Source organism: Panthera pardus, unplaced genomic scaffold (assembly GCF_024362965.1).
Source record: "Panthera pardus isolate Hobbes unplaced genomic scaffold, ASM2436296v1 HiC_scaffold_26, whole genome shotgun sequence".
Taxonomy (NCBI): Eukaryota; Metazoa; Chordata; class Mammalia; order Carnivora; family Felidae; genus Panthera; species Panthera pardus.
Genome location: NW_026526832.1, coordinates 25,378,841 through 25,667,198, shown reverse-complemented (window position 1 = coordinate 25,667,198; position 288,358 = coordinate 25,378,841). Strand labels below are relative to the sequence as shown.

The window sequence follows — 288,358 nt, the reverse complement described above, 5'->3', positions numbered from 1 at the left end:
AGCCTGGAGCCTGCTTCAGATTCTGTGTGTCCCTCTCTCTCTCTGCCCTTCCCCCACTTGTGCTCTGTCTCTGTCTCTCAAAAATGAATAAATGTAAAAAAAAAAAAAATTTGTTTTTAAATTCTGTGCAACAAAATGGGAAGAACACATAAGCACTTCTGCAGCTGTTGGATTTCAGAACAGAACTCATTTTTCCACGGAACACCATTTTTACCTGAAAGAATGACTGACAGGAAGATATTAAGATTCAGATGTAGGTATTTCAGAGTCATTTTCCTGAAATGAATGAAGTGAGCCTGTCCTAACTAGAGTATTTGTCCCCAAGGATAAAATTAGAGGTTTCAGGCTTAAAATCAGAATTTTGGAAGACTGGTATCCACCACTGTGAGCTTAACAGTAATTAAAGAGTTTTCTGATGAGATTTGAGGTGAAATACACAAATGTGATTTTTTTTTATGTTGCTTTATGTTGTCAATATTTGAATATCTGCATGACTCAGTGACCCAGCATTTCCCAGATAACCAATGCACAATGTTACAAAGTCATGCACAGTAAAAGAACCAATCAAAATACAAGGAAGACTAATCATTTTTAATGTAGCAGTTTGAAAATTTACTGATGTGGTTTCCTACCCTACATTGCAACTGACCTTTAAGGAATTAACCACTTTCTAATTTTGGGGGTAGAATAAAAGAATAGCCACAATTATTTAAAAGGCTATTAAAATACAGCCCTTTTTCCAACTACATATCCGTGTGCAGCTAGATTTTCTTCATATATTTCAACCAAAAGGACATATCACAAAAGACTGAATCAGAAACAGATGTGAGATTCCAGCCAAATATTAAAGAGACTTTCACAATATAAAACAATGCCACTCTCCTCATGACTTTTTTTAAATTTTGGAAAATATACTTATCATAAAATAATGTTGTCTGTGTTAACATATTAATCGACTTATTGTTATTTTAAAATGAATATACAAATATTTTGAAATTTTCTGAACTTTAATTTCTAATATAGTAGCTGTCAATAGCTATAATCCATATAAACAAAAGCTCTTTGTGTCCTCAATAATTTTTAAGAATATAAAGGGTTTTGGGGTTCCTGGGTGGCTCAGTCGGTTGAGCATCTGACTCTTGATTTCAGCCCAGGTCATGATCTCACGGTTCATGGGTTCGAGCCCCACATCTGGCTTTGCACTGATGGTGTGGAGCCAGCTTTGGATCCTCTGTCTACCTCTTTGTCTGCCCCTCCCGTGCTTGAACTGTCTCTATCTCTCAAAATAAATGGATAAACTTAAAAAAAAATACAAAGTGTTTTGAGATCAAAAAGTTTGAGAACCACTAACCTAAGCCTTCTAACCACCACAGTGGACAATGGCTACTGATGTTCAGAATGGAGACTTTGGGATACTAAGGACTGCCATCAGCATTTTTTTTTTTCTTTAAACAGAGGAGAAAATGGATTCAGGATTTTCAAAACTTGTAATACTGTGGACTTATACAGTTCTCACATTAACATCAGTTTAGATTATTGGCTAATTGGTGTTTGCCTGAGCAAGAAGCTTCTTGTCTGAATATGTTTCTTCATTTATAAAATGGAAATAAGATTTGCTTCCTAAGGAAGCCATAATTGCTTCACTCTGATGAAAGCGGAAGGCAGTCATTCCTTGAAACATTTCTACCGTAATTTAATTATTCATCTCCAGGCTCTCAAGGTCTTTCTTGTATGCTAATATCGGCAATTATCTCCGTTAGCCAAATTCAATATGCGGTTTCTATTTTTAATTGCTCCAGAGTATAGGAAGGAGTAATTGGTAAGTGTTGCCCATGTACCCTGAAGATGAAAAGCACTATGTAATTATCACCATGGGAAAATTACTTTCCATGTACTTGGCTAAAATCACTACTTGGGCTTGTGGAATTAAATTTTAACCTTAAGGACTTCTGGTACGAACATGCTAATATAGGTTTAGTGCCTTTCTGTTTCTTCTCTATTAAATCACAAAAAAACATCAGGAAAGATGACCCAATCAACGAACTCGGTGTTCAGCAAAATTAAGAGCCGACATCCACAGCCTTCAAAATATGAATCAGGGCTGCTGTGAGCTGCTGAGCGTAGACAGAAGCCACAGAGGCGGAAATGAAAAGACGTGGGGCGCAAGAGCAGCAGAGTCCAGAAAGCGCGAGCAAATAGACCTTCCTACGGTGAGGGACTCATCTGGGAGGGGAGGTGCGCATCTCCTTGTGGATGGATTTCGGGGAGCAGGGCTGCTGCTACTCGTTCTCTTGGGATCGGATTTATTTTAAACTAGCCGAGTAAGTGGCCTACACAAGTAAGCAGAGGAGCCACAGGCGTTACTCTGCTAGGGCTGCTGTAACGAGGCACACAGACAGGGCGGCTTAACCAACAGAGTTTATCGTCACAGTTCTGGAAGCTGGAAGTCCGAGATGGAGATGTCAGGGGGCTGCTTCCTTCTGGGGCTGCGAAGGAGAAGCTGCTCCATCCTCTCCCCTAGCTTCTGGTGATCTGCTGGCAAGCTTTGGCATTTCTTGGCCTGGAGAAGCATCACCCTGATCCCTGCCTTCACCTTCACAGGGTGTTCTCACTACAGGAGTGTCTCTGTATCCAAACTTCCTTTTGTAAGGACGCTGGGTCCTTTGGATTAGGACCCATCCTAATGAGCGAATCTTAGCTTAGCTGGTTACATCTGCAATGACTGTATTTTCAAACCAGGTCATTCTAAGAGAGTGGGAGCTAGGACTTCAGTAAATAAGTTTGGGGGGTACACATTTCACCCCACAACATCATATATCCAAGAAGCACTCTGTTTCTGCTACACAAGAGAGAGCCTTCAGGTAGTAAAACCTGAAGGATGTTACCCTCTCCCCACAAGTCGAATGACTGTGCATTAAAGTAACCTAAAGTGGGGCACCTGGGACACCTGGGTGGCTCAGTAGGTTAAGTATCCAACTCTTGATCTTGGCTCAGGTCGTGATCTCACAGTTCGTGAGTTCAAGACCCGCATTGGGCTCTGCTCTGACAGCATGGAGCCTGCTGGGAATTGCCCTTCCCTCACTCTCCAAAAATAAATAAACTCGAAAAAATAATATAGTAACTTGAAGTAATTCCTCTCTGTGTGACTATCTTATCAACGGATACACAACTACATACGACTTTTTTTTTTTTCCAACTTTTAAGGACTGTGTTTTCATTTGGGTTTACTTTTTCTTAGTTAAGTAAAACTGACATGTTTCCAAGGTCAAATCTACAAAACAAAATATATTCATAGGTAGCCAGTTTTTATGTCTGTCCCCATCTACTCTCTACCATCTGCCATAGATATTTTAATTTAAAAAGAACTTAAAAAAAAAAAAAAAAAAAGAACTTAATCTGAGCACACACGTGTACATATGTTTCCATCACCCCCACTTATTCGCGAAATAGTGGCAACTCTCCTCCAACCTCCAAATTTTCAGTTAATCATGTCTTCTGGACACCACACCCTGGGGGCAAACACATATTGCCCATTCCATTTTATAACTGCCCTGCAGTCCATTGTGTGCATGTGCCATGGTTGATCCTCTTGGATTTAGTTCCAGTTTTTTGCTGTTGCCAATAGTGCTACAGTAAATATTGTTGCATTCTCCTTTTTGTGCTTTGCCAGTGTCTTTGGGCTTGCTTTTATCAGAAGTGTTGAAAAATATGGCCTCGTACTTTCCTGCTGGCTCTGTTTCCCCCTCCACAGACCTCCTGCTTCCTCTGTCCCATTGTCCCCATTCTGTTCAAGTTGCATAGTATCCCAGCAGTTCTCTTTAAAAAAATTTTTTTTAACATTTATTTATTTTTGAGAGAGACAGAAAGAGAGACAGAGAGACAGTGCGAGTGGAGGAGGGGCAGAGTGAGAGGGAGACACAGAATCGGAAGCAGGCTCCAGGCTCTGAGCTGTCAGCACAGAGCCTGATGTGGGGCTTGAACTCACAAACCATGAGATCATGACCTAAGCCGAAGTCAGACACTTAACCAACTGAGCCCCCCAAGGGTCCCCCAGCAGTTCTCTTTAACATGGGGCTTTGTCTTGGGAGAGATCTTGGGTTGGTTAATTTTGAGGGTTGATAGGGCTGCACCATCCAACCTTACCGGCCACATGTAGGTAACCTTCCCCACAAACTGGAGCCAGCAGAGCACCCTCCCAGTATGGGCGCTACCCTCTGAGTGGCCTGCTGAGCTTCTGTGAGTGTCTGTTGGTGAGTGTGGCTCCTCCAGCTTGCAGAGGCCCCAGCAGAATCTCATCTTCACGCTGCTCCCCCCCCACCCCTGCATGGAAATGGGTACCAGCAGGTCTTACAGCTGGTCTTGCAGATTTGTTCCACCTGCTGGTATTTTGACATCCATAGGAACACCTTGCACCTAGTTTTGTTGGTGATGCCATTGGTCAGTTCTTTGGCTTTACTTACAACTTCACTCTTAATTAGAAGAAATGCAAACTGGGGCACCTTGGGGGCTCAGTCGGTTAAATGTGTGACTCTTGATTTCTGCTCAGGTCATGATCTCACAGTTACTGAGATTGAGCTCCATGCAAAGCCTGCTTGGGATTCTCTCTCTCCCTCTCTCTGCTCCTCCCCTGCTCTCTCTCTCTAAGAAGAAGAAGGAGGAGGAGGAGGAGGAGGAGGAGGAAGAGAAGGAGGAGGAGAAGAAATGCAAATTAAAGCCAAAAAGCCAAACCAAGAATATATAGGAAGTCTTTATATATTCTTACATTTTTTTTTCCTTTTTTAAAAAAAGTTTATTTATTTGGGGGGAGGGAGCAAGAGTGGGGGGAGAGGCAGAGAGAGAGAAGAGAGAGAATTCCAAACAGGCTCTATGCTGTCAGCGCAGAGCCAGACTAGGGGCTTGACCCCACGAACCATGAGGTCATGACCTAAGCCAAGATCAAGAGCCCAACACTTAGCCAACTGAGCTATTGACTGGTTCAGTCAGTAGAACACATGACTCTTGATCCCAGGGTTGTGAGTTTGAGCCCCACATTGGGTATAGAGATTTTTTAAAAATAAAATCTTTTTAAAAATTACCCAAAAAACTGAACTAAAATTCATTTTTGAGTTAATAGTTTGACAAAAACCTGAAAGTTTGGTAATACACACTATTTTTTTTAGTTTATTTTGGGGGGGAGGGGCAAAGAGAGAGAGAATCCAAAGCAGGCTCTGTGCTGTCAGCACAGAGCCCAATGTGGGGTTCAAACCCACAAGCCATGAGATCATGACCTGAGCCAAAGTTGGACACTTACCTACTGAGCCACCCAGGTGCCCCTGGTAATACACACTTTTGACAAGGTTATGGGAAGCTAGTCCCTCTCATATGTTGCTAGTGGGAATATAAACCAATACAACCCTCGTGGAAGGCAATTTGACATCAAATTTCAAATGTCGTCACACCTTTTGGCCCAGCAACCCAACTTCCAGGAATTTATAGTACAAATGCATTTGCACCTGTGTGAAATGATGCATGAACAATGTTATTCATTGTGGTGGTGGTATTTGTGACAGGAAAAGTTTAGAGGCCATCCAAACTAGTTTAGATTGTCAGCAATATAAACTGGTTTAAGAAACAATCTCCGCCCTTTTATTTATTTTTATTTTTTTTAAATTTTTTAACGTTTATTTATTTTTGAGACAGAGGGAGACAGAGCATGAACAGGGGAGGGGCAGAGAGAGAGGGAGACACAGAATCGGAAACAGGCTCCAGGCTTTGAGCTGTCAGCACAGAGCCCGACGCGGCTCAAACTCACAGACCGTGAGATCATGACCTGAGCCCAAGTCGGACGCTCAACCGACCAAGCCACCCAGGCGCCTCTCTTCGCCCTTTTAATGGAAAGGATGAAGAAGCTCTCTACATAAACAGAAACAGTAAGATCTCTAAGATATTAGAAAAAAGATATGGAACAATGTATATATACCATTTTTGTAAACAAAAAACTAAGTGGGGGATGGGGTGCCCCATCCGGAGTCTGTTAAGCATCTGGCTCCAGCTCAGGTCATGATCTCACCATCCGCGGGTTTGATCCCTGCGTCGGGCTCTGTGCTGACAGCTCAGAGCCCGGAGCCTGCTTCAGATTCTGTGTCTCCCTGTCTCTCTGCCCCTTCCCCACTCACACTTTGTCTGTTTCTCTCTCTCAAAAAAAATAAATAAACATTAAAAACATTCTTTTTAACTAAGGGGGGATAAAATATATATTCATGTTTATGTATATCTTTATAAATATATTCTGGAAAAACATATAAAACTAATAAGTAGGAACCTGGGAGGGGGTGGAGCATAGGGGTCAAGGGTGGGAGGAAGACTTTTAACTGAGCACTGAGCATTATTTTGATTGTTGAATCATGTGAATGTATTACCTAATCAAAAATGTGAAAACAAAAGGCCTGGAAGCTTATTTCATCAATGTATTTGTTAGCATTTGATCTTAGACTTTCTGTAGAATAAGAGCACACAACTGGGCGTGATCTGGCTGCTTCTAGGTTCATCCAAGAAGTGGATGTAATGTCATAAAAGTTCAGTGTTGCGAAACTTGCATCATGGGAGTGGAATCAGATTCCTCTGAGCTGTGATAGTGCCATCGTATGAGGTCAGAGGTGACCTTGGGGAGACCAATCAGCTAGAGAAGTGGAGCTGAGTCTACTCACACACACATCATCTGCCACCATGAGGAAGGGGTGGCGTCCACCCGGGGGCAGAATGGACTGAGATGCACAGAACGCTGAGGGAACCAGAGTGCAATCAGACCCAAGCAGGGCCAAAAAAGGGGAAATGAATGTTCAGAGTGGCTTTCTGAAAGAGTGGTGCCTTTCCCTTCATCGTCCTTACTTCCCCGTGTAAATGTCCCTGGAAGCCTGATGAGAGGATGTGGTCACGTGCTGGTCCTGCTGTGCACCTCCATGGCCCCGTGTCCACCAGCCCTGTGAGGTGCCTGATTCGGTCTTACGGTTCCGGTCATCACAACATCATTGTGATGATAACACCACCCTTTTTCTTAGAACAATTTCAAATGTAATTATTTTACCAGGAAATATATTCACATGGTTTGAAAATAAAACACATTTCCTTTAGCCTGTCCTCAAAGGATGGGATTTCAAGTCTCGCCACGTCCTGCTTTTTTCTCTCTTTTGGAGGCAATGGGTCATCGTCTCTCAGTAGGGCCCCTTCCAGTGAGATCCAGAGCAGCTTAATCTTTTCCACTTCCCTGTTGGTGTTTCAAAAAAGGAGGATGGGAATGGGGAAGGGTCCCACTTAACTCCATCAGAATCAAGCTGGAATAGGAAAATTGCAGTAAAAATTTTAGGTGAAACTTTCCATCTGAAAATGCACAAGGTGGGGTGCTCAGGAACGCTCATGCCTAACTTTTGCCCCCTTATATCACATGCTTGATTAGAGAAGGGAAATAGCAAGTGGCCTCCATAAGCATGGTGGACAGCTGGCTCTGGTAAACCTGTGGGTGGGCATTGCCGGGGGCCGCAGGGGAGGAGACTGAAAGCTGGCTGGCCTCGATGCTGTGGAAGAGCCCAAGGCAATCTGCATGAATGCAGAATATGGCTTGCCAGGGGGCCTCTGCCTGTCATGCCGATGCCCTCCTTTATCCATCGCTTCGCCAGACTGTCACCGGCCTCCCGCCCTCATTGGCAAAAGCCCCAGCCAGAGACTGCCAGCAGAAGAAAGGAAGAGGAGGGATATTGTCATTTAACAGCCATCTTCCCTGACCAGCCCAGCCCAATGGAATCTGCCCCTCCTTTGAGATCTCCGGCCTGGACCACAGTGGCTGGGGCCATCACAACACACAATTCCACGGGGCACCATTCATGTGCACCATTCTGTATGCACACCCAGGCTGGCTCTGTTCAGTATCTGTATGTGATTTGTCTTACTAGCTTGGCTAGACTACTCCTCGTGGGCCGGGACATGTTTATAAATCTTTTTATATACCAAACCACCTAGCGCTAAACCCAGCTTGGTAAACATTTGCTGATGGATGGACAATCCAGAAATGGGGTCATCGACCCTGAATCACAGATAAAAGGACTATTTAATCTGGCAAGAGCCTCTATTTTAGAACTCCACAAACCTGATTCTGCCCGGCTTTGGCATCTGGTGCTAACATTAGTCATTTAGAAATGTGACCTTTTGTGACACAGGGCGTCTCTGAGCAGCAGTGTGATGTGACCCACAGTGGCTTTCTGCCCCTGCTGCAAGCGTCAGCTTCCTCCTTTCTAAAAGGGTTCCATTTTGAGCAGGGACTTCACGAGCCACAAGGAGAGCTGACAAGCTCTGCAGATCCCAGAGTGGGGTTTGGATTAGTCATGGTCATAACCACTGTTTATGCAGTCACAGCACAGCCAAGGCTCACATTTCTCCCAGAGGCCCACAGCATTTCTCTGGGTGACTTTTTTGAAGCATGAGGCCTCAAAACCATACTTGAATACCTCTCCCCTAATGTAAGAGTTTGAGAAACTAAATTATACCTTACTGAGCCCTCTCAAGCCTGCCTACTTTCATCTGCCTGCTAACACCCAGTGAGAACACTTCCAGGCACTTCTGTGGCGTTGTCTATGTGCTGGGCTGCCTGCCGGAAATGAATGAGAAAGAGTGGGAGAAACCCACAAGCAAGATGCTGAATGGAGATCCGGAGGACTGGAGATTTCAGTCAGTAGTTTGTTGGGTGGTTTTGAGCCAGTTATCTCTCTGCGCTCCAAGATGCAGGAGAGAAACAAGAAGATGGTGCCCTGCCCCGCCATCCAGGGGACACTTGTCCTGAGCCATGTGTCCCTTTGGGGGTGAGAACTGGGGATCCAGGATGGGGGAGGCCTGCACGGAGCCACCAGCCCTTCGCTGATGCCCTCAGCCTGGATAGTTGAGGCTGGGAGTCACCTGTGGACACAGAACAGAGGTGGTTATGTTTTTTCAGGGTGGAGGCTGAGTTTGGGGTTGTTCCCATGACACCCTCTGATTCTGAAACTAATTGTCCAGATTAATGAATTGATTGTTCTCTTCCTGGAACGGCAAACCCCAAATGCCTGAAGGTGACTAGGGCTGCTGTTAGCGCCCCCAGCTTCCTGGGAGGGCAGTAGGGGGGTGGGGGGCAGGGGACGAGCATCAGCTGGGGAGGCCTGGCTTCAGTTCCAGTTTTACCCTCAACTCACAGAGTGACCTTAGGCCTTCTGCTGGGCCTCAGTTTCCCCACAGGTGCAATGAGGGAACCCCAGGGTCCCTCTCGGCTCTGAGCTGTGAGGACTTGTTTGCCTTTCCTTCTCTGTCAGGCCATCTTCCTTCCTGCCTCTTCTCTGTTTTCTCATTCATTCCCTGTCCTTGCACATGGGAGACCTCTATTCTTTTCCTAGCTGGTTTGGGCTATTTTGCTGAACTGAGTCACGGTTTTCTCAATGGACAAAAGGACTGTGTTCGAATGAGGGTGTTTAAGAGCTCGCTCAGCCCTGAGGCTCTGGTCTTCCTGGGACCCCATGGTATAAAGTCCCATGCAGGCTGGGGCACCTCCATTCACCCACCACAGGGGGACTGTCCCTCAAATGCTCCAGCCGCCACTGGCCTACTGGTTCTCCAGACTTCTCAGGATTCCATGGACATGGCTTAGCCTGAGGCCAACAGGCAGAAGCTGTTGTGGTGGCTGTTTTCTGTGTCAGCTTGATTAACAGTTTCTACGTATTCAAACACCACTCTAGGTGTTGCAGTGAAGGTATTTAATAGCTGTGATTAAAGTCCATAATCAGTTGACCTTACATAAAATAGATTATCCTAGATAATCTGGTGGGCCTGATTTAATCAGTTGAAGAGCGTTAAAAGCCAAGCCACAGCTTCCCTAAGGAAGAAATTCTACCTATGGATGGCATCACCCGTTCATCCCCAGAGTTCTAGTCTGCTCTTCCTGGTGGCCTTTCCTACAGATTTCAGATTTGCCCAGCCAGGCCCTACAATCACATAAGCCAATGCCTTAAAATAAATCACTTAATATATACTTCCTTCTTACTCTGTTTTTCTGGCTGGGCCCTGACCTAATATACTGTCCTATGTCACCTCTGGTCTGGTCTGTAGTCTCCAGATTATTTCTGAAAAATATGAATCCGGTCCCTCTGTTTCTCTCGTACAGGCCCTCATAACTTTGACAATGCATATCAAACAGCTCCTACCTGTGCAGAATACATTTGCCCCTACTCGCAGGTACGTTCTGGCCAAGATAAAATGATGCCTTTGATGCCTCATATGTACTTGATCTTGGGATTCTTTGTACATGTTGTTTACCTAAAGTTGTTATTAATGGCAGAATCTTCTAAATACGTCTTCCTGAGAATAGAATACTCCAACTTCACCATTCAATTTTACAGCTATTCTGAAACATCCAAAATAAAGACAAATAGCTGAGCATAACCAAGCATGAGAGTCTCCAGGGAATACAAAGATCCTGTGCCTGTGAGCTACAGTAATCCTGTAAATTAGGAGAGTCTACAGAATTGTGGGTCTTAGGCAAGTGAAACCAAAGAACCCAGAGTCCTTTGCCTTTTTGTTTTCAGTATCTGAGCTTTTAGGCATCTCTCTCTTCATCCTGTGAATATGAACTTGCCAAACACCTGGACTATAATTTTTAAAAGTAATAAACAATGCAGATTCCATTAACATCGTCCCTGGATGAGCAGGGGACGGGCAGGATGTGTTGATCTTTTTTGTACGGTTCATAAAATTGAGAATATTGCCCTCTGAAGTCCAAGAGAAACATAATGAGGCCAGAAGATCCTTCTATTGGGTTGGGAAAACAAGACTGGGCCAGGCTGGGGAATGGCAGGGTTGGGGGTGGGGGTGGGGTCCCTTGCAGCAACAATGGATGCCAGTGAAAATTACATAGAAGACAAGCAAAGTTTGCTGGAGTCTTCTGCTTGAGACCATCCCGGGCCTTGGGTATTCAGGGCTCACTGAAGCACAGTGAATATGAGACTTTGAAAAGGCTCCTGGCCCTCTGCTGTGCAGCCTCGAAGGGAAGCCAGACCAGCTAGCTTGTGCTGAATCCTTCAAATCTCACCTTCAGCAGGCAGCTATATTCTTCTTGCTTCTGGCCTGTGGTGACATATAAGAGGGACCGGCTGCTTCCTAAAAGGAGTTTCTGATTGCTCGCCCAGTGTCCAGTCCTATCCTGGGGCAGCTGCCGAGGGCCTCTCTGGGCCTGGCAGAAGGGCATCGACACAAGCTGCCAAGCAGGGAGGAGCGCCCTGGTCTCTTGCAGGCTGTTCTGTGGCGTTGACTCACCTTTCTCCCCCCATAGCGTGGAACCGGGCAAGGAGAGCTCAGCCCAGAGCAAGGAAGGGCATCACCCTTGGACATCCTCAGGCTCTGCCCTTAAGGCTGGCAGTGAGGTCCTGCCCTGGAGACTCTGCAGCTGGCCCAGCTTTGCCCACTCTGCAGGTCCCAGGGACCACAGCTGGCGTATCCGGGGAACTGACAGTTGAGTGTGATGTAGCTCACCTGGCCTTTGGGAGATGGGAGACGAAGCAGGAGAGCTGTGTGGGGACTACATGTTATATTTCACCACATAAATTTGGGGTGATGGTTTGGAAGAATATTAATGTGCTTTTCCCTGTTGCTTTTCTGAATATGTGACGTGCTCTAATCGCCCCGAAGCATTCATTTACATGAGGAAGATTAAGATTTTTCTAGAAAAAATGAGAGAAAGAAGAAAGCATTAATATATACCTTTTGACATCCAAGATAAGATTTTATAGCTTTATATTGAAACACTACAGAGAGAGAGAGAGAAATACAGTAACTGTACATATTCAAAGTGTACTACTTGATGAGTTTTGACATATGCATGTATGCATCTGTGAAACAGTCATCACAATCAAGACAGTGAACATATTCATCACCCCCAAATGTTTCCTTGCTCCCCCAACTCAGTTCCCAGGCAACCACCAATTTGCTTTCCATCACTACAGATTAATTTGTGTTTTCTAGAATTTTATATACCTGGAATCAGACAATATTTACACATGCTTTGTCTGCATATTTACATGGCTCACCCTTGTAGCTGCTTGAATCAGTGGGTCATTCCTTTTTTGCTGCTTTGTCTGCATATTTACATGGCTCACCCTTGTAGCTGCTTGAATCAGTGGGTCATTCCTTTTTTGCTGCTGAGTACTATTCCAATGTATGGATGTCCCACAATATATTTATTGGTATATATCCTAAAGGACAAGCAAGACGTTGGTGTTGGGAAGGAGGGAGTGGCCTCTAAAGAAGGGCACCGTGTGGTCAGGGAACAGGGAAGAGAAAGAGACTTAGTTTTCGTTTCACTCTATGGCCTTTTGTGTTTTTTGAAATTCTACCGTATACGCAGAAGAAGCCTTGACTTCAGCTTCAGATCCCAGCTGCATGGATTAGAGATATGTCCCAGCCTTTCCCCTCGAGGGCCGTAGATGCAGGGGTAGCCACGTTAGGGTAGAAGTGATGACAAGGGGGAGGGGCAGGGCTGGAGGCCAGAGTGTGCTCCAGAGTGGCATGGACAGGGTGCGAGTGTGCAGGGTGGAGGCTCAGGCCAGGGACCGGGAAGTTGTAGCTGGAGCTTGGAAAGGCTTGTGGAGCCAGGATGAGGCTGGTCGGCCAAGGAGCATTGAGCAGTGCTTTTTGCTTTGCAGTGAAGTCTGACCTGCTCACTCCTTGGTCTGAGGACGGGCAAGATGACATAGGTCCCAGGAGCCTTTAACCCCACCCAGAGGAAATCTCTTTCTGCTTACAGAATGGACTCTGCCCTGCCGTTTTAGTCTTACAAATCTGTGTAAAGATACCCCCTCCTCACAAGGGGCCTGCAGAGGAAATCCCTGCACGGACTGGACTGCTAAACCCTCTGCCTTTCCAGCTCTTAAAGATTTGGACTCCATAATAACAGGGCTTTGCTTCAAAGGAAAAGAAAAAAAAGCCAGCATGTGTTGCAAATTCATGATCAACATATGGTAGTAGTTAATAGCACGCTGTTGTTTGCTGTGTGATTCCAAATTCCTCCAGCCTCCTGCCTCTTCCCCATGTTTCTCCCTCCCTAGTCCCCTTCTCCACGCCCTCTCATCTTCCCCCAAACTCTAGGCTGACTTGGTTCCCCACTTCTCCACCTCGCCCTGACCTCCCCCCCCACTCCTAGAGGGAGGTTTTCCAAGCAGTGAACAGAGTCTCAGCCCCAAACGCCACTCACTTCGTCAACCCATGGGCACGTTTTCAAACAGATCTTTGGAGTTTTTTGTTTGCTTTGTTGCAGTTTCTTTTAAACCAGAATTTCCTGGCTCAGGCCCCGGTGAAGAATCAGCTGCTAAGTCCCAATAAAACCAAAGGAAAAAAGTTAAAAAAGGAGCTTGTCCCAGTGCTCTAGCTGGTTTTTAAAAATGTAAGGGTATTTTTCGATATAAATTATAACCAAAATTTGTCTATTTCTTTTCTTTCTTTTTTTTTTTAAATGATGCTTCCCAGCTTTTCTTCAAAGTCTTTTTTTTTTTAATTTTTATATATTTTTGACAGAGAGAGAGACAGAGCATGAGCAGGGGAGGGGCAGAGAGAGAGGGAGACACAGAATCCAAAGCAGGCTCCAGGCTCTGAGCTGTCAGCACAGAGCCCGACGCGGGGTTCGAACTCACAGGCCGTAAGCTTCTGACCTAAGCCGAAGTCAAACGCTCAACAGACTGAGCCACCCAGGTGCCCCAAATCTTGTCTATTTCTTGAACTCTTTCAAGAGGTTTAAGCACATTTTTGTGCATTTTTGAGAAACGTACAGCTTGTATCTTCACAGTCTTGCATTATATGTGTCTGGTGCCTCATTCTAAAGGACAAATATAACCAGGGCCTCTTAGAGTATCCAAGATATGAAACTGCCGGTGGCGGCTCATGTGACAGAGCTGTCCCTCGGATGGGCAGCCCAATATACCTTCTGCCAGAGCTTCCCCACTGGAGGCAGAAACACAGTGCCTGCCAGACATTCTTGTCTGGTGTGTGGGCACGTGCCCCTTGTCTCCAAATTGAACAGAAGTTATTTACACCAAACGCTCAAGCCCAAGTGACTACTCAGCGCGTGGTCCTGCGCGCCTGGTCTGCTCATCTCCCACCTCCACTAGCACGTGCTCTGGATCCCACCTCCAAGATAGGTTTTCCAAGTGTCCCCTTCTCTCCGCCTCCACTGCCATCACGCCGGTCAAGCTGCCATCTTCTGTCAGCTGGAATATGCAATAACGTCCTCACTAGTCTCTCTGCTTTCCCCTGTGGCAGAAAATGGATTGAAAAGTTCTCTCTATAAATTTCTTTTCTTTGTTTCACTCTCTCGCCGCCCCCAACCGCCATTTCATTTTTCAAGCAGGCAGGCAGACTTTATAATTCCATGATTCTGGAAGTACAGAAAGGCTGTAAAGCAGCCAGTGTCTGTATTTGCAGGAGCCTGGATCAGAGACGGCTTTTTGCTAGATGCCCTGGAGGCTGTGGGGAGAGAGAGTGTGTCTGGATCCAGGAGCAGAGCCACACACATGAGACTTTTCCAGAGCGGGAAGGGAGAGAGGTGTATGGTTCCTGAGAGAAGTGAGGAGCCCAGCCAAGACTCTAGGGAAGGAAGGAACTAGATCAGACAGCTTAGCAGCCTGGGGTGCCAATGAAGGGAATCTTTACCCATGGCTGGGGCACAGAGTCATCGAGGGGACCATCCTTGTCTTGAACAGTTAGGGTATCTGCTGTAACCAAGTCAACTAGAGGTCCTTGGCCAGTTTTCTGAGTGCCCAGTGATTCCCTTGTGCTCCTGAAAGGGGAAGGGGGCTCAATAATGACCTGTCAGGAAGGAAGGGGCTTCCAGCAGATTTAGGCTGAGCTATTCGAAATACAGTAGTGTTTCCCGAAGACCTGAACGTGGATCAAGATTCATACCCATGATACACTTAGGGTCGTCCCAGTTTGCTCAGGCCAGAGGGGTCTCCCAGAATGTGGGACTTTGGGTACTGAAAGGCAATCTGGGATGAGTTGTTCACCCTATTCAAAATTGCTTCTACAAAATGGTAAATTAAAAGAAAAAAAAATCAGGAGTGCCTGGGTGGCTTAGTCAGGTAAGTGTCTGACTCTTGATTTTGGCTCAGGTCATGATCTTACAGTTTGTAAGACTGAGCCTCTTGTCAGGCTCTGTGCTGACAACATGGAGTCTACTTGGGAATATCTCTCTCCTTCTCTCTGCCCCTACCCCACCCCCCTCTCAAAATAAATAAACATCAAAAAAAAAAAAGTCAAATCATGTTATATCCCTTATTCAAATCCAAATTCCTTACCAAGGCCTCCAAGCCCCTCATAACCTGGATCTCACCTCCCTCCCTCTTCATCCCGTTCTGCCCTGGGACCACTTTTGGCCTCATCCCTTCCGTTAGCCACCCTGTCACCATTCTGCCATCAACAGGCCAGCTTTATTCCTAAGTCTCAACCTGTTTCCTCTTGTTCCTGCGCCTGGACTTTACCACTGTCTCCTGAGCCTTCCCAAGGCCGCCTCCACCCTCCCCCAGATCCCAGCTCGGAAAAACCATCTGGCACCATCCCCTTGAAGTAGCTTCCTCTACTCTGACCCCAGTCCCTCTCTCTAATATCATTCTCTTTAATTTGCTGCTGTATTTATCACATGCAGAAATTACCATGTCGGTGGCCTTGTCTATCACCTGTCTCCCCTTTCACATGGAAGTTCCCAGATTTTGGCTCAGAGCTTTACAGAAAGCTCAATAAAGAGCTGTTGCCTGACTGGCTAAGTTTTTGTAACCTTAATTTTCCCTTTTCTTTTTCTTAGTTTACAAAGAAAAACAGTGAATACACAGATTACATTTTTTGAGACTAACACTCATTTTGATAGATCAAATGGAAGCCAGTCATTTAGCCTGCTTAGTGTTGGTTTCATTAAAATAAGTATTGTTTTCTTCTTCTTGACAAACATTCTAGCCTAGTTCCCTCTACTGCAATCCTTTGGCATTTTCTTTTTTTTTTTTTTTTTTTTTAACTGTTAGTTTATATTTGAAAGAGAAAGAGAGAGCGATAGTGTGAGAGCATGGGAGGGGCAGAGTGAGAGAAACAGAGACAGAATCTGAAGCAGGCTCCAGGCTCTGAGCTGTCAGCACAGAGCCCGATGCGGGGCTTGAAACCACGAGAATCTCACAAGATCATGACATGAGCTAAAGTCAGACGCATAACTGACTGAGCCACCCAGGCACCCCGGAATTTTCTTTCTAATCTCTGTACTGCACATGTAAAAATCCCATCAGAGGTAAGACAGGAGACAGGGAGAAAAACAGAACAATGGGGCATATAGCACAAAGTAAGAGAGTTAAACACAGGTCCAAATGTATCCAATGTGCAATAGATTTAATTGCTCCTGATTTTTCATTTAAAAGATCGTGATTATCAGCTTGGGTAAAAAATTCGGCTATGTGCTCTTTCCATGAGCTACACCTAGAAATAAGGGAATGAAAACATTGAAAATCAGAGAATAGGAAATGGATAGATGAGGGGAATAGTAACCAAAAGAAAGTCGATGTCAGACAAGCTATATTTTTAAGACAAAAACGTTACTAGGAGGAAGGAGGATCACAAAATAAAGGCAAAAGGTTCAATTCTCCCAGGAAATTATAACAATTCTAAACCTGTAGAGCACTTATTTAAATAGTGAAAAAAATTATATATTTTCAAAATATATATAGCAAAAATGAAAGACTTACAAGGAGAAATTAACAAATTTGACATACCTCCATCAAGTAGCGTTGATATGTCAAGCACACACATACACAAAATTAGAAAGATTTGAAAAAAATAACCAGTGTGATTTAATACACATAGTATTAGGAGACAATTCTCCATTGGTGTCTCTTGCTTCTGCAGATCTTGTGAGTTCAGCTTTTGCTCTGGATATCTGTTCGAAGATGCTTGTGTAGTGAACAGCCTTGGAATATCCAGACTGTGTCTCCCTCTGGAACAGAAGAGAAATTTGTTCATTGTCCAGTATAGTATAGATACCTTTTTCCCTTCAGAGCAAAATTTGAGCAGGTTTAGTACTTGGTACTTGCAGCCCATTGTAAAACACTGGGGCTTCCTAAGTCTGGGGATCCTTGGCTGTGAAAGAAACCCACTGTATGCCCAGCATCCACCTGGGCCCCTCCATATCACCCTTGTGGGGCATGAGGGGCAAGGAGCCAGGGAGCTCATACTACATGCTGCATGGTGATAAAGTCCATTGCTTCTGATCCCAAAGGCTCGTGTCTTCTGTCAGCAGCTCTGAAACTGTACCAGGCTAAGTCACTATGCTGTAAGTAGGATAAAACATCAGAACATTTACAGTTCTTGATACATAGAACCTTGCACTCAACAGTAGACAAGACACCATCTTCTCAAGCAATACACGGAGTGTGTGCAAATTACCCAGCAAGGTTCCTGCCACACAGAAGGCATTCAGTAAATGTCAGTTCTCACGTTTCCCTGGCACACTGGCTCCTCTTAATTCCTTGAGCATTTAGCACTCACAGGGAAGGAATAATCCAGATGAACAGAAATCACAAAGGCATGTTAAACAGTCGGAGAGGTGGTTCTGTCCATCCCTAGCAGAAAATGGGAGCACAGAGAGTGATAGTGATACAGAATAACCCCTTCTGTGTTGGCCCCACGCTGTGTGACTTCATTGTTTGATTTGAGGTAAGACCATTCCCAGGAGAGCAAATATTGTAGATATATATTCAAGTGTCAGGAGTCTTTCCTCAGGTCCTACGGAAGTTAAGTCTATACTATTAACCATTTTCTTACAGCTCAGATCAGCAATAGTCTGGCTTACTAAACCATTATGAGCCCATTTCTTCATCCTCCCTTCTCCTAGAGCCACAAAACTTAACCTTGGATTACCTCTATTTTTTTTTTTCTGAAACTGGCTTCTGTTTCTTTTTTTTTTTTTTAATTTTTTTTAACGTTTATTTATTTTTGAGACAGAGAGAGACACAGCATGAATGGGGGAGGGGCAGAGAGAGAGGGAGACACAGAATCGGAAGCAGGCTCCAGGCTCTGAGCTGTCAGCCCAGAGCCCGACGCAGGGCTCGAACTCGCGGACCGCGAGATCGCGACCTGAGCTGAAGTCGGACGCTTAACCGACTGAGCCACCCAGGCACCCCTGGCTTCTGTTTCTATAGCAACTTCTACCACCTATATGCACCCAGGGAGGAATAATATGTGTTAGGTCTCAATCCTGCACCTCATTCCTGTACCTGGGGCAGAACTCCAGTCCAGGTGTCTACAAGGAAACTCAAGATCTGACCCCCTACCCTGTAGCCACACTCCAGAGAGGAGGAGGCCAGTGGGCCAAGCTTTGAATATGTGGAGGGAGGGCTGTACCTGCCTGCTCCACTCCTTGCCAAATCAGCCCGGCCCTGGGCAGTCCAGTGTGACTAGGCCTTCGGGGACAACCATGTTCTTCATCTGCCCAGTGACCAGTCTCAGCTTATCCCCAGAGCCCCTTGGGTCACATATCCGGTTTCAAGGCACTGGTGTGCAGGGTAGATGTGCTGAGGGTCTCCTGGGGAAGAGGAGATGATATTCTGCACTCTCTCAGAAAAGATAAATCTGTTCTTGCCCTGAGTTCTTGTCCCTAGAACAGCTCCTCTTTCCTTCTCCCTCTCTGACTCCAGAACCCCCTCTTTTTGTTTCGCAAACCAGATAGCTCCAGCACCCTCCCCAAATCCTCCCTCTCCAAATTCAGAGCTGCTCATGACTCCACTAAGCAAGTCCAAGCAGTCCATCTGCTGTTTCGTCAAAGGCGTTCCTGGGGGACCCCCCACTCCTTTCCAGCATGCAGCCCCTGTGGGGTTTGCGACATTAGGACTCACAGAGTTGGACCTCTGTCCTCGCCAAGGTTCCCCATGGGGGCAGGCGCTCCGGCTTCACGGGTTCTGTACATCATGATTGCATTTATTTCCCGCAGATGGGGAGAGCCAAGTGCTGAAGCCGTGAAGCCTGGCTCACAGCCGAGGCTTCCTGACTTGAGGCTAAGGGCTTCCTCTGCCTATTTAATTAGACTCAGTAAAGGAGATGCTGTGAAGTGAGCATATTTCCCAATCACTGAAAATCCTAGGATGTTTCTGGTTCCCTCGCCCCAGGCAAATTAAATTTGAAACATGTTTTTTTTTTTAAAAGTTTGTTTATTTTGAGAGAGAGAGAGAGAGCGAGCAGGGTAGGGGCAGAAAGAGAGAGAGGGAGAGAGGGAGAGAGAGAATCCCAAGCAGGCTCCACGCTGTCAACACGGAACAAGACGTGGGGCTCTATCCCACAGACCGTGAGATCATGACCTGAGCCAAAACCAAGGGTCAGACACTTAACCAACGGAGCCACTGAGACATGTTTTGTAATCCATACTCAGTGACTACCTATAAAATGTTGACTTGCCTGATCCGACCTATTCATGATTTAGTTGTTTTTTTTCCAAATGAAGTGTAGTTGGTACACAATGTTAGTCTTGGGTGCAGCACAGCGATTCAACAGCTCTGTATGTTGTGCTGTGCTCACGACTAGAATGACTACCTTCTGTCACCTTACAAGGCTAGTAAAATACATGGTTTAACTTCTAGTCTAGTAAGAGGAAACTATTCATTCCCTCATTCTTTCATTCGACTGGCATGGAGCAGTGAATGAGACCAGGTCTGTCCTTGAAGAGCTCCCATTCTTGTTGGAAATGGCAGTGGGTGGGAGGATGAGAATCAGCTCACTAGTTCACACAATGTGATGTCCCCTAACCCCTAGGGAGCATGATCCATGATTCATTCTGCTAAGGGACTAAGACCTCACAGGTGTCTGAGAACTGAGCTGGGTCTAGAATAACCTTGTCAGATGGAAAGTGAGCAAACTCTCAGCTTCCAGTTTGCAGGAGCCTGGGGTGTAGGGTTCCCTTGGTTGTTCTGGGGCCCAGTTCACCCCAGCCTCTGCAACATGTGACCCAGATTTGACCCCAGTGCTGTTCTAGTCACGTCCCCGAGGTAGCGGTGCTGATGGTGGTCACGGTGGTGCCATGTCTCTCCAGGGTCCTAGGATAGGTCCAGTGGGTCTGTCTCCTAGAAAGGTTGCCATGGTATTGCCGAGGCACCCAGTGACTAGCAGAGTCTTGTTCTAAAGTAAAGGTGACCGCTAGGCCCAGACAGGCCCAGGCAGCAACCCCCAATTCTTCTCGGATAATCAGACTACTCCAAACCACCTGAGGTGAGGGGCTGGGGGAAGGAGTGGAATCTGAGAAATGCAACAGAAAGCATCATCATTGCCCAACAGCTGAGACCCAGTTTTTAGCCCAGGACTTTCCCAGAACCATCAGAGGCCCTGGGGAATCTAGTGTGTTGGCTGAGCAGTGAGGAACTCTCTGGGGCTGTCTTCTTGGCAGGAGCTCACAAGGTTTCACTGAAAAGATTAAAGGACTGGACTGTGGTCAGAGGTGTGAGCAGAGTTAAGGGGGCCAGAGAGACATCCCAGCACCCTGGAAACCGCATCAGAGGAAGTGTGAGGTGCCAGGTTGAAGGGACCAAGGGGAGGGAACTGTGTTACCAGGGGAGGATGTGTGTGGGTGGCGGTGTGTGTGTGTGTGTGTGTGTGTGTGTGTGTGTGTAGAGATGGGGGTGGAAACCTAGCCCTCTCTCTTTCCTGCCCTCCCATCTTTTCTGGGGCCTCCCATTGGCCAAACCCAAATGGAAGCCAGAAAGCATCACAAGAGCGATGCAGTCCATATGTCAGCCCCTCAGGGCAGTCAGGGCTAAGAAGGGGAGGCAAATGGAATAGAACCAGCACCGCAAGTGCAAGCGAATGGAGGTTTGGAGGAGAAGCCACTGCTGAGTGGGGGAGCTCACCAGCTGATGGGAGGAGGGATACACCCCATGATCTCCAAGGTCCTCCCTAAAACAGGCCCAGGTGGCTGTGTGAGGGGCCCTCCATCCTTGAAAAAGAGACGAAATGCGCCTCTCAGAGATTCTGCCCGACACCTAAATGGGTCCAGGATCATGCACTCAGGGAGAGGTTTGGGAGCGGGAGGGTTTCGGCCGTGGTCAGTGGGAACCTCTCCAGCTCTCCAGCAGCTCCATAGAGACACGCAACTGCCTTGTCCCCAGAGCTATCGCCACCTCCAAGCACGTCCTGAGCCCAGGTCCTCAGCCCCTGACCTGTGGCCATAGGGAGATAGCTTATCGTTAAAACAATGGAACAGGGAAACTCCGAAGGTCTCCACGTCGCGGTTCATGTCTGCTTCATGACAGATGGAGAAGCAGGCGGCACTGGATGTCAGCCTCAAGACTGTCCTCGAAGCACCATTGGCTGCTTCAACAGGCCCTTTGACTCTTTAAGTCTTCACTTTAGTGCAGTACTTTCTCCATTTGGCCTAGGGTCCAGAGTTGGTCTACACCACAACCAAGCCTTGCAGAGAAAACAGCTGTTTCAACTTTGTAAAGGGTAGATCCAATCTTTACTGTCCACTGAGCAGAAATAGAAGCAAATGCCTTTAGTCCATTCCAGAGACTTCTTCCAGTACAGTAGCTTCGATTATTCCTCCAGATGATGTTACCCAGGCTTCCTCTCCCCTCCTCCTGCCTCTCTGCAGAATGGCATCTGGGATGTGGGTGGGGTGGGTCTGTGGCCTGTGTCCCCATGGCAGAGCAACAGGCTGTTAGATCTGTGCGGTGGCTCTGATCCTCCCTTGTCTGGTTTACCTCTGGCCTGGCCTGGCCTGGCTCCAAGCACTGGATTTCAGTCGTGGGACCCCTGGAGGCCCGAGTCCGGGAGGGGGTCGGGCCTCTGTGTGGCCAGGTGTTGCAAACTGTGTTTATTTTGCAAAGCCCAGATGAGGCCTGTGCTGGGTGGTCTGTGACTGGAGCCCACACCCAGTCTGACGTCAAACCAGAAGTCGGCCGATCCCAGCGGCAGACCCAGGGTCCTCAGAAGCCCCACTCCCACCTAGGGATAAGGGTGCCTGAGCTGTACTTCTGAGCTTCCTAAGAAGGCTCCTTCACCCCCACCCCTTCTACAGTCCGCCTCAAAACCCCGGAGCTGGTGAGTGGGCTGTGGCCCAGGAGAAACCAGCCAAGATCAGACTGGTCTGCCAGACTGTGGCCCCGGGGACAAATCCTAGCCCTCCCTAGTAGAAGGTGCCTCAGGGCTGTGGGTGGGCCTGTCTGCCATCTGGTGGGAAGCCCCTGGGCCTGCTCCACCTCCCAGTGCTGGGTCCCATAAGGAACAGATAAAGCTTGTGTTGAGTGCATCAGCAAAGCTGGATCTCCCGGCACACACGCACCAGAGGATGGGAGGGGTATCGACAGCGGAGAAATACCATCAAATGATCCCGTTAACTCTGCTGTATTTTACACTCAGCCCCAGGGGCCATCAGAGGCCCAAACCCGGCCCCTCCACAAGCTCTCCCTTCTGAGAAACTCAGTGCACAGAAGCCCTCGCATTGCCAGGTCTGTGAACTTTGTCACATGTTCGTGCAGCTGAACTCACACTCCGTGGACATTTGTGAGCCCTGCCCTGTGCTGGGCCGGGGCAGAGGCTGAGAAGATGGAAGATGGAGGAAGGCTCCCCTCTCCTCACTGAGACTTCAATGGTTGGATTAAATGTATTACTACCTGCTTCGTATTGGACCTACAACGACTCCAACTGTCTATAGGGCCAAGTTCAAACTCCTTCCAAGAAGTCTTTGCCATCTGATCCTCCCAGCAGGCAGGGGTCCTGGGTAAACAAGAAATTCACTGTGGCTCCATCCAGCCTCAGGGCTCTTGCTTATGCTATTCCCTTGGGCAGTCATGCAATCTATATGATAGGGAAAGATAGGATAAAACAGGCAGAGAGGGAAAGATTAGGACCTGAGGTCTCTGGGTGGGGGAAAAAAACATATTTTGAAATAATGCTGGGAGCCTTTAACGACAGCAAACCCCCTTGGGCGGAAGGCCCCTCTTAGGAATGTAAGAGACACCACCTACTCCCCCTCAGGTTCCCCTCAGGAATTTGTCTACCTGACTAAAAGTAAATAGTAGACCATAAAATGTATAATCCACAAGGAATGATATGGCCATAGACCACCCCTCATACAATGGAAACCGGCCAATCAGGAATAGACAACCCAGCATCTAGAGTTATCCAGCCAATGAGCGTAGGACCTGAAAAGGAAAGAGGGAGAAGGGAAGGGGAGTCCACCAGAACCTTATAAAACAAGGACCCTTGCCTATAGTCCCCAGTATTCACCTTCAAACGTCCCCTCTACGTAAAGAGAGCTTTCCTACTATTCTTCCCTTCTTATACTCGAATAAACTTTGCCTGCTGCTCACTGTGTGTCCCCCTCCTCATTCTTCCAGCGGCAAGAGGACGAATCCGGGTGTTGAGGTAAAAAAAAATCCTGCAACATTTAGCCCTGGAAAGTGCTCTTGGGGAATCTGTTCTCATCCCCTGGTGGGCACAGGAACCCTCAGGCCTGGTAAGGGGAAAGGACACACTTGGTGCCCAACCACGGTCTGTGCCAGGAAGTCATCAAGGGCTCCTGGCCAGGACTTGGACGTGCAGAGAGGGTTCTTTCTCATGACCGGCAGCCTTGTCCTTGTTCCCACTTGCTGTCTTGCCTCTGTCTCTCGTTTCCCCGAGCAGAGTACAGGGTTCTTTTTCTAAGCTTTCCCTTCAGCACAGTGCTGGGAATGCAAACACAATGATTTTCTTTTAAAATTACATCCTTTTATTATAATTCAACAATTTAATTATAGTTATTAAATAACTAAAGATCTGCCTACTTTGGTACTTGTGGTATAATGAAAACATACACACACACACACACACACACACACACACACATAACAATAACAACCCAAAACACAGGCTTTGGAATCAGATGATCTGGGTTTGTTTACATTTTTTCCTTCAGCAAATCTTTGCCGCATTGACTCTGGTGACAGAAATTCTTACTGCAACTGGAAGTGTCACATGGGGTCAGGGAAGCTGAAAGTGTCACATGGGTCCCATCCTGGTAGAGTCAGGACTTTTCTGATGGCTGTTTAAACCCCTGCTCTGTGTACCACTTCCCCTAGGACACACACAATAGCAGTCAAATAAGATTGCCTTTTTAATATAAAGTTTAATTTTTAAATTAAAATCAAGATCGCCAAACATCTTTTTCATGTTTGTCTTGTAAGGACTTGATTCAAATGATTTGTGGCGTTTCTTCCATGGGAGAGAGTTTCCTCTAGTTTTTGCTGTTCTGAGCTTGGTGTCCCTGGATGAGTTTTAAGGAGTCTGTGAAGTCTTTTACGTAGTATAGGGAACGTTGTGTTTTGGTGTTCACTGCAGCCCCCTCTGCTCATGGTGTGCACCCTGAGAGCCCGTCTCCACTTGGGGTTGTCAGATGTGACCACACGCACATGCCAGAGGAACAGCCTGGGGAGGCACGAAGTGTATATCATTTACTGACAATATATATTTAAACACATCAACTATTAATTTAGGCTTGCTGATGATGCCACTATTATAATATTCTTATTTTTAAGAAACAGTCCTTTTGCTTCACAACAGCTCTACATAGGGGCGCCTGGGAGGCTCAGTCAATTAAGTGACTCCTGATTTCCGCTTAGGTCATGATCTCACAGTTCGCTAGTTCGAGCTCCGCATCGGGCTGTGTGCTGATGGCGTGAAGCCTGCTTGGGATTCTGTCTCTCCTTCTTTCTGTTCCTCCCCTGCTTGTGCTCACTTTCTCTTAAAGTAAATAAACAAACTAAAAAAAATTTTTTTTAAAGCAAAAGACCCACAATGCTATGTAATGATCTGTTAACATGTATGCAGTGTTAATGCATTCAGAATTTTCATACTCCTGGGACGCCTGAGTGACTCAGTCAGTTAAGCATCCGACTCTTTTTATTTTTTATTTTTTTTTAACATTTATTTATTTTTCAGGAAGAGAGAGAGAGAGAGAGACAGAGAGAGAGAGAGAGAGAGAGTGAGCAGAGGAGGTGCAGAGACACGGAGGCACAATCTGAAGCAGGCTCCAGGCTCCCAGCTGTCAGCACAGAACCCAGTGTGGGGCTCGAACTCATGGACCTCAAGATCGTGACCTGAGCCGAAGTCAGATCCTTAACCAACTGAGCCACCCAGGTGCCCCAAGCATCCGACTCTTGATTTTGGCTCAGGTCATGATCTCAGGGTTCATGGGATTGATCCCCCGCATCGGGCTCTGCACTGACAATGCAGAGCCTGCTTGGGATTCTCTCTCTCCCTCTCTCTCTCTGCCCCTCCCCTGCTTGTGCACTCTCTCTCTCTCTAAATAAATCAATAAACATTAAAGAAATAATGTTCACATTCCTGAAGGAAAATCTTTTTAAAAAACTCATAGAACATCTGGTGCAGCGTCCTCCTATTTTCTATGTCATCAATCACCCATCTCCTCGGGAATGAACACCAGTGGAGGGATAATGCTGTCACAAATCCTATGCACTTCCGTTGTCCCCTCCATTCCTTCTGTGCCCCCCCCACCCCACCCGCACACACTGCCAGCAGCCTTGGTGACAAAGTTCAGACACATCCATATACAATCCCTTATGAGTTAATAACTTGATGGTTTTCCCCAAGAATAATGTCATCTTATATTCATGGGACTCAAGGGTCCTTTTTGATGGTGAAGGGAAAAAGGGAGGGAGAGAAGGAAGGAAGGAAAAAAGGGAGGAAGGGAGGAAGGAAGGAGAGAAGAAAGGGTCTGCCCTAAAGGCTAATTGAAGCTCTCACCTCTGGTGTCAGAACCACTTGCCTGTTAAAGCTCTTCGGGCTCAGCCTCAGGAAGAACCCTTGTACACAGATGTGAGCATGCAGGTGTATGACATTAGCATGCACGTGAAGTTTACATGTGTAGAAACACGGTGACAGGCTACCCTGGCATGTCCTGAGGGTCCATCTGCTCTGCTCAGCTGCCACCTGTACCTAAAATATCCGCCTGCAGTTTCTACCTCTTGAGAACCTCAGTCCTTCAAATCTACCTCCTCCTTGGAGTTTTGTCTGACACTTCCCTTCTTTCCACTGTGATCTTTCTGCCATCCGCTGGGACTTTTTTTTTTAATGTTTATTCCTTTATTTTGAGACAGAGAGAGAGAGGGAGGGAGAGAGAGAATGAGTGGGGGGAGGGGCAAAGAGAGAGAGAATCCAAAGTAGGCACCACACTGTCAGCGTATGACTTGGGGCTCAATCCCACGACCGTGAAATCATGACCTGAGCAGAAATCTAGAGTTGGAAGCTCAGCTGACTCAACCACCCAAATGCACCTCTGCTGGGACCTTTCAGATCATGGCAGGGCCTGGTCCTGAGACAGTATAAAGGATGTTGCCAAAGGTCGACCCAAGTGAAGGAATGTTCGGGGCCCTGTACCGAGAATGGCTACTAGAGGGACTCACCAGAGAGCAGATCTTTGGCATGCAGCTGAGTATCTTGGGATGAGAGGCCAAAGGGAGACAAGGCTCTGAGCACAGGGACAGCTGACAGCTGCCAAGAGTCAGAGCAGCTGGCCCACAGGGGCAGAGGGGGAGGGACTCAACTGTGACTTTTTTTTTTCTCCAGAGTAAGAATGGGGCAGAGAAGATGCTCCAGAAATATTCTCAAATGAGAACGAGTCAATGAATGGTTTTCCAGAGGGCCGTGAGTCCCAGGAATGCAACACCTGGAATCCTATGAAGAGAAACCGAATTCCCGGGTCAAGGCTGTGGAGAAAACAAGAGTGTTGTTCAGCACAGCCTGTATATCACCATGGCCAGGGCCCCAGGCTGGCGAGGGAGCAGCGAGACCTGGCATCCAGCACAGGCCCTGGTTTGGCCAGCAAGGCTCAACGTCATCGTCCAAAGGAAGGGCCTTAAAGGACCCTCTGGATCCAACTTCTCTCCACATTAAGTTTTCCAAGGGTTGAAATATTGAGATTACGGGTGATTTCTATTTTCCTCTTTATACTTTTCTGGATTTTAAAAATGTTTAAAATGTCCAGAAATGCCTGGCTTTGGAGAAAGGCTGAAATGCAGCCTTAGACCCACTTGTCAAGTCTTGCTACACACGAGGGGAGAGCTGCCTTTTCATAATTCTTCCATCCAGTCAGGGCTCCTATTTCTAATTCTCACAAAGGTGCTGTATGTGCGAGCCAAGAACAGGCTGAAATTACCTGGGGAGCGAGTCTAGACAAAGGTACTTGGAGTGACCACCATTACCCACTCGGGCTATGTTGTCAGACCCCAGTGGGCTCAGCCACAGTTGCCAGGGGCCCCTGACATTGCTGGATGGATGGCCATCGCTGCAGGACACCGTCGATGGTAAGCAGGGCTCTCCATGAGGGGTCCCAGTGCGCTGTGTTCTCTGGGATCCTCAAAAGCACAAGATTCCAGGAAAAGTGCCTCATTTTGCCCCATGGTTTCCCAGCCGGAGCCTCAGTCACTCAGAACTAAGGTGAAGCCATATTTTATAAGCTCACTCTATTTTAACGATGGGGTTAATTTAACTGTTGAGGACATGGGGGTGCTGGGAAGGGGATAAAACGGAGTGACGGCACTCTGCTGACCTGTCGTTGCTCCCGTCTGAGGGCTGGGGCATTCTAACTGGTTCAAACTTGTGTCTGTGATCTCTTCTCAAGGACATACTTTAGCTTAAGTTTGAATGCTTTCCAGAAGGCTTCTCTGCCCCCCAGGCAGAAAGATTTCTGGGCCCTTCTCACCAGTGATGCAGGCAGGCCACAACACACATCAGCCCCTGGCTTAAGGATAGCCATGCGCCTCCCTCCTCCTGAGGTAACTTTGATACTCAGAAACATCAGGTGGGTCTTTGCTTTCTCTCTCCTTTTCAGATTAAACGGCAATATACAACAGGCTTCAGAAATACTCAAGGTAGAACACATGGAAGCGGTTATGAGCAGACACTAGTAGCTTCCTACCCAACAGCCTTCTCTGTCCACCTTTCTTGATCAGATATCAGGCAGTCATGAACACAAGGACCCCTTCCCATCCTCAAGAGATGAATCTCATTAGTTTAAACCATTCATGGTAATTTCTTTCCCTTTCCACCTCTGGGCACCCAGCATCTGGTCTGGCCTGGCCATCCTCTTGGACATGGCCACTCTAGGAACAAAGGTCCTCTCCACCCAGAGCCCAACCCATGTATACTCAACTCCAGTAAGCCCTGAGACATACGTTGGTTTGAATGGCTCTACTGACTCATAGACCTTTAATTCTTCCAAATCAACTTTAATCTACCCCAAGTGCTCTCACACCCCTACTAGAACCGTGTGGAAACTTCTGGAGCTTCCTTCTGACGTAGTCACTAGGCCCGCCTCTTTACCACTTGGACACCTACTGACTGAAGCAGCCTGGCGTGGACCCTTAGAATCAGGTGGCTCTGTGCTTTCTGTGCAACATTCCTGGTGCAGGGATATCTGGCACAGCTGGAAGTCCCAGAGTGGAGGGTCCAGAAGGTCCAGGTGCACCATGGAGCCTGTCCTTTGTTCACATGTCTCATGGTGGTCTCCCTCAAACCTAGGGGGAAAAAAAATCTCTCTTCAGTGCTACTCTCAAAGATGCCCCCTGCAGGACATCTGTGAGTTTGAGCTTTTATTAAAGACCCATCAGGCCTACTTTGCAAAGTTATCTCAGGCAAGACTCTACCAAGGGCTTGGGTACCTTCAAGGGGGAGAAGAAATCACTGGGAGAATGCATATTAATATCTCAGTGAATTTTCCCCTCAATTCTTCCTAAGAAATCTGACTCAGCTTGCCATGTAATGAGGGTAAGCACCTAGAGGCAGAGGGACAGAGTTGTGAGGGGGATGTTGGGATTGGCCAGTCAGTGGGAAGCATCTTCGGGGAAGCTTGTTGGCCTGTCCGGCAGGGGAAGGAGGATCATCTTGGTCCCGAGGGCAGGAGAAAGTCATATTCAGTTGTCCTCACTGAGTCCTAACCCTCAGGCCAGGGTTTGGATTTCTGGATCTCTGGGGACAATTCCACATTGGCCCTGATGCCAAAAGCTGAGTTTCAACAAGCCCAGTGGGGGCGAGGCACAGTGGTGCCGGTCCTGTAGGAGAGCTTGACAAGGATCAGGATCTCAGGATCCCATGGCCTGGTGAGGAGGCAACCTCATGCACTGATCCACAGACTGTGGTAACTGGGATGACCTCAGCTGTGTCCAACGTCAGTCCTGACTGGTGGTGGCTGCCATAGCACTGTGGCTTCTATGGGAGCTCTGTATAGTAAAAGTATCCCTCTATCCTCACCAGGACTCCACGGGAGGCTGGAGTTTCAGTGGCCGCTTCAGGAGGCTCAGCGCCCCATGCATGACGTCATGCCTTCCTGAGGCTCTCGTGAGGTGCCAGAGCACCATTTACCAGTGCAGAGCTGATAAACAAGAAGGCCGTGCAAATTTATTGGAGCACACACTGAGCAAGGGAAACACAAGAGAGGTAAACATTACATCATCGCTGACAGACTAAATTTGTTTAAATTGGTCAGTAAAACTCCTATTGGTAATCCTGGCATCCAGCTCTGCTGATTGGTAAGGGCGCCCCCCTGTGTTACTACAGTGTAACGTCAACTGGCTCTTGGAGGCAGCAACATCATCCCTGCAACGGTCTCCCGCCTGGGTTTTCTCCTTGTTTCTGGCCAGTGGGTCCACCTTGTGTGCCCTGAGGAGAAACGCCAGGCTGTGGCCGGCCCCTGCGGGTGGAGGCAGCAGCAGCCAGGCTTGTGTGAGAGTGTCTCCAGCCAGACTGAACGTTTTGTCCCTTTACACTCTATATAACTTTACGCTCTTAGAAATGATTAAGGATCCAGGGTGTTGGCGTGGGTTGTATCTCTTGATCTATACTGTATTAGAAAGTAAAGCTGAGAATTTTAAAACTATGCATTACTTCACTTAAAATGGCGACAATAGGGGCGCCTGGGTGGCTCAGGCAGTTGAGCATCCAATTTCAACTCAGGTCATGATCTCACAGCTTGTGAGTTCAAGCCCCGTGACGGACTCTGTGCTGACAGCCCAGGGCCTGGAGCCTGCTTTGGATTCTGTCTCCCTCTCTCTCTGCCCCTCCCCCGCTCATGCTCTGTCTCCCTCTCTCAAAAATAAATAAACATTAAAAAAAATTTTTTTTAAATAGCAACAATAAACCCATATTAACACATTTTAATGAAAACTAGATTTTTTAAAACAAAAAAGTTCGTAAAAAGGGTGTTTTGCACTTTCGCAAACAATGGCTCAATAGAAGAGAGCTAGGTTCTTATATTTGCTTCTGCGTTTGGTTTGCTATGTCACATGTCGTACGGGCTCTGGAGAACTCCCCTGCACACTTGTGCAAGGATGAGACTGAAAAAGACAAATAACATCTTAGTGTTTTTGTGAAAATATGTTTGACCTCAGGACCCCCTGAAAGGGTCTTAGGGATTCCCAATGGGCCCCAGAGAGCTATGAGAACTGCTGAATTAAGAATATGGACACATGAGGGGAGCCTGGGTGGCTCAGTCGGTTAAGCGTCAGATTCCTGACTTCAGCTGAGGTCATGATCTCACGGTTCGTGGGATCCAGCCCCATGTCAGGCTCCATCCTGGCGGCGGGGACCCTGCTTGGAATTCTCTCTTTCCCTCTCCTTCTGCCCCTCCCTTGAGTGGGTGCATGGTCATGTGCACACGTGCTCTCTCTCTCTCTCAAAATAGATAAACATTGGAAAAAAAGAATATGAACACTTGAGCTAGGGCCTTGGTACAAGTCTACAACATAACATTTTTGTTAATGGCCAGCTTTGATGTTTGGGTTCCTCTTTCTTTGCTAGCCAAAGAACACATAGCCCTGAGATGGGTGGGGCGCATGCTCCCACGATGATCTGTATACAGGAGACAAGAGGAAATGTCCCCAAATGGTCACTGTGCCTGGTGAGATCCTGACCCAAAGGCCCAACCCAGGCAGGAAGGCAAGCCTTCCGGGGAGTCATCAGCGGTTGGTTGAGCACTTTTCAGAGTGTTTCTCACCCATCCTCTTGGAGCTTGGCCACTTCTTGGAGCCTGGTCTGGTGGCTGACATTGTCAGAGGGCCCTTCTGTTCGGGATACTCCTGGACACTGAGCAGAAGCAGGGGACACTCTTTCCTCTAAAACAAGAAAGTTGAGAAGGATTTCTTGCTTATTCCTAGAAACAGAACTGTCCCTGAGCCAACCCTTGCCACCCAGAAGCATTGCTCAGAGGGCTCGGACACGGGCACTCTGCTCTCTGCTCCCTCTGAAGTTCCTGGCCACCTCCTCAAACCCTGAGCTTCCCCAGATTTAATGATCACTCTTTCCACATAGTAGACAGTGGCCTGCCATACCTTCCTTCTCAGAGAAATCTCTAGTGATGGGGACTTCAGAAAACTAGAAGAACTACCAAAGGGGACACATTAGGCACAAGATTTTGGGGTGTGTTCACAGCATTCCTCACCTCTGAGGTTGACCCCATGACAGTGTTGATTGAGATTTACAGGGAGGAGGAGATGGTCAGTACTGATACTTTGGGCCTGGGCAACGGGATTTCTGGAGTCTGGCTGGTGTGGTTCTGAGACAGCCACTTACTAGCTGCATGACCTTGGGAAGGTCTCTTTGTCCTTCTCAACTTTAGTTTCTTCCTCCGTAAAACTGTAAAACGAATAGAATCCCCCTTTTCAGTTGTGGTAGGAATTAGAGATAATTTTTGCAAAGCACTGAGATGCTCTCCAGGGAATCAGACCTGAGGACTCCTCCTCTCTGGCCCCAGGCCCCTGCGGCCAACCATTCCCCCTACTGGCGCAGCAGGAGTGAGCTTTGTGAAATGCCACGTGACCTCCTCTCGCTCGGAGAAAGCCTTCCCAACCCCCTCTCCCCCCAAGACTTCCCAGGGCTTTGCCTGCACTTGCACAGACACGCTGTCAGGGCACAGTGGGCAGAATGGTGTCCCCGGGCCTGAGAACACATCCTGAAGTAGCCCGCCACAGTCAAACAGAATGTAAGTCTATTTCAGCTTTAAGTGCATGGGGATTTTGCATTACAGGTTCCGTAAAATATCCATTATTTATGTGCTCTCCTGCAAACTCAAGAAAGCTAAGTCACGTTTATTTCATGACTTCTGGATTTCCTTGCGCATCATCAAATGCCTCTGGAAGCAGGGGTGCCACCCCACTTTCCCTTGAGAAACAACAATCTCCAAGAAAAGTCCCAGTTCCTCAGTGGGGTGCTGAAATCCCCTCCACCCCCCCCCCCCCAACTCCCTCGCAGGTGTCCCTGCCTTAGATCCTGGGGCCTCACTCCTCCAACCTTTGCCCGAATTCTTCTCTTCTCTCTCTGTGTAAGGCTCCTGTCCCAGAGGGATGGATCTTTCCGGATCTCTGGTGTCATTCTCCAAACATTCCTCTCCTGTCACTGCTCCTATTTGGCATCCGTCACTGTGCTGCCCATTCTGACACTTGACTGCGGGCTGCCGCGGGAAGGAAACCGGATTCGCTGCAGCCGGTGATGCTCCGCGAAGGCCAGGCCTGTGCCGAGGTGGAAAGGCCTCGCAGGACCGGGTAGGGGGCGGGCGGGCAGGCGGGCGAGCGACGCGCCGCCGCAGTTCCCGTTCCGGCCGCGCGGTGGGGTCCCCGGCCGGCCGCGCACCCGCGCCCGCGGAATTCTCGGCGCTTCCGCCACCGGGGCGCCTCCCTCTGGGAAGGGGCCGGCTTGGCCGGCAGGGACCCTGGGGAGGGGGCCTTCCCTGTATGGCGCCCAGCTGGGGACGCGTGGGATGACCAGAGGCCTTTATATCTTGTCGCCTCGTGGAACACAGGAGTTTCTGTGTATTTCCAAACTGGTGAGATTCGTGTTCCCCCCATGCCACCCCGGGCCGCCTCTCCGTGTCATGTGGGGCCTGAAAGCAGCAGTGGGTCGGTGCTTAGCCACTTAGCAGCCGTGTGACCCTGGAGGAATGGCTGCACCATTCGGGGCCTGGGTGGCCTCATCCGAACAAAGTGGAAGTGCGACGGTCTACCCAGAGGATTTAGGAGAAGGTGAAGGGCGTGAGGGATGCAGTGCCGGCACAGTTGCCCCTGCTTCCACTCCTAAGGTCTCTGGAGCAAAGGGCCGAACCCCTGCTGGGACCCTGCCCCGCAAGTGTGGTATGTGTCTGGTAGGCCCTCAGAGCTCTGCGGGGCTGGGAGCCGGGCATGTCCGGGCAAGGCCAGCCTCGGGATGGGCATGATTATCTGACTGCCAACAAAGTCAGGGGGCCCACAAGGCACCTCTGCACCTCTGAAACCCTTCCAGGGCCTTTCTTGGGACGTTTCGTACCGTATTTCCTGGGACATCTCTGCCCTCAAACCAACCTGCTTTGCTGGTGCGGGGAGTGGGGAAAAACGGCCTGCCGGCCCTTCCCGTGCATGTGCAAGTGAGCTCCCGACCCGTAGTAAATCTGAAAACCTTCTTTTGTTTTGTGTGTGCAAGGGGTGTGTGGGGGAGAGATTTTGTGCGTTCTCAGTTAATATCGCCTGAAACCAACTTCAAGGGAGTCAAATGTGAGGCTTCCTGTCTCCATTTCACTTTGATAATTGCCTATTACAACAGGCTGGAGAGACGCAGCACCATAGCCAGAACCCCTGAGAACCAGTGGGCAGGCTTCCTTGGGCTTTGAACTAGCTCTGTCTGAGCTCTGCCTGGCCGGCCTCCCAGGGATGCTGGAGAGCTCAGGCACCCTTCCCCAGTGGGCAGATACCGCCTGCCCCCCTCCTAGCCCCTATGTCACCTTCACACTGGGGCTCTCCCAGCCTGGACTCTGACCTCCCGTCTGCACTCTCCCTTCTTGCTCTTTGTTTCCTGGTGTTCTCCTCACTCCAGCCCCAACCCCAAATCTTTTGAAGGAAGGCCCACAGTTTTTCCATCAGCCAATAATCCTGAAGGGCTCCAACCACACTTCCCAAACTAGCCATGCCTCATTTCTCTTTGGGGATCCTGGGAGGCCTGCACCTCCTACCTGCCAGCATTCTTTGGAACCTGAGAATTAGCATTAGCCATCCAGCATGTGTCACCGCTGGTCTCCCCATAGCCTTTCCTGAAACTCCTGGCAGACTTCCTGACTACCTATCGCACTAACATACTGGCCACATGGGGCCACAGCCTGCCAGCCTCTACCCTGCTTCTGGCCTTCCTGTGTGTTCCCTAACGGCTCCTGTGTGTTGACCTGGCCTCCTGAGTCAGACTGTGAGCTCCCAGAAGGTAGGGCCATGGCTTGGGCTGCCCTAGCGGTGCCCCCGCGGAGCGCCTGCCCAGGCACTGGCCATCCAGGGGCACTTAGAAAATGCTTTCGGGAGGCGAGTCAAGGTTGCATGGGGGCAGGGTATTATAGAAGCAGTAGTGGCCCTGAAGTTACTGTGAGTGACAATAAACACCCATTGCTAGAAGGAAGAGAAACAGTTCTATGGAAAAAACAAGAATTTTAAATAACTAAATAAAAGAGGGTCAGTGACAGGTCACCAGCGACAGTAACACCTCCCCCACCTGGAGCTGTTGAAATCCATGATTCATACTCAGGAATCCCTGCTTTTATGAACATTTCTAACTAATGCAGGCATCTGGTTAGTAAATGCACAACAGATTAGGAGTAACAAATCAAAGTATCGTTAAACTGCTCTGGGCTGACATCCTGATGGCACTGAGAAGTGACAGCTGGCAGCCTTAGTGAGGGATGAGACTGATCAACTATACTCAAGCCCCGCAGCCTGGGGCCATCCGGCTCAAGGCACAGAGGCACACCTAGGCAAAGCAGTGCCCTCTGACCCAGTGTCACGTTACATCTCAGTATAGAAATGATGTTTGTAATGATTAACCCTGAATCACGAAGAAAAGTTAAATGGTGCTCGAATGACTGTTTAAGAAGTTCAGGAAGCACCTTATTCGTTTTTAGTTCGTTTCCCTGCAAAACAGTTATATTTTTTGTAAGGAAGCTTAAAGGATTCCATCCCCTGCTAGCTAGAAAGCAAAGTGGCAGCTTCCATTTCTGGTGATGGGGCACTTTGTGCACCTACTCTCATTTAGGACAGTGCACAATGTATCACCACTTGAGGGGCGAGGGTAGGTGACTCACTCGAGGGTCCCAGGGCTGAAGTAAAAGGGCAAGTCTCAGTGGCTTCCCTGTGGCTGCCTCTCTCCCGGATGACTCAGCCCCCGAGGTCTCTAGATGGATGTTACTGTCCTGATGTTGCAAAATGTCCTCTTAGCTGTTTCTTTGTGTTCTGGTTGTCACTCTCCCCCACAGCAGTTGGGGGGCCCTCGACGTGATTTTCACCCTTACTGTGTCTCCCACGCTAGCACATCTTGGGATCAGGCATCCCACCACTGGTATCACTTTGGTCCAAGCCCTGGACCTCTTCAGAAGGGTCTTTCAGGAAGGGGATGTGCCAGACATTCATGCCAGCAGGGCCTCTGACCCAGAGTTAACCATTTACCAAGAGACAGTATGGCATACTGGGCCCTAAGGTCAAATTTCCTGGGTACAAAGTCCAACTCCACTACCTACTAACTGCATCCTTGGGAGAGTTACTTAGTCTCTCTGTGCCTGGGGCTCCCCATCTGTAAAATGCACATAACAGTAATATTTCACTCACTGGATTGTTATAACTATCAAATAAGTCGATATGGGCAAAGTGCTTAAAACTGTGCCCGGCACTTAGCATTTGACAAATATGAGTTATTGCTAATGCAAGACAGTTTACGTACATCATCTCCATCGTCTGTCTCAAATCCTTTTTCAGAGCAAGACTGGTTATAAAGAATCTCAAATTGACATACTGATCCAGTAAGGTAGGTATCAGCCTTCCTATTTTGCAGCTGAGGATCCTGAAGCACAAAGTCAAGTGACTGACTTGAGGACAGAGTGCCAGGAGGTGGCAGAATTGGAATTTGTACCTGGGTGCTATGGTCTGAATGTTTGTGTGCCCCCCAGTGTAGGATATTAGGAGGTGGGACCTTGGAGGAAATTCTAAGGTCATGAGGGCAGAGCCCACACGATTGGGATTGGTGCCCTTATGCAAGAGACCCCAGAGAACCAGTCTCCCTGCTGCCACGTGAGGTTACAGCCAGAAGGCACTGGCTATGAACCAGAAGGTGGGCTCTCATCAGATACCAGATCTACCTGCATCATGATCTGGGACTTCCAGCCTTCAGAGCTGTGAGAAATACATGTTTATTGTTTATAGCACCCAGCCTCTGGTATTTTGTTCTATCATCCTGAACAGACGAAGACTGGGTCTACCTGACATTTGAGTCATGATCTTTCCAGGACATCGTAACTGCCTCTCTTAGTCGAAATGCCCGAGAGAATAACTTCCTTGGGAAAGTGAGTAAGAGAGTAGTCTTCCTGCTTTTGAAAACTGGAATTCCCGCTCTCAAGTCCTGCTTTGAAAGATTGAATCACCCAGATATGACAAAGTTCCAGAATCTAAGAAGGAAAGTTTGGGAGGGAGGAGTGTACTTGCGTTTTCCCATAGCAGAGAAGCCTGAGAGGCAAAGGTTGTCCCTTATCATCACCCGTGAGTGTTCTGGTGACCTATTGCTCTGTAACCAATCCCCTCAAATCTTAGTGGCTTAAAACACTTGACCTTTGAACAACACGGACTTGAATAGCATGGGTCCACTTATACACCGATTTTTCCAATAAATATAGTACAATACTGTTCATGTATTTTCTCTTTCTTATGATTTTCTCAATAACATTTCCTTTTCTCTAGCTTCCTTCCTTGTATGATACATACAACATATGCAATATGTGTTAATCAACCCTTTATGTTATTGGTAAGGCATAGTGGTAGTGGTAACACGTAATATGTGTTAATCAACCCTTTATGTTATTGGTTATATGGTATTGGTCAACAGTAAGCTATTAGTAGTTAAGTTTGGGGGGAGTCAAACCTTTATATACTTTCTTTTTAAAAAAAATTTTTTTTAATGTTTATCTTATTTTTGACAGAGACAGACAAAGGGCATGAGTGGGGGAAGGGCAGAGAGAGAGGGGGACACAGAATCTGAAGCAGGCTCCAGGCTCTGAACTGTCAGCACAGAGCCCGACGCGGGGCTCGAACTCACAGACCACGAGATCATGACCTGAGCCGAAGTTGGACGCTCAACCGACTGAGCCACCCAGGCGCCCCTACATATTTTCAACTGCACAGGGTGTCAGCGCCTCTAATCCCAGCTTTATTCGAGAGTGAACTGTACAATCATTTTATTATCATGTGTCCCAATTCTGGGGGCTGGCTGGGCTCATTCTGGTGGTTCTCACTTAGGGTCCTTCATGAAATTGCAGTCAGATGTTGGCTGGGCCAGTCATTTGGACCATCTCTTCGCTCACATGGCTGGTCTGGCTGATGCTGGTGGTCAGCTAGGACCTAGTGGGAGCTGCTGGCCAGAACACCCACATGTGGCCTCTCCAGGTGACCTGGGCTGCCTACAGCATGACTTCTGGGTTCCAAGAGCAAGAGCTCCAAGAAAATAGGGTGGAAGTGTATGGCATTTTTCTGACCTAGCTTTGGAAGTCACATAGTGACTTCTGCCCATCAAAGCAGTCATCGAATCCCAACCAAATTCAAGGAAAGGGGACATATACCTCTATTTGTCAGGAGGAGTGTCAAAATGAGCATGTAAGATGGCATATATCATAGGGGCCATCTTTTAAAAATACAGTACACCTCATGGCAGCCTTTCCTGGAAGAATTTTCCATTTGAAGGAAAAAGGTAATATGAATTATGGCTCCGACAAGGACCCCTCCCTGTAGTCACGTCTGACAGTAGCTCCTTCGGGGAACCGGCCACAAGAGACAGGGTTGGCAGCAAGATTTACTGCTCTGCCAAAGCTGTCATTGAAATAAATAGGATTAGAGCTGCAGTGACTTCATCATCCGGACTGTTCTAATAACATGTAATTTGTATCCATGCTGTGACCAGCACAGCCGCCAGGGCATGTGAGTGGGAATGCCTGGCCACCTCTGGGATGGGCCCATTTGCTGGAAATCTTGCAGGCCCTTGACTTTGTCCACCAGTAGACAGCTCTTAAATCCTCCCCTTACCAGCTTTTTTTATGCAGACAAAAGCTCTGTCTTCCCCAGCCCCTCTCTCTGAGGTGCCAGCCACAAGCCAGGGAGCTCTGGAAATCAAGTCAAACCAGTTGAGAGCTTTCCTGCTGGAGAGCACAATTGTGCTGGGGCCTGGCTCCCAGGGGACCTATGTCCAACCTCCAGGCGGGCTTGGTAATCAGCCACAATCCTGTCTGGCAGCCCTGTTATGGTGGCTCCTAAGATATGGAGCACAAGCTGTAGGACTGGGGAAAGACCTCCTACCCCATGGCTCCCTCACCCAGCCAGCTGCTGGCTTCCTTCTGGTCTCTCGCCTTAGCTCCCAAACCCTACTGCATAAAGCCCAGCCTCCTCCCAACCCTAGCATCCAAGGCCCTCCTCCCTCCCGGTCTTGCTGTGTCTTGGGCCCTGCCCCTTCTGGTCTGAGCAATGAGAGGCAGGGAGGCCTTCCACAACCACCACAGAGCAGAGACTGCCTTCATCACATCCTCAAGGCTCATGCTGCTGAGACCGTCCTGCTCACTGGAGCCAGGGGGTAAGGCTGCAAGTGAGCAGAGGGATGGAGGAAGGGGCAGGGCTCAGGCCCCTGGAGGAGATGGGATACTGCCACTGACTATGATTTCACTGTCTCTCTTGTCCCTACAGATGCTCAACCCACTGAGGGCTTTTCTGATCCCACAGCAGGTTCCCCTATCTAGTGAATGGCCCTTGATCTCAGCCCCCCCAACTGTGAAATCTCCATACAGAGAGGAAATCCAGAAGTTTCTTAAAGTGCCAAGTAGATGACTTCACCCAGAATATCCAAATCCAGAGGAATGTTAATAATAACTACCACCATTTATTGAGCGTTTACTGTATGCCGAGCACAATACCAAATGCCATCTTCTCTCCTCAGTATTTAATCCTATTCTTTTCTTTTCAGTATTTAATCCTTGCATTCACCCATTTTGCAGATGAGAAAACAGAGGCTCAGAGAGGCAAAATAAATTTCTCATTGCGTCATGCTAAGAAATGTTGGAGCCACTATATGAATCCAGATCTATCTGTTTGCAAAGTCCTAGATAGAAGCCATGAAGTATTTCTGCCACATCCTGGGTCTTGGCAGGCAGCCCCTGAGCCCATAAAATAACCTGACTTGGGAGCCTCCCATCCCACCTTTAGTCCCCTTTGCATGGGGTGGAACCAGAACAGGGGCTGGGGCAAGGGAGTCAGGCAGAGAGGCAGGCAGGCTGATAGGCTTTGGTGGGTGGGAGGAGGGGCTCCTCACCATGGGAAGTTGTGGAGGGAAGTCTCCCTCAGACACTAAAGCCCCAAAGATGAAGAGACTTCTGAAGATGAACCTCCAAGGCTAGAGGTGCTGCCATCTATTTTTGACAGCATAGCCAGACCCCAGGGGAAAAGCCCCTGCCCATGACTGCCCCTGAGATAGCTCCACACCCTTTCCTTCCCCCTGCCAGGAAGCATTCCCTTCAGTGGAAAGTGCATGGACTTTAGGGTCAAATCCCTGACTGACCACTTTCTAGCTGAGTGACCTCAGGAAAGTCACTTAACCTCTCTGGGCCTCTGTTTCCTCCTCTGTGAGTGAGAATAGTAATACTTATCTGGATGTTGTTGGGAGGGTTTATTGGCAATCTTGGGCATGAAACCCTTCAGACCCCAGCTGATAGGAGGCATGACCATGCTGGCATTATTGTCCTGAAGCCCTCAGAGGGCAGGACATTGCGGTCGGGTTGATCAAAGCCAGGTCAGGTGTGTAGAAGCAGCAGATTTCCAGCACAGGTGTGGATGGGGCGCCCCCATAAGCCCCAGGGACTGGCTGGTGCACAGGACAGACACTCCCCAGTCAGTAACAGGGAGCCGCCATCTCAGAAGGGTGCCCTGATAAGGTTTGGTTCAGCCAGGAGGAGAGGGGCCTGCAAGAACAAGAAAGATGCGCCCAGGGGAAAGGCCGCCCCGTTCAAGCAGGTTCAACGCCAGCATGAGGCTGGGAGGTGAGACTTAGCCCGGTAAGTCCCAAGGAGTGCACAGGAGCAGCTCGCTGGGGACGGAAAGGGCCAAGAGCAAGGGCTTCAGAAGTCTGGCCCGGCTTTGGGCAAGGTGACATCTAGCAGGATCAGGCCAGGGGGCACAGGCAAACTCAGGGCTCAGGACTCTGGGGACTGGGAGGTGGGGGGTGGGAACTATCAACCACGAACAGCCCCCAATGTGCCAGGTGTTTTTGTCTATATCTTCTCAAATTATTCTCACAACCACCACTCTGTTTTACAGATGAGAAAATCAGGCTCAGAGAAAATAAATGGCTTTGCCCCAAGCCTCAGTTAGGGAGAGCCAGAGCCAGAATGCAAACCCGAGACTGTCTACCATTTTCCTTGGAACCAGGCAGAGAAGAAGGAAAAAGTGAGTGGGCCCCGTTGGGCAAGATCTTGTTTGTTGGGAACCCAACCCAAGAGAGGTTCGTGTGAGAGCTGGTGAGAGCGCCTTGCCTTCATCCAGGGTGCCTGACAGGGGCCAGGAGGGCTGGACAGGAAAGGCAGGTTTCCTGCAGCCTCGGCCTCAGGCTCTGGAGCAGCCAGGCTAGACCAAGAATATGCGGCAGAACAAGCTCATCTGTGGCCACCGCTGCCTGCCAGGCCAGCCACTCATTACCCCTAGACGTGAGCACCCTCCAGCCCCCTGTACCCACCTTATAGTCACTGGTGGGTCAACGGTGTGGAGAAACACAGGACGGGCTGGTGCAGCCAGGGTCCTCAGACGACCCATCACAGGACTCGCTCTGCTCTAACCCCGCCTCCTCCAGGTGGGCCAGGTGTTGTCCCTGTGAGGGGTACACCCTGCTCAGCCCTGCTGCCATGGCCACATCCCCGTGTGGGAGTGAGGGAATTCCCGTGAGTCCCCAAGGCCACCAAAAGGCAGTCCTAGGAAGACACGTGGAGGGACAAGTGGCACAGGAGCAGTGGCTGCTGTGGGGCCCTCTGAAGCCTGGTTTGCCCAGAAGTGCCCATCAGAGGCGGCCCTGGTATTTGGGCCTGGATGACTTCCCCCACCTGGTGGCCAACTTCCCCCACATGGGGCCCAGCAGGGGCTGAAGGCCACGTTCCCACGCTGCTCCTGCTGGAGTCCGGCCAGGCCCCAGTCAGTGCCTTTAACCACTGTGCCAGCTCACAGCCCGGGGCACCTCAGGGTTCGGTCTGAGGGGAATCAGGCAGTTTCAATTACCTGCCAAGAGGTCTCACACAATCAATGCCTCTTTATTTCCTGAAAAGCCTGACGCTCACAGCAATGCCCCTGGTCAGACCTACAGTCTCTTCCCATGCAGGCAACCCACTGTGGGCTCCTGGTGATAATGGAGAGGTGTCCCCCACGTGCCTGCCCCGATGGATGGACTGAATCTCAAGTCCTTGACAGTGACCCCTGGTGGGTGGGGCCAGGAGAAGGGGATTTGAACTGTCTGGGGAATCTGTTTATTGATTCAACTCCACCACCTTCCAGGTTCTATGGTCAGCTTGGGATGCAGCAGCGATTAAGACAAACCCAGTGGCACCGTGACATGAGCAAGTGGGTTCTCTGGCTCCATTTTCCACAGTCAATGAAAGGATCTTTAAGGGACAGTTCTTGGTCACTATGTGCTGGCCTCAGTGAGGATGGGCCTTAATGCTGGTGCTGATTAGAAGAGATCCTAAGTAGCCCAAGCCACCTGGCGGTTGTGGATGGACTCACAGGCTGCTACGGTCAGGCAGGAAGACCTCTGGAGCCACCATTAAACCCAAAGTGGCGGATGGGGACCTTCTAGTGCTTGCTTGGCTGGAAGAAGCTGACAGTCAAAACCCAGCAGATCTCTAGGCCATGGTGCTCCTCCCAGGGACCCCTCACCTGCCATGGCCAGGTTAGGGAAAGATCTGCCCTCTGGCCTTTCATCTGCCATGGCCACAGAGGAAGACACCAGAGAGCTTGAGCTCCTTGGAAGTATCTAGATGAAGCTTTCCAACAGGAAACCAAAGTAAGGCCTTAGCCCGTGAACAAAGGGCAGCTGGTCAAGCTTCCTTACTAGGTGGGACCAGGCAGGGCCAACTCAAAGAAGCACTTCTTATGGCTTCCCTGACAAACTGGCTAGTGTCCTGGAGACTGGGCATTCTGGCCTCCTGGCTGCCTTTCACACCTGACCTTGCCTGCCACAGCCCTCATCCCTCCACAGGAGCCCCCCCCCCCCCCCAACCCGCCCCCGGTGAGCTGAGCCCCTTCACACCCACGTGGAGGGATGAGGGTGAGGCCCAGGGATACAGAGTTCTCAGGCATGGGAGGTACAAAGACCCCTGGAGAGCAGGGGCAGAGGCTGTCAGGATGGAGCCTTGATAGGATGGCCCACCCCAGAGAGACCTACTCAGGAGAGTTTCCAGAAGCCTGCAAAGAACCTCTAGGGGGACTGGGGATAAGCTCTGCCCTCTGGGTGCCAGGACCTGTCTGACCCTTAGCAAATCACTGAGCTTGTCAGAGCCTGAGTGAAGTGAGTCAAGGAGATAAGACATGGCATCAGCTAGTAATCTTACGGGCCTCATGAATCACTTCACCTCTAGAGAGCAGGCTGCCACCTCAGTTTCCTCCTACATCATACAGATAGAGAGCATGCAGGTTGCTGGAGGCTCCTCCAGCTGGGTGGTGTGAGATCTTCAGACATGACCTTGCTGGAAAGCACGGGACAGTAGACGAGGAGCACCCAGGACACCGAGGCTCCAGGGCTGCCCCTTTACTGCTCTGCTTCAGCCTATCCATCAAATGGGCCAATAATGGCTGTTCTTCTCCAAGGTTCTGGGAAAAATGAGGTGAGTCAAAGGAAGTGGGCCTGCTGTATATGTGGAACTGGCCCAGCAGTCAATTGTTCCATGACATGCACAGTCACAGTCAGGATAGCCTTCCCATAGTCACTATGTACCCCCCAAATTCATATGCTGAAGCTCTCACCCCCCAGTACCTTAGAACGTGACTATATTTGGAGAGAGGGCCTTTAAGGAGGTGATGAAGGTTAAGTAAGGTCATAAGGGTGGGCCCTCAGCCAATCTGGTGCGCTTGTGAGAAGAGAGAGACATACCAGGAAAGGCCATGTGAGGACACAGTGAGAAGGCAACCATCTGCAAACCAAGGAGAGAGGCCTCAGGAGAAACCTATGTTGCCAACACCTTTATCTTCCTATGGGGTTAAAAGGTGTGAGAGAACGAATTTCTGTTGTTTAAGCCTGAATCCGTGGTGCCTTGTTACGGCTGCCCCCAGGATACTAATACGGTTACTGAAGGGATCTCCAGGCTCACCCATAGGACCTCCTTGCTTGTCCTGGAAGCTCCTCGAAGGCCTTCTCATGAGTGATATTTCCCTGGCAGGGGTGCTGCTAGGCAGGGTGTGCTCTACTCTCAGCCCTCACGTCTGCAGTGGCTCCTTTCTCACCAGCCACAGCCAGGCCACCAGCTCTCTCAAGCATCCCTGGGCCTGGTCCTAGCAGCTGAGGCCTGCTCCTGCCCAGCACCTCAGCAGGAGCCCAGAGCCAGGTGCGGACACCCCTCACCTGCACCACTTCTGGGCCCTCAGTCCTCTTGGCTTCACTCTTTCTCCTGGCTCCCAGCCAGGTCGAGAACCCCTCCCAGAGGGCTTGGTGAGTATTCCCTGAGGTTGACTGCTCGGAATTTCTCCAGAAAGCCACTTGTGGTTTCCATTTCTCACGTAGGTGACCAGGGTGTTCAGGAGAATCCTGGCAACAAAGGAGAGGTGGGAACGGATAGAGGAGCAGGAGAATGGTCATGACGGCCCGTCTCCCCTCAGGCTCGGACCCCCAGGGGTAGGTTATCTTCAGCAATTCTTTCAGCTGGATCGAGGCCTGGGAGCCCTGCTGGAAATGACAATTCCTTCTTGGTACGATCCCTGACTGGCTGACCTCCTGGCCCTGTAGTCGCTGAGGCGGTCATTCTGCTCAAAGGGCCCTCAGCCTGAGGTCGAGAGCCTCCCTATGGCTGGTGTGGAGCCAGGGCCTATGTACCAGAGGCTGCTCTGGCTTCCAAGGGGTTATGACCGGAAGGTCACGGGAGAAGGCAGTCAAGCTGATGCCCACCATAGTGTCCAGAACTGAAGTGACACCGGGCCCTTTTGTACTAGACTCAGGGAAGGGACAGGCTTTCTTTCTTTCTTTCCTCAGCCCCTGAGAACTCTCTCTGCCCTCCCCTCTCAGGGGGCGCTTCCTTTGAACCTGGAGACCTTCCTGCTCTGCCAGAGCTGGTCTTGTTCATCCAGGCGGCACTGCCGGGAAGAGATGACAGAGGGGCTGCTCAATCTGACCAGGCGAAAGGCAAGGGTTTTCCTGCCTTGGATGGATGCTTGCTTTGATGTGTCCGTTCATTCACGTATCCAATAAGAATTTATGAAGCACGTTTCTGTGCCAGCGACTATGCTAGGCCCTGGCCCAGGGTGAGTGAGAAAGCTGTGGAAAGGGCCCGTTGTTTGCGCAGGGGTGGATGACTAACCCCAGGAATGAAGGAGCCCTTTCTCCGGAGGCAAGTGGGTGCCTGACAGTGAAGAAGAGAGACACACACATGCACCCCAATAAAACTCCTCTGAGAAGTTCTTTGTGGCTGGGCTGGGTCCCAGGGCAGCCTGTTTGTCAGGGGCCAGGACCCAGCCCCACACTGTGTTATCTTTGTGTTCCTGGGTCCACCACATGGGTGTGATTCGTCTATGTCATGTCGGAGCAGGGAGGTGAGGAGGTTGGGGGCGCAGGAATGAGCATTCCATACAGTGATCTCACCCTTCTATCCCGCCCCCAGGTAGTTCCCCCAGTCATTGGAAGGGCTGACATTCTTTTGAGTGCTGAACATGGTGGGGGCTGGCAGTGACGGCATAGGCTTCTTTGTCAGTGAGGCCAAGATCAGCGGGAACACTGAAGAGACTTCATCCGCTCGGTCAGGCCCAAACCCTGGGTTGTCCAAAAGCCATGCATTTTAACTTCTGCTTCCTCTACGCCTGCACCTGTGGGGCTGAGTGTGGCTGAGAGAAACATGCACCATGGTGACTGATCACACTCAGCTAACAGAATTCTCAAGTGGGTGCCCAACATGGCGTCCTCCCTATACCTCTCTGCCATTTTCACTCTACCTCCTCTGTCTTCAAATGCCACTTAGTCCTCAGCTGATCACTCTGTCCTGTATTACACTGAGAAAGTATAAAGTGCTAGAAGGAATCTCTTCATTCTCCCATCATTAAAACTATAAGCCTACGTGCATCTGAACCCATCTACTCACCCCAATTCCGGTCTAAAGCCAACTCTGTCTTGAGCTATAGATCCCATCTTTCTTTCTCAAGATCTTTGCTCATGAACTTTTCTTATGATCGTCCCCTCTCCACCATAATTTTCCCTCTCCACAGGATCTTTCCCATCAGCACACATAAATGCTCTAGGAGCTCCCATCTCTTTAAAAGCAAAAATCAAAACAAAAATAAATTTAAAATTTTTTCTCCTTGATGCCCCTTCTCTCCAGTAGCTACTGCTCCAATTGCTTGCTCTCCAGCACAGCAAAATTTCTTTAGGAAGATCTCCCTATCCAGTGCTCTTACTTCTTCACCCTCATTCTCTCCATACCCCACCCCCACCCCACGTTGGGCTTCCATCATCAACACTCCACTAAAACTGCCTTGTCAAGATCTCCAGCACCCTTCACGTTGTTGAAGCCTGTGTCACTTCTCTGCCAATGTGTTGGCTGTACCAGCAGTGCTGGAATGGTTGGCTCAGTCTCATTGAAACGTACTCTTCTCTTGGTTTCAAGGAAAACCATCTTCCTACTTTTCTTCTCTCTTTCTCTCTCTGACCATCTCAGGCCCCTCTGTTGGTTTCAGTCAACCTCTAAATGTCGTCATGTGTCGGGGCCTGGTCATTGTTCTCTATTCTCTAAACACGCTTTACCTGGATGATCTCATCAAGGCTTTAAAAACCATCTGCATGTCGATGCCTCCTACACTTGCATCTTCAACTCTGACCTCTCCACTGAGCTACAGGCTCATATCTACTTGTCATCTCTTCTGGATATCTACCAGGCGTTTCAAAATTGACACAGGCAAAACAAGACTTTTGCTTTCTGTCCCCACCCTGATCTGATCTGTCCCATCTTCAAAACTGGCACCAGCACACACTCAGACTCCCAAGACTAGAAGGCCTCCCGGGTTCCCCCCTTTTTCTTCCAAGCCACATGAGATTCACCAAGTCCTGTAAATTCAACTCAATATGTCCACCTCCGTCCTTTCTTCTCCACATCCATGACTGCCACAGTCTCCTCCACATGATTGGTCTCCCAATCCAAGCCTCCTCTTGTTCCCTACCAGCCATTCTACAACAGCCAGGGTGATCTTTGAAGATTTTAAATAAGGTCATGTCACTTTTCTATTGTAATTTGAATAAAACCTGGGTTCCTTGCCATGGCCAGAAATTCTGCAAAATTAGGGCTTCTCCCTGCCTCTCCAACCTCAGCTCTCCCCACTGCTCCTTTGAATCAGCCTTTATCCTGCTGTGGCAGGGCACCATGCCACCCTGAGGGAAGCTCTTCAGATCTTCCCTCTACTTAGAATATTCTCCCCCAGATTTCTGCCTATCTCAGCTTAAATACTGCCTCCTTCAAGAGGCATTCTCTGACCCCTCCAGGCTCTCCAAGCTCTCAGCTACATCACCATGATTTCTTTCCTGTATAGCACTTAGCCTCATTGAAATGATCTGTTTCCATTTTGAGCATTTGCTTGCTTGCTTGCTGGTTGTCTCTCCCTCCCCAACTAAGGTGGAAGCTCCATGAGAGCAGAGAACTTCTCTGTCATGTTCACCTCCATCTTGCCTGCATCTAGAACAGTGCCTGGCAGATTCATGGGTGTTCAATAAACAGCTGTTGAGTAAATGAACAAATGGAGACCAGGCAGTGGAAATAAAACAAAAACAGAATCTGACATGATCCCAGCCCCCAGGCACTCAAACATGGCATTCATAATGCAGTGTGTTAAGCACTTCCATAAATGCCAGGACCAATGCTGTGGGGCCCCATGAAAAGAGCGTGTGTGAACGTGTGCGGGGGCAGACTTCTGGGGAAGCTGTGTCTTATGTCCTAGTTGAGACCTCTCGGATGGTAGGCCATGCAGGGGAGGGAGAGACAGAGGAGTGTGTCTTAGGCAGGGATACCTGGCCATGCAAAGGGCCAGAAGAGAGTGAGAGCACAGTGAGGGGTTCAGAAAACAGCACCTGCAGACCGCCTGGCCTGTCTGACTGGAGAAGGGGTGTCACTTCCTCCCTGGGCTGCTTGAAAAGGGGGAGGCAATCATCCGGATCCAGAGCATTCATTCCTTCATTTATTCCTTCAACACTAACCCCTGGGCTCTGACAACATGCTGGGACTTGCGCTAGGTGCTGGGGAGTCAGAAATGAAAGGGTTTGAGGCCTCCGTGGTTGAAGAATCCAAGCTGAGCTATGAAGGTAAAGGAAGTCTCCACCAAAGGCCACACCATGAGACCACAGCCACTCTACGGAGGGCACTTCTGGCTTCCTCTGCCACACATGTGCCTGGGCTTCGAGGCTGAAGCAGGGACACTCCTGCCAGCCCTGCAGGGACTTGTCCCTGAACCAGTCTCACTGCCCATCTTTCTGTGTATGTGCTCACACACTGGCTTTTTACACACACACAGGTATACACAACACCTTTGCTCTGGTCACATGCACACACCCACACCTATCCTCATGCCCTCACACAGATGCCTGTGTCCTCACATAGGCGCCAACCTCACCCCAAGCAGTGAACCCAGTATGCAGATACTCAGCCCACACAAAGCACTCCAGCCCTCTGGAAGCTTCCATGCTACTTGGAAGGAGGACCACATGGGTTCCAGAAATGCTCCCTCCCCAAAACATTTATAATATTACAGATGAACCAGTACAAGGTAATGAAATCTGAACGACATGTATACTACAGGATGGGGTTCCTCAAGCAGGCTTCTTGGAAAAAGAGAATTTGAGCCAGGTCTTCAAGTAAGTCATGGGATGGTGAAAATGAATGGTAAAGAGGGTTTTTTGTGTGTATGTTTTTGTTTTTAGAGACACTGAATCAGGCTACAAAAAAAGATAATATATTGATTGATTCATGGAACTGAAAAGTCAGGGTTGTTCTGGCTTCAGGCAGTGTTGGATCCAGAGGCTTGGGTGATGTCAGCAGGGCTCTGTCTTTCTGTATTTCCCAAATGGATTCTACCCCCAACATGGGAGGCCATACTGACCTCAGCAATTTCAGTTGATAGAGACTACCTTTGCGGAGAACTTGAGCAGAAAAAGCTTGGAGGACTCTCATTGGTCTTGTCTGAGTTCACATGCCCATTTCTGAGCCAATCCTAATGGTCAGAGATAATGGCTATGCCTGAGGCATGTATCTACTTCTCAAATAGGCCAGCCCTGTCCAAACCATGGAATATGTTTCTTAAGGGGAAAAGGGGTTCTGTTATCAGAAGTGGAGAATGGATACTAGACAGATAAATCAACAGAAGTCAAATACACCTTCCTTAAATATCAGTCCCTCCCTCCATTATAGCATTTTACACTTTTTAATGCTTCCACATAATTTATCCAATTTGCTAATCAGGAGATAATCTTGAGCCAGACATGGTTATCACCCACATTTTACTATATCAAGAACACTTCTGGACTTGACTGAACTTGATTTTTCTTTTCTGCTAATAGAGAATCAACATGGAGTCCCTTGAGCCATCTCCTGTATAAGGACAAATGACCTTGGAGCTCCAGTTAAAGCTTCCCTCAGAAGAGGGAGGTGGGGGAGGGGGGGTGGCGGTGCCTGGGTGGCTCAGTTGGTTAAGCATTCTACTCTTGGTTTCAGCTCAGATCATGATCTCACAGTTTGTGAGTTCAAGCCCCACATCAGACTCCATGCTTGACAGTGCAGAGCCTGCTTGGAATTCTCTCTCTCCCTCTCTCTCTGCTCCTCCCCTACTCTCTCTCTCTCTCTGTCTCTCTCTCTCTCTCTCTCTCTGTCTCTCTCTCAAAAATAAATAAATAAACTTAAAAAAAAACAAAACAAAAAGAAGAGGGAGGTGGGGGATTAGTTCTTGACACTGAATTTGAGGCACCTTTGGAACATCCCAGGGGAACAACCTAGGAAGCAGTTGGGTATAGGAGGCTGGAACCCCTGCAGTGGCCAGACATGCACTGCCATGCTCAAGACTTCTTTCAGCCTGTGCATTAAAGTGACCTGTCAAGGGGCACGTTCAGAGGACAGTGGAGTCAAGGCCCCGAGCCCAGGCAGGGTGTGTGGCTGGAGTGGGGAGGCTGTTGTGTAAAGGAGATCCATCCGGTCTCAGCATTTCCATGTCAGAAAGCCAAGATCAGCACGGGAGGCTCCCTAAGCCCAGTTGACAGGATCTATCCCTGTCATTACAGACCACCCCTCACTTCCCTCTTGGTGCCTCAGCTATCACCTCCATCACTCTGCAGGGCTGTGTAAGCTGGTTTCCAACGATGGTCTTCAATGACTCACACGCAGGCCATGAGGTAGTCTCTCCTCCACACTGAATCCAGGCTGGCCTGTGACACACTATTCAACAGAATGTGGCAGAAGTGATTCAGAGCCAGTTCCAGCCTTAGCCTTCAAGAGAAATAGCAACTTCTACTTCCTCTTTCTTAGAAGGTTTACTTTTGAGATCCCTGAGTCACCATGTAAGATATCTGGCTACACTGTTGAAGGGACTGTGTGGAGAGGCCACGTAGAGAGGAAGAAGGCCCAGCTGACTCAGCATCTTTGTTCAGCCCGTGGGTGACTCCAGACCCAGCCTTTATGTGAAGGTTCCTGCGTCAGAGACCCCCAAGCAAGACCAGCAGAAGAACCAGCTGGCTGAACCCAGTCAACCCACAGAATCACGAGAGAGAATTAAATAGTGGTTTTGCTAAAGCAACTGAGTTTTGGAGTGATTTGCAATCTCCCTTTGGGGAGATTGGCCAGTATTCCTGAGCCCGGTGCCCCCTTCTTCCCCGCCCCCAAGACCTAACAACGTTAAGTCAGGTCTTGGTTAATGACAAGGCAAGTAATTATACTAATAATCTTTCCTAGCAGGCCAGCCAATTTTTAGGACAAGTATAGAAACGGATGCATACATGCTGTCAGACTCCAGCACAGAGCTTCCAAAAGTGACAAAACACCCAGTTCCCACAGGGCTGGAGACCAAGACAGGGGGACAGGCTGGCTAACCAGCTCCATGCCTGAGGGCTGGCCCAGAGAGGCAGATGGCAAGGGTCAGGTGCCACTCAGATGCCCTTGGGCGGCTCTGAGATGGAAGCTGTAGTGAAGGGGGAGAATGGCCGAGCCACCTCCCAGCCTGGCTGGTGGAGAAGCAGTCTACCTGAGTATAGCTCTGCTGTCTTGGCCATGGCTGGGTCTCTCCCAAATTGTCCCGCCACACCAGATCTGGTCCTTCCGCTGTAGCCTCCATGCTGCGTCAGTCCTAGACCAGCTGTCCTCTGACTTCCATCTTTGCAGACCTGGACCCCGGCCCTGCAGCTGTGATCACTTCTCTGCTTTGGGAGTCTTTCCTTCTCTTTCTAAATCTAGAGGCTCACAGAGTCATTGTCATATGTGGCCTGTATTCACTGAAATGTGTCATGTGTGACTCTTGTCCCACTACTAAACCACGAGCTTCTAGAGAGCGGGTGCCATCCCTTCATTTTTCCCTCTAATACATTCATTCACTCAACAATCTACTATCTGCTGGTGTCTCTGTTTGGTGCATAAGGTGCAAAATATCGTCCTTGCCCTGGAGTCATGTTTAGCCTAGCTGGATAGACAAGCATGGATCTAGGCAGTTATTACACACTAATATAATGACAGAGTGAAGGTGTGGACATAATGAAGTGACAACACTGAGAAGTACCTAGGTCAGCCTTGGAGAAAGGAGGCCAACAGATAAGATTCACTCACGAGTACTGCGTGCCAGGCTCTGTTCTAAGCACTTCAATTATTTTTATTTAAGCTTTCATTATTTTGTTTTGTTTTGTTTTTTTGTCTTCTTGATTTTATTTATTTTTATTTTTTTGATGTTTATTATTTTATTTTTTAAATTTTTTTATGCTTTACTATAGTATAGTATTTTAGTATTTATTATTTTGGTATTATTTAGTATTATTTTAGTTTAGTATAGTATATTATTTTAGTATATTTTAGTGTACAAGATTCAAAAGGTGCTAATGCCACACTATGAGCCTTCTCAGAGGAACACATCCTTGCCCATATTTTGGGCCTTCCAGATACACTATATTTTATGAATAATACAAATCTGATGCACATGTGTACACACACATACACATTGCACACATATAGTTTTTATTTAAATGGTTGCACAATATTCTGCACAGGGGTTTTTAAAAATTTATTCAACATATCTTAGAGCTTATTTCATACCACTGTAGAGATACCTCATTGTTGGCTAATGACAGCACAATATCATAGTATTTCATTAAATGAATATACTATAATTTGTTTAACCAAACACCAATTAATGGCTTATAATGCTTTTTTTTCTAACTGTTCACTATTACACATCATGCTACAATGAATGACTGTGAACATGTTATTTTGAACAAGTGTCATATATTTACAGAATACTTTCATAGAAGTGGAATTGTTGGGTCAAGGGCAGGTGCGTTTAAAATTCTGCCTTCCAGGGACGCCTGGGTGGCTCAGTCAGTTAAGCGTCTGACTTCGGCTCAGGTCATGACCTCGCAGTCTGTGAGTTCAAGCCCCGCGTCGGGCTCTGTGCTGACCGCTCAAAGCCTGGAGCCTGTTTTAGATTCTGTGTCTCCCTCTCTCTCCGACCCTCCCCCGTTCATGCTCTGTCTCTCTCTGTCTCAAAAATAAATAAACGTTAAAAAAAATTAAAAAGAATAAAATAAAATTCTGCCTTCCAGGGGTGCCTGGGTGGCTCATGGGGCATCCGACTCTTGATCTTGGCTTGGGTCGTGGTCTCATGGTTTGTGGGTTCGAGCCCCACATCGGGCTCTGCACTGGCAGCGCTGAGCCTGCTTGGGATTCCTTCTCTCTGCCTCTCCTTCACTCGTGTGCACGCTCTCCCTCTCTCAAAATAAAAATAAACTTATAAATAAATAAATAAATAAATAAAATTCTGCCTTCCTTCTGACATTTAGTTCTTAAAGACACACCACTAAGCTTTACAAAGCTTTTCCTCTAATCTTCTGCTAGAACTCCCTTCTGCCAGGCCAGCAGAGGGGAAGAAAAGAAACAGCATTTCCTTTAAAATTTTTTCCTCTTTCCTTCTTTATCTTATAAATATAAATTTCATATGCAAATATTATATGTAAATTTCATATTTGTATATGAAATTCACATTTAATGTATAAATAGAATTGAATGGTACAATAACATTACTAATACAAATATGAAATATGCATAAATTTAAATATCAAATTCAGCAGGAGAGTATGCAGTCTGGAACATCTTGCAGCTGCCTTGGGACCACAGACCTGGGCCACGTGAGAAGGAAGGCAGGAAATTTTGCCCCGCTTCCACATGATGTGGCAGGTGGTTGGGGAACAGGGGGACTGAGCGCAGGTGGAGGGGCTTTCCTGCGGGAGTGGAGGTTCATGGATGTGGCACCTGAGGGTTTGGGAGGGGTTGACCAGGCAGATCAGCAATGGGGAAAGAGCCAGATGTTTGCAGAGGTGAGAAGCAGGAGGTTTTTCAAGAACTGACATGGCTCAGAGCAACTGGGGCATCACATGTGAGGTTGGGTGGATGGAGCAAGGCGTGCCTACCACGGGCGCTGTGCTCTGTGGTTAATTTGATTGATCCTCATCTTTCAGGTGAAGTGAGCAGGGTTTCGCCCAAGCAGTGATCACAGGTGTAAATGAAAAATCAGTTTCCTCCACTTGCTGTGCATCCCGCCCGGGGTTCAGACCTGTGAGACCCACCTCGGCTCCTCAACCTGGTTGCCCCAAAGGGCAGTCACCTTTGGAGACCTGGCATCAGATAGGCCCCACAGGGCCACACCTAGGGCACCTCTGATGGCCAAGGACAAGCTGCCTCACCCTCGGCTCTGTGAGGAAGAAGGCTGAAGAGGAGACAGGGCGTGCTAGAACCCCTCCTGTGTACATGGGTGTGTAAGGTTTTCACATGCTGGGCACACACGGGAAGCCAATAACCCTTTCCCAGCTGGGCCCTCAGGAACGTTCTTCAGCATTTGCTCTTCCTCCAAAGTCAGTGCCTTATCTCAAGTGGCCCCTCACCTGGGTGAGGCATGAAGGGAAAGATGAGACTACCAGGAGAGGACTCTGCCCTCTGTTGTGTCTCTCTTTTCTAGGACTTAGAAGGCCCTTGGTGACCCTGGAATGCCTCCCCCACCCCCTACCTCACCTACTCTGGGCTCCAGACACAATGTCCCTCAGCCATGGGACACAAAACGCCATGGCTCACACCTGAGCCCCTCCGGCTGCTGTGACAAACTCCCACAGACATGGTGGCTCAAAACAGCACAGATGGATTATCCCTCAGAAGTCAGAAGTCCAAAAATGGGTGTTCAGAGGCTAAAATCAAGATGTTCCTTCTGGAAGCTCTAAGCAGGAATCTATTTCCATACTTCAAAATGCCACCTCCTTCCTTGGCCCAGAGCCCCTTCCTCCACCTTCAAAGCCAACAGGGGAACATCTTCCCATCTCCTTTCTGACCTCTGTTTCTGTATCACATCTTCTCTCTCTAAGGCTGACTCTCCTGCCTCCCTCTTATAAGGGATCCTTATGATTGCATTTAGGGCCAGCCCGGATAATCCGGGATAATCTTTCCATCTCAAGATCCCTAATTTAATTACATCTGCAAAGTCCCTTTCACCTTGTGAAGTGGCACATTCACGGGCTTCAGGGATTAGGACGTGGACATCTTTGGGACTCTTTACCCTGCCAGTCAGAGATCACTCTGAGCCGTGGCATATACAAGCCGCCCTGCACTGTGACAGGCAGAATAATGGCTGACTGAGAGGTCACTCTGAGGCTCAGATCCAGGCTGCGCCCGTGCAGGGGGCTGCATCTGCCCGGAGGGGGCACTTTTGTCTAATTCACACAAAGGTACCATATGGGCCAGCAGAGGCCCTGTCTAAAACACCCACCCCCTTCTATCCCTCCCTCCGCCTGACCAAGAGCTGTTCGTTCTTCAAGACTCAGCTCAGTCTAGGACATTTCTCTTACTTTCCCCTGTGGTTCCCCCACACTCTTCACTGGGCCAGCCACACCTTCTCTAGGCTTCCACTTTAACCTGTACTTTCCATATCTTGGCACTGACCACAGGACATTGAGAGTATCTGTCTATAAGCCTGCCTGGGCAAGATCTGAGCCAGGGACCAGAAGCTTTGCTGGCTCCCCACTGTTCCCCAGACCCTGTCATCCTTATTCCCAGGGCAGACGCCCCTTCTAGTGTCTTCCACCCTCCCTAGTACAGGCCTCTGATAGTGCTACAAAGTCCCCATGAGGAAAGTGGACAGAAAGCAGAGGAGGTCCTTGCCTCAGAGGGCTCTTAGCCCCAGGAGAGCCCACCTCCCAAACAGAGAACCCCAGAGCAGACTGTGAGCAGGCTGAGGTCCTGATGCCAGGGGAGCCCAGCCTGTGGCTGAAGGGACATCAGCCAGAAAGGTGGGAAAAGCTCAGGGAGACTGCCTGGAGGAGGAAATCTCCAGGAAGGGGAGAGGAAGGACCAGAGGAGGGACAGGGATGCAGGGTAAATAAAAGATGAGCTTTCCCAGCCTCCACTTTCCACAGAGGCCCAGAGAAGGAAAGATCTTGCCCAAGGTCACCCAGTGAGCCTACAGCAGAGCCAGACAGGAGCCCTGGTGTCCTAGCTCCCAGCCCTGTGTTATGCCAGAGAACACCTTTGTTCCTTCCTCCTCTGACCCTCCTCAGCTCCAGCCAGCACTGCCTGACTTAACCTACTTGGGAACCATCCTCTGCTTCCACACAGAGAATGGGCACCTCACACTTCTTCCCAGGTCTCCACTTGAGCCCCTCTTCTGGGCTACAAAATCCCCCTGTTTCTCTCCCCTCCCCCCATCCCACCTCCAGGTCCTCCTTTCTCTCCATTTTTGTCTTTCCCTGGTCAGTCTGTCTCTCTTCTTGGCCCTCCGTCCATCATGGAAGTTCCAGATTAATCTGAGTAGACTCAGACTGGAAGGATCTCCAAACTCATGAGCTCCCCCAGAAGGTTGGATCTGTGCTGAAACTGGGGTGGGGGGCAGCTGTCCCTGACAGAGAAGGGTGCAGGGTAGAAGCAGAGAGCCAGGGTTAGAAGTAAAATCGAGTGCTTCCTCCATGGCCACTCCCTACCTCCCTGCACCCCACACCCCGATACTGTTAGCACGCCAAGCCAGACCCATTCCCTGGCTGGACTGTGGAGAGTGTCTGGGGCAGACAGACCTTTGCATTATAAAAATCCAGGGTTGGGGCGCCTGGGTGGCTCAAGTCCATTAAGCATCCAGCTTCAGCTCAGGTCATGATCTCACAGTTCGTGGGTCCGAGCCCCGCGTCAGGCTCTGTGCTGACAGCTCGGAGCCTGGAGCCTGCTTCGGATCCTGTGTCTCCCTCTCTCTCTGCCCCTCCCCCACTTGCTGTCCCTCTCAAAAATAAATAAACATACATACATACATACATATCCAGGGTTGTTTTCTACTGCCACAAATTTCCCCAAATCTGGAGAGTTTCACATAGCCACTTGACCCAGTTGGGGCAGAAAAGTTGAAGGGGACCAGTCAGGGCAAGAGCCCAGTCAGGGGGCCATGGCTGCCATTCTCAAAAGAGATGATGAGGCAGGCCTAAATACAGGAGGTGGGGCTGGCAAGAGGGAGCTGGCTGAACTTGGCCACTAGAGGACCATGGGGTGAAGGCAAAGGAAGAGGCAGAGTGGTAGTGTGTGGCCCAGGATGTGGGTTTGGGAGTTGGGGGAAGGTTCCCAGTGAGAACATTAACAGAAGGGGCTACCTGCCATATCTCCATTCACAGCTGTCTTTGTTTGGGGTACCCCATTAGCAGAGCCTAAGATAGTTGGGTTCAACTAGTTTATTGGGACTGTGATTCCAAGAAGTGGGGTGGTTTGGGAGGGCTGGTTACTGCCTTAGGCACCTGGGGCCCAGCTTCACAGGGGACCCTCTGGGGAATGTGTGGAACATGCCTTAGCCTCATCCTGCTGGAGGAAGAGTCTGGGCATCTCTCCAGAAACAACTTGTCCCTCAGTGTTGAGGGTGGCCCTGGGGAGCATCAGCCACCATCCACTTCCAGGGGGTGCCTGGTTTTTGTAGCTGTAAAGGCAACCTTCGGGGAAAGAAGCAGACAGCAGCTGAGGCAAATGCTGGGGCGGGGCCCGAGCAAGGTGCCTGCAGTGTCCACCACAGCTGTGCCGGAATCAGGCAGGCCCAGACGCTGTGGCCTGGCACCCACAAGTGTCAGCCCACACCCGCTGCTCCTCTGGAAGGACAGCCCTGCCAGGAGCTCCCTGCTGCCTGGGGTGTGGGAGCGCTCTGCTGTCTGGAACCGTGGAGCCCACTGATGGCCTCTCTCAGGGGACGAGAGGGATCTGGTCCGGATGACGAGGGGAGGAAAGTGGGAAGGCCAGAAGGCTCAGAAGGATCGGGGGTGTAGCCTGGACCCCAGGGTCAGGAGAGGGCCTCAGAGGGTGCTGGGAGGGGTGGGGGGAGCTTCCAAGCAACACGGGGTGGGGGCAGGTTGATGTGTGGGAGGAGAGGGCCGGGGGAAAAACTCCCATGCTCAGGACATGCCTGGGGGGCTTGTGTAAGACAAATATGCGAGGGTTTCAGTTTAAAGTGTCAGCTTAAACGTATGCTAGTTTCGCTTTTCCCCCAAATCTCGCTCAAACAGCAAGAGAGGGGAAGGGTGAGGAAAACTAAAGAGGAAATAGCCACAGCCAGACCTGGGAAGCTGGCCGATGAGCTGTAACTGATCCAACCCACAGAGAAAGGCTGTTGCTCAGCCGGTGGTGGGGACAGGGTGGCACCAAGCCCACCAAGCCAGTAGGGCTCAGAGGGCTCAGAAGCCAGGTAGGAAACCTCTGCAGGTGGAGGGGAAAGAGGGAGTTACAACGGGGGGGATTGGTTGGAAGTTGTTTAAGGAACAATCAGATCCCTAGACCCCTTTCCTCTCCCCCCCATCCTGCTGGGGATTAGGTACAGTTTGGGGGGCACTAAAGAGAAGGTGGGAAAATTGGGGGATCCTGCACATATTGTGACCATACCCCCAGCACTCCCTCTGCTCCAAGCACCCCAAATGCTGGACGATACCGCTTTTCCTCTAGGCAGGAGGCTAGGAGAGTCTTCTCTGAAAAGTCTGGCCTGCTCAAGAGGAAAACCTTAGTACTGATATTTGGCGATGTTCCGACAAAGGGTCCACCCAGATCTCTCTCCAACAAAGGCCATGTTTGGCAAGCCCCACCCGAGAACGACTTTTAAAAATGAATGTTCCGAGAACAAAAATAAAACACTGTTGGAAATTTAAGACATGATAGCAGCCATAAAGAGGTTTGGAGGACAAAGTTGGAAGAAAAAGTTGAGAAATTTTCCTAGAAATAAGAATGGGGGAAAAAAAAGACACAGAAATGGAAAGTAGGAGAGCAAAGATTTCAAGCAATGGAGGATTAGTCCAGGGAATCCAATGTCACGTGACAGAAAGAAAGAAGAGTCCGGGGAGAAGGTGAACACAGACCCACACCAGGCACGCCTCTGCAGCATTTCACACAACCAGGGCCCTAGGCAGGCTTCTGTAAGCGGTAAGGGGTGGCAGACCACAGGCCACGTGCCAAGGATAAGGAATCAGGATGGCTTTGGTTGTCTCATCAGCAGGACTGGGACACAAGGAGACAATGAAGGAATAGCCGAGATGGTAGAGGAAATGCTCTCCAATCTAGAACCCTCCATCAGGACAAATGACCAATAATGCATGAGAATAAAGACAATTCTAGATGGGTGATATCACAATCCCTCCGAGGCAATATTTTTTGCGAAACTACTGGACCATGTGCCCCAAAACTTAGAGTATGCTGAGGGGAAAAGAAAGGATACAGCAGAGCTGACCTAGAGATGAGGAGACAGACAGTCACCACCCCCCCCCGATGATGGTGCAGGAAGACGGGGCTTCAGGGATGTGGATGACGCAGGAGCAGGGGAGACTCAGGCAAGATGGGTGTGCAGAAGGCTGTCCCACCACCAGCAAGCCCACTGGCACCAGGCTGTCTCGCCATCCTGAGGACAGAGGCCTGGCTGAGCCTGGCCCAAATCTGCCCTGCCCTGGGCTTGCCTTGACCAGGTACTGGGGAAGTGCATGCCCTCCTGTCCTGGCCTGTGGCCGCCCCACAGGACTTTCTGGTTTACCCTGCTCCTGAGAACAGTGTGTGGGCTGTAGGGAACTTGTAACGAATGGAAAAGTGTAAAGCATCTCACTCTTCTGCCAGATGTCCTGCATGTGGCCCACACCCCAGCCCTACCAGATGCCTTCGCTCAGGGCCTTGTCCAGCAATGTCCCCAGAAAGGGATTTTGTAAATTGTTGGCACTTCAGAAGCCACACAGTGGCCCAAGGACTCTATTCCGCTTATCTTCTCTATCTTCAACTAACACCGGCAGCCTTTCCCTTAGATGTCTGGTCTGTGTTTACCACTCTGATTTTCAAGTCTGGCTCTGTCTGCCCCTCTCCCACACCTGATCCAGATCCGTTCTTCACCCTTCTCCACCCCACTCCAAGCCCAGGAGCTGACCTTTACAGTCACCTGGATGGGATCCCTCATGCCCCGGGCTCTCTGGTGTCCAGTCAGGTCCAGCCAATGGAAGCAGCAGCAGGTGTGGAGGAAGGAGGAGAGTGAGGCCAAGCAGACTGGCCCTGGTCCCTTCTGGCCCCATTTCAGGAGGCTATTTACCATGAGTTCAAGGCCCCAGAGAGGGGCCCTGTCTCAGGGCTATAGCTCTCCCCCTGGGTTCTGGGAACCACTCCCTTCTCTTGACCCCTCAGGTCTAGGAGTAGTAATGGCTCCCCACTGTCACCAGCCCCGTCTTCCCTTAACTCCATTCACACCTTGTAAACCGTCCCTTCATTAATCTCTCCCCAGTTCCCCTGGTTGTGTGCTGTGTCCTGCCAGGGTGCTGGTGGAGACAAGCGCCAAACACTCCACTGTCTGGAAGGACACAGAAAATCTAGCGAGAGGACTGGGGGTGGGAGTACGGTATGACCAGGGAATAGCACACAAAGGTACAGGTAATGCTACAGGTAACGCGCACACGAATGCTCATCTTATGATTGTTGTTCGGATTGTATCTACCCATTTTACACGCTCTTCGGAATGTATGAAATACTTCACAATACAGATGATTTGCAAGGACACATGGGAGTCTTCTGGAGGCACTGTCCTATTTCTTGTCTTGGGTGATAGTCACATAGGTGTTCACTTTAAAATAACTTGTTAAGGGGCGGCTGGGTGGCTCAGACGGTTAAGTGTCCAACTCTTGGTTTTAGCCTATGTCCTGATCTCATGGTTCGTGAGATCAAGCCCCGCGTCAAGCCCCCCACAGGGCCCGCACACACAGCATGGAAGCCTGCTTGGAATTCTTTCTCTCTCTCTCCCTCTCTCTCTGCCCCTCCCCTGCTTGCTTTTTTTCTCTCAAAATAAACTTTAAAAATAAATAAATAATGAGCATAAAAATAAAATAACTTGTTAAAACGTGTATTTACGCTTTATGTGTTTTTCTATGTGTGGGACATATTTCACCATAAAAAATTTTAAGAAGAAAAGAGATTGTCTACCATGCTGTTTTGTGATGTCATCTCCCTTTTTTTTCTAAATTTCATTAAGTTCTGCTACACAGCCTGTGTTGGTGGTCTCAGCCTGTGTTATGGTGGCCCTTTGGGGAACAGAGGACCCCAGAGGGAGAGGGGAGTCTCCCCAGGAATGACACAATGCAGACAAGGAGGAGACGGGGATGGTACGGACTTCAAGCAGAAGCAGAACACTGGAGACGGACCAGAGTAAATCTCCTTGTCACCAAGACTTCTCCATGACATTGGAGGAGAGACATCTTAGGGTCTTAACCTTATCCTTGATAGGGACTCAAGCCAATGTATTTAAATATCACAGAAAAGGGTAATCCCATAATCTTGGAGAATTTGGAGGCACCCTAAGAACTCAAAGATGGGTTACACAGGAGCAAATAAGATAGTGGAAAGGGTTAATAACTGTTAGTATTGGCTGGGATTCCTCCTCTGTCCCCTTCTGGGGTGAGTTTTTCCAAAAATGCTGCGGCCTTTGGGGGACAAAAGGTAAACCAGTCAGGGATCCTAGTTGCAAAACAACACAGTCTACACTAATGAGACTATGCAGAAAAGTAAGTTATTAAAAGATATTATGAGGCTCACAGAACCCCCAGGAGGCCAGAGTCAGACTTGGCTGCCATGAAGCCAAGAACAATACAACCAACCCACAAAACAGGAGCTGCCCAGAGAAGACAAAATGGCGCCACCACACCATACATAGCCCTGCTTTAGGCATGGTCCCAGAAATTGCCACTGCTGCCCAGAAGAGCCAGATGCCTCCACTACCGTGCTTTCCAATGGAGGACCCCTACAAGTCCCATTCAGGGACATGAAAACAGCAGAGCCTGGTCATAGTACCTCCCCTCAGCAGGCAGAGGAGCAAGTTCTGGCTTCGACCTTAACCGGGAAGGACTCACTATATGGAAAATTCTCCAGACGTAGGAAGCGTGTGCAAAAGATGCAGGAAGGCCACAGACATGACAAACGCTACTGGAAGGGTAGAGTGGGGCTATTGGGTGGAGGTAGTTATTTTCATGCCCAAGGCAGCAGCCAGGAAAACAGGAGTGAGGAGAGTTGGGCTGCCCATTGACTCTAGGCTCCCGATCCTCAGGTCCTGCCTGGCTTCAAGCTCCTACCTCGGGACCAGGCCTCCGAGACCACCCTAGCTGTTCCGTGTCCCTGCTGCCCTGCCCACCTTTCATTCACCTGGTGTCTCCTTTCCCCCAGGAACCAGGACCACAGCCTTGGTCTTACCATCTTCCAACCCACCCCGCTGCCCACACCCCACTTACCTGTGTCCTCCCAACCCCTGACCGAGGGACCAGAGACTGAAGACAGCTGTGTTGGAGCAGCTGATGGAGGCTGTGGCACAGATCCAGAGAAAGGCTTTCTGTATGCTGCATGGCATTTTGAGTCTGAAGGCAAATCTCTGAGACATCCAGCACAACTGGTCCCTGCTAGGAGGTCTGGGGGCAAGTGCAGCCAGAGTTTTGGGAACATCTGTGGCCTGACGGGCAGGAAACAGCCTTAAATGACAACCGAAGGGCGCTGCCGGGCCAAGATGTGCACAAAGCCTTCGGGAAGTAGGCACTGCTTCCCTGAGGTCTATCTGTTCCTGTGGCATCCCAGTCCTAGGGGCTGGGGGCTCTGGTGTAACAGCAGGGAGTCAGAGCCCAGAGCAGAAAAGGGAGGCTTGGTAGGGAGTGGGGGGAGGGGAAGGGAAGAAGAGAAGGCTCCCTTCTAGGATGCCCTAGTGTTTGAGAACTTCCAGAGGAACATTCCGGAAATAGGAGAGGTAGGAGTCACCTGTGCCTTTTTAACTCTGGCCAGTCGGTGAAAGAAATGCCTTGCACGTCCCGAGCTCTGAGACCGGTGCCAGGGGATGTGGAAGAGAGGGGGCCGGCTCTGTCCTCCTGTGCGTCTGCTTCCGGGGGGGCCCCCGCGGCCCACCGCACGACACGCGTTCCCGTGGACAGAACAGGGTGCTGGCAGCATGTTCGCCTTCCCGTGGCCCTCGGGCTGAGGCGGGGCCGACCTCCTCCCTCGCTCCGCTCCGTGGATGTGGTGCCCCCGGGCCAGGCTGCGGAGGCCAAGGCGCTGGTGTGGGCCACACAGAGGCAGCCCTTCAGAGAGGCGGAGGCAGCGGGAATGAACTCATGTTTTCCTCAGCTCAGGCGCCCTGATCGTAAAACCGGGACGCTGAGCAAATGGCCCCAGGTGCGCACTCTCCCAGTTTCACTGGGATAATAGTCAGGAGCTGCAATAGGGCTGACCTGGTTTCGATGGAGTAGCTCTTGCTCCGGCCCAGCCTGCCTCTGCAGCTCCTCCCCACCTGCCCCCTCTCCACCTGCTGTCTGGTGGGGACCAGGTCCTCGTTGCAGCCCCGGGGAGCCCTGGCAGGAGAGCAAAGCCCCTTCCTCAGACAGGCTCCACCAGGAGAGGCCCGGAGTGTCCAGAGAGTGGAGGGCCAGTGCCTTGTGCCTCCCTCGAGGGTCCTCTCACTTTCAGTTTCTTTGAGTCACTGATCACTCCACAGAGATCTAGAATCAGACGGGACAGCACTCTTGTCCTCTGTCTCTAAAACTGCTTCCTTTCACAGATGGGGAAACTGAGGCTCAGAAAGGGGAGGGGAGCAATCACAGTCAGATAGTGGCAGAGCCGAGACTGCTCAGATTTCTGAACCTCCGGCCCCATTCCTGTCCCCCTGCCCCTATGGAGCAGCATGAAAACAATCATAAGCTGAGCAGAGAACTTCAGGAGGTGCTCCCAGGCTGCCTCGGGTGAGGCTCTCAGACCCACGTGAAGTGGCCTCGCTCCTCAGACTCCCTGGGACAGGCAGGAACCTGGCGGCAGAGCGGGAAGGCCCATGTGTCCCCTGTCCTTTGTGCTCAGCTCCTCCAAAGCTGCCGCCCACCCCACTTCAGAGCTCACCTCAGGCACCCCGGGGCAGTCAGGAGCGCTCTCCGCTCGCTCTCAGGAGACAGGAGAACTTCCCGCCCTCCTCTGCGGGCCCTGGAGGCAGACAGCCTTCCTACCAGCAGTTACATGGGACTCTGAGAAGGGTCCTTACCAACCTCAGAGTGTCTGCACCTGCCTCCCCGACCCTGCAGGTCTCACGGCCTCTGACCTCCGAAACTCCCAGGACAACCCTACCTCACCCCTTCAGGGAGACTGTGGGGAAGTGGCAGCTTTGGAGGCCCACAAACTGAGGAGACCCGAATCCTAACTGGCCCCAATGGTTCTGTGAGTGAGTCTGCTCAAGCGGTCAAGTGAGAACAGAGCCCTCCCCACATGGCTTCAGTGAGGACTGGAGATGCTCGAAGAGAACGGGCTCTTAAATCACAGTGGCTGTTATTGCTAAAGATGCCTAGGAAGTCCCTTCAACACCCAACCTTCGAGTTCCTGGGCTCCCACCCTTCCTGGGGTCCTGTGGTGCTGTGAGGTCAGGCTCTAGCTGCCCTCCCACCCGCCCCATTTGGGCAGGGTGACAGAGTGAAGAGAGGCCCTTGGTGTCACACACACACACACACACACACACACACACAGCCTCCCTGCTGTGTCAGCCATCATCTCCAAAAATGGGAAAACGGAACACTCATCAGCTCACGAACAGACAGTGACTCTCAGTAACAGAAAGGAACAAAACAGTAAAGTACCCCAACAACACAGGTGAATAGCAAGAGCATTAACCAAAAATTTAGCAGCTGAATGAAAGAAGACTGGGGCACCTGGGTGGCTCAGACGGTTAAGCATCTGGCTCTTGGTTTCAGCTCAGGTCAGGACCTCACAGGTTCAGTTCGTGGGATTGAGCTCTGAGTCAGGGTCTGTGCTGGAGTTGGCTCTCTCTCTCTCTCTCTCTCATACACACACACACACACACACACACACTCTCTCTCTCTCTCTTAAAATAAATAAACTTAAAAAATAAATAAATGGAAGAAGACTAACACAAAACGCTACATATGCAGTTATATGTATATGAACTCCAGAAAAGACAAAACCATAACTCTAGAAAGCTATTTAGTGGAAGCCTCAGGGGGGAAGGAGAAGTTGGAGACTGACTAGAAGAGGGCATGGGGGGATTTTGTGGGGAGATACTCAGTATCTTGTTTGGTGATAGGTATATGGCTATTTCCATTTGGTGGAACTTCTTAAACTATAGGCTTAAACTGGGTGAATCTTGCTATATGTAAGCTATGCCTCAATAAAGCAAGAGCTCTTTCAGCTTGGAAAACGTGGTCTGGCATGCACCCTCACTTTGCCTGGCCATACACTCAAGGAACAATTTCTCCACTTAGAGAACCCTTAGGAAGCATCTAGTACTTAACAGAAATAAGACACTAAGTGACCAGGGAAGATGAGGGAGGACTTGAAGAAATACAAAACTAGGGCATCATAGAACAGTTGACCTTCAATAGACCCTACATATAGATGGACTCAAGCCTTGGTGCATTGATGCCCTGCTTTTCTGCCTGAATCACAACTTCGATCCCTTGTCTGATATCCTCATTCCTCCTTGCTCTGCCTGAGAGAACCTCATCCATCTTTCATGAGGAATAAAAAACTATCCTTTCATGAGTGAGACACTATTCTGTCTCCCCAGAGCCAGCGTGGCTTGCTTGAGTCACCAGCCCGAGACACAGTGGCATCTCTCTCCTCAGCCTGTTCCTGAGGCTTCTCCAGGCCAGCAGGGCCACGTGGACCTGCTGTCCCTGAGGTCTGGCCACATTCCTGCCCTCTGCAGCTGCCAACTCCGACCTGATCTCTCCTCCTCTGCCTTCCCTGCCCGGAATGACAGCATCTTCTAGCAACTTTCGCTTTGGAGTGTTGGGTTCCCAACACTAAAGTCAACTCTTGAGTGTGGAAGCCTTGTCCTAGCTGCTGCCAGTTTCACAGAGGCCCAGCGTGGGACAGGCGTGGGACACCCTACCGATGCTTGAGAAAAATGTCCGTGTTCATCAGAGCCGTCATTAATTCTGTTCTTCACTACTCACCCTGTGTAGGAGAGAAGGCGAGCTCCATCAAACTGAAGCCCAGAGAGAATTTATTGGGCCACAGATCTGAAAAGACCTGACCCTTTTCGTTAGGTTTTGAAATAGCTAGATTCCCTCCCCGCTCTCCTCCCTGCCCCTTCTGTCCCCAAACTCTCTCTGTCTCCAAGTATCCCATATATATGGGGTATTTTAGCCACAAAACAAAAGAACAAAACATAATAAAACTCATGCAAACGGACACTGCGGGCTGAGGAACTTCAAAGCACGGCCTATATTTTGTCTGTTAGTTTCAGCTGGGAGCGTACTTTGCTTCTGCTTGACTGTCCTTGTATTCTCACAGTGCCCAGCTCGGGGCCAGGCACAGGGCCACCCCTCGAGGAAGGACATGACTCAGTCCGGGTGAGGTCAGAGAGGGAAGGGGAAGGGGTCAGGGATGGGTCAAGTCTGGGGGCTGCTACAGGAAGAAGGTCCTTCAGGGCTGTTAATTCTCACTCCTGGCCTTTCTGCACATGAGGCCCCAGAGCAGGACCAAAGCCCTGTCCTCCTCCCAGACTTCCGCATGTCCAATCAGCATCTGCCATAGCGGCTAGGGCTGGAACGGAGTCCTGGTCAGCATCAGCCAGGCTGATGCCAATTAAGACCCAGGAATCCCCTGCCCCTAACCCTGGGCTCAGATCAAAAGACCTTGGCCCTCAGATGAGGGGCTCCAGACCATAAATCTAAAGGAGCTGGGCCTCCAGCTAATAAGCTGTCCTGGCTCAGACCAGAGCAGGATCCTGGATCCTGTTTCATTCTGGGAAAAGCCAGCCTAGAGCAAGGGGGGGCAGAGGGACCCTCGACTCCAGAGGCCTCCATCCCCCCTACCAGCTTGCTCAGCTGGTGCTGAGCACCAGCTTGCTCAGTAAAACCTGCGCTGAGTGTCCTAAAGGGTACTGGAGAATCACAGTCATCCCCTGGGCAGCTCTGCCCCATGGGGCCTCAAGAGCGGCTCTCAGTGCCCATTGTCTGCCCCCACAAGAATTTTAACTGCAAACATCTGGGTGCAGGAGACTCCGGAAGAGCCAATGTCTTTACTGCCTTTGATTCCCTTCATACAGAGGGCTTTTTAAATTTTAATTTGAGGTGACCTTTGACCTGAGTTCCCATTCCCATAGATTCCAGATATTTCCTGTGCCCTCAGATAACCTCCCAAACAAGCCCCCACCTGACCAGAAGCCCCTTCTAAGGGGCACTGCCTCCCCGAGCCATGGTCCACTTGGAGTCCCCCCTCCCCACCACACACACATACCTCTGGTTGCCTCCCAGTACCTTCTTTTCTCTCGAGAGCCGAAGATGCCTGTGCACCCACCAAACATCTCCCCAGCGTTCTGGATCCAGCTCAGCCCAGCCCCCAGGAATTCAGGACGAAAGCACCTTTGGTCTCTTGCCTTCCTGATTTTCGGTAACAGCAACAATAAACCATGGGTGCAGCACCTGCCCTGTGTCAGGGAACCTGGTCATTCCAGAACAATTGCTCTGAACTTACGGATGAGGAAGCCAATAATGGAAAAGAAAAGGGACATGAAGAGCACAAGTGTGTGGCAGAGCTGGAGCCCTGAGCAAGGTTTGGGAGCCATGAGCCAGGGCCTTCGGGAGGGAAGCTCAAGCCGCAGGCCACAAGGCCGATCAGTCTTGGAGCTGCTGGAGCATGAGTGCCTCCACCTGGTCTGTGAGCCTGAGAGCCTGACATACTGTCACCGGATGTGGTCCACCCGTCTCCACATAGTGACAAGCACAGCAAAGCCCCAGGGGTCTCAGCAAAAGCTGCAAAGGGCTGAGAAGGGACAAAGGGAAGAGGGATGGGCAGGAGCAGGGCCAGTCAGACCCTCAGCCTCCGATGCTCTCTCCAAGTAGCTTTTGGACTAAACTGGAGAGATGCTTTCCTGTCAGTCCCCACCATGTGCCCTGCGTTGTGCTAAGCTGTGCAGGAGGCTATAAGGGGGGCGGGGGGGAGGGGGCTCCTGGTCTCTGCCTTTGAGGCGCTGGCAGAGGAACAGGGACACACACACGTAAAGAGACCCCAGGACTGGAGCGTAGAGTGAAGAGGGTCAGGCAGGCCCCTTGCAAGTGAGACTTCCCAGCAGGGCCTGGCTATGCGGAGGCCTCCCGTTAAGTCCCCACACAGAGCTGGGTCAGGGCTCCAGCAGCCATCACTGCCTCAAAGATCCAGCCAGCGCCATGGGGTGGCCCATGGGCCTAGCACCCTGGGCCAGAGGCTGCATGGCACCGTCCGGCCGCCTCACTGGCCCCAGTGCTCAGCCCCACAGCCAGCCCCAGCCTCCTCACCAGCAGTTTGACCACATGACTCCTCGTTAAAACCTGCCCTGGCACCCCATCCCCCCCTTTTCATGCCCAGTGACTCACGCTGCCTTCCCAGGCCCAGCTCACCGCAGCTGACATCACCTTCACCCCACCCCTTTCCAGCAAACCCTCTTTTCCTCTGATCCACCTTCTCCTCAGAGTCAAGAATGCGAGAGCTGGGATGGGTCTTAGGGAGAATCTGGGGCAGCCTCCCTTTAGAGTCGGGGGGACCTGGGACCTTGAGAAGGATACCAGTTTATTCCAGTTCACAGGCGGTAATGCATTTTGAACCTGGCTCTTCCACCAAAAGAGGCTGATTCGGGGCTCCCCCCAGGACGTCAGGGGAAAGAATCACTGCTCTCTCAGTCACTAAGCTCATAGCCCTTACACCCAGCCAGGAAGGCCTGGAACCAGGGTCCAGACGCCCCAGGGTCCATGGCTGTCCCTGGGCACAGAGGCACCAGGAGCAGCAGGAGATCAAAGGGTCACCCTGGCCTGAACCACTGCCCAAAGTGGGGAGTGGCCACTTCTTCAGAGAAATCAGTTGCTTCAAAGTAGAGAATAGAAGGAACAGGTGTAAGATCCTACCAGGAAGAGGAGATTGAGTGCAGCCTCACAAAGGCCTGGAGAAATGGTGTAAAGGGACCCTCCAAGGACCCGGAGCTGACAAGGAGAAGAAGACAGGAGCCAAAGGTCTGCCAGCCCCCAGAGCATGCCTTGTGTTTCAGGAGGTAAGCACAGCCTGGGGAGCGGTGCTTTTCAGAGTATGGACACTGGCCCCCCAGCAGCAGCCTCGCGTGGGAACTTGTTAGAAATACAAAATGCAAATCCGCCAGCTCTGCCCCAGACCTACTAAATCAGACACGTGGAGGTGGGCCCAGTAAGCTTTCCAGATGATTTGGATACATGCTCAAGTTTGATCTTCTTCCTGCCATAAAGAATAGCAAAAGCAGGAGGGCACCTTTTGGGATGAGCACTGGGTGTTATATGGAAACCAATAAATTTCATATTAAATTCAATAAATTTCATATTAAAAAAAAAAAGAATAGCAAAAGCGATTAGTGGGTCTGGTACCTGGTCAGTACCTGCCAGTCCTGGCCCCAGTGGGCCTCACCGAACCTCCTGCAAGCCCACCCTGCTTGCCCTTGCTGTGATCAGGCAGGACTTCTGCAGGCAGGACGTTCCAGAGGGGTCTGGAAAGAGTCTCACTGCCAGAGATGTGCCCCGAAGGCCAGGGTGAGCCTGAGGCACATCCTCCAGCCATTTGCCTGCATTGTTGCCACTGTCCACACAAATAGGATGCTGCCTCAGTTTCCCCGACTCAAACTCCAACTCACTATTGGCCTTAGAACTCTGCCCTGGACCTCAGCCTACTTCACTGGGTCATGCCATGCATGGGGCTGGTCTCCTCACGGGTGCCACATCCTGCTCCTTTATCCCCAGTGCTGGCTGAGGTGGTTGGTGGACAAACAGCCATCCATAACTGTGCTGTGGGCTGCTGCCCGGGGCCCCCATGTACGACTGCACAGGCCACTTACTGAGCAAGGGCAGCTGTCTGAAGGAGTCAACAGAGGGGTAAAATCCAGCCCACACTGCATTTACCCATGTCTCCTCATGCAAGGTGGCATCCATCCAGTCGGGGCACCTTTTTCTAATTTGCACAAATGCATTATATGGGCTAGTGTTTGAGCATCACACCTCCCTTCCCCAAGGTCCCTGGCTCTGAGCTGGACACTCCCTTGCCTCCTCCATGCCTGTACCAGCTGGACCTACACCATCTCCACATGTCCACATCAGCTAGCACCCAGCCCTCCCAAACTGGCTGTGACTGCTGGTGTCACACATGCTAGAACTCTTCTCTCTGTGGAGCCTTTTGGCTGGATCAGCTGTCCTACCTTTTGTCTTCTCACTGTCCGTCCTCACTGACCCTTCTGATTATGTTGATTATGTTGAAGAGGACATAATCAAGGGCGCCTGGGTGGCTCAGTCAGTTAAGTGTCCGACTCTTGGTTTCAGCTCAGGTCGTGATGTCATGGATTCGTGAGTTCAAGCCTTGAGTCGGGCTCTGCACTGGCAGCACAGAGCCTGCTTGGGATTCTCCATCACCCTCTCTCTCTGCCCCTCCCCCACTCACGCTGTCTCTGTCTCTCTCAAACTAAATAAATAAACTTTATTTTTCAAAAAAAGATGACATAATCAGATGCAGACAAAACATCTTTGTCAGCTAAAAGTTTGAAGTCATTTCATTACAGCATTTCCAAGACATCCATTGGCAGCCATACCGGAAAGACCTTCCTTATACGGCCTGCCTCACAGGTCACCCCTTGTAACTTCTGCACATTAGGGGCCCTGGCTCCTCCAGTCCTCAGAGACCTGGAAACCGTGCTCCACACCTGGCCCCACGTGCATCTTCTGTCTTCTGCCCCTTTAACTAGTCCCCCGTGACTCAGTCTCCCTCATCACTGTAGGTCAAGCTCTGCTCTGTGGATTCTGCTCATTGATTTCTCCAGACAATTGAACACACACAAGTAGGCACCTAACTTCTCTGTTTTAACCATTCGTGATTAAGAAAGATCTTTCCAAAACGTAATGTATTCTTTCCTGCCTCCTGGAAGAGATAGATGAGAACAGATAAAACATAACTCTTCTTTGGAAACTCTAGATCATAATAATTTTTTGAACAACTCTAGAAGTGTTTTTAGGGACACCTGGGTGGTTCAGTCGGTTAAGCAGCCGACTCTTGATTTCGACTCAGGTCCTGATCTCACAGTTCGTGGGTTCAAGCCCCACATTGGGCTTTGTGCTCACAGCACAGAGCCTGCTTTGGATCCTCTGTCTCCCTCTCTCTGCTCCTCCCCCACTTATGCATGCTCCCTCTCTCTCTCTCTCTCTTTTTCTCTCTCTCAAAATAAATAAATAAATGTTTAAAAAAAAATTTAAGTGTTTTTAATAACTCAAGTAATTATATGAGTTTTTGCAGTAGAGAAAAAAATGGAAAATACAGATAAAGGAAAAGAAAAAAAGAATCGTATCACCTGATATCTTACCAGCTAGAGGCAATGACTAATGACTTTTTGTTGTATAACTTTCTGGACTTTTTCCTAAGCAAACACACTTCACTAGTTTGGGGCAAAAATTCAGTCACTTTTATTTATTCAACAATTGCTTGAGCTCCATATGCCCATATGAACAGGAAACCTCATCCCACACCACACCCACTATTCCACACCCCCACCACAGAAACTGGGGACATACTCAGTCCTAGGAGCGATTCTGGCTGCAAATGGCAGAGACAAACTGAAAAATCAAGTGATCCCAATTCCCGCGGCTTCTGGAACAGCACTACCGTGTCTCTGTGAACAGTGGTCTTGCAGACTGCTGGGATCTGCCCTTTGCCGGCTCACAGAGGTGCCCGGCACCAGGCTCCAAGGTTCCCATAGCTCTTGTGGCTCACACCTCCGGATTTAGCCATGTTCCTGAGCGGAGTGTGACCACAGCAGAGACAGCTGAGCACAGGGGGACTTCTACTCTCAGCCACACCCCGGGCCCAGGCACATAGGTGCCAGAGTTAAGCCAGGTCACCAATTCTGACCCCGCCCCCTTCTTCCTGGTGCCCACCGCACCCCCTCCCTGAGGGCAGGGGGCTTCCCCTGCAGGGGCACATTCTCAGAGGGATTCCAACTGCAACATGGAAGGGGCCTCTGTCTCTATCCCTTTGTCCCCAGATGCTCCTTGGCTCCAAACAAATGATCTCTCTGCTCCTCCACACAGGCACTTAGAGGAGCCTGCCTTTGTCAGGCCACCCAGGAACCTGCTCCATCCTTTCCCCAGGGACATCAAGGCTCATAGCCTAACCCATGCACCACGAAGAGGGGCCACTCATGGGACGGGTCCTGAACAAAGACGTCAATTCTTACCCAGTTGTGTAGACAAAGAAGGAGCCCATAGCAACTTGCATTAAAAAGAAGGGAAAGTTCTGGAGCATCTGGGTGGCTCAGTCGGTTAAGCGTCTGACTTCGGCTCAGGTCAAGATCTCAAGGTTCGTGGGTTCGAGCCCCGCATCGGGCTCTGTGCTGACAGCTTGGAGCCTGGAGCCTGCTTTGGATTCTGTGTCTCCCTCTCTCTCTGCCTCTCCCCTGCTTGTGCTCTGTCTCTCAAAAATAAATAGATGTTAAAAAAAAATAATAATAAAAAAATAAAAAAGAAGGGAAAGTTCTGACCTGGCAAACTACCTGGAACCAGCAAATTTGCAATATGCCCATTCTCCAGATAAGGCCACCAAGACCATCTGCTTACTTCTTGAGAGACTGAAGCTCCAGCCTCGAGCACTGAAGATTGTATCGCGAGGCAGTTTCCTCACACTGATGACACTGATGCTCTGGGAATTCGTCTCCTGCTGGGAGGAACCCGGCTGCCCTCTGGCCCCAGCCCCCAGGCCATGTGACCCAGGGAGGCCCTGCCAGCACTACTTACTAGGCTCTAGGTGCAGCTGTGGTACCCCGCAGGCCCAAGGGCAGGAAGGATTCTGTTTCCAGGCCAAAGGCACCGACACTTTGTCCCCTGCTATCTGGGCCAGGGCGGCATCTTGTCAACTCCGGGGCATGATAGGAGCTGGGCTGGGACAGTCCCTGAAGTCAGCGTGCCCTCCTCGGCCACCATCATGAATGCAGTGCACGATGGAGGGAGTGGGGAGCAGTTTGGTAGGCATTTATGTGTTGATGGCCTGAGATTATTTGAGATAATTAAATATATTTTCCCCAGGTTGGAGAAGAGGGGAATGAAGAGGTGGAGTGTCTGGGAGCTGGTCATTCCTGTCTCTGCTTCCTCTCCCCTTCCCAACATCCTGCCCCACGTGTGGGCCACATGTTCGGCATTCGGGTGCCCCCGGTGCCCCACTGCATTCTGCTAGAGAGCACAGCCCAGTGGTGGGGAGGTAGAGAGGGTCTACATCTTCTGTCCCCCACTCCAGCCCTTGGGCCACCATTTTTTTGTTTTTGGGGGGTGAGAGGACATGGAGGGCAGGGGCCCAACTTGGTGCCACCTGCCAGGGTGCCAGCCTCCGGGAAGAGGATCACCTATGCATAGAAGCTGGCCCAAACTCTCAGGTTCACAGTCAAACACACCCAGTTTTGGGGCCTCAGGCTGGGTGGGACAGGTGTATATCTTGCCTAACGAGCTCTACAAGGCAGGAGACAAAGGGAGAGAGAAAGTGTTGACCCAGAAGCTGGAGGAAAGAAGGACTAGGGTCTCTCCAAGGGTAGAAACTCTCAAGGGAGTGCCTAGACGCAGCAGGGCCGGGGCAGGGCACAGAGGTAGCCTTCCTGGGGCTCTCACAGTTCACAAGTGAGCCAGGGCAACTGGGCAAACAGCTGTCAGAGGACCTCCCTACGAGAGGCACTGGGGAAGCCTGACTATCCCGCGCCACCCCCACCCCCCCCAACTTCTTACCTTCATGTAGAAAGAGGCAATGACTCGGGAAACGGCCTTGCCCTGAAGCAGCAACTGCCCGGCAAGTGCACCACTTTTATTTAAACGACAGGTGTATTTGGAGTGGTCTTGGGGGGTACCCCTGTCATTCCAGCACTTCACCTGCCTTCTTGCTGTCCCAGGTCAATCCTCCCCCCAGATTCCTTTGCCTTCCTGCCTCTAGCCTCTCTCTTCCAATCTATCTAACCTACTTCCTTAGTGTTCATAAAGCACCAGTTTTATTAGGTGTCAGTTCTGCTCCAGAACCTTCAATGGCTCCCACTTGCGATGAGGTGAAGTTCAAATCCCACAGCTCACATTCAGGGCCATCTGTGGTTAAGGTGACCATACAGTCCAGTTTGTCTGAGACGGTCTGCTTTATACTTGCTGCCCCGGCACAATGATTAATAGCACCTCCTCTCATACAAAAGAAGTGTTCCAGTTTGGACAATAAGTGATGTGACCAAGCTGTCTACAATCTACTCCCAACCTAACGCTCCAGGCTAACGTCCAACAGTCTCTCCTCGGACGCTCCAAGTCAGTGGTTCCTGACTCTGGCTGCTCATTAGAATCACTTGGGGAGCTTTTAATAAATACTGCTGCCTGGGCTGACCCTCAAGCAATTTCATTAAGACAGAATCTCTAGGAGCAGGGCTCAGGCTTCGGGTTGTTTTTAAGCCTCCAGGCAACTTTGATGTGCAGCCAGGGTTCAAGACAATTGACCCAAGTAAAACAAGTGTCTTGGAACTCTGTCCCCGAGCTCATGTCAGACTTTTCTGTCTCTGACTTTTTTGGTAACTTGCTCTCACGGCCAATCACCCATTTAAGTCCTACTTACACTGCCAAGCCCACTTCCAATGCTGCCTCCTCCTTCATTTTTTCCAGCCCCTGAGCTAGAAGGGGACCACCCCCCATCCTCCTCTGCCCCTCCCTCCGTGGCTACCCTGTATTACGATGTAATTTGGGTTCATGTTTTGAGCTCTTCATAGGCCTGTGAGCTCCATGGGGTGGATTGCAACTGATTCATCTCGGGGATGTCGGGACCCAGACCCAACCCACAGTAAAGACCCACACCAGGCTGAGTGACTGTCACATGGGCAGCATTGCCCACCACCTGGCTGGACACAGCGGCCCCTCCAAGTTAACTTTCTTTCCCGATGTGTGTGGCTTCTCGTTCATTCGTTCATTCGTTCATTCTGCTTCGTGCCAGATGCTGTCCTCCCCCCACCTTGAACCCCTGCACTATTGGACAACCCATTTCCATCCTCTGGGCAGCCCAGCAGACCATCTTTCACATAAACGCCACTCAGAAAATATTAATAATCAACTGACGAATGGATAAACAAAACATGACAGATCCATGCAGTGGAGTATTATGCAGCAGAAGAAAGGAATAAATCCTAACACACTGCAATAAGGGTAAACCTTGAAAGCATTATGCTCAGTGAAAGGAGCCAGATGCAAAAAGCCATAAATTAGATCGTTTACGTGAAATATCCAGGAGAGGCAAATCCACAGAAACAGAAAAGAGATTAGTGGTTGTCAGAGGCTGGGGGAGGGGGAGATTAGGGCTAGCTGTGAATAGGTACAGGGTTTCTTTGGGGGAGGGGGACAGTTAGAAATGCTCTGTAATTGGATCGCGATGGTTGCATAACTTCGTGAATATACTAAAAACCACAGAACTGTACACATTAAAATGGTGAATTTTATGGCATCTGGATCATATCGCAATTAAAAAGAAATGCTGCTGATGGGTTCTTCTTCCTTTCCTCTGTTCTCAACCATTAGTGTACCAGAATCAACTGACATGTTTGTAAAAGTGCGGTTTCCTGGTCCTCACCTTGGAACTTCAGAGTCAGTGGATGGAGGCTGAGACCAAGAATCTGCATTTAATGGTGGTATTCTAAGTGCCATCACCCTGTTCCACAAAGGACTTGGGTCAGGGCGTTTCTGAGCCAACCTCAGAACCTCAGAAGACAAATAAAATTCTTTAACCTATTATTTCAGAAAAAGAGCTGAAGATTTCAAACACAACCGAAACTTTGTTTTTAGTCTGCTTCTTATTAAAAACAGACTGGGACCCAAAGAAACCCCATCAGGGGTAGGTAATGAAGTAATCACGATCATAATAAAAGAACAGAATGGAAAAACTGCCTGGCCTCTAGCAAACCGCAAAAAAATTGTCTTCTGCCTCCAGTGCTCAACTGAGCCATTCAGATGAAAATATCCCACTAGCCACATGGAGAGCTTAATTTGGGGAAGGAGAACTAAACATTGGTAAATCTCTGCTCACTGCCCCTGCACAAATACATCTTTACAGACACCCTCTTCTACACTGCCAAAATTCTAATTTTTGGTATGCGCTCCATGATTAGGACTTTCTTTGGGGTTATAAGGAAGCAGAGTTGTAAATCGGTATTAGAATGTGATCAAAAGGAATGTCTGTATGCAATTATTTTGTTTTGAGACCAGCGTTTAGAGGCAACAGCTTTAAAGCACTGACGTGGTCACGTGGCACAATCTTGCATACATACACACGCGTCACTTTGGTCCCCTCGAAAGAAGGAAGACAAAGGCCTGGATTTGATCATTGTTGCTTCTTTGTTACAGGATGAAGTCTCACACTTAGAGCTCAAAAGTACTCTCTACACCATCTCCCTTGGCTGGTCCTGAACCATTTCAAGAGAAAGCCTTGCTAATAACCTCTTGCCCCGGAAAATAACAGTTGACTGTAATTTGAGAATAGACACCACTTGCTTAACAGAAATTCACTTAACAAAACTCCAAAATGAATAGGAGTAAATGAGAGGAAATAGCATTTGTGATGCACCTCTACTGAGTGCACCCAGGTGCTGGGCAACTCCACAGACATTGTCACATTTCATCCAATGAGCCATCACATCAACGCCACAACAGAGTTATCCCCCATAGGACAGCAAAGAATCTGAGGCCCAGAGGGGTTGTATAACTCTCTTCTGGTCACAGGTTAGTAAGTGGCATTGTTAAAGCAAGTGGAAAGATCTCAAAGGAATGACATACACACAAATTCTAGGGAATGTGGGTGTCCCATGAATACATCTTATGGTGGCCGGCTTGCTGAGGCTGCTGCCATCTGTTACACATGCATGTGGGAAAGCAAAATCCAGCTGGTCAGATAACGTCCCAAGCAATCAGCACATTGCCAAGTCGAGCAAGCCGCCATCATCAACAGGCATGAAACCAAGGGGGTGTGCTTGGGAATGAAACCATTAACACTGATGTGTTCTAGCGATTGCATTACTGGCATCCTAAGTCACAAGGCTCTGGTTTGGGCCCCTGTCTATCAGTTCAGCCTCTTTTCTAACTGCCTCTCCCTTTCTGAGCTCTGACCAAATAGCACATGGCTGTCTCTTGAGAGTGTCATGCTCCTCTCTGTCCCAGGCCCTTGGTTCCTGCTCTCCCTCTGACTGCCCTTCTCATGACCCCAACCTCCTTCATGAACTATGACTAGAGGGAAGCTCCATGAGGACAGGGACTTTGGCTGGCTGGCTCTTCACTGCATCCCCATAGCCTAGATGGTGCCTGGAACACAGTCGGCATTTGATAAATGGCTATAGAGAGAATGAATGAATGAATGAATGAATGAATAATATATCAGACCTCGGTTCACACTTTACTTCTTCAGTTTAGTTTTCTCTGGGTTACATCCCTCTTGTTAAATGCTCTGATTTCTGACCTACCTTTCTTTCTTTATTATATATGTATATATGTCTGCGTATATATAGAGAGATAGATAGATATACATATATATATGCTTATCTAATGTCTGACTCTCCCACAAGACTATAAGCTCCATGAAGACAAGGACTACACCATGATATTCTTAGTGACAGTTGTATTATAGGTATTCAGTAAGTCTGTGATGGATGTGTAAATAGCCAAGGATGTCTTAGAGAGGTCAAGTCTTTCTGAGCTATTTTGGTAATAAAGTACTCAGAGGAACTGAGAAAAAAATGGGTCAGAAATCAACAGATAAAAAAGGCAAGGGGGCCTGGGTGGCTCAGTTGGTTAAGCGTCTGACTTTGGCTCAGGTCACGATCTCACAGTTTGTGAATTCAAGCCCCGTGTCAGGCTCTGTGCTGACAGCTCAGAGCCTGGAGGCTGCTCCGGATTCTGTCTCCCTTTCTCTCTGCCCCTCCCCACTCACACTCTGTCTCTCTCTCAAAATTAAATAAACATTAAAAAAAATTTTTTACGGCAATAATTCTCTCTCTCTCTCAAAATAGATAAATGCACATTTTTTAAAAAAGTGGGGCGCCTGGGTGGCTCAGTCAACTGAGTGTTCAACTCTTGATTTCAGCTCAGGTCATGATCACATGGTTGGTGAGATTGAGCCCTGTGTTGGGCTATGCACTGGCAGCATGGAGCCTACTTGGGATTCTCTCTCGTTCCCCCCACCCTCTCTCTCAAAATAGATAAATGAATATTAAAGAGAAAAAAGGCAATAATCTGATTTAAAAATGGGCAAAGGACCTGAATAGAAAGTTTTCCAAAGAAGACATCCAAATGGCCAACAGGTATATGAAAAGGTGCCCAACATCACTAATCATCAGGGAAATGCAAATCAAAACTACACTGAGATATCATTTCACACCTGTTCAGGATGGCTATTATCCAAACAAACAAACAAACAAACAAACAAAAACAAGACATAATCAATGTTGGCAAAGAGATGGGAAAAAGGAGCCCTGGGAATGTGAATTGGTACAGCTATTACAGAAAACAGTATGGAAATTCCTCAAAAAATTAAAAATAGAACTACTGTATGATCCGACAGTTCCATTTCTGAGCCTATATCCAAAGGAAATGAAATCAGTATCTCAAAGAGATATCTGTACTCCCAGCGTTACGTATACTTTGAAGCAAATATACTTATATTTATTATTTATATTGTATGTATAATGGAATACTACTCAGCTACTAAAAAGAGGAACTGTTCATTGCAGCAATATTCACAACAGCAAAGGTGTGGAAATGACCTAATTGTCTGCTGACAGATGTGTAGATGAAGAAAATGCGATGTATATAATGAAATATTATGCAACCACTAAAAATAGGAAACCCAGCCATTTGCAACAATGTGGATACACCTGGAGGACAGTATGCTAAGTGAAATAAGTCAGACAGAGAAGGCAAATACCATATGGTATCACTTTCTATGTGGAATCTAAAAAAAAAAAAAAACCCATCAAATTCATAGAACCGGAGAGTAGAGTGGTGGCGGTCAAGGCTGGAGGTGTGGGGGAGATGTTTGTCAAAGGCTACAAACTTTCTGTTATAAGATGAATACGTTCTGGGGACCTAATGTACAGCTTGGGGAATACAGTCAATGATATTGTAGTGTATACTTGAAATTTGCTAAGAGTAGATATTAAGTGTTCTCACCACACACACACACACACACACACAAAAGTAACTGTGAGGTGATGAATGTGTTAATTAACTTGATTATGGGTATCATTTCACAATGTATATTTATATCAAATCATCATGTTGTACACTTTAAATATATACAATTTTATTTGTTAATTATACCTCAATAAAGCTGAAAAAAAAACCATGTCTAAATCGTGGGCAATTATTTTTCTCCAGAAGAACATACTCCTGATTTCAGAATGAAAATCTGTGGGAAAACGAGGTTCACTTAAAAGCCCATCATCACCTTGTAGCCATTTTGATGGAGTGCATGTGCTTCATTAAGTGAGGGGACCTTCATGAGATTCATTTGATTTATTGCTCGCACATTTCCTAAAGCACATGGTGGCAGGCAGAAGATGTGGGTTGTGGGAGTCTGGAGGGACGTATAAACTCGGAGGAGCCAAAGGCCATTTCGTTTTCATGGTTTCGTCGGCAGGGTCTGCCTGGCAAACCTCAGCTGCACGGGGTGGGCTTAAAGCCTGGACATGTGGAGGCCAGAGACGGGGTTGGAACAAGCCATCATCTTACAGGCAAGTTCCCCTCACAACCTCCTTTTTTTTTTTTTTTTTTTTTTTTAATTTGCCACTTCCTATTTGCTGGCAAAAGTTTTGTCATCTGTGCTTACACAGGGACTATCTCGGTTGTGGGTGTGCTGGCAAGCACGGGAGGCTGGGTCCTCTGTGGTTCCAAATACTTGCGGGCCTCCTGGAAATGGGCAGGACTCATTAGAGCACAGAGCATGGAGAACCCAGGGTACAGGGGCTGGCAGCTGGTGGTCACTGAGGACACAGACACCCATCATCTGACACAGCTACCGATTCCTGGGGCCAGGGGCCTTGTTCTTCACCTCTGTTTTGGTGCCGACTGGAGGAGGAGATAGCTTTGAAAACAAGGTAGATTTTTTTTTAACCCCGCCCTAGTGGTCCAGTGGGTCCTGCTGGTCAGGAAGAAAGACCAATAATGAATCCCCTCACTCTTCTTGTAGGTGTGAGGGGGTAAAACATACGCAAAACGTAACATTTATCATCTTGACCTTTAGTTTTACAATTCAGTGGGATTAAGGACATGCATGGTGTTGGGTGTCCATCACCTCCATCCATTTCCAGAACCGTTTATCATTCCAAACAGAAACTCTGGACCCATTAGTAACTTCCCAATCTTCCCTCTCCCCAGCCCCTGGGAAGCTCTATTCTACTTTCTGTGAATTTGCCCATCCTCAGTACCTCATGTAAGTGAAATCAGACCATATTTGTCCTTTTGTGTCTAGATTATTTCACTCAGCAGAATGTTTTCAAAGTTCATTCATCCACATTGTAGCGTGTGTCTGAATTTCATTTCTTTTTGAGGCTGAATAATATTCCATTATACATAATAAACCACATTTTGTTTATACATTCATCTGTTGGTGGTCATTTGGGCTATTTCCACCTTTTGGCTACTGTGAATAATGACGCCATGAACGTGGGTGTGCACATATCCCTTCAAGATCCTACTTTCAGTTCTTTTGGGTATACACCCAGAAGTGTGATTTCTGAATCAGATGGTAATTCTATTTTTAATTTTTTTTTTGGCGGTGGGGGGGGTGTCAAGTGTTGAGCAAGGTCATCAGCTAGATGTAAAGTGGGTGGGAGATGGGGGTGCCTGGGTGGCTCAGTTGGATAAGAGTCCGACTATGGCCCAGGTCATGATCTCACAGTTCGTGGGTTCGAGCCCCGTGTCTGGCTCTGTACTGACAGCTCAGAGCCTGGAGCCCGTTTCAGATTCTGTGTCTCCCTCTCTCTCTGCCCCTCCCCAGCTGGCACTCTGCCTCTCTGTCTCTCAAAAATGAATAAACATTTTTAAAAAATTTTAAAAAATGGGGCGCCTGGGTGGCTCAGTCGGTTGAATGTCCGACTTCGGCCCAGGTCATGATCTCACGGTTCGTGAGTTCGAGCCCCACATCAGGCTCTGTGCTGACAGCTCGGAGCCTGAAGCCTGCTTCGGATTCTGTGTCTCCCCCACACTCTTTGTCCATTCCCCGCTCACGCTCTGTCTCTCTGTCTCTCAAAAGTAAATAAAACATTAAAAAATAAATAAAGTGGGTGGGAGATGTGAGAGACAGGAGGAGGGGGAAGACACAAAATAGTCATTTTAGAAAGAGAAAATAAACTTAGCAGGGAAACATTTTAGGATTACCAGGTTGTATTGCATGATCATTTGAGGTTTGTGGTCATGAATTTAAAATGAAAATTATCTCTAGGAATTGTGCGTGCGTGCGTGCGTGTTTGTGTGTGTGTGTGTGTGTGTGTGTGTGTAGGAGCGGTATCTATCATTCTCTACGCATTATTTGGCAACTTGTTTTACTGCTTCCAGTGTGCTATACACAGAAGTGAGGCTCTGCGGTTTGTGTAACCATTCTCCTGGTGATGGGCAGTGAGGTCATCTCCAGCTCTTCACCATGATAAGGGAAGTTCCAGTAAGGGCCCTTTACCACGGGACCGTTTCTCTAGGAATGTATCAGAAGAGGATTTACTGGATCATAAGGTAAGGGCATTTTAAAGCTTAATAGAGTCTTTCAATTGCCCTCCAAAGTGATTCTACTAATTTAGACTCTCACCAACAGAATATGAGAATAGTCCACATCTTCATCAGTCCTACAGCAATCCAACTTTCTATTTTGTTTGGCTGGGCGAATAAAAGTGCCCCTCCATCGTTTTAATTTACATTCCCTTTATTATTGGAGCTATTACACCCTTTCCTAAGTTTCTTGACCATTTGGACTCCTCCTCATGTGAATTGTCCTTTCAGAGCCTTTGTCCTGTTTCTTTGTGTGTATTGTGACTGTTGCAAGGATTTCCCTTAGATGGTTTCTAGTTTTCAGTTTGTTGGTGTGTTTTGATGTGGTTGAATTTACTAATATCCCTTCCTCAATGGCTTCTGTGTTGAGTATCTTATTTCACAAGCTTTCCCTGTCACAAATCCATAAAAATAATATCTTCTGCTTTCTTCTAATTCTTTTGTAGTTGTTGGGTTTTTTTAAAGATTTTATTTTATTATTTTATTTATTTAAAATGTTTATTTATGAAAGAGAGAGAGAGAGGGAGAGAACAAGTGGGGGAGGGGCAGAGAGAGAGGGAGACACAGAATCCAAAGCAGGCTCCAGGCCCCAAGCTGTCAGCACAGAGCCCGACATGGGGTTCGAACCCATGAACCATGGGATCATGACCTGAGCCAAAGTCAGACACTCCAGCTCCACCGACTGAGCCAGCCAGGTGCCCCTCTTTTGTAGTTGTTTTAACTCAACTTTTAGCCTTGAAAGAATTGTAAATTCACATGCAGTTGAAAAAAAATAGTACAGGAGGATCTCATGTATCCCTTACCCATTCTTCCTGAGTGGTAACAGCTTGCAAAACCACAGGGCATTACCATGACCTTGACATTGACACTGGTACAGTAAAGAGCTCTCACAAAGAGCCCCCATGTTTCCCCTTTATAGCCACATTTACCTCTCATTCCCCTATTCCCCACCCCACTGCCGCCCTATCCTTAACTCTGGCAACCAGTAATCTAGTCTCCATTTCTACAATTTTGTCATTTTAAGAATGTTCTATGAGTGGAATCACACAGTATGTAACCTTTGGGGATTGGCTTTCTTCACTCAGCACAATTCCCTGGAGAACAATTCAAGTTGTTTTGTGTGTCAATAGTTTTTCTCCTTCTTATTGCTGAGAAGCAGCCCATGGTGGGGGTACACCCACTTTGCTTCCCATTTGTCTGTTGAAGAACATCTGGGTTATTTCAAGTTTGGGGCTATTACAAATAAAATTGTTAGGAACATTTGTGTACAGATTGTTCGAGAAATGCAATTGTTAGGTCAAATGAGTTACATGTTTAGTTTTTTAAGACACTACCAGTTTCCCTGTGGTTACCTCCCCACCTGCAAAGTACATCCAAGAAGATCCAAGTTCTTCTCATCCTGGTCAGAAGTTGATGTTGTCACTATTTTTCCTTTAGCTGTTTTAATAGGTGTGTAATGCTCTCTCTTGTGGTTTTAATTGGCATTTCCCTATGGCTCAGAATGTGGAAGGTTTTTTCATATGCTTATTTACCACTAGGATATTCTCTTCAGTAAGATATCTGTTCATGTCTTTTGCCCACCTTCTAATTTAATGGTTTGGCTTTTTACTGTTCAGTTTTGAAAAGTCTTTATGTATTCTAGATGATGGTCCTTTGTGAGATAAGTGTTTTGCAAATATCCCCTCCCACACACACTGTCTTTATCTTTTTATCCTCTTTCCCGGGTCTTTCACAAAGCAAAAGTTGTTTTTTTTTTAAACTTTTTAATGTTTATTTATTTTTGAGAGAGAGAGAGAGAGAGAGACCGTGAGCAGGGGAGGAGCAGAGAGAGAGATGGAGACACAGAAACTGAAGCAGGCTCCAGGTTCTGAACTGTCAGCACAGAGCCCGACGCGGAGCTCTAACCCATGAACCGTGAGATCATGACCCGAGCTGAAGTCTGGTGCTTAACCAACTGAGCCACCCAGGCATCTCTTCACAAAGCAAAAGTTTTTAATTTTGATTAAATCTGATTTATCAGTTTTCCCTTTGATGGAGAGTGCTTTCGGTATCAAGGCTAAGAACTCTGCTTAGTTCCAAATTCCAAAGATTCTTCTTTTATGTTCGTTTGGTTTCCTAAAAGTTTTATAGTTTTGTGTTCCATATTTAAGGTTATGAACCATTTTGAGTTAATTTTTACACAGGCTACGGGGTCTAGATTGAGGTTCACTTTTTCTGCTTTGGATGGGTCCAGTTGTCCCAACACCATTTGTTTCAGAGGTTTTCCTTCCTCCTTTGGGTTGCGTTGGCTTTTTTAATCAAAACTCATATTGGGCATATTTGTGTGGGTCTGTTTCAGGGTTTTCTGCCCTGTCCCACTGATCCGTGTCCATCACCCTATCAAAAACATAAGCTTTCGTTACTGTAGCTGCATAGCGCCTGGAAAGTCGGGTAGATTGATGCTCACTTAACTTTTCTTTTGCAAAATTGTTTTAGCTATTCTAGTTCCTTGACATTCCCATATAAATTTTAGGATAATTTGTCTCTATCTACAAAAAAGCTTATGCATTTCACAAGCTTTACTAATCACAGAACCATAAAAAAAACCTCCTATTTTTTCCTGTTCTTTTGTAGTTTTTAAAAAATGTTTTGTTCTTTAAGTAATCTAGAGGTTCTTTTTTAAATTATGAATTGTGTGGAGTAAGGTGCAAACTTGATTTTCATTTTTTGTGTACTCATTTCTCTCAACCCTTTTAATTGAATACTTTTTCACTCATTTGAAATACCAACTTTATCACATACCACGTTCCTACATATGCACAGGCCTATTTCTGCATGCACTGTTCTCTTGCATTGGTCTATTTGTCTATTTATTCTTATATCATTGTTAATTCTATAACTTCACAATATTTTTTCTTGTGTATTAAGTAAACTCTACGCCCAACACAGGCTTGAACTCTCAACCCTGAGGGTAAGAGTCATATGGTCTTCCCACTGAGCTAGCCAGGTGCCCCCACAATATGTTTTGATATCTGGCAGGATACGGTCCCCGTCACTGTTCTTCCTCTTCAAAACAGTCTTTTGCATCTTTTCTCCCATGTGAATAATAATAAAACTGTCGATTTTAATTAGATGGCTATTGGGATTATACTGAAACTATAGATAATTTCCACCATGGACATTTTCACAAGGAAGAGATTTCCCGATATAGTACAACCCCCTTTTGTTTGAGTCTTCTTTTATGTCCATTATTAAATTTTATGATTTTCTCCAGATAAACCTCTCATTTTTTCCTAAGAAAATACGTTGTGAGTTTCCATTGTGTGGTGAACAGGATCTTTTTTCACATATATTTTCAAACTGGTCACTATCATGGAGAAACAAAGCCTTTTCACGTAGATGTTCCCACAGGATACACACAGGAATTTTTTATGGAAACCTCTATGTGAAAAGGGAGGGACTGGAGTTCAGAGAGGGGAACCCAGAGCCAAATGCAAGTCCTCTGTCCCCTCAAGCATCCAGAACTGCCTGGAAGGCTCTGGAATGGAGGGTGGGGAGAACAGCAGAGCTGAGGGGTCTCTCACTTCCTGAGTGGGGACCCAGCTCATGGTTTGGTTTAACTTGTCCTCCCCCTCAGAGAGGCTCCATGAAGACTTAACTACAGCTCTCCACCCCTTATCTCCCCTCCCCCATCCTATCTCCCACCCCTGTTCCCTCCCTATTGCTTTGCAGCTTGTCTCTCACAGGCCAGGCCTGTGTTTCTACCTGGCTCTGTGACCAAGGTCTACTGTATGTGGGTCCAAGGGTCCAACCTGGTAAGTGGATGCCCTAATTAGTAACAGGTTAAAGGGTCATTACACCATGGTATTGGTAATGGCGACGAGGCCACTGACCATTCCTCGAGGACAAGGTGAGAGGTGAGAAGTGAGTATGGAGAAGCCAGATTAGAACCGAATTCCTAGGGGCACCTGGGTGACTAAGTCACGGTTCATGAGATTGAGCCCCACATCAGGCTCTACACAGTGCAGAGCCTGCTTCAGCTTCTCTCTCTCCTCTCTCTGCCCTTCTCCCCACTTGCACGTTACATGTGCTCTCTCTCTCTCTCTCTCAGGATAAATAAATAAGCATTAAAAAAAAAAGTTATGGGAATGCAAGCTGGTGCAGCCACTCTGGAAAACAGTATGGAGGTTCCTCAAAAAACTAAAAATAGAACTACCCTATGACCCAGCAATTGCACTATTAGGGATTTATCCAAGGGATACAGGTGTGCTGTTTCAAAGGGACACATGCACCTCCATGTTTATAGCAGCACTATCAACAATAGCCAAAGTATGGAAAGAGCCCAAATGTCCATCAATGGACAAATGGATAAAGAAGATGTGGTATATATATATATATATATATATATATATATATACACACACCATGGAGTATGACTCAGCAATCAAAAAGAATGAAATCTTGCCATTTGCAACTACATGGATGGAACTGGAGAGTATTATGCTAAGTGAAATTAGTCAGTCAGAGAAAGACAAAAATCATATGACTTCACTCATATGAGGACTTTAAGAGACAAAACAGATGAACCTAAAGGAAGGGAAACAAAAATAATATAAAAACAGGGAGGGGGACAAAACAGAAGAGACTCATAAATATGGAGAACCAACTGAGGGTTACTGGAAGGAGTGTGGGAGGGGGGATGGGCTAAATGGGTAAGGGGCACTAAGGAATCTACTCCTGAAATCATTGTTGCACTGTATGCTAGCTAATTTGGATGCAAAATTTAAAAAATAAAAAATAAAATACATACACACATACATACATACATACATTAAAAAAAAAAAAAAAGTTAAAAAAATAAAACAACTCAATTCCTAGCTTGGGCAGCAAAGGGGTCCAGGAATGAAGGAGACCAGCCCGCAAGCACCAGGATGCAGGGTGACACCTACTATGGGAAGGCAGGCCTACCGCAGGAATTGAGGGGCCTGGCCAGCAGCTTCTGAAGTAGCCACCCTGTGAGGCAGGATGTGGGGAGGGGCGGTCTGGGAGCCTGGGAAGCGAGAATGCTGGGAGTCCACCTCTGTGAATCACAAGTGTGCCGGGGTGGGGGGCGGGGAGCTTAATCGTGTGCATGACACTTGGCTTCTTTGTTCCTGTGTTTGTCTCACTCAGGAGTCATCTGGTGTCGGGAAGAGTCCCAGCCCATCTCGCTGAGTCAGGAGGCTGAGGGAAAGAGCACCCAAACGAGTGCAGAATCAGTGTCCCCGGGGTGTAGAGGCGTCAGAGGGAAGCAGACAGAGAACCCCGCAGAGGGAAGGAAGACTGGGGCTAGACTCCGCCCTGCTCTTCCTCACCCGAAAGACCCATTTCAGCTGCATCATGCAAATTCAGGGTTTTCTGTAGTACACGAAGGTTATTCAGCTCCTATAACTTTGTGACCAGAGCTATTTTCTCATCCAAAAAATAAAGATAATAATCTTACAAAGTTCCCCAAGTTATAAAACGCTTATCACTGGAGAGAGTGGGTGGTGTAATCGATTATTTTACACAGTATGTGGACATAGCTTTAAATAATGATGAACCTTGGGGCACCTGGGTGGCTCAGTTGGTGGAGCATCTGACTCTTGATTTCGGCTCAGGTGGTGATCCCAGGTTTGTGGGATCAGGTCCTGTGCTGATCATGGAGCCTGCCTGAGATTCTCTCTCTCCTTCTGCCCCTCCCCCACTTGCATGTGCTCTCTCTCTCTCTCAAAAAAAAAAAAAAAAAAAAGTGAATAAAACGATGAGGAAAATACATTACCTCACATAACCTTACAGGGTAAGGCCGTTCCAGAAAAGCTCAGCAGCATAATGAAGTCATTAAAGGTCCACATTATTTTAATCTTTCCTCCTCACCTTATTGGCTTAGTCCTTAGGCATGTGTCTTTGCAGCTACAAAATGGCTGCCTCCCCCCCCCCCCAAGGTCAGGATTAGTATATAACCTAAAGACATCCATTTTATGTCTTTATACTTTAAGACATGCACGTTAATGTTATTTACAGACATTAAGGGTAGTCGCAACTTGTTTGCTTTAAGACATATACACAAATGTGGAACTGAAACGAAATTCACATAAAATAACCTTTTTAAAGTGAACCATTCAGTGGGTCACAAGGTTATACAACCATCACCACCATCTAATTCCAATTTTTTTTTTTATTGTGGTAAAAAGTATCTCTAACAAAATTTATCATCCTAACCAGTTTTTGGTGCATAGTACAATAGCGAATGCACATTCTTGTACAACAAGTCTCTCGAACTTTTCATCTTGCAAAACTGAAACACTACACCAAACTAACGATCCCTATTTCCCCCTCCTTCCAGCCTCTGGCAACCCTCATTCTACTTTCTGTTTCTAAGAATTGTGACTGCTTTAGATAGTTATATAAATATAACTGGGAACGTGCAGTATTTGTCTTTTTGTACCTGGCTTGTCTCGCTTAGCACAACGCCCTTAAGGTTCACCCATGTTACAGCATGTGACAGGACTGCCTTCTTTTTTAAGCCTGCAGGATACCCTACTGTATGCATATACTACATTTCTTTATCCATTCATTCTTTGATGGGCATTCAGATTGTTTCCAGGGTTTGTTTCCTCACTTATTTAGAAAGCGCACAGGCAATCGAGGGAGGGCAGAGAGAGAGGGAGACAGAGGATGCCAAGCAGGCTCCGCGCTGTCAGCACAGAGCCCAACTCGGGGCTCGAACTCACAAACCATGAGATCATGACCTGAGCCGCAGCCGAGAATCAGAAACTTAACCGACTGAGCCACCCAGGCACCCCCTCTGGGGTTTATTTTGTAAACAGGGAAGTAAATCTCTCCCAGAAGCTCCCAGGAGATTTTACTCAGATTTCAGTGGCCACAGCTGGGCCATAATTCCATACTGGCTGACGGGAGGCTGGGAAAAGTATAGGGTGTCTAGCCTCCCTAGGAGGAGGAGGGTTCTTCCAGCAAGAAAGATGGTGTGAGAAGGCTGTAGATAACAGTGTCAGTCACGGTGAGAGCCTGGAACCTCTCAAACAGTAGTTAAAATATCTCAGAATACCTCAGCCCCAAATCTCCCCGTATGCAATAGTATCCAGCAAACAATAAAATGATAACACTACATTTAATTGTGCAGCTATTTCTAACAAGTGCTACCAGTTATAATTTCCTTTAAGAATAAGTAGATTTAAGGTCAAAAAAAAAAAAAAGAAGAAGAAGAAATTGAAGGACACCTGGGTTGCTCAGTCAGTTAAGAGTCTGACTCCTGCTGATGCATAGGGGCACTTGTACCCTAGTGTTTATGCAGTGCTTTCAACAATAGCCAAATAATGGAAAAAGCCTAAATGTCCATCAACTGATGAATGGATAAAGAAGATGTGGTTTATATATACAATATTGTATATGTCTATGTATATGTATGTGTGTGTGTGTGTGTGTGTGTGTGTGTATGCTTGGCGATGAGAAAGAATGAAATCATGCTATTCGCAGCAACGTGGATGGAACTGGAGGGTATTATGCTAAGTGAAGTAAGTCAGTCAGAGAAGGACAGATAGCCCATGTTTTCACTCAGATGTGGATCTTGAGAAACTTAAGAGAAGACCATGGGAGAGGGGAAGGGGAAAAAAATAGTTACGCACAGAGAGGGAGGGTGGCAAACCCTGAGAGACTCTTAAATACAGAGAACAAACTGAGGGTTGATGGGGGCGAAGCAGGGGAGAGGGGAAAATGGGTGATGGGCACTGAGGACGGCACTTGTTGGGATGAGCACTGGGTGTTGTATGTAAGGGATGAACCACAGGAATCTGCCCCCCAAACCCAGAGCACACTGTACTCACTGTATGTTAGTCAATTTGACAATGAATTATATCTAAAAAAAAAAAAAAAAAGAGAGAGAGAGAGTCTGACTCTTGATCTCAGCTCAAGTCTTGATCTGAGTTCAAGCCCTGTGTTGGGCTCAGCTCAGCTCAGTGCTGGATGTGAAACCAATTTAAAAATAAATAGATGAATAAATAAATAAATAAATAAATAAATACAATTTTAAAAAAGAATTTGACCTAAAGAAAATAAGTAAAAAATAGTACAACTGGTGTGCAAAAGATGTGGCAAACATCTTTAAGGTGGTAAGTAAATCATCCAAGTTTGGGGTGCGGGGTAATGGTGAGGTTTAAATGACATAACATATGCAAAGTCTCAGCCCATTGCCTGGAACACAAAAAGGGCTCTCTCAATGACTTGTGACAAAAACTGTGGTTACCTTCAAGTTAAAGTTGCTGGATCCAACAAATAAAATCAGAGGGCACTCAGTTAAATGTGAATTTCAGATAAACAATGAATAGGATAAGCATATCCCATGCAGAGTTTGGGACATACTTGTACTAAAAAAAAAAAAAATTATTCATTGTTTAACTGAAATTCAAATTTAACTGAGCAACGTTTGTTTTATCTGGCGATTCCATCTCACCTGCTTTCCCTGGAATGAGGAAGAGCTGAGACACAGCGTGGGGAACCTGGATGTCATCAAGGTAGCTGGGCAGAAGATAATGAGGGAATGAGGAAGCCCCTTGGGGGGCTGGAGAACCTATGCCCAGGAGCAGCCTCCAGCCCAGGCACTGCACCCCCAGCCCCCATTTCCCCCCAACCCTGGGACAGACCCTTGGACTCTCCAGTCTCCTGCCTCCCCAGCTCCCGGTGGCTGTGATGTGGCCAGGGAGGGAAGTGTCGCTGGGGCAGCATATTATAGACAGAAAGGATCTTATGAACACACGGGAGTCTCCTGTGTGACTTTAAAGGTTTACCACAGGGACCTGGGCCCATAAACACTCAGACAAAGAGGTTTTATGAGTGTTGGGCTGAATGCATCCTTCCCTCACCTCCTCCCCCCTCCCCATCTGAGCCAGGCCAGGGAAACTCTTCTGTCCATAGAAGGGCACAGGGAGCTCCGGATGTGTCACGTGTCCTTTTACCACCCTCCCTGGCCATGCTGAGCAAGATCCAATCCCTCCCCTCCACCACCCTCTAACACACACACACACACACACACACACACACACACACACAGAGTGTCAACTATAGCAAAACATGCCCCCTCACTTCCATTTGCTGCCTCAGCTCTTTGAGGGGGTGGGGGACACCTCAAACCAAGAGTTTCAACCAATCTCTAGGATGACAGGCCAGCTCACTGGTCGCTCCCAGCAGTCTACCCAGTAGCACCCAGCAGGAGGACGTCGTCGTAACTACACAGGCCTGGATACTTGATTCCCACCCCTCCCATAGAGCTTCTGTGCTTTACAGCAGACCCCACTTAAACTCTCCGAATCTCCTGGGGGCTGACACCGTCTGCCATTTGTATTACAGGAAAGGTGGGTTTAAATGGAATTCACTCGAGACAGCAGGAGAATTTCACATTCTCTAGGGAGAAAGACCTCAAAAATCTATGGGTCCTCATGTCTGGAAAATGGCGACTCTGATTCACACCAGGCCAAGAACAAAGATTCGTGAGCCCAGTGTGCCTTCTGTTTGTCCCATGGCACTGCTTAGCCCCATTACTCACACACAGACCAGGGTGACACAGCCGCTACAGTGCTTACTCATGTACTGCTTATCCCCTGGGTGTCTGCTGTGTGGGTGTGGGGGTGTGGGTGTGTCCTCCCCAGACAGACTGAAGCCCCTCTATGGCGGAAAGATCCTCTTGTTCCTTTGTGGCTCCATGGATACACAGGAAGGACATAGCAATAACTGCCCACCCTGCTCAGAACTTCTGGCTCCAGCATAGCTCACCCGAGTGTGTGTGTGTGTGTGTGTGTGTGTGTGTGTGTGCATGTGCACACACAGACGTGTACACCAACCCCCCATGTCCAGCCCCGACGTCAGCTGTTAATCACCTTATTATTGCACACCTTTCTATCTGTCCATCAGGTGCAGACACAGAAGCCTGAAGCAAACCCACTCATTTATGTCTGGATAATGTCTACCAGCCTCTGCAGAGGCCTCACTGGAAAGGGGATCTGTCCTGTCTCTCCACGCCATTCCACTCACCCCTTTCTTCTCACAGCGCCCTCCTCTTGCACATCACAGGGAAGCAAGCCCCCCTTCCGCTCGGGCCTCTCTCTTCCGTCCCCTGGCACGGCCACTCAGGCTCTTGGCTCCTCTCCCTTCTGGCACCACACTGACCCTTGTCCCCTGACCACTGGCTTGTGTTGTCAGCCATTCTGCTGCATCTGTTCTCACTCGAACTGTGCCCCGAGGGTGGGAGTCCGACCTCAGATCCCACAGCTACACTTCTCCAGGATAAACAACCCACTGGCATTGCCACAGTGGGCCACCTATCAGCATGTAGCCAGCGTGAAATCGTGCCCAGGGGCCCTATCTCTCTTCACCTTGAGTTCAATGCCCCATTTATTAACCCAGCTTTGGTGCGTGCCAGGGATACAGGTGTGGGCAGGAGAAGAAATGTGGGCAGCGTAGGAAGGAAGAAAAAACCCACCCCACCACTTGGGGACACATGTGCACAGTGGGCACCGCCAGCCTGCCCAGATCGTGTTGCCCGGCCTCCTGAGGCTGAGCATGAGTTAGCTTTCCAACTGAGGAAAGTGAGAGGCTTGGAGAACATTTGTCACCAGCACTGCAGAGCAAGCAGGGAGGCAGGAGCACTGGAGCCCGTGACCAGCACTGAACCAGGACAGCAAACCCTCCCCAGCTTATAAAGTACCGCCCCCCACGCTGCACCTCCCCTGTCCCCAAAGCTGTGTGGCAATTCCAGGCAGCAGGGGGGCCAGGAGCGGAGGACCCAGAGGAAGCAGCAGAGCCCCCTCGGGAGAGCTGTTCTCCTGAGGTGTCCCCCTCATGCCCACAGTCAAGTCCATGCCCCAGGGAAAGCCAGGGCCCTGGTCCTCACAATCTCTGGGCATGCCTGTGTGAACAAGGGCCCCGGGAGGGGGGTGGTGTGGGCCTCACGGCCAGGGGAATGTCATCCTCCCTGCTTCCCTGCTTCGCCCTGATTTAGGCATTCAACTTGCACTCTTGCTGCTCTAGCTACGGGCCACACCCCACTCTCGTGAAGATGTCATCCCTGTCTCTGAAGCATGTGGCTTCAGGGCCCTTCAGGCCTGGGAGTGACACTGAGGCATGGCCGTGTCACACAGCACAAGGCTGGCTTGCTTTTGCATCAGGGTAGCTTCATGACCTCAAGCCAAGGCATCTTATGGTGGGGGGTAGGGGTGGGGGAAAGGATGCACGTGTGAGAGTCCCAGTCTCCACGTGGAGACTGACCCAGCTGCCCGCGGCTCCTCCCACAGCCCGGTCCTGGGTCTGACAGGCTGCTTTTATGTTGACAGCTAAGGTTTATAGATATTTCTGCAGCAGCAAGTTAAATCGCATCTGCTCGGGCAGATATCCAGGCCCAGGGCAGGCAGGCAGATGGAGCAGCCAGGGCCCTGGGGTCCAGAGGCCCTGGCAGGCAGGCCTTCCTGCTTAAAGCCCTATGTCTAATAGGAAATGCAGGCTGGCAGAGAGGCAGGGGCGGCCAGCGCTGCTTCCTTCAGGGTCTCAGTGCCTCAGACGACTCAGCCTGTTCTTCGGTAGCCTCTTCACGTGGATTCTGAGTTCTGGGTCTGGGCAAACCCCTTTCTGGGAAAACAGAACTGATATCAGACTATGGCTTGTGGAACGAGACAGGCAGGAAGAGGGAGGGCCACTTCTGCCAGCTGTGACCAGGCAGGGGATCCAGAAAGCTGGCCCAGGAGGCAGCGCACGTCGGAGCAGTGAGTGGGGAGCTGGTGGGGAGCCCAGCCATGGGCCCCCGTCCTGTAGGACTGGCAGTGCTGGGCACATTATTGATCATGGAAGGTAGGGCTCAAAGCAGACAGGGACCTCAGAGCAAGGTTGGAGGTGAGAGTGCTGCCCCTCGGGATCTCCTCTCCCTACTGGGAAGGCAGAGAGGGGCTCCCCCTCCGGTCCTTCTGCCACCAGCACAGCAAGCTTTGGTGGGGCCATTTCATCTCACAGCCAGCCCCTGCCTTGGTCCCAGGCTCTGTGATGAGATGCTCAGAGACCTTCAACACACAGAGAGTGGACACCTCGCCTAGTACAGCCTGTGTACTAAGCTCTGGGGTTACTGAGTAAATGAAATACAGTGTCTTCCTGGTTGTGGAGAGTAGGAGCAACACACAGATTGTGCTGGGGAGCAAGCGTAACGGAATGCAGAGCTGGTCCAGGAGGCACAGAGGGCAGGTCCCAGCCTCAGGGTGAGAGTACAGACCCCAGAGGGCAGAAGGGCAGGCTGTGGATCCTGTGGGGACCACCATCATCACCCAGCCCGGTCTCAGCCCAGAGTTCCCAGACCCCCCCTCACTCCCTCCATCCCTTCCTGGGAAGCCTGTCATGGGCAACGGCCAACAGGAAAAAGAAAACCCTCCCTCTCAGTGCTCCCTCACAGAGCCTGTTTCTGGTCTGGGGACACAGGCCCCCCTCCAAGGAACCAGCCAATTGGCCGGGCTGGGGTGATTGACACTCTGCCCCTCCGGAAAACCCAGAGTGACTTAGCTAAACAAAGCTCCCAGCAGGCTGACCAGGTTATTCTGTCCCGTGACCAACAGTCGCTCACACCAGCCCAGTTTCCAGATCACATGTGTTTACCTTCATGGACTGCCTACCACGTGGAAGGTATTGTGCCAGGAGGGGCTTACAACATCCCTCAAAGACAGGCAGGGTGTCAGGTTATCACCTAACACTGTAGAACTAACCACCCAAAACACATTTACTTTGCCTGGGAATGTGCAGAGTGAGCAGGGCTCAGCAGGGCCAGCTTGTCTCTGCTCCACTGGGCATCAGCTCGAAGGCCGAGTTCAGTCATCACCTAGGGCCACTCACGTGCCTGGTTCTGGCCTGGTAAGAGCCAACGGCTGGGGGCAGGAACAGCTGGGACTCCTCACACACACCTTTCTCCACGGCAGCTGCTGGGTAAGTAGACTTTTTACATGCGCTCGGGGCTCCTGGGGCAAGTGTCATGGGCAAGAGAAAGATGGGCAGACACCATATCCCCTTTTCTGACCTAGAATCGGGGGCCACATAGTATCATTCCTGCCTCTATTCATTGGAAGCATGTCTTCAAAGCCGCCCCATATTGAAGGGAGGACAATTAGATTCAGTCTTTTGATGGGAAGCATGTCAAAGAACGTGTGAACATGATTGTGAACGTGTTTTTTAACTCACCACGCAAGACAAGGGTTATTGTCCCGTTTCAGAGAAGGTCTTAGTTGGGGCATCTGGCTGGCTCAGTCAGCAGAGCATGTGACTCTTGATCTTGGGGTCATGAGTTCGGGCCCCACGTTGGTCTCAGAGAGGCACTTAGAATAAAGTGGCTTGTCGAATTCACACGGTAATTTGGAATTGGGTGAGAACTCTAAGCCACGGCTCCAAGACCAAGCCTTCCTTCTATCCACCACCTGGTTCAGTGACAAAGGGCTCAGAGTTCTTAGAGCATCTGATGAAACCTATGGACAATTTTCTCGGGGGAAAAGTGCACACATATAAAAACGCATGTCTGTGAGATTGTGTGGGCACTCCCTCTTTCTCGTCCAGCATGTAAAAAGCTACAAGTGGCCACTCCTAACAACAGGTAAAGAGCTGGAAACACTGAACACTCAACAATCCTTCCTAGATCCTTCAGAGGTGGGGTCACCGGGCAAACCATGGCCCCCAGAACCAGAGAGACAGACAGGTGAGTGCCGTGAACACAGTGCAGCTTCCAGAATACACTGGAAGCAGTGCTGGGCAGTGCTGGTACAGGGACTGGACCAGAGAGATTGCTGGAGCCTGAGAGAGAAGAACTACAGGGGACCCGGTTGGGGGGGGGGGGGGCTTTTGTCAGTTTTATCTCCAAGACCTCCCAGGTTTCCACAGTGAAAAGGAAAGAAAAATCCCCTCAAACTTGCTTCCAGCAGGGAGATGAGAAAAGGAACCATTTTGAAAGCTCCTCTTAACACACCCTGCCCTGGGGGAAACCAGTTAAGCACAGCCTAACCTGTGGGGATTTTATCTGAGTCTAACTGACCTAGGAAAAGGGAAATACCCAGTTCAGCCCAGTCTAGCCATCTTGTCCCACCTAAGTGGGGAGGAAAAAATGGAGAAACATTTGCGAAGTTCACAGCCCAGAGGCATAGGCTCGCTGAAAGATGGAGACCTAATCACAGGACTATAGAATGTTCCCCTCACTCCATGCGTCACAACCATATCACTAAAGACCTACTTATAGCAATTTCTTTTACCCAATGAATCATACAGCTGTCAAGAAAAAATTAAGGGCATGCTAAAAGACAAAACACAGTTTGAAGAGACAGAATAGGAGTGCCTGGTTGGCTCAGTCGGTTAAGTGTCCAACTTCGGCTCAGGTCACGATCTCACAGTTTGTGAGTTCAAGCCCCGCACTGGGCTCTGTGCTGACAGTGTGAAGCCTGCTTGGGATTCCCTCTCTCCCTCTCTCTCTGTCCCACACCCTGCCGGCTCATGCTCTCTTTCTCTACCTCTCAAAATGAACATTAAAAAAATTTTTTGAACACCTATAAGATGCTAACAACTCAAAAGAATAGACACCATGCAAGAACAGACAGACAACGTACAGAGAAATGGAAAGTCTAAGAAAGAACCGATAGAAATGCTAACAATCAAAAACACTAATAGAAATGAGGAATGCCTTGGATGGGTTTATTAGTGGACTGGACACAGCTGGGGAAGGTAGGGAATGTAGCAGCGTTGTGTGGTGACAGATGGCGGCTACGTTAGTGGTGAGCACAGCATAACGCAGAGTACTCAAATCACTGTGTTGTACACCTGAAACCAGTGTAACATTGTGTGTCAGCTATATTTCAGTTTTAACAATTAAAAGAATTTGCTCGAGGATATCTCAGTAAATTCTGGGGAGCAAACCAGTGTGACCCCAAATCAGGCTAATCAATCGTCAACTCCACACGCTCCCAGCACAGCCACCACAGCCAGGGCAGCTAGGGCACAGCCAGGAGCGCATTCCTGACCCCGCACCTGCCCGGCACCCTGGAGGCCTCTCCTGGGGCCCAACCTTGGGGCTCTGGGGAAGGCCTCGATTGTGGTCACGCTCTGGGGCTTTCCTCTGCAGGTACCACCATGGTGCTGGGTCAATAGGACATCACATGGAAGCAAAGGAGGAGTCCCCTTCCTGCTCCCCATGTGGATGGCCTCCTGGGGCCTGAAAGGACAAAACCAGAACCCTCAAAGCAGCCACTGGTCTCCTCACGCCCAGGAGCAGACTGGCCAGGGTCCCAGGGCAGCCACACCACAGAACAAGAGTCCTCTTGGCCTTGATACAGCGAGGGGTAGTATGGTGGGTCCCGGCCCTCCTTTCCTTCCGATCACACGTGAGGGAGGAATGTGAACATTGCCAGCCCGCAGGGGAAAGAGGGGTTGAAAAGTCCTTTGGCTCTGCAATAAATAACCCCCACTCATCCTTGCTGTCGAGAAGCCTGTGTGTAGTAGAAAACAGAGAGGCTTTATACATGGAAACTTGTGGTACAGTCCCTGGCACCGGCCACATGACCTTCAGCAGGTCCCACTCTGGCCGTGTCTCCTGATCTGTACTTAGGGCTGGAGTGAAGTGGAATATCCCACATTTGCAGGATGGAAAGGGAAGGGTCCCCTAAACAGACTCGCTGGGTGATACTGACAGCGAGTTTCTTTGGTATTCCTACGGGAATCCTTTTAGGTGAGTAGCCTTGCCCAAAAGTTTTCTTTTCCTCTTTTATTCATTTGGAAGGTGATGGTGCTGAAGAAGGGGAACCTCCAGGGCAAGAAGAGTTTGGCTAAGGGGTGGGGAGAACGTGGCACCAGGGACGGATTTCACCCCATTTCGTCCCCTGGGCTAGTTTTTGAGGCTGTTACAGGGTTACAGAGGGTTACAGAAGGGTTACAGACAAAAACTGAAAGAGTTTTGTTTCTTTTTCTCTTCCTGAAATAACGAGCTTTATGACAGCTTGGACATCAGCTGCTTCTTGCCTTAAGGCCCAGGTGACAAAATGTGGTGCAAATTGGAAGGAGAGAGGACCTCGATGTGTGGCCCAGCCCCGAGGTGGTGCCTCAAGTGTTCTCCCGCTTTGGGACACCTGAGCAGCGGAAGCAGAAGGAGCAAGTGACAAAGGTGCCAGCAGGCGGGTCAGATGCCCACTGGGCCTGCCGGGAGAGAAAGCAGCAGTACCTAGCAGGTGCGACCCACGCTCGAGCACACCTCAGACACAGTGGGGATGGGGTGACGCCGTGCTGCCCGGAAGTCCTGCCGTGGTGTGGAGCCATGAAGGTCTCGTCTGTGCCATACGGTGGTGGGAGTGGAGTGTTCCCACTGGGAACACTGACAGAAGTTTTAAAAAGGGATGTGCAGAGGCTCCTGGGTGGCTCATTCGACTGACCATCCGACTTGGGCTCAGGTCACGATCTCACAGTTCATGAGTCCAAGCCCCACATGGGGCTCTGCTGTGACAGCGCTGTCTCCCTCACTGTGTCTGCCCCTCCCCACCTCCTCAAAAAATAAATAAACATTTAAAAAAGAAGGAAAGAAAGGGATATGCAGAGAGCAAGTGAAGCTGTAAAAAGCAAGAGAGTAAAATCTCACATTCAGTTGGGAAACTGATGTGGAACTAGGCCTTGAATGACCAGGACACCTGAGACAAACACAGACAGAAGTCAGCTCGTTGCAGGTGGAGGAAACACCTGATATGGGTACGTGAAAAATGCTCCATTCTTTTTTTTTTTTTTTAATGTTTATTTATTTTTGAGAAAGAGAGAGAGAGAGCGTGAGCAGGGAAGGGGCAAAGAGAAAGAGAGAGACACAGAGTCCGAAGCAGTTTCCAGACCCTGAGCTGTCAGCACAGAGCCCGATAAGGGGTTCGAATCCATGAGCCCTGAGATCATGACCTGAGCTGAAGTCGGACGCTTAAACAAATGAGCCACCCAGGTGCCCCGGAAGTGCTCCATTCTGGGTATGGTCATTGCAAAGTTCCTACAGGAATATTACAAGTCTCTGACAGGGTGTTTTGCAGAACTTCTGTGGGGTCACTGCAATATCACCGTGACGTGGGGATGCTGAATTACTGCTGGCCTGCTGAGGGTAGAGAATGTCCCCAAAGGCTGGCGTGGACATCCTCTGACATGTGACTTTATTCCTGGTGTCAGAGATGGGGAAGTTTGTCTTTGGGCCCAACAGCAGCCCAGAAAGCCTCAGGAGGACAGAAGGGGAGTCAGCCTTGGCCTATGGAAGGCATTGTAAGAAGGAGAACAGCCAGGGACCAAACAAGTCCCTGCTCACAAGCTGCACTCTCCATTTGGTTGCCACTGGCCACACTTCACAATTTATATTGACATTAATTAAAAGTAAGCAAAACTTAAAATTCCATTCCTTAGGCACAATAGCCACATTGCAAGTGCTTAACGGCCACCTCTGGCCAGAGGTTATGTGGTGGATGGTGCAGACATAGAATATTTTCATCATCACCAGAAAACGCTGCTACAACACTGAAGAAAGTCAGATGGAATGAGAGGCAGTGCTCAAACCCTCTGGAAGTGAGCCAGATGCGGAGGAGCGGGTCATAGAGGAGGCCTTGAAAGACCAGCGGCCCAGAGCAGGGCCCACCCCCAGGCCCAGGTCCTCTTTCCTGGCCCTCCCGGGCAGCCCTGAGGCCTGTCTGCAGCTGTCCCCACCACTCAGGGGCAGAGAATGGGCTTGCGGGGACCTGCAAGGAGCTGACCCGGTGCCAACACAAGGCCCAGCTGGGGTGGGGCCAGCAAAAGCACCGCCCACCTGCCCACACCCCAGAAAGCTTTGCAGACAAAAAACCTAGCTGGGGAAGGGAGCCGGCTGGGGGCTGCAGGCGAGTCTAGCTGCCTTCCGGTAGCCTCTGGCCTTCATCACCGGGACAGACATGGATGTCCTCTGAAATGTGACTTTATTCCTGGTGTCAGAGATGGGGCAGTTTGTCTTTGGGTCCAACAGCAGCCTAGAAAGGCTCAGGAGGGCCCGGAAGGGGGCGAGCACTGTGGTTTTTTTCAAGGCATCTTTAATGTGCCTTGGAGTCTTGATGTCAGAGGATGTCCCCAAGCTCACTGCGTCTGTCTGCTCTGGGGTTTCCCTTGGATTCATTTTTAAATTCATCTCGTAAAATTAGTTCTGTAAAGAGAAAAAGAAGGAACCCAGCGGAAAAGAAAAATGCTACAGTTTATGGGGGGGTAGAGGAAGTGAAAGCCCATTTGTGGCAAATGGGGCGCAGCTGAGAGCAAAGGCCTTCTCCTCCAGCTCATACTTAAGGCGTCAGCGCTTGGCACATTAAAATCTCTTAGAGTCTTTATAGAATCCATGTATATTTCTTGTGGATGAACGTAAAATCCTTGTGAGATCTTAATGGAATCCGTGTAGAAGCTTCACAGAATCCTTTGAGAAGCCACATAAAATCCTCATGGAATTCACCAGACTGCTCCTAGAAGCCTAAATCCCCATTGCTACACTCACGCACACGCTCCTATCTCCTCCAATAGAAGGAGCAAGTCACGTTGAACGGGGCCTCCTTTCCTCAGAGAAAAGCCACGTGATAGATCCATCTCTTACATGAATGTAGGGGCTGGAGACACCCACTGCCCAGGGTAAGGGGTTACTGCAAACTTCTGTGGCCTGACCTGGACAGGTATCTATCTTCAGGCCCCTTGGTCTGTAAACCTGGTCCCTTGGGAAGAGGGGGATCCTGTTCATAAGGATTCAAGGGCTTCTGAGAAGAGAAGGGATCCCAACCCCTGTATGAACACTCGTCATGGTGGCCTGGGTGTAAAGCCCTCCTGAGTATGAGCCCAGGAGGCAGGAGGTTTGGTTTATATCGTTTACATGTCCCCAGAACCTACTCCTGGGCCTGACACATAGTGGGTCCTCAGTAAATATTTATTTAGTGAATAAATGAGTGAAGGTGTGCTTGCAGGAAAGGACTCCAAGGGCTCAGAAGGGTGCCCACCAAAAGGACACCTGGTGACCTGGGCCACAGGTCAACACAAGGATTGGGCCAGGCACTGGGCACTACAGCAGACTGGCTGGGGATCTGGACAAAAAGGCCTCCTCACTGGAGAGAGAGAGAGAGAGAGAGAGAGAGAGAGAGAGAGAGACTCATCTAGTCAGGGAAAAGCCAGGAAATGGAATTCTGGGAGCACTAGGGCAAGGTTGATCTTGAAGGCATCTTGGTGGTGGATGGGCCAGGGACTGCAAGGACAGTCTCTGGCCTGTCCTGGGCACGGGGGGTGAGACAGAGCTGAGGATTAAGTCCTTGCAGGATCTGGAAGGGTTTTCTGGTTATTTTCTAGTTTCATTGCAAGCAGTATGGCTTTTGCTATCACTCTTCAGAGCTGCATTCTGCCAGAAGCCCCCAAATTCAACCTGCAAGAGGTTTGTAGAGGCACGCAGAGATGGGGTCGCACCAGCAAGCCTGGCTGGGGGGGCTCATTTGCCAGAAAGGAGAGAGATTCTGTCTCTTCCAGGCAGAGAGGATAGGACCCCTTCACTGGGAGCCCCAGGCTCTGAGAAGTCCCTCCCAGAAAGCAGCAGGGCTGACTCTGGTCAAAGAAGCTGAACTCTGCCTGTCTGTCTGTCTGTCCCTCTGCGCTGGGCACCACCTCTCTCAGCAGCTCCCTCTGCACACCCTGTGGAGCCGCAGCTCCACACCCCTTCACTCAGCTTGGCTGAGCGTGGACAGGAGCCCTGGCATCCAGGAATGAGTTGTTTTAGTCCCGCCAGAGCAAAGTAGGCCCAGGATTTATGTTTAAAAAAAGAAAGGAGTGAAAAAAGGGACAAAAAAGGAATTCAGGCACCTCTAGCCCACAACATTTTTTACAGAAAACATCAAACATCCTACTTCTGCCAACATTCAAATTCAGGTGCCTGGAAGGGACAGCTAGAACTTACATGATAAAAGAAACCGCACCGTGGTCACCGCCAGGGCCTCTTGCAGGCACAGCCCCCTGCCCCATGTGCCAGCAAGGACCTTGGGCAGCGGGGAGCCGGGCTGGCCTTCTTGGGAGATTTGCCCACCAGATATAACCTCAGCAGCAGCGGCAGAAGGACTGGGAAGACAAGGCAGAGCAAGCAGGGCCTCGGGGGTCTGCTGGAGTCAGGAGTTTGTTCTTCAGCGCTGGGGAGCCTTTGCAGGTTTTTGAGCAGGGGAGTGACTTTTGAGACATGTGCATTAGAAGTGTTCTATTTAGGGAAACCGAATGTTCCAGTGTGCCTGGCTCAGTCCTGGTTTTCTGGGACGGTCCCGATTTATGCCTGCTATCTCCATTAACTCCCTCTTACACTTTCAAAACCATCCTGGTTTTGTTTACTGGATATTTTATGCTATTAGGGAATTATTTTTAATTGTTTAAGATATGATAGTAGCATTGTGGTTACGTTTTTTTTAAAAAAAGAGTTGTTATCTTTTAGGGATATGGTCTTCAATATTTATAGATGAATGTTGTCTGAGATTTGCTTCCAAATAATCTGCGGGGTGGATGGCAGCAGGGGATAGATGGGAGCAGAGATGACACCAAAATTGGCTGAGTTAATAATTTTTGAGATTTGGTGTGGATACATGGAGGCTAATGAACCTACTAATCTCTCTATTTTGATATTTGTTTGAAATTTTCTTTTTTTAAATTTTTTTTTAAAGTTTATTTATTTTTGAGAGAGAGACAGAGAGAGCAAGCAGGGGAGGGGCAGGGAGAGAGAGAATCCCGAGCAGGCTCCGCACTGTCAGCTCAGAGCCCGGTGCAAGGCTTGAACTCAACCAACCGTGAGATCGTGACCTAAGCTGAAACCAAGAGTCGTATGCTTAACCAACTGAGCCACACAGGTGCCCCTGAAATTTCCTGATATAAAAAGTTAAACAAAAAAGTGTCCCAGATTGGACAATAAATATGGTCACTCTAGTTCACTCACCCGGAGGGATTTTGTCCCCAGGGAACAGTCTGCAATGTCTGGAAACATTTTGGGTTGTCACCATGTGGGGTGGGGGTGGGTACAGGCCAAGGAGGCTGCTAAATTCTGCGGTGCACAGCACAGCACAGCCCCCACAACAAAGCATTATTCAGCCCAAAGTGTCAGTGGTGCTGAGGTTGGGGGACCTGGGCTAGTGACAACGTCTACAATTTACTTTAAAGCACCAATCTGTGAAGGCAGGATGGTGTGTGTTCACCGTAATTTGTGCTCTAAGGATGATTAGTAAACAAAAACTCACAGAAATTCACACTGTAGGAGCGGCAAGTAAGGGCTTCAAATATAGTTACCTAAATCCACTTCCCAAAATTCATTAGTTAGCATGGGAAGGTGTTCTAGATACTTTGTCTTTGGGGAAGTAAGTGATATTCAAGAGATGTGTTTGGCTGGAAAGATGGTACATGCACCTGTCTTTACTTGAACAAGATAGAAGAATCCCACAAACCTGGATAAATGGCTCATGCCCATGGACTAGTGCTCTGGGTCTGTTTCCATGTGGTTCTGGGTCTCTCTCTGAGCCCCAACCAACCCCCAACATCAATAGAAGATTCTGTCCCTGGTCCAACCAGAAGGTGGGCTGTTCGGGCAGACAGAACATAGGCTTGTCTTTGGGACACTGAACTTTTCACGCACGTGTTTGCTGGCATACCTAAAGACAAAGGAAAGGGATGCCCCCAAGCTTAGTAGACAGGGCCAAATGACCGTTTTTGTGCCTACTCACTATTAAAAATATGCCACTGTGGCAGAATATGGTCTGAAATTTGCTTTCATTATAACAATCTATCACCTAAAGACTCATAGCCCCACCTAATCCTTGGTGACACCAATGTTGACCTAAGAACTTGAGGATCAGGGAATGGCCAAGTTGGCTGAGGTCAGGAGGATGATGCTGGCGGTGTGAGCAGAGGATAAATGGACATTTTCCACTTCCTTCAGCGTCTCTAAAGCCCTGTACCTTCCTGGCACCAGCACCACGTATCACACCTTTTCCCATCCCGCCGGGGTCTCATCCACATCTCCCAACACTTACATCTGTGGCTTCAACCATGGCCAGGAATGGTCTCTTTGTGCTCAGGGCCTCCAAGGCAGGACAGTAGACATTCAGGAGAGCTCTGTGGCCTGAGTCTGGCCTCTGGGGCTGGAATTCATCATGGTGGCCAAGACTGGTTTTCAGCTTCCTCTCATCTGCCTCCAGCAGCAGTCAGGCAGGAACAGGCTGCCTCAATGTCCTAGAAAGCCAGGGGGCCTGGCCGCTGAGCGTCACATTTCCTGCCCCCAGCTAGGCTCCCTGATCATAAGTGGTGGTTTGCATTTAGGGGCAGGGGGCAGTTAGTGAACAGTGGGAGTGGCTGGGAGGACCACTCAAGAAGCTTCATTTTCAGTCATCAACAGCTCAGGGGGTGTGAGCTTCTCAGAGCATATTCTGAAAAGCCTATTTGGCTGGAGAGAGGTGGAGAGGGCAGGGACCACCGAGTGAGTGGGGAAAGGGGTGGGCATCGCAGGGGAAGAATGCCAGCACACCAGCACACCGAGGGAGGCTGCAGGGTCCACAGAGAACTTTCTAGAGCTGTCACGAGATGAACTCCACTAACTTCACCATTCGGAGGAGAAGCATTGCCGTCCTAGCCAGTCCTCAACACACGTGCACACATACACATACACACGCCCACCCAGAGGTCTCTGGGCTGCATTTGTTGACCTCAGGGCCCTTTCTTTCCTGAGGTCTCAGATTACATGCCTCACATGGAGATTTCCTAGCTGCTAATGCCACGGTGTGAGGGGTCGGAGCCCCCAAAATGCTCCCACTGGCCCAAAGGCAAGTTCCCTCAATGGGCACCTCTGTCACAGTCAGAAGAGTCCCTGCAGGGGGCTGAGATCCCCCCAGAGGCCCATGCTCTTCTGCCTGGGTTATTTAGTGGAAATCTCTGGTACAAGCCCATTGTAGCCGTCTTTGCCTCTATTAGGGCCAGGAATTGTGCCACGGGGAAGCTTGGGGTGGGAGGGAGAAGGGGTTCTAGGTCTCCCATAATCCTATTAGCTCCCCTTCCCCAAATCATGACAAACAAATATCCTGTAAAACAAAACAAAACAAAACCGGTTTGCTGCTTCCGGGCCCTTTTCCCACCAACTACCCCCCAAGCCCTGCTTGTCCAGGGGTTCTGAGTTTCCCCAGATCATAGCCTACAGTAGCACTGGGATCCTATAGGGACTGCATGTGGCTCTTGCCCTCTCCTCATCCATCTGGGGTTCTCTGGGCCCAAGGATGGGGCTGGGGCTGGGGCTGGGTGTTGCTGATCTCTGTCTTTCCCACAACAGAACTCAGCCCAGAACCCCCTCGCCCTGTCCCCACCCCCCGCCCCCATGGACAGAGGATGTCAATGAGTGTGGGCAGAATTTAATTGCCTGACAAGTTCGGATTCGCATCTTTGATCTGCAAACCTGGCAATGCAGGAGACAACTCAGGATCTGGGCACAGACGGACCCAGGCTGGAATCCCCACTCCGTCACCCACACCGAGTGACCTCGGGTAGTGGCTTCACTCCCCTAAGCCTGAGTGTCCTTGTCTGGGAAGTGGGGACAGTTGCCTAAATCACAAGGGACCACGTGAGGGGTGATTACACAATGGGCACAAACAGCCCAGCCCAGTGCCTGGTGGCCTCTTGGCTTCCCCTTGCGGATTAGCCAAGCCCAGTGATGAGTGTTTTCATCTTGGTTTTGGGTGCTGGGGTTTCTGCATTATCGACCCAGTAAGCACTTTATGTATACCCTACTCCTCACAACAGTCCTCGGAGGAAAGCATCGTCATCATCGGCAACAACACCATCTTTTTCATAGTCCAGGAATCAGGCCCAGAGAGATGGCGACGCTTGGCCAAGGTCACACAGCCGTAAGCAGCAGAGCTGTGGTTTGAACCAAGGCATTTGACGTCGGTACCCACCAGCCTCTCTCTGCCACCCCACTGCTCTGGGATCACTCTAAGAGAGGAGACTGGCAAAGAGACGTTCTTTGATGCATTCAACCCATTTGCTGAGTTCCTACTAGAGAATTCAGAGAGCTGGTCTCAGGCCCACCTTCGGATGCTCACTATGGGGTCCTGGGGAAAGGCTCCAGCCCACGCCTGCGGGGGGAGCTCTGCGGAGCCCTGGCAGGGGTAGCCCTGCCCATCATGTCTTCCTCCATAGCAGCTCGTTCGCCTGCCAGGGCCTTTGAACAATGATTAACTGCAGTGGGCAGGCTAGTGCAGGCTGGGACGGGCTCCGTGGGTGAGCTCACCCCTTGCACAACGGCTGCCGCACCCGCCTGCCCGGCTCAGGGGCGGCCCGGGGGGGAGGGGGGGGGCACAGGGCCGGGCAGGCTCCAAGAAGCTAGGGAAACGGCCCTGGGAAGGACAGGGGACAGCCTGGCTGCAAGGGACCTCCACCACATCCCGCGCCCCTGGCCTCGGCTCGTGGGGCTTCTTCTGGGGGCTCCTGTGGGTCCCATCAGTAGACTCCAGCCACAGGGATTGGTGGGATCCGCCTTGCTGGAGGTGTTTTTCAAATCGTATCACCTAAGCCCATCCCCTCTAGTCCAGCCGAGGAACAGTATACCCAGATTGGACCAGAGGAGGCGGTAGCTCCCCCTGGGGGCCCTCCACCCCCGCTTCAGGCTCTTGGCCGAAGGAGCTACACAGCTAGCTCCTGTGCACCTCCTCCCCTGTCCTTGCTACAGCAGGAAGCACAGGCACATGCATGTTGCAGGCATGGTGCACCTACCCCCACACCGCCCCCAGGGCCCCTTCCCCAGTTGCTCGCTAGTTCCTGGAGCGGTGATGGTAGTGAACCCACATTCAGACCAGGCCAAGTCTGCCTCGAGATGCACTGCTATGCCCACGCCCTCGTTCCCAGGCTCACCTGCGGCCCAGCCTGTTTGTTGGTTGAATGGAGCACGAAAGCCCTTTGTCCTGCATAAAGTCTGTGCCTGGGTCAGGTCTGCCTTCGCTGCTGCTTCAGAAGGCCAGATGGGATTGGGCTATGTGGGTGGGAGGCGGGGTGGAGGAGTGAAAGGCAATTTTCTCTGAAGCTGGAAGGGAGGTGTGGGTGCCATAGACAGGGCTGACCCTCTCCCTGCTCCCACTTCTCTTCTTCAATATTCCAGGACGTCCATTCCTTGCCGGTCCAATGAGGTGTCTTGGCTGACATGAGGGGTCAGTCAGCCTTTTGGATGCCCCTCAGAGAATGGCCCCCCAGCTACCTACAGTCCCCGGGGGTAGGGGCACTAAGCAAGGCCTGGGCCTGACTGGGCTGCCTGGCCTCTCCTCACAATCTAGGGACACGGCGACCCCGAGGCTTTCCAAAAACTTTTCAGTAATAAACAAAGGGTAAGCTCGTCCTTGTCCCAGATTCACCTGCCCAGTCACCTCGGGGAACTCAAGTGTTGGCCATCCTGTGTATTCTCTGAAATCAACCCTCCCCCACCCACCCCCACCCCCCTTCCCTGAACCCAGGTCTCAGCCTTTCAGCTGGGCCCCTCCCACCAGCCTTCTTACAGCAAATTCATTTGTTCACTCAGCAAATTCATTTGTTCACTCAGCACCTGGGCTGGACAGAGGGGAAGAGAATAGAATATGCTCACTGCCCTCAGAGCATGTGACCTCCTGGGAGAGACCGGCACATGAACAAATGGCAGAGAACGGGTCAGAATTGCCACAATGGAGGCCTGTCCTGGCTGCTCTGACTCCTAAACAGCACCTTCTGTGTACCAGGCCCTGTTCTAAGCAGGTCCCATGTGTTTACTGATTTCTATGCCATGAGCCTCACAGGAAGATATGCCCCGCACAATAGCTGATGAGGGAAAAACAGAAATTGAGTAACTTGCCCAAGGATGTAAGTAGCAGGACCAGGATTCAAACCAGGGCACCAGTGTTCTAAGCCGCACCAGTGCTTTGCTGCCTTTGAAGCAGCATAGAAGAGAAAGGGATGGCCAGGGGCAGCTTCCTAAACCAGATGGTGGCAGAACTGGGCCTGAGGTGTGAATAGGAGTCTGTCAAGAAGCAGCATGGGGCAACCCCAACAGAAGAATTAGTATCTGCAAGGCTGGGAGATGTTAGCAGCGAGCAACCCCCACAACCCCAGGGAGGAGATGGGGACAGGAGGCCGTGTATCCCCATACCTCTGTCTGGTCTGAATCTCTTATAGTGAGCACATTTTTATGTATTACAGGTGAAATTTAAACACACACAAACACAATAAAGACTAAGTAACATGTCAAAAAGCAACACCCTAAAACAGGAGTTGGCAAACTTTGCTTGTAAAGGGCCAGATGGTAAATATTTGATGCTTTGTAGGCCATACGTTTTCTGTCACCATGACTCAACTCTGCCACGGGAGCCCCAAAGCCTCCACAGACAGTGTGTGAACAAATGGGCATGGCTGTGTGCCAATAAAACTTTATTTAAGGACATTGAAATGTGATGCAGTTTTCATACACTGCAAAATACTATTCTTTTAGATTTTTCAGTCTTTTAAAATATAAAAGGTGTTTTTAGCTCATGAGCTATACAAAAACAGGCATGTGCGGAGTGATTTGGCTGAGGGCCACAGTTTGCCAACCTCTGCCCTAAAGGCTCACAGAGGTGAGAGAGTATGGAGGCTTGGAGAGCTAGTTATGCAGATTGGCTAGAGCCCACGAGCCCAAGGATTGTGAAGTGAGGCTGGGCCAAGATTGAGGAGGGCTGGAGCCACCCCTAGGGTGCCTTGAGGGCCCTGAGAGCAGGTATTGTCACAGCAGGGTCAGCCCCAGGTCAGGCTCCAGTGTCACCAGGCCCTGGCTGTGAGACCCAGGTGTTTGCTTCTCTGAGCTTCAGCTGCCACGGAGTGAAATGGAACACTGGCATTGACCTTAAAAGTCCTGGGAATCTGGTCTGCTGAGGTGGGGGATGGGAGGGGGGTCCTTATTAACTCATACAATTGTTTCAGTTATTCTCAAATTTTTCGGTGGCAACTTATTCAGATGCGGATTTTGGAAACATCTCCCTGGTGGCCATGTGAAGAATGGGTCAGCATTGGTGTGAATACCTTCCACTTGCCCTCTAGATCCACCCTCCACCCGCTGCCCTGGGCTGGGAAGACGAACCTGTGTGGACAACATCTGATGGGCATCTCTACCTTCCCACAGGGAGCCCCTGCAGAAGGTGGGGGGAGACAGGAGAAGCAGGTTCAGGCATCAGCTCCCTGCAGGGTGTCGCAAACTGGCTGCACCCCTTGGGGAAAGCCACAGCACCAGCCTGGCTGACCTCACCAGTTCTCAACGGTTTCCTACCCCTTGCTCACATGCTTGCAAATTCTTCTGGCTGTCCGAACTGGAGTGCACCCTGGCTGATGGACTCAAAGAGAGGGAGACTGGAGAGACATCCCAGTTAGGAGACCATTGTCGTTCTGACGAAGATGAAGCAATAATCTGGGGCTGGGGCGGGGGGTGGGGGAGGAAGAGCTGGAACCAAAACAGAGTTAGAAGCCAAACAGGTCAGGGGCGCCTGGGTGGCTCAGTCAGTTGAGCGTCCGACTTCGGCTCAGGTCATGATCTCGCACTCCGTGAGTTCCAGCCCCGCGTCAGGCTCTGTGCTGACAGCTCAGAGCCTGGAGCCTGCTCCGGACTCTGTGTCTCCCTCTCTCTCTGACCCTCCCCCATTCATGCTCTGTCTCTCTCTGTCTCAAAAAATAAATAAACGTTAAAAAAAAAAAAAAATCTTAAAAAAAGAAAGAAGCCAAACAGGTCAAACGGAGAGCGTGAAGGACAGGGAGGAGTCTCTGGGACATCTTGCATTTCCAGCTTGGATAACTGGGAAGATGGAGATACCCAGGAGGTATCCAGGAGGGGAGGCAGCCATTTGGAATGGAAATGATGAGTTTGAAGTGATGCCTGCAGGACATCTAGGTGGCTGGGTGCACAGGTGAACCCCAGCCCTCCTGCAGCCCTGATTTTCTACCCAACCTTTAGCGATGACCCCTCCATTCCCCCAGATGCGCCACCACGCTGGGAATAGCCAGGGAGCCTTCGAAAGGCATCAATGCATAAATGATTGCTGGCTCTTTAGATTCAGGAAGAAGGCACTTAGATGCATGGACTCAGCAAGAAGGAGTGACAGGGGATGCTGGGGCCCTCAGGAGAGGTCCAGGAAGACTCCGTCCCCAAAGAGCCATTGGTTAAATAAAGACAGAGCCACCAGCCAGTAATATTGACAAGGGACACTTTTGCCCATCAGCCAGGGATGCTGAACATGATGAGGCACCTCCATTTGTGATATGCACTAAAACCTTGGTTTGCAAGCTTAATTCACTCTGGAAACATGCTTGTACTCCAAAGCCCTTGCATATCAAAGCAAATTTCCCCATAAGAAATAATGGAAACTCAGATGATTCGTTCCACAACCCCAAAATATTCATATAAAGATGATTACAATACTGTCATATAGTATAAAATAATAAAGAAAATACAAAAGAAAAAGAAAAAGAAAGTAACCTGCACTTACCTTTGAAAACCTTCGTGGCTGGTACAGGGGAGACAGGAGAGAGGAGGGTTATCGTATAGGACGACTTCCACGATCACTAATGGAATCACTGCTATCTGTTGGCTCAGTGGAATCTTTTTCTGCATAGGGGCCATTGAATACACTTGCACGGATGTTGACTACAGTGCAGTATAAATAAACTCTTGTCATATACTGTATTTAATGTAACTGGTAATAAGGCAGCAGAGGAAAGGGTCTTTATCTGCAGGCAGCCCGACCTAGAATGAAGCAAAACATTCCTAAGCTTACTCTTGCATGGAAAAGCAAAGGACTGTCCATATGCTTTGAAGTGACCAAAAAAAAAAAAAAAAAAAAAAAAAGTGGTGCCGGTTGTGGGCACCTTCCAACATTCTGAAAAATCACTGATTTCTGCCAAACACCACGGCCTGAGACTGAGCAACTGAGCATGGGAGAGATGATCCCCCACAATCCTGCATCGAGAGAGAGAGAGAGAGAGAGAGAGAGAACCATTGGCTCAGTTGTGATCATGTGACATTCAGTGTCACATACTACTTGTATTGCAAGACATCACTCACTTATCAAGTTAAGATTTATTAGAAACGTTTGCTTGTTGGGGCACCTGCGTGGCTCAGTCAGTTGGGCGGCCAGCTTTGGCTCAGGTCATGATCTCACAGTTTGTGAGTTCAAGCCCCACGTCGGGCTCTGTGCTGACAGTTCAGAGCCTGGAGCCTGATTCAGATTCTGTGTTTCCCTCTCTCTCTGACCCTCCCCCCCCCACACTCTGTGTCTCTCTCTATCTCAAAAATAAATAGACATTAAAAAAAATTTTTTTAAAGAAATGTTTGCTCATCTTGCAGAATACTTGCAGAACAAGTTACTTGTGATCCAAGGTTTTACAGTATTTGGTTTAAATCTTTTTAACTATCCATCTCTTGTGGCTTGTAGGAGACAGGAGGTCAGATCCAGGCTTTCTTCCAGGGTGAATCCTGGTGTTGGAACATTTTGGGGAGCAAGGGGAGGGGTACCTCCTTCAGACCTCCCTAGGGCTTTATCTCCTTCATAACTGCACTGCCCTCTGATTACAGTGTCCTTCCACAAACGAATACTTGATTGAATATTTCTCAATTGAGTCACTGTTCAGTTTTCCCTCTCCCAGGAAATCAAACATTCTCTGGTTTTGCCTCTTCATCTTTCTGACCACAGTCATGCTGGACCTTCTCCTGGGATGCGTATTTGGGCTTCTCTGCTCTCTCTCGCTCGCAGAACACTGGGCAGTTCGAGTCTCATCTTAGATTCATGGTCTTAGAGAGGGCAGTGGTTTGCACAACGCTGCTCTCCACTTGCCCATGATGAATTACCATGTCTCCTCCTGAGAGGCTGGCCCGCCTTTAAGCCCCCTACCCCCACCACCTCTAGCCCCAGTCCACAGATCTGGTATTCATTAGTGTCTAGTCAAGGCCTGATTCAGCCACATTGCTTCACAGTCAGCCTAGCAGGCAGACAGCTAATGCTCTGGGCAACCCAGGTCTGACCAACTGGTTGGTCAAGTTGGATGGTCATGTCGCTAACAGGAACAGCTGGGTGGACCTCAGCCTTAGGAGGCTGAGACAGGGCCCATGAGACAGCCCCTTGCTCTGACTCACCAGGTGATGCTGAAACCTTGAAACACCCAGGAAGGCCATTTTTCCCCAGAAGGCCTTCCTGGTTCTGCCATCAGGCCTGGGACCTCTCTTTAGGTCCTGCACTGTTCTGTGCAGAGGATAGGGTATTCGTTGACTGAGCACTGCTTTCTGGATCGTTATTCTCTGATATACTCACAACTGCTGAAGACTTAAGCTTTCCAGAAGATCCATTAGATGCTTAGCTATTGAACCTACACCTTAGTGGGCATGAAGTAATTAAACTATGTTATTCACTTGCAGGGGTCAGGGCAGAGGATGGAATGGAACGATGCTATACAAGAAGTTCATGTATCTTTATCTCTGCCAATCCATTTTCAGCTCAAACTTCATGCAAGAAGCAGGTTTCTACCACAAAATTCCTCATTAAGACTGAGGTATGCCCTGGGCTCAGACTGTAGCCCCTGGGCTCAAATTACACCTAGGGGCTCCACATCACATAGCAGAATAGCCAGGGTATTACAGAATTGGAGGAATGCAAGTCTCCATAGAAATCAGTTGCTAGAGATTTCTTCTTAACAAAACGCATGGACATCCCCACTCACGCAAGACAGTGTTGAACAAGAACGTTGATGATAAGAATCAGCCCACCGTGATTAAGGCTTCTCAAGAACTCCTTGGTGTGAAGAGGAGAAACACCAAAATGAGTCCCCTGCCTATCCCTCATGGTCTAGTTCATGTAAGGAATGGTGACATAGGGGTCCCTATAGAGAGTGGGTTTGATCTGGTATTCTCAAGAAGCTCACTGAGGCCCCCAAACGGCCCTGAGCAGGAGCCCTAGGCAGTTTCACACTTGGGGGGCTTTAGGGCTTGGGCATTTTGATACCAGATCCCAAGGTTCTACTCGGGATCCATTTTCCTAAGTGCCCTGAGGAGGGGGAGGGGTGTCGGGAACACCTTCTGATGGGAAGATCTGCTTCCTGTTGGGATTCCCCTGTTGATTTCCTGAGCCTCAAGCAGCCTCTGTAGCAAAAAGCCAGATGAGCCTACAGAGTAGGGGAGCCTGGATTCTGGTGCTTCCCCCTCCCCCAGGGTAGTCACAGCCTGTAGACAGCTCTGCCTCGGGAAGTATGACCCTCGGGGCTCATGCTGACTGCGTGGGACACTTTCAGAGGTTAGGAGTCCCAGGGGTCATTTGAATAGGAAGTTCTCAGGTCACATCAAATGTTCCATGTCACAAATCCCCCATTTAACCCCTTTTCGGGAAGTCATCAGTCTCTGTGGCAGGGTCAGGGAGGGGCATAGTATTGTAACTGTCATGAGTAGGTAGCGTCTAGCTGTCCCTCCGGGCAGCGCACCGGGCTACAACACCATCTCTTGGCACAGCCTCCATGACAGCACAGCACAGAGACAAGCCCCTTTGGGGTGGGTACCACCCGACTAAAATCACAAGGAGCTCCAGCAAAAAGCTGAAGGGAGGACATCTGGCAACAGAGACACTGGTATAAGAGCCAGGGGTGCTCCTGTGTTCAAGATTGTGGAGGCAATGAGGAGAGATGGCCTCACCCCTTCTCTCTCTGTGCCTCTTCCTGTCTCTCTCTCTCCCTCTCGGTTTTAAATCCTCCTGCTGTGTCCCCAGGCAGCTGTCCCACACCTGCAGATCCCCCCAGACAGACAAAATTCTTTGTCCCACAGACTGAGAACGCCTCAGTCTAGTCCTGCCTTGTCCCCACTGCTTAAACCTGCACCCTACCCCCATTGTGCTTGAGGAGAATTTGTGGGTCACAGTAAGGGTGGGTGATAAAGGGAAGAGATGCTTCCACTCACAGCCTCAGGCCCTCCCCTGGAAGGCTTCTAGAAACTGCTGGAAGTTTCTAGAGTTACAGATGGATCCTTCTAGCACTCCAGGATCCAGCTCAGTGACACTGCCTCCTGGAAGCCCACCCTGTGTGTGCTGGCAGTCTTAAAACCAGAGGGCAGCTGCTGAGAAAGTAATGAGGGGAAGCAGAGGCCAGAAAAGTATGGGGGAAGAGGAGGAGGGACAGAGAGGAGAAGCCACAACGTCCATCCTGGGGCTCTTATTTTCCAGGAGGCTGGCTCCATTCGTGTGTGGTCCCAGCTCCAGGTGGCTGCCCATGGTGCAGGTGGCCCTCTGGGGGAGGCAGCAGGTAAGAGGGAGGGAAGGCCACAGGACAGGACAGGACAAGGGAGCATCCAGAAGGCCACAGAGAAGCTGCCTCCCCACAGGAGGCAGTGCTGTATGGGTGGGGACACACTAAATGTGCTGTCTGAGCTCCCCGCCTGGGGGCACCCTGAACTCACCCGCCTGGGGCAGAGCTGAACCCTTCTTCCTGAGCCCTCATAGGACGTCTTCCCCATGCAAGGAGGGGGTGCTGGGAATCAAGTGCCAAGGGTGGCCCCTGACTCCTGGAGCTCATGCCATCTCAGTCCCCTGCACCATCATGCCCAAGGGGTGGCCTGCTGTGGCCTCGGCTGCTATGAGGAAACTGCTCCTGGAGAACCAGCACCCACTGCGGCAACGCCTAGAAAGGCTGGGGTCCCCCGTCAACTCACTTCCCCTACGGGACTAGGTCTCTTAGTTCTTTATTTTTTCTTAATTCTAGACCCCTCCCAATCAGAAATCCTATCCTTCTAGGCCAGCCGGGGAGGCCCTCCCTGACACCCACAGCCCTCGTCAGGCTTCTTCCTCATCCCCTTTCTCCTGCAGGGCCTGGAGTCACCTCACAGTGCCAAGTGCTCAGAGTCTGATGTGTGTCTTCCCAGCAGGACCGTGGGGTCCCTAACAGCCTGTGCCACGGGGGTGTCTAGGGCTGGGCATCTTGTAGGTACTTAGTAGGAACTCAGTGATGAGCCAAGTCCTCAGCTACAGCCCCTCTGCCCCCTCCCCTGTCCACTCCCCAAGTCTGCTGGCCTCAGGAATTCCTGCCTGAGGGCGCAGCCCTGCCCCAGGCTGCACAGGCAGCAGCCCAGATTCTTCTAAGCTGCACAAACTTGGGACCTGGCTCCCATAGAACTCTCAACAACTTCCCACTGGTCACTGGCCACTGCTCCTTTCTCTTCGAGGAACTAACTACTGTTCTGTGAGTCAGTAACTGGGGACAGAGGGAAAGGGTGGCCTCATGTGACAGCTATAGTCATGGGGGAAGGCCCATCCGCTTCTGCTTCTCCAGAGAGACATTCTCCTCCGGTGGGAAGGAGGCCCCAATCACAATACAGGTTAGATGTACGCGCAGTCTAACCAGATGGGTTCTAGACAACCACCTGAGTGGAGGAAAGACACCTGGCTGGGAGCAAGGGGTCGCAGGAAGTCTTGGTTTCCCCTCTGATTAGCAAATCACTCCCCTTCTCTGGACCTCAGCTTTAAGGGTATGGCCTCAAGAACCCTAAGGATCCTCAGTTTTGTGATTGTCAGAAATTCGTGTATGTGGAGACCTGCTGAGGGGCCGGTTGCATCCTAAAGGACCCACGTGGAGTTTGTCGCCGTCGGCACAAATCCTCTGGCTGAGAGCAGGCCTGGCAGCTGTGGTTCTGGTTCCAACCCCAGCTCTGCCCCTCACTTGCCCATGACCCAACTTTCACAGAGGAGACCTGAGGCCCGGGAAGAAGGAATGCGCCCATGATCTGGAGTGTGCCCCTGAGCCTGCTGGTTTGCAGCTCCGGGATCCTGCCTCTCCCTCCCCAGAGGATGCACCCTAAAGAGTCGATGTCCTAAAGAGGGCCAGGGTGTGGAAGGGGGTTCGGCTTTCAAGGGCTGGGATGAAGGCACCACCTCCAACTGCCTAGCTGGGAAGGCCAGTTCCTCTACCCAGGAGCATTTATGGCTATGCTGTTGACTCCGCGTGTCTGGAGGAAGGGTGGGGGCCAGATGGGAGCACGTGACACCAGAGGGAAACCCTGGAGGGGTGACTGGGGCCGCAGCTGGTCCTGTGCCTTTCATCCCCAGATGCCGGGCCTCCCTCCCCACATGGTGCCCAGAAGGAGTGTGGGGTTTCCCCTCCTGGAAACAGCCTGGGGCAGAACTGGGGGAGGGGTGGGGGGCGGTTAGAGTGGGCTACACCTCCCACAGCCCTTGAAGTGGGTAAGGATTTCTGCCTTCGTGGCACTCCTCCCTGCCCTACAGGTCCCTCCCATCCTTTTCAGGACTATTTATTAGGGGGGTCTGGGGTGGCCCATGGATGCGGGAGGGGCAGAGAAGGTATAGTTGTGTGTGCAAATGAAGCCCCCTCCTGCCCATTGGAGTGTCCCCCTGAGGCTGTGTCTGTGCACACTGGTCACTGCCCAAGGGCTGTGTCTGCTTGAAGGTAGTGTCTTCCTTTCTAACTACAGTCAAGGCCAGGTCCATTCACATTGCCCTCTGCCTGAAGCGCTGGATCCGTCCAGAGGAGACGCTGTTTCTAATGTGCACAGAGATGCGCTGTGTGCCCCTGGTGCCCATCCCTGGGCAGAATTTGGGTGGGGAGGAGGGTCTGGAAGCTACACGACAGGTGGGAACTCAGTTCACAAAGTGGCATCCCCTTGATGCCAGAACGTCTTTTTCCCAATTTCTGACACACCTGGTTGGGGACGACTGGCACTTCCAGCCGGGAGTCCAAGCGCTCAGTCAGTTCCCACAGGGCCTGGGAGCGCCATGGCCACTTCTGGGCCAGCGTCGAACTGTCCCGAGAAGCCAAAGAGAAAAGCTGCCTGGTAGCACGTGCCTTCCACCCAAGGCGAATCTTGCCCGGTCAGTCCCTCCCTCAAGAGAAGGGTGGGTGGGGGCCTGGAGCCCAGCCCCTCCCACAACCCCATCTCCAGGCACTAAAGCCCACGGGTCAGTTCTGATCTGAAGGCCAGGCTGGGCAAGGAAGCCCCAGGGAGCTTTAGGATCAGCCAAGTCTCCCGTTTGGGGTCTCAGACACTCCCTCCCGCTGCATCACAGGGTCATTGGCAGGGGACAGGATGCGGGAGCACCAGCCTTCTCCTCCCTGCAACATCACCAGTCAAGCCCCCACCTCCACCCCCCCAGGACTCTGTGTGAAAGACATGTGACCTCGCCTGGTTGTGGCTTTGACATCTGTGACCTTGACTGAAAGCCTGCATAGAATAGGCACCCACACAACCAGCACCTCGGCTCAGGTGATCACTGGGGGCCCGGGCCCTGTGACCCGTCCTGCATCTCCTGCAGCACCTCACATCCTCGCCCAGCCCAGGACCAGGGAGTCGAGTGTAACACTTGCAAGAGCTGGTTCATGAGCAAGGGAAGGGATGGGGAGCAAGGTCCTCCGCGCTCACCCTCAACCGCCCACCCTCCCGTCCCCGGCTCGCAGCCCGGCCGGCAGAGCCCAGGTGTTTCCCATTAAGGGTTTTATTGTGGATTCTCAGGCTCTGGCTGAGGAAGGCTGAAGGAGCTCCCCAATCCTGCACACACACCCCCGGGGCTGTGCCCACACAGCGGGGCCTGTCCTCTCCCGCCACCTAGCCAGGAGGTCACCCCAGGCCCAGCTCCAGGCTCCAAGCCCATTCCCTTCCACCCATCCACCCTTCCTTCACACCGCAACAGCCAGGGCATCCTTCTGTGGAACAAAGCTAATGATCCCATGCCCTCACTTTGAAATCCACCAAAGGCTGCCCTTTGTGTGCGTGCGTGTGAGTGTGCGCGCGTGTGGTTTTTTGTTTTGTTGTTTTTTTTAACAACTGGCTCTGATTTATAGCGCTTACCAGTTCCCGTGGTGTAAATATCCCCACCACGGCCAATTTCAAACTAACAGTGTGAGTCACTGAACTCGTGCCCAGTGAGCATTCACAAGTCAGGAGGAGCTGGCCTCAGCTCCTGTACCCCTTCACCCTTGACTGAGGATGCAAAGTCCACCTCTCCTGGCCCTAATTGTCCCTCTGGCCTCATCTCTCACCGCTTTTCCAGCCCTGACACAGACACTGCACACAGATGGCACCCGTGGGTCCCCGAGTGCACCCAGCACTTGCCAGAAACACTCCTCTCCTGTTTGGCCTGGCCAGCTCCTTTGTTAATACCCCGTTCAGATGTTTCCTCCTGTAGGATGTCTCCTCTAACTCCCCACGTCCTATTAGTGCCCTTCCTCTGTGACCCTAGAATATGGCGCTGAGGCATCTCTGTCCTTGCCCCAAAACTGAAGTCTCTGCAGAGGCCACTGCTATATTCTGGGTCTCTGGGTCTCGGCCCCTGATCCAGAAGAGGCCTCAAGATTGAGTTGAGGGAGTGAGATTCGTGGAGTAGCAAGCTTGGGGCCCAGGGCTCCAGGGCAGGGGCTACCCGGGGATCCAAGGCACTCCCTGGGACCTTTCCCAGCAGAGCCTGGTGCCACCTTCTTGGCCAGCTTTCTAGGAGAGCTGCAGGAGAGGGACAGGGGACATGGCCTATATTGGGGGAAGGGGCATCCATCTACCTCCTGGGTCTGAGATACACCAGGTGCCAGCCATAGCCTGCCCCCTGGCACAGAGGAGTGCAATGCTGGCTGGGGCTGGGGCTGAAGTGACCTGCCGCCTCTCCCGGTTGTTTGTATCCTCGTGACCATGGTTTCCTGTGGGGCAGTCTATCATTATTGACTTTGACACCAGCACCCAGGCATTTCAGGGAGGCCACCCTTTCCCATGCCTGGGAATGGCCTCAGGGGCTGCCGGGGCAGCCTCTGCCTGGATGAGCCTCCCCCAGGTCCTGCCCAGGTGGTCCTTTGTGACCAGAATGGGTGAGACGGGAAGCAGCGATGGTATGGGAAGGGCTGGGGGAGAAAGACCTGGGTTTGCACGTCAGCGTGGCCACTCAGTAGCTATACCAAGTAATGGCGTAGGGCCTCAGTTTCCTCATCTGTAAAATGGAGGTGGTTATATCTGCCTTTCAGGGTTTTTGTGAACATAAGAGTAACATCCACTATTGATGGAATGCTTGCAAAGTGCCCACAGGGAAAGGCACTTTACTCACATTATCTTCCATAATCCCCCCATAGCCCTATGAGATTGGAGTTGTTAGCCCCATTTCACAGATGTGTAAACTGAGGTTCTGAGGAGTTGATAGTCACACAGTAAGTAAAGCGGGGTGTAACTCCAAAGCTCCTGCTGCCACCACTGTGCCACTCTGTGTCCCTAAAATTAGAAGGTAGGTGTGTGTAGGGCCTGACACATCCCAGGCACAGTGTAGATAGTAGCTATTATTAATAATCAGGAGGTGGAATTTTTAAATATCCCTTGCACAGTGTTATCTGAACCTGAAGGTAGGCACTGGTGTTCCTGCTTTTCAAATGAGGAGACGGAGGCCTGAGGAGGTGTGAGCTTCTCCGGGTCCCGCAGCTAGTTCCCAGGCTCTGGGCCCATCCTCCGCAGGGTGGGGGCCTGCTTCTGGCTCCTGGGAGAAACCTGGTGTGTCTGTGGGTGCAGGTGAGGAAGGGGGCCAGAAAGACAGGGCTGAGGAGGGCTGACCATTGGGCCTGGCCCCAGAGGGGCGTAGAGGCCAACTCCCCACATCCTCCTCCACCAGCCCTTCTCCTGCCCCCACCCTGGGCCACATAACTGAGTTGGGATGGGGGCGGGGGAGCACAGGGTGCCTGCAGCTCCAGCCCTGCGTCCTCACGTGTGGAATGGGAGCGATAATGACACCCGCACTACCACTGAGTCCCAGGACCTGGGGAGAATAGGAGGAGCTGAGAGTGGTGACACCTGGCCTGTGGGTGGGAGCCCCACCGGGGAGGGCGCGGCCAGCCTGCGCTGAGCAGCAGCTGATGGGCGCATCTCAGGGACAGCTAGGCCCACCTCGCAAACAGTGATGATGTGGCCTTGCTGCTCACAGCAAAGCCCTGCTCTGTGTCTGCACTGTGATGCCTGACAGAGGCTTGTCTGTCACACCAGGAAACGAGACTTCTCTAGTGAGGTCCAGCAGAGGCACACCTGATATGGCAAAACATCCTAGTTTAAAAAAAGAAAAATATATCAACATTTCAAATAGCCTTGAGGACCCGTGGTACAGAGAAGAGTTGATAAAATTCTCCCTCCTTCTATGGACTCTGGACAGCCAGCCACTAGTTGAACTTGAACAAACCCACGTGCCTCAGGTTCTGTTGTGGCTCACGATTAGCCAAACTGGAGCCACCAGGGAGGCTTGGCTGCGTCTGCATCGGGAACCCCTCGGGCCTGGTGTAGACCTTCTGCCCCTCATCTCAGGCTGCGGGGACCACCTCCCAGGAGGGTGAGTGCTGGGATCTGCATCCTCAAAGTCCCTGGGTGTGGTTATCACCAGGTCAGGTCACCCTGCCCTGGCAGAGTTCTGGAAGATGCGAGGGGTGATCTCACCTACGGCTACATCCTAGGGGACTGGGAAATTGTGTCCAGAGGGAGAGAACACTAGCTGGTGAATGTCCACACTCAGGCTCCTGCACCTTGCTAGCCTGTGATGCTGTCACCGGTTTAACCACAGTGTCTATTATTTACCACAAGGCAGCAACAGACTACATGCTGTCCACGTAATACCTCACTGAGTCCTCAGGACACCCTGTGAGGGAGATCACGTGACCGGTAGATGGCACAACCAGGCTTTTGAGCCCAGGCTTCTGCTCCAGTCTTTGTCTCAACCATCATGCCATTCTGCCTTCTCCATGAGTTCTGAAGGGGTAACCACACCTCCCACTCCCCCCACACCACCTTCACTTTGACATGAGCATTAAGAGCCCCCGCCCTCGGAAGCCCTCAGACCTGGGGCTGCTGGAGCAGGTGTGCCAGCCAGTGTGGGTCCTGGCCGGCCAGGGCTTCTGTCCTAGGAAGGGCTCGATAGGTTTAGGATTGAAGTTGCTCCCCTGGCAAGGTCTCTGGGGTCCAGACTGCCCGTGGCGGGGGGAGGGAGGGGGCGAGGCAGCCCAGTGACACCGCACAGGCCACCTCTGAGGCTCCCACAGGGCCTCAGGCTTCCTTGCCTCCCAGGCTTGCAGATTTCAGCATCTTGCTGCTTTTAACGGTGGGAGGCCCCAATCCGGGCTGCCCCATGTGGTTGTGAAAGCTTTGCCTGGGTCAAGGAGCAAGCAGGGGGTCAATATCCTATTGTCCAGGTTCAAAGTTCATGGGCCTGGAGGAAAAGGTCCTTTCTCTTACTAGACAAAGGTATCTGTGAACCCGCAGGCTCTCACAGGTAACTTCTCTCCCTCAGGCAACAAGGACCATGCTTTCTGGATCTGAAATCTGGATTTGAACTTGGACAAAGGAAGTACTGATTTATGAATCTAGAAATGAGGAAATCCTAACAGTTGAAGAGCATTTGGGTTGTTCTAGTTTGGGGTGATTATGAGTGAAGTCACCATATCCGTACCATGGAACACTACTCAGCAATAAAAAGGAGCCTGCTGTACCCACAGCTTGGATGGAGCTCAAAGGCAGACTCCTACATGAAAGAAGCCAGACCCAAAAGGCTCATGGTATATGATTCCATTTACAGGACATCTGGAAAAGGCAAAACTGTCAGGACAGAAAGCGGATCAGCAGTTGCCAGGGGCTGGGTAGGGAGTAGGGTTTCGACTACAGAGGGGCCCCGGGGAGTTTTCAGGGTGCTGAAACTGACCTATGGTGTATTTGTGATGGTGGTTACATGGCTGCTTGCGTTTGTAGAAGAATTGTACGACAGTGAGTTTTGCTGTATGTAAAATAGATCTTAATTTAAAAAAAAAAAGAAAAAGAAAAAAATTACATTTCCTTTTCTGTCTCTTTTTCCACTCGTGTTGACCTTAACACAAATTTGAATATTAACCAATTTGACTTAGTGGATATTTCCAAAGTGCCTCCTGTGCGCCAGGCCCTCTGCTTTGCCCAGAGAAGGGAGTGGTACCCTGAAGCCTGAGCCCACTCGGGGACCTCCCCACCCCCATCCCTCTTCAGCCGTCATCAGCCCGTGCCTCCTCCCACACCTCCCAACACACCTGCTGAGGCCCAGTGCACCCCTATTTCCCTTTTAGGGGACTCTGGATCGCTTCAGCCTAACGCTGACTGATGTGGGTCAATCGGTAACTATGTGCTGAAATACTGGAATTTCTGAGACATTTCCATGGTTTATGGGACCATAATATTTGAAGTGGGAACCTGGGAACCATCCTTGACACCTCCCACCTCCTGGTCACCCCACCTCTCCATGCTCCACACAGTAGCGGGCGGGGGGGTGGTCACAAACAACCAGGCAGGTGGCCCGTGGGGGCTCAGGCCTAACTATGTGTCTTATCAGTATGAATTCTATGTCACAACTTTTGGGGAGGGCAGTTGGCAATGTCGTCGGGGGTTTTTTTTTGTTTGTTTGTTTTCACTGACCCCAAGGTGCCCTGGACTATTGTGCAAAAAATCAATCCACTGGCTCGTCCTGTTGGTCTTCCTTACTGAATGTCTTTGCACCTTCCTTCCCCAAGGCCGCTTGTTCCAGGCCCTATACCTCTCACAGGGACCCCTGCACCGGCCTCCCAGCTGACCCGCCGCCTCTGTCCCTCACACTGCCGCCAGAGGGATATTTCGGACACCAGAACCCGACAGTCTGCTCCCTCAAAATCGCTGGCACATGAGGAACCCATGCCAATCCATTAGGAAAAGACAAAAGGCCCATTAGGAAAACATGCCAAAAAAACATGAAAAAGCAGCTGTCCTATGAAAAAAGAAATACAAATAGCAAACACATATAAAAAGATTCCTAACTGCATTTACAATTCAATAAGTGAAAATCAAGCATGTGATACTGTCTCCCTCTCCCACCACAGCGGGGGGAAAAGAAAATGGAACAATTTGTGGGTATGGGTGGTAACGTGGCCGGGGGGGGGGGGCGCTGTCTAGGAGTCTCTCGCATGTCGTGTGGGTATGGTGACAGGTGTGGCACATTGGTGAAACTTTTGGAGGGTCATCGTGAGGGATATCGCCTTCCATCCAGGACCCACTGCTAGAAAGTGGCCCACGGTTTGTACTCAGAACACTTCGTCATGTATGATACACCTGCTGTACGACGGAGGTGTGGGGAGGCTTCCTCCCACGGTGTTCACCAGGGCAGAGGCCTGGAAATAAGATGCCCGCCAGGAGGGGAGAGTCGAGTCACTAATGCTCTGTCCACACTGCGAAATGCTCCACAGACATTAAGAAGAATGGAGAGGGACCAAGGTGACACTGAGTCGGGAAAAGGAGCTACAGATGTCCACGGTTGGAACCATTCCTTTGGGTGCAACTCTTGAAAAAGCATAGGCTTATCCTCACAAGTATACGCATGGAAAAATTTCTGGAAGCACACACCAAAACCCTCCAAAATGAAATTGCGTTTGGCGAGAGAGACAGGTGTGGAGGAGGAGGCTTTCTCTTTTCACTGCGTACTTTATTATTCTGCTTGGATTTCTGATCGTGTGCACGGCGTGTTTTACTTTTAAAAATGTCATCGGGAAATATCTGGGTGGTGGGATTTGAGGCCGATTTAGTTTTCTTCTTTGTACTTTTCTATATCAAAAAGAATCAAAATCAATGTGTTTAAATGTTGCAAAACAAACAAAAACTTTTGCTGCCCTGGGGATAAAGTCCATGCTCCTGCGCTCTCACTGGGAGGTCCTTTGGCGCCAGCGGCTGCTTCCCCTCCAGTCTCCCGACTCCTGGGTCCGCCACAGCCAGCCCCATCCGCTTTCCACGCCCCAGAGCCCCTTGCTCTCTCTTACCTCTGGGCCTTTGGCCATGCTGTTCCATCCACCTGGAAAACTCAGCCCCTCCAACTGCCTCTTAATTTTGCTTTTTTCCTCCTTCAGCCTGGCACCAGGCGCCTGCCCATGCCCCCTCCCCCGCTGCTCACCGTCTCGCCCTGCCTGGCTGGCTCCCCAGCACCCTGGCCTCACCTCTGTCAGGCCGTCGCTCCTACCACGCCGTGAGGCCTCTTCCGCCCGTCAGCACCCCCCCCCCCCCCCCCCCCGCCCCAATCACTACCTCGCAATGGCCTGGAAGGTGAGGACAGGCCCTGGTTCACCGACAGCGTCCAGGGCCCAGCTCTATGCCTGGCACACGGTGGGTTTCAACAGCGATTGCTGACGGAACTGACAGATGATTTCCTGAAATAAATGAACGCACAGCTGGCACCCAGGCTCGGCTCTCGAGCAGGCCTGTTAGTGGGGCTGGATCCCGGGGCCTCAGGGCCCGCCGAGGCAGTCTGCAGGGGCAGACAAAGCAACCCGCAGCAGCGCCGCCCGCTCACTCCACGGTGGCTTTTATTTCCTCTTTGGTGGTGCCAAGTCCCTGAACAAATATTTTCCTGGAGCGGAGTTGCGGCTTAGCTCCCGGCCCTAAGCGCTGGAAACACCGCTGCGCCGGGCAGCTCCCAGGACCCAGAGGAGGCGCGGGGTCCGGCTGCAGCTCCGGGCCGAGGGTCATCGGGACGCCTCCGCCCGGTGCCCACCCTCCTGGCCGGCGCACGGGCCCTGCACCGGGCTGCCGACCCGGGAGGCAGCCAGCTTGATCTTGTTTGGCCCACGGCTGGGAAAGGCTTTAGCCCTGGGCCTCTCTGCCCATAAATTAGAATCCTCTGGGATCCCGAAGAAAACGTAGGCCATGTGGGCCTCCCTCGTTTTTTTGCTGAAAAAGCTACAGTGGGGTTTAAAGGAACTAATTAGAATCTCAGAAGCCCTTTTAAAAGCCTCCCTCCCCACTTTAACTTTCTTATTGCAGAATAACATACACAGAATACGCTCATCTGGAGCTTATAGCTTGATGATTGCCTTACGTATGCATACACCCCTGTAATCACCACCTACATCAAGCCAGAGAACCTTCCAGAGAAGCTTCCTTCATGTTCCTGCCTTGCCAATCCCACACCCTCAGCAGAAGCACCACGGGCTTTTATTACCATCGATTAGCTTTGCCTGTTCCTGAACTTTATATAAATGGAATCATGCCATCGGGGCTCTTTTGTGTCTGGTTTCTTGAGCTTAACGCATTGCCTGTGATACTCATCTATGTTGTACGTCGAACAGCGGCTGGTCCTTTCTTTGCGGAGGAGTATTCCACTGCATCAGCGTGTCGCCATCTAGTTCTCCGTTGTCCTGTTTGGGGTTTGTTTCCACGTTCGGGCTCTGTATGGTGAATGAAGCCTCCAGCGGACGCGAGCCCTCGTTCCGCTTGGATTAGAAGGAAGCCACAGGTTTCTCTTCGTCAGATTCCGCTCCGCAACGCACGCGTCCATTGGCACGCTCTCCAGCCGCCTGGAAGAGTTCCGGGCGCTCCACGTGCTCCCCAGCTATCGTCCATCTCTAATGTGAGCCTCTGTTGTGGGGTGCGGGGGTGCCTTGCACCGTGAATCAGCTTCGAGCTTGACTTTCAGAGCAAGACAGCAAGCAGCTCCAGGTGGCTACAGAGAGCACCCTAAAGGCAAAGACTCCCTTTCTGCAGTGAGCGCATGCCTCATGCTGGGTCATAATAAGGCGTCTGCCCACAGGAGGCACCCAGGGTAGCAGGAAGCCAATGTGGAAGCACACACCTAGGTGATGTGGTGAGAGGTGCCAAGAGGAGTAACCCAGAAGTTCAGGGGCACAGAGGCCTCCGTGCCTCTCCTTAGAGCTGTGAGCCCAGGCTTGAAGCAAAGCAGGTATATGGTAACACGGCCAAGGGCCCGATTTGGGAGTGCGTTCACACGCACCCCCGCACTCTGCCAGCAGGTGTAGAGCTGGTGATGCTCAAAGAAGGCACTAGGTGACAGGGTGCTATGATGCTGGGAAGGGGGGGCGTGGAGGGAGAAAGCCAGGTGAGAGCTGTGATCAGGCCAGGCAGAGCTGGCAGGATCCCAAGCCCCTCGAGGGTCCCCTGGCTCAGGGCCCTCCCCTTCCGCTTCTGCAGCTCTGGGAACCAGAGCTCAGGTCTTCCAAGGCAGCCAGGCTGCCTCGCTCTTGTGCCAGGCTGGAGAGAAGGGGGATGGGGGGGGGGGGGTTGCTGACGGAGACAGAGGTGGAGAGCGAGCCTCGGAGCAGGGGGCACAGCCCCACACTCCTCTCTGCGTGGTAGTCCCCTGCAGACCCATTTAAAAGAAGACTTTTTCCCCAGATGCTTCTTGGGGTCCACCTACCAGAAATGCCAACCTGGGAGGTGGCATCAGACGACCCCCCTGAGGCCCAGCAGTGGGCTTGCATCACCTCTGCCCCCCATGACCACCTGCTCAGAGGACAACCTTCACTCCACGTGAGAAGTGCACCTGGGGAGGGCAAGGTGAGGCCCAGTGAAGTGGGGAGAGGCCTCACAGGTTCTGCCGGTTTCACCTCTGAACAAGTTTTCAAACCCAGCTCCTCCTCCCCATCTCTTTGCTGTCCCGGGATTCAGCCTCACATCCCTCTGGTTCCCGGATCTGCTCGCTCCTCAAAGACCCACAGAGAAGTTGCAGGTGACTTCTCACCATATTCCAGCATCGTCTCTTCCCACACCTGTTTTCATGCCTCATCAGCATGAAGCCTCTTGAGTCCATAAACAATTTTTTAATGTTTATTTATTTTTGAGAGAGAGACAGAGCAAGAGCAGGGGAGGGGCAGAGAGAGGGGGACACACAGAATACAAAGCAGACTCCAGGCTCAGAGCTGTCAGCACAGAGCTTGACGAGGGGCTCGAACTCACAGACCTCGAGATCATGACCCCTGAGCCAAAGTCGGACGCTTAACCAACTGAGCCACCCAGGCGCCCTTTGAATCCCTATTTTTGCCAAAGCTGGACCTTCTGCCTGAAATGCCTCCCACCCCCACCCCCATTTGAGATGCCTCTGTCCTTCAAGTGCCACCTCTGGGTACCTCTCCCAACCTACCCACACTGAGCCCCCTACCATGACGTCCCTGAGAGGAGCACGGAGCATCTTTGTTCTGGATGTGAAGGCACAGGGTAACCTTGTGGTCTGGAGCAAACCTGAGAGGCAAGCGAGGCAGAAAGTGCAATTTAAAACAGAAACTGGCTTAAATTAAGAAGGTGACAATCGATTTAGGAGATGGCTCGCTCGTCAGTTGAGGAAAGAACTTGTAAGAACTCTTGGTGGAAAATTCAAGGAGCCCTCATCCCCACACAACGTAGGAACACATGGCCAGGCGCACCACGGTGAGATGTAAAGGTGAGGAAAAAAGGACACATCACTCCTTGCTCCATTCCCAGCAGAGGGGGGCAGGGGGTCTTGGAAACGCAGAAAAGAGGGGAGAAGGGGGTCAAGGTGGTGGGAAGCAGGGCAGCAAGCTAAGGACTGAGAAGGGCAGGGAGAAATCCCCTGAGGCTGGGGTGCCTGAGAAACTTGAATATGATGTTAACCCCCTTCACATTTTCGCTTCTCTGTTAGGTTCACTGAGTGAACCTGGTTTTATGGCACCATCCTGTTTGGGTAATGCCTTCTGGTGGGGGTGCTCCCGGCGGGAGCACAGAGCACCCCACGGCCGGAGCACCCCACGGCCAAAGCACGGAGCACCACACGCTGGAGCACAGACCCAGAAAGGGAATTAGCAGAGCAAGAGAAGCCGTGGGCAGCGGCACAGCTCTGCCATTTAGAGATGATGGGAGCACGTGGACGCTGGGTCTTGGAACCTTGCAGGTCCCATGTGGAAGGGACGTCGAGCCCTCTCAGTCCTAGTGCTGCCTTCAGTGTGTGCACGGCCCACTGTGGACTTGGGGGCCAGGCTGCCTGCGTCCAAACCCAGCTCCGCTGCTCACTGACGTGTTGCTTCCTCTGTGTGCCAGTTTGTGTCTGTGAAGGGGGCACACGGTAGTGAGGTCTCAGAGATGGGTTAGCTGTCGGTGGTGGATGAAATAACCCAGGTGTGGTGTGGAGCAGCCCCTGGCCCATAGTGAGCTCAGTAGAAGTGTTAATATTCAAGTTGCCTATTTACAACTGTAAATAGGGGCTGGCAGAAAATACGCATTCAGTGTTTTCAACGTAGAACAAATGGATGAGCTAAGGTCTTTGTCTCAGCCTCCGAACACTGAGCACAGTATGTAGGGGAAAGTATAATTCACTCTGCAATGCCGCCCAGAGCCTGCTGTCCCCACTCCACCCACAGGTGCAGGGCCCTGGAAGGAATGGTCCCTCTTGCCCTACATTCCCAGGACACACCTGGGGTTCAGGATAGCACCTGAAGCCAGGGGTTCCGATGCCAGGAGCCCCAGGCAGGGAGACCGGCCACAGAGGGGCAGCTGAGGGGCTGGGTGGCAGCCTGGATGGGACTCTAAGGGGAGGGCAGCCAGGTGCCCTCAGGACACTGGGCTCCTGCCGTGCATTGTGCTTTTTCGACTTCCAAAATTTTCACTGTAGTTTTTCCATGTAGACATTTTTAGGCTTTTGGCACTTTGCTGGGGAGCGTTCAGGTGTTGCATGACAATGAGTGCACAGAGTAGCTAGCAAACTTTCAGTCAATAGGAAGCTCTCGTGTCCACAAGGTAGGGAAGGATCTAGGAGAGCAAGAAGGACGATCTGGGCAGGAGACAGAGACCCCTGGGAGGAAGTAGGACAACCAAGGCCAGACAGAGGGGGGACACAGCACTCCCTCACTGCAGAGGGACTGGCACTGATCCTACTGTTCCCCACCGAGGCACATCACAGCCCAGAACCAGTCTCTCTCCAAGAAAGTGACAGGGAAGGACATCGCCAGGCCAAGAAGAGACTCAACCACCGCCACAGCCCAAAATGACAAGTGCTGTTTATTACAGTTCCATGAATGGGCCCAGCCACAGGCTCAGCCCATCCCAGGGAGGAGCAGAGATGAGCAGTCACAGACCCCTTCCCCATCCCCCGAGTCTTGTCCAATCACACACTCCGGGCAGAAAGTCTCAGTATGGAACACAGAGCACGGGTTCCCTTTGCTTGGCGGAGCATCTCAGAGTCACAGATGGCCCCCCTCTTGGAGTGTCCAACAGAGCAGCGGGACGTTGTCAAACAGGCGAGCGTGGGAGTTCCCAGGAGGACTGGGCTGGAGGCTCTGGTCCTAGCAAAGGTGTGAGAGGAGGTCTGTCCAAGGTGTCCGAGAGCAGGCCTTGGCCCCAGGCTTCTGCGGGGCCAATGGCCTCAGGTAAAGCTGTGCCAAAGCCATCAAAGCTTCGTAAGCCATTCAGGAGACAGTGCGTCGAGGTTGGCAACACAGAAATTCATATCAGGCCTTATGTAACCTTGGCTGAACCTACCGACCTCCAGCAGAATTTCAGCAAAGACGAAAAACAAAAAGGAAACAAATCAGAGGGACTCTGGCCCCAGCATCCCTCCCCACGAGAAAGATAAAGGCATAGAGTTTTTAGCCAAGTCTCCCAATATCATTTGTGTTTAGAGAAAAGGCTGGTCCACACAGCCAGCACAGAGAGAAGAGGCAAAGGCAAGTAGAGTTCACATGACTACTTTATATTAAAGTTTATTACATTTGGAAAATCTACTGTACAGGGAAAAACCCATTGGATTAAGTAGAGTTTTGCCAAAAGCAAAAGACTATCTCTCTTTGGAATATTCCTGATTCCAGCCCAGGGGGCAGGGCCACAGGAGCTAATCAGAGGTGAACCTGGTCGTACGTGGAGCAGCTCCATGCCAGGTGTGCCCAGGCCCCTCTCATCACCTTCTGGAAGAAAATGTGCCCCAGAGACAGCACCAAAGGAAGGGCTCGGTCTTCAGGAGATTCTCTGGGGCCACTACCACCTCGCTCACCCCACAGTCCTCTCCTCGGTCCCCAGCTTGAGGTGCCGGGATTCGTCCTCACACAGCTCAACATCGCGGCAGCCTGGGCCACGGCAGCGGCCCCGAGTCCGTGGACACAAGCGTGACCGCTCCAGACGTGACTGCCCACGGCTGCCAGGATCAGCCAGCCCCCCAATGGGGCCACCCGACAGACATTCCATACCCTGTTGCACACGTGAGTGACAAACTCAGAGACAACACACAGACTAGGCCTACACGTTGGCTTCCAGATTTGGTTCTCCTAGTTAAAAAACAAAACAACAACAACAAAAACAGTCTTCTTAACCCTGATGCTGTCTCCTCGCCGTAGATTAGGGAAGCAAGATGGGGGTAACCAAATCAACTTACTTAACTTACCTCGGGAGTAACCAAGTCTACTGGGCTATGAACAAAGAAACTAGAGGAAACATGTGCAAAAACAAGTTGGTATCTAAATGAGACCTCCCCGCAAAACGTCGCTCTGATGGAGCTCCGAACTCCTCTCCCTGCCACTCAAGGGTGGAAATGTGCCCCCAGACCACTGGTCTCCACCAGCAAGTGCGACAGATGGGCCAGCCCTCGGCCAAGCGGGCCATCCAGGTCCAAAGCAGCAGGGTCCCCTTTGTCTCCAGAATCGGGTCCGGGGAGGGGCTGCTCCAGGTTGGAGAAACTGAGTCAGAATGATGAGATGCCAGGTGCTGGCGGTGGCAGAAAAGTCACGTGCGAGAAAGCCCTTGCGCCCAAGTCTCCAGGCAGAAGTCAGAGAAGCAGAGGAGAGCCCCCAGCGTGCCCCGGAAGTCCGTGGGCAGGGAGCCGGGGAGGTGGCATGGTGGCAGGGCCTGCAGTTCTTCGTGGAAGAGGCAAGTGGGGGCCTAGCGAGTGGCAGGGGCAGGAAGAGCCCCGTCCCTGTCAGGCGTAGAACTCCTCCTGTTTGCTGGGCTTCTGGTAGGCCCCGCCATTGGCTTGTTTCGGCTCCTCCAAGGAGTAGCTGCCCTCGTCCTTCTTCTTCATCCGGTACAGCATGAAACCCACCAGGCACACGGCGAAGATGAGCCCCACGAGGCCTCCAGCGATGACCCCTGTTGGGGGGTGGGCAGGGAGGCCGGCTCAGCTCAGTTAGGCAGTAGTTCCCTCACACCGGGCAGCCCCCGAGGTGGCCGCGCTCAGCCCCACTCCAGCGCCCCGACCCCCAAGCAGCGGTATGCACCCCCTTACCACCCACCTGAAAGGAACTCACCTCCCAGCACTTCCTTCCGGTCCAGGAGGCCCTGGGAGGCCCCCGTGGCCCCACGGTCCACTGGGGGCTGATTCCGCTGGTCGGGCTCCACAGCGGCCACGGCTGTGTTCTCCCCAGATATGTCAAAGGTGAAGTCCTACGGGAAGGCAGGGACAGTTGCAGGCTGCGGAGGGCCACCACCAGCAGCAGCATCCAGTTTTATTTGTAAACCCAGAAGCAGCTCAGGAGTCCCTGGTCACCGCTGCCACCAGCTCAGACACACCCAACCCAGCCCTCGGGGACCCCAAAGCGGGACACCTCTCACCACATCACACCAGACCCTGGCTGGACTGTGGCAGATATCACAGCAAGTGAGACAAAGCACTTGTATTTATATGAAAATAAATAGGCTCATTGTAATGTAAAGTGTAAAATGACCATGACTCTAAGATCTAAAGAAAGACCTGGTAGGGCTTCTCCCCTGCCCCACAGCAGGGGCCCTGCTTAAGTTTGGGAAGCCCTGTTTTAGGGGATCTTGAAGGACTCCTTTGCTCAGGTCTCATATTTAGTCTGTCCTGCTCTGGGCTCGGCCCTGGAGGCAGGGGGAAGGTGGGACCACGTGAGCCTGTCTTCCTGGCGGGGAACAGGACACGCTTAAGGGGCACAGGGTGTTGAGTGTGCCAGATGACCAAGCCAGCGGTACTAACGTCCCAGGAAACACAGAGGACACCAGTGAGCACTCACCTGCTCCCCAGAGCCTTCTCCTGCTGGGAGCTGAGTGGAGACCCCATCCTCAGCAGCCTTCTCAGTGGCAGAAGGACCACGGTCCTCCACGCTGGGCGCGTGAGAGTCGAGCTGGCTGGGTCCTGCAGGAGCTGAGGTCTCATGGTGGTCAGGCTGCATGTCCCTGTGGGGATGGGAGGTGACAGGCCCCTGGGCCGTGGTGGCTCTTGCTGTTGATGCCTGGTGAGTGGTCGGCGGTGACGTGGTCTCGCCGGGTGGGTGGGTGGTCTCCTTCTCCCTGGCCGTGAAGCCAGGCTCCACCTCTGCCGGGAGCACTGCCTCTCTGTCCTCAGGCCTCTCTCCAGCCGGCAGGATGGACGTGGAGGTGGCGGTGTTATCTGTGCCACTGGGCTCTGGGGCCGTGGGCACGGCCGTCAGGAGCTCCGTGCCCTTCCAGGTGGATGAGGGCTGCTGTGACAAGGTGAGATCTTGCAGAGCACCTGCAGGCCCAGAGGCAGAGCTTGTTGGAGTGGGGGACGCCCAGACCTCAGGCCCAGCCAGGCTCACGCAGTGAGGAAGGCCTGGACAAGGGCCCACGGCTCTGACTCCCAGGCCAGCCTAGCGAACCCTGTTGTGAGAAGTGGTTTCCCCAGGGCAGAACGAGCTGAGGCTAAACTCAGCTTTGGAAAATGGACAAGGACAGCTGCTCTTTTCTGCTGCACGTGCCTGCGGACAGCCTGGTCCCTGGAACCATGAGACATCAAGGCCGTCTGGGAAGGAACTTTTCCTGTGGCTAATGAAGCTCGCTCCCTGGGTGGGGGCACTCTCAGGGCCTGAATGCCTTGTCCCCGGTGCACACTCCTCTCTGGCCCCCTCCCTGTTCCACCTGCCCTCTCCCCAGAAAGGCTCAGCCTCCCCCCGCCACCCAAGAACAGAGGCCTGCATCCTACCTTCCAGCTCCCAGGCCCCTACCTCGGCCACTTTCCCCACGGATGGCCTCAGCCCTCTTCCAAAATCTCGGTCAAGAACACCTCCTCTGGGAGGCCTCCATGGCCACCTCTAGCTCAAGGACTTCACTCCCCCAGGGAAAGGGGAAATAGGGGGAGATAAGGGACATTTATGGAAGATCTACATGCCACCAGGCTTTATGTTACCTTACAGCTCCCAACAATCGTACGAAGTCAAGACATATTCCCATTTTACAGATGAGGAAATAGAGGCTCGGAGAAGTCCACCTTTCCAAAGGTTGCCCAGGGAGTAGAGAGAAGATCAGCCCAAGTCTGTCTGCAGCAGGCAGTCCCCAGGGCTTCCTGGAACCCCAACATTCACTCCCGCAACCCATACATGCCTTTTCCTTGCAGCGTGGACCCCATTCTCTTCCCTAACATCACCCTTCAGACCCTGCCGGGGGGCTGCCTGACCGCCACCCCCAGCTCATGGCCCGCTGCCATCTTGGGATGGGGCTCCCATGTCAGCTCACCTGCACCTGAGCCAGAGAAGTTGTCAGAGTCATCCCCAGAGCCATCCTGATCTTCAGGGGGCACATTTGTGGCCACTATTTGCTGGAAAAGGATCAGAAAAGGGTATGAGTGGAGGCCTGGCCAAGGCCCTACTACTCTGGGGTCCCTGTCCTAGACAGCTGAGTGAGCTCCCCCACCACACACATATAGAACAGGAAGGAAACCCTTGTGTGTGGCTCTGGAACCCACAGCTCAGGGCCACCCTCTGGTCCCCCCCACACCCCTGAACGCTATGATGACACAGCCCTGTGCTAGGTACTAGGGGTGCAGAAACACCTGAGGGGGGCAGGGCTCTTGTCCCAAGAGGCTCAGTCTGGTAAGGGAGCCCCAGACCTCTCAGAAAAGCAGACAGAAGACGCCATTACTCGGAACACAGGCTGTGGCCACAATGGGACCCTGTCAGCTCACCCTACACTGAAAACCAGGTCTTGGGGCCATTGGCCAGGGAGCCTCAGGGGCCAAGACAGGTTTAAGAGCCTCAGGAACAATCCCCCAACACCCTGACTCCAGAGAGACATTCCAAAGCATGCTGAGCACCAGGGTATGGACACTGAGGGCCTCACGGGGGGGTGAGGGCAGGGACGGGCACGGGTAAGTCGTCTGTGCTGAGGCAGGGCTGGCCACGCAGGACACATGCTTCTTCCCACACCTGGTCTGTTTTCTCATCCACAGGAAGGACAGGACGCAGACCCACTTGGGGAAGGAAGGACAGGGTGCCCATTAGGCTGGCGACAGATGAGACTGATCTAAAGGAGGCCCTGCACTCAGGAGGTGGCGACAAACGAGCCACGAGCCTGGAATGGACCCCGTGTACAAACAGCTGTCCCAGGAATGCTGTCTGCCTGGTCCGGCTGAGAGGCTGCAGGTGCCAGAGTGCAAACACCTCCCCAATTCCTGAGACAGGAGCTGCACCAGCAGACCCAGAGAGCGGGGCTGGGAGGAGGCAGGGCGCACCACACAGGGCCGAGCAGGCCTGCACGGAAAGCTGGAGGAGGGCGGCGTGGGGGTACGGAGAGCTCCCAAATACTAGTTCCAGAACAGCGGTTGGAGAAGAGAAGACCCAACAAGCCAGGTGGCAGGAAGGGTAGCGATGAGTGTCCGTTCAGCAACACGACCTTGACCCAAATGAGTTCGTGATACACCCATCTCGAGGGCCCCAGTGTCAGGGGCCAGAACAAAGAATGAACAAAGAGGCAAAGCAGCACAGTTCAGAGTACCCAGCGTGGCCCTGAGGACATCACAAAACCTCTTATGGCCTCAGTCTCTCCATCTGTAAAATGGAGACAGTAGTAATATCTACGATTCAGGATGGCTGCGAAAATTCAAGGAGGTTATACACATAAAGAACCTAAGGGAGACTGGCGTGCAGTAAACTCCCCACCAACAAGGGCCACTGCTCTAACCCGGGGAGCCAGCGCAGCTCAGCGCGGGAAAGAGGATTCTGGCGCCTGCCTAGGGATGGAGGCGGCAGAGAGGCAGAGATGGGTGGAAGAGAGGCAGGAGGGAGCCAGCTCACAGGAGGCTCTGTGCAGACTTGTCAGAGGCAGGTTCCGCCCAAGGCTGGGCTCCGGGGAGTGGGCCTCCGCAGCGGGAGAGGCATCGCCACATCCTGGCCACAGGCCACGGAGTTTCACCCTTGAAGGAAGCAGAGCAAGGAGAGCTGGACAGGACCTTTGGCCTCCCGAGGCTGCCTGGGGCAGAGCTGGCCCAGGTGGAGCCTCCGCTTCCAGGAGCTCAGGTCAGGAGGGAAGCTTCAGACATGTGTAGAAACCACCAGGCTAGAAATACCACTGAGCTTCCTCTGAAAGTACAAAACCCAAACCCTACCTCTTCCTCACCCCCCGAAGAAAAAGGTTTTGGCCCGAGAAGGGCCTGTCTGAGCTGTCACGGCCCATCTAAATGAACTGGCACGGTCCCTGCCCTCTGCCTGCACCGCAGGCCACATCCTGTCTACACTGTCCCCAGGTGGTGCTTCCTACACCTGTCCTGTCTCCACCGAGCTTCGAAGCCTCCCCTAAACCTTCCGTAGCAAAGAATACTGCCCACCAGGCAGGCAGAGTGGGTCCCCTCACCCCCACATGCTCCCATCCCAGGCTCACAGTGGACTGCTTCCAACAGCCTGGCGGGGCAAGGGGAGGCCCAAGCATTCAGGGGACCCCCACCCACCCATACTTACTAACACCCCACTTCCCTCTTGCCCACTGCCTCTGCCTTCCCTCAGCTTTCCTGAGGAGGCCCTAGGAGACCAACAGCGACCTTTCCCAATGCACTGATTCCATCCCTTAGAGATGCTGCTCAACATGGCACGGAGTCAGGGCCCGGCCAGACCAGCCTCAGCTGCACACTGTCATGAGAGCCAAATCTGCCAGCAGAAACCAGAGTCTCCTGTTTCACAGATGAGGGGATGCAGGCCTACAGAGGACTCCATGCACTGGGACCATGTCACCCTTGGAGGCAAAAGCCAGGGAGGCCCGGCCTCTCACCTACAGGGAGAAGCCTCAACAGGTTAGCAGTTTCCCAAGAGCTGGGCCTCTTTCACCACTTGATAAGACTTTGGATCTGCCCGGTCCCTAAAAACAATTTGTTCCCTCAACTCTACTCAGCTTATCCCTCGGCGATCTTGTTTACACAACAAGCTCTTAAGCAAACGCTTTCTCTACTGAAACCAGCTCCTTGGCCTCGGGGGCAGCCCCTCCCTCTGAGGGCTGGGTCTCCATCAGGGGAAGGGCTGCAGTGACCTCCCAATCCCCTCCAGCTTGAACCTGTGCTGGCCTCAGCTCCCTGGGGAGGAAATCAGCAGAAACTGCTGAGTTTGAACTTGGATCACTAGGTGCCAGCTGACTCCAGCATTCTGGGTGAGACTTCCAGTTTCACTTAGGCCACTGTGCTAAGAGCCTGTGGCCAGCTGCCCCCAAGGCCTCATTCAGGGCTCTCCTCAGCACTGCCTGACCTGGGTCCTTCCCAGACCATGTGGCCACAGCTCGGAGCTGCTCGGGGACAGGTGGGCCCACCTTGGAACCTGCTTCAAGCTGCCTGAGAAGGTGAAGGCCAACCATCTCATACCTTTTTTCTTTCTTTTTTTTTTTTTTTTAAAGTTTATTTATTTGTTTTGAGAGAGAGCGAACATGCTTGCACAGGGGAGGGGCAGAGAGAGAAGGAGAGAGAATCCCAAGCAGGCTCTGCAGTATCCGTGTGGAGCCTGATGCTGGGCTTGAACTCACAAACCGTGAGATCATGACCTGAGCCGAAACCCAGAGTCAGACACTTCAGCCACCCAGGCGCCCAGCTCATACCTTTAATGGGGCCCTTTAACCTCTGCAAATCCTAGGAAAATCCACTTTTCATATAACAAATCAAAACCCTGAGGGGCTTTGACCTGGGGTCAGGGCTCCAGCAGATCAGGAAAGAAGGTATGAAAAACTGAGGCATTCTCTGACACTGAAAACACTTTCCACCCCTTTCCACCTTTACCCTTCTATTTGAGGCAGACAGGCTTGAGATTAGCATCTCCCACAGATAAGGAACTGAAACAGACAAGGTGATGGACTTGCCCAAGGCCACGGAGCAGTGTGCCATGTGCTCTGCTCACCTACGTCCCTCTCCCTCTGGCCCATCTATTTTAAGATGCCTGTCTTTCCAACACAGCCACAAGCTCCAGGAGCCACGAGATGAGCGCATCACGGAGTAAAAATTCCTGACCACTACCCCCAGCAGCCGAGGGGACCTCAATGCCAGCCCAGACTTCACAGGTTGACAGGGGAGGGCATGGACAAGCATCGGGTCAGAGCTGCCAGGGGCTGGGAATCTGCATCAGGCTGCCACCCGCCATTCCCAAGGACAGAGGGCTGGGAGAAGAGCTTCAAGAAGCTGTCAAGAAGACAGCCTCAAGCCTCACCCTGCACTGGCCATAAAGAGGGCCACTCTCCTTGGCAGCCTGCATCTGAGTAGCCTGCTTGCCCTGGCCAGCCGAAGGACCCAAGGGACCCAGGCAGCATCCCTCGAAGACACCTTGGGGACAAGAACTCCATAGCAGTGTCGCAAGTCAGGATGCCAAGTGGACCTCTCAGTGAGGTTCAAGTGAGGACGGTGGACCCAGCCACTTCTAACTCTGGATTGATGGAAGACACTGTCTGTCCGCCTGCTCCCTGGACTCGCGCCACCCCCGTCGACTGCAGCCCATGGGTCCCTTTGGACCTGTGGTTTCCAACCCACACCCTGAATCACTGACATGTGTCACCTGCTGCCTGACTTAAGTGATGGCTAAAGCACAAATCCTTTAGAAAGCGTTACTGAGTTCACAGGATCGCATTGCTCTCTCAACCAACACACTGCTAAAAGTACAGTATCGAGGGGCGCCTGGGTGGCTCAGTCGGCTAAGCGTCTGACTTGGGCTCAGGTCATGATCTCACGGTTTGTGGGTTCGAGCCCCGTGTCGGGCTGTCTGTGGACAGCCTGGAGCCTGCTTTGAATTCTGTGTCTTCCTCTCTCTCTGCCCCTCCCTCACTTGCACTCTGTCTCTCTGTCTCAAAAATAAATAACAAAACAAAAATAAAATAAAAAATAAGTCAAAGTATAGTATCGTGTAAGGAGGATTAAGAGAGTCACATTTTTTAAAGTAATTTTTACCTTTTCAGTTTCTTGGTCAGAACTGTGGATCTAAGGTAAATAAATGGGCAGAGCCCTCCCCCACCCCTCATATACCTAGAGTTCATAACTCTTGGGGTCTGAGGTCTCAGCTGCAGGACCCTAGCCTTTACCCCCCTGCTTGTACATCAGGATGCCAAACTGACCAAAGGTGAAATCCAAAGCATCACCTTTGTCCAGACCATGGGCTCTTTTCTTCAGGGTCCCTAGGAATCAGCAGGAGACTATCAGAAGTCTTCTGAGCTCCATCCCTGAGGCTGATACAGTGGATCTGGGGCAAAGGCCCAGGACTCTGATGTTGAACAAGGTCCCGGGTCCTGTAGGTGGTATGCAGACTACTCTTGGAGAACAATAGTCTGGACAGGAAAATGTCTGACCCAGAGTTGCCCAGGGCCTGGGTGCTGGGGAAGGCAAATCCCTACAAAGGTCCCAAGACTCTCACTCAGGTGCAGTGTTCAAAGAAGAGGCACCAAATAGCAACAGAGCCCTGTAAACAAGCGCTAGGGGCAAACTGATCCAAGAAGGCTCTGGAACATTTCTCTGTACTTCTGATGCATTCACTCCCCACAAACAGTACATCCCAGTACCTGCCTCATCTGTAAAAGAGCCTCACCATGGAGCTAAGGAAACCCTGAACTTCTAGAGGCATGACCCCTTTGGTTCCTAGGGGTACGAGAAACGGGAGACAAAGCTGAGCCTCTGTCCTGCCTGCCCAGAGTTGCAGGACCTCCTTGGTATCCCAGGCCCGAGGCACTGACCTGGCAGGAGCAAGCAGGATCTCCCAGGGGGGGGCCCACCAGGGAGGGGAGCAGGGGCTGCAGAGCCACTGTGCAGTTTTCCAGGGGAACCTGCCTGAATGGGAGGCAGGGGTAGGGGTCACAGGGGCTAGAGAATGTTGTAGAACACACCACCCCACTCCTGCAGCTCACCCAACACCCTGGTGCCCTATGGCAGTTATAAACATAACTCTGCTTTCCTCATCTGGGGGATCATTTGTACCCCCTCCTATAGCCCTGGCTAACATGGCCTAAGCACAGTCCCGAGAGCCCAGGGAGGTCAAACCCAAAGCATCTTGGACCAAGGGTTCTCAAGGGGAGGAGCAGAGCCAGGGGTGGTAGGGGGAAAGAGCCTGACCAAGGTGGCTGCCCCAGGGCAGGTCTAGCTCTACTGCTCCCTTGCCCAGTACTGCTGACCCAGGCAGCTCTCGGCCTCTCTCTAGACAACAGAAGGGGCTTGGCGGGAGAACCCTAAACTCCCTTAGTGCTCTGACAGGCTAGGCTGGGACCTGGGAGCAGAGGCCCCAACTCCTTGTCAGCAGGGCCAGAGTGGTATAGGGGTGGCCATGTCAGGCTGGGTGGAAGGGGCAGGACCGTGGGCCCGGGCCCAGGAAGACACTGAGCTCCCCTCCTGCCCAGAATATCAGGATAGTAGCAGATAAATCACTTTCTCTCTGAAGGCTTCTCTCCTGACTTGGGAGCTGCCAGGGAGACATGCTTAGGCCACTGAGAGGCACAGATCTCCCCCAGTTTTGGCCTCAAGACCCTGAAATCCACCCTGCTTTAGGCACTCCCAGGAGGAAGGGGCCCCACCAGTGCTTCAGACAGGATCAGCATTTCCGGCCTGACAGGCACAGTGATTTATCAGCTCCGTGTCTCTCTACCAAAACCAAGTCAAGCCTAGACTTGCAGAGGGTGTGATGGGCATGGCCCAGGGCGGCAGGGGCCCAGGGAATGGCAGGTGGGAGACGGGGGCTTATTCTGCCTTCACCCTGAGCACCCATGAGGGCATGTAGGCCCCCAGCCCCCATCGGCACTTCCACTGTGGGGAGCACCTTTCAGGGGACCTCCCAGGGATGTGCCCTTCACCCCATACACACACACAACCCACTGGAGCTGTCCCCATCCTGCCACTCAGACACAGACCTCACCAGTTGGGGGATTCCTGGGCAGGGCTGGGGTACAGGGCAGCATCCATACTGGGCTTTACAGATGGGAAACCGGAGGTCAAGTTTGCAGAGCCCTTTGCCCTGCCCCATTCTGCCCATTTGGAGTACCTGGAGAGGCCAGACTTGTGTTGAGGTGGTGAGGGTCCTGGCAGCCAGTGCCAGCCCCAGTGCCCAAGCCAGGTCAGAACTGCCACCAGCACCCCCATACTCACCCCTCCACAGAGCTGGCACCGCCTCACGGCTCGCGTGCTGGGACTCGACTTAGCCGGGCCCAGCTGAGGGCTGGGTGTGGGGCCGCAGAGCCGGAAGACCCGTTCCTCTGCTTTTCCCCACCTCCAAGAGCCTTGTACCGGGCATGGAGCAAGGTTGCCCAGCCCGGTCCTGCCAGCCTTTGTGGCCAGGGTTGCCCTGGGAGTCAGACAAGGGGTGGCCAGGGGAAAGTGACCAAACCCAATACCAGGAAAACCTGGTTATAGCCTGGGCTCTCTGTTCCCAACTTACTGGATGACATTGGATAAGAATCTCTGTCCAGTTCCCCATCGGTACAATAGGTGATAGTAAGGGGGCTCCTGGTTCCAAGTCTATGGTTGGGAAATCAAGGGGACTGCCCATCTGAGGGGTTGTGGCCCACAAACACAGTGCTCAGCAGGGGGAGGACCCACCATGACAAATAGGGAGAAGGGTACTTGATCACAGTGACTCGGTGTCACTGCCCTCAGCTTCCCAAGGGGGGTTATGGCCTAGGCAGGATGTTAGAGGTGTTCCAAAGAAAGGGGACTCTGGGATGGCAAATGGCACCCCACGAGGACAGAGGGAGTGGCTGAGGCCTCCAGAGCCTTGTACCTCCCGAGCCTTGGCTGTCCTAATGAGGCGGCAAAGACCAGAAGCTCAGTGTTGGATGCCCCAGCCGCCCTCACAGGGGCCCCTTGAACTGCTCTCTAGCTGATTAACCTCCAGATGCCACCGGGCTTGGGGGCCTGACACCTCTGGCATGTGGGCTTCTAGAGATACCCTCCCCCAGCTCTGTCTAAATAAAGTCTCCTCAAGTTTCACAGGGCCAGAAACTAGTAGCTTTGGACACACCTGCAGCCAGCCGGGGCTCCAGCTGTGCACAAAGACAGGGATGGGGGCACTTCCTCACCCAAATTTATCCAATCAGTGTCCCTGCAGTTGCACAGTGTCCCCTTTAAAATGCCTCTGGTAAAACTATCGGGTGCTAGACGCTCACCCTAGAGTATAAATCAGCTGTATACAGGGGAGCAGCTAATTCCAGAACGGGGGCACCGGGGGTGGGTAGGAGCCCTGGAGGATGGGAAAGGACTGCAAGAGAGGCCGGGAGATGCCAAGGGCACATTTTTCAACTTGTGTCAGAATGTGGTCGCCAGCCAACCCCATACCTAAGAAAGACAGACTAAATTCCCTTTGTTCCCACTTTGAGCCACAGACATACATGGCTTCTCCTCCCACATACAGAAGAATAATGGGCCAGCCTGGGAACTTGCCTCTGGGATAAAGTTCAAGTCAGACTGATGAGGCACTGAGGTAGAAGCCCAGACAATGACACGGGAAGGGCAGAGTATCCTTGAAGGAGTCCCATGGGGGTACCACGGCGGAATGGAGTTTTGGCCTTTGCAAGAGAAGGCAAAATTTTCTGTGAAGACCAGGTCTGAATCGGCTGGGCTCGCTCCCCAGGTTCCCAGTGGGATCCCACCTCAAAGGCAGCAAAGTAGACTAGGCCCCTTCACTGTCAGCCTAACATTCGCCAGGGGCCTCTTGATGGCTGAAAGGCCCAGAGAGCCTCAAACGCCCCACGCGGAGCTCCCGGGCACCAGCGGCATGTGCACACAGCAGACGGTGTGTCTGTGCATGCAGCTCGGGGGGCTCTCGGGAGCCCGGAGTCACCCAGCAGGTGGAGTAGCCACAACACCTTGCCCAGGGCTCCGGGACAGTCATGGGGTGGGAGTAGGCACCTAAGGATATAACCTGGGCTGGGGTTACTGGAAAAACAGAAATACCTGAATTAGGCCTTAGGGAAAAAACAGCTAATATGTATTGTGTGCTATGTGCCAGGCACTAATCTAAGCACTTTAGCCGAATTAATTAATCTTCACAATAACCTTAGATTCCAGTGCCGTATCCATCCTCCAGATAACGACACTGAGGCAAAGGGGACAGTTTGTCCCAGGGCATACAGCCAGTGAAGTGCTAGGGAGAGGGTCTGAGGCCAGGCAATCCAGCAGGCATGCGGTTAACAACCCTTCAGTGGGGGCCACGTGGCTCTCTTACCCTCAGGAAGAAAAGAGCCATCGTCTCCACGGGAGGTGGCACAGGGGCAAGTGCAGAAGGAAGAAGGACCACAGAAGTGAGGCCTTCCCCCCACATCCTGCAGCCTGGCCTCACCCAGCTCCCTCGCCGGGACAGCCTTCAGTCGGCCGTTCTGGGGACAAGCCGCTGTCCCCTACAGTCCCAGGGCCCCGCTCGGCTGGCCTGAGCCCCGGCCCAGGTGCCCTGGTGTCTGGCCTCCCCCCCACCGCCCGCCAGCCCAGCTCACACCTCCCCGGGGTCAGGAGCCAGCCCCTGGCAGAGGCTCAGGCAGAGGCGAGCAAAGTCTGGCCTGCCAGCGAAGGCTCACATTTCTGAGAAGGGGCAAAAGCCATGTTTTCAGGCCCTATTACATCAGCACACTGGGGTAAGACCAGCCAGCCATTCACATGAAGTAACTATACACCCAGGCCAGGTCAGACTGTACCCCTTCCTCCAGTCACAGCCACGGGGGCGGGGTGGGGGGGATGCTCCCCAGGGGACTCTCTAAACAGAGTCAGGCCCAAAGCTCCCTCAGACTTGCTCCTCTGAGTCCAGGTAAGGAAGGGACTCTCAATCATGCCACGTACATTAGTTCCTGGGGTCTTTTCAAAAGCCCTCCGAGGAAACTGAGGTTTAGGGGCAAGTGAAGAAACATGCCCAAGGTACTCAGGGAGGATATGATGGAGTCTGGTAATGACTTGGACTGCCCAATCTCCATGTCCTGTGCTCCTCCCAGCCTCCACATGACACCTCTCCAGTCCCCGTGACACTTACCTAGGCTGACCAGCCAGCCGGTTCTGGATCCCAGCTGGCCTGCCCAGCCCCACAGCTTCAGGACCTCAGACTGGGCCCCAGTAACTACCCCAAAGGCAGGCAGACCCAAGCAATCAGCTCAGGCTGCTGCCCTCACAGTGGGAGGAAAGGTGGACCAAGACATCCCCCCTGCTGCCCCACAGCCCCTAGAGAGTGGTCTTGAAGAATGACCCTGTTCCCAAACAGGTAGAGGGGAGAGGGGTGAGGCCACAGCCTCTCTGCTCCTCCCACAGTTCCAAGGGCGCAGGACACAGACTCAGGGCTGTCCCAGGACCTTACTACAACAACCAGGAGACCCCAGGGAAACTTTGCAAGGATGCCCCTCCCCCAGGCCCACCCACCCTTTACTTCTGGAGACCCTGTGGGGGGTGGGCGGAGAGGCAGGGGCAGAGCCTGGGGCGGCTCCTTCCGCCCAAGTGCAGGTGTGCCCATTCTCCTAGTCTGGCCCACAACCCGTTGGCCCTGGCCAGCCAGGAGGTCTTGCTGCCCAGACCATGCCTGCACCGCGCCCTGGAGGAGATGCGGTCACCATAGATGGCGGTGCCACACCCCAGCATGTCTCTCTGGGAGAAGGGGGACTGACGTCAGCCTCTACAACAGTCTCAGAGGCTCCTGAAACACCCGCAGCCTGGGGCCCTGCGAGCCCAAACCTGATCACATACCCGTCGGGGACACTCCCCAGAGATGGGACTCCAAGGCCCCAGATAGTTTCCTGGGCACCAGGGATGCTGACAAGCTGCAGAGAGAAGAGCCAGTGCTGCCTCTGCACCCCTGCCGTAGGACTGGCACAGTCAAGTCCCCAAATGGGCAGGCAAGGCCCTGGGCATCAGCGGCCACCGTGGCGCAGGTGGCATGGAAGCAGCAGTTCTCAAGTCCCCCAAGGCCTCCCAGTGCCCAGCATGTGCTAGGTCTGGAGTCGATGAGTGCACCTGGCCCTCCAGAAGTTCCCTCCTTATGCACCCAGGCCCCACCACTCCATCTCCTCGGTCTGCTGTAGGGGGCAGAGGGCCGGTGTGGCCACAGAAAGGCAACCTGAGTGGGAAAGACTAGGAATTCAACATCACTGTGGTGGGACAGTTCTCTTAACACCCGGGGAGATCAGTGTGGCCCAAGAATGGTCCCAGAGCAAAACTGGCAGCCTCTGCCACTCCCACTGCCCCCATCTGGGGACTACCTCCCCTAACACTTACCCTGGCCAGAACATGACCTGCCTTATGGCCTGAGCTCCTGATTAGAAACTGCTGTACTGTGGGACTCGAATGAACCCTTTCTCAGTGAATGACCGTTACTGTCACTGCCCCTCTGGCCTATCTGCATGGACCAACCCTCCTGTCTGGTCCCAGTAATGGCCACCTTCTCTTGCATGTGCTCCTGGACCAGGTGTGGACCGCTCCCCACCTGCACAAGGCAATGCACACGGCAGGCACCAGGCTCTGGGCTTTAAATCTGGTCAAGCCAAAGAGGGCTCATGACCCCCAAGGGTTGAAGCAGAATGCTTCCGGGAACAGAGACAGGCCCGGTCCTGATTCCCACCAGTCCTGTGACACAACCACAGGATACCACAAACACACCAAGTGCATGATTGTTACCTATGCTTCTCTGCTTCCTCCTCCCATTTCATAGGTGGGTTCACTGAGGCCAAGACAGGCCCTTGCACAAAGTCACTCAGCAGAAAAGAGGAGGGCCAAGGCTGGAAGGCAGGCATCAGAGCCTTAGTTAGTCCTGCTGGGTTCCCCTACCCTGTCTAGCACACAGTGGGCTCATGGTCAAGGCTGCTTGGGTGGATCTGTGGGCCTGGCACCATGACTCAGCCAACAAGTGAAGTGATAAATATGCCTGCCTGCCCCACTGCCCCAACCTGCCCAACACGGCTTCCGCTCCTGCTGATGAGCGGACCTGGGCAGGGGGCCAGGATCCCTGGGTGTGTGCAGAGAGCATCACCAGGCCTGACCTTGCCCAGCGTCCTCTGTCCACCTCTGGTTCCCACACTGAACTCTAAGGCCACCTCCTCCAAGCAGCCTGCCCTGACCCCCACCCCCACAGATGACTCCTCAGGCAGTGAGTGTCTCCTCGAGTCCCCAGAAGAATAATGGTGGAGGACCCTAAGCCCCGGCCAAGTCCCCCATTACCACCTTCATCCTCCCCAGGACAAGGTCTCAGAGCTGAAGAAGAGGAAGTAGGCCCCAGAGGGGACAGATGGGGGAACTGATGCACAGAGGGACAAAGACCTGCCCAACCCAGTCAGGGGCCAACCTGGGACCAGGAAGGACAAGTGTCCTAGTCATCCTTCTCCGTAGGAAAAACCTCCATAGACTCCTAACACCAGGGATGGAGGAGCATCAGGGTTAAAGCTAAAAAGGGGAGAATCCACCAGAAAAGAAGAGAGGAAGACTGCTTCCCAGCTTCTGAAGAGGAAGTTGCAGACAGGTGGTGACCAGGTTTCCCAAGACACTCAGTCTGCAGCCTACCCAGCAGGAAAGCCCAATGAGGAAACAGAGTCGAGACCACCCAGGCCAAGCTCAGCTGTAGCTGCAACCCGGCCTGCAGGCCCACCAGCCGGCACACAGCCTCTTGTGGGGCCGCAGCCCTAGGTGGGTCACAAGAGCATTCCCAGCACTGGAGCAGCCTCTCCATAGAATCAGGCAGCCCCTGGAACCGTAAATGAATGCCAGGAGGACAGAGACCCTCAATAAGCTCCAGAGGCAGAAGGGGATGCATCTGAAAGCCTTCAAGTTCATGAGTCAACAGGAAACATCCCGGGGCAGACAACTGAGTCCAGGAGCAGGTCCAGCCAGTAGCCTTCCCCTTTCCACACCCAATGGTCCCGAGCCCCAAAACTGCCCACTGCACCCCCCACCATGAGTTTGCCTCCACACACTCACGGCCTTCCAGACGTCCTGGCCTGCCAGACCTGCACAGTGTTGACAGGCAGCAGGAGGGAGCTTAGCCCACCTCCCCTCAGGCCACCCCTCACCTGCCCGCCACCGGCTCATTCTGGGCCCCACAGCACTGAGAACAGGGGAGCTAATTAAGCGCCCCGTCTAGGGCCTAGAAAGGTTATTCTTTTGGGGACTTCTAGTGCCTACTGCCCACCCAACGTAAGCTTCCTGAGGTCAGGCAGAAGCATCTCCATCACGCAGATAGAGCCGGCCATCCCGGGGGCCATGCGGGAGACTTCCCAGGTCTCCTGGATTCGAAGGTGCCGAGTTGAAGCGACCCAGGTGCAGGGTCTTGCCTCAGTGGCGTCAAATGTGCCTCCTTGTGTTGAGCGATGCATCCATGCCTGCCCTCCCTCGGCATCATCAGGGCACCCACAGCCCGCTCCGAGGGAGGTTCCAGAATGCATCCTCGCATGGAAAGCCCTGGGACAGCTGACAGGGAAATGACACCGTGCTGAATCTGTTCCAGGGCACAGGATCCTGGCGCCAAAAGCCCTCTTTCCACAGACTCCCTTAATCCCATTCCCTTTCCCTAGACACACTTAGGCAGTCCCTCAAGGGGGGATGGGCTTTCAACCCAAGACTCCAAAAATGGTTGTTGAAAAGAAGGAAGAAATCAGGAAACAGTGCGTTCTGTAAAACTACCAAGGTTCCAGGACTAGAAATCATTTAATGACTGATTCTTTACGGGGCTGCTTCTGCAGTGGGACCTAGTGTTGGAGGGGACCAGGTGGGAAACCCAGCACAGGAACCAGGAGTACTGGGTATCTGGGCATCTGGCTAATACCATGGTGCCCACCTCCCCAGCTTTAAAAAGGATCTACTAATTCTGAAAGTGTTTCCTCAGTGCCTAAGATGAAAGCCAGTGCAGACTGGCTGTTGCTCTGGGGACAAGCACGCAGGCACCATGCAAACATGGGATGTCCCATCAGGCCTCTTTGCACAAGCCAAGAACATATATATGGTCCCTGCACGGGTATCAGACCTGGGAGCACACCCCACCTTACCCCCATGGGCTCACTGTCTCCTGACCTAGGCTCCAGGAAGCAACTCTTGCCCGTCCCTAAACCACTGGGTGAACCCAACCCAAGCCAAGGATGTTGCCAATGCTCAGGGTTCACCTAAAGGCACCGTTCAGGCCAGCTCAGCCCAGCCCAATGCCCTCTCCATCCAAAGTATGCACACCCATGGCTCTCCAGGATGGAACAGCAAATACCCAAAGGGCCTCACAAGTTTCAGCAAGCCTCCTATGCTGGGCTTCACTGGGGAGACTTGACAGTCCATCAGTTCACTAATGCCATACACATACGCCCACGCATATGGACAGATCCTGTTTCTCGCACATCAGCCCCTTAGAGGGGCTTACGTCTATAGGCTTCATCCACAAGATGATGGCAATGATGTACATCGTAAAGGTTTGGCTTAAAGATGAGATAAGAAGGTAAGAAAAGCACTGAACACTCAATAATCAGCACCCAATTACAGGCGCCTCTAATTATATCGATAGCTAACTTTTCCTCTGGCGCTTTCATTTCCAAACACTTTCAAGCACTCATTATGAAATGAATATGCAAATGACAAAGGACAGGGAGAACAGGTATGATGTCCACTTTACAGAGGACATCAAGACTTGGAAGTGAAGTGACTCACCCAAGGTTACATGGTAAATTAGTGGCAGGGTTGAGACTTGGTCCTGGAGCTCTACTTAATCCAAAGCCGTTTCTGGCCTGCCAAACAGTACGCGTGCACTAAGAAAGATGCACTTCAACCCAGATAAAACATGGTGACACGATGGAGACAGGACCCAAGCTAAGAGTAAGGGTCCTTCCAATGGAGACTTATAAGTTAGCCTCACCAGGTCCAGGCTACCTGTGACCCGCGAGTCACTTACAACTCAAGCCAGGAAGAGAAACTGGGAACACAGGGTCACAGGTGCCTCCTCCCAGAGATCATCCACACCTGTTCACCGAGAGAGCCTGTAAGCATGCCCTTTGACAGCCTTCGTTATTCCAGGTACTATCAGGGATACTGCTGAGGTCCCAGCTGGGTCCATGGAGGCACCACTCCACATATCACAGATCATGAACATTACTCACAAGTGAAACTCTCACTCAGCACTGAAAACTCATGTCTTAGGAATCATTCTGACATATCTGATTAGTTTCTTAGTACTGCTGGAGAACAGTGCAAATTAGAATTGAATAGAAAAGCTGCCTGCTACACTTAGGCCCACAGTTGTCACTTTTGGCTGTTGTCAGGGATGAGGGGAGAAATAGAGCAAACCAGAATTCAAAAGGTACCGACCCTGGGGGCACCCAGCAAGGGGCAAAATGCTCTTCAGAGCTCAAGAAACCCAGGACAGAAATGCCTAACCTAACACAGTGACAACCATGAAGAAGACCCTGGCATCTTGAGATTAAATTATGCTTAGTATTCTCTCTCTCTCTCTCTTTTTTTTTTTTTTTTGTTTTGTTTTGTTTTGTTTTGAAAGAGAGAGAGAGAAAAAGTGCTGACAGCAGAGAGCCAATGTGGGGCTTGAACTCATGAGTAGAAGCCGGACACTTAACTGCCTGGCCACCCAGGCGCCCCAGTATTCTTTTGTTAATAAAGGAAGGAAAATAAATATTGTAGAGAGTCCTGCCCAAAGTTGAGGTCAATATGGATTCTTAGCTCACTAAAAAAAAACCTGGATGCCAAGGATACCTCATTCCCAAGGGATTTCAGAATCCGAAACTGCAATAGGAAACATTCCTCTATAAAATACTACAAAATTCAAGCTTTTCACTAATTCTTTCCAGGCCTCCCTCCTTTCTCATCTCTCTCCCCACCAATCTTGGTTAATGAGGTTTTATTGGAACCCACCATGAGCCACAGGTAGAGACTTAAAGCAGCTCCACCCTCCCACCCTCCTGAAGCCAGGAGTGACATCACCTCTAGAAGGCTCTGAGCCCAGGAGGAGAGGAGGCACTTAGCGCCTCCCTCAACCCCCACCCACCCTACCAGGCCTTAGGAAAATGTCTCTACTGGCCCCCATAATTAGGGCAAAAAGGGATTTTATGCCTTTCAAGAAAGAGAAAAGGGAAGGAGAGCAAAACAGCAAATAACTATTCCAGAACAAGCAATTTTTCTGGCATGGAAGAAACAAAAGACCACAGGAAACACACACACACGCGCGCGCGCACACACACACACACACACACACACACACACACACACAGAAACCTTTTCAGACAAACCTGTTCTTGTCTCTTGGGAGTGGTTTTAAGCAAACTTCTGCCCTAATAGCCTTCTCTTGCCCATTCAAAATCAGGTGCCGACGATCACACCCTACCTCGCTGGTCCCCAGGGAGGTTCTGACCTGCTTCCCACTGGGACCAAAGTGAACCCTGGGAGAGGACCAGATCTCTGCAACCTGTAGACAACTCCTCCTATTTTAGGCAAACCCCATTGCCTAGTTTCTTTTAGTAAGGGGGGAGGGGGCGGGGACTTTATGCCACCTTATGCCCCCACTTTTAACCCAACATGGACACCCACTGTAAGAGGGAAAAGGCAGGTCTGGGAAAGAGAAAACAAACTAAACTTTATAAAAGGAAAAAAGAAAACCTAAGCTCCAAGCCAACGCCTGACCCCAAAGCTTAGTGCTTTCAGGCTCTGCTCAGCCACCTCTTCCAGGAAGTCCTCCTACCACCACACTCTAATAAGCCGTCCTCCTTCCCTCCTCTCCCCTTTGAGACTCAACTGCCTCCCAGCCCTCTGTAATGTGTCAAAGTTTCTAGGCAAGAAATAATGCCTCTTAATGCAGCATCTGCCCTTACCCAGTACACAGGAGACTCTGGGAAACACAGTCCACAGAGAATCTCACAACCCATCTGCCTCCCCCATATAACAGGCACTCTGGGATCCCAGCTTATAAGAATGCCAGCCTCAACCAAGGCAGGCAAAAGAACCAAACCCCGCACTCCTGATTTTAGCTGGAAATAGGTGGGGGAACCCCACCTCCGCAGTCTCTGCTGAGGCCCAGTCTTGGACCTGTAGAGAGTGGAGTATCCAGGTAACGCTAGGTGGACCACCGAATTAAGCCACACATCTCCACTCTCCTCTCCAGAGTATGAACTATGAGTCAAGGCACAATCTGAGTCCTACCAAGCTGCAACTCTAAAGAGAGAAGAAGCCAGATACCAACTTCTTGGATCTGAAAGCCAGGAGTGCACTGGAGACTCAGCTCAGAAATCCTATCTGTCCCCATGGCTCCCCCAGATTTGGCACCCTTCGCCCCCCACCTCCATCCAACTCATCGGCAATGCAAGAAGTATCAGGGACCCTGTCCTTGTACTTCAAAATATAGTTCCAAACACAACAGTCGCCTGGAAAAGTGTGGGGGGGGAGGGGGGGCACTTCACAGATAAGCCTGGGAAACACCTCACCTGAGCCAGACCCTGTAAAATACCCCAAAGCTCTCAACAGCTGGTAGCTTCTATTATTGTAGAGGGACCCGCTTACAGAGGGTCGGCACTGCTGAGAGTTGTGCAGATGCCACATTACCCGTGGAGGACCCGGCACCCCTCCCCCTTCCTGCGATCCTTCCCTGCCCACGTGCCTCCCTCACCAAGAGCTGGGGAAGTAGAGCAGTCCAGATGTGGTAGCGAGAGACCGCCACTTCCGGAAGGGGAAGAGCCCCCCGCTCCGTCCACACCTCCCCTCTCCATCCCAGGGGATGGCCGCCCCAGCCCGCGGGGAGGGCCCCGGGACTCCAGCACCGGGTGTGGGGGCTGGGAGTGGACGTGGACACCCGGCGGCCAGCGCTGACACCTGGCGGCGGCCCAGGTCCCGGCCCACGGCGGGGCCGGCGCTGCGGGGCGGTTCCCAGGAAAGGGTTACAGGGGCCGAGAACAAAGCGCCCCCATTGGGGAAGGCGGGCTAGCGGACGGCGGCGGGGGCGGGAGATCACTTTCTGGGGGCCCTTGGGATGCTCTTTGTCGGCCAGGTCCCTCTTCAGAGGGGACCCACCCCTCGCCAAAGGTGGATGCTGGAGTCCTACCCAAAGGCCTCCTCCCCCAGCCAAGGGCTCCACATTTGTCCCTCTTTCCCCCCAGCTCCACTGGGCGGGCCAAGGGACCCGCCTTCCCTCCGCGCGGCTACAGCACAAAGCCAGGCCGGGGGAGGGGAAGAGCCATTCCGGGGTCCACTCGCGGGGAAGCCGCAGCCCTCCCTGGCCGTGCCCAGCACCGCCCGCACCCCTCAGCGGGCAACACAACTTCAGCAGCCCCAAAGTTGGGTTCCTGCGGGGCTCCGGTGTTCCGGGACCAACTTCGCGGAACCTCCCGCTGCCAGCTCTGCCCAGCTCCCTTAGGGCAGCCGATGGGAAGCCGAGGATCCCACCTCCGCGGCCACCACGACCGCCGCGCAGCCCTGGCCCGGGCTCCTCTGCCAACGCGCCGGCCCCGCTGCTCCCAAACTTGCCTGAGCCGAAGGGGCCGGGAGCCCGGGCTCGGCGGGTCTGCGGGTGGCCGCGGTCACCGCATCTTCCCGGGTCGTCGGCGGGGACCCCGGCTGCTGCGGTGCCAGGGGTAACTGGATGGGAACTCGCGACCCCGGGAGCCGCCGCAGGCTAGTGGGCACCAGCGCACGGGGATCCGATTCACATAATTGAGCGCGGGGCCCCCGCACAGGCTCCTCTCCGCGGGGCGCCCGAGCCCCCCTCCCGTAGCGGCGGAACCCGCGCGGCGCCCACCGACGGCGGAGGCAATTGGAGCGGGACCCCGGTTTCGCGGGCACGGTCCCCGGGCCCGCCGGGCTAGCGCGGGAAGGCAAGTCCCCGCTTCCCCTCCCCCTCCACGTGCCGCTGGAGGCATCGGCGAGTCTGCAAACACCGGCTTCCCGCCGCTCCCCGCCCGGCCCCGGGCCGCACTCACCGGGAGAGCTGGCTGCAGGCGCAGCGCCAGCGCGCAGAGCCAGAGCCAGAGCGCAGCGCGCCTCATGCTGCCCGGACCGGCGGCGGGAGCGCTGCGGGCTGCGGGGATCGCGGCGACGCCGCGCGGTACGGACTGCGCGGGGCTCCGCGCCGGCTCCGCCGGGTCGTTGCGCGCGGCACCCTTCGGGCAATGCCCCGCGCGCGGCTGTCCCTGGCGAGGGCTGCGGAATCCGCCGGCTGCAGTCCGCTCTCTACCTCTGGATTCCTCTCCGCCCGGCTCGGCTCCAGCCCTCACCTCTCCCGCCGAGCTCCGCCTTATAATAAACCCGCAGGCCCTTAGCCGTTGCAAAAACTAGCCCCCCACCCCCAGCTCGCCTAGTCTCGGGGCCAGCCCCAGTCCCCACCCCCTAGGACCCCGCCCTCTGAGCCACCCAGCCCGGCCCCCTTGGAACGCCCCACCCCCGGCGTCCCGGCCCCGCCCCCATCCCCGCCCCCTCCCGCACCGCCGCGGGGACCTCGCCTTCCTCCGGAGCTGTGGTTCCCACAGGCTGTTTTGAGTGGCGTTTCAGCTCCGCTGCTCCCGGGTGGCGGGATCGGGGCACCCCCTTCCGCCCTGGCTCAGTATATTGGGGGCGCTGACCGTGAGAGGGGCGGGAGGAGCGGGCGTCGGTCTTCGACCGTGGGCGCCAATCTTACAGCGCCCTCTGGGCGTGGGCACCCAGCGTCCTCCAGGTGTGTTCGACTCCGAGATCCCGGCGGCGGCGGGACAGCTTTACGGGCTGTGCGGGGCCCCGGGGTGATGGGGCCTTAAACCGATGGAGCCCTCCCCTGCCTCTCCTTCGACTGCCAAAGGGGTCCCTGCGTCCTCACTTCCCCAAGTACAGGTTCCCACAGGCCCTCGCGTTCTGCCATCATGCTAGAAAGTGGTGGAAACTTGGGGCCTTACTTTGAACAGAGGTACATGCTCAGGACGGGCTGTAAAAATAAAGAGAGAGAAAGAAAGAGAAAAGGAAAGAAAGAAAGAAAGAAAGAAAGAAAGAAAGAAAGAAAGAAAGAAAGAAAGAAAGAAAGAAAGAAAGAAAGAAAGAAAGAAAGAAAGAAAGAAAGAAAGAAAGAAAGAAAAGAGAAAAGAAAGAAAGAAAGAAAGAAAGAAGAAAGAAAGAAAAGAGAAAAGAAAGAAAGAAAGAAAGAAAGAAGAAAGAAAGAAAAGAGAAAAGAAAGAAAGAAAGAAAGAAAGAAAGAAAGAAAGAAAGAAAGAAAGAAAAAGAAAGAAAGTTAGTTTGTTTTCTGTGTCTTTCGATGGAAGACTGCCCTCTCCCTTCGTCCTCTTAGCTAAAAGGAAAAATAAACGGCTTTCTTCCCAGGGCAGACACCCTCTGGCCAGCAGATCTGATGAGGGCCGCTTGAGTTCCTGCTCCTTCGTGAGTCCCTAAGACGTCCTAAGCCTCAGGGTTTCCAACACCAGTCAGCCACCTCTGTGCAAGAAGGCTGTGGAAGGCCTCTGGGTGTCGCACAAATGGCCTTGAGGGAAAAGGGGAAGAAGCTGCCAGGCCCTGCCTGCAGTCTGGTAGGCATGAGAGATGGCGCCAAATGACCTTCGTACCTGGACCTGGAGACCAAAGATGGCATCCTCCTCACCCACCTTCTGCAGGCAGTGGGCAGGGCAGGCCTCAATTGGCCTGAATTGGGAACCAAAAAGTTCTCCTGAGGTGTCTTGGCCTCTCAGCAGTTTCCAGTGTTTCTCTTTAAATGGTTTAAACGTGGGGCGCCTGGGTGGCTCAGTCGGTTAAGCGTCCGACTTCAGCTCAGGTCACGATCTCGCGGTCCGTGAGTTCGAGCCCGGCGTCCGTGAGAATCGGAGCCTGCTTCCGATTCTGTGTCTCCCTCTCTCTCTGCCCCTCCCCCGTTCATGCTCTGTCTCTCTCTGTCTCAAAAATAAATAAAACATTAAAAAAAAATAAATGGTTTAAACGTTCCTGGGTCCTGGGCTATACAGGCAGGACCATCCACTGTGGGCCCTGGGTTCTCCACCCACCCAGCAGGTTTTCCAGGCACTATGCAGCCTCCTGTGTCCCCATCTCAGCCACACTCCCCTGTCAGAGCACTAAAAGGTGAGGCCCCTGAACAGCAACATAGCCCTGTTTTTGCCCCTTCCCTGAATCCCTGTTTGACCTTGGGCAACTCCTGTTTTGAGGTCTCTGTTTCCTCAGCTGTGTCTTTGGGGGATAAAAGATCCTTATCAGGGTTCTTGGGGCCTACTGCAGGGTCTCTGAGTGCCTGGCATCAGGGATCGTCCAACAGCATGGCACCAGGCAGGGTCTCTCTAGGAGCTCAGAGAGTCCTGCTGGGTTAAAAGGCCCTTTTAGTAGAAAATTCATGTGTCTCCCAGGGGCTGGCTCCAAGGGTCTGAGGTTAGTTCTCTGGCCCTCTCAACCCAATGTGGAGGGAAAATAGGTCAGTTCAGGATCCTGCTTTGGTCTACTGCACAAAATCGAGAAAGTTGGGGTCTGAGGGGTTTGATGGAGTCTTTTCAAAAATCACCAGTTTAGTGTTTCTTTCCAACAGTGCATTTGCCCCAGATCAATGTGTATTTCTTTGGGCAGACTAGGAAGAGGAAGGACCCAACAGAGGGATCCCAAAGAAACATGTACAGAAAGAAGGGAATTAGAAGGTCAGGGCTTGCCTTTGACCTAGCTGACCCCTTCTTGCTTCTCCCCCAGCCCAAATTCTTTAGGAAAGCCTCTTCCTTGAGAAGCTGCCTCAGAGATACAGCCCTTTGGAATGTGACAGCAACATCGGTACATATGCACAGGTATGGCCGTCCATCCCTGCTGTACTCATCGGCCCCTTCCTTGGGAGCCCCACCAAGCCTTCATACACCTAACGTCTTAAGGGTTAATGTCTGGCTGAGCAGGGGGCTTCTAGCCTCCCCTGTGGAGGGACTAAGGCAGGGTCTCCATCCTGACTTGTGTTCCTAACATGGCTTATTAAGTATGTTCAGTATCATCCCTGGTGAATCATAACTGCCTTGAATGTTGCTTCCTTTTCCCACTAAGAGAAAGAAAGTTCTGGGAAGGCAGGGCCAGCATCTCCCCCACCCCATTTCTCTCATTCTTCCCATGGGCACCTGTTGCCACTTGGAGGCGGGGCAGCCTGTGGAGAGCAGGCAAGAAGAGGCCGGCCCTGCGTGGTGCGTGTGGTGCCTTGGGCACCGGCTGCCCTTCACTGCGTGAGACACCTGAACTGGCACAGGCATCCTCTGAGCAAGTTGGCATCTGTCAAAGCTTAAAATGCACTTGGGACGCCTGGGTGGCACAGTCGGTTAAGCGTCCGACTCTTGATCTTGGCTCAGGTCATGATCTCACGGTTCATGAGTTCAAGCCCCACATTGGGCTCTGCACTGATGGCATGGAGGCTGCTTGGGATTCTGTCTCTCCTTCTCTCTCTGCCCCTCCCCTGTTTGTGTGCACGTAGCATGCACACACGCACTCTCTTTCTCTTTTTAAAAAAATTTTTTTTTTAATAAAATAAAATGGACTTAGCCTTCAACTCAGGGACTCTGCCCCAGTGAATTTATTTTTCAGAAGTATTTTCACCAGTGTCCCAAGAGGCATGTTTACATGTTCATCAGTAAAGAAGAAATGAAATAAATGTGGATATTCCCACACGGTGGAAAACTATACAACACTTTTTAAAATAAAGCAGTCTTGGGGCGCCTGGGTGGCTTGGTCGGCTAAGTGTCCGACTTCGGCTCAGGTCATGATCTCACGGTCTGTGAGTTCGAGCCCCGCGTCGGGCTCTGTGCTGACAGCTCAGAGCCTGGAGCCTGTTTCAGATTCTGTGTCTCCCTCTCTCTCTGCTCCTCCCCTGTTCATGCTCTGTCTCTGTCTCAAAAATAAATAAACGTTAAAAAAAAATTTTTTTTAAATAAAGCAGTCTTGACATGGGACATTTTTCAAAGCTTGTTTTTAGGTGAAAAAGGCAAGTTAAAGAGTGATCTATATATAGTCTGGCCACAATTTTCTTATAAGAAAAACATGTGTGTAATGTACAGACTATTATACATAATACATTTCTCCTATAGGGGAGGAAAATGGGGTGGGGACAGTTATAGGAGAATTTTTAAGTTTACTCTATAATATTAATTTATTAAATGACAATATATACATATTACTTGTTTAATTCTTTAGAAGTTATTTATTAAATCAGTGGAGATGTTTTTAACCTTACCTAATAGCTTCCCCTCAAGCAGCTGGAATAATAGGACGTTTATTGCATGTACCTTACCTGCATTACTAATGGTACAACCAAAACAGCCACCGTCCTGGTGTGGCTCCACCCTCAGCCTGGTGGCAAGATGGCTGAAGTGCTTCCAGCCATCTCAGCTAATACAGCCACGTCCAGAAATGAGGTCATCTCCCCTACACTTCTTCTTTTTTTTTTTTTTTTTTTTAAGTTTATTTATTTTGAGAGAGAAGGTGCAAGCAGGGGAGGGGCAGAGAGAGAGGGAGACAAAGAGAATTCCAAGCAGGCTCTACACTGTCAGTGCGGAGCCCGATGCGGGGCTCCAACCCACGAACTGTGAGATCATGACCTCAGTCGGAAATCAAGAGTGGGATGCTCAACCGACCGAGCCACCCAGGTGGCTTCTTTTCCCATCTCACTGGCCGGAATTGGTTCCACACCCACCTGAAGCCATGACTGGCAAGCAGAGCTTGAGTATCAGAATGGGTGCAGATTAACCTTCAAGGGGCTTGAATTCAGGGGAGCCAATGTCAAGGACTTCCCAAAGAATATCAGACGCGTGTAAGGGCATTCTTACCTCAACATGGTAAAAACACAACTTTTTACTAAGACAGAGTAACTTCTTGTCATGAAACATTTTTTTTAAATGTTTATTTATTTTTAAGAAAGAGAGAGAGAAAGAGTGTGAGCAGGCAAGGGGCAGAGAGAGGAGACACAGAATCCCAAGCAGGCTCCAGGCTCTGAGATGTCAGCACAGAGCCGAATGCGGGGCTCAAACCCATAAGCCGCGAGATCATGACCTAAGCTGAAGTCGGACACTTAACTAACTGAGCCACCCAGGCGCCCCTTGTCGTGAAACATTTTAAAGACAGTTAATTGTTTTATTGTGGACCATTTCAAACATATAATAAAGAATAATGTTCCTCAAAAAATTAAAAACATTTACCATATGATCTAGCAATTTCACTTCTGGGTCTATACTAAAAGAATTAAAACCAGGGACTCAGACAAATATTTGCACACCTGTATTCACAGCAGCCTTATTCACAACAGCTAAAAGGTGGAAGCCACCCTTGTAGCCACTGACAGATGAGTGGATAAACAAAATGTGGTGTAAACATAAAGTGGGAATATCATTCCGCCGTAAAAAGGAAGGAAATTCCGATTCATGCTATAACACTGATGAACCTTGAAGACTTTATGCTAAGTGAAATAAACCAGTCAGTCACAAAAGGACAAATACTGTCTGATTCCATTTATGTGAGGTTTCTGAAGTAGTCAAATTTATAGAGACAGAAAATAGAACAGTGGTCTTTGCTTGGGTTTGAAGGGAGGAGGGAATGGGACATTATTGCTTACCAGGTATGGAGTCTTAGTTTGGGAAGATGAAAAAAGGTCTAGAGAGGGAAGGTGGTGATGGTTGCACAACATGAATGCACTTAATGCTACTGAGTTGTACACTTAAAATTGTTGAAATCGTAAATTTTGCATTGTGTATATTTTACGATAAAAAAGAATGCAAAAGAACCCCACCTTAGTTGCAATCCCCCCAAAATAATAATATAATGAAGACCTATGTGACTACCACTCAGTTTAATCTGAACAGGATCTTCTTTCTTCTCTTTTTATTATTTTTGTATGAAATGAAACATTACAATGGAGTCTTCTCCTTTAGCCATGTTGATACATGTGGCGGCTCTGGGTCACTTATCTTAACTGCTGCATTATCATTTATTGTATGCATATACCACGGTTTATTTATCCATGGACATTTGGTTGTTTCCAGTTTTTCAATATTATACACAATGTTGCAATCAATTCTTGTGCTTTTCTCCTTGAGTGCGTGCAGAGACTTTCTCTAAGAGTAGACAGAGCTGGGTTTAAGGTACAAATATATTGAGCTTTGTTAGGAATTGCTCTAATTTCTCTAAGCAAATTGCTCTCCAAAAGGGTCCATAGCAATTTATACTCTCAGCAGCAGTTATGAGAGTGCCCATTTTTCTACATACTCTGTATGACCTGGCATTTATTGCGCCTTTTATATTTTGCCACTCTGATTGCAAGTAAAATATCTCGTTGTCATTTGATTTTGAATGGCCCTACCATTATGAAACATGGAGCCTTTTATTGCTGACTGCCTGAGCAGATACCACTCGTTGCTTCCTATATTTGTTTTCTTCTCCTTTTTCAGTAAAAGAACACCTAAATTTCAACTGGCCCTTTGGCCATCCAAAATGAAGATTCTCTTTCCCAGCATCACCACAGCTCTATGTAGCTGCCTGATGATGGGACATGAGCAGAGATGGTCGTATGTACATTCAGGGAACGAGCAGAGACGGTTGTACATACGTTCAGGGAGCGTCAAAGGGAAGAACAGTTCCTTCTTTCCTTTTTTCTTTCCTCCTGGTTGGGATGCAGATATGGCTACAGCTGGAGCAGTCATCTTGGACAGGAAGTGAACTTGAGAACAGAGACCATGCCTGGCAGAGGACCAGGTTAGGAGCGTCGGGTGCCCAGCCAGTGAGGCGGCACACCAGCCTTGCCCTGCCCATGCACACGTGTGGATGATGGACCTCTGCGTTGCTTCAAAAACTGTTATCCTGGATTTTCCACCCCTTGCCAGAGAATCTAACTCTGACAATACTCTGGTCAATTTGGCCTCCTGCATGTAACCCAAGAGAGTGTGGGGAGGACAGTTGTGTGGGGGGAGGAGGGAGAGGGGGATAGTTCCAGAGATGCTGCCCATGATACGACCCCTCCAGCTCCCCAGTGCTGGACTGTCTTAAATTTTGGATTTGACTCAAGTCACCTAACAACCTCGGTCCCCAAAAGAAGTCTTGATGAGAAATAGGCTGTTCACGCGATGGGGTGTTTTCAGAATCTGAAGCCCATACAGTCTGTTCTGCTCACACTGCTGGGGACCATGCTCAGCAGGTGGCAGGTATGCAGAGGGGGCTCCACAGGAAGCCCTCACCCCAGTCCTCAGTGGGGCTGTGCTGGAGTCCAAAGTGACACACGAAGAATGAGAGGCCCATGGGAAATTTTTGTTTCTTCCATGAAACTTACATGTTGTTTTCACGGATATTGGGAACTGTGTAACTACATGTACCGTTGGCACCTTTGTGCTCAGGCGGCTCTAAAACACTGGGTGCCTGGGGGATTGTGACCATCTTGGACTCTACGTCCTGCTTCTCTGTCACCATCCCCACGCCCTGCCTCACCATTATGCTACCTGCCCATTTCTGATGTATAGTTTTGCTTGCCGTTGAAGTTGAGTCTGATATTTGCTAGGATGTCAGCAGGAGAAAAAAAGAGAATAATCACATCCTCTGTAAATAGCACTGGAATTTCCACGTCCAAACCAGAGTTCCTTCCCCAAAGCCGTCCCCTTGGGGGACCGTGTTTATCATCTGATGCTACCCACGCCACCACCCTAGGGAGACCTGAGGACTCTTTGTCTATAAAGATACCTTTTTTTTTGAGGAAGGTGGACGGTAGTTCATTCATTTGATAAACGTGTCCAGAGCTGCAGTGCTGCCCGGCTCCACCTCTGCAGCAGCCTTCATTGGAGGCTTGGACAGGAAGCTCTCAGGCAGGCAGGTATGCCAACCAGTCTCACCCTCCCAGGTGCCGCCAGACTGATTCATCCCGAGCCACTTCCTGGGGCGGGGCTGCTCGGCCCACAGCAGCCTGTCCCCGCCTCCCAACGACCTGGCTTCAGAGAAGCCAAAGGGCTTTCCCTGACTCAGCCCCGTGTCGGCAAGGGGCGCTTGTGCCGAGGTTGTTAGGGGCGGGGAAGCTGAGGGCCACGTCTGTCTCGCTCACCCCCACCATCTCAGGCGGCCACCAGTTGCAATTCCTCCTCCACATTCTTAGACCACCTTAGCTGTGTGGCCTCGAGCAAGTAACTTAGCCTCTCTGTGCTTTGATTTGCTCCCCTATGAATTGGGGACATACTAGTACCTACTCAGAGAGGTGTCGGGAGGGTAAAAGGAGAGAAGCACCGTGAAAGGTTCAGCACGGTGCCCGGCACACGTTAGCGGCACTGGGGCTGTGATGGTGCACCTGGGAAAGGTGTGTAGAAACTCATCTTCACAGCCCCCTCCCCTGCGACCTGGGCCCGGGGCGCGCCTAAGCCTTCTGAACTCAGCTCGTTGTGACAGCACTTAGCACTCCCCCTGGCACCAGGCCTGGTAAATAGCACTGTTGGAGAAGTTAGGCATTCCAAGGCCCCAGGGGAGACGCTGGGGTGGGCTCTGAAGGGGAAGGAGCTCACAGCAGCCGGGCCGTAGAAGGCAGGGTGTGATGTGGGTGCAGGGATGTGCGTGTAGTGCCTGCGTGTGGCAAGTTCTCTCCTCAGATAGAAGGTAAACCCTGTACTCATCACAGGTTGCACACCAAACAGCCCCCAGGGCTGCATTTGACCTGTAGAAATGTTTTGCCCTTACAGTGTTTTTCTAAAAGAGACATTTCCATAAGGAAATCACACGTACGAATCCAGATTTCGGATTTTCTAAAAGAATCAGAAGAGCTAGTAACACTGGACCCCCCTCCCGTTGTGGCAAGGACCAGCTAAAGCCGCGACTCATGACATGTATGCATTTCTAGGACATTCACCACCTCCTGGGCCCTGCGGGAGTCGACTTCCAAGAGGCTCTGGCATGAGACTGCAGTTGACCTCTGGCCCTGCCTCCCTGGGCAAGTCACACAAGCCCTCTAAGCCTTAGCTTTGTCATCTGTAAAAGGCATCTAAGACTAGTCCCTTCCTCACACCGTCGTGAGGGGGGATGGGATAATATATGTAGAGCACCTGGCGCCTGGCACATAGCAAGTATTTTATACTTTCCAGCTATTGCTGCTGTTGCCTCTGGTACCAGCTCATGATTTCAGGATCAAAACTGACCTCCGTGGAGACTGGAAAGGACCTTCCTTAACTTGGACAGCTTGTTTTCTCCCCAGGTGAAACCGCTGCCAGCTGGAAATGACTACACTGGGGGGAAATTTTTAAAAATCCCCTCTGTTCCATCTACTGATCCCTTCCTCCCCACCCGCCCCATCCCCACAACTCTTGGCAACCTTTTACCTTCTTACGGTCTCCATAGTTTTGCCTTTTCCAGAACATCATATGGTTGGAATCTGGTATGCAGCCTTTTCCGATGGGCTTCTTTTCACTGAGCGATATGCATTTCAGTTTCCTCCATGTCCTTTCACGGTTTGATAGCTCATTTCTTTCTATTGCTAATATTCCATTGTCTGAATGTATCCATTTGTTTATCCACTCACCTACTGAGGGACATCTTGTTTGCTTCAAAATTTGGGCAGTTATGAATAAAGCTGCTGTAAACATCTGTGTCCCATCTTTCGTGTGGGCCTAAGTTTTCAACTCATTTTTGGGTAAATAGCTAGGAGCATAGGTCATATGGTAAGACTTCCTTACACATGACTTAGGAATTCTTCATAAATGAATATAGCTCATGGTTATAGCTTGTGTGCACTATAGTTCTGTTTTGTCTCCAAGGTTGTTTTAGTTTTGTAGAATAACCTGGGAAATTTTCACTGTTGTCCACACTCTGTAAAATTTTATATAAACTAGGAATTATATGTTCCTTGAAGATTTACAGAACTTGCCCTTTAAACAGTCTGGGCTCATGCCTTTATTTGAAGAGTGTATCTTTTTTTTTTTTTTTCTTTTTAATCTTTATTTTTATTTTTGAGAGAGACGGAGTGTGAGCAGGGAAGGGGCAGAAAGAGGGAGCCACAGAATCCGAAGCAGGCCCCCGATGTGGGGCTCGAACTCAGGAACTGTGAGATCATGACCTGAGCTGAAGTTGGACACCCAACTGACTGAGCCACCCAGGTGCCCCTAAGGTTATATCTTTGACTCTCCTCTTTTTCCTTTGATCCCCCCAACCTTTTTTTTTTTTTTTTCTTTTTTGCCATCTTGATCATCTTTAGGTGTACATTTCAGTAGTAAGTATACTCACTCATTGTTATGCAGCAGATCTCCAGAACTTTTTCATCATGCAAAGCTGAAATTCTACACCCATTAAACAGTAACTCTTTGTTTACTTCTCCCCCAGTCCCTGGAAACCACTGTTCTGTTTTTATAAACTACTTTAAATAACTTCATATGAGGGGAATCAGACAGTATGTCTTTTTGTGGTGTCACATACTATAATGTCAAGTTCAATCATGTTGCAGCCTGTGTCAAAACCTCCTTCCTGGGGCGCCTGGGTGGCTTAGTCAGTTGAGCGTGGGCTCTTGATTTTGGCTCAGGTCATGATCCCAGGGTTGTGGGATCCATGCCTTACATGGGCATGGAGCCTGCTTGAGATTCTCTTTCCCTCTGCTCCTCTCCCTTGCGTGCACTCCCTCTCTCTCCTTCCTTCTTAAGGCTGAACAATATTCCATTGTATGTATACCACATTTTGTTTATTCATCCGTCCATTGACAGATTGTTTCTACCTTTTGGTCGTTGTGAATAATGCTACTACGAACACAGGCATACAAATATCTCTTCAAAATCCTACCTCAATTTTCTTTTAATGTTTATTTTTGAGAGGGGAGAGGCAGAGAGGGGGCGAGAGGATCTGAAGCGGGTTCTGTGCTGACAGCAGCAACCCCAATGTGGGGCTTGAACTCATGAACTGTGAGATCATGACCTGAGCCAAAGTTGGACGCTTTGAGCCACCCAGGCACCCCCTACTTTCAATTCTTTTAAACATATAGACCCAGAAGAAGGATTGCTGAGTCATATGGTAATTTTTAATATTTTGAGTAATCGCCAAACTGTTTACAATAGCAGCTGCACCCTTTGACATTCCCAACAGGGCACAGGGCTTCCAGTTTATGCACATCCTAAGACTTGCTATTTTCTGTTTGACAGTAGCCATGATCAGTGATATCCCATTGTGGCTTTGATTTGTGGTTACCTAATGATTAGTGATATTCAGCATCTTTTTTCATAAGCTTGTTGGACATTTGTACATCATCTTTGGAGAAATTCACTTCCTTTGCTGAGTTTTTAATCCGGTTGGGTTTTTTTTTTCTTCTTGGCTTGTAGTTCTTTGTATGTTCTGGATATTGACCCCTTATCAGATACATGATTTGCAAACGTTTTCCCCCATTCAGTGCCTTTCCACTTGGATTATTCCCTTTGCTGCACAGATGATTTTAAGTTTGATGCAGCCTCACTTATCTATTTTTGCTTTGTTGTTTGAACTTTTAGTGTCATATGCAAAAAATGATTGCCAACCCCAAAGCCATGAAGCTTTTCTCATGTTTTCTTCTAGGAGTTTTATAGTTTTAGGTCTTTCATTTGGGGCTTTAATCCATTTTGAGCTTTAATCCGATTTTTGTGTTTGGTGTAAGGGTCCAACTTCATTCTTTTGCAAGAGGATATCCTATTTTCCCAACACCATTTCCTTTCCCTATTGCATGTTCTTGGCATTCAATGTTGAAGATCATTTGACCATATATGCAAGGGTTTACTTCTGGGCTCTTTATTCTTTCCTATAGATCTGTATGTTTGTCTTTATCTAGTACCACAAATTTCTGTGAAAAATTGAGGTATAATTGACATATAACAGTATATTAGTTTCAGGTGTATAACATGCAGTTATTTGTATATACCGCAAAATGATCAATCACAATGTGTGGTTAACATCCAAACACTACTGTTTTGATTACAGTAGGTTTTGATATCAGGCCATGTGAGACCTTCCTTCAACTTTGTGGGTTTTTTTTTTTTTTTTAAAGAGTTTTTCTTTTTAATGTTTATCTATTTTGAGAGAGCGAGCGAGTGAACACACAAGCAGGGGAGGGTCAGAGAGAGAGAATCCCAAGCAGGCTCCGTGTCATCAGTGCAGAGCCCCTTGGCAGGGCTTGAACTCAAACCTTGAGATCACAACCTGAGCTGAGATCAAGAGTCTGACGCTTAACCGACTGTGCCACCCAGACGTCCCAAGCATGTCTCATTTTTAACCAATCAAATCTATTCCTTTTTTGTGAAGTTTATTATTAATCCCTTCTACCATTTTTGGTAATTTTGTTATTTTACTAGCTTCTTAAATTATCTTCAGACTTTCTTAGCTAAATATTTTTTCTCTGGTCTTTGGCCCAAATCTCCCAAGTTTTGATATATAGCACTATTACTCATTTTGAAGTTGGCCCAAATGGTTTATTCCAAATTAGTTTAGTTCTTTAACCTAGGAGTTAAGAAGTGTATTTTAAACGTGTCTAAGATATATGTCTAAATAGATGTATTTCTAAGATACATTTTTGGCCTTTTCGAATTCTCTTCAGTGAAACCTCGTACATTCTATTCAACTGAACGTGTCTTGTAGGTCACAATGGGACTTTCAAAGTCGGGGCAGGGAAGGCTCCCAAACATCCCCCTTCTCCTCCAGGGCGGTCCACACGCTTTCCTCCTAGCCCCTGCTGTACAAGGGACCCACCAGGTGTTGAGACCCATCTTTTCAGGGCTTCTTCCCATAAAAGGCCTCGGGTGAGACTTAGGTGCGGTGGGAGCTGGCCATGTGATGGAACTCTTAACTGGAATTCCCACTGCCGACTTTGGCCTCTCTCCAGTTTCCCACTACTTCCACAGCTTTGCCCAACTTGTGGGCAAGTCCTCTATAGCACTGCACCTGTCACTCCCACTGCTCAAGGATGTGACAACTCCTTATTATCATCCTGGAAGCTGGACATATCAGGGCAAAGCTACTTTTAAATCAATTAGGGCACATGGGTGGCTCAGTTGGTTAAGCGATCAACTCTTGATCTCTGTTGAGGTCGTGATTTCACAGTTCCTGGGACCAAGCCCCGCGACGGGCTCAGCACTGACAGTGCAGACCCTGTTTGGGATTCTATCCCTCTACCTCGTACCTGCTTGCACTCTGAAAATAAACTTAAAAAAATTTTTTTAAATATTCCCCCAGCCCCCAACAGTTTTGTTAACTCACTAGGAGTCACTCACTGCCTCTGCACAGAACCTATCTCATCCAATTCTCACAATTTTAGGAGGGAGGTCTCACTTCCGTTACCTACACATCAGGAAACTGAGGTTTAAAAGATGAAGTCATTTGCCTAACTACGTAAAGCTAAAGATTTGGAATCTGGGAAACCTAATTCCAGAGTCCAGACCCTGAACCATTACACTTGGATGCCCAAGAAAACTTGAATTAATCTCAACCTAGCCAATTTCTTCCTTCAACTACCAAATGGAATACAGGGTTTAAGTTCCTGGTAAATATTTAGAGAAAAACAAGTTCTGTGATTGAAACCTAGAAGAAATGAGAAATTGTCTACAGGATATGGAGGAAATGACATTCAATAAAACTTCCACCCAGTTCTGAGCTTCCTGTAGGATCTGTCCTACAGTTCTCGTAGGTTCTTACCATCAAGTACTCCTCAGATTCAAGGTTCTGTGGGCAATCAGGACAGTATTCCTACTTTACAGATGGTACCACAGAAGCCTAAAGGGTTAAGTTTGCCCAAGATTACACAACCTACACTCACCCTAGGGACCGGAAAATGGAGACCCCCTCGTGCCCTGCAGCCTCCTAGAAGTGAGCCTTGGTGACACCATGCTCCCGGCCTTCTCACTTGTGTTCACAGAGGAATTTACCGTCTGGAGCATCCAAATCACATCAGCTAGGCCCTTTAAAGTTAGCTAGATAAGACAGACTGTGAACACTGCTCCTCTGGGGTTCCTCTGCCCTTCTCCCCTGAACCCCAACCTTCCTGAAAAAATCACTGTCAGGAGGGCAAATGGAACGACTACTGCCAAGGTCACTTTAGGACTTTTCTTTGGTCAGTAAGCTAGTGTGGGAGGATGTAATATTTATTTCTTCAAGGGTCTTTTAACACTACGATGTGGGATAGGTCAACAATTCCAGAAGGATTGCTTTCAGCTCAGAACAGAACCAGACGAAGATACAATTAAAACTGGCACAATGTGTATGATGAAAATTCCTTTTCCCATGTATTTTTATGTAGACCTCCGCTCTGGATTCTATCAAATTATCTGTATGGCTTAAAATAAACAGCTATAGAAGGGAGAGGTGAATGGAAATAGTATTAGCATTAGTTGAGAATTGGGATCTATGTATCTATTTAAGATATTCTCAATTCTTAAAATCAGTGACCTAAGTAGTACTACCCATGGTACAGATGTGGCCTTGAGCCTTAGATCAGTTAACACACACAAGTTCACAAAGTTTATGAATCACCAGGTAAATTCCAAATCCATGCCTGAACGCAAACTGCACTTCTCCTTTACACAACACTGTTTCTAAAAGTTCATGTGGAAAGGAAACAAACACCTATAGGTAAAGATAAGTGATTTAATTTAATCCTGAAAACAACCTTGAAGAAGTATCATTTTATCAAGTAAACAGCCTAAAAGTTTCATCCTATGAAGTGTGTAATCACTCTGTGTAATTAGAGATCCTGAATACTAATCAAAGACACGAATATCATCAGAGTAATCAGTAGCCCCAGATTAGCATCCATGGGATAAAAATATTTTCTTTTCCTTAAATCAGAGTAAACTTGAATGGGCAATCTGAATTATAATTGAGGTACAGAAGGGTATTTTATCTAGAGAAAAACACAAGACCAGGTTTATTTCATACAATGTTATTCACACATTTTTCATTTTCTAATTTATACATAATATACAAAGTGAAGATAACATTATTTCATATGAACCAAGAAGAGCCAGGACTTAGACAAACTGGTCCAGAAACAATCCATTATCAAAAGGAGACACTCAAGAGTGAAGTCTAAGTGGTTCTGCCCAATTAAAGTTTCTTTATTCTGAAATGTCAGAGTTTAGCAAAACTCCATGCCAACTTATTAAATGGTGGAATCAGAGAGGTGGGCACCAAAATGGCAGACTGTAAAATTTCTAGAACAGATATTTTTCTAGAATAGGCCCCAAAGTATTGGGAAGATTGGGGTGTCAACACTGGGATACATGGGAACATCAAAACCCCAAGAAGAAGGTTCAGTTTCCCAGCTATCCCCAAGACTTTCTAAGTTTGCAGGACAAAGGAAAGCCAGGAATTCAACTGTGCAAATCCAGGAAAGTCACTATCAATCTCCAACAAGGACGATTTGGATCATGATCAGCTCATGACTGTGAGTGGATACTGGGAACAAAAGTTCGACACAGGGCCAAGACACTCTGAGGCTGGCAAAACAAAGTAGGACGGGAAAAGAGCAGCTTTGTATGGGTGGGGGGAGCACTGCCACTGTTGACTGGGACATGCTGATGAACCAGTAGGACTATGAGAGGGGACAGTGACAAGTGGTTGGATGTAATGGACTCAACATGGAATGTTGGGTTAGAAAACTAGAATAACTCAAAGTCAAACATGAAAAAGTATGCCTGGCACCCCAAACTTTATGCCATTATTTTTAGGTTCATGATAAGAACAGCTAAGTGATAAAACCTTTATATTCAATATTGTGCTCAGAAGAATGCTTTTCTTCTGCAGACTTCTAATAAAAAAATCCTTTACATGTTCAATCGAAAGAGATAGCATGGTTCATTAGTTGTCAGCACTAAACAGAAGTGGGTCAACATAAATGGTTTTATACAAAATACTGACTTCAACAAAATACAAAGCACTTTCTTTATCTTTCAGAAACTGAATATACAAAGCAAGTTTTTTTTTCCAAAATATTTTCATAGGCAAAGGATTAAAAACGATTTTAATTATACACATATGGTCACAATTTTGCCTTAAAAAGATTGTTGGGAAATGTACATAAGGCCGCTTGTAAATGTACATCATGTTACTGTTATGTCCTATGTCCAGAGAAAAAAATGTTATCATACAGATTTGCTCTTACTTGGGAATAGGCTATTCAAAAATACAGTACTCTTCTGTACAAAGAAAAAAGTCACATCACATTTAATAAGATGGAAAAAGCATTGGCCTCCATGGTAACCAAAAATCTCAGTCCAATACTTTCTATTATGCACAATACCCTGACTTCTTGAAAGTGATCCAAATCCTAGTATGTCCATATTAACAGAGTCAACAACTATGTTATAAAAGAAAATGTTTCCCACAATAATAAAAAGAAAGCTGGTTCATACTTCTGAAACCATATAAAGATAAAAAATTTTTAAAAAATCACTCTCGATTTGGAGAAATAAATTTACATTATACAACACTATATGCCAGGTCAAATAGGGCAGGGACATAAATGTACACTAAAATGCAAATGTTTCCCAAAGAGATAAAACAAATTCCATTTACAGCATGAAGGTTTACAAATGTACACCTGTACAACCAAGGAAAGCATCACTACTAAATTAGCAAGGCTTTTATAATAAACATTGAAACAAGATTTGCTTTTAAAGTGTAAACTTACATCTATTACTACACACACAATGCATATATTTATAGGAAGCAAAAAAAGCTATCTGAATATGTAGTCATGCTTAAATGTTGAGCTATCAAATTCACTTTTCAGTGGCCCCTTTTCACCTCTATCTGGTTCCTACTTTTGCAAAGTCTACTATGAAAAAGCAAAATAAAGCTCAACACTTCCTCAACATGTCCTTGTAATCCTATAAGCAAAACAATATACAAATTTCTACTCTTTCTCAGATTGCAAACCAAACTGAAAAGTTAAAATGGGACTTAACTTTTCATTTAGTGCACTTAACTGAATGGAAGTGTCACCATGATTTTTTTTCTTACCTCTTACAACAATTACATATGTAAGTATATACAATACTTCTGTACATTGCCAGAGACATTTTAGGGCAGTATTTGTATTAAAACCATATCCATTGTAAATAATGTAAGTTCTTTCATCTCAGATCATTTAATTCTTATCTTACTTGCGGAGATTTTATTTGCATGATAGTTTGTGAATTACCAAAATACAACTTAACCTTCTTTTTAAAATATTAATAATATTTATGCAGTTGATTGTTAATTGGTTATAAAAGGCTTCACACAAAGGACAAAAAAAAAAATAAGGACTATATTTCTATATACATCTCTATAAACCTGTTGTGCTATGGGGTCCGTAGACCTACCAGACTGCAAGCCAGTTTATTAAAAGAATACTGTACTTTTTCCTTTAAAAACTATTTTTTGTGACTTTACAAGGTAAAAATTTACAAAATATGTGACAGCTTTTTTTTTGATAGTTACATCATATACAGGCATTCTGTGCTTTGCCAGCAATCCAATCTGATAGGTCTCCACTCAGGGCTGAATATAATTTATAATTCACCACCCCCACCCCCCCAAATATACACAAGAACCTTAAAAAATTTACAAATGGATGAATAAAGTCAATAAATAGTTTTGCTTTAAAAAAAAATTTGAAGATTCATAGTTGAGTTGTGTTTTGATAATTCACAAAAGAAACATTCTTTTCACATGGTTACATCATCTTCTTTCTCTTTCCTTTACAGCATTCCATTTGGTGGTCCTCCAATAGGCCCTAGATCTGGGCTATTTTTCAAATAATATTTTTCCAACTTGGCCAGTATATGCTTCCCATATGTGTATTTGCGCAAAGTAGTAATGTGAGGTCGAATCTGAAAGATAAATAATCTGCTTAGTAAATCTAAGTGACTTTGGTTTCTGGTTTCTTAAAAAAGCACTCCTAAATCTGGGTGACTTAGAATGAATAACTGGAATTTTAATATACAAATCCTTTAAAGAAAAGTTGTTTTCGAAAGTAGTTCATCCTACTCAATCTCTCCAATTATACTCTCAAAACTGTCCAATGAATAAACAAACCACTACTTCTAAACGGTTACATATGCAAATAGTAGACGGGGCTCCAAACATAGCAGGGAAGCATCACGAGTGAATTATTAAGTTCTTTAAAAGTTGATGAAGGCAGAATTTTCTAGCTTAAGTTGGAGACAAAAATTCAATAGGGAAAACAGAGCAAAAGACATAAATGAGCAATCAGATGTGTGATGTGTGATTTTAAATTGTTCAAAATCTCACTAATAGTTTTTAAAATGTAAATGGAACTACTCATTAGAATCATATCATTATCTTCCACACAGACTGGCAAAAAGTTTATAAATAACTGGCATTGATGAGATGATGGCAAAACAGGCATTCTTATTATATCTTGGATAGATGTGCAAACATGTACAGATTTTTTTAAAGCAAAACCTGGCTGTGTCTATCAACATGTAAAATGTTTACATACTTGCCCCACAATTCCACATCTAGGAATTTATCCTACAAAACAGTTAATCACGCAAAGACATTCACATACAGCACTGCTTATGACAGTTAAAAACCTGGAAACAATCCAAATGTCATAAAGATGATAGTGGTTAATGTAATTGTTAAAAAGAAGACTGACAATTTTTCTATGTATATACTTTTAAGCAGAAATATTAAATTTTAAAAAGGTAAAAAAAAATTATGATCTACTTCTCTCTATACGACAAGAGGTCCAAAGAAGTTATGTATCTGTCCCTGGTTTCTTAATGAATAAATTTACAAAAACATGGAGTATATAGTATTTCTTCCAGTGGGTTTTCTTTTTCTTTTTCTTTTTTGTTTTTTAAGTTTTTCTTTGGAGTGAGCGAGCGAGCGAGCACATGGACGACCAGGGAAGGGGCAGAGGGAGAGGGATAATCCCAAGCAGGCTCTGTGCTGTTAGCACAGAGCCCAATGCAGGGCTGGATCCCAGGAACTGTGACATCATGACCACAGCCAGAATCAAGTTTCTGAATGAGCCACACAGAACCCCCACATCTAGTGTTCATTTTAACAGTAAGTTTTCCTATGGAAATTTATGAGCTAGATTCTAGAGAGAAGACAGAGATAAAAAAAAAAAAAAAACAAAAACCCAAATTCTCTTTAGAAAAATGCATTACATTAGTGAGAAAACCTAATTAGATTTTAAAATCAATGTTCAACCCATGTATCATGGCAAATCAAATATATCTCAATAAGATGGGGATGGGCAATGCTAAAGGCAGGTTAAATAGATGAAAAATAAATTTGATTTTATTGAGATTACTTTAAGAATTTTAATAAAAGGGTACACCATACCTACATTTGTCAAAGGTTATCCATTGATTTTAGATTTTTTTTCTCCAGTTACATCACATGAGGAAATTAAAACCTAGGAAGTTAAAATTGTATCCTGAAAGTCACACAAATTGAATCATCTATTTTAAGTGCTATAAGCTGTATTACCTTATGCATGATTATCTTTCTCTGGGCAGGTTCAGCCATATCAATCATCTTCTGAACCACGTAATTGGCATACTGGTCCTTCATCATGGTGTATAAGGCACTGTGAGCACCATCATTCTGGCAGCAAACTTCATCAATCAGTAAAGCTCTCTCGGCACGGGAGGCATGGGTAACACACTTTTCTACTACATTGCTAAAAATTCAAGTATATACACAAAAAATTATTTTGTTACTTTTTCCTTTATAGTAAATTTCCCTTGGTTTTAAAAGAACTTGCTTATTAACACATTGGAAGACAAAAGAGTGAAGATGGTATTCTCTTACCCTTTACTTTCAAAAACAAACAAAAAAAAAAGAATTAGTATTATAGAGTAACCCATACTGGATATTCACAAGTGTAATTACATGTCTCTTAAAATTAAAATTACAAAGAGGAAACTAGAGACTAAGTCATTAGTAAGGTCTGAGACTTTCATTAATAAGCACTAAACTAATTTGCATTTATAGGTTTGGGGAGACCAATCATTTTCTGAATACAGACTTCAAAAATGGAATATACATAGGCAGATGGATTTGTCATGAGGAGTCTTCAAGAATAAAAGGAATAGTCTGTATGTGCTTTTTCCCTCTACTAAAAGAAACATATATTTGAATGTCATATTCTACACGCATTTGTTTACTAATAAAAGAGTTGAAAGAACTGACCCTTGGAATTAGAAAATAGTGCAATACCTGGCAAATTTGTGTTGACTCAGGGCTAAGACTTTTCCTCGGATTTCAGAAACAATTTTGCTTTTGTCTTCAGGTCGACCGTGTTCCAAGACATGCTGAATAACGTAATTGCCATACTGATCCTAAGTACAGATGTTTAAAAATTACTTTCCTTAAGTCACCCCTTAAAAATAATGACTATTCTTTAGAAAGATACTATTTTTCTGAAGATCCAGTAGTATACAGTCAGGAGAATACACGAAGCTTTTTTGTCTTACTGTGTGTTTTTACAGTATGTTAATTTAGGAAAAATTGCATTTCCCTATATTCTGAACCACTGTCAGAAACACATAAACATTGACAACTATTACGGAGTTCATACCTGTACCAACTGCTCTGTATGTTGGTGGAGTTCCTCTAAGATAGGTAAAGTCTGCTCTGCAGTGCAATGCTCGAGGATGCGCTGGATCACTCTGCAGCCGTAAGGATGAGTTGAAAGTACAAACACCTTAAGACAAGTGCAAGAAATACATTTACTTTATCTGGCATTTCTGGAAAGTTCTATGAGGCAGACAGGTTTTTGATGACATGCTGAATTAATCTAAAATAGAAGGGTGGGGAGTCACCTCTAATATGACTACCATCCTATTGGTAAAGACTGGAAAGTGAGGTGCTCAATTCAGGAGCTAACAGGTATTTTGATCAAAAGGAACCTAACCAGATATGTATTAGTTACTAATTGATATTTATTTTCTGTGTTTTACTGTACAGTCTTAAGTCTTCTTCCCTCCTTTACTTCTCCCCGAAAATCTGGAGAACACTGTTGGGTTTCTAATAGCTGTGATCCCAAAGTAATACAATTGATGGGGTGCCTGGGTGGCTCAGTCGGTTAAGGGTCTGACTTCAGTTCAGGTCATGATTTCACGGATAATGAGTTCAAGCCCTGCATTGGCCTCTGTGATGACAGCTCCAAGCCTGAAGCCTGCTTTGAATTCTGTGTCTCCCTCTCTCTGCCCCTCCCTTGCTAACACTCTCTCTCTTGCTCACAAATAAAGATTAAAAAAAAATTAAAAACAAAACAAAGTAATACAACTGAACTTTTATTTCCACATTTTTCAGCTTCAAAAAAATGAAGCTATCTATTGACGCACTCTATTAAAGAGGCAGAAATCACTGTACATTCAGTTTTGTCTCCTATTTTTGTCTGTCATTACTGGGTATTATAATCTTGTGACTTAGGAAAAATGTGTTAACACTCCAATGCTAAAAGAATGCCCTGCTAATTAGAAGACAAAAATAAACCTTACTTGTCCTTTGAAAGCATCAATGATGAACTGTAGTGACTGTGGCTGAACACATTCAATACATTTTTGTACAACATGGTTTCCATTCTGATCTTTCACACATTTGAGTACATGACCATCTAGCTCCTTTACCATTTCACTCTGCAAAGAGAAGATGACATTTAAAAAATTACCTCATCAAGAAACGTTAACAGGATTAGAAAGAGTACAAAAGTATACTCAAAAATGTGTTGGCAATATTGTAGATATCAAAGTTTAAAATCCATACTCCCTGCCCCTCCAAACAGAAATTGAGATGGTTACCAAAACATTTCGTAGGATTGCAATGTAAATGACACTTGTTAAAAAATAACCTAGGGGGGGCGCCTGGGTGGCTCAGTCGGTTAAGCGTCTGACTTCAGCTCAGGTCACGATCTCGCAGTCCGTGAGTTCGAGCCCCGCGTCGGGCTCTGGGCTGGTGGCTCAGAGCCTGGAGCCTGCTTCCCATTCTGTGTCTCCCTCTCTCTCTGCCCCTGCCCCGTTCATGCTCTGTCTCTGTCTCAAAAATAAATAAAAACGTTTAAAAAAAAAATTAAAAAAAAAAAAAAAAAAAAAAGCCTAGGGATGGATCCTGAACCTGCCATATTTAAATGACTTTCTTCACTTTGTATACCTTCCACACAACTTTCTCAGCTGACTATAATATACATATACAAATAATTCCAAATTCTATACTTTTTCTCTGCTTAGCACTCCCTTTCCTTCAAATTATTTTTAATGCCTACATGAGTCTATTAAGTGCATGGGAAAGGGTAAGGAATTGAGCACTTAAGGGCTATGTGACTTTCACATATTATCTCAATGATAGGAAGAAAACAGACATTTTAATTCTTTTTTTAATCAGCTTATATTAAAGAACTCATTTAATATAACTTTTCTTTATTATGTGATACTTTCTTCAGGGACAAATCTTTGGGAAATTTTAGATTTTTGTTCATTTAACCAGGAAAAATGACCCTTTCATGTGTATTTCTTTGCTTACTAGTAAGGTTTTCACATTTACAATCTCTCTCAACCAAAGAACTCCCAGCTACCCACTACTCCCAGTTACCTACTACCTACTGAATAACTGTAGAGAAATTCTGTTAAGCCAAAATACAACACAGATGTTTAACTATAAACTAAATAACAAAATAAAATGTTACTTAGTTTACAATCCAAACAATACCATTATTAACAGGTTTCTCTAAGGCTTATTCCCTGTGCTTTATATTTTCAAGTATTAAAGACATTTAAAGTCTTTATTATTTACTTATTAAGTGTAACCAACAATGTTATATTAGTTTCAGATGTACAACAGTGATTAAACAATCATACACATTACACAATGTGCACCACAATAAGGTATAGTCACCATACAACGTTATTACATTATTGACTATAATCTCTATGGTGCACTTTTCATCTCTGTGACTTAAATTTTATAACCAGAAGTTTATACTTCTTAATCCCTTTCACCTATTGCCTCCCCATCCTGCTATCCACACAAGAACTTGTTCTCTGTAGTTGAGAGTCTGTTGTTCTGTTTATCAGATTCCACATATAACTGGAATCACAGGTACAGTATTTGTCCTTTCTCTGATTTCACTTAGTATAATACCCTCTAGGTTGATCCATGTTACTGCAATTGACAAGATCTCATTCTTTAAAATATCTTCATTAAAAAAAAATTTTTTTTTTAACGTTTATTCATTTTTGAGACAGAGAAAGAAAGAGAGACAGAGCATGAGCAAGGGAGGGGGAGAGAAAGGGAGAGGGAGGCACAGAACCCGAAGCAGGCTCCAGGCTCTCACCTGTCATGATAGAGCCCATCACAGGGCACAGTGAGATCATGACCTGAGCAGAAATTGAAAGCTCAACCAACTGAGCCACCCTGGCATGCCCAAAATATCTTTATCTATACCGGTTTGAGACTTAGGATCAAGCATTTGTGTAAGCATCTACAATAATCAAAATCTGTTCATCTTGTTCCATTGTGACATATCTTCAATTATTCTAAAACTCAGGATTTCCTCCAGAGTAATGCTATTTTCTCACAAATTTTCAATGGTGTGATTAATGCACACATACAAACATATTCATCCATACATGTTATGACTGTTTTTAATTCTGGGATTTATTATACAATAATATATATGGGTGGAGAATCAAAGCTAATCTCTTTCCAAATTTACTAATTACTGATACCTTTAAAGAAATAATTATTTCCTTTACTCTATGTTTCATGGTAATACATAAGCTAGTTATATAGAAAATAGTTATCTATTTAGGGTTATAAATTTCATTCCTAAGGTCTGCTTAATTTCACGTGAAACCCACACTAATTAGTGATGCTTCACAATTTATTTTCAAAAATCTAGCAGATCAGCATTTACTCTCAAACTCTTAATATTCTTGCCTATTTCAAATAATTTTAAAAATTATTTTGATGAATTACCAAAAAATTCCCAGAGTATGATTGGAATTACATCAGTCCTTTTTTGATTTAAAATAAGCCTTCTTCCATCCAAAAATTTGATATATTCCCATTTACAGGTGTTCTCTTTTCTCTTTAAAGAATCGTGAATTGGGGCGCCTGGGTGGCTCAGTTGGTTAAGCGGCCGACTTCAGCTCGGGTCATGATCTCGCGGTCCGTGAGTTCCAGCCCTGCGTCAGGCACTGTGCTGACAGCTCAGAGCCCGGAGCCTGTTTCAGATTCTGTGTCTCCCTCTCTCTGACCCTCCCCCGTTCATGCTCTGTCTCTGTCTCAAAAATAAATAAACGTTAAAAAAAAAAAAAAAAAAAAAGAATCGTGAATCTTGTTAACTAACAGAATTTATAGGTTAATTTCCTATTGAATAAAGTTTTAAGAACTTTATGTGTATAATTTCTAATTGGCATATAGAATGCAACTGGCTTTAAATTTTTTATCCTTTGAAGAAATTGATGTCTGGTTACAGGAAACAGATAAGAAGGAAAAGATTGTTTTGAGGTCACAGAAATAAATTTTTAAATAAAACTGGTTTTGTTTCTGTATTTTCATATTTGCTGCTACAGTAGCTCAATATTTTACAGAGCTAACATATAAATCTGGCTCCATTTAAAAACTGGAGTACTTTCTAGTACAACCAGAATGGAAGGAAACCGTGCACCACAGTTTTCCAGATGGGTGGGTTGACTGCTTTGTTTAGCCGACGTATGCTTAATATTCTCCTATAGGCCAACATCAAAGAAGTCTGGGGAAACTCTTACCTTGCAGCATTATGATTCCTGCTGGGCACTGGCATTTTGTGAAACCTTATGGGGGAGGGTAATGCTGGGGCAGAAATGTGAATTATGTAGATGGGTGGTTTCACGTCTTCAGACCTCTCCTAGAATCAGTACAGTTCTCTTAACTGTGCCAGTCCCAGTTGACAAGCTTTGTATCCACTTGTCCGCTCAATTTAAATATAGCTGTACATAGTTGACAGTGGCCATAGCTAAGTTACTTATTAGCATATGTGACTTTCAACAGTAATGAAAATGGTTTTGGATTTTCTTTTGTTTCCTAAAAATGAATACAATGTCAGAACTTCACATTTTATTTTATTTTTTAATTTTTTTTAATGTTTATTTATTTTTGAGACAGAGACAGACAGAGCATGGATGGGGGAGGGGCAGAGAGAGACGGAGACACAGAATCTGAAGCGGGCTTCAGGCTCCAAGCTGTCAGCACAGAGCCCGACACGGGGCTTGAACTCACGGACCATGAGATCATGACCTGAGCCGAAGTTGGATGCTTAACCGACTGAGCCACCCAGGCACCCCAGAACTTCACATTTTATACACTAGTACCTGGCTATTAGTATTTTACAGGAACCATAGTTCTTGGGGACTTTATATAGATACATACGTACATATACATATATATTTTGTGTGTGTGTGTGACTTTTTTGTAAACTAAGTCCGATTCAACATTACAATCATTTTACAGTTACTATAACCAATGAGAATAGCATGTTTTTTCAAATCTGTTCTGAGCCTATAGTGTTTCCTTTGTGAACATATCTCTATTTTATACATTTTGTATAGTTACACTGTACTAAAATATTAGCTTGTTTGATATAAGGAAAGTATGTATTGAGTACCTTTTTGCTAGCCTGGTTGTTCAACCTTTAAAAAAAAAAAAAAAGGTTTAAGCTTTAAAAAAAAAAAATCTTTAAACTGGTCTTTCTTGCATGTTATAAATAAAGTTGCAGCTAAAAGGGACGGGCAGAGGGGTGCCTGGGTGGCTCAGTTGGTTAAACGTTCAACTTCGGCTCAGGTCATGATCTCACTGTTCGTGAGTTCAAGCCCCGGGTTGGGCTCTGTGCTGACAGCTCAGAGACTGAAGCCTGCTTTGGATTCTGTGACTCCCTCTCTCCCTGCCCCTCCCCCGCTCATGCTCTGTCCCTGTCTCTCAAAAAATAAACGTTAAAAAAAAAAACGTAAAAAAAAGGATAGGAAGGAAGGGAAAACTAGTTTTGAGTGTCTTAGAATAGAAACATAAGATTAAGATTTTTTTTCTCATTAAAATGTCTTATTCATGATTTATGGAAAAAATAAAACAAAATTTTTTTACTTGTGCTTGCTTCAGCAGCATATACAGTAAAAGTGGAATGGTGGGGCACCTGGGTGGCTCAGTTAGTTAAGCATTCAACTTCGGCTCAGGTCATGATCTCACGGCTTCTGAATTTGAGCCCCGTGTCGGGCTATATGCTCAGAGCCTGGAGCCCAGTTTAGATTCTGTGTCTGCCTCTACCCTGTGCTCACTTTCACACACTCTCTCTCAAATATGAATAAACATTAAAATTAAAAAAAAAAAAAAAAGTGGAATGGTACAGGGGCACCTGAGTGGCTCGGTTGGTTAAGCATCCAACTTCAGCTCAGGTCATGATCTCATGATTCATGAGTTCGAACCCCACATCAGGCTCTATGCTGCCAGCTCAGAGTTTGGAGCTGGCTTCAGATTCTGTGTCTCCCTTTCTCTCTGCTCCTGCCCCACTCACGCTCTCTCTCAAACATAAACATTAAAAAAAAAAAAAAAAGTGGAATGGTACAACGACTAGTATAGCCCCTGTGCAAGGATGACACACAAATTGTGAAGCGTTATGTTTTTATGTGAACTGGAATTAAAAAAAAAAAAAAAAAAAGCACTGTATTGAAAAATTTTATTCTTGTGGTTATAAATGTAGTACAATCTGGGGCGCCTGGGTGGCACAGTTGGTTAAGTGTCCGACTTCAGCTCAGGTCATGATCTCCCAGTTCATAGGTTTGACCCCTGCGACGGGCTCTGACAGCTCAGAGACTGGAGCCTGCTTTGGATTCTGTGTCTGTCTCTGTCTCTCTCTCAAAAATAAACATTTAAAAAAAGTTAAAAAAAAAAAAAAAAAAAAAGTGGTACAATCCAAATACATTTTGGAAACAATAAAGGTATTCCTGATACTACAGGAAATCAAATAAGCAAGTGTAGCATTTTGCTTCCCACACAGCAGGCCCTCAAATTATCTTCATTTAAAGATGAAGAGATGTTGAAGAGAATGAAGAGGACAGATCAAAGATCTATAGTATAATATGTAATTAAAACGTACTGTTTGAGACAGATTATTTAAAGTATTTTATTCTAATTGGGGAAATATAAAGTAATAATTTAAAAACTGAATAAAATACAAAAAGTTTGTCTTAACTTACAATTACCTGCTGGTCAGATGAAATAGACTCCAGAGCTTTCTGGATAACACGACAGCCATACATCTGCAAGGCTAAAGGCAGAACATGCCCACGAATACGAGTGGCGAGAGCTAATTTTTGATCCAAACTCCCAAACTGATAGAAAAGAAATCAGTATTAATAAAAATAACCATTATATTAATTTTGTTAAACCTGAATAACCCACTGTTTGCGGCCTATTCATTCTATTTTTAAAATATCACAATTTGTAATCATGTAGGGAAGAGGACTTAGGTAAAAGCTAATTAAGATAAATCCAGAACTGCCTGAAATAACTGCATTACTTTTATGGGGGGGTTAAGTCTCATTATCTAAAATTTCCTTTTTACTAATATATTAATCACCTGTAATTCTTTTAAAGTACACAGTATTACATTTCATTTTAAACAAATAAAATCCCCTCATCTTTAACGTAATGAACTTCTGACCATGCATTCAGACCAAATTACATTCAGACAAACTATATTCTGATGTAACTGTGGAGGAAACTTAAGTAAAACTAAAACAGAGATACTTAGTTGTAAACTGAAAATTAGCTAAAATACAAAATACATGACACATCTAACAAATGTAAATAAAGACTATACTATTATCACTAATTTCTTCATCTAAGATTTACTCTCAATGCTTTATATTTTCAAATATTAATCAGATTACTACTAAACTTCTCATTTAAAGTAGGCCCATATTTTAAAAATATTTTTGTGATAAAATATATAGCATAAAATGTCATTTTAACCATTTTAAGTGCATAATTCAATGGCATTAATTCACAATGTTGTGCAATTATCACTACAAACTGTTTCCAAATCATTCCCGTTGCCTCAAACAGAAACACTGCATACATTAAGCAGTAACCCCCCCCCCACCCCCCCCTCAGCACCTGGTAAACCCTAATCTACTTTATGCCCCTATCAATTTGGCTGTTCTGGCTATCTCATATAAGAAAAACACTATGATGTTTGTCCTTTTACATCTGGCTTATTTTACTTAGCTTCATCCATGATGTAGTATGTAACAGAACTTTATTCCTCGTGGCTGAATAACATTCTTATTGTATGCATATACCACATTTATCCATTCATCTGTTGGACATATAGGTTGTTTCCACCTTTTGGCTACTGTGAATAATGCGGAAACAAATGGTGTTTGAGTCCTTGTTTTCAATTCTTTTGGGTATACAGGAGTGGAATTGCTGGGTTGTAAGATAATTTTTATGTTTAGGTTTTTTTTTTTAAGGAACTGCTGAGGTGCCTGGGTGGCTCAGGTGGTTAAGTGTCCAGCTCTTCATTTGGGCTCAAGTCATGATCTCAAGGTCATGAGACTGAGCCTCATGCCACCTCCACTGGGCATGGAGCCTGCATGGGATTCTCTCTCTCCCTCTGTCCCTTTCCCTGCTCACACGTGCTCTCTCTCAAAAAAAGAAAAGTTTGAAGGAACTGCCAAACTTTTTCACAATAGCTGCACCATTTTACATTACTACTGACAACGTATGAGGTTCCAATTTCTCCAAATCTCCACCAACATTTGTTATTCCCCCCGGCCCTCTAAAGCCATCCTAGTAAATGTAGCGTAGAATCTCACTGTGGTTTTGATCTGCATTTCCCTAATGACTAAGGATGTTGAGCTTCTTTTCATGTGCTTCTTGGCTACATGTATATTTTCTGAGGAGAAAGGTCTATTCAGGTCATCTGTCCATTTTTATTTTTTGTTTTTTTTTTTAAAGTAATCTCTATACATGGGGCTCAAACCCACAACCTTGAGATCAAGAGTCACATGCTCCACCAACTGAGCCAGCCAGGTGCTCCTCCTGTCTGTTACATTATTTTAATGTTTATCTTTGAGAGAGTACAAGCTCTCTCTGTACGGGCAGAGGAAGGGGGACAGAGGATCCAAAGCGGGAACGAAGTTAACAGCATGGAGCCCAATGTGGGGCTCACACTCACAAACCGCGAGATCATGACCTGAGCCCAAGTCAGATGCTCAACCAACTGGGCAACCCAGGTACCCCTCTCCTGTCCATTTTTTAATAGGGTTGTCGTTCTCTTGTTGAGTTTTAGTTCTTTATATAGTCTGGATATGAAATCTTTATCAGATACATACTTTGCAAAATATTTTTTCCCAAGTGCATATATTTTTATATGAAAATGACTCTTACCCAACTTTCTGAACTTTTCTACGCATTCAGCAATATAGCTGGATGTACAAATATGTATATGTGCTTACCTCAAAAAATTTCTGTATAACATAGTTTCCAAAAACATCTGTCATTAATTGATAGGCTGCTTGTAGAATTTCATTAAATACCATCTGTCGCTCAGCTGGAGTAGCTCTCTCTAGTTTTTGTTGTATGAATCTATATAGGAAACATTTTATATGTCATCACAGCACATTGAAAATAAGCTCCTGCAAAATCTGTATCTGACTTGAGTATCACACACCCCCACATATATACACATAAAATTACTTCCAGGAATAGTACTAACACATTTAATACTGTGAACAGCAAATTTAAAGCAAAAAAGGCAAGAGCTATAAAGCATTTCTTTATAATGCCTTAATTTAAAGTAACTATTTGGCAGACATTTGGATATATTATAATCTGCATTATAATCAATGAAGAAAACTAGATTTTACTGGTTATTCATACATTTTTCATAATAGTATTAAATATTTAAGTTTAGAGCCTAATGAAAGAAACCCTTAGAAGTAAATTTATCAAACACAAATGAATTCCTAGCCATTGTGAATGACACAAGGTTCATGTGCTACTCTTAAGGAATTTTCAACTTTAGGGAGATAAAATAAAACTATAAAAGGAAAAAATAATTAAATTTAATAAATGTGTTACAATTCTATTTTCCTTTTTGTGTTCTATCTTGAGAAGAACACTAATTTACATGTACCTTAAGTACTATAAGAGAACATTATGTTTAATGTTCAAAGTCACCAAATTCTTCTAAAAGAAAAGTGAAATGTTTCAACTTAAGACATATCACATCAAATACAAATCTATACAAATACAAACACAAAAGCATTTAACCTTCTTTTAAAAATTTTTTTTTTAGACAAGGTCTACATCAGGGACATTTACATCCACAAATATAATTCAGAGCATTCTTTTCAAAGGAAAATTAAAGTTGAGTGTATTCAGAATCAATGTAATAAAAATAACCCAAAAAAGGGCACTCCTATATTTTCATTATAAAAGTATTCTCATTATAGAAAACTGGGAAACCATAAATAATTTAAAAACCTTTATTTTTATCATATGTCCTAATAGCGAAGAAGAAATCCATTATTGGGCCTTTATTCTGTAAAAAGTTCCTTAAATGATCCCAGTCAAGAAAATTTTAGACTCCTACAAGGCAGTAATTTTCAAAGCAAAAATACAGTGCTCAGTATCCTAAACCACAATCACTTACCTAGAACCGTGCTGGTCTTGAGAAAACTCAACTATGTGCCCAATCAAGTCTCTAAGTTGAAGGTTTGGGAAGCGGTTGTTTCTGAAATCTTCCAATAATCTACTTCGGCCGGAAGGCATAATATCAGACCTATTATACCGAAGCCGGGAAGGAGGAAAGAGCTGGCTGCTGGAGCTGAACAGACTGGAAGTGCTTGAAGCACTCCGGTATTTTGCTTCTGCTCCAGGCGCTGCAGAGATATATCGACCACTACCATTTGTCAGGCCTCCTACAACAAAGCAGCTGTGGTCAGCAAATATTTTTGACAAGGCCATTCCTCAAATAAGAGTTACTTACACTAAAATTCAATCAATAAAGAAATAACCACTCCACTGACCACTAATTCCTATATGTTTTAACAGGAAATTGAAACTGGAGGGAAAATCTCACACATTTACTTATTGTGTGTGACTACAGGATCTGGGGGATAAAAAAGACTAGAAAAGATGAGAAAAATAAACCTGTATTTGTTCTTGGCAGTTTAGTTTCAATCATAATCATAACACCTAATATCATATATAAAAGTTGTATTTGTTCTTGGAAGCTTAGTTTAAAACATAATTATAGCAAGTAATGTCATACATACTAATATCAATACCAGAATACTAAAACTACCAACAAAATTTCCAGTTTATTAACAAGGTTACAGATAGCTAAGCAAACTCAGATTTGAAGCCACTGAAATACAGTTGGGCTGAAATTTACTTGCAGTGTTTATGGAACACTGAGGGCTAAATTTGTACTTTTTTGGACTGTATTTTTAAAAATGCATTAGGTAATACATATATCTCTATGTAAAGAAAAACGGATTTTTAAAAAAGTAAACTCTACACACAACATGGGGCTCAAACTCATGACCCTGAGATCAAGAGTTGCATGCTCTACTGACTGAGCCAGCCAGAAGCCACAAAAAACCATTTCTTAAAGAAAATAAATCCATTACATCTTAAAGTATTTTAAAAATTTTAAAGGAATACTCTCCATAAAATACTATTATTTTACTGACAAGAACTAGAAATAAACAAAATGTATTTTTCCTAGAGCTTTAATGTTGATCATTTGAGACGCATAAAAAGCCTCTTTAACTTATTATATCCCATTCCAAACAAGAAAATTAAAGGGCAGTCAATAGAAACAAACAAAAAATACAAGCAGGAAATTGTTATTACAAAAGTCATTTAAAAGTACTTGACAGTGTCCTTTTAAAAAAGAAAAATGTATAGAAAACCGTAACGTGCAAATATAGTTGCTCAGATAAACAGAATCTACCATCAGCTTTAAGCTATTATATACCATCTCTAAGTAGAGGAGTGCTATATATACAATCCAGACCACAGGGCAGAGATGATGCCAAGGACACACTGTCAGTGCAAAGTTGTGAAGTTATACAGAGGCACTGAATGGCAAAAAGAGTTACAGGCACAAGGAAAAAAGTAAGACAACTGTAATCCTGGAGAGTGAACTGCTTTAAAACGTTCCTCTTTTACTTTCAGTCCCCAATGCCCGAGCTTTTGTTGTGATTCCCACCACCCAGAGTATTATACATATAATTCATAGGACTCTCCAGTCCCCTTTCCAGTGTAAGTGCCACAACATTATGTTCACCTACAAGCTAGATCCCTGGTACCTAAAAGAATGTCTGACAGATAGTGGGTACACATTAATATTCATGAATATTTTATATAACATTAACTGCCTAAGGTTCAATTCTAGACTATCTTTCTTAAAAGTGTGTAATTTAACAGAACATTTTATACACTAAAACCACTAACATCAAATTCGCATACCAGTGTTCCTGTACAAAGAATCCAAAATGTGAAAGAATTCAGTGTTTTAATACTGTCTTGATTTCCTTGATACTCTTAACCCTCTAGCCCCTGCTATTATTTCTAATTATACAATTCTATCAACTGTTCACTAGCCCATTCAAATCTCTAACAATTCTTTAACCTTTATGTAGGGTAGGGATACTCTGCGTATCATTCCAGTCTGTTTTTACAAACAATTATAAAGTCTCATTCAAAGGCCACTTGGAGGTCACTTTACACTAAAGCATCCTGCTAGAGTACATCCTCTCAATTCTTCAGCCTAATATTATATTGAGTCCTTATTCTGAATCTATTACTCACACAAATTTCCTAGAAGAACCCTAATTTAAGTGTTCACTTCTCCTCCTCTTGTTCATTATTGTCTCTGCACCACTGCTTACCTTACCTCAAACATAAGGCCCAATCCTACACCTCTTTACCCTTAATGCACTAAAGATTTTCAACACCAAATTCAAAATATATACTTACCCCCAGAAATGACTATGCCAATTTTATTTCATACCTTCTAATACCTAACAGGAATCTCTCCATGTCTAGATATTCTTTGATTATATTCTATCAGCTCCCTAATACCAAACTCCTGATGCACTCATTGCCGACTTAAAATGTCTCATGATGTGTAACTGCCTTTAGTTTTAAAGAAACCTCAAAATTTCAGTTCTGGAAGTCTACTTAGTATTTTCATTTACAAAACAAAAAAATTCACTCAGGGCAGGGTACCTTTCTTTCTTTACAAATTAAATAAGCATTTAAAACCCAATTGTAATATACACTGAACATTTTAAACCTGGTTATCTAAATATTGAAAGCATGCCATCCAAACCTATTTTGGAATTGAGGGACATTTTACAAAACTGGCTTATGCTCTTCACAAATGTTTAAGTCATAAAAGACAAAAACAGTGCAAGATTAAAGAAAATTAAAGAGTCATGACAAATGAGCGTCATGTGAGTCCCCATATCAATCTCTTTCCTAATCCTTTACTCTCTCCAGTCTCTCTCTGGCAAAGTTTGAATAAGTTGGCTAATTTATTTTTTATTGTGGTACGATATCATTGTTTCCTGACTTTGATCATTGTAGTTATATAAAAGAGTATTTCCTTATTTTCAGAAAACATACATGGATATATTTAATGGGTAACGGACAGACAGTATGTCTGCAACTTCCTTTCAAAAGTATCAAGGAAAAAAAAACTGGATGTGAAGGGGAATGAATATGCAGAGAGGGGGAGAGGAAGAGAGGAAATGAACGATAAAGCAAACATGGTAAAATAACATTTTGAAAATGTGGATAAAGGGTGTGCTGTAATTTTTTTTCCTGTATCAGTGTTACAACTTCCCCATTAAGTCTCAAATTATTCCAAAATTAATGAAAAACAACACACATATAGGCTGTCTAGGTCATACCATTGCTAATGGTAGTCCATAAGCAGAGGTGTTTCTGCACCAAATGTGTTAAAGGGATAACCGTCTTCAATTCATCATTGACATCCACCCTTAGCATTTACACTTCTTAATCACTACTTGGCTAGGAATGTATTTTGGACAGGGAGATCTGTGCTATAATGTCACAGACGACTGGTCCAAATGCAGTATGCGGCTAGTCAGCCAGGACTCTTGGACAGAGCTCTTCACACAATAGTGTGCTGCCCTTTACATACTATTTGTGTAAGGATTTTTCAAGTTCACTCATGACAACCGAGTGAAGGCAAGCATCTTACAATAATCCTAGTAGAAATAATATGATTTTATAAGTTTTCATTAATTTCCTCGAGAAGTCTATTGTGTTAGAATCCTTCCTATTATTAATCAAAAACAAAAAAGATTATAAAATTACTGGGAAAAACACAGGGCAAGAAAAACAACGGTAACAACTGTAACAATCACAAAATAAACCTGATTAATCTTTTCATTCTTTTCTAAGTCCAGAAAATTTGGAATGGCAGCTGCTTAACTTATCAGACCTGTGTATTCTTTTGAAAATACAGATTCCTGGAGACTTACTCAAAACCTACTGAATTACCCTCAGTGGATAATTTTTACTAAAAAAAAAATATTCTGAAGGTTATTCTGAAGAAGAGTTTAGAGGCTAATGAATTAGAATTCAAGATTATTCAAGGATTCATTTTACAGCAGGTTGTTAACTACCAATATCAAATAGAAATGGTAATCCTAGATTTGGGGTCCTGAAAAGGGTACAACTACATATAGGCTACTAGACAGTGCTGGTTTCAGAAGACAAGGCTCTAGAAAACTCAGGAAATGGTAAGATGATAACCGAAGATGGCCAGTTAGTTGCAGCAGGCAAAGAATCAATGATACAGAGTGGTAGAAAAAAAGTCTAAAATGACAATCTAATTCCTCAAAGGATAATATTGGTCAGACCTTTTTGTCCTGAGTTCTGGCACCTCATTTTAAATAGGGTTTATGGTTTCAAAATAATCAGTTTTTTTCACCTACCTGAGAAAGTCCATTTAATTAATATTCATAAATAATACTGTATGTTAGACACTGAGGGTCCTTTAAAAAAGGCAGGAAACATTTATTGGGCATTCTTTATTAGACACTGAGAAGTGAACTCTGCACAAAATGCTATATACTGTGTTGAATTGTGCCTCCCCCCAAATTTGTCATTTTAAGTGACTCAGCTGGGGTAATCTGCCATGGCAACCCTGGGAAACTAACACAGATTTTGGTACTCATAGTGATGTGCTACTATAAAAAATGACTAAAAATGAAGAAATGACTTTGCAGTTGGGTAATGGGTACAGTTTGAAAGAATTTGGAGGTGTTCACAAAAAGCCTAAATTGATTGCCTTGAAGAGAGGGTTGGTAGAAACGTGGATATTAAAGGCAATTCTGATGAGGGCTCAGACAGATATAAGGCACGTATCAAAAGCGGCTACCGTCTTAGAGAATACGTATGTTGTCATGAACAATGTTTGTAGAAATATGAATGCTATAAAGATGTTCCAAGTGAGGTCTCAGAATAAAATGAGAAACATGTTATTGGAAATGGGGAAACCCAACTGAAATGTGTTAAAAAAGCAAAACTGGGTGAAAAGCAAAACTGGTGTGGAGATTTAGCTGAGATTTCCAAACAACGTGCTAAAGGTGTGGTCTGGTGTCTGGGCTGCTTATGGGTGAAATAAGATTAAGATAATTTGAAGAAGGAACTGTTTATTTTTTTTTTTTAAGTTTATTTATTTGTTTTGAGAGACAGCATGTGTGCACAAGGGGAAGGACAAAGAGAGAGAATCCCAAGTAGGGTCCATGCTGTCAGCACAGAGCCTGACACGGGGCTTGATGCCACGAACCCGGAGATGCTGACTTGAGCTGTAATCAAGAGCTGGACGCTCAACCAACTGAGCAACCCAGACACCCCTGAAAATGGAACTGCTAAGCAAAAGAAAACCAGCACTTGATGATCTGGAAAAGTCTTAGCTTATCTAGATAGAATGCTGAGAATGCAGAGTCAATGGGTGTAGATGGACAGCCCCTTGACATTAGTGGGAGACCAACAATGTTTTCAAGAATTTCGTATCTACAGAAACACTGGCAGCCTGGCCTGAAAGCGTTAGAGATGGGATGAATTAAGAACTACTCTGAAAGCAGAGCCACAGATGCAAAGGCTACAGGGGTTGGGCAGCAGTAGATGCAAAGGACAGAGCATCATGCCACAGGTGATTATTCTCAGGCCTTGAAACAAATGGAATTTGCCCTGCTGGCTTTCAGACCTGTTTGGCACTGTAAGTCCTTCATTCCTTCCAATTTCTCCCTTTTGCAGTGGGTATGTCTATCCTATGCCAGTGCTACTACTATATTCCAGAAGCAGATGATTTATCTAAGTTTCATAGGTCTATAGATGCAGAAGAATTTTGTCCCAGGATGGACCACATTAGGCGTCTCACCTGACAGAGAAGATGAGATTTAGACTTGAGTCATTTAGATGAGATTTTAGACATTCAACTGACGACAGGATGGGCTACAATTCTTGGGGATGCTGGCTTGGAATTAATGTATTCTGCACGTGGGCCAAAGAGGAATTTGGGGTAACCAGAAGGCAGCCTATACTGGGTTGAACTGAGTCTCCCAAAAAAGTTTTCAATTCTTAACTCCTGGTACCTGTGAATTTGATTTTATTTGGAAACAGGGTCTTTGCAAATGTAACCAAGTTCAAATTAGGTCATACTGGATTAGGTTGGGCTCCTACCCAATGAGTGGTGTCCTTGTAAGAGAAGGAAAATTAGCACACAGACACACAGAGAGAATGCCATGTAATTATGTAGGCGGCCATGGGAGTGATGCATCTATAGGCAAGGAATGCCAAGGACCGCCAGCAACCACCAGAAGCTAGGAAGGAAGGACTGCCTCTTCGGTCTTCAAAATGACATGGCCCTAAAAACACCTTGATTTTATTTCTAGCCTCAAAGTATGAGACAATAAATTTGTGTTTTAAACCACCTAGTTGTAGTTTGTTACAGGAGCCCTAGAAAACTAATACATATGCTATACTGTTAACAACAGGACAAGGGACAAGGCTATTATCTCCATTTCACATGTGACACAACAGGCTTAGCAAAGCTACCTTATTCAAGATGAATAAATAATAATTAGACTGAGTTTTTTTTGAAAACAATTATACCTGGATAATTCACTTAAAGCTTTTAATTATACCCCACTATACCTCATGAAGAACAGTATGACATTACATTCTTTTTTTTAAACTTTTAAACAATGTTTTATTTTATATTGAGAGTGAGAAAGAGAGAGAGAAAGAGAGAGAGAGAAAGAGAGAAAGAGAGAGAGAAAGAGAGAGAGAGAGAGAGAGAGAGAGAGAGCGCACATGCGCCCACGCAAGAGAAGGGCAGAGAGACAGAGACAGAAACAGAATGTGAAGGAGGCTCTAGGCTCTGAGCTGTCAGCACAGAACCTGAAGCGGGGCTTGAACTCACAATAGTGAGATCATGAACTGAGCTGAAGTCAGATGCTTAACCAACTGAGCCACCCAGGTGCCCCTGTCATATGACATTCTGAAATCTGGGATACACTTGACGTAAGTGACACGGGGAATAAATCACATAAAATTTTTCTAGTGATTATTAGCTATATATTTGCAATATAAAGACACAAAATTTTACTGGAAAAAGATTGAGGCTTCAATGAGTTTAAAAACTAATGAGATTCTAATTAAGAGTGTATTCTCCCAGGGTGCCTGGGTGGCTCAGTCAGTTAAGCGTCCAACTTTGGCTCAGATCATGGTCTCATGGTTGGTGAGTTCGAGCCCAGTGTTAGGTTCTGTGCTGACAGCTCAGAGCCTGGAGCCTGCTTCGGATTCCGTGTCTCTCTCTCTCTCTTCCCCTCCCTCATTCAAGCTCTCCTTCTCTCAAAAATAAACATTTAAAAAAAAGTGTAGTCTTCCACACCATTTTAATAGGCTAATATAAAAAGAAAACAGCATGAAAATGTCAGGTGTTACCTTAAAGTCGTACATCTTATGACGACACATAAAGCAAACATTAGATGTAAACTATAAACCAAAATAAAAATCTGTTGTTTCCATTTCTATTGCTTGCAATTTTTTCTCTAAATGCAATTAAGTAACCTGACCTTTTAGCCTCTACTTAAGCTTAACCTTCCTAAAAATATAAAGAGGGAGACCATCACAACAGAAGATATTTAATAATCTTCCCTCATTCATCAAAGAGCATTTAAACAGACTGAGGGGCACCTGGGTGGCTCAGTCGTTGAGCATCTTGACTTTGGCTCAGGTCATGATCTCATGGTTCTGGAGTTCAAGCCCTGTATCAGGCTTGCTGCAGTCAGTGCAGAGCCTGCTCCAAATCCTGCCCCCCTCCTCTCTGTGCTCCCCACCCCCCACTTGTACTCTCTCAAAAATAAATAAGCCTTCAAAAAATAAATAACCAGACTGAGCTCTTAACATATGAACTATAGTCTTCAGACTAGTATTACATCATTTCTATTACTAACTCATCTTGTTGATTCCCATTATTCTAACAAAAAGGCTAGTTTCTGTTTGGTTCTAAAAATTGCCTGAACTTTAATCTTTAGTGAAAACTACTTCTGTAACTGAACATGAGGACTCTTTAAAAACTATGCCCCCAAAATCATAAGTAGTGGGGTGAATTTCACTCACTGCCTCATATGGACATGTGGGTGCTAAGTATCTTCCCCGCACATCTCAAACCACCCTCACAGATATGACCTCATTTCCTCTCTCGTTAATACTTGTGGTGACAGTTAAGAAACCAATGGATTACATCTGCATTTCTTGTAAAATATTCCTGTTGTGATTTCATGACCAGCTGCCCTGAATGGGGTAAATGGAAACTGTAGGACCTGGGGTTTTTCTCTTAAAATCAGGATCACTCAGTGAGTTTATGCAATGTTAAGGTTTGCTTAATAAACTTGAGTATCAGGAAGAATAACTTTGATCCTAGACAAACATTATAGGCACACTGATTTTGTCTCTTGATGGGGCTGTTACTGTGGTGGGAAGAGGGCTGAACTGCAAACGGACTGTGAAAGATTTAACCCAGACAAAAATAAACCTAACCTAATGTCCAAAAACCAAACCAAATGTACACACACAAAAATAAAAACTCTACAACTGTCATAAGCCCTTTCAAAGTGCAGTATTCTAAACAGTATGATCCTATTAACACACTGAACAGAGAACACACTGACTGGAACAGCTAAATAATGCTTTAATGTAGAAATCCAAGTAGAATGTAAAATAATTTTTTAAACAAGTAGCAAGTGTCCCAGAATACATTCACCAATAAAACACAAAGAAACAAAACTCCTCAAATTCAATTACCCAAACATCTATTGAGATTTCAACATTCTTATAGTGGCGAAAGGTCTGGCCTTTCTTGCTTCTAATCCAAAATAGCCCAGAAGTAACCCTAATATAAAGTGTGGTAAATTTGGTACAAAAAAACCCTGAAGGAAAGATGGTAATTCTAATGGAGAGAATCATTATATTTCTATAAAACAGAATTAAAATGCAATAAGGCAACAGAATTACAATCATTACATTGTAACCTCTGGTAGCCAGGTCTACATTCAACAAACACAAAACTACTACCTCCATGATGGTGGGTAGTTTGACTTGATGATGGGTAGTTTGACTTAACAAGTGGTTTTTTTGACTTAATACAATATCTCCAGTCAAGAAGGGTCTGGCATGTAGGTAGTCATTATTGTCTGAATAAATTAATAGGTAAAAATTCTGATCAGACACAAAAATTATAAAATGTAGGTCAATGAGGGGGCGCCTGGGTGGCTCAGTTGATTGGGTGTCAGACTTCGGCTCAGGTCATGATCCTGCAGTCTATGAGTTCAAGCCCCACATCGGGCTCTGTGCCGACAGCTCAGAGTCTGGAGCCTGCTTCAGATTCTGTCTCCATCTCTCTCTGCCCTCCCCCGCTCTCACTGTGTGTGTGTGTGTGTGTCTCAAAAATAAAATACACACACACACACAATTTTGGGGTGCCTGGGTGGCTCAGTTGGTAAAGTGTCCAACTTTGGCTCAGGTCATGATCTCGCGGTTTGTGAGTTCAAGCCCCGCATCAGGCTCTGTGCTGACAGCTCAGAGCCTGGAGCCTGCCTCAGATTCTGTGTTTCCCCCTCTCTCTGCCCCTCCCATGCTCATGCTCTGTCTCTCTCTTTCTCAGTAAATAAAAGTTAAAAAAAAAAAAAAAAAGTAGGTCAATGAAACTACTCACAAAACAAACATTAAAAAAAAGGATTAATCTCAGCATAAATTAAGTTTATTACTATCCTATTTAAAACATCACATAAAGACTTTTATCTGTTTTAATTTAAAAACCAGTAATAAAATACTTGAAGAGACTACCGAAGTAAAAATTTAATTTGGATTAAAGGCCAATTGTTAGCAAGTAAAAAAGTATAAAGCAACCAATATAGTGACATTCAAACTCAGTTTTCCCATCAACTCACAACAGGCTAAGTTATATTTTACCAAAATTTTATAAATAAAGTTCACAAATATTCTAAAGTTAGGGAGTAGGAAAAGACCCATTATTTATTCAGAGAGATATTAGACAGAAATAGAAGCATTCTTTGAGAAGCAGTGCAACATCCTGTAATAAGCCAGAAAAATCTTGGGCTCAAGATTTTTGTTCTTTACTAACTTCATGACTATAAGCCAATTACTTAATTTCTTTGATGATAAAATTTGTATGTGTGTATCGTGTGAAAGAGAAAGAAGTCAAAGTTCACTTTACTCTATTTGGATATTTAATTGCTCCAGTCCCATTTACTGAAAAGACCACCGTTCCCCAAATATACCAGAGCGGCCCACTGGTCACAAATCAGGTAAACCTAAAGAAGTAGGTCTATTTCTGGATCCTCTGTTCTATTCCACTGGCTTATTTATCCTTGTGGCAATACCACAATTTTAGTTGCCGTAAGTTTATAATATATTTTGACATTAACCTGGATCTGTAAGATTGTCTGGACTACTCTCAGCTCTATCTTCCGTTTATGTTATTTAACGTAAAGAAATTGTCAATTTCTTTAAAAAGCCTGAAAAATTATTGAGGCTGTGCTAAATCTAGTCATCAACTAGAAGAAAAGTGGTTTCTTTATAATACTGAGTCTTTCCACCCCCATACAAGGTATATCCATCCATTTATTTGTCTGCTTTAACTTCTCCAGTGTTTTACAGTTTGTAAAGATCTTGACCTTTTCACATTAGATTTGTTCCTAGGCACATTATAAGAAAACAATCACACATGAAAATATTTTCAATAACAGTCAATTTTCAATGTCACCCCATGAGACGTGTGCTTTCATTTTCAAAGATTATTTGGCTAAAGCTATAAATCTCTACTGAAGCACATCTGCATATATCTCAAAGGTTATATTTTTGATCCTATGTTTACTTAATGGACATTGTTTGGTGTATAAACAATGCAATGATGTAAATTCTAGGTGACACCTTGGTAGATTAAAATGTTTAAGGTGCATGAAGACTTATTTGCTACCTCAGTAATAAGAAAACAAGGTAAAAACTAATTGAGTGGGGAGCTGAAATGCAAATGTGAAGGCCGACAAAAAGGAAAGCCTTAAAAGGACAGTAAACAATGATACACAATCAGCAAAATTAAAGAAAAGGCTCAATTTGGGAAATATCAAGAGGAAAAGAGTATATAAAAACATATACAAAAAGAAATCTGACTTTTCTACTTTGTCTCTCATCTATAAGCTTTTATCCCCCTCTCCCAAACTTCACACAATAGCAAGCAGAGTTGAGATAAATGGAAGGCAAGAAGGTAGGAAGGAAAAAAGGCATTAGGGAGATGACAGAGGACAAAGTCAAAGGTTCATAGGAAGCCCCCAGGGATCCAGGAACTAAGAGTTAAAAAGGAAGTGTGAACTGGAATAAGGTCATGTGTAAATTATGAATTATTTCTTTTCAAGGTGCCTCTCTCCCTGTGGGTACTATTGGAAATTTCAGTGGGATAAAACTCCCCCCACCTTTTTTTTGTTATGGTAAGACTGGCTTCTGCATATTTAATGTCAACAGAATTCCCACAATCATTGTGATAAGTAAAAACTGTTGCCACATATTTCCAAATTGTTCACCTCCTCAAACCTGGTACTTTAAAGAAGCACTCCCAAATTACTCTGATGCTGAACCATGGACTCAGATCAAGTATTTGCTAGCTCTAAACCTGAGATTATCTTAACTGAACTAACTGGTGATAATATTCTCACTCATTAGAACCACAAAGTCAAAGATAATGTTATTAAAGGATAATGAATAAAATATAAGGGCAACAATTAATCACTGTGATCCCAAATTAGACCTAAGATCAATAAATTTGTATACAGAAATGAAACAAAATAAATTCTTCCATACAAGTAATAATTTTGGAATTTCTTCATAGAATAGTTTATACCCATCAATGAATAAAAATGACTTTTAGAAACACCAGAGGGTTTGAAGCAATGCTTTAATTTACATCGCCATGAGCACCTGTAAATGTTCTGTTGCGGGCTGGATATGCTACTCTAAAGCCAGTTCCTGAGATGCCTGCCTTATGATTAACACATATTCTTATTTCATGAAGTAGATAATATATTTGGACATTCTCAAGAATAACTAATGAGAAAGAAAGGATCTAGAAGTTTAGTAATCTTATATACAACTTTAAAAATACATAACCGACGCCAATGTGAGGTACACAGTTTCAAAGACTGATTAGAATACTGTTTATATACTTTGTGTAAAACTGTTCAGTTTATTTTAGAATAGCATAACAGAAAAAGCAAGGATAGTATCAGGAGTCAGAATGGTGTTCTAGCCTCAATTCCAGCATTCGCTGGTTTGGGCAAGTCTCTTGGGCACATAAGACCTATACTTTTCTTATCTCTAATGAGCATATCGCTCAGCCAGTCTACCTTAACAATTAAGATGAAATGAAATAATGAATATGAAGGTGCTTTAGAAAACTATTCAAATGCTACTGAGTTACAGGCAATTTGTTACTTAAAAGATAATAGTACTTTCAGTAAAAACTTCAAAATAACTTACATTGTTTTCTGCTTTAAGGACCACATACAAAACTCAGAAAAATTGCACACAGCCTTAAAACCGATTGGGTGACACTTGTTTTAATTTTTATTTAAACATTTCATTCTAAGAGAAGGAGCTGACAAAGTCTACCAAAGTTTGGCAATTTTAAGAGAGGCTGACATCTACTTAATAGGAAAAACGATCCTAACAATTTTATTCTGTTTTTAATATAAAAATCTTCTGATTAGAAAATAGGTTATAAAATTTTCTAATCCATAACAAGCTAAAGCACTGAATTTGATTGCTGAATACATGACATTAATGAATTTTCAGAACTGACAGTCCCCTTTCAATAAACTGAATTTCATATAGTTCAAAGCTTGAATTACACTTATTCATACCCTTAAGAAAAACATCAGTCAGCTCAAAAATGAAGAGGTACAAGGAATAAGCCATTATTTTGTCAAGTCGTAAATTAAATAAAAATACAGAATGTTGCTTTATATGCAGGAAATCCCATGTCAATCTAATAATGATGAGCATAAAGATGAGAGTATCAGAAATCAGTAACATGTTTTAGATCAATGTAATATGAGAAAATAATTCACTTAACCTTGAACACTTAACTTGAAGCCCAGAATGACACTACTCTTTCCATTTCAAGATAAAAACCATTAATTTTAAATTTCTTCTTTTTCTTTGCTCTTTCCCACTTGTTTCTGACTCCCTATATTTTAAGTGCTGCTTTTAAAAAATTGTCCTTAAGAAATAATAATAATAGTAACAAAAAGTTGTAGTCAAATGGAGCCAATCTGAAGGGTGCCAAATGGCCAAATATGGTAAAATTTTTGGATAAAAAAAAAAAAGTATAAAATTGATGTCTCCCAGACCGCAATGGACTGAAATCCCAAAAGCTATTAATTTACAGGTAACAATGATGATTAAAAGAACACAAGTAAGCTGTTAGTGTATCAACTCATTCTCAAAGTTAGAAAATAAAGACTCCAAGCATTATCCTGACTCCAAATGAACTATGTATTTTCAGTGTAACCTCACAACTCATGAGGGCAAATTTTTTTAGAGAAAAGTTCCAGCTCGTAAATGCAGAAGGTATGACAGAATTAGAGAATCACCATTTTTGCAAACTCATAAAATAGGCAACTATCCGAAGGCTGCTAAGCCCATCAAGTGGATCAGGCTGACAAGCTCACAACGGAGACAACCAGATACATATCTCCTGATAACGTGCAACACTAGAATACAGAACACTACCTTGCCCAAACTAGCAAACAACAACCAGACCATGCCTCTAGATTTAATTCTGTTTTCTAGAAACAGACTTGCAAATTCATTTCCACAGGCATTTCCTAAATCAGCTGCCTTGATAACTTGATTCATGAAGAAATCCATCTGAAGGATATACAATTTAAGTATTTTCTTAGACCAGAAAGCATGTAAGTCTTGCATTATGATTCAATCAGATGAAAGCAAAGGATGGATTACTTCTGTGAACACTATGTAAAGAGCCAATTTATGAAATCTATTAAATTACTTCACCCTGGCATGGTCTATACAGTCCTTGTTAACAACAGTGCCAGTCACACTACAACTAAAACTAAAGGAAACTGGGAGATCACAAAAGAAAATCACCTACAGATAATTCCAATCAGAAGTGTGTTAAAATACCAGATTTCCAGCTGAAGCTAAACCTATGGAGTTTTAACTCTGGGTACAAAAGTATCAGGCTATAATACAGAAATGCTGGCCCAAGTGATGATTATTTCCCATAATTGATGAGAATTTCTTCCCTAAGCATCTACACAGCTGGGTTCTTTATAGTCTAAAGAAAAATATCTTGATTGCTGTTTAATTATAGAGACAGATCTAAAAATTTTATTTTTTTTTAATATATTTTTTTTATTTTTTGGAAGAGCACAAGCAGGGGAGGGGCGGAGAGAGTGGGACAGAAGATCTGAAGCAGGCTCTTCGGTGACAGGCTGACAGCAGCAAGCCCGATGTGGGGCTCCAACTCACGAACCGCAAGATCACGACCTGAGCCAAAGTCGGACACTCAACCAACTGAGCCACCCAAGTGCCCCGAAAAATTATGTTCTAATTTTTAAGCAAGTTATGTAGAATAACTAATGCCATTTTTACAAGCTCTAAAGCACAACATAAGCAGTAACAGTTGACAGGAATCTGATCTGAAACTTACCTATAAAAAAATGACAGGACATGACAAATATAATCTTAACAAATAAAACACAAAACTATTATGAAAGTCCTATTCTTAGGTTTGTTATGTTCCAAATATTTGTGTCCATTTCAAAGTTTCAAAGGCATATCTTACATGGGGGTGGTGGAAGTGAGTGGGTCTGAGTAGAAATAACAGAAATCAGGAACTGATCAGCCTTATGACCAAGAAGAGATGATAAATGAAGGTGTCAGGCTAAAAACTGGTAAATTTACACAAATAGTGTACAGCAGATCTTAGGACACCTCCCAAATAAATTAATCAATTGTATATATTTAATATCCACAAAAGAGCAAAGACCCAGAATTTGGGGCACAGGACCAGTCTTTCAAAATCTAGGCCACGTCACACTGACATATATTTACACGATGATCACTACAAAAGATCCCTTTGTTACATGGACATTTATGTATTAATGAGCTGTAGGAAAAAACAGCTATACCTTTATGATGGGGGAGTCAAATATAATCACTAACTTATATTTGCTAACAACAGCAACATTACTTTTTAAATTGCAAGCTGATTTAAATCTTTCCAAGCACATAAAAATCAAAAAAAGGAATCTCTGTTTTAATTAAGGCAACTAAAATTATAAAAATCCAAAATCTACTTTCAATGAAATACTTTCCTTGAAGAGATAAGGATTCATACACAGCCTGATATTCAAAATCTCTTCAAATATATGCTGCTAACTACATGAATAAATACTTCCTGGAGAGGAAAAGGGGTAACCACCAACTCAATAATCTTGGGGTGGGGGCAATTTTAATATAAAGATATAAACAAAAGTCCTAAATACTCCAAATTCAAGGATATAACAAACCTAAAACATTTTTTTTCTTAAACTAACGACATATTCAAAAGTATATGGACCAAACCGATCAGATTCTCTAACTCACAACCATACTAAATTCATATACCCTGATACACCCTTTGGTAAAATGGCCAGGCATTCAAAGGCCAAAGCAAAAACCATTGTAGTAAACTATCTCAAGTTTGAGAACTATGTGACTAATGTTTCCCTTTAGATGTGCAAAAACTTTCGATAGTGAAATTTCTTTTACTAACATGTTTCAACAGTTGACTTTTCAGATGATCTAAAACACACACAAATCAAAAGCACAGACAAGAAAAAACACACCACTGTATTTCATAAAAGGAACATAAGATACAATAGGGGTCTTTACCTTACTGTACATTAGACCCTCACTTTGAATTTTCACGAAAGTAGAACTTTTTCAAAAGGCTAGTATCTAAAAGCAAAAGCAATTTGGCATGTTTTATCCAACATTAAATATTTTACACATATTATAAACACACACACAAACACACTTACATGTATACATACAAATAAAAAGGGTTTTGTTTTTTTTTTTTTACCTAAATGCAAACTGGATGAGGATCCATGTGATGAAAGTGATGGCGGTGGCGTAAGTGAATGTCCTGGAGTTTGGCTTGGCAGAGGCATGCCTATTGGACTTGGAGAGGAGGAAAATCCCAGACTATTGTAAAATGGTTGCCCTATGGGTGCTAGGCTGCTACTAGATCTTTTGTACAAGTCAGAGCTAGTAGATAGAGACTCTCTCCTTGTGGCACTACTACTTGCAGAACTGCCAACTGAAGAAGAAATAAAAAAAACCCTAATTACATACAGTGTTAACTGAATAAAACCTATCCCCAACTCTTGCTGGGAAATAACAGAAGTGATCACAATAATTACTTTTAGAAACATTATGGGGAAGATAATTACTGTGATAACTATATAAACTGACTTTCATTAATCATAAAAGGGTATAAATGCACCCCAATAAAGTAACCAGATACTTAACAGAGCACTCATATGTTTATTATTTCACACATATTTACCATTGACACATATGATTACTGTGCTTTAATACCCTGGTATGATTTATAAACCCTACAATTGTAAGGTGTCTGCTTTAGGAGACGCTAGAGATTAAATTCCAATAACGTTAAATTTTGGTAGTGTCCTAATCTCTGGAATCAGTTTCTTAGACTTCAACTCAATGCCAAGAAAGTATTACACTGATAAATAGATTATTAATACATTTCCCTCACCATTCACATTTAATTTGGCTTCTACCTTGTGTTCAAACCATAGTCCTTTAAGTCCATATTGGCCCGAATATCAGTCAGTTGTGAAATACAGATGGTAACTAACTTCTCAGCACTTTTCAAATTACACATTCTCCCTATCCATCAGCAACTAAGTTACAAAATATATATGAAAAAGTAAACTTCCTTTTAGACAATTGATGGCTTTCATTACTGTTGTCACAACCAAAGACATGCTTTCACTTACCCCTCAGGATCTCCATCTCCCATTCCAGAGATTCTACTACTGGTCTTATGAGCCTTTTACTCAAGTGAAGACAAATCAGCCTTTTTTCCCCCTCAAATACACAATTATCTCATATCACATACCTTCCTAAACTACATACTGAATTCCTTTTACTTAATCCCAAATTCAACCCTTTAGTCCTTTTTTTCCTTAAGCACTCTACAAAATCATTTTAAAAAAATGGCAGAACCACATTGCCATGTAGCCAGGCATACTCAAAAAAGTAATCAACATATCCGGATAATCAGTCTTTACCAAGTGTTTAAAAGGGCTGTCCAAAACTCCCACATCTTAAGTCTCACTTATAGCCCACATTTTCAAGTGCTTCTTTCCTATTTCTAAACACTAGCCTTTTTTTGGTTTGTTTTTTAACTGAATATCTTTTATAGCGAAGGGAATTTCGTATTATATTTCTTAACCTGTCAGGTTTTTAAAGAACAAGCTCTATATTCGGACCAATATGGTAACATTTTTAAAGAGAATTTTAAAGTTTCTATTAGGTCTTGGTTTTCTAATCTCAAGTCAATTATAAATAGGTCATTAGAGCACAATGAAAAATTAAGAGAAAAATTAAGCAGAGAACATAATGGGTAGACCAAGTTAAGCTTATAATACAGATAGCAAACAATTACATTGGTTTTCCCAAATTCAAGACTCTTATAAAGGAAAAACACAAGGCTCACACTACTGTATGAGGCAAAATATTAAAACACTAGTAAACCTTTAATACCAGCCAGTGTGGTTTCTGAAAGACTGATATGTTTTATAGAAAACTGCACATTTTAAGGTATCATCTAATAAGAGAACACTATGTAACTATATGCATTTTAGTAGCAAAACCAAACAAACACTCACGTGACAAGCACCTCTTCTAGAGTTGCTTTTGGCAAAACTGTAAATACATGCTACGTTAACTATGCTAATTTAAAAGGACACTGTCAAAGTGATTGTTCTAAATACAGGGCTACACTTAAAATTCCTATTTATTTCAGAAAACAATTTGACTGACAAGGAAAAAAACAACAGCTCTCTAATAAGAGCAGTAGCACTGTCATTTCCCTGGCAAATAACCAAAGAAACCATAGTTTTGACACATGAAATAGTATCTTCCTCCAAAAAGGAAAGGCCAAGCCAAACGTTTAAAAGTAATTCAGAAATAGCTTTATTTTAATCCTAAACAAGCTGGCTCCTTAACTTTTACTATATGCCTAAATTATCTGCAACAGTGCAACTGTGAAATATGAAAACAAAGGATACCTAAAAGATCTAAAAGGCTAGACCAACAGCGGAGTCACTAATCATTTATCAACTATATATAACATGTTAAATTTCAAACTTTCAATTGTAACAACACTTTCTAAGTAATGGGTCATAGAAGGGTTGATTTAATTACCATATTACAATGGCTAAGCTTCCTAACTGTGTTATATAAGGTGGGGTATAACACTGGTAAGTGTTAATAATTGCATCATATAGGTAAGAGAATGACAGTGTACAGGATTCTGTATGTGTATATGTGCACATAACCGTACTATCATTTTAGATTTCATACAGGTATGGGATTGCCATCATGTGAAACGGCAATGGGTAGGCTTCTTTTAAGAGTACCCTTGTGTAGCACTTGAATGAACTCTCACAAAATGTCCAAGAGGAAGGGGAAGATGATAAGACTTTTACTGGCATCCAGGGGTGGCAACTGCTAATGTCCTCTGAAGCAAGGTAAAACAGAGGTATATACAGATTGGTAGTCAAAATTAAGTAAGCAATGTTTATAAATAAGGGAGGCATGAAGAAGACCAGTTTTGGGGAAGGAGGCATCTGCAGGAAACATTTGTAGGGAACAAAATGCTCATGCCAACCGGTTCCTGAATGCTGGGGGGAATGATCCTAACAACTGAGAGACAAATGAGAATTTGAAAGAAGTGGATAAGGGGGTCTACAAGTCCATCCCAGACCATCAGTGACATATGTTATTACAAAAGGGGAAATGAGGTTTATCAAAGCTCTTCTCTATTTTTCCTGGATTATTTAGAGTCTATAATCTCTAGTTTAGAAACTAGTCATTCCTACAAAGTTTATCTTTTAAGTTATATGTTCTTACAATTTTCTTCAGCATGTTGGATATTTGGAGAAAATGCTTGTCAACTGTATTAGGAACAAAAAATGAGTCCGATGGGAGTGCCTGGGTAGAGGTAAAAATACCGAACTCCAAAAGGAATGAAAAATTCAAGTAGGAAAATTAAAAGATTGAAGACTCTCCAAGTTCATTAGATTTTTCCCTCAGAAGTTCTTGTGCCCATTCTTTAGGTAGTTTGGTGTTAGGCAAGTATGATATTTCCCTATTGCATTTCATTGTAGCACAAAAGGATTCTGCTTCTACAAGTTTATAGCAATTTTAGATCATTCCTCTTACAAATATGAATGTTGAAAGTTCAGAAGTCACTTCCTTAGAAAACCAGCAAACATACTTAATAACAACTGGCCCATGTTAGTTTTGCCATTTTCCACACCAGAAAAGAAAATAACTTAATGTGGTGGGAAAACAGACGAGAAGCAGGTATTAAAAGATTCTATGACTTTACTAAAAATAGAAAACCTCTTGCGATCTGAATAAACTGCCCTAACCCCTCATGAAGAAAAGGCTGCCAATTAATTGTACCAACAGAACTAGGGTTTCCTGAACACTCTGGAAACTTCAGAGATTGATAACACAGGTATGTCAACAGGAAGTCAATGTGGGCCTCTTCTGATTTCACCTGGTCATTTCTCAGTTACAAAATCAGTTTGTGTGGGTAAATTATTTATTTTGTGAAGCTATTTTAAATTTAAAAATTTTAAGTATTATGTATATAACTAGGCTATGGAAGAAATATTCTTTTAGAAGAATTTTTAATGATAAAGGCTAAATTATTTAGTGTAGAAGATAAGCGTATTGGTAGTTTCTTAGGGGCCTCTGACCAGAATATTTCACTGTATTTTAACTTTATATATTATACCTAATAAAACCATAATGAATGACTAGCATTTAATAAGAATAAAACATCTGATAAAAACAAAAAAGACTATTATTTTAAAACACTAGAAATTTAAGGTGGCAAAATATTTACTTCCTCAAACATTATTTTGTACATAAAAAGGAAGAACTAGTAATCAGCAAACAAATCTTAATAAAAAAAAAATTATAATTCTTAAAGCCAGGGGAAAATGTATTATATCTGAGTAAAAGATGGGCTGCTTGAAGTGAGCTAAACATTCATAAATGCTTAAAGATCTGCAGCCGGTAGTTTTCTTCCTACAAAATTAAATAAACCGGTATTTTATTCCTGTCCTTTCTACACTATAAACTATTATTTATCTTCATATTGAAAACAAACATATACCTCATGTCCACTTAGCAGAGTACACTCATCTTAAAAAGGCAACTTACCTGACGAACCAAATCCACTGAGGGCTGAGCCTATAGCAGCACCCAGAGAGCTACTGCTTCCAAAGCCAAGCGATGTACTTCCAGGCTGGCCAGGTCCGTGAGAAAATAAAGAACTGCTCTGGGAGCTACTAGTCAAAGAAGTGCTCCCGTAAAATGAATTCGACTGCAGATTCGTGCTCGGCGGCTGCTGCTGCTGCTGCTGCTGCGGTGGCTGAGTGCCAATTGGCCGAAAGAGACCGTTTGTGCTGCCGGTAAGACTATTTGCAGTTCCTCCAGCTGCTGCTGCTGCTGCTGGAAAACAAATTTCAGACACTTCTTGAAACCACCAAAAAGACTACTCTCTGTTTTTAAAATATCTCAAACAACACCAGAAAAATATTATCCCTGAAAACATCAGTTACACTTACCAGCTTGTGCTGCTGCTGAACTAATTAAAACGGGTGTCGGAGCCATTAAACGAACTGGAGCTCCAAGGCCAGTTCTTGCTCCGGGGCCAACCACTAAGGCACCAGTCTGATCATAATAGGCAGTTGGAGCTAGTACTTGATAGCCTAGATAATATTAAAATAAATGTTTACTAATGAAAACATTTGCTATAGAAAACATGCATATTTATTTCCCCCACATTTGTCTTTATCAACCACAAAATATAATTATATACAATATGAAATCCTTAAATAATCATGATATGAGAAGTTAACACATTTGAGAAGGTATTACTTACTAAATGTATGAAACTGTAATAGTGTGTAAGTAAAACTGTTTTCTCTAAATTTTAAGAGATGCCTTCCATTTACAAACCACAAAATAACAAGGTACATTCTTTGATATGTAACTATAGGCCATCAAGCACTGATATTTGAAAAATATTACCTATTAGTTCTGAGAAGAGGATGGAAAGACTAAGGGATGTGAGGTGGTCAGAACACTAGAAGAATGGTTTATTATGCAATTTTAATAAAGTTCTAAACCAAGGGATTCATTAACAGCATTCCCTCAGCTTTTCCTTCGTAAGCATCCATTTAAAAATCATGATATAAAGATACCTTAAAATCATAAGGTTACACTTTTTGTAAAGGTTCTCAAGTGAAAATCTGAATAAAAATCATACAGGAATTAGTTTTATAGCCTTAAGCACAAGGCAGGTGATAATCTGCACTATTCAGAACTACAGAAGCTTTTCTCAGGGGAGATTCCTTATCTTAACTACAGAACAAAAAGTAACTATTTTGAAGAGAAAAGTGACTATTTTGCCAATTCTTCCAGGGATAATATATAACAAGTACCACTCTAGATGCACAGGAGAGAATTTAACTACACACAGGAGATACTTTTAAGGCAGAAAAGCTTACTCCTCTCCCAGAAGTCATGTTAAGAAAGTCTATCTTACACAGGACAAGGACTCAGGTTCAACATTCAGACAACCATTTGCAAAAAGGTACTGATAATTTTAAGTTTAAATACCACCTTCACCGCCAAGACTAACAACACTTTCACATGCAAAGGTTGTTTTTAATTAAATATGGTAATTCTGACTGTTTTTGCAATTAGTTTCATTATAAATGGATATAAATTAGAAGAACCAGCCGAACAGACATATAAGGCAAAATCGGGGCGGGGGGGGGGGGGGGGGGGGGGAATACAGAGCTTCCAAGCTGACTCCTCACGGAATGAATGGGATAAATCTTGAGAAGAGATTATGAATATCCAACTGGAGATGTCAAATAGGATATACAAGTCTCAAGTTTAGGGGAGAGGGTCCAGGCTGGAGTTACAAACAATGAAATCACCAAGAAAAATTAAAAAGGGATCTATGGACAGAGTACTTCACATTAAGAGGCTGGAGACAGAAGGAACCAGGGAAGAGATGAAGAAGGAACAGTCAGGGCGGGCGCCTGGGGTGGCTCAGGTGGTTGAACATCCGACTTTGGTTCAGACCAGAATCTCGCGGTCCGGGAGTTCAAGGCCCATGTTGGTCTAAATGCTGACAGCGTAGAGCCTGGAGCCTACTTCGAATTCTGCGGCTCCCCCTCTCTCTCTCTCTCTCTCTCTCTCTCTCTCTCTCTGCCCCTCCCCTGCTCGCTCGCTCTCTCTCTCTCTCTCTCTCTCAAATGTAAAAATTAAAAAAAAAAAAAAAAGAAGGAACAGCTGTAACAATGTGGTCTCTTGCAGGCCAAAGAAAAAATAATTCTAATGAAGACTGAGTGATCAACAATGTTAAATGATGCTAAAAGCTATTAGAAGCTGAGAACTGACAAATGGCTTAGACACATGAAGTCATTATGATGAGGGATGCAAGCCAAACTGTAGTGAGTTCAGTCAAGAATGGGAGAACCACAAGCAAGTACAGACAATGCTTCTGAGGAGTTTAGATGTAAGGAGGGCCAGAGGGGAGCTAAAGAAAAGGGGATGCTGAGACTAATTTTTTCTTAATCAGAAAATGTATTTTATCAGCAAAGCACAATACTTTGTGCTTAAAATTTGTTGCTGTAAAATAAAACACATAAACACACAGAGAATATAAACCCAAAGGTACAGTATAATGACTACAATAACAACAAAAATTTAACCACAATCCAAGTTAAGAAATAGAAAACTGCCCAGCACCTTACCTCTCATACGTCCCTGCTCCACCACAATCTTCTCTTTGTCTTAGAGTTCTATACTACTCTACTACCCATAAATGCCTCCCTAAGACTCATGTGGTTGGAATGATTTAAAAATTTTCATGTAGGATTCACTAGCGGTTGTATGCAGATATACATCCCCATTATTCCATTATTGTATAGCAGCTCGTTGGATGGATACGAAAATGCATTTATGCGTTCTACATTTACACTGCTTCCCCCATTTAGGGACACTATCATCAGTACTGCTTATAAACATTTTGGTACATGTATCCTGGTGTATAACGTGTGGATTTATCTCTCTACTGCAAGGTATGTATCTAAGTAGTTGATGCACTGATTATGTAAATTCACACTCCTTCTACCTTGCTATTAGAGTTCTCACTTGCATGTAACTTTAATAACACTTTATATTCTCAGACTTTTAAATCTGGCTGATCTGGAAGATATGCAGAAATATTTTGTTGTGGTTTTGAGTTTCACTTTCCCATACTAAATAGGCTGAGCATCTCTTCATATGCTACTCTTGGAAGAGGCTTTTTCAAGTCTTTTACTCATTTTCCTACCAGGCTGCCTTTTCTTACTGGCTTATAAATATGTATGTGTATCCAAAGGTTTTCACTGTTTTAATATATTGCAATTATCTTTCTCCATCCCTAGCCTGACAATCTATTCTCTTTATGGTGAATTTTGGGGTAATAATGTCAAATATTATTTCATTTTTATAACAAAATTTCCCTGTATTTTCTAATAGCCTTAAAATTCCACTTTTCACATTTCTGTCTAAAATCCAAACGAAGTTGGTTATTGAACACAAGATAGGGCAGGGGTTCAATTTCATTTTGTTTCCAAAACAACCAATTTTATTTCATCTTATTTGTAAAACAAGTCATTCCTCCCTACTGCTTTGTTCTGTTTCTTTGTAATTAGGTATTCGTTTCTTTGGGGATTTCATCTTTGGGGTCTCTATTGGGTCCCACTGGTTTGTCTCTCCAGGGAAGAATTTAACTGTAGCTTTAGAATTAGTCTTCCTCTGGAGTAAGTCAAAACAGAGCAAGTCTTTTTACTTATTTTTGTCCTTTAAGAGTATTGTGGCTTAATCTTGATGGACCCTTTGCATTTTCACTAAATTTTTTTCTCAGCTATCAAAATATCATAGAAAGAACCTATTAGAAATTTTAGTTGGATATGTACTGAAACTATAGGGAGAACTGATACATTTAAAATGCTGACCTGTCAAGGGGAGCCTGGGTGGTTTAGCTAGTTGAGCATCCGACTTCAGCTGAGGTCATGATGTTGCAGTTTATGAGTTCCAGCCCACATTGGGCTCTGTGCTGAAAACTCAAGAGGCTGGAGCCTGCTTCAGATTCTGTGTCTCCCTCTCTCTCTGTCCCTACTCGCGCGCTGTCTCTCTCTCAAAAATTAAACATTAAAAAACATTAAACATAAAAACATTTTTAAAAAATTTCAATGCTGAGTGGACCAAAGGTAGCTATATCTCTTTAGGTCTCCTTTATACTTTTAAAAAGTTAGATTTAGTCCTAAGTACTTGCTACTACTACAAGTATCTTTAAAATTTTTCATTTTCAAACAGTATGCTGTTAACAAAAAAGATTTCATATTTTTTTTAATGTTTACTTTTGAAGGAGAGAGAGAGGGAGCGAGTGAGCAGGGAAGGGGCAGGGAGACATAGACACAACCCACAGCCCAGAGCCTGACACGGGGCTCAAACTCACAAACCGCGAGATCATGACCCGAGCTGAAGTCGGACGCTTAACCAACTGAGCCACTCAGGTACCCCCCTGAAAAGATTTTTAAATTGATTTTCATATCCAAAAACCTTAACAAGAACGTTAATTCTAATACTTGATCTAAAGATTCATTGACAGTTTTAGTTCTTCCTTTACAGAATTTTCTCATTTCTCTCTCATGTTATAGTACTGGCTAGGATCTCTAACATGCTAAAGTGTTAATAGGAATCATTGTCTTCTTCCCCGTCTTAAAAAAAAAAAAATCCAATTATTTCCCATAAAGCAGAAGTGTGTTATCCATTTGGGGGTACGGGGGGGTGTCAATTTCCACCTTAGCATATTAAGGAAACTATCTTTGAATCCTAATTTGTTGAAGTGGCTTGTTATTAGAGTCAGTATATAAATTTGTTATGCTTTTCTTGCCTCTCTTGAGAAGTTCTTGTGATTGCTTTCTTTTAATCTTTGAACGTGCCAATGACCTTATATGACTTCCTAAACTTCTTGAATTCCTGGGATAAAACCAACTTGTTCATCATATATTATTATCCTGCTTATTATATACTGCTATATCTGGCTGTTAATATTTTAGAATTTAGTAATTAACCTGTAATTTTCCTTTTCTGTATACTCTTTGACAGGTTTCATTATTTTTTCTTAAATGCTTATTCTTGAGACAGAGAGAACCCTCGAGGGAGGGTCAGAGAGAGGCTGAGCCAGAGGATCCGAAGCAGCCTCTGTGCTGACAGCAGACAGCCCAGACATGGGGCTAGAACTCATAAACCGTGAGATCATGACCTGAGCCACAGGTGGACACTTAACCAACTGACCCACTCAGGCGCCCCAGATATGATTTTTAATATTTAAGTTTCTTTTTTTAATGTTTCAAGCTTTTTTTTTTTTTTAATTCTAGTTAACGTATAGTGTAATACTGGTTTTAGGAGTAAAACTTAGTGATTCATCACTTACATACAACACCCAGTGCTCATCACACGTGTCCTCCTTAATCCCCATCACCCATTTAACCCACCCTCCCACCTACCACCCCCCTCCAGCAAATTTGTTTTCTGTAGTTAAAAATCTCTTTTATGGTTTGTTCCCTTCTTTTATTTTTCTTTCATCTATGTTCATCTGTTTTGTTTCTTATATCTACATATGCGTAAAATCATATGGCATTTGTCTTTCTCTGACTTATTTCGCTTAGCATAACACACTCTAGCTCCATCTACGTCATTGTAAATGGGAAGACTCCATCCTTTTTGATGGTTGAGTAACATTCCAGTGTGTGTGTGTGTGTGTGTGTGTACACACACACACACACACACACACACACACACATCTTCTTTACCCATTTGTCAGTCGGTGGACATTTGGGCTCTTTTCAACATTTGGCTACTGTTAATAATGCTGCTATAAACATTGGGGTGCATGTGCCACTTTGAATCTGTATTTTTTGTATCCTTTGGGTAAATAACCTAGTAGTGCAATTGCTGGATTGTAGGGTAGTTCTATTTTATTATTATTATTACTATATTATTATTATTATTATTATTTGAGGGGGGAGGGAGGGAGGGAAGGAGGGAACACGCATGAGCTGGGGAGAGGGGGAAAGCAGGAGAGGTAAAATCTTAAGCAGGCTCCATATTCAGCACAAGCACCATGCAAAGATCAATCCCATGACCCTGGGACCATGATCTGAGCCAAAATCAAGAGTTGGATGCTGGACTGACTGGCACCCCGGGGTAGTTCTATTTTTAATTTTCTGAAGAACCTCCATACTGTTCTCAAGTAGCTGCACCAGTTTGCGTACCCACCAACATGCAAGAGGGTTCCCCTTTCTCTGCATCCTAACTGACATCTGTTGTTTCCTGTGTTGTTAGTTTTAGCCATTCTGACAGGTGTGAGGTGATACCTCATTGTGGTTCCGCTTTGTATTTCCTTGATGATGAGTGATGTTAAGCATCTTTTTGTGTTATCTGATAGACATCTGGATGTCTTCTTTGGGAAAATGTCTATTCATGTCTTCTGCCCATGTCTATTCACGTCTTCTGCCCATTTCTTCACTGGCTTATTTGCTTTTTGGGTGTCAGGTTTGATAAGTTCTTCATAGATTTTGGATACTAACCCTTTATCAGATATATCACTTGCAAATGTCTTCTTCCATTCCAAAGGTTTTTAGTTTTGTTGACAGCTTCCTATGCTGTGCAGAAGCTTTTATCCTGAGGAGGTCCCAATAGTTCATTTTTACTTATGTTTCCCATGCCTTTGGAGACATGTCTAGTAACAAGTTGCTACAGCTGATGTCAAAGAGGTTGCTACCTGTGTTCTCTAGGATTTTAATGGAGTCCTATCTCACATTTAGGTCTCTCACTGATTTTGAATTTCTTTTTGTGATGGTATAACAAAGTGGTCCATTTTCATTCTTCGGCAGGTTTCCCAACACCATTTGTTGAAGAGACTGTCTTTTTTCCACTAAATATTCTTTCCTGCTTTGTTGAGGATTAAATGGCCATATAATTTCAGGGTTTTCTATTGTGTTCCACTGATCTATGTGTCTGTTTTTGCCAGTACTATACTGTCTTCATGACTGCAGCTTTGTAAGATAGCTTAAAGTCTGGAATTCTGATGCCTCCAGCTTTCCTTTTCTTTTTCAAGACTGCTTTGGCTACTTGGGGTCTTTTCTGATTCCATATATATTTTAGGATTCTTTGTCCTAGCTCTGTGAAAATTATTAGTGGTATTTTGATAGGGATAGTATTAAATGTGACAGGTTTTAGTACTTAGATTATACTAGTATCATAAAATGACCTGGGAAGCATACCTTCTTTTCCTATTTTCTAGGATCTTAAAAATTGGAATTATTTCCTCCTTGAATACCTGGTATTCAACACTGAAGTTTTATGTTGGCCTAAAATCTTAAGGGAGAAATTTTGATTACTTAATTCACTTCTTTAATGTTAATGGACCTCAGATGTTTTATATATCCTCAAGTCTGTTTGGTTACATTTTTCTAGTTATTTGTCCATTTTATCTACACTAATTTGTTAATGTGAGATTGTTCCTAATAGCCACCAATGATTATTTAATTTTTCTGTATTGGTATTTCTGCCTTCTTGTTTTAAATCTTTCTTGGATGAGTCTCTCAGGGGTTTATCAATTTTATTAGTATTTTCAAAGAAATAACTTTTGGGATAATTTAAATCTTTGAATTGTATGTTTGCCACCTATTTCATTCACATCAGCTCCCATCTTTATTATTTGGTTTCCTTTTACAAATTCTTTGGGCTTAGTCTCTTCCTTTTATAGTTCCTAGATAGAAACTTACTTTCCAATGTATGCATTTGAGCCTATTATATTCTCCTCCTGTGTTGTTTTAGGTGTAGGTGACAAGCTTAAATTTGTAGCATTTTCATAATCATTTAGTTCAAAAGCTTCTCATTTCTACTGTGTTATCTTTCTTTACGGAGAGTCTGGTAAGACACAGGGGCTTTAAAAAAAAAAAAAAAAAAAAGACATGGTCCCTACACACAAGGACTATACAATCTAGTAGAGGAGGTAATGTACTACGTCCTTAAATTTAAATGTTTATTTTTGTGAGAGCAAGCATGCAAGCAGGAGAGGGACAAAGTGGGGGAATGGGACATAGGATCCAAAGCGGGCTCTGCTGACAGCAGAGAGCCTGATACAGGGTTTGAACTTCTAAACCATGAGATCACCACCTGAGCCAAAGTCAAACACCTAACTGACAGAGCCACCCAGCACCCCTCCTTAATTCTAAGATGCCACTTTGTTTTGAGACAAGACACTGATCTACTAACTTCCGTTCAAAGAGAAATAGAAAATGTTGTTCTACTTGAAGACATTTTCTAACTTTAACATGGTAAAGCAAGGGCAGAATTGAGAAACCACAAATAACTAAATGAAATGCAAGGCAGACAGAAGAACTAAAGAAAGGTGCAAGAAGAGTAATTACTGATGAAGACATACTGGGAAAGAAAGATCAGGAAGGCTTTATGCAAAGAATACTGAAGGATGAGAAGGAAAGCTAATTACAAAATGTTTATAAACCAGAGTTAAAAAAAAATAATAATGTTAAACTCTATCTATCCCAATTTCCCTTAAAATGTGTAAAAGGGTATTCTAAGCTAAAAACCATTAGCTAGGGCTAGAGGCATAAAAAGTACAAGTTATCTCTGGCTGGTAGTATATGGTCTAGTGTGTTAAAGCATAGGACTATGGAAGGATACTATCAATTAAGTAGTTTGGGACTAGATCATTGAAAATATTAAGGGGCACCTCGGTGGCTCAGTCGGTTGGGTGTCCAACTTGGCTCAAGTCATGATCTCGCTGTTTCTAAGTTTGAGCCCCACAATGGAGCCTTGCCTTAAGACTGTTTTGGATCCTGTGTCTCCCTCTCTCTGTCCCTCCCCATTCGCACTCTCTCAAAAATAAACATTAAAAAAAATTTTTAAGCAAAATATTAAGAACCAGAATGGTATAAAACTAACTTATATTTTTGAAAGGTTAACTGAAAGAAGAATAACAAGATGAAATGGGGGCGCCTGGGTGGCTCAGTCGGTTAAGTGTTTGACTCTGGATTTCCGCTCAGGTCATGATCTCATGGTTTGTGAGATTCAGCCCCCCTCCCCCCATGTCAGGCTTTGTGCTGACAGTGCAGGGCCTGTTTAGGATTCCCTCTCTCAAGATAATCTCAAGATAAATAAAAAAAGATAAATGAACAGAAGAGATTGGAGGCAGAGTTAGTGGGAGGTTAAGAAAGAGGCTGAACAAGAATAGCACAGATGAAAACGAAAGGGAACATGAGATAGAATGAACAAGAACTGACAAATTATTGAATGCGAAGCACAGAAGAAAATCAAGAGTTGAAGAGGATTCTGAGACTGAAGCCAAAAGTTTCTAGTTCAAGAGTACAGTGAAATTAACACTAAAATAAACATTAAGATAAGCAAATCTGGGAGAGAGTTCATATTTTTTTTTTGACACTATGAGTTTTGAGGACTGCTGGAACATACACATGGTAATGTCCAATACAAAGGCAGAAATATGTTAGATGTTCAAAAAAGAGTCCAAGATGTAGATGTAAACTCATTAGTTTACTGGAATAGGAATGATAGCTGAAATAATGAAAGCAGACGGTCTCCCCCCACCCTGCCCACCCACCCACCACACACACACACACACACACACACACACACACACACAAAAGAGCATCTATTGTTCCAATACTGAAACTGAAGTTCAAAGAGAAAAGTTGGCCAACATGACTCAACTAGGTTGTACGGAAATATGGCACATCTGATTCCAAAGTATCTAGTCCAAAGTAACTGTCTTCCACGTTTAAGGATTTATACAGAGGAAAGGGAAACTGATCAAAGCAATGAAAAAGATAGGAAATCCAGGAAAACAAATTATCACAGAGGCTAGTGTCACGACAGAGAGACGTTGTAGAGAGTTGGACTTAGTCAATATGGTGAAACACACCAAAGAATTGAGAAAAATAAGGATGGAGAAGAGGAGGTCTTACTTTGCAATTGTTACTGAGTTAATATTAGAGTTACTGAAAGGAATCATGGAGGCAGGCTTAAAAGAAGTGTGAGACAAATAGAAGAACCCAGAGCCGTCTTAGTACTATCTTTCATAAACTTTCAGTTCAGTTCCCTTTTAGCCCTGCCTCCATGTCCTTCCACGTGTCTACAACTTCAGCTTCACGGCTTCAGGTAAGCAGCTTCCCCGAAGCAAGTACATAGCTGGGGTAAAAAAAGAAAATAATGAGAACACTCCCGTTCTATTATCATTTGTACTTCAGAGACTATAATATTAACATGTTCTCTTTAGCCAGTGGGCTAGACAAGATGATGAAATCAGACCTTAGAATCTCAGAGATAATAGAATGAATGTAATCAATATAGAAATTCTCAAAGTAACATACAGAAGCATTCAGCCACATGTAACACATACAAGAAACCCTCAATCACATATATTTTCCGATACACTAAATACGATTCCTAAATGATCTGAAAATTTAACTAAATTACAATTAAGTGGAAACTGAAACTCATTTCATTAATAAGTAATCTATATAGTTACAGGAATAATTACTCATATACTAAGAGTGAAAAAAACGGATACTTAAGAGAGAAAGTGAGTCTTCAAGAGAGAACAGAATAGGAAATGACGCATTATCTACTGATATGTAGCTTTAAATTTCACTTTAAAAACATAAGTGCTTTTCTTGGTTTAAGAAAATTATTGTCCTTGCATTATTCTTAAAGTTGTAATTTTGTATCTAGTTTCATGAAAATCTACTTCACAACAAAGATCTATTTTTTTGGCTCCTTCTAAAAGTTGTACTGTGGTAATGGGAATAAAGTTTTATCATTTTCTTTGCATTAGGCTTTCATAGGTGTATTTTAGTATACACTTGCTATCAGGTTATAGATACCAATAGTTCATAATACTATAAATTGGCTAAACACAATGAAACAGTGGAAAATTTTAGCTGCAAACTTCTCATATTAACTAAATGACCTTCTTATTCAGCAGCAACAGCACATAGAGGTTTTGTCTTAACATGACAACTCTAACCAACTGATTTTACTTCTTGAAGCATGCTTCAAGAATTCTGGACTATGTTGAGAAAATGCTATAGTTTATGCCATATACAGAGTAAGAAAAAATGGATGTACGTAGAATTCCAGTACATGTTCGCAATCGCGGTCTCACAAAAAATATAGATTTCAACTATTGGCCCCTGAGTTCTAAATAACTTCTCGCAAGGTAGGCAAGACTTAAAAAAGATAGTTCTGATTTTTTCACTCTTCAATGTGAGTGATTACATTTAACATTTCAAACCTATGCAAATTTCTAGAATTAACTAACTGTATACCTGGCATGCCGGTAGCAAGACCCTGACCAAAAGCCAAAGTTGGATTTGCTGCTGCAAGTGATTCTGCCTGCTGCCCTTGCTGGCCCTGATTGGGAGTAAGAGGGCGCTGACCTGCTCCAGCTCGGAGAACCTACAAAGGACAAATGATTTCCTTAAAAATGAAATTATAAAATAACAGATAAATAAATTTATCCCAGAGTAAATTGCCTTTGGATATTCTTCGAACATATTTATATGCAATGAAACGATGATTTGGCATGAAAAAATACAAAATACTTAAAATCAAAAACACAATCACTGGCTCATGACAACTAGAACAATCTATTAAGTAACATCTAGAGATTCTTGAAGGCCTAACGAAAAGTAATTTTTAGTATTTGTGCTCTTTTTCTTACCAAAGAAATTTATTGGGGGGGGGGGGGGGGCAGGGAATGGCAAAATTTTAGATCATATTAATTTCACAAAGATAGATGAACAATTCAGGACAAGCGGTATTCACTGTAAATAAGCCTCACACATAGGTGTATTGGTCAAGTAGTATATTTTCATGTTTGCCCAAAGAAGATATAGATTGAAAAATAATTTATTAAATGGTGCCATGGTCTAATCTACAAGGACTGAGCCAAAGGACAGCTTCAACAGAACACCAATACAGTAATAAACCACATAAAGGAAATTTAGAATAAAATTTAACTGCCAAGTAACACTACACTTGTCAGTAAGTTGCTTCTTTGGTATAAATATGAAGAATTTGACAATCAGAAGTCAGAAATCACCAATAGTGTTTCTACATTTATCAAAACAGTTTATCAAAACATAAAAGCAGCAGAAATTTCAAAAACCCAAAACCAACCAAAACCATTGTAATAAACATTTTCTTTTTGAAGAAATTAAATTTAACCAGTAGTGAAAATATTTCCTCTTTTCAATTTTCTCCAGCTTGCTTAAAAATATACTCTGTAATCATTTTCTAGTCAGAAATGTATTAAGTTAATATTTAAAATAGTAATTTAAATACCCAGAAGAAAATGAAGTGATAATTACTTTGATAGGAACATGAGCACACCTGAAAAGGTGATGAAAAATTAAAATCTGCTAGAGATTTCAACAGTTTCTATAACAAAAATGTAGAAATGGAATACACCTCAATCTTTAAATTCATGTAATACCAATTAGAAAAAAAAAACCACCATGTAATCAATACTTGTATATAGGTACTACATTACATGCTGAGGAGATGAAAAGACACACATCTTGAAAACAAGGAACTCATTGAATTTCAAGGACTCTTCAGGTATGATTTAATGAAGGCAGGCCTATACCTGTTGCTGTCCAGGCTGAGCTTGTGATGCTGCTTGCTGATTTGCTGTGTTGTTTGCCGCAGCTGCAGCTTGTTGCTGAAATAAATTGGCTGGATACACCCCCCATGGAACACCATAATACTGAGGTGGAACCACTGCTGGACCTAAACCCCACACCCCACCCCGCCCCCCCAAAAAAAAAGTTACTTACATTTTATAGATAAATCAGTTACCATTAGATCATAAAAAGGAACACTATATGAGTTAAAGCAAATGTCCTTATAATCCCCAACCCACTTACACCTGCTATATCCTTTCTTTTTTTTCCTGATTCTAGTAGGAAAAAGTCTCATTCAGGTTATGATTACTTCAAGAGAAACAGGAGTGACAGCAGTGGCCTCAATGGAGATGGTAAAGCTAAAGTCAAAAGGACCAATGAACTAACAGGATACTTAACCATCTATGCAACAGTTACTGAATGCCAGTTTATGGGTTTGATACTGGCAAACACAGATAATATACTCAGGGAACATTAGACTTCATAAAACTGCAAGATTTACTATGTTCAATTCAAATTCTCTTAAAAGGCTATTTTCTGAATATTGAAAAAAATTACCAAAATATTACAAAACACTTTTATCTTTTTATTTGCAATCTACAACATAAAACTTTGGAACATTCTTGTACCAAGCTTGCGACAACTGTATTTGAATTGTAAACCTTGAATTTAAAAATATTTTTTAGTTAAAGTTTTTATTAAAAATATTCTTCATATTTGAAACAGTCACAATTCTCACAAAGCAACTGAAAATTGCATGAAAACAAATGAAACATCACTGCTTATGTGGTTAGGAAAATGGAACTAGTGAGTAAAGACAAGAAAGAACCAAGTAATATAAAGGCACAGAGGGACACAGACATGTGAAAGCAAACTAGGAAAAATAGAATGAACTGTGCTTGCTCTGGTCTATGTTATTCAAGGTAACATCTGCTTCTATGGGAATAAACAGCATTATGCACAATAATTTCCACGTTAAGTTCATGAGCAAGATGTCATGATTATTAATTGATAAAATAAAGATGGCCTAAAATTCCACGGATACAATTTTAATATATCTAATATTTTAAAAAGTTAAACTCTTGGATTCACTTTGTTTTGGAGGGAAATAAAGCCCAGTACAATTGACTGAATCACTAAAGTGAAAAGCATTAAAAAACTTAAAGTTAAAGTATTATTTCTGAAAACAGTTTAAGCACCATCTACAATGAAAACTGTTAACAGGATTTATGAAGAATACATTATCAAAACAAGAGTCAAATATCTATCTAGAACCTCTTTGCCCAAAACAATAGCCAGAAGCCACCTGTGACGACTGAAGAATTAAAAAGTTAGACAGCCCAAACTGAGATATGGTCTTAAGTATGATATACACAGGATTTTGAAGACTTTGCATGAAAAAAAAAAAGTAAAATATCTATTAGTAATTAAAAAAATATTAATTATATTAAAATAATATTTGGTTGTGTTGGGATAAATCAAACATTTAAATTAATATCATCTGTTTTTTGCTTTTATAATGTAGATACTAGAAAATTTTAATTGCATTATCTGGCTCACATTATATTTCTATTGGACACCACTGGTCTTAGAAAGCCTGAATCCAAAATGCCTAGAATGCTTAATCTGAAAACTAACCATTTCTTAAGGTTTCCTTAAAGTCCATAGATTGTATGATATACCAGAATTTTACATACTAACATCCAGTTAAATGGCACCAAGAAAGCTCATCCCCTCCTTATGGAATTACGTGCAGATCTATACTAATACTAAAATCTACTGAATGTGATAGGTTGGTTTCAGTCTCCTAAATAAGCTATCAAACTAGAATTTGAAATTAACATTTATTTTTTCACTTCTTAAAACAGTCTTGAGTATAAAAAACAAGTCCCCTAACTCCCAGGAAAAGACTGACTGTTCTACAGTCAGGATAATAACTGCCAGAAGTGGAGTTTAAAATTGTCAAATTCATCAGTGACAATTCATATCATTGAACAAAGTTTAAAAATCATGATAGTCTGGAGTTATGAAAGTCAGTCAGTTGGCAGGCTCACTCCAGTGAACACACATTTATGGCTGACATGACCCTGTTCCTGCCTCTGTAACCAACATTAACCCATGCCTAAGACTAATTCATTTTTCTCTATAACCAACTCAACCTAAAACAACCTCTTCTTCAAAACCCTACACAGAAGATCAGCAAATTGTTTGCTTGGCTCAATAGGATGGTGACCAGCACACAACTGTCCTTACTACTTAAATAAGCAAGAAATACAGCTTTGGGTTTAAAAACATTTTTCCCCAGTATTACTGCCATATTACTGATACATGACATTTGTATAGTTTTGGTTTTCATTTTAGACTTTGAGTGGCAGTTTCTGGTTTTGACAGTTAAGTGCTTTCCAACTCCATGCCACCTTTTTGCCCCTCAGTCGGCTTGCCTATTTTAACACTGCTAAATAAACTTTACTTTTTAGATACTCATTCTCTCAAGACTGCTGAAGCTCCTTACCTCATACTCTCCCTGACCTGGGTATCTATGGTACCTACCCCAGTTTACTGCATTAGAAGTAACTTTACTTTTGCACTGTCTCTGTGGGTGATGGAATTGGTCAGAAAAAAGATCTGTGGTTGGCAATGTAAGATTTCTGAAACTACAAAATTGAATTGGAAACCAACTATGTACAAAAGGAAAAAGTTCTCAAGCTTCAGCTTTTTCCTAGAGCATTAAAACTGGACAAATAGTAAACTAACTCTCTGGAAACGTCACTTGATTCTAGATAAGTGTTTCAGATTTTCTTAGGAACTTCAAATTGCTCACCAAATAGACAAAAACACAACTTGTAAGAAAATTAAAACTAAATCCATAATAAGCAACGAGGATGAACAATAAGTTACCTGCTAATGTTGCTGCTGCAGCCAACCCTGCTGCAGTATATGGATCAGTCCCTGGAGGAGCAGCACTAATAATATACGGATTTGGCACAAATGCAGCTGGAGCAAGGCCTGCTGAGAATACACCAGCTGTATTTTAAAAAGGGGAGAAATAATGAATGAAGATGTAAAGTATTATTTTCTTCATTAGGTAAAATAATTTCTACACTGAATTTGGAGTGGGGAAGCAGAGTGCGTATAGTGGTTCAAACTCTGATTAACTGAGTGACTTTGGGCATGTAACATCACCTGACTCTAAGATTCTTCATTTAGGAAATAGGTGTATCACCACTTATCTTAGAGGATTTTTGTGAGAGTTAAAACATGATACCAAATATGAAAGGACTGTGTAGAACTAGCAAAACAGACACACAATGAATGTTTAGAGTTAGAACTACTATTGTTCAACGGTAGTTTCTCTTTTGTTTTTCTAATGCTTATTACTTATTTTTGAGAAACAGAGCACAAGCAGGGGAGGGGCAGAGAGAGGAGGAGACACAGAATCAGAAGCAGGCTCCAGGCTCAAGCTGTCAGCACAGAGCCTGAAGCCTGGCTCAAACTGATCAACTGCGAGATCATGGCCTGAGACAAAGTCAGATGCCCAACTGACCCACCCAGGTGCCCCAGTATTTTTTAATTTAATCTTTATTAAGCTATACTGTGAGCTAAGAATTCAATAGTGAGGAAGGCATGATCTGCCCTCACAAATCAATCCATCTAATGAGAAAAACAAATTGACAATTAGAATACAGTATAGTAGGAGCTATAGGCACAGAGAGAAGGGGTACCTAGTGAGCTTCAGAAAGTGTGGGTAGGATGATGTGGGGTTGTAGGGCAGGGCAAGACAAGACAAAATTGGAGTTACAATCAGAATGAAGACCTGTGAACACCTTCCTGGGTCATGTTAAGTTTGGACTTTACCCAGAAAGCAACAGAATAACAATGAAGAGCTTTAGGCAGAACTGTGACTTTAAGGCCACTTCTGCATCTAATGACTGCTAACGTGAATTCGGTAAAAGGCAGGGAAGATTTTTTAAATATTCGTTTGCAGTACTTATTAAAGAAAACTGCTGGTATCAAGAAAGTACTGTGTATACTAGTCACTGTAAAGTATGGACTTGAGTTGTCTCTTCTGGAAAACAAGTGGAAGGTGAGGAAATAATGGGAAAGGAGGTGTTTTAAAAGTTACAAGAGGGGCACCTGGGTGGCTCAGTCAGTTAAGTGTCCGACTTCGGCTCAGGTCATGATCTCGCGGTCCGTGAGTTCAAGCCCCGCGTCAGGCTCTGTGCTGACTGCTCAGAGCCTGGAGCCTGTTTCAGATTCTGTGTCTCCCTCTCTCTCTGACCCTCCCCCATTCATGCTCTGTCTCTCTCTGTCTCAAAAATAAATAAACGTTAAAAAAAAAATTAAAAAAAAAAAGTTACAAGAGCTCAGAAAAATTCAATTTACAAGATGATTAATAGGGCGCCTGGCTGGTTATGTCAGTAGAGCACATGATTTCTTGATTTCGGGGTTGAGAGTTCAAGCCCCACATGGGTGTAGAGGTTACTTAAAAATATTTAAAAATAAATAAAAACATGATTAAGGGGGAGAATAGGAGAATAAAAGCATGTGGGTATAAATGACTTAAAAGAAAGAATTCAAAAGGAACACTTACTCTAAACCTTGAAATCAAGGTTCAGAAACTCCATTCTAACTATATTATAGCAGTTTTTAAATGTTCTGAATGTGACCCATAATATGAAATATATTTCACATCAACCTAGTGACCATATATACATATACATGCCACAAACAAAAATATCAAAAAAAATTTATCTTTATAAAGTTCCATGTAACTTAGTATTTTCTACTAAATTTATTAATTTCTATAATCTATTTAATTTCTAAAACTAGTGGCCATACCCCACAACACTGATTTCATGTACAGGCACAACCATTTGAAAAATGAGTTTTTAAAACTTTTATTTGAGAAAGAAAAGAGAATACACACATGCACACGCACAAGTGGGAGAGGGGCAGAGAGAGGATCTTAAGCAAGCGCCACACTCAGCATGGTCCCCAACATGGGGCTTGATACTAGGATCATGAACCGATCCAAAATCAACAGTCAGACACTCTACAAACTAAGCTCCCCAGGAGCTCCCAAAACTTTGCTTTTAATAAAGGAAGACTAAAAGAGGGTTCAGGGGCACCTGAGTGGCCCATTAGATTAAGCATCTGACTCTTGATTTCAGTTCAGGCTATGAGCTCACGGTTCCTAGGATGAAGCTCTGTCTTGGGCTCTGTGCTGAAAGCGAGGAGTCGGCTTGGGATTCTCTCTCTCCTCCCTACCTCTGTGCCCCTCCCCTGCTTAGGCTCTCTCTCAAAATAAATAAACTGGAAAAAAAAAAAAAAAGAGAGAGAGAGAGTTGAATAATATCCTTGCACTATTTAAAAAATCATTTGCTCAGAGTTGCATTCTTAACTAAGCCCTAGGGGAAAGGTTCCAAGATTTCCGTTTCCTCTATCATAAATTGTCTTTGTCACAAAGAAAATGATGGATGTTGTGGTATTCATGTCCTACGCGTACCCCTACAAAATCTCAAAGCCAGGATATAATTTTTTTATATTCCATATTTTATGATTTAAAAAGCTTGCTTTTAAGATCTCCAATACTAGTGGAGTTTACAAAACGGAAAGTCAAAGTCCTCATGTAATCTTTACTGACTGTTGGCTTATATTCTACTGAATTATTCAATTTTAGAGAGGATTTTAATATAGTTTTCTCCATATTTGTTATAAAACAAATATGAGATATAAAGCAGATATGAAGTTTCAGGTATGTGGGGGGAAAAGGAATTAGTTTAGCCTAATGGATACATACTGAAACTTATTGAAAAAATGTTTTTCATGTGTTTTTATTAAGTTCATGATTAATTTAGAAATATTTACAACTTACTAGACAGCAAATACACTGTTTACATATATATATTTATGTTTGCACGTGTATACAAATGTGTTTATATATTTATGTTTATACATACACGTAGGTATATACATCATTTTCAATTTTGAAATGAACACACACACAGTCACACATTTTATATACTGTAGGCTATAATGGCACTTTAATATGTATTTTTCACTTTCCAATTAACCATAGGTCCTTTTCTATGTCAACAGGTAACCTATCAAGTCATTCTTTCTAATATACAGAAGGAACATACATGATTTAACCAGTCTATTAAGGATATATAGTCAGATGGTCCACAATCTTTCGTTATAATAATCTTATTATTCTTTTAGTACGCAAGGTCTCTGCATTATCATCCTATCTTTATAAAAATTCAGTTAAGGTTCAAGTACCATGTCAGGCTCTAGGCTGGCAGATTAGAGCCTGGAGCCTGCTTTGAATTCTGTGTCTCCCTCTCTCACTGCCCCACCCCCACTCAGTGTGTGTGTGTCTGTCTGTCTGTCTGTCTCTCTCTCAAAAGTAAATAAACATTTAAAAATTCACTTAAATGAGGGGCGCCTGGGTGGCTCAGTCAGTTGACTGTCTTGACTTCTCTCAGGTCTTGATCTCACAGTTCGTGAGTTCGAGCCCTGCATCAGCCTCTGTGCTGATAGCTCACGGGCTGGAGCCTGCTTCAGATTCTGGGTCTCCCTCTCTCTCTACCCCTTCCCTGCTCAAGCGCGTTCTCTCTCCCTCTCTCCCTCTCTCTCTCTCTCTCTCTCTCTCAAAAATAAAGATTAAAAAAAATTTTTTTTTAATTCACTTAAATGGGAAAATATACATCAATTCTTGGCCAATATGTCCATATTACTCCCCAGGAAAGTTGTGCCAATTTCCATCAGGAATATATGAATATGCCATTCACACTCCTGTCAAATTTGGACATTACCCAACCATTTAAAATTTTTTTTTTTAAGTTTATTTATTTTGAGGGGGTGGTGGGCAAGCACAAGTGGGAGAGGGGCAGGGGCATGAGAGAATCCCAAGCAGCTTCCCACTGTCAGCCCAGAGCCCAACATGGGGCTTAAACTCATGAACCATGAGATCATACCCTCAGGTGAAATCAGGAGTTGGATACTTAACAGACTGAACTGCCCAGGTGCCCCTACTAAACTGTTAAAGAGTTGTCAATCTCTTGGTAAATAAAGCATTGGTAAAATAAAGCATTAAAAATATTTTGTTTTAATCTATGGTTCTTTGTCTATCAAAGAGGCAAAATGTCTTGCAAAACTTTTTCTCATTTAAAATTTTGATACATTAGGAATAGGACCCAATTATCTTGGAGCTATTTTCCAAATACATGCTTTTATCGTTAATTTGAAATCCCAATTAAGGTTAGAACCCACTCCGCCACTGCACCACCTGGGTGGCTCAGTCAGTTGGGTGGCTGACTTCGGCTCAGGTCATGATCTCACAGTCTGTGGGTTTGAGCCCCGCGATGGGCTCTGTGCTGGCAGCTCGGAGCCTGGAGCCTGCTTCCGATTCTGTGTCTCCCTGTCTCTCTCTTCCCCTCCCCTGTTTGTTCTCTGTCTCTCAAATAATAAACATTAAAAAAAAATTTTTTTTAAATGTGGCTACAAAAGAATTTAAAACTCTATGTGGCACATATTATATTTCTGTTGTAAAGTGCTGTTCTAAAGTAGGCTATCAGACACCCATGAAATTACTAGTCAAACTTGGATAAAAAGAGTGATGGTCAACAATAAATACATTTAACTGTGGAACAAAGGTTAAAAGGTAGGATTCTTATATCTGGGTGGCTCAGTGCATTAAGCATCTGGCTCTTGGTGTCAGCTCACGTCATGATCTGGTTTGCGAGTTTGAGCCCTGTGTCAGGCTCTGTGCTGTGTTGAGCCTGCTTGGAATTCTCTCCCCCACCCCCACCCTCTCTCTGCCCCTCCCTTGCTCATGTGCCTTCTCTTTCTCAAAATAAATGTTTTTAAAAGATGGGATCAATTTTGGTAAATTACGCTTAGAAATATTTCCATTTTATTCAGGTTTTCAAATTTAATTGCATAGTCTTCCAGATGGCTTCACAAAGAAATTCTGCCTTATGGTCTCTTAAAAGACCATATAAGTCCAATGTTACTTGAAATACTCCAGGGTACTAAAAAGGGAGATATTTCTAAATTCTTTTTATGACAAATCTGACCAAAGAAATGAAAAAACAAACATACATACAAATGTAAACACTAATTTCATATACACATTATTTTATTTTATTTTTTTTTTAATTTTTTTTTCAACGTTTTTTATTTATTTTTTTTTGGGACAGAGAGAGACAGAGCATGAACGGGGGAGGGGCAGAGAGAGAGAGGGAGACACAGAATCGGAAACAGGCTCCAGGCTCCGAGCCACCAGCCCAGAGCCTGACGCGGGGCTGGAACTCACGGACCGCGAGATCATGACCTGGCTGAAGTCGGACGCTTAACCGACTGCGCCACCCAGGCGCCCCTCATGTACACATTATTGATGCAAACACCCTAAATAAAACACTAGCCAATTGAAAGAGCTCATTAAGAGAATTATATATACATTTTTATTCCATGAACACAAGAATGATTCAATTATTAGAAAGTATTCATAGAAGTTAGCATTTACAAATCAAGAGCTTTCACAGATACCAATTAAAAGATATATAAAAGCCATTTACAATGATAGTAAAAGATAAAATATCTAAGAATATACTTATTAAGAAATATGCAAACTTATATGATAAAAACTTTAAAGCACTCATAAACAACACATAAGCAGATGTCAACAAAAATAAAAATACACCATGTCCTGATTAGAATACTTAATATCATAAAGATGTCAATTTTCCCAAAGTTAATTTAAAATTTTAACCCAATGTTCTGGTAGTAAATAAATGAAGTCTAAAGTTTATATAAAAAAGCTTATAAGAAGAGAAAACTTCAAAAAGGAAGAGCAATAATGGGCATACTATTAGCCTGTCATATATTAAACCATACCATAAAGAAATAAATAAAAGCATTACACTAGTCCATTAGTAGACAGGAATCACTATGTTTCTAACAATGAGAAGGAAGGATTAAGTATAGGAATAAAGAAAGTTGGAGGCAAAGAATGCATGGTGCTATTAGAAGTCACCTAGAAATGTGTGGTCGTCTTGGATAAAAACCAAAAATAAAATTTGGGACCTAGGGGTCCTTCTTGGATTGACAAAGAACAATACAAATGTAAGGGAAGAGAAACAACTTAATAAATATCTCCCCCTTCCACTGATTATGATGTTGAGAATATTCACAACTTTTCCAACCAAGAAATAAATCAAGGTTAGCTAAAACCAGGCATAAACGTGGTTATATAAATCTACACATGTGATACAATGATGTAATACTATACATATACATTTACCAATATCATATTCCGGATTGTGGTAGTGTACTATGATTATGTAAGATGTAACCATTGAGGGAAAGCTGTGTGGGGAACCTCTCTGTACTCTCTTTGCAACTCCATGTAAATTTAGAATTACTTCAAATTGAAAAGTTAAAAATAAAAAACCCCAACATGGACAACATGTACCAATGCTTTGACTCTAGCAATAACAAAGGTATAATAATTCATGTTAAAGGCTAAAGGTCAAAGTCCAAATAACTTAATGAAGTGAAGAAGAAAATATTTTAAGGAATTTTCTTGGAATTGATTCCCAAACCATCTTTTTAAATAAGCATTTTTACTTGAAAAAAGACACAAATAACTACATTTGAATTTCCAAGTGTTTGACTCTCTTAACTTTACACTGACCTTATGTGCTGACAGCTTTCATCATATTATACATTTTTATTTAACGATACAAAAATCAGAAACAGTTCTTCCCTAGTTAATCTTTACTCCTGCCATGTAATCTATTACTCTTTTAAGAAGACGTTTTAAAACAAGAACCCCATACAATTATAGAAAAATAAAACATTCTAATAAATACTAACACAAGAGTTGCTAACAGTCTAATCAAAATGGTAACTTATAAAGACTCACCTATATGTGGCTGCTGAGCTGCAGCTAATGCATATTGCTGCTGTTGAGCTGCAGTTAACTGCTGAACTGTTAGTGCATTAGTCCTCTGAAAGAGCTATTAGGGAAAATATTTAAAACAAAGATTAGTCTCAAAGCATTTAATTTCTATTTAGAAAGCTGAGAATAGATTATTTTAAACACATATTTCAATCACTTTCTCAACTACAAAAACATTTTATTTATAAAACATTAAGTATTTAAGAACACTCCTATTATTCATGTCCATGCCTCACAGCACCAGAGGCTACACCGGTACATAGTTCAGAGAAGCTTCACTGAAGGGGCACGCTTTACCTGCTGCTGGGGATTGTAGTCAAAAAGGCCTACAGTAGCTCCTGAAGAGTCCATGGGTACCTGATTACCAGGATAGTCAAACTGCAAGGAATCCAGACCAACTTGTTCCATGGCATCCAGATTCTGGGTTTCAGGATTTGAAAACTCTTCAACAAGTGGTTTATTAGCTGTAGGATTAGGAAGAGGCCCCAATCCTTCTGAGGGATTAGTATTGGGGCCCAGGCGCTCAACTACTTCAGTTGGAGAGGCTTGACGACTTCCAGGAGTACGACTACATAAAGAAAACAGAAAGGCATTATGAGTAAAAGTAGTAAGTCAAATCTGAATGGAAAGTAGGAAAATCATGAAAAACAAATGGCGGCAAAATACAGAAAGCAAATCAGGCACCCCAGGTCACTAATTATTCCACTTTATTACAACCCCCCCCCCCCCCCCAGTTTAACGTCTTAAGAACTGACACAGTTTCATTTTTTCATATTACTAATGATTATTTTCTCCACGGTGAATAGCATAAAGATATAACTCAATTTTACAGATAAGAAATTGCCCAATATCACAATTCAGGCTCAGACTACCTGAAACTTTTGTCTCAAATCACAGACAAAATGAGTAAGTACGAATAGCAGCCTATCAAGTGACAAACATGGGAAGTCTCAAAACCAAAATCCACCTACCATATTCCTGTCTTGCCCAAGAGTACAGAATTTTCCCGTAAAATCTTGCTTGCTATTTGGGGGAGGGTGGGGGGAGGGGACTGGCCAGAAAGGATGGCCTTCATGACTTCAGAGTGTAAAATGTGGGATATAACAAAAAAGGACATGAACCAAGACAAAGGCTGACTCTGGACTCCGACTTTAAATATGATTTTGAGCAAATCACTTCATCTTCCAGGCCTCAATTCCTTAAGGGAGGAGACCAAAGACATAATCTTCTTATACTTATTTTTCCAAATGAGGACAAAAAAGGAATTATGAAAAGCCTCTATGACCGCTCTCAAAAACCCATCTTTATCACACTAAATTGCTTCAGTTTAAGTCATCAGAAAGAAATGGAAACATGTAACATATTTACCAAAAACTAAATATGCCCTTCAATGAAAAGTAAACTTCCACATACAAAAAAGCAACTTCCTCTACTAACTAGCGTCTTTAATTTTCCCAAAAAATGTATTAAGATTAAATATTAAGGATCGACTCTTTTATCAACATCTTTCATGGTCTAAACTTTATTTCTATATATAATCTATTCTCATTTACCAATGTCTTTTCTTCTACAGAATTATTTTACGCAAGATCCTTTCCCACACAAGAAGTTTGTTCGTTCTTAGGAAGCTTGAGTTCATAGTATATTCAACCCTAAGTACATTAAATAAATGGTAATAACTATTTTACCTGGCTTTCATTGCCAATTGTTAACATCTATGTAACTCTGCCCCCAACTTCAGGAGCTTCACATTGAGATAAATTTGCTAACATATACAGAGCATTTTACAAGTAATTAATTATAAGAATTTGTTCCCAGATACTTAGGTGAACTTGCATTTATTTAAATGCAACTCCTTTAACCATACATAATTTTTCATGTGAATATTCCACAAAGGTTTGCTTTTCTTTCAGACTATATGGGAAGAAAAAAAATAAAACTGAAAGGGTCTTCTTTAAAATCAGCTAGAAAGGGGCGGTTGGGTGGCTCAGTCAGTTGAGCGCGGTTTGTGGGTTCAAGCCCTGCATCGGTCTCTCTGCCGATAGCTCAGAGCCTGGAGCCTGCTTCGGATTCTGCACCTCCCCCTCTCTCTGCCCCGCCCCTCTCGCTCTGTCTCTCTCAAAAATGAATAAACTTAAAAAAAAATTTTTTTTTCTTTAAAGAATATTTTTTAAAAAATCAGCTGGAAAAAAAATAAAGCCTGGTATAGTTCTCTCCTTCCTTTCAGTTCTACACTCTAGTGGTTATATACTGATGATGTATCAATTAATGTACATATTAATGATGTGTGAGCATAGTGACTGTATGGCCACAGCCATATGTCTGACACATTTTTATACTATCAAATACAATACTATATCTAAAATATTTTGTAAGCGATTTTAAATACATACCCCAACCTTAATGGAATAAAATTATAATTTTAATAAATGTACAAGTCCGTATTAATATGGAGAAGCATAGCCTTTCATACACACAACTCTAATACAGTGATAGAGGATATAATAGAAAAGGGAATTACGCTATCAAGTGGTGCTATTTTCTTGCTATAGTTAATGGTGTATTAACACTTCAATTATAAATGCATACTCTGAAGGGCTCATAATCAACTCAGTTTTAAATATACACCCTTGCTAAATCGCAGATTAGGTAATTGCAGAAAAGCACAATCAGGATAAAGCTCTAAAATAAACTGAAAAGCATGAAATGTACTTCTCGTCAAAGAGGTTTACTGGTTTTGGATGCTTTTTTGCACTTAGAACAGATACAAATGGCACTGTTTTTAGGAAACATTGTTACTCTGCTTTTGACAATTAAAGGCAATAATAAATGTAAATGCATACCACCCACATATATGATTACACTCAGTTAAGGGAGATTCTGTGGCTCACAAGACCTCAAAGAAAACAGCTCATTTTCAGCATCTCATTAGTGAAATATAAAGTTATAGGAATTCAGTATGAAAAAACAACTCTCTAATATCTAGGTAAAGGTACACTGGCTAATTTGAGACAGGCTAGAAGAAAATATTTAATTGCCATCAAGAAAGAACTAAGTTACAACTTAAAGACTTCTAAGCTTAAAACTAACTTTTTGAGATCTCTAATATGTTCCCTACTTCCTAATTTCGGGAATATTAAGTATTAGCACAAATTCGTATTTATGAACAAGAAAGGTCACAGCTCCTAAGCTAATTATGTTTTCTCATTTCCAAGATTAAGAGTTAAGTAGGGGGTGGGGGATACAATACAGGGATAGAAGAAAGAGAAAACTCCACAAAAAAGGTGCTCAAGAGCAACCCCAAGAGGAGTATGCCAAGAAAAATCACAGATTAAACCTAAAATTCACTAAATTTTAGCAGGCAGGAAAAAGTTAAAATTTAGACTACCATATTAGCAGAAAGGTAACAGCAATGTCTAACATCACTCCTTTAATGGAAGGCATGGTTTTAGAGACTATTCTATTGAATTATTTTTTAAAAAATGGTTCATAATCAATATTCCTTATAAAAAAAATTAAATCTTTTTCTGGATTAACGCAAGGTACAAAGGGAAATAAAGTAAACCAAAATTGGAAAAGTGTCTAAATCAACCACATCAGCTAACAGTAATCATCCCTAAAGAGATATGCTTTTCTTCTTGAGAAAGTTAAAGTCTTACTTAAAATCTTTGCAATCGGCATCCATTCCATTTGGCAAACCTCTGCCATTTATTTTAGAATCATCATCATCTCCTTGTTTAAGATCTCTGTTTTGGTCCTCCTCAAATGGAGAAGCCTTGCCTTTTTGATCTCCTTTCTCAGGTCCATCTGTTTCAGCATCTCTAGTGCCCTGAAGAAAAAGAATCTGTTTGATTCTGAATATGTAATAAAACACAAAAAAAGGCACCATAAGGTGACCTAAAACTACACTATAGTGCACATAAACAATAAAAACATTGAACCTTATTTTACTTTCATAATCAACTAATTTATCAAAGGCCAAAAAACTGAGCACAAAGCAGTGATTTATAACAGAAGAGCTAAGGCAACCTTAACTATAGCGGGGCTGGAAGAGCAGTAACACCACAGAAGAGATAATATCTTACTTAATGCATAATTTTGTTCGGTTACATTCACATCAAGCACTACCATAAGTAAGCAATTTTAATCTTGCAAATTATGTTTTTTAATTCATATAATTTGATTTTTGTAACATGGCTAAGATTATATTCCCAGTGGTTCTACTATTTCATCTATTTCAAGAAGTGGCCAAAAAAAGAAAACAAGAGCTCCAATAAGTTATAAAATTTCCTTTAGCTCTTGGGAAAAAACAGAAAAATAAACTGACTTAAAGATAACCAAAAAACCACTGAGTAATTATTAAATATTTCTTTATTCAAAATACTTACAAAAGTTCCCTTCCTAAATCGAGAATCCAATTTATCAGCAGGAGAAGAACTTAATACATATTCTACCATGCTCACACCAAGGCCTCCACTTTCTGATCGCGGAGACAGTATTGCATTTACTTCACTGTTTCCATGAAAACCCTGTCCAGATCTTCTCTGTACCATAATAGGCTGGGACATTGAATGGTCTGTTTGGAAGAAAGAACACAATTACACGTTTGTACTTTTAAGCTAACCAAAATTTATTTACATTAATATATTGAAGTACAAAAACTCAGCATAGAATTTGCAACTATGTGGATGGAACTGGAGGGTTATTATGCTAAGTGAAGTTAGTCAAAGACAAAAATCATATGACTTCACTCATATGGGGACTTTAACAGACAAAACAGATGAACATAAGGGAAGGGAAACAAAAATAATATAAAAACAGGGAGGGGGACAAAGCATAAGAGACTCATAAATATGGAGAACAAACAGAAGGTTACTGGAAGGGGTGCGGGAGGCGGGATGGGCTAAATGTGTAAGGGGCATTAAGGAATCTATTCCTGAAATCATTGTTGCACTGTATGCTAACTAATTTGGATGTAAATTTAAAAAATAAAATAAAATTAAAAAATAACCCAGGGAAAATAAATAAATAAAAGGTTATTGGCTCTACCTTGAAAAAACAAAACAAAGGGCGCCTGGGTGGCTCGGTCGGTTAAGCGTCCCACTTCGGCTCAGGTCACGATCTCACAGTCCGTGAGTTCGAGCCCCGCGTCGGGCTCTGTGCTGACAGCTCGGAGCCTGGAGCCTGTTTCAGATTCTGTGTCTCCCTCTCTCTCTGCCCCTCCCCTGTACATGCTCTGCCTCTCTCTGTCTCAAAAATAAATAAACGTTTAAAAAAAAATTAAAAAACAAAACAAAACCCCTCAGCATATTGTTTTTATAATCTTTACAAAAAGCTCTTCAGGGGTGCCTAGGTGCCTCAGGTCATGATCTCTAGTTTTTGAGTTCGAGCCCCTAGTTGGGCTCTGTGCTGACAGCTCAGAGCCTGGGGCCTGCTTCAGATTCTATGTCTCCCTCTCATGGTCTCTCTCTGCCCCTCCTCACTCCCACTCACACTCTGTCTCGCTCCCCTAAAATTAAACAAACATTTAAAAAAAAATTTTTTTTTAAGGCTCTTCATATTCACTGGCCTAGGCACATTTCTTGGGAATACAGATAGAGCCATTTGGTAAAAAATAAAAATAAAAATAAAAATAAAATAAGTAAAAGCTGATGTGAAGCCAGTCAAACCAGAAAGGTCAAGGGAGACAGAAACATTGACCTGAAGGCTCAGCTGCCTGTAAGCATCTCACTAAAATGTTACAGCTCTCTTTGTGATTCATACTAATTCAAAACAAAAACCTTTAAAAGTAAAACCTAGAAGAATAAAAATAACTCCTAAATTGGCAGAGGCACTCCTCAAGCTCAGTTATGTACTGGACAGATTTCAGAACACAAGGCTGTACCACTATAAACACAAACAAATAAGTTTGAAAAAATCAGTTCAGGGGCCCCTGGGTGGCTCAGTCGGTCTCTTGGTTTCAGCTCAGGTCATGATCTCATGGTTTCATGGGTTTGAGCCCTGTATCCAACTCTGCCCTGACAGTGCAGAGTCTCCTTGGGATTCTCTCTCTTCCTCTCTAACCCTCTCCTGCTCACGCTGTCTCTGTCTCTCTCAAATAAATAAAACTTAAAAAAAAGAAAAAAATCAGTTAATATCACAGAATTTTCTCTTGGTGTAAAACCTGTCACCTGAAGATTATTTTTAAAAATCCCTTCTAGTTTAAAACTTTCCCATTTATTTTTAACAAAAAAATATTCACCTGATAGGAGTGCCCTTTCTACATTGTTTTTAGGACAAAAAGGAAAAGCAGTATTTAAGATTAGAGAACAAATGGGATACAACTATAATTAAACAGTTGAGGCAACTTTTTAGATCTGCCAAAAAAAAATTGTAGAAGGAACCAATGAGCTGCCTCTGGTTCATTTGTGATCATATACAATATTCAGTATGAGGTCTAGTCCTTAAAGGGCTGAACTGTAATGGAGGAACTCAGTCATCACTTCATTAACTGTAGGTTTGATTGCTACTTTTGTTAAAGCATATAAAAACACTTCCATTACAGTATCTTTATCCACAAGAGATTAGTCATTATATTTTTTTCATTCAATCATTCACACATTCATTCACTAGTTCTAATGTTGATTTACGGCCTCTTGCATATTAGGCATTGTGCTTAGAACAAACATGGCAGTACCTGCCCTCAAAGAGATTATAGGTTTAATAGAAGGTAATCATAATAGAGTAAAAGAGCAGCAGTAAAAATAATCAAGGATACTATGCAAAAATAAAGAAAGGGCATCAATCCTTCTCAATCTTAGAGTGAATCCCAGAAGAAGTGATATGAAGAGTAAAGAGTTAAAGTGAGCAAAAAAATAGGGAAACATGAAGGTGGAAAAGACAGTTTCAGTTAGAGAAACCAAGCATATGGTAAAGTCTCCTACAGTCATGGAAAGAATCTTTAGATTGACAATTCCTTTAGGACATTATTCCTGCAATTCCTTTATTCATATTTGTACATACTTGGCATTCAATAAATGTTTATTTTTTTTTCAATGTTTGTTTATTTTTGAGAGACAGAAACAGAACGTGAGCGAGGGGAGGGGCAGAGAGAGAGGGAGACACAGAATCTGAAGCAGGCTCCAGGCTCTGAGCTGTCAGCACAGAGCCAGAAGCAGACTCAAACTCAGGAACCATGAGATCATAACCTGAGCTGAAGTTGGATGCTTAACCGGCTGAGCCACCTGAGCGCCCCCCAATAAATGTTCTATAAACAAAATAATTTCTAAATTTTTCATTCATTTCTAATTTTCACATGTCTCCAGGTAAAGACTAACATTCATCTTCAGAATTTTATCCATACAGCGTAAAAAAAAAAAATTTCAAGAGGAAATGATATAAGAAATTCAAAATATAAATCTGACACTAAAAGAAATATATAAATTTGTGGCTTAAATGTTTTACTTCTGGTACAAGCTATCCTCCAAATATAACATACCAAAAATATTTCCCAACCACCCATCTTGAAAATAATCTTTCATTACCATGTTGTGCTCAAGATGTTTTCCTTTGGAATGCTTTAAAAAAATATTTGGTTCTGGTAACTAAAGTAATTAACCACTCAACCTTTAAAACAAAAATCAAAACATGTCTACCATTCAACTTTTCAAGCACATGTAATTTTAGCAAGGAAAGTGTCTTTTGTGGGAAAAATGTGTCCCAGTCTAAATAATGGAATACTTTAAATTATGAGACCCATGTAATATGGGTTAATTCAAATCCAGAAAAAAAAAAAATTCTTTGAGGGCAATATCTTATTTACCTTCATATTCTCCAAACCTGGCATATTATATTACATACCGACAGACTTCAAAGAAAATTCCCAGTATTTTAAGAAAATTTCACTATAAATTAATAGCTAAAGTTTTCAAACTTTCTCAATTTTTACTATAAGAGTATTTATTAATCACTAAAATTATCTAGTACTACCTAACTTTTCAGCAATTATTTTAGTTGAGTAAACAAATTTAAATATGAAAGATTTTTTTCAACTAATAATTTTTTTTTAATTTACATCCAAATTAGTTAGCATACAGTGCAACAATGATTTCAAGGGTAGATTCCTTAATGCCCCTTACCCATTTAGCCCATCCCCCATCCTACACCCCCTCCAGTAACCCTCTGTTTGTTCTCCATATTTATGAGTCTCTTCTGTTTTGTCCCCCTCCCTGTTTTTATATTATTTTTGTTTCCTTTCCCTTGGGTTCATCCGTTTTGTCTCTTAAAGTCCTCATACGAGTGAAGTCATATGATTTTTGTCTTTCTCTAATTTCACTTAGCATAATACCCTCCAGTTCCATCCATGTAGCTGCAAATGGCAAGATTTCATTCTTTTTGACTGCCGAGTAATACTCCACTGTGTGTGTGTGTGTGTGTGTGTGTGTGTGTGTGTGTGTAAAATATACGTAATATGTTATATATATATATATGTGTGTATATGTGTATACATACACACACACACACACACACACACACACACACATATATACACACATATACACATATATACCACATCGTTTTTATCCATTCATCCATCAATGGACATTTGGGCCCTTCCATACTTTGGTTATTGTTGATAGTGCTGCTATAAACACTGGGGTGCATGTGTCCCTTCGAAACAGCTAGCCTTTATCCCTTGGATAAATACCTAGTAGTGCAATTGCTACGGTAGTTCTATTTTTAATTTTTTGAGGAACCTCCATAGTGTTTTCCAGAGTGGCTGCACCAGCTTGCATTCCCAATATAAAAGACTTTAAACCTTTTAATGTATTTTAATGATTTGTAGAATAAAGAAACACCTGGTAATTTACACTCAAAATTTAAGGTTAATTTGATAATTATCCAGAAATTTGTTCAGAAATTTGTTTTGATCTTAATTTGGTAATTTTGTGTAGCTTTCACAAGCTGCAATGAACTGTTATAAAAAGAGAAAACTTATTTGTAAAATACATGTTGACAGTTGCATGTGTATATATCTCAAATTTTACTAATGAGAAACATTTCAAAATATAATCAGTACTACTTTAAGAATAAGGCCATGCTCTGTAATTTACCTATCAATACAGTTACTTCCGTGAACTGTACTCCTTCATACCAGTTCCTTCTCCCTTAACAGTTTCTTGGTTTCTAAGTCTCTCTCCATTACTTGTGGATATCAAAAACATTCAAAGTCTGCTTCCCTTCTGTGGATTTACCTTACTCAGGGAGTTTACTTCCTCTCTGGGTATGGCAAATGTCTAATAAAGCTAGACTGAGCTGCAATTAGATAAATCAGTCGCTGTCCTCTAATACAATTTAAGATTGAAAATCCCTATTGTTAATGTGCCCTCTTTTAATGGAAACTCAGAATTTTATAATCAGAGTTAACTTCATTGTTTTTAAAGATCTCATCTTTAAGCAATCTCTATACCCAACAAACTCACAACCCTGAGATCATGAGTTGCACATTCCACAGACTAAGCCAACCAGGCACCCCAGAGTTAACTTCAAATAAAAACTTTGTAACATACTTCACCGTGACAAACACTTCTAATTGTTAAGTAGATCATTAGATAAGGGCTAATAAAAAATGCGCATTAACAAAAAATGTGCATTACAATGACTTACAAAATCTTCAACAAAGACTTCACAAATTTGCTCCAAATATTGTCTGGGGGTTAACAGGGTTTTGAAAATTTCAAGTAAACTCATAATTCTTACACATACACCAATAACTTACGAGAAGTTCCCCATGCAGTCTCTCTCCATTCATCATCCCCAAGAAATATGCCTTTTTGTCCATCTTTTGTTGAATCATCAGGTTCCCAAAACTTTTTGGTAGGCAAAAGCTATTTGGGAGGGAAAAAATGATTAATTTAAGTATCATTCTGATTACAAATTTATTCTAATTCTACATAGGTGAAAGCAAACTTACCACTGGTATGTACAAGTTAGTTTTCAATGCTAAGGAGAATTCAGGGTGAACTATTTTCTAATTTGTATTGTTAATGATAAAATAACTCCTCACTTATGTTTGGGTACTGGCTCTAATAATTCTAGACCTGAACACTAATCAAAATCCACTTTGGACTTTTCTATACTTTTTTAAAAGGTTTTACCATCATGTGATTTTCTTTATAAATTTTTTCAAAAAACTTACTAAATTTCTTATTCAATATAGATAATACAATAAAAACATCTATACAAAAAAGGAAAACTTTTCCTTTACTTCCAAATACTGCCCTTGGATCACCTCTTATCCCACAGCTTCCATGGCAGAAAATATATTTTCACTTTTACTTCACTTATTCAATGGAAGTATGTGACATATATAGCACATAAAAACTGTGTTGACACAATGATTCACAAATTATTCAATATGTACATTTTGGCTAATTCCTAATGATACTTTATTACTCATCCAAGCCTCTCCTCTCTACTTTCCCTGACACTCAGAGAAGATGGACTGGGGAGATGTTTGAAAAGTACAGACTGTTTTGTTTTTCTGAGACATGTACGTGGCATTTTAAGTTAAGTACTCCTAAGATCTCCTCCCTCTCAGCCCATAATTAGGTACCCAGTGTTCCAGGGCTCATAATTAAACCTGTATATACTTCTATCACTAAGCTTTTACCTGTGTTTGTCTCCTTAAGGCATAGTAACCTTATTTTTAGAGAGTTCACAAACATACAAACTAAATGTAATAAAATGAACGTAGTAAAACCTGAATTGAGTCTGAGAAATAAAATAAAACGGGGGGGAGGGGGGGGAGGGTTGAAAGTGTGAGTAGAAGGGGAGGAAGATACAGTAAATCATGAACAAAGGCACAACCTGATAAACTGCACTGTGTGTACAACAAGGTATGAGATGGATGAACAGATGTGGGAATGTCAAAGCTAATGCTGGTAAAACTTTCTAGGTCAGATTCTCAGAAGCCTTAAAGATAAGCTAAGAAATTGCACATTTCACCAACGTAAAGGGAATTCAGAGAGGTTAAGAGTGACATTATGTTTTAGAAAACAACTCAAGTTATAAGCTTTAAGAATAATGGATAGTCTAGACGACAGGCAAGGAAATCAGTTTAGCAGAATTACAGCAGGGCCAAGATGGTAGAAGTAAAACAGGTGGTACTAACCCAAAGAACTGAAAAAACAACATGGTTTGAGAGACATTTAGCACAGTCAGTATGAGTATGATTACAAATGGGGAAGGGATTAATAAAAAGGATACAATTTTTAAATTTGGATAATAAGCTAAATGGTAGCACTATTAACTAAAACAAAAAGCCAGAAGCAGCTCTGAAGGCAGGGGGAAAAGTCCAATTTGGGCATGTTCCCAATCTACAGATTTTTTTTTGCTAAATTAAATATATTTAATTTTAAAGGAAACCAGCTTCTACTAATTTTAAAAAGAAAAGTTTTTCCATGTTAGGATCACCCTGGGCTGCAAATGATTTTTATTTAAAGCACATTTTAAACAATAATCTGCTCTAACAAAGATCCCAGCAAAATGCAACCTCTGTTCCTTCATAAGCTTTTTTTAAAAATCACTATAAAAGGTTCATGTAAATATTCAAACAAAATGTAAAGTTGATAATACTAAAACACTGCACTTGATATATTTAAATAATTGAATATGTATGCATAGCAAAACCCAAGTTAATACTTTAAAATGTCATTAAAAATTGGTTTCTGAGAGAATAAAGAAATGTTTTATCCATACATCATGAAAAAAAGTTTCAATATCAAAATAATAGTAACAAAGAAACTGAGGGTAAAGTTTTAGAAACTTAATAGAAACAGTCACAGAAATGGCTGAAACTAACCTAAAGTAACAGAAATAACAATCCCTTTGAGGAAGTCTTTGTGATAAAGTTCTGTGTAGTGCTTTAGTAGAGAAGCTCATAAATTACTGCTTTAAAACACAACTAGAGGGGGTGCCCGGGTGGCTCAGTCGGTTGGGCATCCGACTTCAGCTCAGGTCATGATATCACAGCTCCTGAGTTCGAGCCCCACGTCAGATTCTGTGCCAACACTTGGGAGGCTGGAGCCTGCTTCAGATTTGGGTCTCCCCCTCTCTCTCTGCCCCTCCCCTGCTCGTGCTTTGTCTCTCTCAAATATAAACATTTAAAAAAAATTAAAAACAAAAACTGTATTAAGCACTTATCCAATGTGCCTACTTTTTGCCAAACACTGTGCTATGAATATCCTCATTTTGCAAACGTTTATTAAGTTATCATGCACAGGAGTTGGTAAAATCAATACCTCTCCTAACAAAGGCCTATACCAACATTCTACAAACAACGTTCTGTGACAGTTTAGACACTGATTTGAAATACTTTCAGAGAAACTACTAGCTTGTGACCAAGAAAAGTTAAAATGAACTGAATACAGGGGAAGGCAACAATTCAAGATAGACCATTTAGGGGAAAAAAAAATGTAGGCAGTACACTGGCTGCAATAGCAATAAAATTAGAGATTTGCCCCTGGAGACTCTTTTACGGTAGTAGAAAGGGGGAAGCATATTATAGAAAACAAGGGTTAAGAGATCTTAAAGATCTGCAAGATATATTATCCAGTACTACTTCATATTCGTTCCCAATTTCACAAAAACTTTAAACCAAAGTCAAGCAACTCAGTATATCTTGTTAACCTACACCTCTGTCTTTCCAACTCAGAAATGATTGGGTGAACATACAAATTCATCCCCCCAACTGTCCACCATTTTACTAGTTCTTTCCTTCAAGAAGCATTTATGGCTTGCCCTCTCCATCTTCAAAAATAGCAGTACGGGGAGCCTGGGTGGCTCAGTCGGGTGAGCGTCCGACTTCGGCCCAGGTCACAATCTTGCGGTTTGTCAGTTGGAGCCCCGCGTCAGGCTCTGTGCTTGGAGCCTGGAGCCTGTTTCTGATTCTGTGTCTCCCTGTCTCTCTGTTCCTCCCCTGTCTGTCCCTGTCTCTCTCAAAAATAAACATTAAAAACAAATAAATAAATAAATAAATAAATAAAGCAGTCAACACTTTCACATACTGCCTCAAAATAAGTAATAAATTCCTACAAGAACCTATACTATGAGGTACACTTACATTTCAGATTAATACCAATTACTACATAAAAATCACAAAACCAACCAAATTAACATAATCCCAAGAATTAATAGGATGTAAAGGCTTTATGTCTACAATATGGTGTTTTAAATTAAGATGTTCATGTAATATCCAAACTGGGACACTTCTGAGGAAGGGGGTGCTATTAATAATTATGCCATGACACCAGATATGTATCTGGACTATCTGGTCAAATTACGATGTTAAGGTGACTCTCTTCATAATGGAAGTTCACAAAAGACAGGCATAGATGCTAATAACTAAATGTGTATGTAGAAAACAAAAGACAAAGTAATTCCCTTGAACCCCACAATGGCGCTTTTCCAGACTTTAATTTTTTTCTATTAATAAAAGATATCAATACTTCTTCATTTTTTCAAATCATACCACTTCCCCAGATCTTCTCCATTTCTAATACTTTAATCACCACAACCATTAGATGTCATCACTTCCAATAGGAAGCAGTACTATAAATAGTCAAGGCGCTCATCAGTTTATGCTATTCAATCACTACTATATACCATCTTGGGCCAGTTAACCATTCTGAGCTTCAATCTCCTCATCTGTAAGGATAATAATAACGATACTTTTATAGTATATTTCATATTTCATAGAAATGAGGCTAAAATGAAATAGCGTAAGTAAACTGCTTAGAATAGTACCAAGCATATAGCAGACACAAATTAGATCTCTTTGCTACAAAAATAGGAACCTTTTAATATTTATTATAAAACATAACAAACTGGCCAGCAACATTTAACTGGCTGATTATTTTAAAGGACTATGATATTACTATTCAATACAAAAGTCTTATCTATAGTTATTTGCCTTCTTTTTCCAATTCATTTGAGTATCATAGGAGGGACATGAAACAAAGAATAGATGCCTAATACCGTCCCATCCTGCACAAGGAATCAGAACCAAGGTTACACACATGGCTAATAAATGGCAGCAATAGGATTTGAACACATCGCCTGTATAATTCTAAAGCCCATTCTCTTTACACCTGCTATGGAAGATGGTTCTTTTCAATCATAGTCTAATTCATCAATATTTCTGAAAATTACCAGCATTAGACCACCACTAGATATAATAAAAAAGCTTAGGGGTGCCTGGGTGGCTCATTGGTTAACTGCCCGAATCCTGATATCAGCTCAGGTCATGATCTCACAGTTCACGGGATCGAGCCCGCATTGGGCTCTGCACTAACACTGCAGAGCCTACTTGGGATTCTCTCTCTCCCTCTCTCTGCCCCTCCCCCGCAGGCACACGCATGGCATGCTTTCTCTCAAAAATAAGTAAACATTTTAAAAAGTTTATATTATCATGATATTCACCCCATATAACGTGGGCATTCATTATGGTGGATAAAGTTTAAGAATTAAGGTAAAGATTTCTGTAGATAAAACTATGATCGTTATTTAAACACTATTTCAAATAGCTGGCTTCTATTCCAGTTATCCCTAACAGCTCAGATCAGAGCTAGAACATTTGAGAGATATATGTAACTCATACAAAGGTTATTCCTAATACTGTCTTCAAAGAAGTCAATCTTACTCAGAGGCATAGTGATAGTGATAGATTGGAGAGAAAACAGAAGTCTCCTCCCGTATCCAGCATTCCACTTCACCATACCACTTGGGATCTTAGTGCATAACATTCTTTAAATATTATTGTGTCAGAAAAGAAAGGAGGAGGCATTATTTATCATACTAAGCTTTGACTATTCCCTAAATAATACACATTAACGCAGGGATTTAAAATTAAATTCTAGGTTCCCTAAAGAATTTCAGGCAGGGGTATCTTTCCCCCTATTTAAAAAATTAACAGGAACATACTGTGTGTGTATATAATAGATTTGTGCCTTTGCACTGTAGTTTTAAAACACTATATTAATGAAGCTGAGTCCAACCGCCTATGAATTAGCTTTGTTCTTTTTAAAGCCATATGACACAATACAAATCAGTAAGTCTTTTGACAAAAACATGCTATGGAAAAATATGGAAAGAATGAGTTTATGAATGGATGAATACGGATCTGTTCCCATTTCTGGATGACCAAGTAGAAAAGACTGCCCTTCTGATGGTGGGTCAGTAAAGACATCATGACCTACAAAACCCAGTACATTTGAAAATAGTCCTATATGTAATGCAATATTTGTACATGAGAAATTTACAACAACTTAAGACATAATAAAGAAAATTTGATTTTTGAAGAAAAAGTCAAGAATAGGGCAATCCATTAAAAAAGGATGTCACATTAAAAAATAAACAAGCAATTTTAGAAAACTCAAGAGCCAAAAACTCAGGGCTACTTTTAATTTATTAAAATGAATTCTGGGATAAAACAAAAACAAAAAACCTCACCTGTCAGGAAAGGAGGAGAAGACTGGTGAGAGAGAGACAGGCAAAGAAGGAAATCCCAGAAGGTTCCCTGCTGCCTGTGAGATGAGGAAAGATAGAAAGGCTTGTGGGAGAGAGAACCCAGAGGCAGAAACCTGAGTAGGTTTCTTAGCTATCTCTTAGAGGTAACAGAATTAGTTGGTAAACTGTTAAGAAAAAAAACTTAATTAGTGAATAACAGCTTATTTAAAAATACATTTCTACTGAATGAAGGTCATAGAAGCACTGACCTACTGTTATCTGCCCAAAAGAGCAGGCAGTCTAAACCCTAGCCACTTTCATTCTGCGTTATCTAAAATTTCCATTAAGAAGGCCTAGATTTAAGTTTAGATTAACATACTGTTCAACCCAGCTTGTCTCTTTTCCAAAAACCTCAAATATACCTCCTCCACCCTCAAATAACTAACCAAACTCTTCCAACTACTGTTTCTGATCATGACATTTTTGTTTAACTGCAAAGATGTCTTTGCATTTATCAAGTGTTATTTAGAAGGGGAGTGGGGAAATGAGCCAATCTGTAAACATATATACAATGTAGATCTAGGAAGTAAAGTGCTCGGGGTCTAAAGAGAATTAAGTTAATGGTGTGGCTTTACTTGCCCTTAAAGAAATCACTGAGTTCAAGTTTGTCACAGATCAGGCTGAAACACTGTTCAAACCTGGATTATTTTGCTTTCTAAAGACCAAAGAAAACAAGTAGCAGGGAACAAAACAGAAGCCTTTTTCAACTATTTCTTTTTATTCACCCACAGTGTAAATAATGCCTAAGTAGCCACTGCAGTGAAGGTGTAGGTGTTTTTTTGTTGTTGTTTAACTAAAAAATTATTCCTTCTTTCAAACCTTTCTTAGGGACCAGAATTTTACCTTATACACTAGACTAACAAGTGTACTTTGGCAATACTTATGCTTAAGCACCTTAACTCACCCTTAAATCAGTCCTCTGAAAATGACAAACTCTTTGGAAAACGCTGTTCTGGAGAAGGGAAGGGTTAGCTAGCTGCAGGGTGCCCTCTTGTGGCCCAGAGGAGTGACTGGACTCTTTTTCTGCATCTGAAGAGCACAGCATTGGATGGAGTGAGTCTCATGAAGGTCGCTAATCTACCAAAGTAAAATAATCTCCGGGAGCAAGCAGTTAATTACACATCTCATGTCTGTTCACTGTTATGATCTATTACCAAAGTCCACACTATGTTAGTACTACAGAACACGACAAAATAAAGATGTGACCACAAGGGTTTTCGTAATCAATTAGTTTTCTAAATATTCTTTAGATATATGGAAAACTCAAGCATTTTTTATTCCTTAATTTATGTGATGGTGTAGTTAAATGGGATGCCCCAACAAAAATCATATATTAACAGGACTGATAAAATCTATTAAATTCAGAGTGCTAACTGTGTGCCACTTATTCAAAGCTAACAATCTACAGAAAAGATTAATATAAAACAAACTGTAACAAGTAATAAAGTATGTATAAAGATCTAGGAGAAGTCAGAAGAGGAAGTAATTAATTTTACTGCAGATAGCAATGGGACAACAGATAAGAATCTTTCTCAGTACAGTCTTGTAGAGGATTAGAAGTTTATTAAGCAGTGAACAAGGAGAGATTTTTGGAAGAGAGAATAGTGAACAATCAAGTGTGGCTAAAGCAAACGTCATACATATATAAAACAGCAGGACAAGGATCAAGAAAGGCTCTTTTCTGAGCAAAGTAATTATGATTCATTATCAAAATATAAAACATTATCTAAACAAAGTCAATCAAATCAATTAGATACAATCTCACTAAAAATTACTACTAGAGGTTTAAAAAAAAAAAAAAAGGTGAAAATCACCACAACTACAGAATTGTATCATCTGAGATTTTAAAAACCCACATCATGTGGAAGACATAAACACTATTTTCAAGAATATTTATGGTTTAAAAAAAAAGTGTTAAGGGCTCAAATAAAGTGAGGTATATACATTCTTAGTATTCGTAAGTATTTACCTCTCCCATTCCCCGAGATTCTAATGCAAGAGCTTGAAAATCATGATTCATTTCATCCACAGATCAAACCTGTTGAACAAAAACAAAAATCAGTAGAAAGAAAAATTTAAATAGACTGTATCAAGTATTTTTATATTATATTGCTGCTATTACTGCAATTAGCATGAGCAGAGATAGACAAAAACCGGTTTCTCTATGAAGATAGATTTCCCTAAATAGAGCACATAACAGCAATCTACATTAAAATTAAAACCCTGAGGTCAAAGGTTCGTGGGCTATTCTGTGTGCCAAGAAAAACCACTAATGGCTGAGCAAAATAGAAGGTAACAAAGGAAGCAAGCTCAAATACTAAAGTATAGTTAGCCTGTTTTTTATGTTGTTCCAATTATAACATTACTATTTTACATTACTTTAGTTAATATTTTTCAAAATTTCTCAACACTTCCTTATTTGTAGGTCTTCTACCACTGATTTAAAACTTTCCCTCAAAATATGTAAGTGATGATCCAGTTCAATCTCAAAGAAACACATAAATTAATCAGCTGTGGGAGCGATTAAATATTGAAATTTCCTTAAGAGTAACTCCTTTCACTTCGCCTTCTACTAAAACTAAAGTGTATGTTTCTTATCTTTTCATTTCTAACAGTTTAAATTATCATTCATGGGACAATGTGTTGAGTAAGAAGGTCCTTTGCCTTCGAATGTTAAGTACTGCTGGAGAACACCATTCAACACTGAAGCCACTACAAATTCACAGCCTTCAGCTCTTAGGTCTTGCAATACAATCCTATTAATTTCCCCAATAGGTTCTCTCTAAGACTCCATAGTATTGGACATTACAAAGCACCCCTCCCTTGCTGTAATAATGTTCTCCGTTGCCACTTTCTCTCTCATCATTTTTCCTTCTACTTTCCAACGTGTCCAGTTGCTTTTTCTCAGCCTTCACAGATCCCCTTGTCTCTTCAACTCTAGTGTTCCTTTAGTCCTCTATCCAAGGTAGTATCCTCTCTACCCCTTATCCTGAGCAATCTCATCCACTCTCATCGCTTTGAAAACTATATATATGCTTAGGACTCTCACTCAAACATTTGTATTTATAAGCCAAATTTCTCTCTTAAAAATTTCCAAATATCTCCTTCCCATTCCCTGGGCAAAATTCCAACTTTATTCTTCGTCCCCATTTACAGCTTAATTCTTTCCTTTCTTACACCAATATCCAATCACTAATGTCGACCTCCTACCTCACTTAAATCTAACCATTTTCCAGCTGTTTGGTTGTTTACACTACCACCATCTCTTACCTAAAATGACTGTAATTCTGTCTTCCCATCATACACTCTAATCTCCAAATGTAATCAGTCATCTTTCTGAACTGTACTTTGTCCATGTGATTCCTACATCTTAATCCTTGACTTAAAGATAAAGCTCAAACTCCTTAAGGTGGTTTACAAGGAAATAGAATTAGATTCAAATTATAGTCTGGCAGCTTAGTAAGTAGCTCTATAACTCTGAACAAGTACCCTAAACTGTTTTCTCTCAATTTCTTCATGGGATGGTAACTGGAGCATCTGCCACATGGCTTACTGTGAATTAGAGAACAGGGTACGTAAGTATTCAAAACTTAGCTAATAAAAGGGCACCTGGCTGGTTCAGTTGGTAAAGTATGCAATCTTTTTTTTAAATATTTTTCTTTATTTTGAGAGAGCACAAGTGGGGGAGGGGCAGAGAGAGGGGGATAATCTGAAGTGGGCTCTACTCTGACAGCAGCTACCCCAACGTGGGACTTGAACTCATGAATCACAAGATCATGATCTGAGGTGAAGTCAGATGCTCAACCGACTGAGTTACCCAGGTGCCCTGAGCATGCAACTCTTGATCTCAGGGTTGTAAGTTTGAGCCCCACACTGAGTGTAGACCTTACTTAAAAATAAAATCTTTAAAAAAGTCAGCTATTAAAAAAAGCTCTTCAATCTTTTCAGCAAATGATACTTGAAAAATAAGATATCCATATGCAAAAAAGTGAACCTCAACACATACCTTACACTTTAATAAAAAAAAAAAAACTAATGGATCATACAGCTAAATGTAGTATTATAAGACTTCTAGAAAAACAGAACAGCTATGTGACCTAGTGTTTATGAGGTAAGATCAACATCAAAAGCAGAGTCCATAAAAGAAAAACCAATGTGTAAAAAAATCTGACTTCGTCAATAAAACAGGCTGAACAAAAGACACTGATGATAATGAAAAAACCACAGACTAGGAGAAAAATATTTGGAAATCACAGATCCAATACAGGACTTGTATCCAAATATATTTAAAAAACTCTAACAAAAGAACAAACAACCCAATCTAAAAATGAGCAACAAATCTGAACAGATACTATTATCAAAAAACTATATGGATAGCAAATAAGCTATTTCTCTTAACCTGTTAGAAAAGCTGGATTCATTAACAGTTCTCACAAAGTGAACAGGTCATTTCATCCTTTCATTAACTTAGGAACCTTTTACTAGATATCTTCAATGTGTTGGATTTTGTTGAGGAAAAAACGAGTTAAAATACAGTCACTGTTCTCAAAGAGTTTAAATGAGTCACAGGCACTTTCTGGTAATTAGAGGTATAGCTCTTATTAACCTAAACACTCCGGCAGATAACTACAAATTCTGGGCAAATACAAAACAATTAGAAGGCAATGGAAACCAAAAACCCAAAGTGGAAGATCATCTACACTTAAAAGAAAAGACTGGCAAAGAGTGAGTTTTTTAAATGGCTTTTTCTCCTGAGAACAGGCCTGGGGTTGGAGGTGGGCACCAAAATTCCTACAGAGAATCTAGTCTTAAAAGCTTGAAGAACCAAAGGACAGTTTGGAGCAACCAGAGATGCTGGAAACTGAAGATGGAAGTCTCAGGAAAGAGACAACCAAATTCCGTATATAAATTCTACTCAGATTTTTAGACAATCCCTGAACTATATATCTGTGGAGCAGACTTTGAGCAGCCTAATTAAGGCTACAGACTTATGTCTGTAATGTCTGCTACAGACTACCACAGAAGTCACAGGAATTTGGAGTTTGAGCCCCATTAAACAAAAACAAAAAACTTTCTCAATAGGAACATAACAGAACCTAGAGTACTTTCAATGTATCAATCATAAAGTCTGGAACACAATCTAAAAGTACTAGACATGTACAAACAGGAAAATGAGACCTAGACTAAAGGGAAAAATCAATTAATAAAGACCAAGCCCAAGCTGACCCAACGGTTAGAATTAGCAGGGATCTTAAAACAACTATTGTAACTGTACACAAACATGAAAGAAAAAATATGCTAACAAATTAAAAAATACAAAATTACAACAAAGAAAGCAAACTATAAAAATAACCAAATGGAAACTCTATAACTAAAAAATATCTTTAGGGGTTCCTGGGTGGCTCAGCTGGTTAAGCATCTGACTTCAGCTCAGGTCGTGACCTCATGGTTCAGGAGTTTGAGCCCCGCCGTCAGGCTCTGTGCTGACAGATCAGAGCCTGGACCCTGCTTCAGATTCTGTGTCTCACTCTCTGCCCCTCCCCCACTCATGCTCTGTCTGTTTCTCTTTCTCAAAAAATGAACATTTAAAAATATATATATTTAAAAATTTTTCACTGGATGCATCTAGTAACAGATTGGAGATAAAAGGTCAGTGAATTTAAAGATAGATCAACCGAGATTTCCAATCTAGAGAGAGGGGAAAAAAAAATAATAAAGGAGAAAATGAGGTGGGAAAATTACTTGCAGAAACAACGGCCAGAAAGAAATTCTTTCAAGTTTGATGAAAGCAAAATTCATAGATTTAAGATATTCAGTGAACCCAAGGCAAAATGGGAAAAAAGAAAATAAAACCCATACCCATAATAAAAATCAAAGAGAAAATCCTGAAAACAGCTAGAAGAAAAAGGTTACGTAAAGGGGAAAAGATAATATGAGTGCCCACTGATTTTGCACTTCAAACAATGGGGACCAGAATACAAAGGAAGAGACTGTAAAGTGCTGAAACAAGAAATAAAAATGCCAACTTAGAAGTTTTTACCTGGTAGAAATATGCTTTGGCTTAAAAAAAAAAAAAAGATATTTTTAGATAAAAACATTTGTTAGAACAGACTTCCACCTCAAGAAATACTTAAAAAAATTTTTTCAAGCTAAAGGGAAATAACAGATGGAAATTCAGATCTTCAAGGAATGAAGGGCACCAGAAATGCTAAGTATGTGCTTAAGTATAAAGGACTGTTTTTTTCCTTTTAATTTCTCTCAAATTCATATGCCCATTTAAAGTAAAAATTTCAACATTATAGGTTTTATTACATATGTAGATGAACCAATTTACCTGCACATCCATTACTTACTATAAGAACTCTAGCCCTATCATCAAGACACCGATTTTTTTTTTTTTAAGTTTATTTATTTTGAGAGAGTGAATGAGTGGGGGATGGACATAGAGAGGAAGAGAGAGAATCCCAAGCAGGCTCTGCACTGGTGCAGTGATGCAGGGCTCGAACCCACAAACTGCAAGATAATGACCTGAGCCAAAACCGACTGAGCCACCCAGTTGCCCCCATGGCTCTTGGTTTTAAAACAAACTCACTGAGATCAAAATATTGTTTTACACACAATATATATACATAGACATATAAAATTCTGTAGCCATATATATAATACGGATGTTACATATACTTATATACATTTTGCACATGTGTATAATTATCAAGACAAATAAAGGAATCTTGGTCCAAATGTGTTCCACACTTCTCATTCACACAAAGTTCTCCATCTTAACACAAAACAATTTGTTCTAATGTCTAGTCTGCTTAAATCATCTTTGATTTCTAAATGTTTAAAATTCCCTAAATTTAGATATAGTCAATTTCATTATTCTATAAATATTTCATAGGAGTTCGCATATTGCTCTAAATACGTCCTTTATATTCTTTTTCTTAGATTCACATGTGATCCTCCTCTTAAACCTTGTATTTTATATTGTATCTTCTAGATCTCTCATTCCATTACAGCTTCAACTTCTTCCAAGCATTAACTGTTTCCCAAGTCTAATGGCCAATCATCTGGAAGCTACAGAATATTGCCAACGTGTTATTAGGAATCATATTTTCAATCATCTAAAGTGGCTTCCTAATATTATGCAGCTAAGTTTTTAAGTATGCTTCAAATTTAAATCAATATATGCTTTACAAGCTTAACAATATGTGCCTTTTAAATCAACTTATACATTAAATGCATTAAATGATATTAAGCACTGAAGGGCTCAACGTACAAAGATCATAGCAACTGCAGTCATTAAAACACTTCCAGGGGTGCCTGGGTGGCTCAGTTGGTTAAGCATCTGACTTCGGCTCAGGTCATGATCTCACAGTTTGAGTTTGAGCCCCGCGTTGGGCTCTGTGCTGGCAGCTCAGAACCTGGAGCCTGCTTTGGATTCCGTGTCTCCCTCTCTCTCTGCCCCTCCCCCACTGCGCACGCGCTCTCTCTCCCCCAAAAAAAAAAAATGTAAAAAAAAAATTTTTTTTTAAAACACTCTTCCATGGAACATCTTATTTATCTGTATCCTCTGAGAACACACTGTCCTTATTAAAGTAATTATTCCATTAGGGCCAAAACCTTAAAATTCTTATTATTTAGGATATGGAAATGGCCTTAAAGTTGATTCTTTCTTATTCTGCTTTCCTAAAGAAAGCACAATGGACACATTTTATATCGGACAATGTGGTACAATAGAAATAGCATGTGATTAGGTACAGAATGTGAGTTCACATTTTGACTTCTGCAAGTTGTCTAACCTCTAAACCTTAGCTTAATCTATTGTGAAGATCAAATGAGATAATGTATCCAAAAATGTTTTGTAAACTATTAATAAAAAGTACTCAACAAATATCCATTACCAGCACCACAACAGACTACTCTAGAAAGAAACAATACTTTCTGAGGCTCTTGTGCAACTCAGTGTTTAGGTCTCTTGTGGCTGCTTTTGTTAGCATTTCCTGCCTTGCTGTCAGTTTAAGTATTACTTGACTTGAGGGGCACCTGGGTGGCCTCAGTTGGTTAAGTATCTGAGTTAGGCTCAGGTCATGATCCGCATCAGGCCCTGTGCCGACAGCTCGACAACACGGAGTCTGGAGCCTGCTTCGGATTCTGTATCTCCCTCTCTCTCTGACTCTCCCCTGCTCATGCTCTGTCGCTCAGTCTTTCAAAAATAAATAACCTTTAAAAAAATTAAAATAACTAAATAAATATCACTTGACTTGAACATAGTGGTGCTATTTCCAACCTTTTTAATTAGGCTGCTTTTAATTTGCAGTGATCCGTTAGCCTCAGATATCCAGGTATGGTAGACTAACAACAGTAAAAACATGCTTTAAGAAGGAAACTACCGGGGCGCCTGGGTGGCGCAGTCGGTTAAGCGTCCGACTTCAGCCAGGTCACGATCTCGCGGTCCGTGAGTTCGAGCCCCGCGTCGGGCTCTGGGCTGATGGATCGGAGCCTGGAGCCTGTTTCCGATTCTGTGTCTCCCTCTCTCTCTGCCCCTCCCCTGTTCATGCTCTGTCTCTCTCTGTCCCAAAAATAAATTAAAAAAAATGTTAAAAAAAAAAAAAAAAAAAAAAAAGAAGGAAACTACCTGTAACACACACGCACAAAAACGTATTCTAAAAAGTTTCAATGACCTCCTGGGTGGCTCAGTCTGTTAAGCATCCGACTTCGATTCAGGTCATGATGTCACAGTTTGTGAGTTGAAGTCACATATGGGGCTCTGTACTGACAGCTCGGAACCTGGAGCCTGCTTCAGATTCTGTGTCACCCTCTCCCTTTGCCCTTCCCTACTCGCACTGTCTCTGTGTCAAAAATGAATAAACATAAAAAATTTTTTAATTAAAAAAAGTTACAATCCTTTCTTAGGAAAGCAATTTAAAATTTAACATCATACACACAGATTCATATCTTTTTAAAAAATTTTTTTAAATTTATTTTTGAGAGACAGAGCACAAGCAGGGGAGGGGCAGAGAGAGCGGAAGACACAGAATCCAAAGCAGGCTCCAGGTTCTGAGCTGTCAGCAAAGAGCCCAATGTTGGGCTCCAACCCATGAGTCGTGAGATCATGACCTGAGCTGAAGTTGATCCGCTCAACTGAGCCACCCAGGTGTCGGGAGAGTCATATCTCTTGAACCAGTTTCCCCAACTTTGGGAATCAATCCTAAGAATAAATATAAATATATAAAAGCTATGTATAAACATGCTTGCAGTATTTTTGCTTGCAGATTACTGACTTCCAAAATTATAAACTGCATAATTGCCCTATAATAGTTAAGTGACACATCTATAAAATGAAATAACATGTAACTATTAAAAATATTTGAGTTTGCAATTAAGAAAATGCTTAGACAGGGGCGCCTGGGTGGCTCAGTCAGTTCAGCGTCTGTCTGACTTTGGCTCAAGTCATGATCTCATGGTCTGTGAGTTCGGGCCCCACGACGGGCTCTGTGCTGACAGCTCAGAGCCTGGAGAGTACTTCAGATTCTGTGTCTCCTTCTCTCTCTCTGCCCCTCCTCCGCTCATCTGTCTCTCTCTCTCTCTCTCTCAAAAATAAACATTAAAAATTGGGGTGGGGGGGCGCCTGGGTGGCTCAGTTGGTTAAGCGTCCGACTTTGGCTCAGGTCATGATCTCACAGTCAGTGAGCTCTAGGCCCACGTCAGGCTGTATGCTGACAGCTCTGAGCCTTGAGCCTGGAGCCTGCTTCGGATTCTGTGTTTCCCCCTCTCTCTGCCCCTCTCTTTCAAAAATAAACATTAAAAAAAAACTTTTTTAATGAAAAAAGACTGAAAGGAAATCACCCAAAATTCATACCATCCTTAAGTGATCAGAATACACCATTTTCCCCATCTATTTATCTATTTAATTACCTTTCTACAATATATCTGTATAATCTATGAATAAAAAGGGAGATTTTTATTAAGAAAAATAAAAGGAACATAGAAGCAATGTTCTCAAGACTAAAGCACTGAAGCTTTACTGAAGCCCTTCTTTGCTTACTTCCAGGCTTTATTTGTCGTCCAAATAGATGAGGTCATAAGTTAAAGAACCTCCAGATAAATGTGAGAAGTCTCTTGGATCCATTCTTACTTTTGTGGTGAATTATGCCCCAGTGCAGAGGTCAATAAATTTTTTTAGTAAAAAGCCAGATGGTAAACATTTTACACTTTGCAGGTCATATGGTCTCTGTTCTCAAATATGCCTTTGTAGCACAAAAAGCAGCCATAGATGATATCAAAGTAAATAAGCATGAATGTGTCCTAATAAAACTTTATTTATGAACAGTGAAACCTGAATTTCAAGTATTTGTGTTATATTATTCTTTTAATTTTTCTCCAACCATTTACAAATCTAAATACCAATCCTGGAGAGTGAGCCAAACAAACATAGGTAGTGGGCTAGATCTGGAGTGTAGGCCATAGTTTGCCGACCTCTGCTCTAGTGGATTTACTTTCTTGACTGCTCCACAAAAAAATCAAATGCAGATAATTCACTCTAAAATATGAGCAAGCCAAAAGTTAAGCATCAGAGCTTTGCCTTCAACCTTTTCATTCATACTATTCCCCAGGCATATTTTGTTCTTAAAATGAATGGTATTTCAGGTTACATTTAAATGAAGGGGATTAGATAGGGGAAGAGGAAAAGCCTTTTAAAAAAAAAACAAACAAAATCAAACTCAGCTTTTCAGTTTAGGGTGTTACCATTTATCTCAATCACGAAGAGAGGAGAAAGTGGGCAAAACAACAGAACAGAACAGAAACACTGTTAAATTCTCAAACCAATAATCTCCATTTTAATAATAATAAAGTTGAGGGGGCAGGGGTCACATGAATACCAGTAAGTGGGACTCCAAAATTTTTGCAAAATGCCAATCTACTATGTCCTACACAGTTACAAATGCTGATACCATCTGGTGGCAAGGGAAAAGAATCTGGATATAAATTTAACAATTTTATCCAGAATGGTTAGATCATAGGAGAAAAAAACAGTATTTTCTTCTAACAAGCAACAGAGTATCTAGCATGCATTTACAGAATATTGAATTGACTATGTTAACTTGAAGAAAGTGCATCCAAGAGTTATGGTACACAGTACTGCTTGGGGTTCTTCAAATTTTGTTTGCATTATTAAGCCATGAAACTCTCCCAAAACTGTTTCCTTTAATAAACAACTGGAATCGGCTCAGATAGAAGATACATAATAGAAACTTCTCTATGGCCAAGACCTTGCGAAATACTGAGGTAAGTGTGAACTAAAGTTTTTGAGGTTCTTTTGTTTCCTAACAAAAGGAAACAACAGTGTCATCAAATTCTAAAATTTAACAGCATTAGGAGGACCTGAGTGGCTCAGTTGGTTAAGGGTCTGACTCTTGATTTTGGTTCAGCTCATGATCTCATGGCTCCGGAGCCCAGCACTGGGCTGGCACTGTCAGTGAGGAACCTGGGATTCTCACATTCTCCCTCTCTCTCTGTCCCTCCCCCAATGCGTGCACACGCATGCGCGCTCTCAAAATAAACTTAAAAAAAAAAAAACTAACAGCATTACCAACTTTTTGTAGGCAACATTATTGCTAATTACATGAGAAAAACAGATAAAGAACCTCAAACGATATACTGGTTAAGTTCTAAGTTTTTATATTTACTAACACATAACTCAAAAGTTTAACAAGTTTGTGTAAAGAACCAAGAATATGCATTGATAAGTACATTTATGTCATTAAGAATATTAATTTTTCAGGGTGCCTGGGTGGCTCAGTCAGTTAAGTGTCTGACTTCAGCTCAGGCCATGATCTCACGGTTCATGGGATCGAGCCCTACATTGGGCTCTGTGCTGACAGTTCAGAGCCTGGAGCCTGCTTTGGATTCTGTGTGTGTGTGTCTCTCTCTCTCTGCCCCTTCCCCACTTGTGCTCTCTCTCAAAAATAAACATTAAAAAAATATATACTAATTTTTCTCAGACATCTGATCCAATTCCTCACCATATGCCTACTATAAAAAACAAGTTGGAGGGAAAACCATTTAGAGCCACAATAAATGGTACTAAAGCACTTTCTACTATGATATGACACTAATTCATAGTATCATAATTAGTTCTATTTAAAGGCCATAGTAGAAATTAAGCTCTGGGGTCTAAGGGACCAGGAACTGTGTCTTAGCTATCTGAATGCTCAATATATATTGAATGAAAAACATTTTGTATTGTATGAAATATAAATTCAAATCACGAAATCAACTATTATCTGGATAGTAACTGTATATAAATGCCTTCATACATATTAATACATAATGCTAATTTTAATGGAGAGACAGAGAACAAGAACTTCCTCAGACTTTCTATACCACTGAAGACATTCAACATAAAATAACTGATAGCAACTTCCCACTGGTACTACTTTTCCATATTAGTCCTATAATACCTGATGGCTATTGTGATCTTGTGCATCAATTACAAAAAAACAAACAAAAAAACCCCTGAAAACCAAATTAAATATAAGCCAATATAAAAAGTAACTTAGGCTGTTGATGAAATATTCTTGGTAGTGATCCTCCTTGGATGGTTGTTTGTTTGTTTGTTTTTTTTTCCTCCTTGGATAGTTTTTAATGAACATAATCACTGAACATTAGTGGTATCTACTGCAAACACACAGGAGCTAAACTCCTTAAGAATATCTTCATTTTGGGGCACCTGGGTGGTTCAGTGTCTGACTTCAGTTCAGGTCATGCATGATCTTGCAGTTCCTGAGTTCCAGCTCCATATTGGGCTTGCTGCTGTCAGCTCAGAGCCCACTTTCCAATCCTCTCTTCCCCCACTCTATACCCTTCCCATGCTTAGGCAGGCAGAGTCCAATGCTTTATCATGACCTGAGCCGAAATCAAGAGTTGGATGTTTAACCAACTGAGCCACCCAAGCACTCCAGCAATGCCTTTTCTTATCCATGACAAAGGTAAACCTAAATCCAGGCTTAAGTATTTGTAGTAGACCATTAGTCTTCAAAGATTGAACATTACAAATTTCTACTAATCACTGTCAACACCTAGTAATTTATTTTTCCTGGGGGCATAAATTTAATCATATACTTTTCTAGTGATGTTGGACAAGTCACTTAGCTAGCAGTTGAGCCAAGAACCACAAGAACCTTTTTGGATACTTAATACTTATTTGTCCACATACTTCACGGGATAACTATACGTGCTTGTTTTACCAGCATCAAGAACAGTATTTCTCGGGGCGCCTGGGTGGCTCAGTCGGTTGAGCGGCTGACTTCGGCTCAGGTCATGATCTCGCGGTCCGTGAGTTCGAGCCCCGCGTCAGGCTCTGTGCTGACAGTTCAGAGCCTGGAGCCCGTTTCAGATTCTGTGTCTCCCTCTTTCTCTGACCCTCCCCCGTTCATGCTCTGTCTCTTTCTGTCTCAAAAATAAATAAACGTTAAAAAAAAAAAATTAAAAAAAAAAAAAAAAAAGAACAGTATTTCTCACTCAACTATACTAAGGAAAAGTCAAGTTTTAGTTTTGCATGAAACTTGGCCAAAAAAAAAAATCAATATAGATTCCCAGAAACCAGAAATCTTCAAAGACCCTACCTCGAATCTTCTAATAAGTTTAGAAATTAAATTACAGCATTTAGACATTAAATACATATTTACCAAATATTTCTGTGCAAGACTGCTTTAGCTCTTTGAGGATAAATCTCACAAAGGGGCAAAATAGGATAAATATTTAACTTACAAATATGCAAATATGAGGCAAGATATTTTTTCCTTAAAATTCTCTCACAGGAGAATCACCATATATTTGAGTCCTTATGAGGTCTTCTCAATTCACTTGGGAAATAAAATACTGCTTAAGGAAATTCTTTTATTTTGAAAAACAAAATATTGCCTACAGAAGATCTTCACAATCAACCTCAATCAATCCTAGTTTCTGATACTTTTACATAACACTTGAGAGGTCAAATAACAGATGGAAATGAAAATGACATACTTGAATAAAAACAGACAATGCAAAATGACTAATGAATCTGAGACATGTGAAATATCAAAGATACATTATGGAATGAGCCCCCTCCAAAAGGAGTATTTATAAATTAACATTAATTTGTGATTTAATATGCTATCATCTTAAAAGTAGAACAAGCAAACATTATATGCCCCATAATAAAATGAAATATGAAAAAGCACCACCCTATGAAATTTTATTGCCTCAAAAACAAAAACCATTAAACTTCAATTTAATAAATGTGCTAGATCCAAATACTAGTTTATCAGAAATATGCACAACATAAAAGAAGAGTCAATAGATAACACAAGAAAGTAATTGTCTAATCGAGAATATGGAAAAAAGGAAAAACCACCTGGTTTCACTAACATTATCTATGACGTGAAATTTTAAAGGGGAGGACAAAAGGAAGAATATTATTCAGAAGCTTAAAGGTCAAATATATTGTGTAAACCCTGTCTGAATCATGATTTTAACAAACCAACTATAAAAAAGACTTTTTTGAGAAAATCAGGGAAATATAAATATGGAATGAGTATTATATGATACACAGGAATTTTGTTAGTGATAATACAAGAGGACTGTGTGTGTGTGTGTACTTAAATGTTTACTTTTTTTATATTTATATTTTTAAATGTTAACTTATTTTTGGAGAGAGAGAGAGAGAGAGAGAGAGACAGACAGACAGACAGACAGACAGACAAAGGGTGACCGGGGGAAGGGCAGAGAGAGGGAGACAGAATCTGAAGCAGGCTCCAGGCTCTGAGCTGTCAGCACAGAGCCCTAAGCAGGCAGAACTCACTAACTGTGAGATCATGACCCTGAGCCAAAGTCATATGCTTCACTGACTGAGCCACCCAGGCACCCCGAGAGGATTGTATATTTTAATAAGTCCTCATCAGTAAGAGAATTTATGCTTAAACTGGTCTGCTGTCTGGGATTTGCTTTGAAATATTCGTTTAAAAGTTAAATTTCAGGGGCACCTGGGGGACTCAGTTGGTTAAACATCCACTTCAGCTCAGGTCATGATCTCATGGTCCATGAGTTCGAGCCCCGCGTCGGGCTCTGTGCTGACAGCTCAGAGCCTGGAGCCTGCTTCAGATTCTGTGTCTCCCTCTCTCTCTGCCCCTCCCCTGCTCATGCTCTGTCTCTGTCTGAAAACTAAATAAAAATATTTTTAAAAATTAATAAAAGTTAAATTTCACCCAAGGTTGAATATGGCTGACAGATACCTGAGGATACAATGCATTATTCTACTTCTGTGTTTGAAAATCTCCATAATAAAGTTTAATATACATAACAACACGACAGAAGGCCATGGGAAGCAGGTAGTATTCAAGCTGGGCCTGAAGGATTGGTACAATTTGAATCCATCCCCTTTAAAAAAAAAAAAAAAATTTATAAACTGCAGCTTGTAAAGGGAGTTACCCTACACAAGGCTAACTGACTCAGGGTCCAAGCTACTGTATAAACTTAGTATAACTTATTACTTCCTCAACCATATTTTTGACAAAGGACACATAAAAATTTTCTCCCAAAAAATGGATTTCCAAATAAGCATAAATGTCTTTGGCCTTATTTTTATCAGACACCACCCCCTAAAGAGAACAAAATTTACTTAACACTCAATGTCATGCCACAGATCATACTAGGCACATTGTATCTAATTCTTACTACAATCCAGAAAAGCAGGATTCTTTACAATAAGGAAACTGTACCAATTTCCATATCCTAATAGACAAAAAACTACTAAAATGGCAGAGGATTTGATACTGTCAAGACTCCAAAGGCTCCATGCTGCTCTTTTCCATACCAACCAAGCATAAACCGTCAGTCAGCTTGTATGTAAATTATACAACTAAAAGCTTTCCCCAATCATCCTTTTGCTTATACTATTCCAGTCCCCTGGACAGCTCTTTGCCATCTAACTCTTCACATGCAAATTCTACAAACTCAAAATTTGGCTCAAATGCCACTTTCTTCATCAAAACCTATCCCCAAGCAATCTTTTTCTTAATTTCCATTGCATTTAATTGGTATTTTCAGTGTATTAATATCACATTAAGTGTTAGACTTGAAAACTTCTCTAAATCATAATTAGGATAGAAAAAACACAACACAATCATGCAAGCTATTCTGGTTACACCAGTGTTCCATGAAATGTTAACAGTTATGAGGGAGAGGATCAGGATAATGTAATAAGGAGAGAGGGAAACTCATAACGTTATCAAGTATGAATCCATTCAAAAGCATGAGATAAATGCATTTATGCATATATAGAAAAAAATCCAAGGGGTACTTGGGTGGCTCTGTCAGTTAAGCATCTGACTTTGGCTCAGGTCATGATCTCACGGTTCGTGGGTGGGAGCCCCACATCAGGCTCTGTACTGACAGCTTGGAGCCTGGAGCCTGCTTCAGATTCTGTCTGTCTTTCTGTCTGTCTGTCTCTCTCTCTCTCTGCCCTTCCCCTGCTCATGCTCCATCTGTCTGTTTCTCTCTCAGTTCCCACTTATCTAAACCTTAAATTAGTCTGGGCAGAGAAACAGGGATAGATTGTTATTAGTATTTTTGCAAGTTCTCCAGATGATGTTTCCCTGTGCAGATACAACTGAGACCCTTACACGTCACCATATCACCTATAGCTAAGGAATACACCTACAAACACCCTAATGGTTTTCCAAATAAAAAATAAATAAAAAATTTGGATCATTCATCATGATGTAACAGATAAATATGAATTAAAAGATCTAGAATATAGTTCCACGTTTGTCCCGAACTAGGTGAATGAACTCAGAACACTTGAATACTCTAGTCCTGTTTCCCCATTTGCAAATGAGAATATGCCCCCCTCACAGGATTATTGTGAAGAATAAATTAGATAATATATAAAATTAAAATATAAGTGTTTTCTAGAGTATTAATGACCTAGTATGAGTGGATGATTTTCTTACTTAAAAAAATCAATATAAAATCCTCTAATACAAGAATTTTTCTGGGAATTTACCTTACATAAACAGCACCAACAAGAAAAAAATAAACTGCATAACATTTACTGCAGCACCACTTCTAGTGGTTCAAAAAATAAGAATTAAACAACATAAACTCAACAACAGAAAAATGGTATAGCAAATTAAAAATCTATGCACTGAATGTTACAAGTTGATAAGTAATATAGTCAAATGTCCATATTAAATAAAAATACCAAGTTGGCTAAGGTGTATCACACAATCCCATTTTTGTTTAAAATAGAGGAGCAATAGATATATGACCATATATTTGTGTGCAGTATGACCAAATAAACACCTAACTCTGGTAGGAGAGGAGGTACTACTACTGGCTTTATCTTTGCTTTTTTGGTTTGTGTTGTAAGGCTCACTGAAGCTAGCAAAATTGTTTTTTCTTTAAAGGTGTGTGTGTGTGCTCATATACATGCACGTATAGATATATATATGTATACGTGCATGTATACACACACATATATTTATACATGCACGTATATACATATATATATATACACATATATACATATATATGCTTCACACACTGTGCAGAGCCCTATACGGGGCTTGAACTTACGACTCTAAGATCAAGACCTGAGATGACATCATTAGTTGGATGCTTAATCAAATGAGCCACCCAGGCACCCTAAAAGGTCCTATGTTAACATAGTTTAAATGCATTAGTTTAGAGACTTTATCACAGAATATAGTACAAGTGATCCTGTGCTATTTTCAGTTCATTTTAGTACTAGGTTGAATGCCCAACAACTGAAGACTTGTCTCAAATGATTATCTAGTAATTTTCAATTGTTACACATAATCAATTGGAATCAATATAGCACCAAGGAGAAATAACTTAAATGTTAGGTTGTAACAGAACTAAAGGAAGTCATTTCAATGCATGGTCTGAGACAACTGAGGAAAAATAAAAACCATTTTAAGCAGCAAACTCTAATGCAATTTTAAAAGGATATTTTTTCCTTAGACTAGAATTTTCCAAAGTGTTTTCCTTAACCACCAACTCACAGTGTTATTTGAAATAAGAGGTTCCCTGTCCATTACATTTGGGATGTGCTGCTCCCTGGTACTCATTTGTTCTTTTGCAAGCTGAGCATACAGTCAATCCAGAATTCATTGTCACATATTAAGTCCTACAGTTAAAACTGCTTAGTTTTACGCCAGTATTATCATAACTTTTTTCTGGAAATATGTTAACACAAAATAAGTTATTTTAAGCAGTATTTCTAGTAATTTCCAAGAAAAGAAAGCTTAGCCAATTATACAACATATTTCAACTTTTTAAACTTTTGTCTAGGAAAAGCCACAACTTATGACAGTTAAGTTTTAAAACACATTTGGTTTACTATGACTACTCTGAATAGTAAAAGAAAAAATATATGAGCTGTACAAACCTTTCAAATAAATAGGAATCTCTTAGGTGATTAAGTATGAATTGTGATTTTTTAAATTCCTCAAATATTCAAGAACAAGCTTTGAATGGATGATCACTTGTATTTCAGTAACTTTAAGTGAAATGACCCAACCAATTTCTTAAAGATGTTGTAAAAAACCTTCTGTAAGTTGCTTAGAAAAAAACAACAAAAAAACAACTGCCTATGGTGCCCCTGGGCGGCTCCAAACAGCATGGGACTCTTCATCTCTGGGTTGGGAGTTCGAGCCCCACATTAGGTGTAGAGATTACTAAAAAAAAAAAAATAATTAAAAACTTAAAACACACACACACCCCCCCCCACCACCACCACCACAAATGCCTACGCTGCAGTGGCTGAAAAGAGAAACAAAATCTGTTAGTTTCCAGGACTATTAAGTTACATACCAAAAAAGCGTCTGTATAGAAATATTCTTGAGCATAATTTAAATGAAATTTGCTCTGTAGCTAGGTAAATAAAAATGTGTTGAAAGCTGCATGAAGTATCTCATAGGAAGAAATATAGACAATAAAGCAAAAACTAATCTTAGGAAAATAACAAAGCAAATATTAGTAGCGAATTAGTAAGTAAAATGTAACTTCTGAAGATACAAAGATAAAAGGGGAGAAAACACAATAAATTACATATGATTCTCATTATCCATGAAAAAAAAATCATACCAATTCCTCATAGACAACCTTATTTCTAGCACTAAGTTTTCAAAGAAATTTCTTATATGGAACATTATATCAAGGACACAGAAGTGTAACAGAAAATCTCAACAACATTCTCTTAACAGATGCAGGTTTCATAATCTCATTTTTTATAGTCAGCTTTCCTCCAGGAAAACCATGTACCTAACTTGTAACACAATCCAGGGAATGCAATTCCACAGCAATACTTTAAAGGTTCCAAACAATATGGTCTAAATCTTCCCAGTTTACAATCTTGGATTTCCAAAGTCTTTCAGGAATGACCAAATTTAAAAAAGCCTTTAAATCTGATGAGCCCCTACTTATCTCTCCAGGTCCTATCTTTTCAATGTTCCCTACCTCCACTTTAAGTTCTGCTATTCTCCCCTATCAGGGCCACTACCCATACTAATCCCTCTGGCTGAATGCCATTTACCCATCTCTTGACTAATTTCTCCAGGTCTTTTTTTCATTTTTAAATTTTAAGTAGGCTCCAAGCCCAACATGGGGCTTGAACTCATGACCCTGAGATCCAGAATTGCATGCTCTACTGACTGACTGACTCAGCCAGGTGCCCCTCTCCAATTTTTTTTTAAACTCAACTTAACCTCGCATAGAAAGCTATTCCTGACCCCTGTGTCAGCTATTCCTGACCTATGTAAGCCCATTACACTTTTGTGACATCACTTGCGTGTGTTACTCAGTACACTTAGTATACTGCACTGTAATCACAAGTTTAATCAACTTCCTCTTCACTTTATTTTTAAAATTTATTTACTTAGAGTGAGAGAGAGAGAGAGAGAGAGAGAGAGAGAGAGAGAGAGAAGGGAAGGAGGAGGGCACGCAAGCGAAAGCACACATGCGGGTAGGAGCAGAGTGAGGGAGAGAGAATCCCAAGCAGGCCCCATTCTGTCAGCAGGGAGCCTGAGGCAGTGTTCAAACCCATGAACCTTGAGATGACGTCAGCCAAAATCAAGAGTCAGACACTTTAACCGACTGAGTCACGCAGGCGCCCCCCTCTTCACTGTATTATAAACTCCCTAATAACAAGGATCTGATACCACCAATGTCTAAATAAAGTCTGGCATTATCAAAGGCCTGCAAATCTCAAAATGTATTCAGGTTTCTGGTAGTCTAGCTTGATGACAGGATACAACCTAGAATATTCAGAGTAACAAATGGGATTGAATGTTCCTCAAATAATACTCCATGAGTATCTTCTCAAGCAGACTCAAAATAAAAATTAGCAAACAATTTATCTTTGGCAAGTTCCTAGAGTACTCCCATTCCTACTAGTATAGGAACCACATAATTTAGAGATTAAATGAAGGTACCAAAGACATTCCCTTTGATCCCTTTTCAGCAATTACACTTCAACCGTAGGGAGGTCCAAGAAAACATCTACAGACAAAACTGACAGTTATCATCTTCTCAAAACTTCAAATCTTAATGTTGCTTATGTTAAATCAATCTTAAAGACTTAGATATTACTACAGAAAACTTATTACATTTAGTCAAGCTAAAAGTGTTGATAAAATACTGCATAGATGTTAATAAATGACCTGGTCACCAAAATGGAAGACATAAATAGCTCCTATGTGTATATAATTCTTGGTATTTGACAAAACCAGACAATACTATCCATATTTTTCTCTACCTACAATTTGCCTTATTTGACTACCTAGCAAAGACCTATACTTAGGGTCAGCTTGACTCTACCACTCATTTACCCTAATGTCTGAATGCATACAACCAGTTGCATCTTACACAATCAAAACAATATTCCACTGATCCATAAGTCTTTCAGCAATAGTGCTTAAAACCACAGATCACCACTTTGAGATCTAAAACTGGCACTCTTAGTATGAGATGTCCACTCTAATAGAAATCATAAAGATCTATCCTCAAATTACGTTCTCTATATTTATAGGTATTTTTTTTTTAACGACTACAAAAAAGTGTGAAAAAAAAAAATGCCTTCTCTCCCCCCTTCCCCTGCCACACACCATTTTTTATGTACTCTGGCAGTCAGTTGCAGGTTTTATTCTCCTAAGCAGGTATTGAATAGGTGGTTTTGCAGTGTCATTTTATAGTCAATTTCACCAAATCCCTTCCAGGAAGCAGATTTTTGGAGGCTTTGTGGTTCAAATACTTGCCTCAGGTAGCTGATAATGGCTGCCTTTTTTTTTTTTTTCTGTCCCATTTATAGTCAAAAGTATCCTTACATTCCAACTACCCATTCTCCCTTCACACTTTCCCTTTAGTGAAATGCTGGGATATGTACGTAAGGTGTACACACTTGTATGTTTTCTAGTACTCTACTCCAACGTCTTTTCTCTACAAAGAGTAAGTGAATAAGTGAAAATCTGTGAACTAAAAATGGATGGGATCACAGCAGCTAAATTTGCAGAGGTGAAATACACTAAACTATGATTTTGCCAACATGCTTGAATAACCAATACTTTTTCAATTCTTTAAAGCACTTTAGAATTCTAAAGTACAGAAAGAAGCCAGGCAAAGGTCAAATAAAATTTTTCTTTTAAGAAAAAGGTTAACAAAAGACAAAAATTCCAACAATTTTATTAAGAATTAAAATGACTCTCTGGAAGGTGATACTGTGTTTAATTAGGCAAGTCTTAATTTTTTCATTTATAAAGTTGGATCTTTTGAGTTGTTGGACGAAAAAGTCACCAAGACAAAAATACATTAACCTTACGTATATAAACATACTGCTACCTGAAACTAAAAAGAAGAACCTACCTATATAATAGTTTCATTGGAAAGGCTCGAAAATAACAGCTCTGAAAATTCACTTTTCCCACTACAAAAGTAATACATTTTAAGTGATAAATGTCTTCTATCTATATTGCTAAATATAAAAATTATTATTAAAATATTAGCTTCTAAATGAAGGTTTAGGTTTTTGAAGGAAAGGTTTTTGAAGGAAACCTTTTTCCACCACATCAGAATTCAGAAGTGAGACACAGGAACTAGACTGATAGCAATCCAATATCTGATCAAGCTACAATGGAAAGCATAATTTAGACTTAAGCCAGTGGGGCTTCTACCACCACACCCCTTAATTATCCTGACCCAGTTACAGGCAGCACTGGACAACTGATGGTCCTCCAAAAAGATGCAGAGTCTATCTATCATGGTCACCTCAAGAAGCAGAATAATGAGCTTTCTGCAGGGGGCAGACTTCCAGAAAGAAAGAGAGGAAGGAGGCTACAAGCCATACTTGATCAGTTCCTTCTTATAAGTTCATCAAAAGCAACAGTGAAGAATTAGGACAACAGAAGCAAGTCAGACTGTTTTTATGCCTTCGTAAAAACAGCAAATCTAATACATCACCAACCAATTTACCCAGTTACAAGAACAATTTTTATACCAATCACACACCTATCAGTACAACAGCCACAACCTGAATGCAAGTCAAAGGCATATGAGATACAAATATTTAAAATAGTCATAAACTTAAGAACATGAAAAAAATAGAGTATTTCCCTTATGTTAGAAACCGACAAGTTTAAAGGTCATTGAATTATGAAATAATTCAGGAGACAGGAACCAACTTCCACTTAAAATTATGAAGATCTTGGGGGCGCATGGGTGGCTCAATTGGTTAAGTGTCTGACTCTTGATTTCGACTCCAGTCATGATCTCAAAAGGTTCCTGAGCTGGAGGCCTGCACTGGGCTCTGCTCTGAGAGCGAGGAGCCTGCCTGGGGATTTTCTCTCTCTGCCCCTCCCTCACTTGTGCCTGCGAGCTTGCTGTCTCTCAAAAATAAACTTAAAAAAATTATGAAGATCTTGTCAATGTCTATAAAAAGCAGACAGAGTCTGGTCACTGACCAGACTGGCTTTGGAGGTCACACCTGGCCCAAAGCTCCGATCATAGTTACTTCTGTTAACTAGGATAAGTACCTACACAGGAAGACAATACCAGAAAGATTTATAAACAAGTATGGAAGGTTTAGGAGAAACAAAATCATAATATTACCTTTAGGACTGCATAGTTTGGTTTGTATACTTGTAACACTTAAGATTATTGGCCTATTAAAGCAGACAGCCTTGCATGACCAAATTAAATATGGTAGTAATTTAGACGTTTAAGTTGAAATTTTACTAAATATGGAAACATCTAAAAGAACCTTGCACTCAAATTTTTTCAAATGTATAAAAATTAAGGTTTAAATTCTCTTGAAGATGTTTAATAGCAAATCTAACCTGAAGATTAAATAGCCAGACTTGTACAAACAAGAAAAAAGAACTTAAAAGCTGAAGACCCAAGATTCTGAAATACTAACTTTTTAAAATCCGTGTGAACCTTTAGTGGGTACAAAAACTGTCCTTGGGACACCAAAAGACATTCCTAAATAACTTATTTCACCAAAAATTTGACTTGAAACGACATTCATGCAAAAACGAAATCACTATGATGCCTATGCAGATGAAGCAAATTATCTTTAAAAAGCAGGATATTAAAAGACAGAAACTTAAGCCAATTAAAAATATCTGTCCTTGTGTTTTAAACAGGATTCCTAGCCAGAATTCCTTAAATCATCCTCTGATACTCCCAGTCACATGGTGAAGAGTCACCTATTAGACATGAAATCTAAGCAGTAAACAAGCCTTTAAAATCCTTAGGTAACTTCCTTTATTATAATTGTTTCGATATACCTTTACAGATATTACATTTCTCTTAAGCGTTTAAAACATTCATCTAATAAAGCTTTCCCTAAAAAACTTTACCAAAAAAACCCTGTCACCAGTTTTAAGTTAAAAATCTCACAAAGTCCTAAGACCTGACTTTAACATGCTTGTCCTATTACACCTAATGTGTCCGTAATACTAACCCACAAAATGTTTAAATATGTGTCTTAATAAAAGACTAAGTTAAGGAAATTGGGTTTTCCCTAGGTATGTTTTCGGAAGTAGCATAACTTTTACACGCGTTTGGGAACAATTCATTTTCCCAAAATCTGGCCCAATTCAGACACAAAACTATTGCTAAAATGTCTGAAGCATCTAATCTTTCCTTTCGTTTTAATGTATGTATCTTTTTGAGTGTCGAAATCTGTTTCAGTAACAAAAACATAACATTCCTTAATAATGGCACCTAACCAGCCTAACCCAAGTCGCTCTTTCATACCCACACCTGTCTGCTGCAAGCTTTTCCTGGATACACTCGGGCCCACGAGAATTCCCACACTTGTTTTTATAAACCCACTCCTTCCTCTTCGCCCACTTCCAACTCGCACACTTCTCTGGATCCACCGGCCTCTGCCCTCTTTCCGAATCCAAGGGCTGAGAGGACAGCTCGGTCCCTAACCCCAAACGCCGAGAAACCGAGGACACCAGCACCCCAGCGCCGCGAGGCTGCGGCGTGGGGAAGGAAAGGAAGCAGGAGAGCCGAGCCCCCCCACCCCACCCCCCCCGCCGCTGCCGCCGCCGGGCGCACACCCCCTTCCGGCACCCCTCCCCCCGCATTGTGCGAGCGGGCCTCAGGCCGCTGCCGTCCCGGGCTGCCCGCAGGCCCCGTCCGCCCTCCCGCCTGCGGGCTGCCCCAGCCGAGGCCGCCACACAAAGCCCGGGGAGCCAGCCCCTGCGGTGCCAGAGCACGGGGAGAAGAAGCAAGCGCGGGCTGACTTACGGAGCTGCTGCGGCCGCGCTGCCTCAGCCGGGGACACCGACCGTTGGGCACACGGCGGTGTCGCTCTTGGCCGTCCTTCCCTCCTCCGCCTTCGGTGGCGGCAATATCTTCTTTCTCCACCTACCTCCCTCCCCCCCACCCCACCTCCTCCTTCTCCTCCCCCTCCTCCTCCGAACCACCGAAGTACCGAGGGTGAGACACAGAGACTCACAACAACATGGCTGCCACCGCCGCCTCCCCTCCCCTCCCCCCCCGCCCACCGGGCGAGCGCAAGGCACTCCGGGAGAAAGGGGAGGGGGAGCACTCACCGAGGTGCGCCTCCTTTCTGTGGCTTCCGTCGCTTCTCCCGCGCTCTGGGCGCCGGCCGGCGGGAGCTCTGCGCGTGCGCACGCTCTCAGCGCTCGCGCGTTTCGGCCGTCCCTCAGGCGTGCACTCCCCCGCCCTCACCTTGGGAGCTCGCAGCTGGTTCTGGACTCCGAGGTGGCACCAGGCGGGGACGCGCTCCCAACCTCGGGCGGCGCAGGCGTGTTGCCCAGCGCCGCGTTCGCGTCTGTCTTCCCGCGTGGGGCCTCGACTTCCGAATTCGCTTACCCTCCGCTTCCTCCCCGGTAGCTCATTGTTCTCCGCCAACCGCCTGTGCGGGTGTTAGAGCTTCCGACCGCGCGGTACTCCCCGCACTTAGCTTTCTGGGGTGCTGACACCCACAGGAGCTGGACAGTAACCCAGGCCCTTGGGTTCCATCCTCACCCACTCCCCGCAGCAAGACGACGGAGACGCAGTTTGGATGGAAAAGTGAACCCCTTACGTGGACTGTCATTCTAGTCGTTTCCTCCTGGGCAAGTGGAACCAGCTCAGCACATTGCCGGCCTGCAACGCTTGGCCGGAGAAAACACAAAAGAGACTCAGGTCGTTCTGCTGGGGCAGTGATTCTCACTTATCGCCAGTTTTCATCAACCGCGCTCTCCAAGCCCACCTCCCTCCCTCTCGCAGTTAGAGACCAAACCCGTGCCATCATCCTGGCTCCTGGCTTTGGTAGTGGTGATCCCAGGCTTGAAACCCACCCGGAGTCTGCCCCTGGCACACAGCTGTAATGTGGTAGAGGCACAGGCACTGTGTCCAATTTGTTCTCCATTGTTTGCACAACCCTCTGACGTTCTGTACTTCGGAAACGGAGCGCCTTGTAAGAACTTTATCTTCCTGGACGACTGTAAGCTACACGAGAGGCTGCAAGGACCATGGGTATCTTGTCCATGCATGTGTGTTGTGTCCCCCAGCGCCTGGGCCATGAGAGACTGTTTAACAGTCGTGTACTGAATGCATGAGCTTTTCAGTTTTTTAATTACCAACAAGGTGTGAGATTTAAATCCGTCTCAAGCCTTCACCTGTGGCCCAAATTTCAGGCTTCTAGATATTTCCACCTGAATATTCTTCCTGGTACCAAACGTATCAAAAACAATTCACACCCACCCGCCACCCCCAATTCGTATATTATCTCCATAGATGGCGGTGCCACGACCTATTCAGTATCCCTAAGTTCATTCTTTGAACCATTCTTGTCTCTCATACACCTCCCCCTATATAGGTAACTTGCCAATCCTTTCAGATATTCACTGCCCAAATATTTCTGGAGACAGTTTTTCCCCATTTCCCCATTAATACTAGCCTTGCTTCCCAGGTCTGAATTTCTGTAGCAGGGTCTTAATTAGCCTTCTTGTGTTCAGTCTTGTTCCCTCCAGTCAGTTCTGCTCCCTGCCATCTGCAATGAAAATCTGATTCCTGGCTCTCATGCCTCTCCTTTGGCCATTTCATTGCTTCATGTTACCCACAACTGCATTTCTCAAGTATGTTCTGTCACTACTAACAGGCGTTCCTTCAAGAAATGTCTCATGATCAATTAAGTATGGGAGACACTGGGATGGACATATGTTGTCTTCTTCCCCCCCTCCATTGAGCCAATACTAGTTGAAGAGCTGTTATATATAGTTGCTTAATCCAGGCAAAACTAGATGGACTCATCAGAAGCCCTTCCTCGGAATGCGGAATTGGGACTAAGAGACCCCAATCTCCCTCTGGGAAGTCTCTTGAACCTGTAAATCTGGGCTGATTTGTCCCATGGTGTGGACAGGGAACCCACAGAGAAGATGAGTTGAGAGAGAAAAAAAGAGTCCTGATAATGCTTCTCTTCCCCTTTGTTCCTGTACCTTGCTGGCTGCTTCTCCCCTTGGATTCTGAAACACCTGCCTGGGTCCTTACAATAAATTCTGCTTTTTTTTTGCTTGAGTTAGATAAAGTGAGTTTCTGTTACAACCAAGGGTTTTAACTAAAAGCTGTGTGTTCACCATAGTTATTATTTATTTAGTGCATACAGGATGCAAGCATTAAACCACTTTTCATTCCTTGTTTCATTTAATGCTCCCAATATCTCCATGAGTAGGGCAACTTCATGGGCATGTGAACTTCATAGTCCCAAAAGGTCTGAAGATTTCCACAATTGGTTTAATGCTCTGTCACTGCCATCTAGAAAATCTTAACAGTTCTTGGAAAAGACAAATTTTCATTTCGCACTGGGCTCCACAAATTATATAACCAGTACTGCCTATGAGGTATTATCTCTATTTGACAAAGGCTTCTTAGCATCTTTAAAATCAAATTATGCGTTGTAAATAACAAAGTGAGGGGCATAGAGTGCAATACTTCCCCAAAATGATTGACTCTAGAAGACTTTTTTTTTTTCCCCATGGAAAATCTTGTAGAGGCTTTGTGCTCAGCAGAACACAGATCAAAGCCCAGCCCTTTAGTGATCTGACTCCGCCCACCTCCAGCTTCTGATTCACCATGCACGTGAGCAGTTTCTTGCTTCTGTGCCTTCACATATGCTTTGCAATCTGGCTTTGCTCATTAAGCACCTTCTGATTATAATTGGCTTCTCCTGTATATTCACCTACAAGGAAAGAATGCACTCCTCAGCTACTGTAAATATCAGGTGTGTTTGATAGTTAAGGTGGACGATGTAATTGATGCCTGACAGCCATTCTAATCACCTGGAATCTTGTTAGAGATGCAGAATCTTGGCCCCACTCCAGACCTACTGAATCAGAATCTGCATTTTAACATGGTTCCGGGGCAATTCCTCTATATAATAAAGTTTAAAAAGCATTGGTAAACCAATCACAATAATTCCATCTCACTTGTTAGGAACTGGTTCTATAGTGGGTGTGTCATTCATTTAAAACCTGTGAGACACCCAGAGGTGCCAACTCAGCATCTGGCGGGGGGGGGGGGGGCGAAATCCAGGTTTTCTCTCCTGGAGGTAAACAAGAAAGCATCTTGCCCCCTGTTCCTGCCAACAGGCTTCCTATGCCACTAGTAGCCTACCCAGAGTATTCATTCTTCCTGTCTTCTTCAGTAGCAGATCCTCTGAATGTACCTATGGTTCTGGAAGAGGCATAGGGTGGAATGAGTGGCCGGACTTTTCAGCAACATGCATTACATTTTAGGAATGTGCTGTCTGGCCTGTTGAAACCAGTGGTTCTCAGCCAGAGTTGCACATCAGAATCACCTGGGGGAACATTTGAACCATATCATTCTCAGTCCCCATCCCAGAGATTTTAACTGAATGGCTCTGGTCTGGCTGAAGCCTAGATATTGAAATTTTTTAAAATGTTCCTCGGCGATTATAGTGTGTAGCCATTGAGAACCACCAGTTTAGATACACCACATCTAGAGCATAATGCCATTTTAACATTCCCTATGAAAATGCCCCTTTCCACTGGGACTGCTAACGAAACTTCTTATAAAGTCTTTTTACAACTTTGTTGTTTTTATAAAAATATAAACCCTTTATAAAAAGTCCAAGAAACAAAAGTTCAAACCATCCCAATTTTAATATCACAGAATACTAACATCCATATGTGAATACTGTTATTACAAGCATGAATACATATAGAAGGATGGATAGAGAGCTACATAGAGTAATGGACAGGAATAGACTCAATCTGGACATGCTATTTTTCTTAAAATACAGTGTTGAACCTGGTCTTACTTGAATTTAACAAAAGAACTGAAGGAACTGCTCAGATGCATGTTTCCTCATTGTAAGAGAGATTGATTCATAAAAGGTTTCTCAAAGGGTAAACAAAATGATAAAAAATCATAATAGGACAGAGCAACTTTTTAAAACTATGTGCTTCATTATTGGCCATACTGAGTTCCCTGCTATGAGAGACAGATTAACACTCTTTCACTTCCTCCTATCTCTTCCCCATACTTCCTAATTTTTGGTGCACATTATTTTTCACTTTGTCAGGGTTTATAATATTTATATTCTATTTTTATCCATCATTTCCTATCGATTTTTCTTAACCAGTATTTAAATGTATTTATCGTGCACTGCTTCATTTCCAGCTTCATTTTGGTTTGGTTGTGTAGATTTCATCATGTCTCAGTTAGCCTTTGTTTATGTGGATTACAAACCACCCGCAGGGATCATTTCCTAGCTCCCAGTTCTGGGGGTGGTCAGTTGGGCTGGGTTTAACTGGGAGGTTCAGCTGATCTCTCCTGGACTTACCTGTGCAAATTGGCCATCCGGTATTGAGCCTAGGGCTGCATCTGTCAGTTCTGGTGGTCAGCCTAGGCACTCGAAGCCCCTCCAGCAGGTTTGCTTTGTCTTGTTCACAGGTGGCAGCGTGAGAATGGAAGCTGCAGGCTTGGAATTCAAGTAATGTCCCTTCTGCTGCAAGTCATTGGCCAAAGCGAGTCAGAAGGCCAGCCCATATTTAAAAGACGAAGAAACAAACTTTATCTTTTGATGGCAGAAGGTACAAAGAATCTGTGTGTATTCTCAGTCTTTCAACAGCCTCATATTCCTTAAGTTTTGAAAATGTCTTCCTATTTTATTTAAACTTAAACAAGTGTTCTTGAGTCTTGCCGTCCTGCACCCCTGCCATGTCCCAGGACTTTGTGGATACTGCTCATAGGAAAGAGTCTGGAAAAGTTTGAGGCTGATTTGATTTTAACCTACTTAAGAATTTTTTCTTGCCTTTTGAAGTTTGAGGTCTTAACCACAAAATATCGCACTGTCCATCAGTTTCTAACAGATTTTCCTGGTATTACAATATAATATTTGAAATTAAGTTCTTTAATCATTTTGGGAAATTTTTCTGTATAACAGCCCTGAATATTTTTTCTGTGACCATTTTTTAAAAATGTTTATTTATTTTTGAGAGAGAGAGAGAGGGCCACCCAGGTGCCCCTTTTTCTGTGAACTTGAATAGATTTTCTTCTTCAGGGGCAAGAATTATTCTTATTTGAAACACCTTGCACAACTTAAAGCTAATGAGAAGATCACTATTAAAAAGAAGTTTTTGGGGAGCGTCTGGGTGGCTCAGTTGATTAAGCATCTGACTTCAGCTCAGGTCATGATCTCACGGTTCGTGAGTTTGAATCCTGGGCTCTCTGACATCAGCACAGAGCTGGCTTCAGATCCTCTGCTGTTCTCTCTCTCTGTCTCAAAAGTAAACATTCAAAAATAAATAAATTTTTGAAAAAAAAGAAAGAGACATCTTTGTCCTTCACATGTATCCTCTCCTTGTTAATTGCTTTAATATCTTTGTCTTTTTCTTCTGAATTCATGACGATGAAATCAAGCCTTTTCTACATGTTATTAATTCAATTTTCAGCCAAATTGCCAATGGTGCAGTGTCACCGTTAGTTTCGATGATTCCTTAGCTCTTCAATCATCCTTTTCATCTCATTTTGATGTTTTCTCACCAGCTGTGCTATTAATCTATTGTGTCCCAACTCCAAACTTTGTGGTGCTGAGATTGGGACCCTGCAAATGATACTTCCTCACCAGCGGGCTACCTGCTAGACATTGTCAGTAGTGGGCACCTGGAAAGAGACAGGAAGGTGGGAGACAGGAGAAGCCTCTTGGTCTTTCCACTTGTAACTCCTGTCAGAATGATCCCGAGGCAGCACTTCAGCTCGACGGTAGCAGTGGCTCCAGTTTCTAACTTCTTGCACACTCCAAGAATCAGCCTGCTTGAAGGAATAAGCAGTGGCTGGACAGCACCCCTCCTCAGAGAAGTAAGACCTTGTTCCTCTGGAGACTCTTCTCCAAACCCCTGAGGTCATAAGAGCAACCAGGGTGCCCCTCCCCCAGACGGCCAAGTCCCAATTCTGTGGGGCTCTTCCTTTGCTTCTAAGTTTGGCTAATGTCCCCCTCTTTTCTTTATTTCCCCAGGGGTGGTACCTGCAGTTACTAACTCTATACTGCCTCATCATGTTTCTCCTTCAGTCAGCTTAACCAATTCCCCACATTCTCTCCATTTAAATAACCAATATTTTCCTGACTGGTCCTGAACCGATGCATCATCTTCTAGAACTTATTGAAGTTATGTTATTAAATATTATAGCATAAGTATTTGCAGAAAATGTGACTTAAAAAAAATATTTTCCCATACCTTTATTGTCACTTTTTCTATGTCTATTGTTTTGTTTTGTTTAAATGAGTCTCTTAGACAACATTGCTGGCTTTTATTTTTTAAACAGGTTTATTAAGCTATAATTCACATGCCATACAACTTACCCATTTAAATTTTTTTGTTTTTATACTTATTTATTTTTGAGAGACAGAGACAGAGCACAAGTCGGGGAGGGGCAGAGACAGAAGGAGACACAGAATCCGAAGCAGGCTCCAGACTCTGAGCTGTCAGCACAGAGCCTGACGCGGGGCTCCAACTCACAGATCGGACGCTTAACCAACTGAGCCACCTGGTACCCCACAACTTACCCATTTAACGTGTACAGTTCAGTGGGTTTTAGGATATCCAGAGATGTGTACACCATCAGCACAGTCAATTTTAGAATATTTTCATCATTTCAAAAAAAGATCACATTCCCTTAGGGTAGTACTCTGCTGTCATCCTACCCCTAAACAGCCACTAGTCCACTTAAAAAAATGTTTGTTTATTTATTTGTTTTGAGAGAGGGAAGGGGCAGAGAGAGAGAGGGAGAGAGAAAGAAAGAGAGGGAGAGAAAATCCCAAGCAGGCTCTGTACTGACAGTGCAGAGCCCAACTTGGAGCTCAGTCTCATGGCCATGAGATTATGACCTTAGTTGAAATCAGGAGTTGGACCCTTAACCCACTGAGCCACCCGGGAGCCCCACTAATAGACTTTTTGTCTGTATAGATGGTTTGCCTATTCTGGACATTTCATATAAATAGAATCATATAACATGTGTCTTTTGTGATGGCTTCTTGCACCTAGCATAATGCTTTCAAGTTCCATCTATGCTATAGCATGCATTGGTCCCTCATTGCTTTTTATGGCCAAATGTATTCCATTGCATGTATATACTGCATTTTGTTTACCCATTCATCAAATAATGGGCATTTGGGATGTTTCCTTTTACCTTTATGAATAATGCTGCTTTATTCATAAAGGTAAAAGGTAATGCTACCTATTATGAATAATGCTGCTGTGAACATTGGTGGTCAAGTTTTTGGGTAGAATATCGTTTTGACTGTGGTTTTCCTCAGACTGGGTTCTCTGTCTTTTGTATGAGGTGTGGTTTGTTTGTTTGTTTTATTTGACCCTTGTAGTTTGTTTGCCTAATTGCCTAGTGGAAAGGCCTTTTTTTTTTTTTTTTCCTTGTTCCTCAAGGTTACCACAGGCAGAGCTGGCACACTTTCTTTTGCTATGAGCAAGTGTGACCTTTCTCTCTTATCTGGGACCAATGTGTCTTCCCTTCAGAGCTATTGTGTGAGTACGAGGTATAGTTTTAAGCCACTTTTCTGTAGCCCGAGAAAACCCTGGTGGAGGAGGCAACAAGCATATCCGGCACTAAATTAGATGCTTGCTGGAGGACCTAGGTTCTGGCCGCTCAGTAGAGATCCTCCTGAACATTCTTTGCCAGGGCTCATGCTACCCACTCAAGGATTTATTCCACTCTCATGGGGTTCAGCTTGTTCTGTCAACTAAGAGTGTCCTGGAAGGTGGCTAACCATGGTGACATCCACTTTGCTTCCTGTCCTGTTCCATCCTAGCAGTCTGGTCTGTGAGAGCCCTGTCTCAGTACTAAAGCCAGGCAGGAGCCCTGACCAGCTTGTGCATAGCTACGGTAAGCTTCCTTTCCTTCCTTTTCCCTTTCCAGGACAGAGCCCAATTTCTTTCTTTTTTTTTTTTTTTTTTAGTGTTTATTTATTTTGAGAAAGACACACATACACACACACACACACACACACACACACACACACACAGCGTGAGCAGGGTAGGGGCAGAGAGAGGGAGACACAGAATCCAAGCAGGTTCTAGGCTCTGACTGTCAGCACAGAGCCCATTGCGGGACTCAAACCCACAAACCACGAGATCGTGACCTGAGCCGAAGTCGGACGCTTAACTGACTGAGCCACCCAGGCACCCCTAGACATAGCCCAATTCCTTAAATTATAAATTTGTAGAAGATTGGTTTATATCAATTGTGCATTTTCAAAATTATGAGGAAGGTTTTCTTAGATATTCTTAGCTGATACCTTGCAAAACATGAAAGAATCTCTTGTTCTCCAAATGAGGCATCCAGTCTCAAGTAGAGCATTTCTCCAAAGCTTCTATTTCTCATCTCAAAATAGTTTCCAAATGTACTTTCTGTCATTCTGGTGGTATTGTCATAAACAACACTGCTAGTGCAGGCTTGAATCCCCACCTTTTTCCTAAAGCCTATACAAAATAAGGCCCCGCTGTTAGTTAAACCTTAACTACTTATTGTTGTCCCATGATAGGCAATAAAACAGCGGGGATCTGAATCACAGTATATTTGGGGTTTTGTTCTAGGAAGCTGTGGTAGCTGTGGGTTTGTTTGCTTATATTCTCTGAATGTTTGTGCATGAGGCCAGTGCTGTCACAGCCTTGTATGTTCTATTCCCCCTGAAGGAGAAGCCTACTGAATAGTAGCAGAAGAGCCAAAGGCATTTCCCTGAACGGGAATGGGGTGTTCCCAGGTTGTTACAGTTTCTCAGGGGGGAAAACCTGACTAGTTCTTCCATTTGGGCATAGGAGACAGTAAGTAGGACTTTCCTTGACTTAAAATAAGAAGGGTAGGTCCTGGACACAGGGAAATCTAGGACTTTGTCCTGTGTCTGTTAGGCGAGAGAAGAACTGGACCAGGAGACTTGGTATTATCACAAACATGCCACACCTCCATAATTCCCAGAGAATGATTTGCATGCCATTGGGGTGATTCTGAGGCTGCGCGGTGAGTCAGGGAGCCAAATAATGCTCATAAATTCAAAAATAAATTACCACCAGTCCATGATGTCAAGGAAAATCTACTGGTATCTTCTGCTTTATAGACTGCCAGGAATAGAGATTTTGAAAGTAGATTATAGTTTCTCATTCGTCCTTAAACTAGAGATGCATTCCCACAGGAGAAATATCTGCAAAATATTATTGAAAACCTGGTGGTACAGCAGGCTTAGTGCAATACAGTGATTTATGATAAGACATTTATTTTTGGTCTTCATCCGCATTCCTGGCACAGAGCTCCTAAAATCCTTGGAATTTCGGAAGAGATGAGAGATAGAAGTATCTTTTGTTATTCATAACAAGTCCCATTCGACCCTATCTAAGTTTATGTTAATGAGGTGACTTTGGGAAGGCCTCTAACCTGGGAGCTGGTTGCCAGGAGAACCATCCAGGTAATTAGAGGGTTGGAACTTTCAGCCCATCCCCCGACTTCTGGGGGAGGGGACAGGGAGAGGGGTTGGAGGCCGATCTAATCACCAGTGGCCAACGATTTAATCAATCATGCCTACATAATGAAGCCTTCATAAGCACCCTAGACAATGGGATTCAGAGAGCTTCTCGGCTGGTGAACACGTGGAGGTGTTTGAGAGAGGAGAGAAACTCCACATCTCATCTCCCATACCTTGTCTTGTGCATCGCTTCCATCTGGCTATTCTGAATTGTACACTTTTGTTTTGTTGTTGTTGTTAAGTAGGTTCCATGTTCAACGTGGGGCTTGAACTCATGACTCTGGGATCAAGAGTCAGATACTCTACCGACTGAGCCAGCCACATGCCCCTAAGTTGTGTCCTTTTATAACAAACCAGTAATCTAGTAAGTAAACTATTGTCATGAATTCTGTGAGCTGCTCTAGCAAATTATCTCATGTGAGGTGGGTGTCGTGGGAACCTAGGAACCTCTGAGTTATATCCAGTAGATCACAAGCACATGTGACAGCTTGGACTTGTAATTGGTGTCTGAAGTGGGAGAGGGGGTGAAGTCTTGTAGGACTAGTCCTTAACCAGTGGGGTCTGCTCTAATCCCAGGTAGATCGTGTCAAAATTGAATTGTAAGACACCCAGTTGTTGTCTACAGAGAATTGGAGAATTGCTTGGTGTGGGAACCCCTCTCCCCTCACATTTGGTGACCAGAATGAAATATTGAGAGCAGTAGATGAAGAAACAGAGTTTTTTCCTCTAGCTGATGTAGAAGAGGAAATGAATATTTCCTACTCACTCATCCTGGTGTTCATGGTCTCTGGTATGCTGCGTGTGTCAAAGGGCTTTAAAATACCCCTCCCATTGCAGAAGTTCACAGAGAAAGTTGATTCTAGAGAGAAAATACAGCATGACAGAGAAAAGAGAGCTGCCCCATCACGTAGCCTTCTTGGGTTGACAAGTAAAGCCAACATTTAGCATTTTATAGAGCATATTAGAGAGAAGCAAATCCTCCCTTGAAATACAGACATAAGCAAAAACTATGAATCCTAGGCCATGAATGGTAACAAATGTATGAAACAAGAAGTAAACATCCCAGAGCAAACTACACCATGTGGGACAATCTCAGTGTGGTTACCACAAAGGAAGATATGGAAGAATCCTTGGACAGGGGAAACCTGAGGGGAAGAGACTATTCTCCTGGCTATAGTAGTTATGGATCTTCACCAGCTTTTAAATGAGGAGAAACCTAGATCAGAACTTTCTGCACAGCATTTATATTGTGTTGTCTACAAGAATTTAGAGTAAACTGATTATAGTTCTCATTAGAGTATGTGGTCCTTATTCTAAACTAGTCCTTTTGACGTCTACACAAAGTCCCAAATAAAGCCTCAAGGCTTTTCTATAGATGATATTAGAGCTGGATAAATCTTCTTGGATTATTCAAGTCCAAGGTCTAGTACGAAGTCAAAACAAGGTGAATAACTGTGCTTCCAGCTGCTACTTTAGCAAGATTCGGTCTGGGTTTACCTTATGATACACAAATATCCCAATGCACAACTAATGCCCTCCACATGTGCCCTGGGCTCACCTGCATTTGCACCCACATGCCCACCATCAATGTCATATCTTTATATATCCATCAGCATGCACATTTGCAGGGTCACCCTCTTTAGTGGACTATGAGTATTGCATCCGGGTCCTCGGCATGTCCCTTTCTTGATTCCTGATTTTCATTTTCTTTTCAGAGAAATACAAAATCCCAGAGTTAAAAGCACTTCCTAGTGGTAGCTTCATTCTTCCTGTTTGTTCAAATCAACATTCTGAGTCACCCCTGAAGTCATCTTTGACTTTCATTTTTCTCTAATACTGCACATACAATCCATCAGAAAATCCTGTTGGCTGTTCGTTTGGAAATATCCAGATTCTGCCCATTTTCTACCCTTTCCACCGTGCCCACTGTAGTCTGGGCTATGATCATCCCTTAACTGGACCACTGCATAGCCTTGTCTCCCTGCCCCCCATCCTCACCCAGCTCTGATTTACTCTGTAGCCAGCAGCCAGTGAGTGTGTTCCTTTTACAATTCAAGTTGGATCATGTCTCTGCTCTGCTCGGAACCCTGTAAGGCCTTCCCTTGTCACATGGAATAAATCTAAAACCTTTACCATGACATTTATGTCTTGGCTCTCTGCTTCCTCTCAAATCTACCCCTCTTGCCCTCTCTTAAGCCACACTGGATGCTGTTCCTCACACAAAACAGACACTCTTGCTTCAGGGTCTTTGTGTTTTTAATTCCTCTGCCTAGACCATTTCCTCCCAGATACACCCGCACACTCACGTCCTCACTTCCTCCAGGTCTCTGCTCAAATTCACTTTATCAGGAAGAGCCTCTCTGGAGACTCTTCCTCAGATAAACACTCATGTCTTCCCAGCCATTCTGTATCTATCCCTTTACTCTGATGGAGTTTTCTTCTTGCCACTTAGCACCACACTGAGGTATTATTCATTTGTCTATTGTCCCTCTTACCTCATTAGAATGTAAGCTCCAGGAGGGTAGGGACTTTATTGTGCTCTCTGCTCTACCCCAGCTCCTAGGCAGTGCCTGACAGGGGGAAGGCAAGGTGAGAAATACGGGTAGAGTGGGATCTACTCTTCACAGGAGGGAACTACTTATACTTGCCTAAGTTATTTTTTGGAGGGCGGGGCGGGGGGGGGGGACATTATGTATGTATGTATGTATGTATTTTTACATTTTTTAAATGTTTATTTATTTCTGAAGGAGAGAAAGACAGAACGTGAGCAGGGGAGGGGCAGAGAGAAAGGGAGGCACAGAATCCAAAGCAGGCTCCAGGCTCTGAGCTGTCAGCTCAGAGCCGGATGTGGGCTCGAACTCACAAACCTTGAGATTGTGACCTGAGCTGAAGTCAGACGCTTAACCAACTGAGCCCCCCGGGCACCACCACCCAAAAGCTTTTATGAAGGTTTCCTCCAGAACTCCTGAGGAGATGTGGTCAAGGAGGGCACTGCCCCTCCCATGTGCTCTGGTTGTGCCCCAGGACAGTGAGGTTGGACTGTGAAAGAGTTGACATTGTGAGGTGTTTGTGATGCTGTTTTTTAGGAGGGCAGGCTCTGTGAAATGGAGCCTTCCAAACCAGTCCGACAGGAGTGAGGGCAGGATTCTGCCCAGACTAGTAAAAGAGAGAATCGTGGGGGCCTCCCAAGCCCTGATTCTGCCCATGTCGAGTGAGACTGGCAAAGAGGGCACTGTGGCAGTCCTGTGGAGCTCTCGCAGAGGAACAGGGGCTGAGACAGTGAGGGGGACAGGGCATCGTCCCACCGCACACAGGCAACTTGTGTTGTCATGAAACCAGCTACTGCAGGGAAGCAGGCCTCACTTCCTGATTCATCCATTCATTTGGCACATGTATGCTGAGCATGCGCTGGGTGCCAAGCACAATTTTAGGTCTTAGAGGACAGTTCTAGGAGCTGAAGGTGCCCGGGAGCTGGGCCACAGGCCACAGGGAGGGGCCCACGTTGGCTCAGGAGAGTGCCACGGTCTCCCCTTCAGTGCAGAGCCTTCCTTTTTCCCTCCTGGATGCTGATGCTGGGCCGCCTCTTCAACTCCATTAGGGATCAGTGCCACCTGTGTCACCAAGGCTGCTGGTGACCTGGGGAAGCACTGGCAGCCTCTGGAGGTTCCCACCACCTCTGGAGGCTCCTCACTATGAGGGTTCCCGGCCCCTTCTCCTAACTGCTGCCAACTCCCCAAGGGTCAGAAAGTCCTGTCCACCACCTGCTGTTTGGTGCTGGAGACCTGTAGCTCCATCTGCTAATGGACTCCCTCCCCCAGCTGCCCTGGACCCTGCCCTTGGCACTGGCTTTGTGACTTGCTGGGGGCAAGGAAGCCAGCTGTGCCTGGTGAAGAAGCAGGAAATGGAGCAAGATACGTTTCTTCAGGGCATATCTTCAGGGGTGTTTCTTCAGGGATGTTGGTCAGGGCTGTGGGTGAGGAGGTATCAGGTGGAGATAAGAGACGGCCGAGAGAGGGCCAAACTCTAAGCCAGCCGGTCGTGTTGCAAGTTTAGAATGGACCCCAGTCCTGGACGCTGGCCCCTAGGCTCTGATACCCAGGGCCAGTTCTGACCCTGCCAAGGCCTGGGGGCATCGGGAGATCCACCCAATACTCTGTGGGACATGCTAACCCCAAAGTCTTACCGGCTGGCCTAACCCATTCACCTCTAGGCACCAGCTGCAGGGCCAGTTCAGACTTCCTCCGGGACTCTGGGAGTGGCCAGCCTGCTGATGTCTTCTCCCTGCCAGCTGGAGGGGGTGAAGTCACCTGTAAACACTCGGGTGTACATCTGAAACAGCTGGGTGAGGCTAAGAACACGCAAAGGCTGATGTGACCCGGTTTCCAGAATTTGGCACTCCCTGTCTGGCCCATGCAGGGAGTTCTGGTCATGACCAGGTGGTGGCACTGGGGCTGTCCTCACAAGTATAACGACTCTGGGTCATCTCTAGGGGTGCTTCCAGCACTGCTGTTGTCTGATTCAGAGAAGAGATGTAGCTTATGGGCTCATAGATTTTTCGGGTTTTATATAAGAATACTCCAAACTCTGAGTCTGTACAGCACTTTGTATTTTTCAGGGCGTATTCATTACAAGACACTTCCAAGAGAACCCAGACCTGCCGCAGGGCTGGCCAGAGCATTTGCAGAGTCTGGACACTGGGGATGTGACTGAACATCAGTTCCCCAGGCAGGGGAAGCCAGCGAGTGACAGGAAGAGTAAATCGCATACAGCATGAGCATTCCCGAAGGCCTCAAAACACCTGGGGTGAGGTGCTACTGAACTGGCCTTCCACCTCATAAAGAGGGAGGTGGCAGACCAAAGGGGACCTCATTTATTATTAGTATTCAAAATTAAGGTTGTGGGTGTCTGGGTGGCTCAGTTGGTTAAACGTCCGACTTTGGCTCAGGTCATGTCTCAAGGTTTGTGAGTTTGAGCCCTGCATTGAGCTCTGTGCTGACAGCTGGGAGCTTGGAGCCTGCTTCAAATTTTGTGTCTCCCTCTCTCTCTCTGCCCTTCTCTGGCTCACACTCTGTCTGTCTCTCTCTCCCTCAAAAAAATTTTTTTTAATTAAAAAAATAAACATTAAAGTGTTTTTTCTCCTTCTTCTTCTCCTCCTTCTTCTTCTCCCCCCTCCTCCTCCTCCTCCTTCTCTTCCTCCCCTCCCCTCCCCTCCCCCTCCCCTCCTCCTCCTCCTCCTCCTCCTCCCCTCCTCCTCCCCCCTGTCCTCCTCCTCCTCCTCCTCCTTCTTCTTCCTTCAATGACCTTATCTGGCAGCCACAGTTTGCTGAGGTCTGGTCATTTGGGTGAAACAAACAGGGCTGTTTCAGGACGGAGGCAGTAAAGTATTTCACAAAATCCGAGAAATTGCTGCCTAGAGCTGAGCACCTTTCATCACAGCTCTGGAAACAGGAGAGGGCATTCCCGGGACAGACACTGCATTTGCACAAACGGCACTCATGATGAGGCAGAGATGAGGTGCCCTCACGGCAGGACTGTGAACGGGGACGCTGGCAGAGAGGCGCAGGGCAGGAGGGAGGACAGCGCGAAAGCACCTGATGGCTGACTGTAGCTGACAGATGGGTTTCTGAGCACACAGGACACACCTCCTGAGACCTGCCCAGAGTACTTGAGGGAAATTTGTTGGGCCCTGGAGCCTAGAGTGGGCAAGTGGGAACAAGAGCAGGAAATGCGACTCACTGATGCAAATGTAACTGTGTTTGCATCCATAGGCTGACAGATATGTGGATGTTGGGGTTGCGCTTACAAGATTCCTGGGAGGCACTTGGGGTTTCTGTTACAGAGGGGAAACAGCCATAAGGCACCCTCAGGTGCTCCCACATCAGAGTGGGTGCTGCTCTTCCCACTGCTGAGAGCAGACAGGGCCACAGGCAGGGTCTGCCCCCACCACCCCCACCCCCCCACCGACAAACACACACAAGTGATGGGGACCCTGCAATGCCTCACAGGACCCCCACGGCAGCTGCAGGATAACTTAGGTATGACAGGTGGGAGACGGTGGGGGATTAAGCCTCAGCCTTCCCAGTCCCTTTCCACCAAGAAAACCCTGAGCTGGCTCCTTCCCCTTCCCCATTATTTTCTTGGCCATTCTAACCTTACTTTCTCTCTGCCTCTTCGGGGAACAGCCCTACTGGCCTATGGGCTCAGCCCACCTCAAAGCCCCATCTTTCTGTGGGCTTACAGGTCCCAGAAGACTTCTGAGCCTTTGGGCTCAAAGGGGACCATGTTGTTTACACATTAATAAATCCTCACCAAGGGGTCTTTTTTTTAAATGTTTATTTTTGAGACACAGAGAGACAGAGTGTGAGCAAGGCAGAGGCAGAGAGAGAGGCAGAGAGAGAGAATCTGAAGCAGGCTCCAGGCTCTGAGCTGTCAGCACAGAGCCCGACGTGGGGCTCGAACCCACAAACTGTGAGATCGTGACCTGAGCCGAAGTCTGATGCTTAACCGACAGAGCCACCCAGGTGCCCCAACACCAAGGGGTCTTAAAAATAGCTGGTTTCTTACCTCAGACAGAAGATAGTTTACCCTTCTTGGTGACCCCATTCTATCCCCTTATTTCCCATCTATTTCCTTCTTTCCCCATCTTTGTTACCCTCCCTGTGTTACCTCCCACGCATAGGAAACCACGCTGCTTTTTCTGGCATATGTCCGATAGGGTTTTGTGGAGGAGATTTAGGTAGGAAGGGGACCACTGAGGAATCCTCCCCCCACTGCGAAGTCTACATGGCACTTTACCCATTTGCAAACCCCTTCATCACACCAGGAGCAAACACCGAGATAGCAACTGGTCATTATCATGCTCTGGTAATGCCTATCTGGGAGTGCCTGGCCCACTCTGGACACACTATCTGGACCACAATTAGCAGCTGAGTTCACTTAACTTGCCTAAACATGAGTCCAGAGCCCTGCAAATTTGACTTACATGAATTAAGAAGGGTTCTTTAACTCGGCATTTTATGGATACAAAAAATAATTCTTTCTGATCATTTGAGACAATTGAAAACTGCCAGACTTGGGGCGCCCGAGTATCTCAGTCGGTTAAGCTTCCGACCCTTGATTTTGGCTCAGGTCCTGATCTTAGGGTTCATGAGTTCGAGCCCTGCATCGGGCTCCTCACTGACAGCACAGAGCCTGATTAGGATTTTCTTCCCCTGTCTCTGCCCCTCCCCTGCTCATGCTCTCTCTCAAAATAGCACATAGTACACCAGCAGTCAGTTATACACTGATCACAAGTTCCATACAAATGCACTGCTCAGCATGGGAGCCACTAGCCACTAGTGCCTTTCAAAATATTTTAATTAATGACAATCAGGTAAAATTAAAAACGCAGTTCTTCTGTTGCACTAGCCACATCTCCAGTGCCTTCTGGCCACAGGTAGTTAGTGCCGCTGTATTCATCAGCACGGGTAAAGAATGTTTCCACCATGGTCAAAAGTTTTACTGCAGCTGTCTTCTAGAGTGTCCTTCTGGCATTAAATCCAACCTCTTCACACTGTGGAATTGGTGAGACCCTTATGCAGGTGTGCCTGGCCTGACGGAAACATCCCTCTCTGTTCCTGTCTGTATCTCCCTCATCCTTGATTCCGAGGCTTTCTTATCAGTGTCCCTCACTGCATCCTGTCTGACCTGGAAGGATATCTTTGATATCTTTGCTGATCTGCCTATTAAAAGAATTCTGCCTTCTCATCTGCGATTGCTTGGAGTTTACATTTTAAGTACAGAATCTTCCTCTGCTAGTTCTACACCAACCTAAAGAGTGAGTGCCAGGAGATTGCATTGAAACCTCTCGTTATTGGCGTGGGGCTGAGTTGTCCTGGGAGTGGGTGTCTCTGCATTGAAGCACGCCTGAGTCGGTAAGATACCAGACACAGGGCCAAGGACAGAACCAAGGTCTTTAGAGCACTCTGCTTGTCCTTTGGTTTGAATGCTCTTGGGCTGCTGTAATCATTAACTCTTGCCGGAGGCTCCCTCTGATCTGCCTCTGATCAACCGCTTCTATTGAAGTCCTGAGATGGGAGAAGTAAAGAAAGAAATGGAAGTGAGAGAAGGTCAGGCCAAGAATCTGGTGGTGGGGCAGTGGGGAGGGATGGAGATGGCCTGCATAGCGGCGTGTCCCCGATCTGCTCTGATACCTTCATGTGTTTGCTGTCACGGTGCTCCCCACGGCCAGCTCTGAGGCCAGCCTCATGGTGTGGGCAGGCTGGTCACGCTGGGCACAGTGTGCTATGTGGACCTAGCACTGGTTCCTGAGTCCAAGGGCGGTACCTGCCTTTCTTGTCACCTACATGTTTGTCCTGATAGCCTGCACTCTCCTGAGCCGTGCGAGTATGCACTGACCCCTTTGCTCTGGCTGCTTCTTGTGGCCGCAGGTCACGGTCGGTCAGGATGCTACACTTCATGCTGGACAGCCTCCCTTCTTGCACTGATGTCATCTGCACACTGCCTGGGCTCTAATGACCTGTGCCGAGCTGCCCCTCCATATAGAAGCGCTCCCGGGGTGCCTGGGTGGCTCAGTCGGTTGAGCGTCCGACTTCAGCTCAGGTCACGATCTCACGGACCGTGAGTTCAAGCCCCGCGTCGGGCTCTGGGCTGATGGCTCAGAGCTTGGAGCCTGCTTCCAGTTCTGTGTCTCCCTCTCTCTCTGCCCCTCCCCCGTTCATGCTCTGTCTCTCTCTGTCTCAAAAATAAATAAACGTTAAAAAAAAATAAATAAATAAAATAAAAAAAATAAAAAAAAAAAGAAGCTCTCCCCACCCACTTAGGCTCCAACACCCCAGGCGCAGCTGCCCTCCAGCATGGACACTCTCCTTACCCAGCTTGGGTTGTGACGCCCTGTGCCAGCCAGCTCTTCCCCATGTAGTACCCTCCTTACCCCACTGAAGCTGTGGCATCCCAGGACAGGTCACCCTTTGTCTTAGTCACTTCAGGCTGCTATAACCAAGTACCACAGATGAGGTGGTGTATAAATGATAAAAATTTATTTCCCACAGTTCTGGAGACCAGACGTCTGAGATCACGGTGCAAACATGGTCCAGTGTGGTGAGACCCTCTCCCAGGGTTCTCTCTCCTTGTGTCCTCACATGGTGGAAAGAGAGTGAGGGAGCTCTGAAGTTCCCTGTTTACCAGGGCACTCATCCCATTCATGAAAGCTTCCCCCTGGTGACCCAATCATCTCTAAAAGCCCCACCTTCCTAATACCATCACACTGGGGGTTAGGATTTCAACATAAGAATCTGGGGGGGGGAGGGGACACAAACCTTCAGTCCATTGTATTTTTTTTTTTAATTTTTAATGTTTATTTACTTTTGAGAGAGACAGAGACAGAGCAAGAGCGGGGGAGGAGCAGAGAGAGAGGGAGACACAGAATCTGAAACAGGCTCCAGGCTCTGAGCTGTCAGCACAGATCCCAACGCGGGGCTCGAACTCACGGACCGTGAGATCATGACCTGAGCCGAAGTCGGACGCCCAACCAACTGAGCCACCCAAGCGCCCCAGTCCATTGTATTCTTGTGCCCACATGTCCTCCTTTCTCTGTGCAGGCTCCAGCACTGTTACTTCTGGGGTTGCCAGCGCCCTTTCTCTCCATCCCTGATGCAGGCCGATTTTGCCTGGTGCCACCAAATGGCTTTGTCTGAACTGATTAGAAGGGAGAGGACAAAGAGGAAGTGAAAGAGGAAGAGGGACTGTTCCTTTATTTTTAACATCCGGTATGTCTTTGCAGGGACCATGTTGTGTCCATTCCCCTTGGTACACAGTATGTCACGTTGCTTCTTCTTGTACTTCTTGTCTAATTCCTTGGGTTTGTTTTCCTTTTTGAGGGGATTCCACTTAATGTACTTCTTGCATCGCCACTGCCTGTCTTCTCATCTATCAATGTCTTTATGATTTATTTTATCTGATTAAAAAATTTTTGTTTAATGTTCATCTGTTTTTGAGAGGAGAAAGGGACAGAGCACAAGTGTGTGAGGGGCAGAGAGAGGGAGACACAGAATCCGAAGCAGGCTCCAGGCTCTGAACTGTCAGCACAGAGCCCGATGCAGGGCTCGAACCCACAAACCACAAAAGATCATGACCTGAGCCGAAGTCAGACACTTAACCAACGGAGCCACCCAGGTGCCCCTGCCTTTATGATTTATTATAAGACGGTATTTTCATTTCACTATCAACACAGTTCCATTTCAGTGCTCTAGTTTTTTGTTTTGTTTTGTTTTTTACTGCGTTTTCAGCCATGTTAATACCCCCCCAGTGCTCCTCCACTTTTGCTTTGAATTCTGTGATGTTTCTTTTTGTCCTTGTACCTGTGTTGCTCTGAGTTCTACAAATGTGTAGGATCAAGTTTTATCTTGTCTTGTTTTCTCACGATGTCTTTTCTGGGACTATATATTTCTCTTTTGTATTTTTTTTCTTCATTAAGTCTGTTTTTTCATGAAGCCTCTTTAAGTCACATGACCAAATATTTGGTCAGAATTTTCAACTATTTCATGGCAGCTTTGTCGGGTGATTCCTCGTACCTGGTAAATTTTGCTGCAATTTTCTTTCTTCCTCCCTCCCTCCTTCCTTTCTTTCTTTCTTTCTTTCTTTCTTTCTTTCTTTCTTTCTTTCTTTCCTCCCTTCCTTCCTCCCTCCCTCCCTTCCTTCCTCCCTCCCTCCCTTCCTTCCTCCCTCCCTCCCTCCCTTCCTTCCTTTTCCCTTTGTATTGATGCTGGCTGCCTTTGAATTTCCCTGGTTTACCTTATTGTCAGAGGTTGCTCCACAGGCCAGAGTTTTGCTCTGTTGTTTTTCTTCCATTGATTGTTACTGGTTGTTTTATTTCCCCAGTGAGATGTCTTTGCTGTCCTCCTTCCTGCCACAGCCCTTACTGTATGCAAGGGATATTGATTTATCATCTCAGGCTGGGCCTCTTACCTAAAGGAAATCTTCATGCTGGCATTTTCTTAAATCTGTTGCCCCTGGGCTGTTTTGCATTTTACTTCCTTATTCTATCCTCTACCTGGAGGGACTTCCACAGTTTATTCCCTTTGCAAAGATTATGAAGGGAACTCATCAGCTTTTGGTAGCCTTTATGCATATTTGGAGTCTATGGATCTTATGTCTCCTAGAAGTTTGTATATTTCCCGTTATTTATAAAACTCCTGCTTCCTCTACTAACACACACACAACTTCTGACACCATACCTATGGGGACTTTCTACACCAAATAATTCTCCGATTTTTGGAGGATACCAAGTAGGTTCCTACAATTTAACTTACTTCCGACACTAACTGCCTGGAGTTAACACAAGCTACACAGGTCACAGGCTCAGTCCTGCAAAGCTGTCCTCATTTCAAATGCCAGTTGGAAGTCACCTATACTTCGGACTGGCTATAAATTGGAGGTTTCCATGATCCTCTCCTGGTATTTAATAATTTGCTAGAACAGCTCACAGGAGAGAGGAAAACACTTTATGTTTACTGGCTTATAATAAAAGGTTGAATAAAGTGTACAAATGAACAGCTAGATGGAGAGGTACATAAGGCAAGATCCAGAAGGGTTCTGAGTGCAGGAACTTCTATATGCTTGGAGTTGGAGTGTTCCACTCTCTTGGCTTGTTGATGTGTCCACCATTCCAGAAGCTCTCTGATTCTCATACTTCAGGGATTTTTATGGAGACTTCATCACATAGGTGTGTTTAATTATTAACTCAATCTCTAGCCCCTACCCTCTCCTGGGAAGATGAGGGTGGGGTTGGAAGTTCCAAGCTTCTAATCCTCTTAGTCTTTCTGGTGACCTGTCCCCAGCCAGAGGCCCCAGGGTCATCCCAGTGGAACAAAAGATAAGGATTTAGGAGCTCTTGGTAAGACTCCTATCACCCTGTCACTTAGGAAATCACAAGAATTTTGTGATTTTAAGGAACCAGGGTCAAAGACTAAATATTATCAGGAACTGAGGGCAGACACCAATATAGATATTTCTTATTATTCCACACAAATCATTATTCTTTTGCCATTTCAATGCTTTTGTGTAGCTGACAATTCTTTTTATTAACTTCCTCCTGTTAATAAAATTGCTGTGTGGTTTTTGTCACCTGATTAGATTCAGACAGATGTATGTATATGGCTTTTGGGTTTTGTGGTATGAAAACAAGTTTTGCCATTCTTCTTGTGTTCCTTTTAGGATTTTTCTATCTACATTTAAATACTTGATTAATTTGTTATTTATCTTGGTATAAGGGACAGAATACAGATATTTGTTAATGTTTTTTTTCCAGATGACTACCTAGATGTTTCAACTGCATTTATTAAATAGTCCATCTTTCCCTTCTTTGATCTGAAGACCTTTATCATCAAATTTCTATCCACATGTAGGTCTATTTCTGGATTTTTAATTTTGTTCCATTGTTCTACATGTCTGTCCCTCTACCAGTAATATACTTTTAGTTATTAAAAAAATTTTTTTTTAATGTTTATTTATTTTTGAGACAGAGAGAGACAGAGCATGAGCAGGGGAGGGTCAGAGACAGTGGGAGACACAGAATCTGAAGCAGGCTCCAGGTTCTGAACTGTCAGCATAGAGCCCCACGTGGGGCTCGAACTCACAGACTGTGAGATCATGACCTGAGCCGGAGTCAGAAGCTCAACCGACTGAGCCACCCAGACGCTCCTATACTTTTAGTTATTTTAACTTTATATTTTCATATTCTATAGGGATAATCTTTTCTCATATTCTATTATTTCTGAATTTACCTGGCCATTCTTCTCTTCTTTAACTGTTTTCTATAGGAACTTTAGAATCAGCATGTTTAACTGATTAATGAAAAATTAATCTCCAAACCTAGACCTCGGTTGGACTTTCCATTGGTTCTAGGGTTGTTTTTTCTACTGTCTCCATCAAGAGAGTTTAAAAAGTTTTTAAATGAATCTTTCTTATTAAAGTTTAATTTGCATTTCCATTATCATTGTTAAAGGAGAGCATTTTAATTGGCCACTTATTTTCTCTCCCTTATTTTGCAAATTGTCTGTTCTGTTTAATTAGAATTTACTGCCAAAGTTTACAGGGGTTATTTTCCTTTTGTTCATTTATAAATGTTGACTTAAAGATGTTATGTAATCTGGAAACTAATTTGTTGCCAGGCAGATGAACTGGAAATATTTTCTCCCGGTCTGTGGCTTGTTCTTCAGTAGTGCCATTTGATTTTTTAAAATTTAGTTTTTAAATATAATAGCATTTATCAATACACTTGGGATCTTATTTTATAAAGAAATATTTTCCAGGGTACCTGGGTGGCTCAGTTGGTTAAGCATCCGACTCTTCATTTCGGCTCAAGTCATGATTTCACAGTTTGTGGGGTTGAGCCCCGTGTCGGGCTTTATGGAGTTTTGGGGTGATGGTGGGGTCCGGACCCAAGGACCAAGAAAGAATTCTTCAGACATCTTTGGTGCAAAAAGGTGATTTTATTAAAGCACAGGGACAGGACCTATGGGCAGAAAGAGCCGCACTGGAGTTGTAAAGAGTGACTGATTATATACTATGGAGTTTGCGGAGATAAAGTCAAGAGAAAGTTTCTTAAAAAAAATTTTTTTTTTGGGGGGGGGGGCGCCTGGGTGGCTTGGTCGGTTGGGCGGCCGACTTCGGCTCATGTCATGATCTCGCGGTCCGTGAGTTCGAGCCTCGCGTCGGGCTCTGGGCTGACAGCTCAGAGCCTGGAGCCTGTTTCGGATTCTGTGTCTCCCTCTCCCTCTGCCCCTCCCCTGTTCATGCTCTGTCTCTCTCTGTCTCAGAGATAAATAAATGTTAAAAAAAAATTTTTTTTTAATTTTTTTTTTTTTTTTTTTTACATTTATCTATTTTTTGAGAGACA

The 288,358-nt window shown here is 45.2% G+C and overlaps 2 protein-coding genes and 4 long non-coding RNA genes across 15 annotated transcripts; 2 read left to right on the top strand and 4 right to left on the bottom strand.

The window, feature by feature from the left end:
• Window positions 1-22,318: 22,318 nt before the first annotated feature.
• On the bottom strand, window positions 22,319-32,620 carry LOC128773680 (uncharacterized). 2 transcript variants are annotated; one of them, XR_008418089.1, is made up of 4 exons: window positions 32,332-32,620; window positions 29,299-29,460; window positions 26,454-28,565; window positions 22,319-22,848 (listed from the first exon to the last, which is right to left on the bottom strand). It is a non-coding gene; the product is annotated as an uncharacterized LOC128773680 (long non-coding RNA). The 2 variants fall into 2 exon arrangements; XR_008418090.1 differs by lacking the exon at window positions 22,319-22,848 and having other exon boundaries at window positions 25,327-26,756; window positions 28,387-28,565; window positions 32,332-32,617.
• Window positions 30,775-32,254, bottom strand: LOC128773681 (uncharacterized). Its single transcript, XR_008418091.1, has 2 exons — window positions 31,484-32,254; window positions 30,775-31,157 (listed from the first exon to the last, which is right to left on the bottom strand). It is a non-coding gene; the product is annotated as an uncharacterized LOC128773681 (long non-coding RNA).
• Window positions 32,621-92,465: 59,845 nt separating the features above from the next.
• LOC109268031 (uncharacterized) lies at window positions 92,466-96,256 on the top strand. 2 transcript variants are annotated; one of them, XR_002080430.2, is made up of 3 exons: window positions 92,466-93,738; window positions 94,360-94,498; window positions 95,909-96,256. It is a non-coding gene; the product is annotated as an uncharacterized LOC109268031 (long non-coding RNA). The 2 variants fall into 2 exon arrangements; XR_002080429.2 differs by having other exon boundaries at window positions 92,474-93,738; window positions 94,397-94,498.
• A 26,624-nt stretch (window positions 96,257-122,880) lies between these two features.
• On the top strand, window positions 122,881-123,833 carry LOC109268027 (uncharacterized). The gene is made up of 2 exons (XR_002080428.1): window positions 122,881-122,947; window positions 123,605-123,833. It is a non-coding gene; the product is annotated as an uncharacterized LOC109268027 (long non-coding RNA).
• Window positions 123,834-127,566: 3,733 nt separating this feature from the next.
• On the bottom strand, window positions 127,567-150,956 carry SDC1 (syndecan 1). Its single transcript, XM_019451104.2, has 5 exons — window positions 150,599-150,956; window positions 132,002-132,083; window positions 130,543-131,021; window positions 129,820-129,955; window positions 127,567-129,661 (listed from the first exon to the last, which is right to left on the bottom strand). The coding sequence occupies exons 1-5, from the start codon at window positions 150,662-150,664 to the stop codon at window positions 129,492-129,494; spliced, it is 933 nt and encodes a 310-aa protein (XP_019306649.1). The 5' UTR covers window positions 150,665-150,956; the 3' UTR covers window positions 127,567-129,491.
• A 14,218-nt stretch (window positions 150,957-165,174) lies between these two features.
• PUM2 (pumilio RNA binding family member 2) lies at window positions 165,175-265,037 on the bottom strand. 8 transcript variants are annotated; one of them, XM_019451043.2, is made up of 22 exons: window positions 264,711-264,851; window positions 241,864-241,932; window positions 239,838-239,911; window positions 234,093-234,214; window positions 228,737-228,924; window positions 228,008-228,177; window positions 224,646-224,916; window positions 224,313-224,406; window positions 217,280-217,405; window positions 214,345-214,487; window positions 213,023-213,152; window positions 202,148-202,291; window positions 201,741-202,031; window positions 197,332-197,568; window positions 181,261-181,528; window positions 180,062-180,191; window positions 177,797-177,931; window positions 172,073-172,210; window positions 171,148-171,273; window positions 170,787-170,908; window positions 170,055-170,247; window positions 165,175-168,418 (listed from the first exon to the last, which is right to left on the bottom strand). In XM_019451043.2, the coding sequence occupies exons 2-22, from the start codon at window positions 241,912-241,914 to the stop codon at window positions 168,287-168,289; spliced, it is 3,285 nt and encodes a 1,094-aa protein (XP_019306588.1). In that variant the 5' UTR covers window positions 241,915-241,932; window positions 264,711-264,851; the 3' UTR covers window positions 165,175-168,286. The 8 variants fall into 8 exon arrangements, with proteins under 8 accessions (XP_019306588.1, XP_053747104.1, XP_053747105.1 ...); XM_053891129.1 differs by having other exon boundaries at window positions 214,345-214,433; window positions 264,711-264,850; XM_053891130.1 differs by lacking the exons at window positions 239,838-239,911; window positions 264,711-264,851 and adding an exon at window positions 265,019-265,037 and having other exon boundaries at window positions 234,106-234,214.
• Between the last annotated feature and the right edge of the window lie 23,321 nt (window positions 265,038-288,358).

Coding starts and splice junctions, on each gene's coding strand:
- PUM2 (XM_019451043.2), bottom strand. CDS start 241,914: ATGAATCATGATTTTCAAGCTCTTGCATTAGAATCTCGGGGAATGGGA. Junction 228,178..228,736: donor GATTTAGGAAGGGAACTTTT/GTAAGTATTTTG, acceptor CTTTTTCTTCAG/GGCACTAGAGATGCTGAAAC. Junction 197,569..201,740: donor CAGTGGATTTGGTTCGTCAG/GTAAGTTGCCTT, acceptor TTTCTTCTTCAG/TTGGCAGTTCTGCAAGTAGT.
- SDC1 (XM_019451104.2), bottom strand. CDS start 150,664: ATGAGGCGCGCTGCGCTCTGGCTCTGGCTCTGCGCGCTGGCGCTGCGC. Junction 132,084..150,598: donor GCCTGCAGCCAGCTCTCCCG/GTGAGTGCGGCC, acceptor ATCCTTTTCCAG/CAAATAGTGGCCACAAATGT. Junction 129,662..129,819: donor CCGGAAGGAAGTGCTGGGAG/GTGAGTTCCTTT, acceptor ACCCCCCAACAG/GGGTCATCGCTGGAGGCCTC.